The sequence below is a fragment of the Pseudophryne corroboree genome, chromosome 8 (assembly GCF_028390025.1).
Source record: "Pseudophryne corroboree isolate aPseCor3 chromosome 8, aPseCor3.hap2, whole genome shotgun sequence".
NCBI lineage: Eukaryota > Metazoa > Chordata > Amphibia > Anura > Myobatrachidae > Pseudophryne > Pseudophryne corroboree.
The window spans coordinates 258952580-259211690 of record NC_086451.1 but is presented as its reverse complement, the minus strand read 5'-3'; the positions used below and the strand labels follow the sequence as shown (position 1 = coordinate 259211690).

The following is a 259111-nucleotide window of genomic DNA, read 5'->3' as shown; positions in this document are numbered from 1 at the left end:
CAACTCGGAATGAGGGCCATTGTGAGGTGTTCAGAATAGACTGGAAATGAGTGGAAATTATGGTTATTGAGGTTAATAATACTATAGGATCAAAATGACCCCCAAATTCTATGATTTAAGCTGTTTTTGAGGGGTTTTTGAAAAAAAACACCCGAATCCAAAACACACCCGAATCCGACAAAAAATTTGAAGGGAGGTTTTGCCAAAACGCGTCCGAATCCAAAACACGGCCGCGGAACCGAATCCAAAACCAAAACCCGAAAAATTTCCGGTGCACATCTCTAGTTATTATTTATATCAGACCCACTTAATTCCATACCTGAAATCCTTGGTGTTATCCAATCTTTTGGCTCCTTTGCAGGCTATCGTATTAACCTGGACAAATCTCAGTTGTTTCCTCTTAATTCAACTTCTTTTTTCTCATCCCACCCGGATATAATTTCTCTATTTAAGATCATGTCTAACCAAGTTAAATATTTAGGCATACATATCCCTTCTCACCTTACCCGACTATGGGGGTCATTCCGAGTTGATCGCTAGCTGCCATTGTTCGCTGCGTAGCGATCAGTGAAAAAAAGGCTAATCTGCGCATGCATATGCACCGCAATGCGCACGTGCGATGTACGGGTACAAAGAGCATCGTGGTTTTGCACAGGTTTTAACTACGCATTCAGTCACACAGCCGATTGCAAGAAGATTGACAGGAAGAGGGCGTATCTGTGTGTCAACTCACCATTTTCTGGGAGTGTTTGGAAAAACGCAGGTGTGCCCAGGCGTTTACAGGGCGGGTATCTGACATCATTACCATGTCATTCGTCGCAGCAAGCATCGCACAGAATAAGTAACTACAGGGCTGGTTTTGATTTGCACAAAATGTGTTTGCAGGCGCTCTGCTGCACAGGCGTTCGCACTCCTGCAAAGCGAAAATACACTCCCCCGTGGGCAGCGACTATGCGTTTGCACGGCTGCTAAAAACTGCTAGCAATCGATCAACTCGGAATGACCCCCTATATAGCATTAACTTTACACCAATAATAAGTAAGCTTAAGACGCAACTTTCCTTTCGGAAAGATCTTAAACTCTCCCTACTTGGACGAACCACAGTGATTAAAAATATACTGGGCCCCAAACTGGCGTATCTATTGCAAATGTTACCGATAGTTTTGCCTAGGTCTGATTTACTTTATTGCACCCAAATTTTCTCACGATTTCTCTGGCATTATGGTAAACCTAGAATGAATCGCTCTCAAAAAATGTTCCCGAAAGCTAATGGCGGCTTAGGTGTCCCCCACATAGCAGCCTTTGCAAAATCATCCCTGTTCCGCTATGCGGCCGATTGGTTATTTCATACTGAATATTATACTAACCCTGCGCTAGAAGATGCCCTCTTGTACCCATTTTCCCCAGCGGCCTTATTACATACCCCTAAATCTCATTTGCCACCCCATATTCGTTCTAACATCCTTTTCTGGGACACTTACAGTATAAAGAATGTCTTAATATACATTCACGATTCAGCCGTAAATCCTCTCTCCTCCCCCTATATACCATTGTGGGGTAATCCTTCCTTTGCTCCGTCTCTAGACAATTCTAACTACAAAATATGGTTTCACAAAGGTATTCTATCCATCAGAAACATTTTTGATCCTGGTGGCTACCTTTTATCCTTCCAGGACCTAAAATATACGTTATGGTAAGAAGTTACCATTGATAACGGTATTTCTCCTAAGTCCACAGGTTCCACAGGATAACAATGGGATATGATGGAGCGACAGTGGATTGGCACCAAACGATCAAAGCTTTCCGGCCTCCCAGGATGCAATGGGCCCGGCCATATATCCCGCCCCCTGGCTCAGGCAAATCAGTTGTATTCCAAAGCACAAGGCAGGAGCATCATGTAGAGCCCTAATCGGGTGAGAAGAACACACATGCACACCCTTCCATACAAGAAGGAAGAGGTTAGTGAGTAGAAGGATCCTTATATTAGGTGTGTCAGGGTGGGATCCCTGTGGAACCTGTGGATTTAGGAGAAATACCGTTATCAACGGTAAGTTCTTACCATAACGTATATTTCTCCAGCAGGGTCCACAGGTTATTCACAGGATAACAATGGGATTTCCCAAAGCAATTTAGTGGTGGGGACGCTCCTGATTGGACAGGAGAACCTTGCGCCTGAATTCAGCGTCATGAGAGGCAAAAGTATCCAAGGCATAATGTCTAATGAATGTGTTAATGGAAGACCATGTGGCTGCCTTACATATCTGTTCTGCTGTAGCACCATGTTGTGCTGCCCATGAAGGACCTACCTTACGAGTAGAGTGAGCAGAGACATTAGCCGGAACAGGGAGATCAGCTTGAGAGTATGCTTCTGAAATAGTCATTCGAAGCCATCTTGCCAGCATCTGTTTAGTAGCAGGCCATCCTCTCTTGTGAAATCCGTAGAGAATGAAGAGAGAATCTGTCTTTCTGATGGCACTGGTACAATCCACGTCGATCCTTAATGCCCAGACCACGTCCAGCGACGCATCTCCCGCAGGAAGTACCGATACCTGAAAAGCCGGGACTACAATTTATTCAGGTGGAATATAGACACCACCTTAGGATGATACCCAGACCTAGGGCCTAATTCTGAGTTGATTGCAGCAGCAATTTTGTTAGTAGTTGGGCAAAACCATGCGCACTGCAGGAGGGGCAGATATAACATATGCAGAGAGAGTTAGATTTGGGTGGGGTGTATTCAAACTGAAATCTAAATTGCAGTGTAAAAATAAAGCAGCCAGTATTTACCCTGCACAGAAACAAAATAACTCACCACACCCCAATGTTAATTAAATACGAGCTGAGGAGGGTTTCCTTGCTCTGAGCATTGTTTAAATGACCTGTTGTGAGAATACTCTTGACTTCAGGATAGAGGTTTCAAGAGCCACGCCGTCAAAGACAGTCGATCTAGATGTCTGTGTTAACACGGACCCTGCATTAGTAGATCTGGACGTTGAGGGAGCAGAATTGGAGCATCCATCGACATTCTCTGCAGATCTGTATACCAATGCATTCTGGGCCAAGCCGGAGCTACTAGAATCACTGCACCCTTTGCTTGCTTTATTTTCCTCACCACCCTGGGTAACAGGGTGATCGGAGGAAACAGATATGCCAGATCAAAGTCCCATTTCACTGACAAGGTGTCCACAAAGATCGCTTTGGGATCCTTTGTTCTTGACCCATATGTGTGCTCTTTGTTGTTCAGACAGGACGCCATGAGATCTATCTCTGGCAATCCCCACTTGTCTACTAGAGTCTGAAAAACCTCCGGGTGTAGAGCCCATTCGCTTGCTTGAATGGCACGTCGACTGAGAAAATCTGCTTCCCAGTTTAGGACTCCCGGAACGAATACTGCGGACAAGGCTGGGAGATGGAGTTCTGCCCACTTTAGAATGTGACTTACCTCCTTCATTGCTGTTTGGCTGCAGGTTTTTCCCTGATGGTTGAGGTACGCTACTGCTGTTGCATTGTCCAAGCGGATCTGGACTGGTTTTCCTTGAAGAGTGTCCTTTGCCTGAATCAGTGCCATGTACTGTATATGGTCCAAAGTTCTAACAGGTTTATTGGCAGGCAACTTTCTTCTGTGGTCCATTGTCCCTGAAGTCTGGCATCTGTTGTCAGGATCTCCCAACCTGATATCCAAAAGGGTCTCCCCTTGTCTAGATGGGCTGTCTGTAGCCACCAGGCTAATGACTTTCTTACCTTTACTGGAAGTATCATCGTCTGTATCTTTATTGTCTGATGTACTCCATTCCATCTGGCCAGAATCAGTCGCTGCAGAGGCCTCGAGTGGAATTGCGCATACTCCACCATGTCGAATGTTGACACCATCAAACCCAACACTCGCACTGCTGCGTGAATTGATACTGTTTGACTGTGTAACAACTCCTGAGTCTGTAACTGCACCTTGGATATCTTGTTCCGAGGTAAAAATACCTTCTGCAGACTTGAATCCAGTACAGCCCCCAAGTGAGTCATACCTTGTGATGGAACCAGAGATGACTTTTCCCAATTTATGAGCCACCCGTGCCTCTGCAGACATGTTATTGTCTGTTGGAGATGGCACAGGAGCAATTCCTGTGATTGTGCTAGGATTAAAAGGTCGTCGAGGTAGGGAAAAATTCTTATCCCCTGCTTGAGGAGATAAGCTGCCATAACCACCATAATCTTGGTAAATACTCTTGGGGCTGTGGCTAAAGGGTAGGGCCTGGAACTGAAAATGCTGCTGGAGGATAGCGAACCTGAGATAACACTGATGAGACAGTGCTATAGGAACATGTAGGTAAGCATCCTGAATATCCAGGGATACCATATAATCCCCTGGCTCCATGGCCAAAACTATGGAGCGTAAAGTCTCCATGTGGAATTTCGGGACCCAAATATATTTGTTTAGCATTTTGAGATTGAGAATGGGCCGAAATGACCCATTTGGCTTCTGGACTAAAAATAGGTTGGAGTTAAAACCCTGCCCCCGTTGTGACGGGGGTACTGGAATGATTACTCCTGACTGAAGCAATTTCTGAACTGCTTCTTGCAAAGCCCTGGCCTTTGTCTCTACCCGTGACGGGCTGGTGCAGAAGAACCTTCGAGGAGGATGCTTCTTGAAGGGAAAAACATAACCTAGAGATATCGCTTCCTGCACCCAGGCATCTGTTGTAGATTGTCACTGGATCTGTGCAAACTGAAGGAGTCGGTCCCCCACCCTGGGATCCCCCAGGTAGAGGCCCGCACCATCATGATGATGGCTTGTCATCTGGTTTGGAAGCTGGCCCTCTGGTAGCCCATTGCTTTTTTGATTTCCCAAACTTATTGTATTGGGGCTGTTTGCGATCACTTTTTCCCTTTGGTTTTCCTTGAGACCGAAAGGGCCGGAAGCTCGGACCCCTGGGTCTGGGGTTATATGTGGAAGGAAACTTGACCTTCTTGGAGCCTGCTTGTGACTCCAGAATATCTGTCAATTCTTTACCAAACAGAATATTTCCCGAAAAAGGCAAAGATTCCAAAACTTTCTTGGATTCTGAATCAGCTTTCCAAGCATGTAACCAAACTGCTCTGTGAGCAGCTATCGTTGAGGCTGATGCCCTAGAAGCAATAGTACCCACATCTAGTGCAGCTTCTTCCAAGAATACTGCTGCTTGTTTACTATGGGCTATATAGGATTTTTGTTCTCTAGAAGCTGATGAAAGATCACCTTCCAATGCCTCAGCCCAGGCAGCCACTGCCTTTGCTATCCAAGCATAAGCCATGACTGGCCTTATGACTGCTCCAGACAGGGAAAACCATCCACTCTCCTATGATATCATATAAAGATGTTAATGGCAAAGGCAATATAGATTTTCGCACTAATCGAATCACGTGCGGAGCTACCTCTCTTTTTAAACAGTCCCCGGCTGGAAAAGGATAATTAGAATCCCATTTTTTGGGAATTGTATATTTTTTGTTGGGTGTTGCCCAAGCCTCTTCCATAATTTCCGTCAGTTGGTCTGACCCTGGAAACTCAGTCTTAACTGTCTTGGGATGTTTAACCACAGGTGCCTTGGTTTTTAACACAGGCTCTGCTGAATCTTCTAAGGACAGAATGACCTTCATTGCTCTGATTAATTCAGCTACATCCACTGAGCTGAGAGCTTCTTCCTCCTCTTCGTATACTGAAGTAGAGTAAACAGAGCTTTCATCATCCGATGAATCATCATGTGTAGCCTGTGAAGGTGAAGATTTACTTACCATCGGTTTACCAGCTTGTTTCATTTGAGAAGCTGCTGGGGGAAATGATATACCGTAGGTAGGTCGCTGCATGTATAGGTACCCTAAACCTGGTACCGAAGCTGTAGGAATTATCCATTCAGCTATACTGGACAAAGTCTGTGCAAACATAGCCCAAGGTGGATCCATCTGTACCTGATGTTGTACAGGGCTCTGCCTTGTGTTCTGCTGAAAAGCAAAACAATTTGCACATAAACTATCCTGAACCAGATCCTGAGAGGATAATATAGTTTTGCAAGACAAACATGATATGAGTGTTGCTGTGAGTGTACCTTAGTCACCTTTGCCGCTCTTAGACATAATAAATAATAAGCACTTTCACAATGTACTACACAATTTGTGACTGTTTTCACTTTAACCTTCTAAAGTGATATCAATCTGACCCTACCCATGCACCAGCATTGAGGATCAGAAGAAACCAACTGACAAACATATATTACAGTCAGCAATCACACTAGCAGTCAGTCACATTTTATATATTAGTCATATGAGCATATCATCAACTACAAACACTTTTTAAAGTATGTAGGTGAACATTTACTGAATCCTGTATAAACAGATCTAACGTATTCAGACGCAATGCGAAGAAAAGCACAGTAAACGTACACAGACTCATATGCAATAGGCACTTAAATTAACTATTCGTACTTGACAAAGTAGATAGAAATTTAGTGCTGTTTAGCCCGTACTGATTAGAGTGGGATACAGGGAGACTTGCCTCGCTTCCAGTGATCGATCAACACATTAGCGAACGCTGAGTGGATCCAGACGCTACTAGTGTACACTGCCGCTCCAGGAATCTATAGAGGACACAGACGCTCAGTGAACACAGACGCACCAGTCTTATGGTAACGTTCAGTGAACACAGAAGCAGTGATCACACAGCCGCCTATAATGCGACCGGTTCTCCCGTGGAAGCGCTTAGTGAACACTGACGCAGCGGCGGAGACGGAAGCGAGGAAACAGTTCATGGTGGGAGACTTGACGGAAACTGGCCATGAACCGGGGGAGGGGCAACCAGGAGAGCGCCCGACTCCCCACCGCTGACATCAACCCTAGGGATCGCAGCCTCACGCTATTCCTGGTGCCTCTGATCCCTAAGGCCTAGCGCTAGAGCACCCGTGGTGGTGGCGCGTCAGCTACTGTTTGGTAGTCTCCTCCCAAAACAGTGTGGCTGTGTCCGTATTCCATCTACTAAGCGAAATTGATGCCTTACCTTCCCTCCATGCTCCGGCCACAGCCTAGTAACATCTGATGGACCTGCTAGTATATCCGACACAGACGCCCACCGAAACAGCACTGTACTCGTGGGTAAGCATTGTCGCAACCCGGCGGAGAGTTGTTGGAGCGACTCTTTCCAATATGAGTATAAGACGCTGTGTGGAAAGATCACTCAAAAAAAACCCGTAAGACTATAAAAATAAAATAAGAAAGCTTGCGCTACTCGTGAAACAGCAGCCCTCTGACCATGGTCCGGCTCCTGCCGCTCCAAACAAAAAACTGATTTGCCTGAGCCAGGGGGCGGGATATATGGACGGGCCCATTGCATCCTGGAAGGCCGGAAAGCTTTGATCGTTTGGTGCCAATCCACTGTCGCTCCATCATATCCCATTGTTATCCTGTGGATAACCTGTGGACCCTGCCGGAGAATGAAAAATGTAACCTTCCCAATTTGCATTTCTATATGTTCCTGCAAGTACGTCATTATATCCAGTCATTAGACAACCCTCTAACACCTGCGCGAACCCTATACACTTTGAATGGTGTCTTTTCTATGTGTCAATCATTAAAATTTAGGATCCACATTTTTATATCCTCATTTAATTGAGCTTACCCCTCATACCTGGTCATCTGTATATTGGGCATGGAATTCAGAACTTCCTGGAAATACTGTACCTAACTTCCAGTTATAGACTCTTTGGATAAGATTTTGCCCCGTCTTAAATCAGCTCGTTTACGGGAGTTTCATTTGAGAATATTGACTTGTACTTACATGTCCCCTGCCCATAGAAAACATTTTGTACCGTCCAACACGGGAAATTGTGTACAATGTGGGCAGATGAATGCATCCCTTGCTCATAATCTAAGGCAATGTGGCAAAGTTAGTAAATTCTGGAATAAAATTCAGAATTACATGAGGTATACACTTCACCTTGAGGTGTTAAAAAATGCTGCAGCTTTCCTTTTTGTAGACTTTACCGCATGGGGCTTGAATATGCCTATTACTTCTTGGAAATTGGCACTGACAGTTATGGTTACAGTTGCCAAACATCTCATACTCAAATATTGGATTTCACGCTCAACCCCCACTGTCGGAATGGAAAACGGCAGTTTTGGATATTATTTTCCATGAACGGCGCATGGACACATACGATATACAGTAGCTAGAGGAATCCTATCTTTTTCTAAAAAATGGGAAGCTTACATCGATTGCCTACCTGATCCAACGCAGATTGCTATATGGAAGGTGTTTGAACACACCAAATGGTTTTTACTCAGTCAGATCTCATGAAATGTTCTTATTTCATTCGTATTAACGGATCCTGACATTGAAAACTCCTGGGTATTGTTAAGATCTGTAGATGCAGCATGTGGTATATATTTCTATATTTCTCTATTCTTGTGTTATTGTATCTGACAGTCAGTAGTAGCAGTGTATATATGTTAAAATAATTGTATCATTGTATGCCATTTAGTGGTTTCTCTCTCTCTCTGTTTTTATTTTCTTTCACTTCTCTCTCTTTCTTTTTCTTCTCCACTCTCTTTCCCTCTCCCCATTTCTCATTTATATCTTCTACTTTTCGTGTGATTATTTGCAATCTTTCCTCTGTTCTTTATATTAAGAAAACTAGAAATCAGAAAGCGATTGTTAGGGTGAATTATGGATATTTTTTGTGTAACTGCTTGTTACTGTCACCCTTCTGTGATAATTGTACACCTCTTTTATTGCTGTTCAATAAACAGATCTTTAAAAAAAAGTGTGGACACCAGCAATATAAAGGAAAAAAAAGAAGATATAAACCATGGAAAATGAAAAAATTATAGAGGGGGAAGGAAAAAAAAAAAAGGGGTAGTAGCATACCTAGTGTGCTTAGAACTTAAGCCAATGCTGCTTTATAAGCCATGGACGATTTAAACTCAAGCCAAGAGCACCAGATGGAACAAATTTCCTGAAGTTTCTCCACACCGAGATGAAGATCCTTTATATCCATTTGTAAATCTATCCTGGAAAACCACTCTGGTTGGGGCCGTGGATTCCCAGTGAACTGGAATGACAACTTTTGCAGCACTATAGAGGAATTTGAGCAAGGATACAGGTTTAAGAGACAAAAGGAAGGGTCAGAGGGGACTACACAACTCAATACTGATGCAGAAAGAGTAATCACTTTCTCCCAAAAGGGGCGCAGTGCTAGGCACGACCACGAGATGTGTAAAGGCAAGCTTTCCTCAGAATCACTGAATAACTACCTTAGCTAGCAAAGGAGTTAATAAAAATCTTATGGCAATCCGGAGGATTAAGAGAGACCTGCAAGTCACGTTCCCAATCACCCAGAAACTTAGGATCAGAACAGGCATGTGCGATCAGTAATTTATAGCATGTTAAAAAGAAATGTGATGGTAGGTGTCATGCACATGCTCCTCAAAAGTAGTCAATGGTCTGCTGCAGGCCAAACGATTGCCACGGCTTTGAGTAAAGTGTTTGAGCTGTAAATACCACCAAATCCCAGCATTCTGTAATGCCCATTTAAATAGTATTCACCAGCGCTAAGTTTTAAAATTAAAAGTAAAAAATTATACTCTAATTAAAAATAATTTCAGGACGGTAGGTTATGTTGAAAAAAGTATACAATAAATTTAATAAAAATAATATCATAAAATCACAGATGCCTATAAAGCATGATTAGGAATTTAAATGGTCATGTAAAATGGTACATCCACATATTTCCTCAACATATGTTAATTCATACCCCGGCTAGGACTTCCACTGGAATTATGTCCATAAACTTATTGTGGGAGAATTGATGAAAGCAATGGAGTGAAGAAAGTCCCTTTTAAGCATACCAATGCAAGCGTTTCAAGCAGACAGGGAAACCTCCAATTTTCTCCACAGATGGAAATGTCCAGGGAAATGCTGTCCAATTAGTGCCGTGTGGGTGATGATGACAAAGTCCAGCAGTGTTGAGGATGGTTTTGAGGATGTATCCTGTAACCTCTAACTCGACGCGTTTCGCTGGTGTTGACACCCAGCTTCCTGAGGACATTTCCATCTGTGGAGAAAATTGGAGGTTTCCCTGTCTGCTTGAAACGCTTGCATTGGTATGCTTAAAAGGGACTTTCTTCACTCCATTGCTTTCATCAATTCTCCCACAGTAAGTTTATGGACATAATTCCAGTGGAAGTCCTAGCCGGGGTATGAATTAACATATGTTGAGGAAATATGTGGATGTACCATTTTACATGACCATTTAAATTCCTAATCATGCTTTATAGGCATCTGTGATTTTATGATATTATTTTTATTAAATTTATTGTATACTTTTTTCAACATAACCTACCGTCCTGAAATTATTTTTAATTAGAGTATAATTTTTTACTTTTAATTTTAAAACTTAGCGCTGGTGAATACTATTTATATTGCCTCTATATTTCTTTGGGGAATTACCACCCCCTACACCAGCAGCTTCTTGACAGCGCACTCTATCTCTTTTATACACATTTGTAATGCCCATTTGGCCAGTACAGAACCATAAGGCAGCAGCTTAGCAGAATCTACCAGCTGGCCAACTTGCGAAATACCCTGCTGTATCCAAGCGCAAAAAAGGCTAGAGGTACCGGGGGGGGGGGGGGGGGGGGGGGGAGTCATTTCTTTGGATGTTTGGCATTATTTATGTATACTTTATTATACTTTCTGTGAAAGCTATTCAGTCTTTATTGTAGATCACTGAATCCAAAAGTCTGACCTCATGCTTCTGTACACAAAATGGCTGCCTTCGCTAGGTAGGTGATATTATATAGCCATGCCTGCCTACTCGTTTTTGTTCCCAGAAGGGAGCTGCAGGTGACCCCATCCCATTGGTGTGGGATGAATCGTGTTATTATGGCCCCCACCCCTGCAGAAAATATCCTGAATTGCAACATTAAGCAAAGGGGGATAGGGCTGTGATAATATAACCCACTGAGAATCATTACATCATGACCCCCATATCTGTGGGCAGGATGTGGGGGGTGACCTGCTCTCCCCCCAAGAGACTATGGCAGGCCTGGCCAACCTGTGGCTCTCCAGCTGCTATGAAACTACAAGTTCCAGCATGCCCTGCCACAGCTTTGCTATAAGGGAATGCAAAAATTGTGGCAGGGCATGTGGGATGTGTAGTTTACAACAGCTGGAGAGCCACAGGTTGGCCAGGCCTAGACTAGGGCATTCCCCAAAAAGCCAAGACTCTCACAGTTGTTCCAGGAGAGCAGCAAATGTGTATAGCGCCACCATATTCAGCACTTTAATTTTAATCTTTCACATCATACAGTATGTCCACATTGAGATACTATTACATACCTGGCCATTCCACTGTGTATGAGATCTGTATAAGAGTAATCTTCCAAATTTGTTTTTTTAGAAACCCTACAATTATTTCTGGTAAAATCTCTCTGTAAATAGCATTTTATACATATTAATTACACGAGTGACATATGCAAGGTGTTTAATACATCTGCATGGGTATGTATAAACAGCAAGTTGTGCCTGCGTGTACTCCAATTAGTCCTACAAATACTGCAGGTAAATATTATTCCTTGTATGGCGATACCTACTACAGTTCTTTAATGCAAAATAGGCAAACGAAAATTAATATGGTACTGTAGGCATAATGGAGACTTGGCTGGATGAACTCAAGAATGAGCAGAAAACCTGGTGCCTAATCTAATTGGAAGCTTTAGAAAATCTAATTTGAGCTGCTGCTTCTCACTAAGAGGTAATTACTAAACCTCACCAAAGAGAAATTAAAAAACAAATGTAAATTAGGCTTACTATGAAGTACTGCTCAGTTAGGATATAAACCATTAAACAGCATTAATACATGAAAACAAATATTTATTACATACACATATGGTCATATCACAATAACATACATAAATAGTAAAAATAATAATACATGTAGTCTTATACTGGTTGACCGCAAATATTCACTATATCAGTCCTTACTATATATTTTTTGGTTGGGAAGGTGTTTTAGATTCCATGCATATATTTTTGGACAAGTTAAATCCATAGGCATTTCCATAATGGGTGCAAGGTGTCCGGTGCCTACCCTACACACCTTGCATCCAGGGGCGGATTTAAGGGTCATGGCACCCCTAGGCACCGCAGTAATGGCTACCTCCCTATGCTTCATTTTTATTTTATTTTTATTTATTATAAGCCCTCATTTAATGATTGGCAATTTAATATAAGATTTTTTAAAAAGCATGAACTATGGCATTTTGTTTTAATTATGTATACATATTTACTAAGTAGGACAACTTATAGTGGCATTTCCCCACCTGTTTCTACTCTCCAGGATAGTGTATGATACAGGAAAGTGGAAATATTTAGTAGTTACTGGTAAATTTGTAACGGACAGTACTAAAACAAGCATCCAAGTGCTGCCCTCGAACAAGTGGTGCCCCTAGGCACGTGCCTAATAGAAAATTCCCCACTGTCTGCACCCATATATTACACTTATCCCTCTGGAGTCCTGCAGCTGCTATTTCTGAGTGATTTGTGCATGCGCACTGGAGATGACCCAGGAAACAAGGCGCGGGCGCCATGTTCCTGGAGGCTTGCACATGTGCAGTAGACTCTGGCATAATGCATAAATATTAATACCGGAATAAAATGGCAGCTGGAACACATCGGTTATCTGTAATGGAACGCAAAACCGTAAGTAGCTGGAAACGAGGCTTGAATCTGGCACGTGCAATAGCTTGGATGGCTTGTTGCTGTTCTACCATTCTCTGATACATATAAAGGGTGGAATTTCACCTGGTTGCCCACCACTTGCTTCAGTTGGTGGCATGGCATGCAAACTTCTACATATGGTTGCTGAATGCTGAAAATGTCCAGGAATTTTTGCTGGCCATAGACACCGGTCATTTAAAAAAATATATACTGTACCATTTGTTTGCACAAAACATGGGACGTGTTAAAATTCACACAATTGTAACGCTCTCACAATATTCGCTGTGTTATCGGAAATGACAAATCCTGAGGAGAGCCCTAACGGGGTAAGCCATTTTGCTATGACATACCTGAGTTTTTCTAACAGATTGACACCGTTATGCCTCTTTGAGAAGCTGGTGATACAGAGATTAGCCTGCCTGTAAACGAGCAGGCGTTTTGTGGGTGCGGATGCGAAATGCAATACACTCACCTAGTAGGCTGTCACAGTTCTGTAATCTTTGTGTGACCACTGCTGCTTGTCCACATATCTGTTGTTAAGTGGATAGTGGCTACAAAAGGCATTTTGTAGTCCAAGAACTAGTTTTTTTTTTTTTTTTTTTTTTTAACCTCCTGGTACAGGCAAGAAATTGCTGTTCTGGTAAAATGGAACTGAGTGGAATTTAGTAGCAGGAACGTAGGACCTCATTTAACCGTCTAAAACCAGATGCATTTATGGCGGATATTGGACCCAGATCTAATATTATTATAGTCGTCATGGCTTCAGTGATTGGCTGTGCAACTGGATGGCAGCTTTCATACTTGCATCCTCTTGCAAAGGATTGTTTCACAGTCAGTTGTTGTTTGAAAATACTAGTCTTCTTGGTCACCTTCTGGGATGAAGATTCACCCACAGCAGCAGCCGCCGTAGCGTGCAAGAATTCTTTTGGATAGGGAAGGAATCACTAAAACTTTGCAAATGGTTTGCAGGACTACGTCTGATCATTAATGAGATTGATGATTAAGGTGTTGGTGGTAGAGATTACATGTGATGGGATCTAGCTGATACTGAACTGCTTGGTATTATTTTACCCGAATTTTCAGATTTTCCAAAAAACTATGCATGAACTCGCTCCAAATGACATAACAGGTAGGCGGTTCCTAGATGTTTAACGTCCCTACCTCTACTTACTTTGGATTCACAAATGGTACAGAAGACTTGACAAATGTCAGTATTTCTGTAAAAATTATTCCACACACAAGAGGTGTCTTTTTTCGCCTTATGCCCAGGCATAATAATGGCCGCCTTTTTTTTTTTATAACAGACAAGAACTGCTGCCACTGGTGGCTGACTTCGTTTGACACAAACAACATCCTCACTAGCATCAGATACACAAATATCCCCCTCATCCAGTTGCACATCCACAGTAACATCCTCAATTTCTATGTCACTATCTTTACTTGTACTGCTCATTCCCACATTTGCAGAGGTGCAAAAATAGTAGAAAGAGGCTTCTCTATGAGTATAGTGTCAGAAATGTCAGACTCACACATAGCTAACGTGGAAACCCGTAGACCAGGCATTCCCAACCACGGTTCTCAAGGCACACTAACAGTGCAGGTTTTAGTGATATCCAGGCTTTAGCACAGGTGACTTAATTAGTAGCTCAGTTATTTTGATTTAACCATCTGTGCCGCAGCCTGGATAACACTAAAACCTGCCTTGAGGATCATGGTTGGGAATGCCTGCCCTAGACTCTCCTTAGATATTTGTGAAGACATAGTTTGTTTTTCACCCTTAGTGGTGTTCTTTTTTTCGGGGGCATACTGTACATTTCTCTCTTTTAAAGAGGACACCTCTACTAGACTCAGAGCAAAAAGGTGTTGCATAATCATGAGGTTACAGAAGATGCCTGTGAGACAGTCTGGATCAGCCCTTGAAAAAGATTGCACAAATCAAAACGCGTTGGTTTAAATAACGCTTTTGCACCACTGGAAGGACATCATATGAACTTATCCCATACAAGAAGTACTTTTAATGTAATCCATGGGACTGATACGGACTGTCTCTTTTGGATTATTTTATTTAATTTGTATACCAGACGTTTTGGAAAATTTTGTATATTTTATTTTTTTGGGATTTGGGAAGATTCTTTTCTGTGATCTCCTTTTGAATTTTAATGTGTTTTGGAATAAACCTTTTTCTATGAAGATTGTGGTGAGCCATATGTGAAAATTTAAAAGAAACCTTGATGTGATTGTTCCAGATTTCAAACGTGAGAGTCTGGGTACACCCACCATTGAGAAAGATACCCTTATGTGTTTGAACCACTTGTTTTACCAAGTGTGTAGGGTACGTGTCTTCTTCAACTATGCTACACAGTGCGGTAATATACACATTTTCAGTGTAGAATTGAAGGAATATCTTCTCTTGAAAGATATCTTTACATGCGAGTCATTACACATCTCTGTGAGTATGGTACGTGGGCTTACCATTTGATACACGGAAATCTTCAACATTCCACTTGCAGCTATCTCACTTATAATTTATTAGACACTTCTACACATTGTTTTTCTCTTCCTTCCCCATGTATATGAACATTGTGATATCAGGTGAAGAGAACAAAAGAAAAACGAACAGATTCAGAGGAACATCATAAGTATTGCTTTGAAATTGTACCCTCATTTTTTGAGTTCCAGGCTATATTTGGGATACAACTGGCGGAGAGATGGAATAGAAGTAGATTGAAATATATATTTAATCTAGTATATTGACAAGATCATCATAGAAAGGATGTAGATGGCAAGAAACCCCTTGTTGGTGTAAATGGATGGCCGTGGTCAATGACATTGTTTTATAGACACTTTACTTGTGCATATAGAAAAAAATATTTACAAATAAGAAAATATGGTCACAAAGATTTGTGCTGCAGACTGAAGGATTTTTTACAGATTTTGTAAAGTACCTATAGGGATATAGTAATAACTTTACCAGTTACACTGTACTTTTGTTTGCTTTAATTGCAGTCAGTGCTTTGGATCATTACCGTTGTAAGTGAGACTGTGTGACCAGGGGCGGATTAGGAACTAAAAATGTTAAAATTTGTAGAAGTGGCCTCAGATGGTCAGCAGCAGCGCCATTGTCCCTTACCTGTACTATCTGCCCACCTACACTCGCCCAGCTGACATACAGGATTAAATTAATGGTGAATGGTGAACCAGCACACCCCCAGGAGTCTTCCCTGTGAACACTAAAGCCAATCCGCCCCTGTGTATTTGGCTATTGTTATGTATAGCCAAATACATTGTTTTTGATGGATACCTTGGGCCAATCCCGGGCCATTTTTTCAATACCGATACGGGATTGAAAAATGCTCAATCCCGGGATTCCTATAGGGAGCAGCGGGAGGGTGGGTGTAGGGAGCAGGGAGGATGTAGGGAGCAAAACAGAAGAATGGATGTAAGGAGCAGGAAGGGAGGGTGGGTGTAGTCAGAACTGGCAGTCCGGCAGCCAATCAAGAGCCGCCATTGCTGGCTCCTCCCTGATTGGCTGCCAATCCACCAGCTCCGATTGACTGTCGGCTGGCGCTACATTTGAAATTCCGCCAGCGCGGTCATTGTGTGTTCATGGCTGCCAGATTAAGATGTAAATACTTCGCTGATAGCCGGGCAGTGCTGTGCTATAGTGCTCATCGTTGCCCGGCAAAACTGCGCATGCGCAACCTAATCCCGTGAATCCCGGGATTGGAGACTCCAATCCCGGGATTGAAATCCCAGCATTTTTGGCCCAGAATCCCGCCGTTCCCGATCCCGGGATTGGCTTCCCTACTTGGGATTTTCTCTCAGTTGGGTATTTGTTTAGTGAACTTTGATCATGTTTGTGTTTCTTTTATTAAAACTAGCAAAACTTTTGCAATAAAAAGACTTGATTTAAAAAACAAACAAGTAGAAGCATTCTATGCATACTTTATTTCACAATTGTACAAAATCAGATATCTATTAACTTACTTTTCCAGAACGGAGTATTTGTGAATCAGGACCAGTCTGCAGCTGATAACTTTAATTAAACAATTACAGACTTCACAATTTGCAAAACTTACATTTTTACTAGCAACTTTTATTACTTCATATCATAAATTATGCAGTTACTTGAGAATTCAGCCTCCATCAGACTCACAGCTTTATAAAAGAAAAAGTCTAATCAAAGCCAGAGGGTCCTCACACGAGGTTACTAACCCAACTAGTGGATTCAAGGCATTTACATTTATCTACAGTTTAGAGAAAGAATTATGACAGGATATTTGGCCAAGTGTCATTTTAAATATCCTTAACATAAGAATTTTCCATTAGATGATCCAGTGTACAATCACTGTATATTTATAGATGGAACGTTGTGTTCTAGTGTGACCAGAAGATACCGTTACCGTTGCTGGTAATTATTTGAATTACTATTTTGCATTATACAGTATGTTATCAGTTGATTAGAGCTATACTGGACAAACTGACTTCCCCAATATATAATAGAGGGTCCTTGATTAGATTTAGGTAATGTCAATATAAAAGGCAACATTATATACGATAATGTGAAACACCAATGCTATGTAACAGCAAACTTCATTTTAAAATAAAAGAAGATCATTAGGTAAATCATATTGTGTATTGTCCAGAAAGCAGCGACTAATATTCTCCCTGAGGGAATATCAGAACCAGGTCGGTTTTCCCTCAATAACTGTTGTTATTACTCCACAATGGAGTGTGGTATAAAATGCTGTACCGATCAGCTCCCAAGGCTAGAGCCGAATATTTTAGGCTTTCAGTTTATAATAAAAGTATCTACATTTTAAATCCCTAATCCTGGAAAGAATAAAAGAGATCAGCAATTACATTACACTTTTTACTTCATAAGGAAATTGCAAGAGTTCTATTGATTCCACGAGGTCTTGCAAAAGGCTCAGAGAAAGTGTGCACGTTCCGACAGTCACACAAGACTCCCGGGCCAAGAGACCACCGTCAGGGTGACCCTGTTCTTCTGCTCTTTCAGCATAGGGATCAGCTCTGCATTACTCATTCCTATGGCAGACACAGCATTCACTTCAACAATCTCATCTCCGCACCTAAACAAAAGACATACACTAAATGTAATTTCCAAAAATTCCAGGCTGCTGAGCAACCCCATCTCATTCAGACGGAAACAAAATTGACAAATAAAATTCAAAACCCAATACATAATAAAAAAAGTCACAAAATAATCATATGACAAACTGTGGCGGGTGTAGTATGTTATGCCGGCGGTCGGGCTCCCGGCAACCAGCATACCGGCGCCGGAATCCCGACCGCCGGCATACAGACACCTGGGCGAGCGCAAATGAGCCCCTTGCGGGCTCGCTGGCGCGCTATGCGCGTCACGCTATCTATTCTACCTCCAGGGGGGTCGTGGACCCCCAAGAGGCAGAAGAACTATCAGTATGCCGGTGGTCGGGATTGCTGCGCAGGTATGCTGGTCGTCTGGAGCCCGACCACCGGCAAAGTGAAGACCACCCACTGTGGCTATATAGGTGAGCTACAGCATTAAGAAACTGTGGGGGTCATTCAGAGTTGATCGTAGCTATGCTAAATTTAGCACAGCTACGATCAGGCACTTAGACATGCAGGGGGACGCCCAGCACAAGGCTAGTACGCCCCACATGTCAGTGTCAGCCCCCCATCCCTGCAGAAGTGCAAAAGCATCGCACAGCGGCGATGCTTTTGCATTTCAGGAGTACTTTCCGTCCGGCACAGCTCCTGCGGCTGGCCGGGAGAACCTCTTCGCTGCCTGGGTCGCAGCGGCTGCGTGTGACATCACGCAGCCGTCGCGGCCCGCCCCCCAACAGTCCGGCCACGCCTGCCACGGCCAAACCACGCCCCCTAAATGGTGGCTTAACGCCGCCGTCCAGCCCCCTCCCGCCCAGCGGCCGCCTCTGCCTGTCAATCAGGCAGAGGCGATCGCTAGGCAACGGCAGCCTTCGTCCATCTGGCATGTGCTGGCGCACTACGGCGCCGGCGCATGCGCAGTACTGACCCGATCGCACCACTGCGATAAACTGCAGCCTGCGATTGGGTCAGAATGACCCCCTGTGTGCTAATTTATGGGAAATAATGAGTTTTAGGAACCCATAAATCAATGCTAAGAAAACGGCTCAACTCAGAACACTTCTTTTGGCCATAATCTGAAAATGACACCAAATTTGTATGACTATAGTAATGGTTATTCAAATACACTGGGACAAAGACGCTATTATCCACTATACTACTAATACATACTTGCAAAAATAAGATTTTACTTACCGGTAAATCTATTTCTCGTAGTCCGTAGTGGATGCTGGGGACTCCGTAAGGACCATGGGGAATAGACGGGCTCAGCAGGAGACATGGGCACTTTAAGAAAGAATTTAGATTCTGGTGTGCTCTGGCTCCTCCCTCTATGTCCCTCCTCCAGACCTCAGTTAGAGAAACTGTGCCCGGAAGAGCTGACAGTACAAGGAAAGGATTTTGGGAATCCAGGGTAAGACTCATACCAGCCACACCGTATAACTTGTGATAACTTTACCCAGTATGAACAATCACAGAGCATCAGATAAACGCTGATGCAACTATAACATAACCCTTATTTAAGCAATAACTATATACAAGCATTGCAGAAGAAGTCCGCACTTGGGACGGGCGCCCAGCATCCACTACGGACTACGAGAAATAGTAAAATCTTATTTTCTCTAACGTCCTAGTGGATGCTGGGACTCCGTAAGGACCATGGGGATTATACCAAAGCTCCCAAACGGGCGGGAGAGTGCGGATGACTCTGCAGCACCGAATGAGCAAACACAAGGTCCTCCTCAGCCAGGGTATCAAACTTGTAGAACTTTGCAAAGGTGTTTGAACCTGACCAAGTAGCCGCTCGGCAAAGCTGTAATGCCGAGACCCCTCGGGCAGCCGCCCAAGAAGAGCCCACCTTCCTTGTGGAATGGGCCTTAACTGATTAAGGCAACGGCAACCCAGCCGCAGAATGAGCCTGCTGAATCGTGTTACAGATCCAGCGAGCAATAGTTTGCTTTGAAGCAGGCGCCCCAAGTTTGTTGGAAGCATACAGGATAAACAAAGATTCTGTTTTCCTGACCTTAGCCGTTCTGGCTACATAAACCTTCAAAGCCCTGACCACATCCAGTGACTCGGAATCCTCCAAGTCAGTAGTAGCCACAGGCACAACAATAGGTTGGTTTATATGAAAGGATGAAACCACTTTCGGCAGAAATTGTGGGTGGGTCCGCAATTCTGCTCTATCCGCATGGAAAACCAGATAAGGGCTTTTATGTGACAAAGCCGCCAATTCTGACACACGCCTAGCCGAAGCCAAGGCTAATAGCATGACCACCTTCCACGTGAGATATTTTACTTCCACCGTTCTGAGTGGTTCAAACCAGTGTGATTTCAGGAAACTCAACACCACGTTAAGATCCCAAGGTGCCACTGGAGGCACAAAAGGGGGCTGAATATGCAGCACTCCCTTTACAAACGTCTGAACTTCAGGCAGAGAAGCCAGTTCTTTTTGAAAGAAAATGGATAAGGCCGAAATCTGAACCTTAATGGAACCCAATTTAAGGCCCAAAGTCACTCCCGACTGTAGGAAGTGAAGGAAACGGCCCAGCTGGAATTCCTCCGTAGGGGCTTTCCTGGCCTCACACCAAGCCACATATTTTCGCCATATACAGTGATAATGTTGAGCCGTCACATCCTTCCTAGCCTCTATCAGCGTAGGAATGACCTCATCCGGAATGCCTTTTTCTGCTAGGATCCGGCGTTCAACCGCCATGCCGTCAAACGCAGCCGCGGTAAGTCTTGGAACAGACAGGGCCCCTGTTGCACCAGTCCTGTCTTAGAGGCAGAGGCCACGGGTCCTCTGTGAGCATTTCTTGCAGATCTGGATACCAAGTCCTTCTTGGCCAATCCGGAACAATGAGTATTGTTCTCACTCCTCTTTTTCTTATGATTCTCAGCACCTTGGGTATGAGAGGAAGAGGAGGAAATACATAAACCGACTGGAACACCCACGGTGTCACCAGTGCGTCCACAGCTATCGCCTGAGGGTCTCTTGACCTGGCGCAATATCTCTGCAGCTTTTTGTTGAGGCGGGATGCCATCATGTCCACCTGTGGCAGTTCCCACCGACTTGCAATCTGCGTGAAGACTTCTTGATGAAGTTCCCACTCTCCCGGGTGGAGGTCGTGCCTGCTAAGGAAGTCTGCTTCCCAGTTGTCCACTCCTGGAATGAACACTGCTGACAGTGCGCTTACGTGATTCTCCGCCCAGCGAAGAATTCTGGTGGCTTCTACCATCGCCACCCTGCTCCTTGTGCCACCTTGGCGGTTTACATGAGCCACTGCGGTGATGTTGTCTGACTGAATCAGAACCGGTTGGTCGCGAAGCAGGGACTCCGCTTGACGTAGGGCGTTGTATATGGCCCTTAGTTCCAGGATGTTGATGTGAAGGCAAGTCTCCTGACTTGACCACAGCCCTTGGAAATTTCTTCCCTGTGTGACTGCCCCCCACCCTCGGAGGCTTGCATCCGTGGTCACCAGGACCCAGTCCTGAATGCCGAATCTGCGACCTTCGAGAAGGTGAGCACTCTGCAGCCACCACAGGAGAGACACCCTGGCCCTGGGGGATAGGGTGATTAACCGATGCATCTGAAGATGTGATCCGGACCACTTGTCCAGTAAGTCCCATTGGAAGGTCCTCGCATGGAACCTGCCGAAGGGAATGGCCTCGTATGATGTCACCATCCTTCCCAGGGCTCGAGTGCAGTGATGCACTGACACCTGTTTTGGTTTTAATAGATTTCTGACCAGTGTCATGAGCTCCTGAGCTCTCTCTATCGGGAGATAAACCCTTTTCTGGTCTGTGTCTAGGATCATGCCTAGGAGAGGCAGATGAGCTGTAGGAACCAACTGCGACTTTGGAATATATAGAATCCAGCCGTGTTGCCGTTACACTTCCAGAGAAAGTGATACGCTGTTCAGCAACTGCTCTCTTGATCTCGCTTGTATGAGGAGATCGTCCTAGTATGGGATAATAGGGACACCTTGCTTCCGCAGGAGCACCATCATTTCCGCCATTACCTTGGTGAATATTCTCGGGGCCGTGGAGAGACCAAACGGCAACCTCTGAAATTGGTAATGACAATCCCGTACCGCAATTCTGAGGTACGCCTGATGAGGTGGATAAATGGGGACATGAAGGTATGCATCCTTTATGTCCAGAGTCACCATAAAATCTCCCCCTTTCAGGCTTGCAATGACCGCTCTTAGCGATTCCATCTTGAACTTGAACCTTTTCAGGTATATGTTCAGGGATTTTAAATTCAATATGGGTCTGACCGAACCGTCCGGTTTCGGGACTACAACATGGTCGAATAATAACCCCCTCCTTGTTGAAGGAGGGGAACCGAGACCACCACCTGTTGAAGATACAATTTGTGAATTGCAGTTACCACTGTTTCCCTCTCGTGGGGGGAAGCCGGCAGGGCCGTCAGTGAGGGGGCATCTCCTCAAAGTCCAGCTTGTATCCCTGAGACACAATATCTATTGCCCAGGGATCTAACAGGGAGTGAACCCACTTGTGGCTGAACTTACGAAGGCGTGCCCCCACCGGGCCTAGCTCCGCCTGTGGAGCCCCAGCGACATGCGGTGGATCTTGTAGAGGCCGGTGAAGACTTCTGTTCCTGGGAACTAGCTGTGTTGTGCAGCTTCTTTCCTCTGCCCCTGCCTCTGGCAAGAAAGGACGCACCTCGGACTTTCTTGTTTCTTTGTTCGAAAGGCTGCATTTGATAATGTCGTGCTTTCCTAGGCTGTGCAGGAATATAAGGCAAAATATCAGAATTACCAGCTAGAACTGTGGAGACCAGGTCCGAGAACCCTTCTCCACACAATCCTCAGCCTTCCATATGCCTCTTAAGTCGGCATCATCTGTCCATTGCATATTCTACAGGACACATCAAGCAGAAATCGACATAGCTTTGACTCTAGGACCCAGTAGACTCATGTCTCTTTGGGCATGTTTCATATATATATATATATATATATATATATATATATATATATATCTCTCTCTCTTAAGACAGCATCTTTAATATATATATCTCTCTCTCTATATATCCAGATAAGTCCACTCTCACTGCTACAGTCCACAACATAGGCGGTGCTCCATAAGGGGCTCCAGAGAAGTCCAAAATATATCCAAAAAGAGTACAGGCACTCACCACTTTTCCTTGAAAATAGAAGAATTTATTGCCACTCACAGGTGTGTCTCACATGGAGACAGTCAGCATAACAGCATATAGTGTCGACGTTTCGGCTCCCATCGAGCCTTCTTCAAGACAGACAGAAAAACAACAGGTGCATACCCAGCAGCCCATACCACACACTGCACCCAGGATTGCTTATGTAGCAAAGGACCACACACAGGTCCCGCCCATCAATTAGCCAACAGGAAATGACCATACTAATGAAATACACCTGGCAACCAACCTAATGAACTGGATAACAGACAGCCTTGTTACTCAAATAAATGAGCCATAATAGAATGTGGTGTAGAGGAGGAAAACTACAACATCCTAATGCAGATAGCGGCTAATCGCGGCAAATTGCCGCGAAACCGGAAGTAGCATGCGTTCCATTGGCCGTGGAACGCACGCCCAGCCGGTACAATACCGGAAGCACTGTGCGTTCCACCGCCGTGGAGCGCAACCACGTGACCGGAACTTCGGGAAGGCGCAGTGCGGCTGTTAGCCGTCGCTCAGATACCAAACTAAAACACAGAAAGTTGTCATGAGGGCTGCTTATAATCAAAGCCCGGCGCGAATGCAGTAACTTAGAGCTAACATATAATGGAATAAACTCACATGGTAATCCCCGGAACATAGTATACAAATAATAAATGTTAACAAAAAATAAAAAGATGAATATAGATCTCAGATCTGATTTTAGTTGTAAAAATGACTGAAAAAGCACATAATGAAAGATAGACAGCAAATGGTTTATAAAGGCTGTAGGGCCACCGGACACTAACCGGATGGCCCAACCACCATCCCCTGAATAAACACGCCCAACAGGGCAACAACAGGGGAAGGGGAACAATGATAATTGTATACATGTATCCTAGGACACAAAGTGGCTCATATTGGGACCTGCAGTGTGACCCATGTCACAAATAGCAATCCAGGGTACTAACCAACACATAAACAAATAAAACAAAAAAACAGACATACATAACATCACATAATAAACCACAGTGAACTCGGAAAGAGTTCGCTGTGTGTTTTAAAAAATTATTTAGTAATTCAGCGATAGCCCTATCCAAGAAAAATGTTGAATGGATTAGCCTCATTTAGCCCCCGGGGGGCTAGAGTGTCCAATTCATAGATCCATTTGGCTTCTCGTTGACGTAGTTGCCTTTCCCAGTCGCCCCCACGGGGAGGTCTCGGTACATGATCGATCAACATACACTTCAAACTGGATATCGAATGTCCTCTGGATACGAAGTGTTGTGCTACCGGTTTATCAGACATCTTGGAGATCAATGCAGCTCGAATTGATGTGCGATGGTTGGCCATCCGATCACGGAAGTTCCTTGTCGTCATCCCAACGTAGTAATACCCGCAAGGACACACAATGATATAAATTACATGGTCCATAGTGCAATGTAACCGCTGACGGATCATAATCTGTCGACCACTATGCGGATGTGCAAAACTTGCACCAGACATCATTGATCGGCAAGTGGTGCAATTGGGGCACCGATAACAGCCTTTCTTGCTGTCAGGTAGCCAGGTCTTATTGGTTGCCAGTGGCTGTAAAGTAGGGCGCATTAACAGTTGTCTGAGATTTTTACCTCGTCTGTATGCACACAGTGGTGGCTGTAGATGAGACCCCTTAAATACTGGGTCTGAGGCCACAATTGGCCAATGTTTCCGCAGCACTTTCTCAGATTGTGATGAAGCGACATCATAAGTGGATGCAAATATCATTCTCTTAATAGGACCCTTGGCACTTTGGTCGTTGGGGTGGGAGTGCCTGTACTTCGCTTTCTTGAGACATCTTGCGACTGTTTTTTTGGTGTAGCCACGTTCATAGAATCTCTCTGCCATCGCACTGATCTGCTGCTCGGTGTCTGTTGGTAGGGTGTTATTGCGTAACACCCGCATAAACTGCGAGATCGGTAGACTCTCCTTGAGGTGGACCGGGTGGTGACTGGAGGCATGGAGAAGTGTATTTCTGTCGGTCTCTTTTCTAAAAAGGGTCGAGGCTAATCTTCCTTTGTGACGAAACAAAGTCACATCCAAAAAATCAACCTTGTCACGGTTGATGTGATAGGTGAAGTGGATAGGGCTATCGAGGCTGTGGAGGTGGTCAACCATCTCTTGAATCTCATTGTCGGTCCCTAGCCAAATAATGAACACATCGTCGATGTAGCGGACAAAAAATAGACACTTGGACCCAAACATAGGTATAATATTATTGGACTCATATTTGTGCATGTACAGATTAGCGTACGATGGGGCCAAATTCGACCCCATCGCAGTACCACTGCATTGTATGTAGAAGTCATTACCATAAGAAAAATGGTTCTTTTTTAATACTAGCCCAGCGAGGTCAAGTAAAAATTCCGATGGGGGACCATCATATGGCCCCATAATTAAAGCTTCCCGCATGGCATCAAGGCCTTCCTTGTGGGGAATCACTGTATATAGTGACTGAATATCCATGGTTATCAGCCATGTATCATCAGGTATTGGGCCAAGTGAAGCAATTCTGTCAAGCAAATCTGTAGTATCCCTGATGTAACTGGGCATCATGGTGACAAGTGGTTGTAAAAACGAATCAATGAAAATGGCTAGTGGCTGTAAAACAGATCCCATCGCCGAAATGATCGGACGACCGGGAGGGTCACTCATTGATTTATGCACCTTCGGTAGTGTGTAGATGATCGGACATATCGGATTGTCTACAGTTAAGTAGCCAGCAATCTTCTGGTCCAACCATCCACACACCACAGCTTGAGTGATGGTAGTATCAACTGATTTTTTAATTTGTAACATAGGATTACCCCTACATTTAACATATACTTTGGAGTCTGCCAATTGCCTAAGTATTTCAGTGTTATACTTATGCCAATCCTGCACAACCACGGCACCGCCCTTATCGGCTTGTCGAATAACTATGTGCTCATTGTTGATTAGACTCTTCAATGCATCCCTCTGTTCAGAAGAGAGGTTGTTGTAACGTGGCTGTGCAGTGTTGGCTTGCATATCGCTGTCGGTTAACCGAAGAAATGTGCGTATGCTTGGATTGGTGGACTGAGGGTCAAAAGCACTTGGTCTAGTTAATCCAGTGATTTGAGTCACCTCTTGGGCCTTGTCCATGAAAAACTCTCTCTCTCTCTCTCTCTCTATATATATATTATATATATATATATATATATATATATATATATACACATACATACTAGGGTCTCAATCTCTGCTGATAAGGTACCTGTCCACGCTGCCACAGAGCTATAAACCCATGCCGACACAATCGCCGGTCTGAGTAGTGTACCAGAATGCGCACGCTATCTGCAGGATCCCTGAGGATAGCTGTGATAAAGCCTAATATTTATCCTATATAACACACTATAAAGAGGTTAAGAGACACAGTACGCAATTGGCGCACAAGGTACCGTAAGGGTACGCTCTTAGCGTAGCGGACGCTGTATCGGGAGCGAGCCGCTCGAGCGACACAAACGCTCGCGAGAATACGCTGTTGGTATCGGGCACACTATAGGTAAGCGACTACCGTAATGCTACGCTATCAGCGTAGCGGACGCTCGAGACCACGAGGTGATCACGAGCGGCGCAGACGCTCACAAGATAACAATCAGTAGACCTTGAATGTAACACACAGAAATGATATTCTTATACTGTAAACCTTGTACTGAAACACTGTAGCGATATAACGCTGCTTAACCTTGTTTACACTAAAGCTGTTTGAGCGATAGAGACGCTCCTATTACCCACTGCAATATAATGAACACACACAATACCGGTCTAAGGGTCTAACGCCTTTTAAGGAAATGAATGAACGTTCAAAAAGAATAATACAATACAAGTTATACACTACCAAAATAACATAGAATTCCTAACCAGATAACTGCACATAAAATACAATAAAGATACAATCACTTTTAAAGGGGGAGGGAGAGAGAGAGGGAGTGAGAGAGAGAGAGAGAGAGAGAGAGAGAGAAGGAGAGAATGGCTTATAATAATAAACAAAGACAATATGATTGCAGAGAAACTTACGCACAAAGGGTAACAATCGCATGCGCCTCCTGGATATCCAGCTCCCGATTATCAGTGATGAGAACCGTTGAAGAGAATAGAGCTGGCCCAGATCGGCTTGTCCTTTTATACACTACACACAATACAGTACAATGGTCCCTATATTCTTATTGTTCATTGGACACAGGAATTCCTCTTCGCATTATAACAAAAGGTCATAGGTTGATTCATACAGGTGGGCTGTGACTATTCCTAACTGCTCAGGTGGGTGGGAAACTAGGTTTCCCGCCGCATGGATAATAAAGTGCAAATATAGTAAAAGTCCATAAACTTCTTATGTCCATAACTATTCGCACGAGCGAGTTATCCGCTTCAAACCAACACCGGAATATTGCTAATTAAATACTCTTCCGATGGATACTAAACACCACTGTATAACCTCTGTCTGACCCTTCGTATCAAACAAAGAGGGATCTCTTTGTCTGTGAACATGCTATATTAACTAAACTTTCAGATTCTATCAAAGGGACCATAATCTACAAAATACATTATATGGTAAAAATATGTAACGATCGAGTCGCACGCTAGGCGCACATAAACTCTACCGTAAATGCGCATACCGTGCGCCTGCGGGTGCACGCAACAGCGAGTATGCGCACGCACGGGAGAGCGTACGCATGCGCAGCGGGGACACGTATGAGGTGCAAATATGGCAGTGTGCATCATGATATTTTTCTGACTTTGACAGTCCACCCTTTGGCAGTCACCAATAACTGCCACTTTCTAAAACATTTCAAAAAGAGAAAATATATGTCATGTGTAAATACATTTCTATGGTTGGGTAGGGGAGGAGAGGAGAAGGTAGGAAACGGGTATGACCTAGTGAGATAGCAGAAGCATGTGTGTATGAATCCATGTTTGGGGGGTCATGTATCATCGTGCCGTACGTGTTTTAAATCAAGCTTCGAGGTATTGCGAAGTATACATTTGAATTCCTTCTTATTCCGTGGTACGGGTCTGTGGATGGGCTGTCAAACTTTACCGAGCTCTCTTCGGCTTTTGGTTGCAACAAAATGGGGGAGCACATTTTAGTTGATGATACATGAATGGGGGATATGTGATTGCTGATATCTGTGCCTGTATTCCCTATCGATTATGTGTGTCATTACCTGAAGGTTGTAGAGATGAAGATAAGAAACAATTATGGTAAATGCAGTGGTATTCTATGTGAGGTTAATATGCATTTGTTGGTTTAAGTCTTGTCTGAAGTCTTGTCTGAAGTCTCCTTTGGGCTTTTGCTATTAACGGTATGCAAAAAGCCTTGTCAATGTCCATAGACTTACAAAAAAAATTGGGCTAGCGTAAATTTAAAATTTCTAGGGAAACTGGGGGTCTATGGCATGGTCCATCTGTTTGTCTGTGTACAAGGTTGTCAAACTTCTTCTTTAGTCCATCTGTTGTCTGTATACAAGGTTGTCAAACTTCTTCTTCCAAGTGGGTCTTTTTACCTTGGGGAAAAACAAAGGAGAAACGGGTGAGAGAAACGGACCGTAGAATCGCATTTTCATCACAACAGTGTCTCTATCGTTGGGTCGTAAATCAAATCCATTGGAATTACAATGTTCTCACTCCTTAGACTCATTACTTTAGTACTTTGTTTACACTTCGTTAAAGCCTGAACGCATCTAAATATCAAGCCAATCGATATGACAACACCCAAGATACATAGAAGAAACTTCCCTACATCCATTATAACTCCTTGAGCCCATTCTCCTAAACCGGAGAACCAATTTCGCGGGTTCAACCATGACACCCAACTGGTCAGCTCATTACCCACAGCAGCAAGGGTGAGATTGTGTTTCCTTCGGAACTCCCATTTTAATTGGAGAATGTCGTCCATCTTTTGGTCTATGACCTCGACCGGGTCCTCGGTGCTGTTTGTGATATACGTGCAGCACTTTATTCCATACTGAGTTGCTAGGGTGACACAATACCCACCCGTCACAGCTGTGAGATAATTGAGAATCATCCTATGCTGAACCAGTTCTGTTTTATAAGCTTGGAGCTCCCTTCCAGTATACCTGAATGTGTCATCATACATTTCAGTGATATTGTCTAATAAATTTGCAAGCACAGATATGTATTTATAGTTCAACACTCCTCTGGCGGTGCGAGTGATGTCTAACGCGAGTAGAACCTGAATCCCGGTGGATTCATGGATCAGGTCAGAGGCCGGATGCTCTGTTCTTTCTATTAGATGACGTTTAACGATGTGCTCGTAATGAGTATGAGTATAAGGAGCTTGGGCAACACGGTGAATATCTTTCATTTTTGTATGCTGTACAGTCATTACCTCAGGCAGTACTTTTCCAATATAACACAATCCTTCAGAGTTTGGGGCAAGCCACTTATACGCCTTCCTCCAGCATATGAAATATGCATCATCGGGGAGAACATATGGGACGGAGTAGGACATAACCATATTACACATTTTCCATATGAAATTTCCTAACCCTAATTCTCCCATCTGTTTAGTACACGTATCAATTTGTACGATATGTGTACAGTATCCTGGTGATACCTCTCCAACTCTCATGGTCCTACTTCCTGGGGTATACCTATATCGGAAATATTTTCCACTACCGGCTATGTGGCGTATGAGTTCTGTATCTGTTGGCATTCTATCGGCTCTGTATGAAAAGGTCATGGTTTGGTTATTCCATGACACTTCCCAATTTCCCGGCTTTCGGGGATTGGAAATGTTAAAACATACTAGGGATCTATCCACATGATATTGGTGGAGCTTCAAACTAGGAGGACTGGAGATATTAAATCTCCTGTCCACCGGCCTCCCACCACTTAGCTCAAGTACCTCCCCTACCATTAAAGGGAATGGTACTAAGCCTGATTTACTATGGCCTTGAGGTACTTGAGAGCATACCCAACAATCTGTCTGATTTAACACTTTACCCACTAAGGAGTGATAGTCACTCAATGGATGCTGGTCCATGTGGATATTAAAACTGGACTGACATTTCTTGATGCACCCATCCTCTACTACACTGTCACAGAGTCTACAGATACAGTTCTCTTTTCAGCTAACAATCCTTCACAATGTTTACAAATAACATGGCTGCTAGATCGTTTCCGGTACTCGCCTTTGCTTGGCGATTGTGTTGCTATTGGAAATTTACACCTCCGTCCTAGTCATCAGAAACCCTTCTGGATCCTTTCTCGACCTCACTGGTACTCTCACCGAAACAGACTGCTCTGGTCAACATCAGGGTCAACATGAAAATCCATATCACAGTCTCTTGGGGCAAGTCCATCTTACAGGAGGAGAAAAGGAGAAATTTGTAATGGGGGTACAGAATAAAAATTTGAGGGGGAGAGAAACTTGTTACGATAATTAGTTCTCTAGTCTTGTTGTTCTTCTTGTTCTGCTGTCATCTCAAAGGTGCTGTCTCTCAGTCTTCCAACCGAACACTCCGGTGATACAATATTTCTTCCAAACCAGCGATCTTTCTGTAAGGAGCAAAAATCTTGCATTACCATTTGTCTAACTGATGTGTGACATACCATCTTTAAAACATGAAAACATGAATGAGAAGAGAGAAAACAAAAAAAACAAAAGAGAAAGAGAACAATTCATATACATATATATTACATAAACCAACAATAAACAACAACAGGGAAAAACATTTTTCAAACATTTTAAAACATTGTTCATCAGGCTGTCATATCTACATGTCCAATGGTATCCTTGCGCAGTCCCTCCCACCAGCACCTCCATACTCCACCCTTTGTATCTGGCCAGGATACATTGACGCGGGTAGGTCATGCTGGGGTTTGGTAGACTTCTGCAAGGACCAAGTAGCTATGCAATGTTTGAGTCCTGCCGATGACTGTCAGAGATGGGAAAAAGAAATCATTTCACAGATACATTACAAATTTTACCCGGTCATTCCTGTGTCCTCAAGGAATGACCTCCCAACTTGTTAACAATAACCTCAGGCTTACCATCTGTCCTAGTGATCACCTTTCCTGACTACATATCATGGGTGTGGGCCAAAATTCTTCCTATCTGATCCCTGATTACAATTTGGTGTGTCATAACTTTACTCATTTCTTTGTCTAGGGGGTCTGACTTTATGTGGGCTGTTACAGTTGCTGGCATAATGCCCTTCTCTTTTACAACGATAACAAATCCTTGATTTCCTCCATGTGCCAATGGCCTGGGGTTTTGGTTGATTTGATGTCTCCTCTAATGCTTGGATGCCCATCGCCATCAACCGCTCTTCCTGTGTTTTTCTGGTTCTTTGACTATTATGGTCATGTCGTTGTCTAGGGGGTGTATATACCTTGTGTGTGTTCTTAGACCTACAATCTCGTGCAACATGACCTTCTCTTAAGCAGTTGTAACAGCTTTTCACCTTTGACTTACCCTCCGGAATCTGGGGCTTCTTTGTTTCCCTGTGCTTGCTGATGCTTTGCTCATGCCCAACAGCAGAGTCCCTTAATGCAGCTACTGATTTATCTCTCCAGTATGGATTGGTGATCTGTATCCTTGCTCTCAACACTTCCTTTAAACCATCCATTAGCACAGATACTACCACTTCTCTGTGCGGTGCACTTGTTTCGATGTTTTCTATACCTGTATACCTAGTCATGTCGTGCAATGCCCGGTGGAAATAATTAGAAGTACTTTCACCTTTGCTTTGTCTTATGGAGAAGATTTTGTTCCACTCGACAATGGCTGGGAAATATATTTCTAACTGTCGGTTGATCTGCTTAATACATTCCTGATTGTGTTCCTCCGTACAAGGTACCTCTGTGTCTAATTTACAATCAGCAATAAATTTAGCAGATTCAACACTGGAGGGCAAACATGCCCTCAGCACTGTCCGCAAATCTTTGTTGGTGGGTTCTGTTGAGTTTCCTAGTTCTTTAATAAATCTCTGACATGCAACTAAATCTTCCCTGGGATCAGGGAATTCAGACATGATTGATCTCAATTCTGTCCGGGACCAGGGACGGCGCATTGCACCGTCCTTGACGGGAATGATTCCCTGATCGTCAGTCTTCCCATTGGGGACTGTGATCACCCTGACAGGACTAAATTCAATTACATCACCTTGTGTTGGTCTTACAATATGGGGTACATTTGTTTGTGTGTGATATATAACATTGTACGTACCTGTGGACACGACCTCACCTGATCCTCCGTTAGGGGGTTTGATTACTGCCTTTACCGATTTGGTCGCGTCCACCTGGATGTCTTGTGTGATGGCTGCTGGAAAAGGTGCCGACATCGTGCTGGACTCACGTTCTTGCTTGTAGTCCTGAGGGAAGTTTAACATGGGGTGCGACTTGCACAGGTTAACATTTGTAATTTTTACACTTTCATTTTCATAAACATTATTACATTTGTTATTTTCATTCTTAATACAGTTACTAAGTGCATTTTTATCGTACCCTATTGCGCCATTCTCTGCAACCATAATCCTCTCCATTGCCATGTCTCTCCTCCCAAGATGAGAGTCAGATATGTAAGTTAAGTTTCGTTGTATTTCACTTTCCTTTTGCCATAACTTTAAACAACCATAATGTTTGATCCGTCTCTTTGCTGATTTAATGAGACATATCCTTCTCCTTAGATTTAGTAACACATCTGGGCTAAAGCTGCCTACTCTTGGGAACTTCTCCCCGTCATGTACAGTCATTCTTTCCCATTCATCACATAAAACCTGTGTGTGTGAACCGTATTTTTCACACATTACATACCTTGCCGACCCGATTGGTCGGTTTACTGAATCAACCCGAACCGAGGTTGATCGCCCCCTACCTGAACAACTGGCCCCCATAACTTGCAGGTGTTGCTTTCACTACCTCTGACCTTCAATCAGGGTCTTCAGCGAACCCTTACAAAAACCAAGATGTTCAAGATAGGCCGACGGTGGCGGTTTACCGAGTACCCCACTCACTCGCCCACGCCGACCAATATGCCCACACACTGCCTTAGCGCTGGCGTACTCGACCCAGGGCCCCTGCGACCTGAACCTCTATTTACTGAAACATGTGAGGGTGATCCGAAGAGCACTTACTCTTTTCAGTAACTATTGGTTGCTGGATAGTTCCCAAGTGACTGGCGAACCTCCCTTAAAATAAAAAAAATAACACAAATCACGTTAGAATGTACAAATAGCGTTTATGACCCCTTTCGTACACAAATGGTACTGGGTCAAATTACTAACTAATGCACATAATTACGTGCGGTACAATCAGTCTGCACATAAGCAACTAATCTTATGTGCGGAGCGACCAGTGGAATCGAAAATTATGGCTGCGAATTCCTTCAGCCTGAGCTTCAATGGCCTATATGGGTTTTGCACCAACCCCCTGGGTTGTGCTCTTTCTATCTATAGCAGACTTCTTAGTCTGCTGTACCTAGACCACCTGGTCTGTATGACCTCCTGGTCTGTTCTACAGTAGACCTTCTGGTCTGCTATACTCTAATGCTCTTTTTTTAATGTTTAACAAGGGATGCCTCCCTAGCCACCATGCACGTCACTTACATGTATGCACCTCACGAGAACTCGACTTCTTGTGGTTCAACCCAAAAATTGTAAAAACATATATATGCAAACACTCACTCACCACATGTACACTTTACTTTTGTTTCTATTTCTGCGCAGAAATTTCTTTCCTTTAGACCAGATGTGTCGTAAATTTAGAGAAGGATCTATTAGTTTTAGATTTCGGACACTAAAATTGACTTGCGCTATTTATCGCGTTGCCACCTTTTCGCCTGTTAAAATAATACTATCGTGTGATTTGAGTTACGTGGGCGTACCCGGACACTCCGTTGCGTAATATACGCCGCGTGCGTCGGCCTTTACGTTGCGTACACTAGTCCAACCCTTTTGTTAGAAACACGTGTACGCAAGGCAGATATCCACCGTAACACAATTAACACGTTTATCAATGTAGGTGATCCTCGATCATCTACCGAGCACCACACAGATCTCTCCTTGTATCTTTAGGCAAAGCTGTGTGCGTGCTTTACAAATTACCCCTTAAATGTATTACCTTTACTCTTTAACTACTGATAGCAACAAATCTTTCTTAGCCCGTTAACAATTGTGAAATGGCAAACAGGAGAGTGATATGAAAATACACAAATGAAAAGAAATGCAGATGTATGCGTGCGTGCGTACGCAAGACAGAACAGAGAAAAAAAAAACAGTTTTAAAAGACACTAGCGTATTGTTCTTACCTCCGGTTCCGGATTCCTTCAGCACCCTTTACTAAGCGAAGCAGACGCTTATCGGGTCAGCACTATGAGGAATATTACCTCCCGCCCTTTGCTGATCGATAATGTCTGCTGAAATTACCTAGTGCAGATATGTGAAGGACGGACGAGCCGCCAATTGATAAAGCCTAATATTTATCCTATATAACACACTATAAAGAGGTTAAGAGACACAGTACGCAATTGGCGCACGAGGTACCGTAAGGGTACGCTCTTAGCGTAGCGGACGCTGTATCGGGAGCGAGCCGCTCGAGCGACACAAACGCTCGCGAGAATACGCTGTTGGTATCGGGCACACTATAGGTAAGCGACTACCGTAATGCTACGCTATCAGCGTAGCGGACGCTCGAGACCACGAGGAGATCACGAGCGGCGCAGACGCTCACAAGATAACAATCAGTAGACCTTGAATGTAACACACAGAAATGATATTCTTATACTGTAAACCTTGTACTGAAACACTGTAGCGATATAACGCTGCTTAACCTTGTTTACACTAAAGCTGTTTGAGCGATAGAGACGCTCCTATTACCCACTGCAATATAATGAACACACACAATACCGGTCTAAGGGTCTAACGCCTTTTAAGGAAATGAATGAACGTTCAAAAAGAATAATACAATACAAGTTATACACTACCAAAATAACATAGAATTCCTAACCAGATAACTGCACATAAAATACAATAAAGATACAATCACTTTTAAAGGGGGAGGGAGTGAGAGAGAGAGAGAGAGAGAGAGAGAGAGAGAGAGAGAGAGAGAGAGAGAGAGAGAGAGAGAGAGAGGAGAGAATGGCTTATAACAATAAACAAAGACAATATGATTGCAGAGAAACTTACGCACAAAGGGTAACAATCGCATGCGCCTCCTGAATATCCAGCTCCCGATTATCAGTGATGAGAACCGTTGAAGAGAATAGAGCTGGCCCTGATCGGCTTGTCCTTTTATACACTACACACAATACAGTACAATGGTCCCTATATTCTTATTGTTCATTGGACACAGGAATTCCTCTTCGCATTATAACAAAAGGTCTTAGGTTGATTCATACAGGTGGGCTGTGACTATTCCTAACTGCTCAGGTGGGTGGGAAACTAGGTTTCCCGCCGCATGGATAATAAAGTGCAAATATAGTAAAAGTCCATAAACTTCTTATGTCCATAACTATTCACACGAGCGAGTTATCCGCTTCAAACCAACACCGGAATATTGCTAATTAAATACTCTTCCGATGGATACTAAACACCACTGTATAACCTCTGTCTGACCCTTCGTATCAAACAAAGAGGGATCTCTTTGTCTGTGAACATGCTATATTAACTAAACTTTCAGATTCTATCAAAGGGACCATAATCTACAAAATACATTATATGGTAAAAATATGTAACGATCGAGTCGCACGCTAGGCGCACATAAACTCTACCGTAAATGCGCATACCGTGCGCCTGCGGGTGCACGCAACAGCGAGTATGCGCACGCACGGGAGAGCGTACGCATGCGCAGCGGGGACACGTATGAGGTGCAAATATGGCAGTGTGCATCATGATATTTTTCTGACTTTGACAGCTGTTACGTCAGGGCTACCTTTTGGGCAAACGTGACACCCTAGGGGAAGATTCCCATCGTATCCTGGCCCTAGTAGGGAAAGGATACTCCCTGAGAATTCTTTGTGGGAAACTGCAGTCTCTTGTCTGGAGATTCCCGCTCTTTTTCATCATGAGAGGAGGGAAATTTACCTTAGCTTTCTTCCCCTTAAACATGTGTACCCTTGTGTCAGGGACAGATGAGTCATCAGTGATATGCAAATCATCTTTTATTACAATAATCATATATTGAATACTTTTCTGCCATTTTGGCTGTAACTTTGCATTATCGTAGTCGACACTGGAGTCAGACTCCGTGTCGATATCAGTGTCTATTATTTTGGATAGTGATCATTGAGAGACTCTGAAGGTCTCTGCGACATAGGGACAGACATGGGTAGATTCCCTGTCTGTTCTCTACTCTTTTGTGCAATAAATTCACCTTAGCACTTAATTACACATATCCAAACAGGTGTCGGCGTTGTCGACTGAGACACCCTCTCTCACACATATTTGCTCCATCTCCTCCTTAGGGGAGCCTTTTACCTCAGACATGTCGACACACACGTACCGACACACCACACACTCAGGGAATGCTCATCTGAAGACAATTCCCCCATAAGGCCCTTTGGAGAGATAGAGAGAGAGTATGCCAGCACACACCCCAGCGCTATTAACCCAGGAATAACACAGTAACTTAATGTTAACCCAGTAGCTGCTGTTTATATTGATTTTTGCGCCTAATTATGTGCCCCCCCCCTCTCTTTTTACCCTCTTCTACCGTGTAACTGCAGGGGAGAGGCTGGGGAGCTTCCTCTCAGCGGTGCTGTGGAGAAAAACATGGCGCTGGTGAGTGCTGAGGAAGAAGCCCCGCCCCCTCGACGGCGGGCTTCTGTCCCGCTTTCATGTACAATTTTTGGCGGGGGCTCATACATATATACAGTGCCCAACTGTATATATGCAAACTTTTGCCAAAGAGGTCTCTAATTGCTGCCCAGGGCGTCCCCCCCCCTGCGCCCTTACAGTGACCGGAGTATGTGGGTGTAGTGTGGGAGCAATGGTGCACAGCTGCAGTGTTGTGCGCTACCTCAGTGAAGACTGGAGTCTTCTGCCGCCGATTTCGAAGTCTTCTTGCTTCTTTCACCCGGCTTCTGTCTTCCGGCTCTGCGAGGGGGACGGCGGCGCGGCTCCGGGATCGGACGACGAGGGTGAGATCCTGTGTACGATCCCTCTGGAGCTAATGGTGTCCAGTAGCCTAAGAAGCAGGACCTATCTGCAGGGAGTAGGGCTGATTCTCTCCCCTCAGTCCCACGATGCAGGGAGTCTGTTGCCAGCAGAGCTCCCTGAAAATAAAAAAACCTAACAAAATACTTTCTTATAGCAAGCTCAGGAGAGCTCACTAAACAGCACCCAGCTCGTCCGGGCACAGATTCAAACTGAGGTTGGGAGGAGGGACAAAGAGGGAGGAGCCAGAGCACACCAGAATCTAAATTCTTTCTTAAAGTGCCCATGTCTCCTGCGGAGCCCGTCTATTCCCCATGGTCCTTACGGAGTCCCCAGCATCCACTAGGACGTTAGAGAAATGTTACAATGGAGTACCTTCACTTACTTCAATCTGCCATCAAAAAAGGCTGGTGTAGCCGGCACTATGGTTTTGATAAAGAAAGGTTGATTTCCCTTGGTCTCTTCGTAGCCTCCAACAATACTGAACCCCCAGCTTTCCAAGGTACTCTTCCGTAAAGAAATGTGCTTACACCAGTGCAGGGAGCTGTTGTGAGTAAATGGTAAATAACACATTGTATTAACTTCAAATGATTTTGTTATACATTGTGTTACATGCTGCTACAATACAACAGATAAAGCTCCTCTAAAAAAAGACTACTTCAAATATAGTACAGCCATCACTTCAACTATTGCATAGCCCTCCTCACAATCACTCATATCACAGGTTCTCAGACCCCGCACAGTTCATGTTTTCCAGGTCACCTGTGGATTTTTAAAATGTGACAGTTGGCGATACACAGTGCAGATACCGGGTGACATGTAAAACGTGAACTGTGTGGGCTCCTGAGGACCAATGTTTGAGTACCACTGACCTACTGTATATGAAGATACCTAAACATTTTTAAAACAAATAAATGTCAAGCATTTCATGGTTTAGAATGATTTACATTCAATTGTAGGTTTAGTGGTCTTTAAATAAAAGAATTTAAACAGTGCATTCGTATCTTGATCTGTGAATGGATGCAATAGATAATGCCCCTCTCCCCCACTCACTTTGCTGGAGAAAGTGTCATGACCATAAGCCATTCATTCTGCCTTGGGGAGGTGTTTGTTAGATAGACAGTTAAGGTCGACAGTCAAAAGTTCGTCAGGTTCCAAGGGTTAACATGAAAAAATAAGAATTTACTTACCGATAATTCTATTTCTCATAGTCCGTAGTGGATGCTGGGGACTCCGTAAGGACCATGGGGAATAGCGGCTCCGCAGGAGACTGGGCACATCTAAAGAAAGCTTTAGGACTATCTGGTGTGCACTGGCTCCTCCCCCTATGACCCTCCTCCAAGCCTCAGTTAGGATACTGTGCCCGGACGAGCGTACACAATAAGGAAGGATTTTGAATCCCGGGTAAGACTCATACCAGCCACACCAATCACACCGTACAACTTGTGATCTGAACCCAGTTAACAGCATGATAACAGAGGAGCCTCTAGAAAAGATGGCTCACTACAGCAATAACCCGATTTTTTTGGTAACAATAACTATGTACCAGTATTGCAGACAATCCGCACTTGGGATGGGCGCCCAGCATCCACTACGGACTATGAGAAATAGAATTATCGGTAAGTAAATTCTTATTTTCTCTAACATCCTAAGTGGATGCTGGGGACTCCGTAAGGACCATGGGGATTATACCAAAGCTCCCAAACGGGCGGGAGAGTGCGGATGACTCTGCAGCACCAAATGAGAGAACTCCAGGTCCTCCTCAGCCAGGATATCAATTTTGTAGAATTTTACAAACGTATTTGCTCCTGACCAAGTAGCTGCTCGGCAAAGTTGTAAAGCCGAGACCCCTCGGGCAGCCGCCCAAGATGAGCCCACCTTCCTTGTGGAGTGGGCATTTACAGATTTTTGGCTGTGGCAGGCCTGCCACAGAATGTGCAAGCTGAATTGTACTACAAATCCAACGAGCAATAGTCTGCTTAGAAGCAGGAGCACCCAGCTTGTTGGGTGCATACAGGATAAACAGCGAGTCAGATTTCCTGACTCCAGCCGTCCTGGAAACATATATTTTCAGGGCCCTGACAACGTTTAGCAACTTGGAGTCCTCCAAGTCCCTAGTAGCCCCAGGCACCACAAATAGGTTGGTTCAGGTGAAACGCTGAAACCACCTTAGGGAGAAACTTAGGACGAGTCCTCAATTCCGCCCTGTCCGAATGGAAAATCAGATAAGGGCTTTTTTAGGATAAAGCCGCCAATTCTGACACGCGCCTGGCCCAGGCCAGGGCCAACAGCATGACCACTTTCCATGTGAGATATTTTAACTCCACAGATTTAAGTGGTTCAAACCAATGTGACTTTTGGAACCCAAAACTACATTGAGATCCCAAAGTGCCACTGGAGGCACAAAAGGAGGCTGTATATGCAGTACCCCTTTTACAAACGTCTGAACTTCAGGGACTGAAGCTAGTTCTTTTTGGAAGAAAATTGACAGGGCCGAAATTTGAACCTTAATGGACCCTAATTTCAGGCCCATAGACACTCCTGTTTGCAGGAAATGTAGGAATCGACCCAGTTGAATTTCCTCCGTCGGGCCTTACTGGCCTCGCACCACGCAACATATTTTCGCCAATTGCGGTGATAATGTTTTTGCGGTTACATCCTTCCTGGCTTTGATCAGGATAGGGATGACTTCATCCGGAATGCCTTTTTTCCTTCAGGATCCGGCGTTCAACCGCCATGCCGTCAAACGCAGCCGCGGTAAGTCTTGGAACAGACAGGGTCCTTGCTGGAGCAGGTCCCTTCTTAGAGGTAGAGGCCACGGATCATCCGTGAGCATCTCTTGAAGTTCCGGTTACCAAGTCCTTCTTGGCCAATCCGGAGCCACGAATATAGTGCTTACTCCTCCCCATCTTATCAATCTCAGTACCTTGGGTATGAGAGGCAGAGGAGGGAACACATACCCTGACTGGTACACCCACGGTGTTACCAGAGCGTCTACAGCTATTGCCTGAGGGTCCCTGGACCTGGCGCAATACCTGTCGAGTTTTTCCCAACGGTTTATAATCATGTGGAAGACTTCTGGGTGAAGTCCCCACTCTCCCGGGTGGAGGTCGTGCTGAGGAAGTCTGCTTCCCAGTTGTCCACTCCCGGAATGAATACTGCCGACAGTGCTATCACATGATTTTCCGCCCAGCGAAGAATCCTTGCAGCTTCTGCCATTGCCCTCCTGCTTCTTGTGCCACCCTGTCTGTTTACGTGGGTGACTGCCGTGATGTTGTCCGACTGGATCAACACCGGCTGACCTTGAAGCAGAGGTCTTGCTAAGCTTAGAGCATTGTAAATGGCCCTTAGCTTCAGGATATTTATGTGAAGTGATTTTTTCTCCAGGCTTGACCATAAGCCCTGGATATTCCTTCCCTGTGTGACTGCTCCCCAGCCTCGCAGGCTGGCATCCGTGGTCACCAGGACCCAGTCCTGAATGCCGAATCTGCGGCCCTCTAGAAGATGAGCACTCTGCAACCACCACAGGAGGGACACCCTTGTCCTTGGTGACAGGGTTATCCGCTGATGCATCTGAAGATGCGACCCGGACCATTTGTCCAGCAGGTCCCACTGGAAAGTTCTTGCGTGGAATCTGCCGAATGGGATTGCTTCGTAGGAAGCCACCATTTTACCCAGAACCCTTGTGCATTGATGCACTGAGACTTGGCTCGGTTTTAGGAGGTTCCTGACTAGCTCGGATAACTCCCTGGCTTTCTCCTCCGGGAGAAACACCTTTTTCTGGACTGTGTCCAGGATCATCCCTAGGAACAGAAGACAAGTCGTCGGAACCAGCTGCGATTTTGGAATATTGAGAATCCAATCGTGCTGCCGCAACACTACCTGAGATAGTGCTACACCGACCTCCAACTGTTCCCTGGATCTTACCCTTATCAGGGAATTGTCCAAGTAAGGGATAACTAAAATTCCCTTCCTTCGAAGGAATATCATCATTTCGGCCATTACCTTGGTAAAGACCCGGGGTGCCGTGGACCATCCATACGGCAGCGTCTGAACTGATAGTGACAGTTCTGTACCATAAACCTGAGGTACCCTTGGTGAGAAGGGTAAATTTTGACATGAAGGTAAGCATCCTTGATGTCCCGAGACATCATGTAGTCCCCTTCTTCCAGGTTCGCAATCACTGCTCTGAGTGACTCAATCTTGAATTTGAACCTCTGTATGTAAGTGTTCAAAGATTTTAGATTTAGAATCGGTCTCACTGATCCGTCCGGCTTCGGTACCACCACAGTGTGGAATAATACCCCGTTCCCTGTTGCAGGAGGGGTATCTTGATTATCACCTGCTGGGAATACAGCTTGTGAATGGCTTCCAAAACTGTCTCCCTGTCAGAAGGAGACATCGGTAAAGCCGACTTTAGGAAACGGCGAGGGGGAGACGTCTCGAATTCTAATTTGTACCCCTGAGATATCACCTGAAGGATCCAGGGGTCTACTTGCGAGTGAGCCCACTGTGCGCTGAAATTCATTGAGACGGGCCCCCCACCGTGCCTGATTCTGCTTGTAAAGCCCCAGCGTATACTGAGGGCTTGGCAGAGGCGGGAGAGGGTTTCTGTTCCTGGGAACTGGCTGATTTCTGCAGCCCTTTTCCTCTCCCTCTGTCACGGGGCAGAAAAGAGGAACCTTTTGCCCGCTTGTCCACGAAAAGACTGCGCCTGATAATACGGCGTCTTCTCATGTTGAGAGGCGACCTGGGGTACAAACGTGGATTTCCCAGCTGTTGCCGTGGCCACCAGGTCTAAAAGACCGACCCCAAATAACTCCTCCCCTTAATAAAGCAATACTTCCAAATGCCATTTGGAATACGCATCACCTGACCACTGACCTGTCCATAACCCTCTACTGGTAGAAATGGACAGCGCACTTACTCTTGATGCCAGAGTGCAAATATCCCTCTGTGCATCTCGCATATATAGAAATGCATCCTTTAAATGCTCTATAGTCAATAATATACTGTCCCTGTCCAGGGTATCAATATTTTCAGTCAGGGAATCCGACCAAGCCACCCCAGCACTGCACATCCAGGCTGAGGCGATTGCTGGTCGCAGTATAACACCAGTATGTGTGTATATACTTTTTAGGATATTTTCCAGCTTCCTATCAGCTGGCTCCTTGAGGGCGGCCGTATCAGGAGACGGTAACCTCCCTAACCTCTGGCGGGAAAGGATATAATGCCAATAACATTTTAGAAATTATCAGTTGTTATCGGGGGAAACCCACGCATCATCACACACCTCATTTAATTTCTCAGATTCAGGAAAACTACAGGTAGTTTTTCCTCACCGAACATAATACCCCTTTTTGGTGGTACTCGTATTATCAGAAATGTGTAAAACATTTTTCATTGCCTCAATCATGTAACGTGTGGCCCTACTGGAAGTCACATTTGTCTCTTCACCGTCGACACTGGAGTCAGTATCCGTGTCGGCGTCTATATCTGCCATCTGAGGTAACGGGCGCTTTATAGCCCCTGACGGCTTATGAGACGTCTGGACAGGCACAAGCTGAGTAGCCGGCTGTCTCATGTCAACCACTGTCTTTTATACAGAGCTGACACTGTCACGTAATTCCTTCCAACAGTTCATCCACTCAGGTGTCGACCCCCTAGGGGGTGACATCACTATTACAGGCAATCTGCTCCGTCTCCACATCATTTTTCTCCTCATACATGTCGACACAAAAGTACCGACATACAGCACACACACAGGGAATGCTCTGATAGAGGACAGGACCCACTAGCCCGTTGGGGAGACAGAGGGAGAGTTTGCCAGCACACACCAGAGCGCTATATATATATACAGGGATAACCTTATATAAGTGTTTTTCCCCTTATAGCTGCTGTATAGTTAATACTGCGCCTAATTAGTGCCCCCCTCTCTTTTTTAACCCTTTCTGTAGTGTAGTGACTGCAGGGGAGAGCCAGGGAGCTTCCCTCCAACGGAGCTGTGAGGGAAAATGGCGCCAGTGTGCTGAGGAGATAGGCTCCGCCCCCTTATCGGCGGCCTTATCTTCCCGTTTTTCTGTATATTCTGGCAGGGGTTAAATGCATCCATATAGCCCAGGAGCTATATGTGATGCATTTTTTGCCATCCAAGGTGTTTTTTATTGCGTCTCAGGGCGCCCCCCCCCAGCGCCCTGCACCCTCAGTGACCGGAGTGTTAAGTGTGCTGAGAGCAATGGCGCACAGCTGCAGTGCTGTGCGCTACCTTGTTGAAGACAGGACGTCTTCTGCCGCCGATCTTCCGGACCTCTTCTGCCTTCTGGCTCTGTAAGGGGGCCGGCGGCGCGGCTCTGGGACCCATCCAAGCTGGGCCTGTGATCGTCCCTCTGGAGCTAATGTCCAGTAGCCTAAGAAGCCCAATCCACTCTGCACGCAGGTGAGTTCGCTTCTTCTCCCCTTAGTCCCTCGATGCAGTGAGCCTGTTGCCAGCAGGTCTCACTGAAAATAAAAAACCTAAACTAAAACTTTCACTAAGAAGCTCAGGAGAGCCCCTAGTGTGCACCCTTCTCGTTCGGGCACAGAGATCTAACTGAGGCTTGGAGGAGGGTCATAGGGGGAGGAGCCAGTGCACACCAGATAGTCCTAAAGCTTTCTTTAGATGTGCCCAGTCTCCTGCGGAGCCGCTATTCCCCATGGTCCTTACGGAGTCCCCAGCATCCACTTAGGACGTTAGAGAAAGGTCCACACACATGGTTGACGCGTTTTTTAAGGTTTTTTCATGTTTTACAACTTTGGCTGCATTTACTATCCATGTCACAAACTATTACCCTTAGTAAACTTGAGCGAAGTGAGCCTGGGAGGGGACGCAAAACACAAAACAACATAAAAAGACTTTTGAGTCAACCTTTTTCATGTCGACCCTTTTAACCCTGTCGACCTTTATAATGTCTATGTTCTGTATCACACCCCTGCCTTAACACAATGAGAATTTTTTTTTTTTTTTTAAAGTACTTCAGAGTCAGACACCTGGCGGCACATTTGTCCTTTGTCCCACAAGGTGGGCAAGTTGGGCATTATGTCCCATTCAAAGCAGTAACTGGGTGTTTGGATGGGAGTCTGAGGTAGCCTAATGCTCTAATAGTGCTAGGCATGCCCCTGTAGGAACTGGAATGTTGGGAAGTATGGTAATGTTTAGGACAAGCTTAAGTATGGCACACACCATGCAATAAGTGCCCAATTTGGATACATATGTGATCAGTGACTGATATGATCTGCATATATGTTTACCAGCATCGTTATCTGCTTTCAGAAGTAAATTACTACGTTGGCTCTAAATTACCTCAATATGAAAAATTGGAAACATATAGGCATTATTGCCCAGATTTATCAAGCCTTGGAGAGTGATAAATAGCACGATGATAAATGGCCAGCCAATCAGTTCCTAACTGCCATTTTTCAAACACAGCCTGTGACATGGAAGTTAGGAACTGATTGGTTGGTACTTTATCACCATGCCATTTATCACTCTCCAAGGCTTGATAAATGGGGGCCTATATATTTTGTACCCCCTTCAAAGAAAATCACAAGAATAGTTTATTCTTATATCTGATCCTTTGTTAAGGGTAAGTGCAATAAAATGTTACTTGCAAATATAAACATATAACATGGTTACAACATACCTGGGTAGACCAAGCCAATGAGCCCAAAGAGGAGACCAGATGCCCCCGGGATCTCTTGCGACAACACCACCTTCTGTGACTTCTCCTGGTCTCTCCACAGATGCCAATTCCAAGACCTTCAGGACCACGGTGTGGGAGGCAGCATTTGACTTTAGTGCAGTCACTGCATCCAAATAACTCAGACAAGTCAGGTCAGTCCCATTGATACCGAGTAGCACATCACCTGTACAGAGGAGACGTCATTATCACCTATGCAGGCAGTGTGCCAACATTCACCTACAATTATTATTTTATTCTACAAATCATAATGTTGCAGATCTGTTTTCATATCTGTTATCTCCAGGCTTTTTTCCACAAAGTGCTAATACTCAGTGAATGTTTGAGTTCCCTCTGATAATACATCTGTGTGTGTGTAAAGTCAGAAGACACTATACACAGATGCCACTCAGCTGCTGCATAGGGGAATGATATAAAAGGGTCCTCTCCATAAGACTTTTCTAAATATTTAATGTAATTCATGCCGATGTAAGCAAAGTCTAAAATACACATTTTAAGAAAGCTGGTGTTGCCGCACACATTCTTTTGATATTTACATCCCCACTTGCTAACAATGCTCCCATGCCCCCCTATGTCCCTATCTGGGCAGGTCTCAGCCAGTTACACCCCCCCCCCCCCCCCCCACTCCCACTCCCACTCCCCATCTGGTCTACAGCCAAGCTGGCATGTCTGATGAGCGAGAACTGGGACAGACAAACAGAACGGCAAGTACAGGACAGGATGGACATTGTTATAAAGTAGTGATGTAATTAAATATTTCTGACATTTATTTTTACTAGTCTTTGACCAATCTATGTATAAATAAATGCTGCATACTGCACATAATTCACAGATGGCTTATTACCTTTCTTTATTCTGCCATCTCTGTAAAGACACCCAACCTGCTGAACGCTGGACACATAGACCGGGAGCTTATTTCTATGATCCCGGCCTCCTCCTATGGTGATTCCCAGAGACTCTCTTGGCTCTTTCTTCAAAGTGACCGTCTTCTCCAGGCCAGAGCTCAACTGATGCTGGTCCTAAATTATAAGTATGTGATATAAAGCAATGTTGTGAGTTATAATACAACAGCCACATTATATGGTGAAGATGCTTCTGCCTATATACCATTAACTGAACTCCAACACTGGATACCTGGTCTTTAACCATACTACAGCAGCCTTCTATATTCAAGTATACAGTCTGACAGAAGTAAACAAGCTTTCCTCTAGTTGTTGTAGTGATCATCTGAAATTCTACTTTGGTACACTGCTAAACTGGGACATAAGATGCTTTGGTTGGGGATCAATAAATTATAAAGCTACACTTATATAATTCATTGAACTGCAGTGATTTTCCTATTCTGTAAGAATTCTGCAGTTCCACCACACCCAGCCCACTGCAGTGGCATGGGAAAGCATAATATTTGAAGAGTGGGCTAAACCATATAGCATTATCGTTTAAACTATACCAGCAGATACTAAGTATCAGTGTTGCCACCAAACTTCTTTACCTCAAAAATCTTACTTTGCTATCTATATATATTAATAGCATAAAGACAACTATTTTCTGAGCATCGCAAATCATATACAAAATGAAAGATCTTGGTACGTAGATTTGCAGAAAATATTTTGGTTGCAATTGGTTACCTCGTCCGCCTGCCAAACACAATGCATCACTGTTGTGCTCTGGAAAATGTGACCGTTTGTGAACTATCCCTGTGCACCTGCTAGATGTTCTGGAACATGTGACCTGCCGGGTGGTCTTAAAACTGTGGCCCTGATTCACTAAGGATCACGCATACGCAGTTTATTTGGCCTAGCAGTCCCGTCAGCGACGGCAAGGCTCAGTAAACAGAAGCGATGGTTGCAATGTTCTTCATTGCAAATGCAGGGAGGACATGGTCTGCACCTCCTCCTGCATTTGTATTGCTAAGGTCTGCAAATGCAAAGCTGCTGCGAGCAGCTTTGTATTTGCAATCCGTAATGAATCAGGCTCCGTGAGAGTTATTCGCAGCCACCCACTAAGCAGGAATTTTCTAAATTCGACTCTTAAGGGGGTGAAAAGGGGTAAAATGTTCTGCCCAGCAAATCTTTGCACGGTTGAATTCTGGCTCATCAGCTAGTAATTCTTTTACCTAGGTTAATAGAATTAGAGGGAATAGATTTATATTTGTTTTATGGCATTTGACAGGATGGTTTTTATGGACTAAAGCTGGGTATACATCAGATGACCTGTCTACCCAGCTGACTGCAGATGCGACGGAATGATATATTGTGCAGCCCGTACACACTGCACGATCTGGTAAACGACCGCACGATATATCATTCCCCCGCCGCATCCAAATGCAGCCACATATTTAGATGAAGACACAATGGACGACCCACGGGAGTGCATAATAGTGCGTACACATTTGACAATTTGAAGGATTTCTCCTTATGATCCATCGGAAATTGGGCAATTATTAAAAAAATCGTCTAACTTCTACCCAGCTTAAGAATTTTTAAGTCTCCTATTTTAAAACCAAGGCAGCCTTTTTATAAACACAATGGAATAGCTTACTGTAACTTTCACTAATGAATGTCACATTTCCAAAATCAAGGATATCAGAAATAGTTATATTTAATGACGAGAGCCAATGCTATGGGAAGACAAAAAAAAAAAGTCTTAAAAAACTTTTCAATACAAATGTTAGTTGAATGAAAAACACAAAACACAAACAATGGGCAGAGAGCCTAATTCAGACCTGATCGCAGCAGCAAATATGTTAGCTAATGGGCAAAACCATGTGCACTGCAGGAAGGGGCAGATAGAGGGATTTTTGTTTACTTACCGTAAAATCTTTCTCTGATTCCATCTGGGGGACGCTGCGTATTTACTGATGGGTTAGAGTGTGTGTGGGAAGGGAGCTTTGGCTTAGAACCTATAAAAAACAAACTCCTTCCCCCTCTAATCCCTCCCATCTCCAGCCTGACCAGCAGATTACCTCAGTTAACGTTCAGCAAAGCTAGAAGAGGCAGACAGAATACAACCAATAAACCAGACAAAAATACAGGAGCGATCGCAGCGTCCCCCAGATGGAATCAGAGAAAGAGATTTTACGGTAAGTAAACAGAAATCCCTTTTTCTCTTTCATCCATCTGGGGGACGCTGTGTATTTACTGATGGGATTTCCCAAAGCAAGCTAAATAGAGGAGGGAGAAACAGATGGCATAGCCATCTGCAAAATTTGACGCCCAACAGAGGCAGTCTCCAAACCATAAGTATGAAAACGGTAAAACTTGGTGAAAGTATGCATGGAAGACCAAGTTGCCGCTCTACACAGCTGCTGAAACGAAACACTTCCACGAACAGCCCAGGAAGCTCCAACAGCCCTAGTCGAATGAGCCCTCAATTAGTCAGGAACAGATAATGCCTAAGAAACATAGGCCTGCCAAATAGCAGAGGTAACCCAAAGCGCCACCGTGTTTGTAGAGGCCGGCAAGCTACGTTTTGGTGCATCAATCAAAACCAGCAAGGTATCCGTATGACGAATAGACTCTGTACGGGACAAATAAATGCGCAAGGCCCGAACAACATCCAATAAGGCCAAATGATAATCTGTTCCAGAAGACTCTGGAACAATCGCTGGAAGATCAATATGATTTGACGGAGAGCCAACACAACTTTTGGCAAGAAGGAAGGCTTCGTACATAGGACCACCCGATCTTCGTGAAAAACCTTCAAAAGTGGCCTACAATATAGCGCCGCTAATTCTGAAACACGTCTGTCTGAAGCAGTGGCCAAAAGAAAAACCACCTTCCGAGTAAGAAACCGCAATTCAACAGTCTCCAATGGTACAAACGGAGGTTTCTGGAGAGCCTGAAGAACCAAATTTAAATCCCAGGGTGGAACCGGAGGAACAAACATAGGTTGAATCCTGATGACACCTTGAAGGAATGTCTGGACCTCCGGAATGAGAGCCAATCTTTTCTGAAAAAGAACCAACAATGTCGAAATTTGTCCTTTAAAAGGAAGACAAACGAAGTCCTTTAGTCAGACCATCCTGAAGGAAAGACAACAGGCGAGGTAAGCGAAAGAGGTCTGGCGACAACCCACGCCATTCACACCAAGCAATGTAGATACGCCATACTCTGTCATAAATTCGAGAGGTGACAAGTTTTCTAGCCTGAAGCATAGTTCTCACCAGTGGTCGAGAGAAACCTTTAGCCCTTAAAATGCTGGATTCAAGAACCATGCCGTCAAAGCCAGACGATTTAAATCGTGGTGGTGACAAGGTCCTTGTAGAAGTAGATCGGGTCACTAAGGTAGACGGAACGGTTCCTTGGTCACCATGAAGAAGAGTGTACCACTGACGACGAGGCCAATCTGGCGATAAAAGAATGACCGGGAGACCTTCTCTCCGGATGCACTGAAGTAGGCGCGGTATCAAGGGAAATGGTGGGAACACATATCCCAACTGAAAATGTCAGGGAGCTGTCAAGGCATCTATCAGCGTTGCTTGAGGATCCTGAGTCCGTGAGCCGTACTGAGGTAGCTTTAGTTTGAGATGAGATGCCATGAGGTCGATATCGGGTGTTCCCACAGAGACACCAGGGTCAGAAACACTTCTTGATGAAGTTCCCATTCTCCTGTGACGGCTTAAGAAATCTGCTTCCCAGTTTTCCACTCCTGGAATGGGAACGGCAGAGATGGTCGGAACCCACCGCTCCGCCCACTGAAGTATATATGGGCGACTTCTTTCATGGCTCTCCATCTAGAAGTTCCACCTTGTTTGTTTATGTAAGCCACCGCTGTGGCATTGTCTGATTGAATGCGTACCTGATGACCCTGGACACTGGTTTGTACCTGAAGCAGAGCATACCGAATTGCTCTCAACACCAAGATGTTGATTGGTAACTTCGATTCTTGACCGTTCCAGAGTCCCTGAAAGTGCTGAGATTGAAACACTGCCCCCCAACTGGTGAGGATGGCGTCCGTGGTGACCATCATCTTAGACCAAACTGTGAACGGTGCCCCCTTGGTTAGATTGGGACTGTGAAGCCACCAATGGAGAGACTGTCGAGTTTGAACAGACAGCCGACACAATTGCAAGTCCAGATGTGGACCCGTTTGATTCCAAAAGCCAAGAATTTGAGCCTGAAAGGGCCAAGCATGGAATTTGGCATATGGTACCGCCTTGAAGGTCGCCACCTTCTTGCCCAACACTTGCATACATCTGAGAACTGAGACCCTCGGCAACCGTAACAGGGAGCGGACTCTGGATTGTAGATCCTGAAGCTTGTCCTGAGCTAGAAAAACCTTCTGACTTATCGTGTCGAACAGGAGGCCTAAAAAGACCATCTTCTGAGAGGGGAGCAACAAGGATTTCTGGAAATTCACAATCCACCCGAATGACTGTAGGGTGGCTGTTGTGAGTTGCAGATGTTGGTGAAGAAGTGCCTGTGATGGAGCCTTCAGCAACAAATCGTCCAGGTAAGGAGTAATGTTGACCCCCTGGCATCTGAGGACCGCCACATGATGACTCAATATTTTTGTAAATACCCAAGGGGCCGTGGATAGGCCGAACGGTAGAGCTTGAAACCGAAAATGCCAAGGGCCGATTGCGAATCTCAAAAAATGTTGATGACCTGACGAAATGGGAACATGAAGGTATGCGTCCTTTATGTCTATAGATGCCAAATATTCCTCCTGTTCCATGGCAGCTATGATTGAACAAATCGATTTCATTTGGAATTTTTGGACAGAGAGATACGAATTCAGGCATTTTAGATTTAAAGTGGGTCGAAATTAACCATCCGGTTTGTTTACGAGAAAAAGACTCGAGTAAAAGCCTTGACCCCATTTGTACTTTGGGAACTGGAAGAATTACTCCATTGTGTAAAAGTGTGGAAGTTGCCTGATTCAGTGCTTGTCATCTGGAGGGAGTGACAAAAAAGTGAGATCCAAAAAGTTATGACCCCCGTCACCCACCGATCCGGTTGTGACAGGAGCCACATTTCCTTGAACTGTAGAAACTGAGCCCAACCACTAATGATCCCTCCGGAGACCTCCCTACGTCATGAGGTAGGCTTGACTGCCGGTTTATGTGGTGCCTGTGATCATTTACCTCGGAACGCACATCTGCATGGAAATCTTGAAAAGGCTCGAAAAGACTGTAAACTGCCCCTGCCTTGAGTACGAAAGAACCAAAATTTAGTTGGTTTCGGCTATTGAGGAGCAACTGGAAGAAACGGGCTCTTGCCACCCGTGGTATTAGAGATAGTCTTCGTAAGATACAGACCAAAGAGAAATTCTCCATTGTCTGGAATCAGAGTCAGCATTCCAAACACGAAACCAGAGTGAACGCCTCGCTGTAACCGCTAGAGCAGATACACGTGACTGTAGCGAGTCCGAGTCCAACAAGGCCTCACCAACATAAGTGATTGCCTCAGAAATTTGTTCAGCTAGTTGATGGGTCATCATTCTGCATGCTCTATACCACTCGAGCTAACCAGTCGTCTACAGCTTTAAGGACCCAGTCGCCAGCAAGGACTGGACGCAGAGAAATACCTGATAAGGCAAACACTGATTTAAGAATCGCCTCAATCTTCCTATCCATTGGATCTTTTAACGTCACTGATTGTACTGAAGGAATTACTGTAGCCTTGGCCAAATGAGAAATAAAAGCATCCCCCTTCGGAGCAGTCTCCCAGAATTTTGTGTCCTCCTCTACAAAAAGATATAGAAATCTTAATTTTTTAGGAGCCTGAAAACGTGAATTCGGCTTAAGCCAAGGTTCTTTCAATGTATCTGTAAAATGTGTATATGAAGGAAATACAGCTACTTGTCTTTTCTGTCGTTTGAAAAAGGCTGTCGAACTCTCCGCCTCTACCGTATCTTGAAGATTAAGAGTTTGACGTATGGCTTCTATCAATAACCTGACACCTGAACTTGTAGACAACTCCTCTTCTTCCCAAGCGGAAGTATCCTCCCACTCAGAATCCAGTTTACCCTCTTCCAGAGGGGTGACTACCGAATCTAACTCCTCTCCTGGGAAGGTGATAGCAGGCAGCGGATGCTGTCTCTTAGTGGCCTCTGAGCCCGAAGTAGTCACAATTTTGTTAATAGACTGTGCTAAGTCCAAAAGACATTTGCCCATATGTCTTGCCCAAGGTGGCTCCTCAGCAGATTGACCTGAATCAGTACCTGACTGGGACTAATGCAAATCCGCAATAGCATCGGCCATGTTCTTGGCCCACAGAGGAATAGACTGAACTGTAGACCCGCCAGGCTGCTCAACAACAGGCGTCACAGAGCATGCAGTGCAGAGAGAACCTGGAGCCGTGCTACCGTTAGAAAGTTTGGATCCGCACTGAGAACAGGCAAAATAAACAGCGGAGCCTTCTGATAGATAGAAAACCCCCTGTATAATGAAAAGGGGGGGGTGGGGTGAGTATACTAACAGAAGGAAATAGCTAGCTCCACTACTGTAATGAAAGGATCAAGGAATTAACAGTAAATAACAGTATACTTGCAGTCAGATGATCCCCGCCTGACAGGGTGAGAAGCTGAAGTCCCCTTATTTGTGTGAATGTGTGTGAGGTGATCCGGAGCGCAGCATCCCCCGCAGTATGCATTCAGCGTGGAGAAAATGGTGTCCGTATGAGAAGCACGCCCCCCACAGACTGAGGTGGGCGGCGCAGCACAATCCACTGAGCGGGACATGAAGGCGGGAAGCGGTCTTCCCCTTCTGTTCCCGCCGCGGCTGGATGGTCCCCTTCAGGAAGGGGAACTTAGCTCAAACACGGAGCTAGAGCTACGCGGAAACAGCGTCTCACCTATTTTTCCTTCAGCAAAAGTGTGTCCGGGAGACTGTACGGCTGTTCTTGTAAGATAGCGGTCAGTGCCCCCCTCCTCTTCCCCAGCGCACGCGTGCTCTGTCAGAAGCATCAGACACCGCACTCCTCCCACAGTTAAACACAACACACAATCTCTGCAAGTATGGGGAAAATAACAGACTAACACTGCTAGACAGGTTGTGGCTGCTGGCATTCCTACCTGACCTTAGCCTCCTCGGATCACCAGTCTGGATACAGGGAGCCCCAGTGACCATAGTATGGTACTTCACCAGAGGCTGTACAGAGCGGGGTGACTCTAACTAACTAGTCTCCACTCTAAATATACCTGTCACCTGTAAACAGGGACTTAGGATATGTCCAAAAAAAACCTAAATTAAACAAAAAAAAAAAACCTAAATAAAAATCTATAGTAAGGAACTGTGCCTGCACTCCAGGCACAAAACTTAAACTGGGGTAATCTGCTGGTCAGACTGGAGATGGGAGGGGTTATAAGCGGGAGGAGTTCTTTTTTTATAGATTCTGTGCCAAAGCTCCCTTCTCACACACCCCATCATTAAATACGCAGCGTCCCCCAGAAGGATGAAAGAGAAATAACATGTGCAGAGAGAGTTAGATTTGGGTGGGGTGTGTTCAAACTAAAATCTAAATTGCAGTGTATAAATAAAGCAGCCAGTATTTACCCTGCACAGAAACAATATGACCCACCCAAATCTAACTCTCTCTGTACATGTTATATCTGCCATACCTGCAGTGCACGTGGTTTTGCCCATTAGCTAACAAATTTGCTGCTGTGATCAGGTCTGAATTAGGCCCAGTTTGTTGCATCAGGGACAGTGCTTGTGAAGAGCAAGAGAAGCAGCTGTCATAAGGCCTAATTCAGACCTGATCGGTGCGTTTTCGTACAGCAGCCGATCAGGTCTGAACTGCGCATATGCTGGCGCAGCAGTGCGCTGGTGCATGCCAGACAGCCGATGGCCTACTCAGCCGTGCGATTGCCTCTGCCTGATTGACAGGCATAGGCGGTCGCTGGGTTGGAGGGGGGGGGGGGGGCGGCAGCGTTTGGCCGCCGTTTTAGGGGCACGGGCTGGACAACGCAGGCATGCCCGGACCGTGCGGGGGGCGGGCCGTGGCGGCTGCGTGATGTTACACGCAGCCGCTGCAACCCTTACAGCGACGGGTAGCTCCCTGCCAGCGCGAAGGAGCTGCGCAGGTAGGGAGCTACTCTTCAAGTACAACAACATTGCCGCTGTACGATGCTTTTGTAATTGTGTGAGGCGGACAGTCCCTATGCTGGGTGTCCCCCTGCATGTCCGAGTGACTGATCATGGATGTGCTAAATTTAGCACATCTACGATCAGGTCTGAATTAGGCCCATAGTCCCTAAAAAGCCTTCAGGAATCAAGCTCCCCTATTCATATTGTTCCAGTATTATGCCAACGTACACTTATTGCAAGTGTATAAGCTAAAGATTGTGTGTGCACAGCAAGGCAGAACTTGGTATAATGGATTGTGTAATGGTTAGCATTGTTGCCTCACAGCACTGAAGTCATGGATTCAATTCCCACCATGGCCCCAACAGTGTGGAGTTTGTATATTCTCCCCGTACTTGCGTGGGTTTCCTTCGGGTGCTCCGGTTTCCTTCCACAACCAAAAATTTACCGGTAGGTTAATTGGCTCCCAACAAAAATTAACCCTAGTGTGCAAGTGTGTGTATGTTCCGATGATAGGGAATATAGATTGTAAGCTCCACTGGGGCAGGGGCTGATGTGAATGACCAAATATTCTCTGTAAAAGCGCTGCGGAAAATGTGTGTGCTATATAAATAACTGGTAATTAATACATGTAAAAAATAAGTCAGAACTATGATCGTAACCAGACAATTGTTATATAATTATGAAAATGAAGCTTTCCAGGATACGGTCACCTACACATACTGAAAAGTGTGATACAACTTACACTATCACAGTGTAATTTTTTCTAAGCTAACAGCTAAGTAGCCATCTTCCAGAAAGTTACTTTTGGGTACACACTCTTCCCATCACCTACTGTAAACCTGCTGAAAACATAGCAGCCACTTTATAGCCATTTACTGCTCAGCTCTCTGAGTTTAAGTTACTCACCCTCTGGTTTGTGGACTTCCTTCGGGAAGGACGTACACTGGGCCTCTTGCGTGCATGTACAGGGCTTCCTCCATTGCTACTGCTGCTTCCAGATGACGTTCCTTCTTCCATGACATCCATTGGCTGTACCGTACATTGTCTGAGGACCACAAAGTTCACCCGCGCCTCACTCATCTACACGAGATCATGCCACACAAGATAAATACCAATCTCTCATAAAGAACATAACAGAAACCCATAACTATGCTACTCTAAGGCAGGCATAAAAATAGGAGGTAAAGAAAATAAAAAGTTTTTACAGCTATGTAACAAAATAAAATCCAATTTACAATCAGCAGCATTAAAGTACTACCAAAGCGTTTCTAAAGGCTTCTACTCATACTGTACTTGCATTCTTTCGTAGGGGGGGAAAATGTATCAAACATTCTAAAGAGGACAGGTGGAGTGGTTGACCATAGCAACCAATTAGAATCTAGCAATCAGTTTATAGATTGTACTAAAATAATGATAGGTAGATGCTAATTGGTTGCTAAGGGCAACTTTTCCCCTTGTCATCTTTAGAAGGTTAGATACATCTAATCCCAAGAATATCCAGGAGACTACTAATATATTGCCGGCATTCTCCCACATCCCAGGGGAATAGCCAGCCCGCTCTGATCCTGCCCACTACTCCTGCATCATTGTGTAACAGGGGCAGAGCTGCTGTGATGCAATTATTGGGTCAAGTGTTTATGTGGCTTTATGCATCTTAAGTCCCCAGGTATGAAACATCAGTTTGGAAATCTCTTCACACTGGGGTATGATGTACAGGCCATCAGAGGCCTTTTATTGTGCTGTCTACAGTAGAATGAGGTTCCACAGTGACCAAAAACTAATGACAGAAATGGGAACATTACAGCCACCAACAGAAGCCTGCAACCTTCAAACACAAGAACCAAGAGGTTATATTTGATGAAAACAATGCAGTGGATATATTTAAAAGTCCAGTTCAGCTAGTCACACCCTGCGGTATTACAGCTGGTATCAAACAATGGATAAGAAATCCAGCATGTGGCTCCAGAATGAACACTAGTGGTAGGATCAGCCTATGTCTGACCTGCTTTAGCCATTAAGAGATGATTCCATCCAAAATTACATTATCATAAATTATATCCCAAAAGATTCTGTGAGTCCCTTAAACTTCTGTGCAGGTACTACTGTCCTCCTAGCTTCTAGCATGCACAGAAAATATGCTGCTGGTCTGATAAAGACGACCAGTTTGGCAGGAGCAAGTTGCAGATTTTACGTAATCTTTTTTGCACCTGTTGAAGGACAGCAGGTTGTGCACGGACAACAAACTGCACGTAGAGACTGCAGGACGTCAGGTGGCCCACCCACATTTGGGTGGAATTATTTTTTTAAAGGTTACAGGGCGGGTTGCATCAAAGGTAAGTCTGAAGTCAGAGGTTTGGCTGCATTTCGCATATGCACCAAGCTCCAGAATGTGATAGATTCTGGAGCTTGGGTCCAATAGGCAACGCCATCTGTTGAAGCCTGTGGACTTATCTATTCTAGTGATGAGCGGATTCGGTTTTACTCGGTTCTCAAAACCGAATCTTATTGGCTATCCAAAACACGTGACATCAGTGAGCCAATAAGATTCGGTTTTGAGAACCGAGTAAAACCGAATCCGCTCATCACCAATCTATTCTAGTGTCCTCTGTGGCACCTGCGATACGCAAGCCCGGAAAGTCCCCACAAAGGATTACACTACAAAGGACAGCTGTCCTTTGCTTACATCTTCATGGAAAAGGCGTTAATAAACACCGCTATGCATGAGATCAGTGGTAGGATGCATCACCCACAGACTACAGATGTGTCCTCATACATATAATGCCTATAGGCCACATGAAGCGAGACACCCGGCACAACCGACACACTCTGAAAGGAGTAGTGTACCATACAGTATATAATTCTTTAAATTGTGCATAGTAGACACATCGCAGAATCAGAAAAAAGCTACACACAGTGTACTATAGACACACAGGTTCACACGCACACATTTATTAGTGCAACGGAACTTGGCATTAGGAAAGCTGTCGCTGTTCGCATTGATTCAGACTCGGTCACAGATGTACAAACGTCGCACATCACAGTGATCTGTGTATGCTAGCAAAACAGTTTTGTCGTTTGAAGTTGTTTCACTTGTGCGCATAGGATGTATGTCTTGAGCGAAAAGCTACTCTGAATTACTGAGTCACCCTGGTCCTGGCGTGCCAAGCAGTGGAGAATTTGCCATTAGGCACGTGAGGTACATACATAGGGGCGGCACTTGGATGCTTGTGTTGGTACTACCAACCCAAAAAGCACCAGTAACTGCAAAATATTTCCACTGTACTGTACCATACGCCATCTTGAATAGAGTGTAAAAGGGTAGGACGTACGCTTACTGCCCCTGTAGCTGCACTACTTAGTAAATATGTATACATTATTAATAATAAAATAAAAACTGTCATTTGTGACTTTATCTTTATTATTCTATTAAATTCGCTATAATCAAATGAGGGCTTATAACCAATCAATAAAAATAATAAAATTAGGCAGCTGTTACTATTGTATCTAGGAGAAGCCTCACCCCTAAATCCGCCGCTGGTGCCAAGAGGGCTATGTGATGTGACACCCATTTAGAAGGACACATCTGTAGCTTATAAACAGCTACAGATAACAGAACCACCACCCAGGATTCAGAGCTCTTGTGATTGCCTAAGACCTAACAATAGTCAGATGTTTAGGATATCAGGGACACTGTATAAATACAGACACGGCCTAAAGCAGTCCATTTGCTCTAAATCAAACTATCCTGGATGACCTGAAAATGAACAGCAGATTGTGCAAGTTAAACAAAAAACACACCACACTATACAATAATATGATTGTAGTTGTGCTACTCCAAACATTCTTACTCTAACTGTAGATATTACGGTGGGCAATTCAATTAGCAGTGATGGGGGCCAAGTCCCAGAGGAATAGTGAAAACATAGATGCCTTGAGGAAAACCAACATTGCGGGCCAGATGCATCATCGCTTGAAAAGTGATAAAATGGAGAGTGAAAAAGTACCAGCCAATCAGCTCCTAACTGACATTTTTTCAAACACAGCCTGTGACATGGCAGTTAGGACCTGATTGGTTGGCACTTCTTCACTCTCCATGTTATCACTTTCCAAGCGATGATGCATCTGGCCACGCACATATTACCATCACAGGAAATGTGTGATATTGGGGTACCATATTTCAGGGTGGTGTACACATACACATATCACAGAGAACTGAATTGTCTCCTTAGAATCATCTAGTATTCTTCCATCTTTATGCTTTAGACTATTCGTTTTTTGTTTTACTGATGCTCTTCTTCATACATCTCTTTCTTGTGCATGCATTTTTACCTACAGTATGTTTTAAACACACACTATACAGCCTTGTGGTGTCAATTGTTTCTTCCATCGCTGTACACCACTTAATAGACACAACAATGACCAAGATTTATAACACTAAAGAAAGCTTGTGGCCTACAATGAGAATATACTGTCCAAGGACTTCATTTTAGCACTGCATATTTTCCATGCAAGAATAAGTTTAAAATCAAAAACAGATGCTCGGGCGCAGAAAGGGTTACTATTCTAATGCTGCTGCTACACACACAGGATTAGTCAATCCTGTAAACACCAAACCATAAAACCAACATAAAATAGCAGCGCTTATATGTATGAACTAACAGTCATAGATGGATTGAATGAAAAGTTAGCAACATTTATTAAAATACTTGAATAAAAACTAGTGAACCATTTCCACCGACGGTGGAAATGGTTCACTAGTTTTTATTCAAGTATTTTAATAGATATTGCTAACTTTTCATTCAATCCATCCATGACTGTTAGTTCATACATATAAGCGCTGCTATTTTATGTTGGTTTTCTGCATATTTTCCATGTCTTTTTACTGGACTTCTAAAATGACATGAAATATCCAACTTTCTGTATAAAATATGCAGCGTAATAAGACTCTCTCAATACAGACATTGGCCGAAGTAAATTGTAGTACCTGGATAATTTGTGCTGCTGTCTCTGGCGTCCCCTGCCTGAGATCATGTCCATTAATAGACAAGATCTTGTCATTACACCTTAGTCTTCTATCCTTTGCAGCCAGGCCGCCATCTAACAAATCCAGGACAAAGACCCCAGGCTCCTCTGTCTTTCTGACTAGCTTGATCCCTAGAGGCTCCGTCCGATCCCGTTTCAGCAGAGTGACTTGGATCACTTCCTTGTTTAGGTTGGCGGTGGTGCTGCCCTCTGCACGCTGGGACCTCTGAGAGAAGCCTTTCTCTTGAAGCACAGTGAGGTACAAGATCGGAGAAGGCTGCCGAAGCATGGCGATGGCTTGACCGTGGGACACGTTGCTGATGTTCAGTCCATTAACCTGGCACATTAACAAAGGCAACTAGTATGAATCAGGTATACTCCGGTATATCACTTTTTACATTGTGTACATATAAATTCCTACTGTAAATAAAACATTCTAATTAGAAACAGGCTTGGGAAAGGTTAAACAAAAGAATTTCACTTTTAGGTTTCAGTAACTTGCAATCGTGAAAGCAGATGACTTGTTAGAGATTAACTTTCTGACCTGCTGACAATTCTAATTCATGCCAAATAAAGCCTCGTACACACGGGGGAGATGTGTGCTGAGCGATCTAGCACAGGCCGCTCAGCACACATCTCTTCCCCCCGCTTAGCACTCAGCGTGATGTGAGCTGAGCGAGAGGGGGGCGCTCACTTCACAGAGCAGTGTAGTGAGCGATCTACTAGATTTGGCATGCATGCTAAATCTAGAGTCAGCGATAGCGCTGCACGGAGCCGCGCATCGCTCTCTCTATGGACATACACATGGAGAGATCCGTGCTTACTGTAATTTCTAAGAAATCTAGTCAGATTGCTTTGAATTTAAGGACGGATCTCTCCGTGTGTACGGGGGGTTCAGTCTTTAAATCTTCAATTCAAGATTTATTTTATCGCCAACATGATAAAGGTAAGTAGCTATACAGTATACCACAGTCTCCACATTTTATTTAAAAACACTATAGGAGCTCTAGCTATTCAGACTGAAAATTTGTACTCACTAAATGTAGAGTATTTTGGTGACTCTGGGGGAGATATAAGCCTTGGAGAGAGATAAAGTACCAACAAATCAGCTGCTGTCATTTTTCTAGCTCGGCCTATAAAAATGAAAATTAAAATCTGATTGGTTGGTACTTGATCTCTTTCCAAGGCTTGCTATTGATACAGCACCCCCTTTAAGAGGTAAAATATTATTTTCTTTGTATAAAGCATACTGGAAGTTTTTGATTCCCTGGAACTTTAATTGCCAGCAAAAGTCTGAATTTATATAATTTGCAGGGTAGTAATAAAACATCCAAATGGAAATCATTTATTTTGAAATTGAAGTCGAGAGTACACAAACTGTATCTAGACTACTCAGAAGCCAAACACACACACTGAAGGTTATATAAATACTAGGTCACAATACATGCTGTGTAATTAGGCACACCACGAAAAGGTCACTGCCCCATAGTGCTTACATTAACTAAGGAGTGCTCGTCCCGTAACACCAGTGACAGAGATTCTACACAGCACGCTCAGGTAATAAGTAGATGTAACAGCAGCACTGTGTACTCCATATGTATCTCAATGCATCTGTGCCTTGTACTGGGTGTTCATTTAATAACCCGCAAATCTATTTTAGTAGCCTATGCCTTCTTGTTCCCATCTATTACATGTAAATGAGTTTATTGTACAATCGATGGTGTATAGACTGTCTGACAGCACTGAGGTCTTGGGTTAATGTCCCCCATGGCCTTAAATGTGCAGAGTTTGTATATTTTCCTTGTACTTACGTGGGTTTCCTACCACAATTCAAAAATATACATTAAAACTGAATAAAACCCCTTTTCCATCAGGTCTAAAATCATAATGCAGACATGCTTAAAATGTTTTAAACAAAATTTTCTAATGAGCTGGCATTACCCTTTCAACATTATGCTGTAAACCAATAGCAAGCCCTACTCTATTCATAACCTTATTTTCCACTATGACCAAAAATGATCCACTCGATCTAAATTCATGAGGATTGATGTAGTTTTCTGCCCAATCAAGCTGTGATATTGTGCTAATTTCCAGATACTGTACTGGCTGCTATATAGCAATGAGTGTAAGCAACTTTAGACATTTATACACATGAATAGAGTAGACCAGGGATGATTTTCAGGTTGTCATGCATGATTGTCAAACTAGCACTAGTGTCATACAAACTAGCACTAGTGTCATGCATGACTGTAAAACTAGCACTAGTGTCATGCATGATTGTCAAACTAGCACTAGTGTCATGCATGACTGTCAAACTAGCACTAGTGTCATGCATGACTGTCAAACTAGCACTAGTGTCATGCATGACTGTCAAACTAGCACTAGTGTCATGCATGACTGTCAAACTAGCACTAGTGTCATGCATGACTGTCAAACTAGCACTAGTGTCATGCATGACTGTCAAACTAGCACTAGTGTCATGCATGACTGTCAAACTAGCACTAGTGTCATGCATGACTGTCAAACTAGCACTAGTGTCATGCATGACTGTCAAACTAGCACTAGTGTCATGCATGATTGTCAAACTAGCACTAGTGTCATGCATGACTGTCAAACTAGCACTAGTGTCATGCATGACTGTCAAACTAGCACTAGTGTCATGCATGACTGTCAAACTAGCACTAGTGTCATGCATGACTGTCAAACTAGCACTAATGTCATGCATGACTGTCAGACTAGCACTAGTGTCATACAAACTAGCGCTAGTGTCATACAAACTAGCACTAGTGTCATGCATGACTGTCAAACTAGCACTAGTGTCATACAAACTAGCACTATTGTCATGCATGACTGTCAAACTAGCACTAGTGTCATACAAACTAGCACTATTGTCATGCATGACTGTCAAACTAGCACTAGTGTCATACAAACTAGCACTATTGTCATGCATGACTGTCAAACTAGCACTAGGTGTCATGCATGACTGTCAAACTAGCACTAGTGTCATGCATGATTGTCAAACTAGCACTAGTGTCATACAAACTAGCACTAATGTCATGCATGACTGCCAAACCAGCACTAGTGTCATGCATGATTGTAAAACTAGCACTAGTTTACTTACGGACGAAAAGGCAATAAAGCATTATATTTATATGTAATTAATTATTGAGAGATCAGGCACCTTATGTTTAAGAAATTCACCACTGGTAAGGTCAAGTGATCATCATGTCTTCTGTATCTGATCACTTACATCTATTAATAGGGTGGGTGGGAACTTTGTTAAAACATTTAAAAAAAAAACATTATAGTACGTATATAAAAGTGTAATAGAACGAAAATGTGGGCAGATATTTCTGAAGCTAAGTGCACTTGTGTTGTACATATATGGGAAGTAGTCATAGGAAACAATTTCAGGAGGCACTCGATATCCCGGCACTCTGCATACCGGCGCCGGGATCTTGACCACCGAGATACCGACAACTATTCTCCCTCTTGGGGTGTCCACAACACCCCTGGAGGGAGAATAAATAGCGTGGAGCGCGTCACCATGCCCGCAATCTTTTGCACTCATCCCTCTGCTGGCATTCCGGCGGTCGGGATCCCGGCACCGGTATGCTGGGCGCAGGGATTCCGAGCGCCAGTATATCGTAGTACACCCAAAACAAACAAGTTGTTGATTAGAAAGGGCATTCCAGTTTTAGACATATATAGTGCCTTGAACTCTGTGTGTACCCTACCCCAAAAAAAAGGAAGACTCTTTCTATATATACCCCCCCACACCACCCCTGACCACAACACAATACAAATTTAAATACACATTATATTCCTATGACTTGGCTTTTGAGTTTGGGTGCATACTGATCTGTGCCCTCTCTAGGGTGGCTCCTTCATTCAGTTCTTCTGCTTTACACTCATTTGAGAAGGTGTGATGTAGGAATGAGGCCATCGTATAGAAAACATGGAGCAGCCTGTGCCCACACTATGGGTCCCTCATCCAGTTACTACAGCTCTTAGTGCTGGCGTATTAAGACCATAGTTTACTAAAGCTCTAGGGAGGGAGACGCCACCCATTTTTTTTTTATATATGAAGAGGGTTTTTCTTATTTTTAGGAATACTGTAGGATGTCTAGCAGCAGAAGGCCCCTATCACAACAGAAAAGAGCAAGAGCAGTTACCGGTCAGAGGTGAGTATGGTTATCCTAACAACCGTACCCTCTGTACAGTTTTCTAGTCTAACAAAAAAAGGGTGGAAAGAGGTAAACTGGTTGGGATAGACATGACATTTTCACTTAAATTCACATAAATTCAATGATTCCTTTAAAATATGGTAATTGAGATTATTTATTCACTTATAAATAAAACCGTGAATTGTTAATTGGCAAAGAGAAATAAATAATGAAACTTTTTATGTACTTTAAAACTGAGATGATTGTGAGAGTCTAAGATTTTGTGTGGCACAAGGTACCTCTAGAATGTGATCCCCCGGCATAAGTCTGCCATCCGTGGATATTAAAGAGTCTTTGAGCACATCCTGTATCACAATATTCCCAAGGGGAGTATCTCTGCCCCCCACGATGCGCATGCCAAGCTCCTCTTCAGGATCATCACGATGTATCTCCACTGTACTCGTCTCTGCTACCAGACTTGTCCTATGAGAATGATCTGGCGGTTATAAGAAACAAATTAGGACAATGTAAGAAAGACCAGTCAGATATGACCCCCATTTTCATAGTACTGTTGCATCAATCACTACCGTTATTTTATACTCACCATCATCATTTTCATCAAAGGCCGGGTTCACCAATCCTGGCTCTGATGTACCTAGAGCGACCACAGCAGCCAGGGATGACTCTGCCAGGACCTCAGCAATGCCACTAGTTGGGGAGAGTTCAGGATCACGTGAGTCTTTTCCTGAAGACATAGGAGCAGTCTTCTCTCTAGTTGCCCTGTACTTCCTGAAGCCTGTGCATCTGACAAAAAGAAGCATGTTTATTACCCTTAAGTTAAAGTGACTTAATTCAACACAGCCCTCCTGAAAAACAAACAAACATGGTCTAGAGGTAATATAAACCTACATATGCATTTGTAAGGGATGTAGTTATGTGACCGGCAGATACCCAACCCATTTGTAATATACAAAGAGCAATCATAAAACCCAAAACAGTATTTGAAAAATATTTAACATTTATCTAAAGACTAGTTACACAGAAAACAGCTGCACGGTGCCTTCAGAAGGTGTTTGTGCTGCCTTCCTCTATCTTCTAAATATCCAAAGCCTCAACCGTATAACTGATTTTCATTTACTTAATTCACCAAAAGCACTGACAATACTTAATAGTTCTGCAGACAGGCATTTACATACAGGGGAAAATTATCCCAAGTGGGTGTGTGTCCATGTAATAGGGAGTATAGATTGTAAGCTTCACTGGTGCAGGGACTTATGTGAATTATACCCATTTTCCACTAGCTCTAAAAACACGGGTAAATGCGCGGGGTCGCGCATTTGCCCGAGTTTTTGCTAGTGGAAACGGCCTCCCCTGCAAATTCACGGATCAAGTGATCCGGGAATCCTACCCGGGTAGCTTGCCGAGTTGAACACGTGTTCAACCCGGTAGGCTGTGTAGTGTAAACGGAAGCCGTGTCAAGGCGACACGGATCCCGTTCACAGTGAATGGAAGGGCGGCACTGGGAGATCATGTGATCTCCCAGTGCCGCCCCTGCCGCTTTAGCAGCAGCGTCACCAACCCGGCAATATGCCAGGTTTGTGGAGCTAGTGTAGAAGGGGGCTGTAGCACGGGACGCAGCCGTGTCAGGCTCCCGGCTACGACCCGTGCTACAAGTGGAAAAGGGGTAACTAGTCTCTGTAAAGGCTGAGTAATTTGTGCGCTTTGGATCAGGATCTAAATATGGGAAAATACAGAAGCATAATTATACATTAAAGAAACTACCTCAGTTGATAAAAGTTAATTTTTTTTTTATTTTTAACACTTTTGTCATATTTACTATTGGATCATTGCATACTTGCCTACCTGACCCTCTCCATGAGGGAGAAAATGCTCTGTTCCTGGACTTTCCTGGTAATGTATGATTGCCATCACCTGTGGTGAAACACCTTTCTTATCAATTAACTAGCTCACCACAGGTGATGGCAATCATACATTACCAGGAAAGTCCAGGAACAGAGCATTTTCTCCCTCATGGAGAGGGTCAGGTAGGCAAGTATGGATCATTGTAACCCTCCCACGTGCAGGACTCTGTTTCCTTCAGTCTTCTGCCATCTTGCCCACTTATGTGTCCATGTATTATATAGTATCGGTCTTGTTCTGATATGTTGTATACCTTGCCTACCAGAAAATGGACAAAAACGGTCATACAGACAAGTTGTTAAATCAAACAGATTAAAGTTGTCTGAATGACCAATTTGGTCTGTTTTCCAGTATTTGGGAGCAAACCTGGTGTATGCCATTTTATACTGAAGGATGTCAGTAATCTGCATACAGGGGAATAATCTGAAGTGAATTGCATTACCCTTTTGTTTGAAGAAGAATAAGAATAAGGCTTTCTAATAAGCACACACACCGCCATGCTTATATCTAGGAAATAAGCATTGTACAGGGCGAGGAAAAAAAAAAATCTCACAGATTATAAATGTTATTTTATTTTTATTGGTTGGGTGCACAAGTCCTCCATTCACAGACTTTGGAGGATATTCAGTTAGAGGTGAAACATCGTGCTGTTTTTCATACTTTTTTACAATATTTCACCTATATATTTTTTTTGCAGGCTATCCAATTTGGTCACCTGCGTGTTTTCGGTAGAAACTTCCCTGTTTTCACATGAAAACAGGGCTGTTTCCAGGGATTTGGTTTTGCCTGCCAGAAGCAAGTGAAACAAAATCCCTGATAAGACGCGTCTCCCGCTGAATTATCGGGGCTAATTATATAGTCCCCGGCGGGACAATTAGCAGCGGTAAATGACCATGGCTAATTGGATAAATCCCCCTTTGCCTACAAAGCAACACTTACATAAAATGGGGCAAAATGACTGAATTGTATATGTACCTCAGTAGCTCTTCAGAAACCACAGATGCTACCGCACCTCCCCACTGAACAAGGCAAGTAGCTTTAGGGACAGGTGCGAAGAATGGTGGATGTGGTCACATAGTGTCCTCCAGGGCTTGCCCTGAACGTGATAACCAGACCGCTAGCATGTCTATAAAGCGTGCAGGGTGTGTAATGTAAACAATGAGCCCCATACATTGAAGATTTTCTTTCCACAATTCACTGTGAAAGTAACACAGAATAGCCCCATCTGATCGCAATGTAAAGGCCCCATAATCTTCTGGTCTAGTTTTTTTTAATGGAAATCTGTTGAGTTACGAATTTATCAAATATATTTTAGATAAAATGACGACTTAATTTCCTATGCACAATTTGCTTTGTGAGTGTGAAGGGATAGTGGCTGTGTATCGTACAGGGCACACTGCAGGTGGTATACAGAAAATAAGATTTTACTCACCGGTAAATCTATTTCTCGTAGTCCGTAGTGGATGCTGGGACTCCGTAAGGACCATGGGGAATAGCGGCTCCGCAGAAGACTGGGCACAACTAAAGAAAGCTTTAGGACTACCTGGTGTGCACTGGCTCCTCCCACTATGACCCTCCTCCAGACCTCAGTTAGGATACTGTGCCCGGAAGAGCTGACACAATAAGGAAGGATTTTGAATCCCGGGTAAGACTCATACCAGCCACACCAATCACACTGTATAACTCGTGATACTATACCCAGTTAACAGTATGAAATATAACTGAGCCTCTCAACAGATGGCTCAACAATAACCCTTTAGTTAAACAATAACTATATACAAGTAATGCAGACAATACGCACTTGGGATGGGCGCCCAGCATCCACTACGGACTACGAGAAATAAATTTACCGGTGAGTAAAATCTTATTTTCTCTGACGTCCTAAGTGGATGCTGGGACTCCGTAAGGACCATGGGGATTATACCAAAGCTCCCAAACGGGCGGGAGAGTGCGGATGACTCTGCAGCACCGAATGGGCAAACTCTAGGTCCTCCTCAGCCAGGGTGTCAAACTTGTAGAATTTAGCAAATGTGTTTGACCCCGACCAAGTAGCTGCTCGGCAAAGTTGTAAAGCCGAGACCCCTCGGGCAGCCGCCCAAGAGCCCACCTTCCTTGTGGAATGGGCTTTCACTGATTTAGGATGCGGCAGTCCAGCCGCAGAATGTGCAAGCTGAATCGTACTACAGACCCAGCGAGCAATAGTCTGCTTTGAAGCAGGAGCACCCAGTTTGTTGGGTGCATACAGGATAAATAGCGAGTCAGTTTTCCTGACACTAGCCGTCCTGGAAACATAAATTTTCAGGGCCCTGACTACGTCCAACAACTTGGAAGCCTCCAAGTCTTTAGTAGCCGCAGGCACCGCGATAGGTTGGTTCAAATGAAAGGCTGATACCACCTTAGGGAGAAACTGGGGACGAGTCCTCAATTATGCCCTATCCATATGGAAAATTAGATAAGGGCTTTTACATGACAAAGCCGCCAATTCTGACACACGCCTGGCCGAAGCCAAGGCCAACAGCATGACCACTTTCCACGTGAGATATTTTAATTCCACGGTTTTAAGTGGCTCAAACCAATGTGACTTTAAGAAATCCAACACCACGTTGAGATCCCAAGGTGCCACTGGAGGCACAAAAGGGGGCTGAATATGCAGCACTCCCTTAACAAAAGTCTGAACTTCAGGTAGCGAAGCCAGTTCTCTCTGAAAGAAAATCGATAGAGCCGAAATCTGGACCTTAATGGAACCCAATTTTAGGCCCATAGTCACCCCTGACTGTAGGAAGTGCAGAAAACGGCCCAGCTGAAATTCCTCCGTTGGGGCTTTCCTGGCCTCACACCACGCAACATATTTTCGCCAAATGCGGTGATAATGGTTTGCGGTCACTTCTTTCCTAGCTTTAATCAGCGTAGGAATGACTTCCTCCGGAATGCCCTTTTCCTTCAGGATCCGGTGTTCAACCGCCATGCCGTCAAACGCAGCCGCGGTAAGTCTTCGAACAGACAGGGCCCCTGCTGCAGCAGGTCCTGTCTGAGCGGCAGAGGCTATGGGTCCTCTGAGATCATTTCTTGAAGTTCCGGGTACCAAGCTCTTCTTGGCCAATCCGGAACAATGAGTATAGTTCTTACTCCTCTTCTCCTTATTATCCTCAGTACCTTGGGTATGAGAGGAAGAGGAGGGAACACATAAACCGACCGGTACACCCACGGTGTCACTAGAGCGTCCACAGCTATCGCCTGAGGGTCTCTTGACCTGGCGCAATATCTTTCTAGCTTTTTGTTTAGGCGGGACGCCATCATGTCCACCTGTGGCCTTTCCCAACGGTTCACAATCAGTTGGAAGACTTCTGGATGAAGTCCCCACTCTCCCGGGTGGAGATCGTGCCTGCTGAGGAAGTCTGCTTCCCAGTTGTCCACTCCCGGAATGAACACTGCTGACAGTGCTAACACGTGATTTTCCGCCCATCGGAGAATCCTTGTGGCTTCTGCCATCGCCGTCCTGCTTCTTGTGCAGCCCTGTCGGTTTACATGGGCGACTGCCGTGATGTTGTCTGACTGAATCAGTACCGGCTGGTTTTGAAGCAGGGGTTTTGCGTGACTTAGGGCATTGAAAATGTCCCTCAGTTCCAGAATATTTATGTGTAGGGAAGTCTCCTGACTTGACCATAGTCCTTGGAAGTTTCTTCCCTGTGTGACTGCCCCCCAGCCTCGAAGGCCGGCATCCGTGGTCACCAGGACCCAGTCCTGTATGCCGAATCTGCGGCCCTCTTGAAGATGAGCACTTTGCAGCCACCACAGCAGAGACACCCTGGTCCTTGGAGACAGGGTTATCAGCCGATGCATCTGAAGATGCGATCCGGACCACTTGTCCAACAGGTCCCACTGAAAAGGAAGCTACCATTTTTCCCAGGACTCGCGTGCAGTGATGCACCGACACCTGTTTTGGTTTTAGGAGGCCTCTGACTAGAGATGACAGCTCCTTGGCCTTCTCCTCCGGGAGAAACACTTTTTTCTGTTCTGTGTCCAGAACCATCCCCAGGAACAGTAGACGTGTCGTAGGGACCAGCTGTGACTTTGGAATATTTAGAATCCAACCGTGCTGTTGCAGCACCTCCCGAGATATTGCTACCCCGACCAACAACTGCTCCCTGGACCTCGCCTTTATCAGGAGATCGTCCAAGTACGGGATAATTAAAACTCCCTTTTTTCGAAGGAGTATCATCATTTCGGCCATTACCTTGGTAAATACCCTCGGTGCCGTGGAGAGACCAAACGGCAACGTCTGGAATTGGTAATGACAATCCTGTACCACAAATCTGAGGTACTCCTGGTGAGGATGGTAAATGGGGACATGCAGGTAAGCATCCTTGATTTCCAGTGATACCATGTAATCCCCCTCGTCCAGGCTTGCAATAACCGCCCTGAGCGATTCCATCTTGAACTTGAATTTTTTTATATATGTGTTCAAGGATTTCAAATTTAAAATGGGTCTCACCGAACCGTCCGGTTTCGGTACCACAAACATTGTGGAATAGTAACCCCGTCCTTGTTGAAGGAGGGGCACCTTGACTATCACCTGCTGGGAATACAGCTTGTGAATTGCCTCTAGCACTGCCTCCCTGCCTGAGGGAGTTGTTGGCAAGGCAGATTTGAGGAAACGGCGGGGGGGAGACGTCTCGAATTCCAGCTTGTACCCCTGAGATACTACTTGAAGGATCCAGGGATCCACCCGTGAGCGAGCCCACTGATTGCTGAAGTTTTTGAGACGGGCCCCCACCGTACCTGGCTCCGCCTGTGGAGCCCCAGCGTCATGCGGTGGACTTGGAGGAAGCGGGGGAGGACTTTTGCTCCTGGGAACTGGCTGTATGCTTCAGCTTTTTCCCTCTACCTCTGCTTCTGGGCAGAAAGGACGCGCCTTTAACCCGCTTGCCCTAATGGGGCCGAAAGGACTGTACCTGATAATACGGTGCTTTCTTTGGCTGTGAGGGAACATGGGGTAAAAATGCTGACTTCCCAGCTGTTGCTGTGGAAACGAGGTCTGAGAGACCATCCCCAAACAACTCCTCACCCTTATAAGGCAAAACTTCCATGTGCCTTTTAGAATCTGCATCACCTGTCCACTGCCGAGTCCATAACCCTCTCCTGGCAGAAATGGACATTGCACTTATTTTAGATGCCAGCCGGCAAATATCCCTCTGTGCATCTCTCATGTATAAGACTGCGTCTTAAATATGCTCTACGGTTAGCAATATAGTGTCCCTGTCTAGGGTATCAATATTTTCCGACAGGGAATCTGACCACGCAGCTGCAGCACTGCACATACATGCTGAAGCAATAGCTGGTCTCAGTATAATACCTGTGTGTGTATATACAGACTTCAGGATAGCCTCCTGCTTTCTATCAGCAGGCTCCTTTAGGGCGGCCGTATCCGGAGACGGTAGTGCCACCTTTTTTAACAAGCGTGTGAGCGCTTTATCCACCCTAGGGGATGTTTCCCAACGTGACCTATCCTCTGGCGGGAAAGGGTATGTCATTAGTAACCTTTTAGAAATTACCAGTTTCTTATCGGGGGAAGCCCACGCTTCTTCACACACTTCATTTAATTCCTCAGATGGAGGAAAAACTACTGGTAGTTTTCTCTCTCCAAACATAATACCCTTTTTTGTGGTTCCTGGGGTAACATCAGAAATGTGCAACACATTTTTCATTGCCTCAATCATGTAACGTGTGGCCCTATTGGAAGTTACATTAGTCTCATCGTCGTCGACACTGGAGTCAGTATCCGTGTCGACATCTGTGTCTGCCATCTGAGGTAGCGGGCGTTTTAGAGCCCCTGATGGCTTTTGAGACGCCTGGGCAGGCACAGGCTGAGAAGCCGGCTGTCCCATATTTGGTATGTCGTCAAACCTTTTATGTAAGGAGTCGACACTGTCGCGTAATTCCTTCCACATAACCATCCACTCAGGTGTCGACCCCGCAGGGGGTGACATCACATTTATCGGCATCTGCTCCGCCTCCACATAAGCCTCCTCCTCAAACATGTCGACACAGCCGTACCGACACACCGCACACACACAGGGAATGCTCTGACAGAGGACAGGACCCCACAAAGCCCTTTGGGGAGACAGAGAAAGAGTATGCCAGCACACACCAGAGCGCTATATAACACAGGGATGTACACTATAACTGAGTGATTTTCCCTTATAGCTGCTTATATATATACTGCTGCGCCTAAATTTAGTGCCCCCCCTCTCTTTTTTACCCTTTGTAGTCTTGAAACTGCAGGGGAGAGCCTGGGAGCGATCCTTCCAGCGGAGCTGTGAGGGAAAAATGGCGCCAGTGTGCTGAGGGAGATAGCCCCGCCCCTTTTTCGGCGGACTTTCTCCCGCTTTTTTATGGATCCTGGCAGGGGTATTTTTCACATATATAGCCTCTAGGACTATATATTGTGATTATTTTGCCAGCCAAGGTGTTAATATTGCTGCTCAGGGCGCCCCCCCCCCCCCAGCGCCCTGTACCCATCAGTGACCGGAGTGTGAGGTGTGCATGAGGAGCAATGGCGCACAGCTGCAGTGCTGTGCGCTACCTTGTTGAAGACCGAAGTCTTCTACCGCCGATTTTCAGGACCATCTTCATGCTTCTGGCTCTGTAAGGGGGACGGCGGCGCGGCTCCGGGACCGGACGATCGAGGTCGGGTCCTGTGTTCGATCCCTCTGGAGCTAATGGTGTCCAGTAGCCTAAGAAGCCCAAACTAGCTGCAAGCAGGTAGGTTCGCTTCTTCTCCCCTTAGTCCCTCGGTGCAGTGAGCCTGTTGCCAGCAGATCTCACTGAAAATAAAAAAACTAAAATATACTTTCTTTTCTAGGAGCTCAGGAGAGCACCTAGTGTGCATCCAGCTCAGCCGGGCACAAGATTCTAACTGAGGTCTGGAGGAGGGTCATAGTGGGAGGAGCCAGTGTACACCAGGTAGTCCTAAAGCTTTCTTTAGTTGTGCCCAGTCTCCTGCGGAGCCGCTATTCCCCATGGTCCTTACGGAGTCCCAGCATCCACTTAGGACGTCAGAGAAACGCAGTATCACGCGTTATAATTACTCATTAGAATCTGCACATGGACTCTGATTTTTCCAAATGAACAGTTTTCAGTTCAACAACAAGCGCATAGCACAATGTGATTCTCTGTTTCCAGTGTAATATTTACAGAGCTGTCCCCAGTGAGGTCTGCGTAATCATTAATCAAGAACATGGATTGTAGAAAACACCCTTGATCTTCATGTAATGTAAATATTTTGAACTGTGATATTGGTCTTACAAGAGTGTACTTTTCCTTACAGCTTCAGAAACTAGTGCTTCAGGAGCTGCAAGGAAAAGTCAGCAAGAAAAACGCACAATTGGGGGTTCACGCGTGAGACAACCCACTGATTCCACAGTTTATGCATGGTAATCACTGGATTTGTCGTAGGAAAAAATAAGAATTTACTTACCGATAATTCTATTTCTCATAGTCCGTAGTGGATGCTGGGGACTCCGTAAGGACCATGGGGAATAGCGGCTCCGCAGGAGACTGGGCACATCTAAAGAAAGCTTTAGGACTAACTGGTGTGCACTGGCTCCTCCCCCTATGACCCTCCTCCAAGCCTCAGTTAGGATACTGTGCCCGGACGAGCGTACACAATAAGGAAGGATTTTGAATCCCGGGTAAGACTCATACCAGCCACACCAATCACACCGTATAACTTGTGATCTGAACCCAGTTAACAGTATGATAACAGAGGAGCCTCTGAAAAGATGGCTCCCAACAATAATAACCCGATTTTTGTAACAATAACTATGTACAAGTATTGCAGACAATCCGCACTTGGGATGGGCGCCCAGCATCCACTACGGACTATGAGAAATAGAATTATCGGTAAGTAAATTCTTATTTTCTCTAACGTCCTAAGTGGATGCTGGGGACTCCGTAAGGACCATGGGGATTATACCAAAGCTCCCAAACGGGCGGGAGAGTGCGGATGACTCTGCAGCACCGAATGAGAGAACTCCAGGTCCTCCTCAGCCAGGGTATCAAATTTGTAGAATTTAGCAAACGTGTTTGCCCCTGACCAAGTAGCTGCTCGGCAAAGTTGTAAAGCCGAGACCCCTCGGGCAGCCGCCCAAGATGAGCCCACTTTCCTTGTGGAACGGGCTTTTACAGATTTTAGCTGTGGCAGGCCTGCCACAGAATGTGCAAGCTGAATTGTACTACAAATCCAACGAGCAATAGTCTGCTTAGAAGCAGGAGCACCCAGCTTGTTGGGTGCATACAGGATAAACAACGAGTCAGATTTCCTGACTCCAGCCGTCCTGGAAATATTTTCAGGGCCCCGACAACATCCAGCAACTTGGATTCCTCCAAGTCCCTAGTAGCCGCAGGCACCACAATAGGTTGGTTCAGGTGAAAACGCTGGAACCACCTTAGGGAGAAACTGAGGACGAGTCCTCAATTCCGCCCTGTCCGAATGGAAAATCAGATAAGGGCTTTTACAGGATAAAGCTGCCAATTCTGACACGCGCCTGGCCCAGGCCAGGGCCAACAGCATGACCACTTTCCATGTGAGATATTTTAACTCCACAGATTTAAGTGGTTCAAACCAATGTGACTTTTGGAACCCAAACTACATTGAGATCCCAAATTGCCACTGGAGGCACAAAAGGAGGCTGTATATGCAGTACCCCTTTTACAAACGTCTAAACTTCAGGGACTGAAGCTAGTTCTTTTTTGGAAGAAAATTGACAGGGCCGAAATCTGAACCTTAATGGACCCCAATTTCAGGCCCATAGACACTCCTGTTTGCAGGAAATGTAGGAATCGACCCAGTTGAATTTCCTCCGTCGGGCCTTACTGGCCTCGCACTACGCAACATATTTTCGCCAATTGCGGTGATAATGTTTTTGCGGTTACATCCTTCCTGGCTTTAGATCAGGATATGGATGACTTCATCCGGAATGCCTTTTTTCCTTCAGGATCCGGTGTTCAACCGGCATGCCGTCAAACGCAGCCGCGGTAAGTCTTGGAACAGACAGGGTCCTTGCTGGAGCAGGTCCCTTCTTAGAGGTAGAGGCCACAGATCCTCCGTGAGCATCTCTTGAAGTTCCGGTTACCAAGTTCTTCTTGGCCAATCCGGAGCCACGAATATAGTGCTTTCTCCTCTCCATCTTATCAATCTCAGTACCTTGGGTATGAGAGGCAGGGGAGGGAACACATACACTGACTGGTACACCCACGGTGTTACCAGAGCGTCTACAACTATTGCCTGAGGGTCTCTTGACCTGGCGCAATACCTGTCGAGTTTTTTAATCATGTGGACGACTTCTGGGTGAAGTCCCCACTCTCCCGGGTGGAGGTCGTGCTGAGGAAGTCTGCTTCCCAGTTGTCCACTCCCGGAATGAATATTGTTGACAGTGCTATCACATGATTTTCCGCCCAGCGAAGAATCCCTGCAGCTTCTGCCATTGCCCTCCTGCTTCTTGTGCCACCCTGTCTGTTTACGTGGGTGACTGCCATGATGTTGTCCGACTGGATCAACACCGGCTGACCTTGAAGCAGAGGTCTTGCTAAGCTTAGAGCATTGTAAATGGCCCTTAGCTTCAGGATATTTATGTGAAGTGATGTATCCAGGCTTGACCCTAAGCCCTGGATATTCCTTCCCTGTGTGACTGCTCCCCAGCCTCGCAGGCTGGCATCCGTGGTCACCAGGACCCAGTCCTGAATGCCGAATCTGCGGCCCTCTAGAAGATGAGCACTCTGCAACCACCACAGGATGGATACCCTTATCCTTGGTGACAGGGTTATCCGCTGATGCATCTGAAAATGCGACCCGGACCATTTGTCCAGTAGGTTCCACTGGAAAGTTCTTGCGTGGAATCTAACGAATGGGATTGCTTCGTAGGAAGCCACCATTTTTTACCCAGAACCCTTGTGCATTGATGCACTGAGACTTGGTTCGGTTTTAGGAGGTTCCTGACTAGCTCGGATAACTCCCTGGCTTTCTCTTCCAGGAGAAACACCTTTTTTCTGGACTGTGTCCAGGAACATCCCTAGGAAACAGAAGACAAGTCGTCGGAACCAGCTGCGATTTTGGAATATTGAGAATCCAATCGTGCTGCCGCAACACTACCTGAGATAGTGCTACACCGACTTCCAACTGTTCCCTGGATCTTACCCTTATCAGGGAATCGTCCAAGTAAGGGATAACTAAAATTCCCTTCCTTCGAAGGGATATCATTTCGGCCATTACCTTGGTAAAGACCCGGGGTGCCGTGGACCATCCCTACGGCAGCGTCTGAACTGATAGTGACAGTTCTGTACCATAACCTGAGGTACCCTTGGTGAGAAGGGTAAATTTTGACATGAAGGTAAGCATCCTTGATGTCCCGAGACATCATGTAGTCCCCTTCTTCCAGGTTCGCAATCACTGCTCTGAGTGACTCAATCTTGAATTTGAACCTCTGTATGTAAGTGTTCAAAGATTTTAGATTTTAGATTTAGAATCGGTCTCACCGAGCCGTCTGGCTTCGGTACCACAATAGTGTGGAATAATACCCCGTTCCCTGTTGCAGGAGGGGTACCTTGATTATCACCTGCTGGGAATACAGCTTGTGAATGGCTTCCAAAACCGCCTCCCTGTCAGAGGGAGACGTCGGTAAAGCCGACTTTTGGAAACGGCGAGGGGGAGACGTCTCGAATTCCAATATGTACCCTTGAGATATTACCTGAAGGATCCAGGGGTCTACTTGCGAGTGAGCCCACTGCGCACTGAAATTCATTGAGAACGGGCCCCCACCGTGCCTGAGCTTGTAAGGCCCTAGCGTCATACTGAGGGCTTGGCAGAGGCGGGAAAGGGTTTCTGTTCCTGGGAACTGGCTAATCTCTTCAGCCTTTTTCCTCTCCCTCTGTCACGAGCAGAAAAGAGGAACCTTTTGTCCGCTTGCCAACAAAGGACTGCGCCTGATAATACGGCGTCTTATTTTGAGAGGCGACCTGGGGTACAAACGTGGATTTCCCAGCTGTTGCCGTGGCCACCAGGTCTAAAAGACCGACCCCAAATGTCCCTTTTCAAAGGCAATACTTCCAAATGCCGTTTGGAATCAGCATCACCTGACCATTTTACTGGTAGAATTGGACAACGCACTTATACTTGATGCCAGTCGGCAAATATTCCGCTGTGCATCATGCATATATAGAAATGCATCTTTTAAATGCTCTATAGGCAATAGTATACTATCCTTATCTAGGATATCAATATTTCCAGTCAGGGAATCCGACCATGCCAACCCAGCACTGCACCTCCAGGCTGAGGCGATTGCTGGTCGCAGTATAACACCAGTATGTGTGTGAATACATTTTTGGATACCCTCCTGCTTTCTATCAGCAGGATCCTTAAGGGCGGCCATCTCATGAGAGGGTAGAGCCCTTGTTCTTACAAGCGTGTGAGCGCCTTATCCCCCCTAGGGGGTGTTTCCCAACGCACCCTAACCTCTGGCAGGAAAGGGTATACACCAATACTTTTTAAGAAATTATCAATTGTTATCGGGGGGAAACCCACGCATCATCACACACCTCATTTTATTTCTCAGATTCAGGAAAACTACAGGTAGTTTTTCCCTCACCGAACATAATACCCCTTTTTGGTGGTACTCGTATTATCAGAAATGTATAAAACATTTTCCATTGTCTCAATCATGTAACGTGTGGCCCTACTGGAAATCACGGTTGTCTCTTCACCGTCGACACAGGAGTCAGTATCCGTGTCGGCGTCTGTATCTGCCATCTGAGGTAACGGGCGCTTTAGAGCCCCTGACGGCCTATGAGACGTCTGGACAGGCACAAGCTGAGTAGCCGGCTGTCTCATGTCAACCACTGTTTTTTTATACAGAGCTGACACTGTCACGTAATTTTCAACAGTACATCCACTCAGGTGTCGACCCCCTAGGTGGTGACATCACTGTTACAGACACTCTGCTCCGTCTCCACATAATTTTTCTCCTCATACATGTCGACACAAACGTACCGACACACAGCACACACACAGGGAATGCTCTGATAGAGGACAGGACCCCACTAGCCCTTTGGGGAGACAGAGGGAGAGTATGCCAGCACACACCAGAGCGCTATATATATATATATATATATATATATATATATATACAGGGATAACCTTATATAAGTGTTTTTCCCCTTATAGCTGCTGTATGTTTTCAATACTGCGCCTAATTAGTGCCCCCCTCTCTTTTTTTAACCCTTTCTGTAGTGTAGTGACTGCAGGGAAGAGCCAGGGAGCTTCCCTCCAACTGAGCTGTGAGGGAAAATGGCGCCAGTGTGCTGAGGAGATAGGCTCCGCCCCCTTTTCGGTGGCCTTATCTCCCGTTTTTCTGTATATTCTGGCAGGGGTTAAATGCATCCATATAGCCCAGGAGCTATATGTGATGTATTTTTTGCCATGTAAGGTATTTTTATCATGTTTTATTGCGTCTCAGGGCGCCCCCCCCAGCGCCCTGCACCCTCAGTGACCGGAGTATGAAGTGTGCTGAGAGCAATGGCGCACAGCTGCAGTGCTGTGCGCTACCTTACTGAAGACAGGAACGTCTTCTGCCGCCGATTTTTCCGGACCTCTCCGCTCTTCTGGCTCTGTAAGGGGGCCGGCGGCGCGGCTCCGGGACCCATCCAGGCTGGGCCTGTGATCGTCTCTCTGGAGCTAATGTCCAGTAGCCAAGAAGCCCAATCCACTCTGCACGCAGGTGAGTTCGCTTCTTCTCCCCTTAGTCCCTCGATGCAGTGAGCCTGTTGCCAGCAGGTCTCACTGAAAATAACAAACCTAAACTAAAACTTTCACTAAGAAGCTCAGGAGAGCCCCTAGTGTGCACCCTTCTCGTCGGGCACAGAAATCTAACTGAGGCTTGGAGGAGGGTCATAGGGGGAGGAGCCAGTGCACACCAGTTAGTCCTAAAGCTTTCTTTAGATGTGCCCAGTCTCCTGCGGAGCCGCTATTCCCCATGGTCCTTACGGAGTCCCCAGCATCCACTTAGGACGTTAGAGAAAAAGCTATTTAACTGAATAGCCTTTCCCGCACCACGTGCTAATTAGCTGACGATTAGTCACAGGGTAAACCCTGCTGCTAATAGAGTATGCTCTACAGTACTATATAAAGCTTCAATAAGTAGTCACAAACAACCATCAGAACCAAATTAAACAGGACTTTCCCCCTGCGGGTGTAGCATGGTATGCCGGCGGCCGGGCTCCCGGCGACCAGCATACCGGCGGCGGGAGCACGACCGTCGGCATACCGACAGCTTGGCGAGCGCAAATGCGCCCCTTGCGGGCTCGCTGCGGGCACGGTGGCGCGCCACGCTATTTTATTCTACCTCCAGGAGGGTCGTGGACCCCCACGAGGGAGAAAAAGTGTCGGTATGTCGGCTGTCGGGATTCCGGCGCCGGTATACTGTGCGCCGGGATCCCGACAGTCGGCATACTGAACACCCCCCCTGCAGATAGCATAATTGCTTAATTTCTCCATATCCTCCTAAACCGTTTTCTTGACTCACTCGTCGCATTTTATTTGTACTTTTTAGTTACATCTTTAACATAAAGAACATCTGTATTTAGTTGCTCTGGAAAGGCCAAAAAGCTGATGTCTGCATATAATTTCATACCACCCTGGGAGCCCAGCAATAGTTGTATCATATCAGCAGTGAAAATAGATAACGGGTAATGATATAAATACAACTCTGACAAGTACAGAGATGGGAAAACTGTTAATCTAGGAAGAAACCTCAACATGTTCAGTAAAAGTTACGATGATTAACTAGCCAATACATGAATGGGGATGAAAACACCTGTCTGAAATGCAATATTGATCACATGACTTAATGAGGGAGACTCATGGTAGGAAGCTATTCAGTCATGTGATAGTGTGAATGTGAATGGGTTCCATGTTTAAAAAGTAATCAGAAAATAGATAGTCTCATTAAAGTAAGGAGATAAACATGAGATGAAAGTACAACTTACAAGAAGAGTGGAGTTAGAACGGCACTGTTTTGGCCAATAATAAAACACAGGAAGCTATGTAGAAAGATAGCTATAACAGGTTCTTCATGGTTTGTTCAAATATAAGTGAACTTTTACCAATCCAAACTCTTGTGTGTGCAATAAGGTATAAGAAGCAGGTAACGTCATAAAATATTAAAAGCTGCCCTCATGGTAGACATTTGTGAATACTGGCTTTCTGGCTCCAATGATGTCTTCTTCCAAAAGACCTTTTCTTAAGAGTATCGTGACTTCAACAGGAAGTTCTCCACCAAGATAGCAGAGACCTTTTATGTAACACCTCTACCCAAGTCTGATGATGAGGCTATTAATTGGTCTTAGAACAACAGGAGATGGGCTCCCACCAGAATCTAAGATGGTCAAGATAGAACCTCACAATGCAGTTTGCTTAGGAGAGGGATTTGGTTTTAGGTGTAACTAGGAAATGAAAAGAGCAAATTATATGTTTTTAGATCTGGGAACAGTTATTGGAAGCAAATAAATATTTCCTCCAGTGGCTTGACAGATGGTCTAGACAAGTTCTAGTCCAAAAATCACTTTAGATCAGTACCCCAAGACTTCAGCCAAAATGTATTCCAAATGCCTGTGGCTAGGGTTTCAGATTCAGGATGGGATGTAACACACAATCTTTAGGAGAATTCAATTGCCGGCAAAGGGGGCAAATTACTGTTGCATATAAATGCCGGCAATGACAGCCAGACTCGCACCCATCGCAAGACCGATTCGCACCCCATCTTACTCAAAAGTGCTTGCTACCCTATGGGGTAGCAAACACTTTTGAGCGAGATTCCACAACCGTAAAAGTGTGGCAGGTGTCGGAAGAAAAAATTCCTGGCAACTGAATTCCCCACTTTTAATATGAAGCAACCCACGACTGATTGCATGCATACTGGCATTTATTAACTATATATGTAGATAGAGGAGTTAGGCAAAGAACGGCTCTCCCGATAAGAGCTGCCTTTTGCGGTGTGGGGACTTTTGGGTTTATGACCTGGGAGTCCTACTGTACATGCGTAGCCCTTGGTCAGTGCATGCCCGAGCCATGGGGGACACAGAAGAATTGTATCCCTCAGGAAGAGAGGCCCATAGGCTTCTATTAGGCAACACCATCTATAGATGGTCATGCCTACTGTGTACAAGCTCCGGAAAGATTTGCTTTACAGAGCTTGGTGCATACAGGGAATGCATCCAAACCTCTAAAAACTGTATTTTTGGAGGTTTGACCACATATTTTTTTACTGATGCATCCTGCTTTCAATAAGTCCAGCAGCCAGAGTTGCCATGCCCAAGTAGGATCTAGTCCATTTGTCTGAAATGGTAACAGGAATGCATTCATACAAAATAAATTAGTCTGGTGCAGATAAATGTAGGGAAAATAAATTGTTCACCTATCAGAAAATAAACCTATTGACCAACAGGCAGATGTTACCAGTAAAAGATCAAAACAAATCTTAAAGTTGTTTTCCCTAGGTACTCTAGAGCTCCATCTCCAAGGGCAATTAGTTTAAAACTGAATCATTGCTAGGGGTTTTAAAGGGGGAGGAGTTTAAAAACTTGTTAAATCATGAACTCTTAAGTGCTTAGCACATGCATCAGCCTCTATACCACCATGGTAGGCAATCTCCACCAATGAGAGAAAATAAGTATAGTAGGCATATACAAATAGATGCATGGACAACACAAAGCATTTTGATCAGCTTTTTACAGCAAGATGATAAGGAGGCAGCGATACAAGAAAATGTCATTTACTACTGCCAAACAGACAGGAATTTCTCATGATAGAATTCACTGTTAAAAAGCTAGTAAGGGGATTTTCCTCAGCAACGTTAAATTTGCAGATGCCTATGAAGGTTTTAGGTTTTTCTTTCTGGGTAAACACATTCAGAATTTTTATACGTTTGAACTTTATGGACTTCTTACAGCCTCACTACCTGTAACTATATTATTTTAGAATTGAAGAATTGTGATATGTTCTCATCTACCTCAAAACTAGGTAATCAAGTTTGGGCTCCAGAAAAATGTCTACCGCCCAATGTAACTTGGTTAATAATAGAGACACACTAAAATAAAGACTTAATTCACCTGTAACTATTCTTTTGGAGACAGGTGTATTTATGATTTTTTTTCCTTAATAGGGTAAAAACCAGGAGTTCCACTTAATGCTTCTATCTGACTCCATGCCATTCCCAGCATCCATCTCATGACAAAAGTAGGATTGGCTGCACTGTATACATTTTTTAGTACTTAGTGACAAGAGTCAAATATCAGGTGGCAATGAGGAGGGGAAACTTGGCCTGGTTATGTAGCAGTCTGTGCTTTATTATATGATCAATGTCTGCATACTGGATGTAGTTATTGGTATCTGTGTATACGAAACGTTGCTCTCTGTCCCTGTTCTATCCATGGTACAGCTAGAGGACATAGAATAGATAGACTTGCATCACTTAGGGGTGTATTCAATTGATGTCGGATCCTTTCGTAAAGGATCAGACATTTGAGTACTCAATTAGCTGGCCATTCCCAACAATGCCAATCCGACTTTTTTTTAAAGCCGGACTGACATTGTTGGAAACGGGGCTAAAACTTGTCGGATTTGGCCGCGAATCTGACAAAACACATGGATCAGCGGCTAATCCGCCGATCTACGTTTCCGGTCAAGTTGGAATTGCTGACCTGTCGGAAAAATGGCAGCCAAATTGAATAGGTCGGAACACTATCCGACCTAAAAAAGTCGGAAATTGCCATCTTTCCGACAAGACGGCAGTTCCAACTACAATTGAATACACCCCCTAATCTGTATTTGCACTTGACTAAATAATGTCATACAGCCACTAGAATTAATTTAAACATTTCACCTACCTAAGGGCCTAATTCAGTAAGAGTAGCAGATTCTGCAATCGCATGCTGGGGGGCTGCCCATTGCAGGGCAAGGCCGCCGAGCATGCTACCCACCCCACCCACCAACTGCGATCACGCTCTAACTGCGATCGCGCCGCAATCAGAGCGTGGTCGCAGAAACTATGGAAGCCTCCTGCCGGCGCAGCATAGCTGCGACGACAGAAGCCCCTCCGCTGTTTTTTCAATCAGAGTGGTTGCGTGTGACGACACGCAGCCTCTCCGATAACACAGCCGACACACCTCAGTTTCCCCAGTGTCGCCCCCAAAAAACACTCCATCGCTGCCCCCCACCTGTCCCGCAAATGTCTGTCAATCAGGTAGAGGCGATCGCAGTTAACACGGGCTGACCGTATTAACTGTGCGCGCATGCGCAGGGCGGGACCTGTGCGTGCGCGCGTGGTTCCTGTCACTTAAATTGCAGGCCCTAAATCTTCTAGAGCTGGGAGGGCAAGGCCATTCAGTTACATATAACTACACAAATACTCATATATATATATATATATATATATATATATATATATATATATATATATATATATACACACACACACACACACACACACGTCAGTCATTTTATCATGTACAGTATATATTTTAACTCATGAGTAAACAGGATTCTATATACCGTATATACTCGAGTATAAGCTGACTTTTTCAGCACGTTTTTTTGTGCTGAAAAAGCCCCCTCGGCTTATACCCGAGTCAGTGGAAGGAGGGACACGGAAGGCACAGAGCGCGGCTCTCCTGTGTCCCTCCTGCGTCTCTGTCGGCGTGTGTGTGTGTTAAATGAACTGCCCATTCGTGAGCTCTGATTGGCTCACGAACCGGCACTTCATTTAATACACACACGCCGACGGAGACGCAGGAGGGACACAGGAGAGCCGCGCGCTGTGCCCTCCGTGTCCCTCCTTCAGAAGACAACGCGGGTGCGATGGAGGGTAAGTACCCTTCCTGGCACTGTGGGGCATATCTGGCAGCATGAGGGCACATCTGGCACAGTGGGGCATATCTGGCAGCATGAGGGCACATCTGGCACAGTGGGGCATATTTGGCATATCTGGCAGCATGAGGGCACATCTGGCACAGTGGGGCATATCTGGCAGCATGAGGGCACATCTGGCACTGTGGGGCATATCTGGCAGCATGAGGGCACATCTGGCACTGGGGCATATCTGGCATATCTGGCACTGTGGGGCATATCTGGCAGCATGAGGGCATATCTGGCACTGTGGGGCATATCTGGCAGCATGAGGGCACATCTGGCACTGTGGGGCATATCTGGCAGCATGAGGGCACATCTGGCACTGGGGCATATCTGGCATATCTGGCACTGTGGGGCATATCTGGCAGCATGAGGGCATATCTGGCACTGTGGGGCATATCTGGCAGCATGAGGGAACATCTGGCATATCCGGCAGCATGAGGGCATATCTGGCACTGTGGGGCATATCTGGCAGCATGAGGGCATATCTGGCACTGTGGGGCATATCTGGCAGCATGAGGGCATATCTGGCAGCATGAGGGCATATCTGGCAGCATGAGGGCATATCTGGCACTGTGGGGCATATCTGGCACTGTGGGGCATATCTGGCACTGTGGGGCATATCTGGCACTGTGGGGCATATCTGGCACTGTGGGGCATATCTGGCACTGTGGGGCACATCAGGCACTGTGGGGCATATCTGGCAGCATGAGGGCATATCTGGCACTGTGGGGCATATCTGTCAGTATGAGGGCATATCTGGCACTGAGGGCTATGTACGGCTAGAGCTGCATTTCCCACCCTAGGCTTATACTCGAGTCAATGAGTTTTCCCAGGTTTTTGTGGTAAAATTAGGTGCCTCGGCTTATACTCGGGTCGACTTATACTCGAGTATATACGGTACATTAGTGTCCATAAGTGCATGACACTTTTCAGTCATTTTTAAAGAAGACAGTGATCAGTAATGTGTCAGAGAAATAGAAGTAGTCATGGTGAAAAAGGGTTTCACATGCATAATTATGTGACAATGAATCACCCTCTGAAAGAGTGTATGTGTACCTGTTACGTAGGTGGGGCTCCAGCTCACAGCGTTGCATGACCTCTTTGCATTCCCCCAGGAAGGGACAGATAATGCTCAATTTGTCCAGTAAGTTTCTCACCAGGAGACTGGATTTGTGACAGTCTTGGAAACATAACTTTTTGCGGTCCATAGGACAAAAGTCCTTCTCATGTAGAAAGTTCTTTAGGCACCTGTAACAGTAAGTATGACCACAAGGAGTGTCCATTGGCTGCAACAGTGGCTGCAGACATATGTGGCAGATCAGCTCATCATCTACCTCGTCCTGGAAGTTGTAGATGTGGTTTTCAGTTACCAGGTGAGATTGTCCACAGTCATGACAGAGCTCAAGGGCTATAGGGACTCCATCTGCAGATACCGGATCAGCCATTGCCTGGTTATATTCTCTGCAGATTAGGAACTGCCAGGATTACAAGACAGGTGTCCACAGCATGACTTCCTAAAGATAAAAACAGAAAGGAAGGTTACTGTGATTCCAGCTACTGTACAGTCACACCTTCCGCTGTGCTCCTAGAATAGCCTCATGCATTATAGCAAACTGAGAGGTTAATGCTAAACAGAGCTGTCGCCATTTACATAATCATGACTAGTAGGAATATGTTAATAGAACAGTGTTACTGCATTTGGCATCCAAACAGGAGTAAGGTGTGGCATGTACTGTATATACTAAGCAATGTTCCCATCGCGTATTGTATAGTAGGTTTTATTTTTAACAAAATCATTGTTCTTTAGATATGCGACTACACAAATTGTTCTAAGAAATAAATGTAAAACTGGACACTGCTAGACAAACAGGATTACAATAGACAACAGCTACAGTATTTACAATGTTCAAAGAGTGATTATAATCTAGTATTGCGCATGTGATATTGCCGAGAGGTAAACAAGAAGGAAACAGGTTAATGCCGAGTTCTACACGTAACCTCATGAGTACACACCGATGCCAGATCTAGATGCCAGTGACCAGTCCGGTTTACAGGAAGTAACACATTAGGCTAAGTGCTGAAATAAATAACTACTAGTTCAGACTGAATGCAGCATGTTAATGCACTCGATCCCACTTCCCTGCTCCTCTGTGTCTCTTGCTGCATTGCTATGACCACGTATAAAGCAGCACACCATTGGTCTCTAATGTCTGCAACACCACAATGAGGGAGGTTACAGATAATAAATCACAGATAACTCTAGAATACTGTGTGCTAAATACCTGCATGCTCCTGTGTGATAGCAGTGGGCTGTGCTTCTAATCTAACAAGTCCAGTTCATGTTGTGACACACGGTACAGGCCAGATTTTCAGAGCAGACACTGGCCACAGGATAAACAGGCCAGCAATGCATTGCATTCATTTGCCTACAGCCAAGTACTTAATTGTTTTAGAAATGTTTACAGCAGAAGAGCAAACAGGAAAACACAGCAGTGGGTGTGTCACAAGCCAAAACCCTTTCACTTGCAGCTAATCTACATAATTACACAATAGATCCATGATGCAAGGCAGTACGCCATTCATAGAGGCCATAGGTTATTAATCACTGCTGTTGTATAATTCAATAGCAAAAAGGTATTGACATCTTTATAACTGATGATTTCGAAGATATTTAATTTTCTTATTTAAAAACAAATCTTATTGCCAAGCGTCTTCCCTCTGCCTCCCTCCCCTCTACTGCCTCTTTGCAGGTGGCCACTCGGCTTCTTTTTCCTTTATCTCTCTCTGCCATCTTTTCATTCTCATATTTAAAAAAAATGGACTTTAAAATAAAATGATACCTAAATTATACAGGACAAAAACGGCAAATTAACATTGATGTCCATTTTATCCATTTAGATTTGCTTTGCTTATATGTCCACTGTGTCTCTATGAGAACCTTGCACAGCAACCAAAAATTATTATGAAATAAAAAACGTCTATGGCTGTGTATAGTAACCAATGCTACTAAATTGACACGACAGTATCCAATTGGACCACACACAAACACTTTGGGGGGTATTGAATTAGCCGCAATCAATTACCGCAGGTAATTGTCTCGCCGGGGGCTATCCTATTAGCCCTGATTAGCCAGCGTGAGCCACAGCTTATCTGGGATTTTGTTTCACCTGCCTTATGCAGGCGAAACCAAATCCCCGGACGCAGCCTCGTTTCATTTGTTTTTCGCGCCTAATGTTTCTTCTCAGGTAATTGGATACCCCCCTTAGCCTTCAAACCTACTTTTCAATGTAAAAATAAATATGTCCTACATTTGTGGTCTACATGCAAAAGCAGCCAGTTATTTACTCTGCATGCAAAAATAAATGTATTTGCAGCACTTGCATTGCAACATGGTTTGTCCAGGTAACAAAGTTACTCCTTTTTCTTAGCACCCAAATCTGAAGCAGATACACAGTGCAGGGCTGTCTTAACAGCATTGTAGGCCCTGGGCAAAGCAACGCATTGGGGTCCCTACACACCCATACACCGAGTGGCGTAACTACTGCCCCCGCAGCCCTCGCGGTGGCTTGGGGGCGCAGGGCTGCGGGGGCACCGCCACTGATTTAGCGCAGATTGACATGCGGACGAGCGTCCGCATGTCAATCTGCTGTCTCCTCTCACTAACCCTCTGTAAGGAGGGACACGGAGGGCACAGCGCGCGCCTCTCCTGTGTCCCTCCTGGGTCTCCGGCGGGTCTAATAAATGAAGTGCCGTTCGTGAGCTCTGATTGGCTCACGAACCGGCACTTCCTTTAACAGTCCCGCCGGAGACCCAGGAGGGACACAGGAGAGGCGCGCGCTGTGCCCTCCGTGTCCCTCCATCACAAAACAGCGGGGGAGCGTGGGGGGGGGGGGGGGAATTTAACTGCCACTGGGGGAGCATATTCGGGGGAGGGGGAGCATATGTGGCACTGAGGGGGCATATGTGGCACTGTGGGGGGTATATGTGTACCTGGAACATGGGGGGGGAAACTATATTTGGCACTGGGGGCATGCGAGTACCTGGCACTGTGGGGGAATATCTGGCACTGGGGGCATATGTGGCACTGGAGGGGTATATGTGTACCGGGCACATGGGGGAGGCTATATTTGGCACTGGGGGCATGTGAGTACCTGGCACTGTGGGGGAATATCTGGCACTGGGGGCATATGTGGCACTGGAGGGGTATATGTGTACCGGGCACATGGGGGAGGCTATATTTGGCACTGGGGGCATGTGAGTACCTGGCACTGTGGGGGAATATCTGGCACTGGGGGCATATGTGGCACTGGGAGCACAGCCCTAGCAACAAGCACTACCCGCTAGCAACGAGCATGACACCCAGTGCATGAAACCCCTGGCAACAAGCATGACACCCAGTGCATGAAACCCCTGGCAACGAGCATGACGCCGAAGAATTTTTTTGCTTGGGGGAGAAAAATTCCTAGTTACGCCACTGCATACACCGGTATGTTTATTAAAATAATAACTTACCCCACTTGCAGTCATGCGCCGTCTCTCCACAAGCTCCCATATACTGAATGGCTGCAAACATTCACCGTCTAGCTGCAGACTGGGAGGCAGGTAGAGAATGCTGTCTGGCCACTTTGTGTTATTCTCAATCCCAGCAGCAAGTTTCACCCCTCTCACACAGAGTTTGCTGCCACACAGCATTCAGAGAAGTTGTGTTTTTCCTGTGCACCGTAAAAATGCTTAGTTCAAAAGTAAAGCATCGTTTTAACTTCTAATTTTTAGTTAAACTGAACGAAACGCCCACCAAATCTTTCAATATGCTAACCGAAGCTTAGGGGGCAGTTTGTATGTCATGTGCACGTGTATTTTAGTGGCACAAAGGATTTAGCGATGAGGATATCGAAGATGATCAACATCCCAGAAGGCCTAGCACATCAAAAACAAAAAAAAAATGGGTATACAAATTTTTAGATGTGTGTTCAAACTGACCATAAACTCAAAACCTGAATAACAGAAATGATAAACATTGATAAAAAAAAAACAACAAACGGTTAGGCAAGTTTATCAAGATCTTAACATGACACAAGTTTGTGATAAGATGGTTCCCAGGCGAACGGAAATTTGTACAGACATTTTGTAACAAATGCAAGCAAATTTGTATTTTATATCCTGAGACAAAACGCTATTCTATGCACTGAAGAACATCATCAACACCAAAAATAAAGAAAGCAAGTCAAAGCAGAGCCAAATTCAATGCCATATTAATTGTTTCTTTGATATCAGGGGGTGTTATTTTGTCAGACTGGTACAAAATGGCGTAACAGTGAATCAATATTACTACAAAAATGTTCTAGAAACTTTGTGGCAAAGAATCAGAAGAGGCCAGAGTTGTGGGAAATGGTTTCATTCTCCATCAGGACAACACACCAGCCCACACAGCTCTCTCTATGAACCAGTTTTTGGCCAAGAAACAGATTGCAGTGCTAGAACACCCTGCATACAACCTAGCACCGAGTGACTTCTTTCTTTACCCTAAAGCCAAATCTGGACTCAAGGGAACCTGTTTTGCATCAGTCACTGAGGTAAAGAAGAAAACAACGGAGCTGTTGAGACTGGCTGCAGAAGGGGAGTACATAAAAGGAAAACAGAGTTAAAATGTAGTTGATATAATTAAACGTAAATAATAGCACCAGTCTCGTTATTTAATAGCTATACCTCGTACACTCTGCGGTTTGTGAGCTCTGTGGCACCCCGCTCTGCTCTAGCTCCACACCATAACCAGTGTGTGCCTTATCGGGTACCACTGTACACGGTGTAACATCAATAAACCACTCCTCTGGTTAATTAACTGGGCTGTTCATAGTTGTTTTGCATCCCCTGATCTGTACATAAACTCTGCTGCATCCTCAAGCCTGTACACACATATTTGTAAGGGATCAGTACGATTTATCGATGGTCACGATACCGGCCTTCAGTATACCGACAGCTGCATCCTGACAGTCAATAAGCCATCATTATGTCAGTATAAGTGCAAAGAGGCCCCATGCGAGTTGGCTGCACTCGCCATGCTGCGTGCTTGGAGGCTAGCAGCGCTTTTGCTACAGGTTCTGTTCCCAGTCTATGGGTGCCGTGGACACCCACGAGTGGGAATAGTCCCTGTGAGCCAGGATTCCGGCGTCAATATCCTGAGCACTGGGACCCCGACTGCCAGCACCTTAACTGCATCCCATTTGTAACATGCACAACCCCTGGTGCAAATACAAATTTATGATATACTTGCCAATTCTTCTAGAAGGTGCAGGAGGAGTCTCAAATTTAGGGGTCTGTCCCAGCTTCCCAACAGAGTTGGCCTATTTCCCTCTGCCATCCACATCCCAACTGAAGGGGATGCAATCGATGTGCTAGCTGTTGGGATCCCAGCGGTCAAGACACAGACGCTGTAATCCCGACAGCGAACAATGCAGACAGCCGGAATCCTGGCGCACGGGGGCTATTCCCACTCGTGGGTTTCCACGACACCCACAGAGTGAGAATAGAACCTGTGGAAACGCAGCGAGCCATCGAACCCGCAGCATGGCGAGTGCAGGAAGCCCGCAAGGGGACTATTAGCGTCGGCATTCTGGCGGGGAGATGGCGCTGTTGGGATCTTGACAGCCGACATCCCGCCTGCCGGTAAATAGTATGTAACCCAACTGAAGTGGGCAGCCCTGAGGTTGGTTGATGCGACTTGCATTGAACTGCAGCCTCCTTGTCCCGGTCCACGACAAATCATGACTTTAAACAGTGGGGAGCAGGACTACAGTAATGTCAAGCCCAAACCCTGCTGTAAAATGTCCTGTGCAAACAGCGGTGGAGGGGCAAGGGTTGCTAAATATGATCTTTGACGACGGTAGGAGGCAGCTTCCGAGCAACTGAGTGTCTCTATTCCTCCCAGTTGTGTAGTTCCTGTGACCAATTCACATTACTACATTGATATTTGCAACTGGACTACAGCAGAGATGCATTTTCCCATTGGAGCTGCTAAATGTAATTAAATCAGACGGATGTTTGTATTTATTTGAATTTAAATTACTTTCATTTTGTATTTGCGTATGGTTTTAAATAGCCTTCTACATGGTAAATTCAACTATTATTTATCAATAACCCTGTCTAGACATAGACAGACTGTATTGTATATATGAATTATGCATTGACAATAACATTACTACCATCACTGTCAAGCCACATATCCTGGTATAAACTAGGAACATATACTGCTGTTGTCTCCTGGCACATACCAGGTGCATATGCTACCTGTAGGCGATAATCGTGCTATATGCCGGCTCTGCACAATGTGCAAATACACCTTTTTTTGGCACATTTTATGCTTACTAACGACACAATCTGTCTAACTATATATTCTCTGTAACAGATAAAGGGCTATATTTTCACAATAATTTTAGCCAACAACAACTAAAGATTATTTCTAGACAACTCTCCATCATTATTTACTTTTGCTTAAAATGCCAGAATGTCAGGGAAACACCTATGTTGCTTGATGGTATGTTTGGATCCATGAAGGTGCATGATGACACCATTCACCTCATCACAATATACATCTGACAACACTCACGGCATTAAGCTATGCCCACCTCTTAATTTAATATGCATGCATGTGCATCAGCAGCAGATTTACCGCTATGCGGCCTAAGCAGCTGCTTAGCCCCCGGCGGGTACCCAGGGGCCCGCTCATAGAGCTGAATCATTGTAGCCAACAAGCTCATGTCCGAGCGCTGTGTTGGCTGAATACTCCCAGCAGAGTAAGCTGTCAAGAATGACTGCTGCCGGATGCTGCCTCAGCCTCCAGAGCATTGGACCATTAGCATACGGAGTTAACTTGATTGCATGAACTGCTGTTTTTCCCTATAGAGAATAGTATTAGCAGGTCCACCACAATATGGCCACCCACTACATGGGGACATGGTCTTCACTTTATTAAGGAGGTATACGGGGCATAAAATAGAGTCACTACAACATTAATTAAGCCCTGTAGTTGCATTTAGTTTGGTCTGCGCTAGGGTTCACGCAGGCGCACACACCACTGGCGGAAGAAAGACAGTGACAGAGGTATCCAGGAGGATCCCTGATCACATGCCGGGTCTGCTTCCCACAGGTAAGTAGCGGGGGTGAGGGAGCATTCGCCATCAAGAGGAATGGCCCAAAAACGTAATTTTTACAAAAGTAGGTGAAAATGTTAATTTTCACCTACTTTTGTAGAAATTAAGTGATTATGAATAGACCCCTTGGTAAGATAGTGTTGAGGTTTGGTTATTCAGTCACATACAGAGAATAACCTAAAAGTTTTAAAGCCACAAGTTATTAATAACTTGATCATTAGGTGACAATCTCATCAGTGTGTTATATGTATTACAAAACATAAGCTAACACTATCACAATAAATGCTGCAATTTGTGTTTATAACCTTGAAGTAGTTTTTCAAACAGTTTCCATTAGTTAGAACTTTGTTTACCAAAGCAGCCAACATTCAGCAGTGCCAGAAGCTAGATTTGTCCACTGTGTAGCTCCCAAAACTCATGGTGGGAAGAATTATCACAGATATTAAAATATTTAAAAAAAAAAATTATTCCCTGTTATAAAACTCGTACAATCCCAAACATTCACACTGGTTTTTCAAATCTTCATTCCCTGTCCAGTTTTAATAACAAGGAACTTAGGGGGACATTTACTAAGCAGTGATAAGAGCGGAGAAGTGAGCCAGTGGAGAAGTTGCCCCATCAACCAATCAGCAGCTCTGTATAATTTTATAGTATGCAAATTATAGATGTTACTTCAGTGCTGATTGGTTGCCGTGGCCACTTCTCCACTGGCTCACTTCTCCGCTCTTATCACTGCTTAGTAAAATGTCCCCCTTAAACTGGTGTTTAGGGTAACACAATGAAATGACAGTCCATATGTACACAGCAGAGGAATCTGATAAAATCAGATTTATACAATTTGTTGTAAATGTTTCTCTAGTTTCGCTGCACCAAACAAGCATGATTTCGGTAATCCAGAGTTTGGAAGCTTATAATGGAAAATATAATGTAACTTCTGTTATCTAACCAGACATGTTCTATTCACACTCAGGCAAATGGATGAGGATCACGACCATTATAGAAAGGTTAATTTTCCTCAAAATCTAAAATGATGGTGCTTGTTTATAAAACAGAGTTCCCTCTAGGCTGCTTCAGTGGGGCTCTGCATCCTGCCCGATTTTAAAATGTTAAAATTGGCCCTTCTATTATGGAGGCACCTTGCTGAAACAGCCTGACCTCTGTCATGCCCACCCATGGGCCACAGCGTACCACAGAGAGGAAAAGTTGCATTTTAACGATCACTGCCTAAGTGAATATATGTTGTGCCTCGCCGAGGTGACAAAAATCCTAGTTTTGGCCCTTGTATAATCATTGCGGAGAAGATCATCTTGGGCAAATGCCTCCAATAGTTTCCAGCACTGTTCCAGTATTTCTGAATGCTCTCTACCCACAGTAGTTAGAGACTGTTCCAAAAACTTAAATACCTGCATTTTTACTTTAAATACTGTTTTACTTAACGAAAAGTATGACAGCTTAAGAAAAAAAAGATGGTAAAATTTGTTGTTGTTTTTTTTTTAACGGAGATGGAGAACCAATGAAAAGTATATACTCTCAGTAGCAAAACACAACAATTACCACCAACTTTCTTACTCAAGCTGGGTACAGACTATAACAGTGATTCCCAACCTCGGTCCTCAAGGCACGCTAAAAGTCCAGGTTTTAGTGCTACCCATGCTTCACAACAGGTGGTTAAATCAAAATAATGATGGTAGTAATGTAATTAATCCACCTGTGCTCAAGTATGGACCCTTAAAACAGACTGTTAGTGTACCTTTGTGGCTCCCCAGAAGAATGCTGAGTGCCCCTTTAAGAAAGTCTTACTTGCAGTTCCGCAGCAGCAGGGGAAGCACTGGAGCAGGAGGAGTTAAGTGTAGCAGATGGTCCGGACACGTGGTCTCAGGGAGAAGCAAAGGTTGTTGGGAAGAAGGTGGAGCGTTGTTGGAGGAAGGAGGTGCTAGAAGGCAGAGGAACCCGGAACAGAGCGGTAGCCGAGTCCAGGAAACGGCCACTGAATGCTGATGGAGAGTAGTGGGGTGTTTCCGGGAAGCCAAGTGCCAGAGAATGGGCGTTGGGACACCGCAGCCAGGGACCAGGCGCCTGCAGGCCTGGTGAGAGGCGTGGATGCTGCGACCATCTTGAGACAGCGATGATCCATTTGCAGCAGGTGAAGCCAGCATATAACTCCGTTCCCTGGGTCTGAGTGAGTACTGTAAGAAACTGGCACCCGATCCACAGGCCAGTGTAGCCTTCAGCCTCCGCCACCCTTGTTAAAGACAGAGTTTAATGTGAACCCAAAATAGATTATTTGTGCCTAAAGACAGAGTTTAACATGAACCCAAAAGGAGATATTTGTGCTTCAAAGATGGAAAGGCAGGCAATTATTTCTGGAAGGACTGAGTAACTTAGGCAAATACAGATCAAACCCTACAACTGAGAGACTGAGTGCCTAACAGAGTTGATCACAGCAGCAAATTTGTTAGCAGTTGGGCAAAACCATGTGCACTGCGGGGAGCAGATAAAACGTGCAGAGAGAGAGTTAGATTTGGGTGGGGTGTGTTCAAACTGAAATCTAAATTGAAGGGTATAAATTAAGCAGCCTGTATATACCCTGCAAAGAAACAAAATTACCCACCCAAATCTAACGCTCTCTGCAAATGTTATATCTGCCCCACCTGCAGTGCGCATGGTTTTGCCCAACTGCTAACAAATTTGCTGCTGCGATCAACTCTGAATTACCCCCAGAGTTTGTTCTATCCAAGTGTCCCTCATTGTGAGTGAGTTGCTGTTGTAAGGGGGCCCTAGCATTCCTTCGCTAGTTAAAGCCTCTTTGAATAAAAGACATAGATATAGCATCATTGACATTTTCCTAATACAGGTTTCCCCCAAGATCTGTGTCCCATTCCCCCATTGACATGCTGAGGCGCAGTAGACTTTAACCAGAGCTCAAATGATATTGGTCAGTGAAGAAATTTGTTACCTTGGCTAAGGAGCTAGAAAGTTATTATTTAGGATTACAGAGTATACTGCAATCATTCTTCTTGTCATCATATTATAGAATGGAATGCACAGTGTCTGATATTTCATGATTCCAATGATTTTATGTTAATTTGTGATTCCAATTGTACTTCATCCAGATTCCAATTACTCTTCTTCTGTGAGTAAAATTACAATATTGGATGGTCTTTTGTGGTGTGAACTGTAGAGAATTGCATGTTCCTATTATTTTTGTATGCCAAAGTCTTCTTTTTGTGATTTACAACCAAAGTAACATACTTTAATCAATCAATTATTCCAAATCCAGAGCTCATTGCAGATCAATAAAAAGACTTCCTGTTGGAATTGCCAAATCACTTCTGATTCGTATCAATCTATCCTACCTCTCTGAGCATGGTACTATGAGACAAGGTACAGGGAACAACATTTCAGGAGAAAGGTCTGTCACATAGCCACCCAACACCTGTGATACCTCTCTCAACCACTTAGACATATCATGCCAACCCCTGGGGTGTTACACTTTGAGGACCGTGGTTTGGAAACACAGCGCTTTAAGATATATTGTACGATACACTGTTCTAATGTGGATCGGCACAATATATCATATACATTATGGTATATTCAATTGAAGCCGAAAACTGCCGTCTGTCGAAAAGGCGACAGTTTTCGACTTTTTAAGGTTGAATCCTGATTCGACCTATTCAATATTTTCCTAAATTTTTCAACAAGTCGATAAAGTCGACTTGTCGAAAAGCACGTGGATCGGTGGAATAGCTGCCGATCCACGTGCTTGTGTCGAAAACGGGGCTAAAACCGACAGGTTTTGGCCCCCTTTTCGACCATCTCAGTCCGACATCAAAATGATGTCGGACTGAGATGCGGACCCAGAGGAGGATAGGGGGGGAGCCGCAGAGAGACGGGGGGACAGCCGGCGGGCATACAGGGAGATCAGCGCTACAGTAGTGCTGCAGCAGTGGGTCCCACACCCGCGCCGCTCACGGCAGCTTCCACCCGGCTCCAGCACGCTGCTGGAGCCGGGTGGAAGCTGCCGTGAGGTCGGGCGGCTGAGTGACATCCTGCTGCAGCGCTACTATAGCGCTGATCTTCCCTGTATGCCCGCCAGCTGTCTCCCCGTGGCTCGCCCCCCTTCTCCTCCTCTGCGTCCTATCTAAATTCAACTTGAAAAAGTCGAATTAAGATGGGATTGAATAGGGGTTGTCGGATCCATTCCGACAAATACATGTCGGAATGGATCCAACTTTAATTGAATATACCCCACTGTATAATGTGTAACCCTGATTCGTTTTTCCTTTGTCTGACAGATACAACGTATAGTTACATGGCATCGCACTGACGCATGGTGTGTAGCCAGCATTACACCTATGCTGTACATATAATGGTCTACTCCCCAAAGCACTCTGTGTGTTTATCCAGAAACAATCGCCCACACAGCATTATGAAGCACTAGTTTTTATCGGGATGCGGTTATGTGACCGGCGGTCTCCAACACCTCCCCCTACATCCCACCACCAGAGAAACCTGACATTTGGCATGCCGTCTAGCATGGACTTTTCCCACTCGTGGGTGTCCACGACACCCATAGAGCGGGAATAGAACCTGCGGTCGCCACCGAGCCCGCAAGGAGCTTGTTGCGCTCGTTGTTCCCCTCGCCAGCATTCCGCTGCCTGGATACCGGTGGAGATATGCCGACCGCCGGTCATGCATACACAGCCCTCTTTATTTATGTAAACACCCATTGCGTGAAAAGTGCTTGTACCTTTTACTGTATATCAACTTCCCACATTACCTGTATATTGCAAGCAGGGCCGGTTCTTGGGCGCTGTGCGCCCCGGGTGACAATAGGGGCGTGGCTATGTACAGGGGGCGTGGTCATTTACGCCCCCCTGTACAGACTGAAATAATGTGCGGTGCGCGATGACGTCATCGCGCACCACACAGTAAAGGACCTCTCCACGAAGGGAAACTAGACGCGTATGCATCTAGTTTCTCTTCACAGCGGCAGCTGGGGGCAACGGGCAGCGGGGAGCACAGCAGCAGCGGATCTTGCCCTGGTGCGGCGCCCTCCGGATGGCGCCCTGCGCCCTCCGGAAGGCGGCGCCCCGGGCAAAAGTCCTGCTTGCCCGTGGCAAGATCCGCTACTGATTGCAAGCTTAACAAATAAAAAGGCCATCTCTCCTCCTGTATCAATGTATGGGGCAGATTGAACAATGAGTGATATTCCTGATAACATTAGTTACTAATCTTAAATGGTGCTTGCCTCTAACAAATACATGACAGTAAGGAGCCGATTGGTTGGAACACAATTTAAGATTAACAACAATTGATAAAAAGAATATCACTCGTTGTTAAATGTATTTAATGTTAAAATATGCATGCTACGTGCTGTGGTAGAAGTTGGAGAATGATATGTTCATTCTTGTTCCTGTTCTGCATCTCCGCAGAATGCACCAGGCTGGACCTGGCAATGTGTCCATATGAATGAGTCCCGGTGGTTTGGTTTCCCACATAGACATTGCGATTATGTGAAAGTGTGTAATGTGCATGGGGACAAAAGTGATCATAGGAATTACTATTCCTTATAGAGGCTGCATTTAAAATTCATGGTACATTCTCACTAGACTGCAGTAGAACAAACCAAAAAAAAGGGCACACTAAACAATAGACTATATGCCATGTAAAATAAAAATTATAAAAATGCAAGAAGAAACATTACATAACAAGCTATGAAATTGAAAGTCAAGAAAAAAGCAGACACTATTTTCCATTATGCTTTGTATATGGTGAATCACCTGGAGATGTTATCTGCAGCACAGCATTAAGCAGAAAATGGTTTGTATACAAAACAGAGTGATTATTACCATCACCGCCAGACTTGCATGACTAAGAAGCCCAGAAACTCCCACTTCCTTGGAAGCCAACGTCTGCTCACACCATCCTAAAATAATATAGTACAACGTACAAAGATAGACTGCATAGGTTCTGTAATGAGTACTAATGTTCCAGAAATTATATAGTTCATATCCTTAATGACAATTAAACATATCTACCTTGATAATGCAGGTGAGGTCATGTCTTAAATAAGGACAAAGCGTTCTAAACTGGAATATCATCAAAACACAGATGAACCAAATGATGAATGCAGAAATGGACAGCAATTGCTAAAAGTTACATTGAGCGACTATGGTGTATGGGAGCCATACTTAACAGACAAAAATGGTGAATGGAATAATGTAATTTTTCTGGTCCCCATTATAAACTAAACTATATAATAACGAGTCCTGCTTTATGCAATTTTATATCTTGAATTCCGGGGAACTCTCCTGATCTATCTACAGTCTGCTAAACAAATCTATTAGAGCCATCCCTTCCTCAATTAAGTGGGCAGTCTGATCACTTCCTAATGCAATCTTTGGTAAATAGCATCATCATGGCTCACTCTCCTGCTGCATAATGCTGTGACAGACAGGGTCAGACTGGCCCACAGGGGTACAGTGGAAACTGTTGGCAGAGTGTACTGGGCTATCTGGTGCAGTAACGTCAGTCCACACACCTCAAGACTTAAACAGTATTGCAGGTTTATTTAGTGAACACATGTGACTCAGATGTAACACCGACAGCGGTAATCAGGAGCCCATATATCACACAAGGTAACAGCATTAGGTAATGGTACTTATCAGGAGATGTCTGTGGTGGTGAAGCATGGAGAAGATGATGCATGCACTGGAAACGCAGTGAGTCTCTGTAGCCAAGATCTGCTCCCAGTCTCAGCCATGCTCACTTGTACACACAGGACTGTCTCTCTGTGTGTCACACTCTCCTCACACTCTCTGAGATGGAGGAACAGGAACTTACATCATATGACTCTGCCACCCAGTGACTCTTGGCACTAGAGGTCTGACACTAGGGGATTCACCCATAGACTGGTACACAGAAGGAGACCGGTACCGAGCTATTAGATAGCCTAATATTCCCCCTCACTCAAGACTGTCTCCGGTCACAAGTTTAAAGAACATGACATTTTATCAAACAAATCAATTAAGTCACTACTGTAACCAAAAAACATAACGTGAAGCAAAAACAGTAAGAATAAATCAACATTAACTATATTCTAGTCCACATTCCATCAGGAATGCAAGTAGCAAGTGTGATGACAGTCCTTTTGTCAACATGTCGGCAATACTTTCTTCACTTGTAACATATTCCACATTGACGGACTTGTTTTGCATCAACTCACGAATCAAATTATGTCTTATAGCAATGTGCTTAGAACGTCTATGATGCTTTGCGCTACAAGAAAGATCAATTGCTCCCTTATCACAATTTATGTTGATGATCTCACTGTGGTAAAGAAGACCTAATTTGTATAAAGTCTCTCTTATCCAAAGTGCTTCTTTTGAAGTTTCTGTGAGCGCCATATACTCTGCCTCTGTTGTAGAAAGAGCAACTGTGGGTTGTTTCTTACTTGCCCAGATTATGGCTGCGCCTGCTTGTGCAAACAGGTATCCATTATAAGAACGTCTATCATCCTCATCTGATTCCCAGTCGGCGTCACACAATACTTTTAAGCTGGTATCTGATGACCTTATGAATTTCAGCTTTAGTGAACTTGTACCTTTGAGGTACCTTAGTATTCTCTTTACTGCAATCCAGTGTTGTCTCACAGGATTATTTGCGAACTGGCTTGCCCGACTCACTACATGTGTGATTTCTGGATGTGTCCCAATGCTTGCATAAATCAAACTACCAATGGTATTTTGATAAGTGATTTCTTGCATTTCCTTGATCTCCCTTTTGCTGCTTGGTGACATGGCCTTGACCATCTTTGTACTTTTATCAATGGGAGTACTTACTGGTTTTGCATCTGTCATTCCGTACTTGGAAATTATTGCCTCAATGTATGTTTGTTGGTCAATTGTGACAATTCCCTCCTGCAGGTTTTGTACAATTTTCATACCTAATAGATTTGCAGGGCTCAGATCTTTCAACTTGAATCTTTGTTTAACATGGTGCTTCACATCAGTGATGTGATCTTCTTGACCTGCCAAAAGTAAATCATCCATATAGACCGCTATGATGAACAACTTTTCTTTGATGGTTTTGAGGTATAGGCAGTGATCAGTCTCTGACCTAACAAAGTTCATTTCTAGTAACGCTGCATCCAACTTTACATACCAGCAATGACCACTTTGCTTGAGGCCGTATAGCGACTTTTTTAAGAGACAAACTTTCCCAGTTTGGAATATGTCCGTATCATAATGTTCAGGTGGTTCCATATAAATTTCCTCAATCAATTCTCCATTTAGGAATATGGAATCAAAGTCTAGTTGATATAACAGTAGATCATGTAGTGTAGCAACAGCAATCACTAACCTTAAGGTGCTATACCTTGCCACTGGTGAGTAGATCTCTCTGTAATCGATTCCATTCATCTGGGTATATCCCTTGGCAACAAGGCGGGCTTTGTAACTAGCTACTGTCTCGTCTGCATTCAACTTCTTGTAGAAAACCCACTTGTTCTTAATCATTTTACGGTCGCTTGGTCTATCAACCATAGTCCATGTACTGTTATCATTTAGTGCTGACAGTTCAGTGCTTGACTTTGCTTCCTGTATATTTTGAGGTTCACAGTAAGCTATGTTTGCATACTCCTCACTGTATTTCTTGGCTGGAATACCTTTCTTGCTCCTCATGGAACTTCTGTTCTCCGACTTGTTGTCTGCTTTGACACTCTCAGATTCAGACACGCTTTCTGCTGCCTGTACATCCAATAATACATTTTGCTGTTGCTCCACTTCTCCAGTTTGTGGTGCTGTCTTGTAGAATACCACATCTCTGGATTTAAGAAGACGTTTACCTGTAACATCCCAAAGTCTGTATCTTTTGCTTTCGTCGCAGTATCCGAGCATTATACATTCTATGGATTTTGGATCTAGCTATCTCCTTTGGTATAAGTGAAAAAGCTTTGCTCCCAAAGACACAAAGATGACTGATACTTGGCTTTTTCCTGGAGCAGTGGCATTTTACCTTTGACGGCCACTGTAAGTGCACGATTCTTTAGGTATACTGCAGTAGATACTGCTTCTGCCCAAAACTTCTTTTCCAGACCAGCATCACTTAACATAGTCCGTGCTCTCTCAACAATTGTGCTGTTTGCCCGCTCACTCATGCCATTCTGTTCCGGTGTGTAAGCAATTGTTAGCTGATGCTTTATGCCATATTTCCTAAGGAATGCGACTAAGACTTTGTTATCATACTCTCCACCGTTGTCTGAACTCAGGATCTTTAGTTTCAGACCTATCTGATTCTCCACCAGGTTTTTGTACTCCACAATTTTGTTGACAACTTCACTCTTCTCCTTAAGGAAGTACACGTGTGTCAATCTTGTGGCGTCATCAATGAGAGTCATGAAATACCTGTAGCCACTGATTGATTCTTCCTCCATTGGACCACACACGACTGTGTGCACTAGAGCGAACGGTGTCTCTACTCTACTAACTGACTTGGAAATGGGTTGCGAGTTTGCTTGCCTTTTATGCAACTTTCACACATGGCTCTTTCAGCGTTGCTCACGGTGATCCCTGTTACCATTCCATCTAGCAGTTTCTCGACATTGTGATAACACAGAAGCATGTGTGCCGCAGCTCCATTGACTGTTTTTCCTCAGTAGCCTCAGTGTCCAGGACATATAGGGGGTAATTCAGACCTGATCGCTTGCTAGCATTTTTTGCAGCGCTGTGATCAGGTCAAAACTGTGCATGCGTATGCGCCGGAATGCACAGGCGCTTTTGCTCGGGTACAAAGCGAATCGTTGCGTGCAATGGGTTTTACGAAGAATCCATTCGCACAGCCGATCGCAAGAACATTGACAGAAAGAAGGCATTTGTGGGTGTCAACTGACCGTTTTCTGGGAGTGGTTGGAAAAACGCAGGTGTGTCCAAGCGTTTGCAGGGCGGGTGTCTGACGTGAATTCCGGTCTGAAGTCTACCCAGAAACTGAAAAAGATCTTTTTGTACTGCTCGGCTGCACATGCGTTCGCACACTTGCACAGCTAAAATACACTACCCTATAGGTGGCAACTATCTGACTATCTAACTATCAGTGCTGCAAAAAAATGCTAGTGAGCGATCAGGTCTGAATTACCCCCATAGTTGGTTGCACCAGGTTGCTGAGGCAATAACAGTCCCTTTTTTATTCTGCACCATACACTTGCCCTTCTGAAATTGGACTTTGTAGCCTTTTTTCTCTAGGACACTGATAGCAATGAGATTACTTCCTAAATCAGGCACGTACAACGCATCTTGGATATCTGTAACAACTGTCTCACCTCTAATTCTTAAACGTACTCTGATTGTACCAGCTTGTGATGCAGTAAGGACCTTATTTCCAATCCCTGTAACTGTAGTGGGAACACAGTGTTAAAAAATTTAACCAATGCTTACTGCAACTGAAATGTCTAGTGGCCCCCGAGTCCATGTACCAGCAATCCTTCCTGTGACTGTCTGCTACATTCAGTGCTGACTCGTTTGGCTGGTCACGCTGCTTCTGCGCACCACTGGAATTTCTCATCTTGCAATCTGAAGCTTTATGTCCTATCTTGTGACACACAAAACACTTGAATTTGTGCTTTCTGGACTTTGTGCCCTTTGTGATCAAGGCAGAACCCTCAGCTATGGTCTCAACAAGAATACGTTCTTGGAACTGCAGCAACTTGGCTCTTACAATCTCTGTTGTCAGTTTAGTGTCGTTTGATTCTAACGCAACCACCAAAACATCAAATTCTGGAGTCAGAGTCTTTAACATAGCCAGCGACTTCTTCCTCGTGCCCCCACAGATGCCAACTGCTGAGCTATCGACAATAACTTATCAATGTAATCATTCATGTCCTTGCAGGCACTCAGTTTTGTTCCATATAGCATGCATCTTAAAACTTATCCTTCTCATTAGACCTTTATCTTCATATGCATTTTGCAGGACTGTCCACATGTCTTTAGCTGACACTTTCCCACTGGCTATTGAATAGACATACTGCTCCACAGCTAAAAAAAAAAATGTGGGTAGGAGTCTTCCTGGCGCTTCGCATGGTACAGTAGCTGCCTCTTAATTTCACAAAGAAGACTTATCCCGAAAAGTCCAATTTAGAATATAGAGACGGAGGAATGTGAAAAAGATGGCGCTACTGTGCCTATGCAGATGAAAGTATGGTGAATGATAGAAAAAAAATTGTAAGATTGATACTTATCCTAAATTAATTAGTACAACTTGGACTCCTTGGTCAAAACAGGTATCCTCTCTTTGTGTTGTCACACAGTGAGCTCATAGGTACATGGAAAACACACACAAAAAAACAATCATGTGTAGAAAAATTCCAGTGGGTTGTATGAATATTAAAAGGCTTTTTTTCAATTGTATTTTTAATGTATTATTTTAACTATCTGTAAAATAAACCGTATTTTTGTGACATATTTGTACAAGTTTACCAGAAGCAAAGAAAATAAGAATTTACTTACCGATAATTCTATTTCTCGGAGTCCGTAGTGGATGCTGGGGTTCCTGAAAGGACCATGGGGAATAGCGGCTCCGCAGGAGACAGGGCACAAAAAGTAAAGCTTTTCCAGATCAGGTGGTGTGCACTGGCTCCTCCCCCTATGACCCTCCTCCAGACTCCAGTTAGGTACTGTGCCCGGACGAGCGTACACAATAAGGGAGGATTTTGAATCCCGGGTAAGACTCATACCAGCCACACCAATCACACCGTACAACTTGTGATCTAAACCCAGTTAACAGTATGATAACAGAGGAGCCTCTGAAAGATGGCTCCCTAAACAATAACCCGAATTAGTTAACAATAACTATGTACAAGTATTGCAGATAATCCGCACTTGGGATGGGCGCCCAGCATCCACTACGGACTCCGAGAAATAGAATTATCGGTAAGTAAATTCTTATTTTCTCTATCGTCCTAGTGGATGCTGGGGTTCCTGAAAGGACCATGGGGATTATACCAAAGCTCCCAAACGGGCGGGAGAGTGCGGATGACTCTGCAGCACCGAATGAGAGAACTCCAGGTCCTCCTTTGCCAGGGTATCAAATTTGTAGAATTTTACAAACGTGTTCTCCCCTGACCACGTAGCTGCTCGGCAGAGTTGTAATGCCGAGACCCCTCGGGCAGCCGCCCAAGATGAGCCCACCTTCCTTGTGGAATGGGCCTTAACAGATTTAGGCTGTGGCAGGCCTGCCACAGAATGTGCAAGTTGAATTGTGTTACAAATCCAACGAGCAATCGACTGCTTAGAAGCAGGCGCACCCAACTTGTTGGGTGCATACAGTATAAACAGCGAGTCAGATTTTCTGACTCCAGCCGTCCTTGAAATGTATATTTTTAAAGCTCTGACAACGTCCAACAACTTGGAGTCCTCCAAGTCGCTTGTAGCCGCAGGCACTACAATAGGCTGGTTCAGGTGAAACGCTGATACCACCTTAGGGAGAAAATGCGGACGCGTCCGCAGCTCTGCCCTATCCGAATGGAAAATTAAATAAGGGCTTTTATAAGATAAAGCCGCCAGTTCAGATACTCTCCTGGCGGACGCCAGGGCCAGTAACATAGTCACTTTCCATGTGAGATATTTCAAATCCACATTTTTTAGTGGTTCAAACCAATGGGATTTGGAGGAAATCTAAAACTACATTTAGATCCCACGGTGCCACCGGAGGCACCACAGGAGGCTGTATATGCAGTACTCCTTTGACAAAAGTCTGGACCTCAGGAACTGAGGCCAATTCTTTTTGGAAGAATATTGACAGGGCCGAAATTTGAACCTTAATAGATCCCAATTTGAGACCCATAGACAATCCTGATTGCAGGAAATGTAGGAAACGACCCAGTTGAAATTCCTCCGTCGGAGCACTCCGATCCTCGCACCACGCAACATATTTCCGCCAAATGCGGTGATAATGCTTCGCGGTGACTTCCTTTCTTGCCTTAATCAAGGTAGGAATGACTTCTTCTGGAATGCCTTTTCCTTTTAGGATCTGGCGTTCAACTGCCATGCCGTCAAACGCAGCCGCGGTAAGTCTTGGAATAGACACGGTCCCTGCTGAAGCAGGTCCTGTCTTAGAGGTAGAGGCCACGGATCGTCCGTGACCATCTCTTGAAGTTCCGGGTACCAAGACCTTCTTGGCCAATCCGGAGCCACTAGTATCGTTCTTACTCCGCTTTGCCGTATGATTCTCAATACCTTTGGTATGAGAGGCAGAGGAGGAAACACATACACCGACTGGTACACCCAAGGTGTTACCAGCGCGTCCACAGCTATTGCCTGCGGATCTCTTGACCTGGCGCAATACCTGTCCAGTTTTTTGTTGAGGCGAGACGCCATCATGTCCACCATTGGTCTTTCCCAACGGTTTATTAGCATGTGGAAAACTTCTGGATGAAGTCCCCACTCTCCCGGGTGAAGATCGTGTCTGCTGAGGAAGTCTGCTTCCCAGTTGTCCACTCCCGGGATGAACACTGCTGACAGTGCTATCACGTGATTCTCCGCCCAGCGAAGGATCCTGGCAGCTTCTGCCATTGCACTCCTGCTTCTTGTGCCGCCCTGTCTGTTTACATGGGCGACTGCCGTGATGTTGTCCGACTGGATCAACACCGGTCTTCCTTGAAGCAGAGGTTCCGCCTGGCTTAGAGCATTGTAGATTGCTCTTAGTTCCAGAATGTTTATGTGAAGAGACTTTTCCAGGCTCGACCACACTCCCTGGAAGTTTCTTCCTTGTGTGACTGCTCCCCAGCCTCTCAGGCTGGCGTCCGTGGTCACCAGGATCCAATCCTGTATGCCGAATCTGCGGCCCTCCAATAGATGAGCCCTCTGCAACCACCACAGAAGAGATACCCTTGTCCTTGGAGACAGGGTTATCCGCAGGTGCATCTGAAGATGCGTGCATTGATGTACAGACACCTTTCCTGGTTTTAGGAGATTCCTGACCAGGTCGGATAACTCCTTGGCTTTTTCCTCGGGAAGAAAAACCTTTTTCTGAACCGTGTCCAGAATCATCCCTAGGAACAGCAGACGAGTTGTCGGCATTAATTGGGATTTTGGAATATTCAGAATCCATCCGTGCTGCTTTAGCACCTCTTGAGATATTGCTAATCCCATCTCTAGCTGTTCTCTGGACCTTGCCCTTATTAGGAGATCGTCCAAGTATGGGATAATTAATACGCCTTTTCTTCGAAGAAGAATCATCATCTCGGCCATTACCTTTGTAAAGACCCGAGGTGCCGTGGACAAACCAAACGGCAGCGTCTGAAACTGATAGTGACAGTTTTGTACAACGAACCTGAGGTACCCCTGGTGTGAGGGGTAAATTGGAACGTGGAGATACGCATCCTTGATGTCCAAGGATACCATAAAGTCCCCTTCTTCCAGGTTCGCTATCACTGCTCTGAGTGACTCCATCTTGAACTTGAACTTCTTTATGTACAGGTTCAAGGACTTCAGATTTAGAATAGGCCTTACCGAGCCATCCGGCTTCGGTACCACAAATAGAGTGGAATAATACCCCTTCCCTTGTTGTAGAAGAGGTACCTTGACTATCACCTGCTGAGAGTACAGCTTGTGAATGGCTTCCAAAACCGTCTCCCTTTCGGAAGGGGACGTTGGTAAAGCCGACTTCAGGAAACGGCGAGGTGGATCTGTCTCTAATTCCAACCTGTACCCCTGAGATATTATCTGCAGGATCCAGGGATCTACCTGCGAGTGAGCCCACTGCGCGCTGTAATTTTTGAGACGACCTCCCACCGTCCCCGAGTCCGCTTGAGAAGCCCCAGCGTCATGCTGAGGCTTTTGTAGAAGCCGGGGAGGGCTTCTGTTCCTGGGAAGGAGCTGCCTGTTGCCGTTTCTTCCCTCGACCTCTGCCTCGTGGCAGATATGAATAGCCCTTTGCTCTCTTATTTTTAAAGGAACGAAAGGGCTGCGGTTGAAAAGTCGGTGCCTTTTTCTGTTGGGGAGTGACTTGAGGTAGAAAGGTGGATTTCCCGGCTGTAGCCGTGGCCACCAAATCTGATAGACCGACTCCAAATAACTCCTCCCCTTTATACGGCAAAACTTCCATATGCCGTTTTGAATCCGCATCGCCTGTCCACTGTCGCGTCCATAAAGCTCTTCTGGCCGAAATGGACATAGCACTTACCCGTGATGCCAGTGTGCAGATATCCCTCTGTGCATCACGCATATAAAGAAATGCATCCTTTATTTGTTCTAACGACAGTAAAATATTGTCCCTGTCCAGGGTATCAATATTTTCAATCAGGGACTCTGACCAAACTACCCCAGCACTGCACATCCAGGCAGTCGCTATAGCTGGTCGTAGTATAACACCTGCATGTGTGTATATACTTTTTTGGATATTTTCCATCCTCCTATCTGATGGATCTTTAAGTGCGGCCGTCTCAGGAGAAGGTAACGCCACTTGTTTTGATAAGCGTGTTAGCGCCTTGTCCACCCTAGGAGGTGTTTCCCAGCGCTCCCTAACCTCTGGCGGGAAAGGGTATAATGCCAATAATTTCTTTGAAATTATCAGCCTTTTATCAGGGGCAACCCACGCTTCATCACACACGTCATTTAATTCTTCTGATTCAGGAAAAACTATAGGTAGTTTTTTCACACCCCACATAATACCCTGTTTAGTGGTACCTGTAGTATCAGCTAAATGTAACGCCTCCTTCATTGCCAAAATCATATAACGTGTGGCCCTACTGGAAAATACGGTTGATTCGTCACCGTCACCACTGGAATCAGTGCCTGTGTCTGGGTCTGTGTCGACCGACTGAGGCAAAGGGCGTTTTACAGCCCCTGACGGTGTTTGAGGCGCCTGGACAGGCACTAATTGATTGTCCGGCCGCCTCATGTCGTCAAACGACTGCTTTAGCGTGTTGACACTATCCCGTAATTCCATAAATAAAGGCATCCATTCTGGTGTCGACCCCCTAGGAGGTGACATCCCCATATTTGGCAATTGCTCCGCCTCCACACCAATATCGTCCTCATACATGTCGACACACACGTACCGACACACAGCAGACACACAGGGAATGCTCTAAACGAAGACAGGACCCACTAGCCCTTTGGGGAGACAGAGGGAGAGTCTGCCAGCACACACCAAAAAGCGCTATATATGACAGGGATAGCCTTATAATAAGTGCTCCCTTATAGCTGCTTTATATATATCAAGATATTGCCATTAAATTTGCCCCCCCTCTCTGTTTTACCCTGTTTCTGTAGTGCAGTGCAGGGGAGAGACCTGGGAGCCGTCCTGACCAGCGGAGCTGTGAGAGGAAATGGCGCCGTGTGCTGAGGAGATAGGCCCCGCCCCTTTTTCGGCGGGCTCGTCTCCCGCTATTTTGTGAATACAGGCAGGGGTTAAATATCTCCATATAGCTTCTGGGGGCTATATGTGAGGTATTTTTAGCCTTTATATAGGTTTACATTTGCCTCCCAGGGCGCCCCCCCCCCAGCGCCCTGCACCCTCAGTGACTGCGTGTGAAGTGTGCTGAGAGGAAAATGGCGCACAGCTGCAGTGCTGTGCGCTACCTTTAGAAGACTGCAGGAGTCTTCAGCCGCCGATTCTGGACCTCTTCTTACTTCAGCATCTGCAAGGGGGCCGGCGGCGCGGCTCCGGTGACCATCCAGGCTGTACCTGTGATCGTCCCTCTGGAGCTGATGTCCAGTAGCCAAGAAGCCAATCCATCCTGCACGCAGGTGAGTTCACTTCTTCTCCCCTCTGTCCCTCGTTGCAGTGATCCTGTTGCCAGCAGGAATCACTGTAAAATAAAAAACCTAAGCTAAACTTTCTCTAAGCAGCTCTTTATGAGAGCCACCTAGAATTGCACCCTTCTCGGCCGGGCACAAAAATCTAACTGGAGTCTGGAGGAGGGTCATAGGGGGAGGAGCCAGTGCACACCACCTGATCTGGAAAAGCTTTACTTTTTGTGCCCTGTCTCCTGCGGAGCCGCTATTCCCCATGGTCCTTTCAGGAACCCCAGCATCCACTAGGACGATAGAGAAACCATGATACGTGGAGTCACGCTATATCTACCGTGAGTAATAGTACGCTTGAGACGCACCTTATGATAAAGATACCTTGATGTGTTTTATTCCATTTCTCACTGTGTAAGTGAGGTATGCTGTTCTTAGGATCACCTCTAAATATTATCTTTTGTGGGGTAAAAAGACAAAAAGTTATAACACACCACATTGTGTAAGTGAGGTACGCCACCTCTAATCCATCAGGAAAAAGATTATCCACTTTCATAAGGAGTATCAAACACAATCTTTTATACAAGGAATAATCTTGAGACGCACCATAAAATAAAGAAACCTTGATGTGTGTTATACCGCTCCTCACTATGTAAGTGAGGTATGCTGTTTTTAGGATTACTTACATATTAGGTCACTTGTGAGGTCAAGAGTTAAAGAAATCGTTATAAGAGACTAAAAACATTCAATTTTGTAAGTGAGGTACTCCACCTCAAAATCCATTAGAAAAAAGATTATTGATGTTCATAAGGAATATCACACATAATCCCATACTTTTTAATATTCATACAACCCACTGGAATTTTTCTACACATGATTGTTTTTATTTTTTTATGTTTTCCATGAACGTATGAGCTCACTGTGTGACAGCACAAAGAGAGGATACCTGTTTTGACCAAGGAGTCCAAGTTGTCCTAATTAATTTAGGATAAGTATCAATCTTACAATTTTTTCCTATCATTCACCATACTTTCAGTAGTGCCATCTCTTTCACATTCCTCCGTCTCTATGCTCCACAGCTAAACCTATCGTCCCGATGTCTCTGTCTACGTCATGTAGGTTTGGACCTGCTCCCGGGTCTATAGTAACCTTCCACAACTTTTCCTGCTTAAGCTGCATCTCCATGGCAAACTTCCATGTAGCATAGTTCTCTGAAACTTTCAATTTAGCAAAGTTCATGCTGTGTCCTGTATTATACATCCTTTCTGCACTTGTATAAAATGTCACTTTAAACTGTGTCACTGTGATTATTCAACAGCACTCAGTGGGTTAATCTTCAAGTACACATGGGTCTTGGCATGGGACTGGGCCCATAACTTGTTGTCAGAGTGTACTGGGCTATCTGGTGCAGTGACATCAGTCCACACACTTGAAGACTTAAAGAGTAATGCAGGTTTTTTTAGTGTACACAGGTGACTCAGATGTAACACTGATAGTGGTAATCAGGAGCCCATATATCACACAAGGCAACAGCATTAGGTAATGGTACTTATCAGGAGATGTCTGTGGTGGCCAGTGCCGCAAATAGACAGTTTAGCGCTGTGTGCAAGATAGGGGATCGGCGCTCCCCCCCCCTCTATGTAAAAAAGGGGCAGTGCGTGCCGTAGGCGCGTGCAAAAAAATAGGGGCTTCATGGGGAAGGGGTGTGGCCACAAAATAATACCAATTCATATTACATATTATAGTAGTCTCTATTATTCAAATTATGCTGCACATTACGGCAGATAGTGTCCCCTTTTTACACATTAGGTAGACAGACTGATAAATAGATAGACAGACAGCAGCGGCGGCCAGCCTATGTGGAAGGAGAGGGACTGCTGCAGCGGCGCCACCACCAATTACATAGCGCTGCTGCGGCTACCTCCCTCCCTCCTCTTCCTTCTCCGCTGCTCCTCTCATCCTCCGGCACATGCGGCTTGTAATGAGTCAATTTGAATGGGTAATGGGGGCCGTTGCGCCCTCAGGGCAACTGCGCTGTGTGCCAGGCACACCTGGCTCAGACGTAGTTACGGCACTGGTGGTGGTGAAGCATGGAGGACTGCACAGCCGTGCAGACTGACTCCCACTGTAGAGAAGAGGATGCATGCACTGGAAACGCTGCGAGTCTCTGGAGGTAAGATCTACTGCCAGTCTCAGCTCTGCACACTTGTACAAACAGGACTCTGTCTCTCACTCTCTCTGCGTGTCACACTCTCCTCATACTCTCTGAGATGGAGGAACATGAACTTGCATCATATGACTCCGTCTCCCAGTGACTCTTGGCACTAGAGGTCTGACACTAGGTGATGCACAGACTGGCACACAGAAGTAGACAGGTACAGAGCGCCTCATAGCCTAACAAACACCCAGTGGTCCCATTTGCCTGGAGCTCCACCCCTCCTCAAGGGATCAAGTTTCACTATGCACTTGAATTATACATTATACATGTGTCACATTATACTGCACAAGACTATGGTGTATTTTCTACAGAGCATTGCTGTTATTAATCTGGTACATTATTAAGCATGCACTAGCAGTATTTACTATGTTTTTTTTCCGTGTTTTTTTTTTTTTCTAATACTCTTCAACCCCACGGTGTGCTTTTCCTGTAATGTGTACCTCCACTGGTTGCACACCCTGCCATTGTGACCTACATACAGGGTATATAATACTACTACTACTACCACCACACAAGTGTCAGTTTTCCCATATATGCACTGGGCCCTTGTATGGCTCACCTCCCACAATGTAACCTTCGTAGTGCGCCCAACATGGCTGCCTCATCTGGTACGCTTTTGGATGGGATAAAACAAAATACACGGACTTGGTGGTTTTGTCGGGACCCTAATCTGAACTTTAGGACTCTGCAATCTCCTCATTTTGTGTTATCTCTTCTGGGGGTAGACTATTTCACCCAGGGTAATCCTACTCAGTGCGCCCAAGATGGCTGCCGCTCCTGGTACCTTGTGAGGGTAGAATACACAACCCTTGGAAGTTATTACCCAAATGCATAATCCTGCATTATGCTTTCTGTATGCTCAAGGTTTTCTTTGATGTCTGTGTGGCTTGTCTATTGCTGCTTTACTTAAATCTTCTGTATTATGTGCATTGTTTTTGATGTCTGTAAAGCGCCTTGAGTCCTGTTGGAGAAAGAGTGCTATATGAATAAAATTATTATTATATATTTATCAAGGGGCCCAGACCATGCACTTACTAATGGTTAACTAATGGTTAAGATCGTCTAAGCATGGGCCTGTACCACTGCATTACCCCAGTGGGCCCTTCATGCCTTAGGCTGGCACTGGTAACAGACATCATTTAACAGCAGAGGGTGAGTACGGAATGACTTGTTTCAAGATGCTATGGCCCAGTATTTCATGGTCAATGAGATGAACATGCCATAAAAAAATGATAGCCCTCCATATAAACTAGTTAGTGTAAAATAAGAGAATTCCCATTACAGGCGGAAGGGGACCGGCTTAAAGCAGACAGAGGAGTGTCAGGGCATAGGGTCTCAGAGAAGACAGGAGAGAGGTCTATATACACCATTAAATGATACCTCCATGCCACTACTGATTATGGAGCACCGAGCTAGTTATGGCAATACAGTGCTACAGGTAAGGTATGGGATGCTAAAGTGAACTGGCAAACAGCTTAAAAGCCCTCAGTCTTCTGGCAGCATAGTGCCCAAGGTCGCTTAGTCAATCTAATGTCACCTGGAGAAATCATGTAAATGGCTTTGCTAGAAATGTTGGCGCACCAAAGAAAAATTGTGATAGGATCCGCTACGTACCATTATAAAGTCATACTGATGACCATGTCTGCTCAGTGGCGGATCCAACAGGGCGATCAGGGCAATCACACCCTGTAATACCCATACCTTGTCTTTCAGGTGGCCGCAACTTTCCTCTCCTCCACAGGTCCAAATAGCCGAGAGCTCAGCCCAAGAGAGGAGAAGGAGGTTGCAGCCACCCGAAGGAGATGCAGAGCTGGGTGAGGACTTGGTCCCAGAGAGGAAACAAGATGGAATCTGCCACTTGGATCTGCCAGGGTGTTTGAGCTATACAGCTTTAGCAGCAAACTGTCTCACTTGTCTGACCTGCATACACTGTCATATTATAATCATTCTATTACATCTTATAACCAAACATAACCGTAATATAGCCAATATTAAGGTCTTCTATTTATAAAGAATCAACATATTGTACAGCGTCGTACATGGAGGGTATTACAATGCAAATAAACACATGAAACAAAAAGATGACTGCCCAAATGACCTTACAATCTATGAGGTGTGGGGAACAATTAACATTAAGGTAGCAAAATAACAATTGCATCTGTTGGTAGGGCTGCTTGCTTATGGGCACAGATGTAGGGCTATTTGGCGTCAGTGACCACAGTTATGGTGCCAGATCTTTGGCAGTTGCAGATTACAAGTAGGTCTACTGTGCTAGTGTTAGGTTCCTGGCTCTGGGCAATTGTTTTGTTTGAAAGTGGAAACTCATTTTCCCCGTTTCATGTGAAAGTTTCCCTTCACTGTAGTGTGCCACTATAGTAGTTTCAGAACTGTGATATTCTTACTGACAAAGCTGGCTTTCATCAGCGCCTGTCTAAAATTAGCCTTAGGTGTTTGAGTTGTGTGTCTTTTAATAGAAACATTTAAAAGGAGAATTTTATCTGCCTGTTACATGATGTTGGGTCTCCCGGTCACAGTGACTGTCACCCCAGCTCATTTATGACCCCAATCCATGCAAGCCATTTGTTTTTTAAAATGTCATACTGATGGAGTAATGTATTATACAAAATAATGGTGGGAATGTAATACATTGTGATGTGCCACAATGACCAAATGAGCACTAGTAAAAATATTCACGATTTTATGCTTGTACTTATATGGGGTGCGTGGGAAAACGAGCACCGAAGCAATGTTGAATTGTGTTGCACGCACAGAAGCCGAATTGCACGTGCGCACACAGGGAGATGTGACGGCATCTCACATTTGCGAATGCCTCTGATTGAGGGGGGCGGCGAAGCGGCATTTAGGGGGTGGCTTTGGGGGGCCGCAGTCCAGACAACGCAGGCGTGTCCGGATGTTTGTGGGGCGGGCCATGGCTGCGTGAATCACACGCAGTCGTTGCGACCCCGAAAACATTGCAGGTAGCCGTCTGCTTTCACAGCTAGGTTGTGCAGGCAGAGGACTATCCTTATCATGCGAGCGCTTCGCTGCTGAGTGAAGCGTTTGCATGTTAGCGGGAAGTAGGGCCCGGGGCAGACTTGCTGTGTGCTGGGCATCCCCCCGCATGCTAGTGTAAAGGGTTGTAGTTGTGCAATTTCTCACACAACTACAACCCATGCTGAATTAGGCCCTAAATTAGTAGTGCAGAACAGCAGTGCTTAAAACCACTTAACTGGCAAGGTCAGATTTCATGCAAGTGCACCGTCCCACCCTGTCCCCCCTTTCTTGACGAGGAGATCCGTTCTGCAGATGTGCATAAAATAATGTTTAAATATTTAAAAAATACTTTTTCAACTTTATTAAATAAAATAAATTTTAAAAAACAATGTTAACGCTTTTGAAGGGAAAAATCGTCAGTTAATTGGATAGGCTTCTATGTATAAAATTCCTCAATAGGTCATATGTAAAGCATACTATAGAGTTACTATTATATTTAGAGGAAGGAGAGCTGTATAGAAATGCTGGACTATGGACCTGTTAAACTGTGACCATGAAGGCTGAAGAATGGAGTGAAGTGTAAATAAAAAAAAATGCCATTTGGGTGGATCATAAAAAGGGTCAGGGAGAAAAAATTGTGTTCATTTAACTTAAGAACAATGTAATTGTCTCTATCTATGGTTATTAGACCTTTGGAAAGTGCAATTATATTAAATTTAACTTCCCAATACATTCAGTGACCTCAGGTAATGCACGTGTTATGTCCTGTACATGAATGCTACCCTCAGATGAAGGCATATTTAAGAACCTGGTTATAATTGAACAGAAATATCATGTCTTTAAGGAATGACATTGTGCAGATTAACAAAGCAATAATCTCTATAATGCAACATTCCACACAGTATATAAAAATGTATTTATGAGTGAACAAGACAGAGCCAGCAATAATGTAAATAACTTGAAGTATATATTGAAGCAAATAACTACTGCAATCTTATTATTGTTATTCTTTTTTTATATGGCGCCGAAAGGTGACCTGACATATGATATCAGCAGTGACGCACAATGAAGGAGAAAGCCATTCTATTCAATTACTAAAAAGGAAAAAAAAACAATGTATTTACCTAGAGGCCCAATCATGGCAACAACACTGCAAGATGGCATCAGAGCAATTCCTGGTAGTGTTGGGGTAAAATGACTACAAGGAAAAGAGTCTGACCCTCCTAAACCAATAATCAACCTATCAAGTTTGATAATTTCACTAATTATAAACCATTACTTTTAATCTAATTTTGCATCTAAATCACAGCTGTCCAAAGAATTGCTACTCTCTAAAGTAGCAAAATTGTATACAAATGCACATGAATAGGTGGGTTAATCCAACCATACAACAAGCTTGCCAATTGGCCAGGTCTACAATATGTCCATTGGGGTCATGTGATTGGACAGAATGGCCCATACTATGTACACATGCGATCAGATGTAGTCATCTAATAATAATCAGACATGCCATGCCAGTTATGGTTATGTGCAACACCCACAGCGTGCAATAAGAAGAAATATTCATTGCTGCTAGGCTTAGTGATTATAATAGAGTTTGGCATTATTATTACACAACCCAGCCCAAATATAAAAATATTAGATGAAGATATTGCAGTAGAAGGGTTGTATGTAATATAAATTCCCTTTGAGACAATCCCCCTAATTCAGTGGTTCACAGACTGTGTGCCGTTGCACCCTGGAGTGCCTCGGGACACTTGCAGGGGTGCCTTGGTTAGGTGGTCCAGGATCGCTTTAAATTATTTATGGTCAATGTAACAGATAAAATCAGTGCTGGTGGCTACCAGTCATGAAATGTGTGCACAGACAGAAGCAAATGCTGTCCCTCACCACATAATTGAACAGAAGGATGACATATAAACACAATTTACTTAATTTATCAATTTTTTTCTACATTTCTTGATAAGAAACTTTTAGCCTGGGGGTGCTTTGAAAACAAATACTGATACTCACGGCGCTCGGATTCATAAAAGTTTGGGAACCTCTGGGCTAATGACTTCCCCCATAATACAGAGCACTGATTCTGCCAACTAATGACCGCTGCACTTTCTATACAAATAAGCACAGTATTGTTGAAACAATGTTCCTTGTATTCACTACGTATCACATAACTTCAACAAATATGTATGTACAGTATGTTTCACTGCATCCCTACATGAAAAAAAAGTTAACACCCCTCCAAATTACAAAGCTTAGATATATCATGATTTTACTACTCTCATTTTAATACACAATTATAAGTTCTTCACTGAATTCAACAGATAATACAATAATTATTATTATTATTATTATTATTATTATTATTGATGATGATGATTATCATCATCATAATACATTTAATGCAGAAAGAGCAACCTCAGCCAGTACTTTGTAACGCTTTGGCTACTCCCACTCCTCCATGCAGAACTCTTCTAGCTCAGAAATATTCACAGGTCTCCTTGCACGTTCTGCATGTTTGAATTCTCTCCAAGATCTTCAATATTATTCCGTGCTGGGGACAGACACACAGTTGCCAACACTCCCTGGATGCCAGAGATCCTCCCTATAATATAGTGGTGATTTCTCTGACTTCATGGAGAGACTAGCAGTCTCCCAGAGGCCGGGCACATATTTATTTTACTTTTTGCTGTGACAACAACCCAGCATGGTGTACAAAACTTAAACACTTGGATCAAAGTGCAGCCTCCTATCATACTGTATGCGCACATTACCCACATTATCTACTGTAGCTGTAATGTAACTTAAACTAGGTACACACCAGAAAGATAAAGGAACAATCCACATTTTTTTTTTTTTTTAACAGCTACAACAATCCAGAGACTGTCCAATTTTCTTTGCACACATTACACAATTATTGTTCCTATAGGATAAATTCCTTAAAGATAGTTGAGGTTATGTTTAGGCGCAATTTGTCAGATGATTTCTGTACACACTGCATTGGCTGCACAACAGCAACTCATCAGGACTGGCAAATGTTGTACCAATCGAGAGCCAATACAGCTGGTTTTGGAACGACCTTGGGCTCTAGGAGCTGTGTACACATTGTGCAATGCTCATTGCAGAGAATTGGTTGTTCAGCTTAATTATTGTACAGTGTGTATATATACATATAAATATTATATTATATGTCACACCCTCTTCAGTGCCACGTGCATGTATTTTTTTTTTTTTGCAATACTCCCAAGATGATTTTTCAGATGTAGGCAAGTAAGCTGTGATGGCCAGGGCCGGATTAACAATGGGGTGGGTGGAGCTGCAGCTCTAGGCCCCCCATTAAAATATGCCCAGACGGTGCTGGTAAACATTGGTAACAAGAAAAAAAATATTTTTCTTCTGTTACCATCAGCATCCGTCCGATACCTGCCTACTCACCCCCACATACACTCCAGCGACACCAGCTACGTTTTAAATGCTTCTCGGTAAAATGCACTCAGTGCACCTCTGGCTTATCGAGTCCAGTTCTAAAGAGGCTATCCACGGCCGAAACTAAAAAGGAGGAGGCAATCCAACTTCCCCCTCACGTTTCCTCTCTCCCTCCTTAGCTTCTCCTCTCTGACGCTGCGGTTGCTGCCGGGGCTCAACGTCACAATGTAGTGACCGGCCGGCCCCGTCGCCAAAACCAGATGACGGGGGACCCGCCGCTGCTGAACCAGGTACACAGTGACGCCAGTACTAGGGAAGAGGGATGGGGGGAGGTACATAGTGCCGCCTGTGCTGAAGGGGGAGGGTAATCGAAGGAACACAGTGATGCCGGTGGTGGTGGTGCTGGGGGGGGGGGGGGGGGGGGGGAGGTAGGAGATGCCAGTATTAACCCTTTCTCTTACTCTGTCTTCCGCCCTTCCCTCTCTCTCTCCCCCCTTCTCTCTTTACCCCTCTTCTCTCTCTCTGTCCCCTTCTCTCTCTGTCCCCTTCTCTCTCTCTCTCTCTCTCTCTCTCCCACCCTTCTCTCTGTCCCCTTCTCTCTCCCCTTCTCTCTTTCCTAACCTTCACTATAGAATTAGGATGCATGAGGGGAGGGTTAGGGGTAGGGTTAGGGTTAGTTTACGGGATCCGGTCTTTAGGTCGACAGTAAGTAGGTTGACACGGTCTAGTTCGACCACTATTGGTCCACAGTAAGTAGGTCGACATGGTTTCTAGGTCGGCATGACAAAAGGTTGACATGAGTTTTTCATATTTTTTTCTTCATTTTTAAAAAATTTTTCATACTTTACGATCCACGTGGAGTACAGTTGGGAACGGTAACCTTGCCCGAAGCATGGCGAGCGAAGCGGTGCACTAATTGGGGTTTCTGGTCACTGTACGGAGAAAACAACACCAAAAAAAAAAAAGTTACAAAAATCATGTTGACCTTTTCTCATGTCAATCTAGAGTCCCTGTCGACCTAGAAACCATGTCTACCTACTTCCTGTCGACCAATAGTGGTCGACCTAGACACTGTCGACCTAAGTCTAATCTACTTAACATACCACACCCTTAGTTTACTTACCAAGAAGTGTTGGTATTCTGACCATCAGCATCCTCACTACCGGGATCCCTTACCCAACCCATAGAGGAGCTCATACAGACATAGGTACATATGGACACAGGAGCACATACAGGCATAGGCACATAAAGACAAAGGAGTCTATTTACTAAGCCTTGGATGGAGATAAATACGATAGAGATAAAGTACCAGCCAATCGGCTCCTAACTGCCATGCCACAGGCTGGGTTTGAAAAATGACAGGTACTGATTGGCTGGTACTTTATCTCCATCAGATTTATCTCTATCCAAGGCTTAGTACATAGGCCCCATAGTGGAGTACATATAGGCATACTATAGCCACATACATAAATAGAGGAGCATATGCAGACATAGGTACATACAGACAGAGGAGCACATACTGACATGGCACATAAAGGCCGAGGAGCACATATAGGCATACTGTAGGACATACATACATACAGGACAACAAATTCTAACTTGCTACTGGAATGACTTTACACCCCTGAATGCCACCCCACAGCACAGTAACACATAAATAGTAATTATCTATTAAAGCAGTTCATAAACATAAAGCATGCCCTGTAAAATGGTCCTGCTTCCAACAGGATGTTATCATGCCACTGGTAAGGTGCAGTAAGGTATCCGGTCTCTAGGTCGACCACACTTAGGTCGACAATGTCTAGGTCGACCACTATTGGTTGACAGTAACTAGGTCGACAGGTCAAAAGGTTGACATGATTTTTTCTCAATTTTTAACTTTTTTGGAACTTTATCATACTTTACGATCCACGTGGACTACGATTGGGAATAGTAACCTGCCCGAAGCATGGCGAGCAAAGCGAGCCATATGAGGGGACACAGTGCACTAACTGGGGTTCCCGCTCACTGTATGGAGAAAACGACACCAAATTAAAAACAAAACTCATGTCAACCTAGAAACCCTGTGACCTAGTTACTAATGGTGGTTGACCTAGACACTGTCGACCCTCCATACCACACCCATGCTGAGGTGCGCTGCTATGCATAGGATGCCCCTAATAACAGAACAACATGTTGCGAGCTATAATAAGGCGCTTTCTGCTTGAAACTAGTATGAATTAAATTACTCTATGTTCTATCTAGACTATTTCATGCCTTTCATGAGTGCTCATTTTGGCAGAACTATCCCAATTACTATACCCCAAAATAAGTGCAGCCTGTTGGTTTCTGAGTGTGACAGATAACATAATATAACTGCTAGGCCTGATCTGGGGCTAGTATTATTTTGGTCCAGTTTTGTTTATCTATTCATGTTGGGAGGTATCTGTTTTGTTATTGGGCATTGCTGTTTTGGGGCCTCATACACAAAAGTTAAATTATATATGCGCAGTTATCACAATTTAAGATACACTGAACTAAGCAGTTATCATTGCAAAATTTGCAGGAAGTTTTTTCTATGCACACCCAGGAGTAGATTTACTAAAGCTTGTAAAACTGAAAAGTGATTGAGATGCTCTTAGTAATTAATCAGATTCTAGCTACCATTTCTCTATTGCAGCCTAGCAAATGATAGCAACCTAACCGATTCTGTCTATGGGCAACACCATCACTTTTCCATTTTAGAAGCTTTAGCAAATCTACCCACAATGTGCTGTCTAATTTTATTGGGAACACTGCAAATCAACATCTAACGGGTCAATTTAATTAGTGTTGAATTGTGGGCAATGCCCACAAAGAGCTGTTGGAATGCTGGCAAGAGCATCCTAAAATAAGAATTTACTTACCGATAATTCTATTTCTCGTAGTCCGTAGTGGATGCTGGGGACTCCGTAAGGACCATGGGGATTAGCGGCTCCGCAGGAGTCTGGGCACAAAAGTAAAGCTTTAGAACCACCTGGTGTGCACTGGCTCCTCCCCCTATGACCCTCCTCCAAGCCTCAGTTAGGATACTGTGCCCGGACGAGCGTACACAATAAGGAAGTATTTTGAATCCCGGGTAAGACTCATACCAGCCACACCAATCACACCGTACAACTCGTGATCTAAACCCAGTTAACAGCATGATAACAGAGGAGCCTCTAGAAAAGATGGCTCACTACAGCAATAACCCGATTTTTTTGGTAACAATAACTATGTACCAGTATTGCAGACAATCCGCACTTGGGATGGGCGCCCAGCATCCACTACGGACTACGAGAAATAGAATTATCGGTAAGTAAATTCTTATTTTCTCTAACGTCCTAAGTGGATGCTGGGGACTCCGTAAGGACCATGGGGATTATACCAAAGCTCCCAAACGGGCGGGAGAGTGCGGATGACTCTGCAGCACCAAATGAGAGAACTCCAGGTCCTCCTCAGCCAGGGTATCAATTTTGTAGAATTTTACAAACGTATTTGCTCCTGACCAAGTAGCTGCTCGGCAAAGTTGTAAAGCCGAGACCCCTCGGGCAGCCGCCCAAGATGAGCCCATCTTCCTTGTGGAGTGGGCATTTACAAATTTTTGGCTGTGGCAGGCCTGCCACAGAATGTGCAAGCTGAATTGTACTACAAATCCAACGAGCAATAGTCTGCTTAGAAGCAGGAGCACCCAGCTTGTTGGGTGCATACAGGATAAACAGCGAGTCAGATTTTCTGACTCCAGCCGTCCTGGAAACATATATTTTCAGGGCCCTGATAACGTCTAGCAACTTGGAGTCCTCCAAGTCCCTAGTAGCCGCAGGCACCACAATAGGTTGGTTCAGGTGAAACGCTGAAACCACCTTAGGGAGAAACTGAGGACGAGTCCTCAATTCCGCCCTGTCCGAATGGAAAATCAGATAAGGGCTTTTACAGGATAAAGCCGCCAATTCTGACACGCGCCTGGCCCAGGCCAGGGCCAACAGCATGACCACTTTCCATGTGAGATATTTTAACTCCACAGATTTAAGTGGTTCAAACCAATGTGACTTTTGGAACCCAAAAACTACATTGAGATCTCAAGGTGCCACTGGAGGCACAAAAGGAGGCTGTATATGCAGTACCCCTTTTACAACGTCTGAACTTCAGGGACTGAAGCTAGTTCTTTTTGGAAGAAAATTGACAGGGCCGAAATTTGAACCTTAATGGACCCCAATTTCAGGCCCATAGACACTCCTGTTTGCAGGAAATGTAGGAATCGACCCAGTTGAATTTCCTCCGTCGGGCCTTACTGGCCTCGCACCACGCAACATATTTTCGCCAAATGCGGTGATAATGTTTTGCGGTTACAGCCTTCCTGGCTTTGATCAGGATAGGGATGACTTGATCCGGAATGCCTTTTTTCCTTCAGGATCCGGCATTCAACCGCCATGCCGTCAAACGCAGCCGCGGTAAGTCTTGGAACAGACAGGGTCCTTGCTGGAGCAGGTCCCTTCTTAGAGGTAGAGGCCACGGATCCTCCGTGAGCATCTCTTGAAGTTCCGGTTACCAAGTCCTTCTTGGCCAATCCGGAGCCACGAATATAGTGCTTACTCCTCTCCATCTTATCAATCTCAGTACCTTGGGTATGAGAGGCAGAAGAGGGAACACATACACTGACTGGTACACCCACGGTGTTACCAGAGCGTCTACAGCTATTGCCTGAGGGTCCCTTGACCTGGCGCAATACCTGTCGAGTTTTTCCCAACGGTTTATAATCATGTGGAAGACTTCTGGGTGAAGTCCCCACTCTCCCGGGTGGAGGTCGTGTCTGCTGAGGAAGTCTGCTTCCCAGTTGTCCACTCCCGGAATTGCTGACAGTGCTATCACATGATTTTCCGCCAAGCGAAGAATCCTTGCAGCTTCTGCCATTGCCCTCCTGCTTCTTGTGCCACCCTGTCTGTTTACGTGGGTGACTGCCGTGATGTTGTCCGACTGGATCAACACCGGCTGACCTTGAAGCAGAGGTCTTGCTAAGCTTAGAGCATTGTAAATGGCCCTTAGCTTAAGGATATTTATGTGAAGTGATGTCTCCAGGCTTGACCATAAGCCCTGGAAATTCCTTCCCTGTGTGACTGCTCCCCAGCCTCGCAGGCTGGCATCCGTGGTCACCAGGACCCAGTCCTGAATGCCGAATCTGCGGCCCTCTAGAAGATGAGCACTCTGCAACCAACACAGGAGGGACACCCTTGTTCTTGGTGACAGGGTTATCCGCTGATGCATCTGAAGATGCGACCCGGACCATTTGTCCAGCAGGTCCCACTGGAAAGTTCTTGCGTGGAATCTGCCGAATGGGATTGCTTCGTAGGAAGCCACCATTTTACCCAGAACCCTTGTGCATTGATGCACTGAGACTTGGCTCGGTTTTAGGAGGTTCCTGACTAGCTCGGTTAACTCCCTGGCTTTCTCCTCCGGGAGAAACACCTTTTTTTCTGGACTGTGTCCAGGATCATCCCTAGGAATAGAAGACGAGTCGTCGGAACCAGCTGCGATTTTGGAATATTGAGAATCCAATCGTGCTGCCGCAACACTACCTGAGATAGTGCTACACCGACCTCCAACTGTTCCCTGGATCTTACCCTTATCAGGGAATCGTCCAAGTAAGGGATAACTAAAATTCCCTTCCTTCGAAGGAATATCATCATTTCGGCCATTACCTTGGTAAAGACCCGGGGTGCCGTGGACCATCCATACGGCAGCGTCTGAACTGATAGTGACAGTTCTGTACCATAAACCTGAGGTACCCTTGGTGAGAAGGGTAAATTTGGACATGAAGGTAAGCATCCTCGATGTCCCGAGACATCATGTAGTCCCCTTCTTCCAGGTTCGCAATCACTGCTCTGAGTGACTCAATCTTGAATTTGAACCTCTGTATGTAAGTGTTCAAAGATTTTAGATTTAGAATCGGTCTCACCGAGCCGTCCGGCTTCGGTACCACAACAGTGTGGAATAATACCCCGTTCCCTGTTGCAGGAGGGGTACCTTGATTATCACCTGCTGGGAATACAGCTTGTGAATGGCTTCCAAAACTGTCTCCCTGTCAGAGGGAGACATCGGTAAAGCCGACTTTAGGAAACGGCGAGGGGGAGACGTCTCGAATTCCAATTTGTACCCCTGAGATATCACTGAAGGATCCAGGGGTCTACTTGCGAGTGAGCCCACTGCGCGCTGAAATTGATTGAGACGGGCCCCCCACCGTGCCCGATTCTGCTTGTAAAGCCCCAGCGTCATACTGAGGGCTTGGCAGAGGCGGGAAAGGGTTTCTGTTCCTGGGAACTGGCTGATTTCTGCAGCCTTTTTCCTCTCCCTCTGTCACGGGGCAGAATGAGGAACCTTTTTCCCGCTTGTCCACGAAAAGACTGCGCCTGATAATACGGCGTCTTCTCATGTTGCTTCCAAATGCCGTTTGAAATCCGCATCACCTGACCACTGTCGTGTCCATAACCCTCTACTGGTAGAAATGGACAACGCACTTAGACTTGATGCCAGTCGGCAAATATTCCGCTGTGCATCACGCATATATAGAAATGCATCTTTTAAATGCTCTATAGGCAAAAATATACTGTCCCTATCTAGGGTATCAATATTTTCAGTCAGGGAATCCGACCACGCCAACCCAGCACTGCACATCCAGGCTGAGGCGATTGCTGGTCGCAGTATAACACCAGTATGTGTGTAAATACATTTTAGGATACCCTCCTGCTTTCTATCAGCAGGATCCTTAAGGGCGGCCATCTCAGGAGAGGGTAGAGCCCTTACAAGCGTGTGAGCGCTTTATCCACCCTAGGGGGTGTTTCCCAACGCACCCTAACCTCTGGCGGGAAAGGATATAATGCCAACAACATTTTAGAAATTATCAGTTGTTATCGGGGGAAACCCACGCATCATCACACACCTCATTTAATTTCTCAGATTCAGGAAAACTACAGGTAGTTTTTCCTCACCGAACATAATACCCCTTTTTGGTGGTACTCGTATTATCAGAAATGTGTAAAACATTTTTCATTGCCTCCATCATGTAACGTGTGGCCCTACTGGAAGTCACATTTGTCTCTTCACCGTCGACACTGGAGTCAGTATCCGTGTCGGCGTCTATATCTGCCATCTGAGGTAACGGGCGCTTTAGAGCCCCTGACGGCCTATGAGACGTCTGGACAGGCACAAGCTGAGTAGCCGGCTGTCTCATGTCAACCACTGTCTTTTATACAGAGCTGACACTGTCACGTAATTCCTTCCAACAGTTCATCCACTCAGGTGTCGACCCCCTAGGGGGTGACATCACTATTACAGGCAATCTGCTCCGTCTCCACATCATTTTTCTCCTCATACATGTCGACACAAACGTACCGACACACAGCACACACACAGGGAATGCTCTGATAGAGGACAGGACCCCACTAGCCCTTTGGGGAGACAGAGGGAGAGTTTGCCAGCACACACCAGAGCGCTATATATATAGCTGCTGTATTGTTTATACTGCGCCTAATTAGTGCCCCCCTCTCTTTTTAACCCTTTCTGTAGTGTAGTGACTGCAGGGGAGAGCCAGGGAGCTTCCCTCCAACGGAGCTGTGAGGGAAAATGGCGCCAGTGTGCTGAGGAGATAGGCTCCGCCCCCTTATCGGCGGCCTTTTCTCCCGTTTTTCTATGTATTCTGGCAGGGGTTAAATGCATCCATATAGCCCAGGAGCTATATGTGATGCATTTTTTGCCATCCAAGGTGTTTTTATTGCGTCTCAGGGCGCCCCCCCCCAGCGCCCTGCACCCTCAGTGACCGGAGTGTGAAGTGTGCTGAGAGCAATGGCGCACAGCTGCAGTGCTGTGCGCTACCTTGTTGAAGACAGGACGTCTTCTGCCGCCGATTTTCCGGACCTCTTCTGTCTCTGTAAGGGGGCCGGCGGCGCGGCTCTGGGACCCATCCATGGCTGGGCCTGTGATCGTCCCTCTGGAGCTAATGTCCAGTAGCCTAAGAAGCCCAATCCACTCTGCACGCAGGTGAGTTCGCTTCTTCTCCCCTTAGTCCCTCGATGCAGTGAGCCTGTTGCCAGCAGGTCTCACTGAAAATAAAAAACCTAAAACTAAACTTTTCACTAAGCAGCTCAGGAGAGCCACCTAGTGTGCACCCTTCTCGTTCGGGCACAAAATCTTAACTGAGGCTTGGAGGAGGGTCATAGGGGGAGGAGCCAGTGCACACCAGGTGGTTCTAAAGCTTTACTTTTGTGCCCAGACTCCTGCGGAGCCGCTAATCCCCATGGTCCTTACGGAGTCCCCAGCATCCACTTAGGACGTTAGAGAAATAACCATAATGTTTGTCACGAGTCATTCCTAAATTGTGACTTACAGGGCTATATATTAAAATACACTGTTTAGGGATAACCATCAGGGGCGTCGGAATAGGGAGGGCAAGGGGGCAGCTTGCCCCCCCCGCAAAGATGAGAGAGGCGCTTATCAGCTATAGCAGAGGAGCGGCAGTCAGGTGAAATACCGCTGCCGGCTGCCACACTTTACAGCTGATGTGCGGCAGCAGCAGCTCCTCCTGCTTCCTCATCACTGACACTGTGTCTCAGCCAGTCACAGGTCCCGACCTCCTCCATGGTGCCACTGCCACCTCCTCCCTAGCAGTGGCTCCGCCCCCTCCCACAGTGGCTCCACTCTCTCTTTTCAGTGGCTCCACCTGGAAATGCCCCTGCACCCACGGAAGATGTAGCAGGAGAGGGGACACAGAGCCTGGCCAGGCCTGCTCTGCCCCAGCCCTACCTGCCCTAATCGGCTCACGGTGGTAATGCCGCGATTTGCGGCTATTTAGGGGGTGGAGCCTAATTCCATGAGTGGCCGCCCCCACAAGAGACCTGTGCTGTACTGCAGTGAGGTAGTCCCTCGCTCTCTCTCTCCCCCCACTCTGCAAAGGATGCGGAGCAGGCTCTCCCTGCTGCTCTACATGAATAGTGCTGCCAGTGCGCCAGTCATGCAGAGGCACCAGCAGCTGTGTGAATATGGTGTGTACTGTGCCAGCTAAGCACTTTATTGGGCTCCTCTTCAGCAGTCACAGACAGTACAGCGGTCAAGCTTCAGCAACCCCCTCCAGCGAGACTGTGGTAAGCTCCGCCCCCTTACACCACTGCAGCTCCTCCTATTGCTGCTGCGTTCGCGCACGCCTTGCTCCTCTGCGGCCGCCATGAAGCCGCCAGAGTCCCACAGCTGCGGTCCCAAACGCATAAGCTCTCCTGGCCCCAAGTAAGTCAACCAATAATACAAGGCAGCCGCGGGCAGAGGCATGTAGCACTGGGGCTGTGCAGCACTACAGGTCACCAGGCTGGTATAGAGCACAGGGACGCAAGTAGCCACGTTAGCTTACCCACTGAGACTCTGGGATTAGCGTGTTCTGTCTCTATCCCCCCTCCCCCGTAATGTCACTCTTTCACCCCCCCCCGTGTTCAGTCACTATTTCACCCCCTCTTGTGTTCTATCCCAGCCATTGTGTAACCCCCCCCTCCTCTGTGTTTTGTCACTACTTCTACCCCCTCTGTGTTCTGCCACTTTTTAACCCCCCCCCCCCCACACCGTGTTGGCACTAATTCCCCCCTCCCTGTGTTCTGTCACCGTTTCATCCCCCCTGTGTTCTGTCACTTTCTCTCCCCCCTCTGTGTTCTGTCCCAGACATTGTGTAACCCCCCTCTTCTGTGTTCTGTCACTGTTTCACCATCCCCTCACGTTTTGTCACTATTTCACTCCCCTCTGTGTTCGGTTGTTGTTTCACCCCACATTGTGTTCTGTCACTATTTCTCCGCTACTTGTGTCCTATCCCAGCCGTTGTGTAAGCCCCCCTCCTCTGTGTTCTATCAGTATTTCACTCCCTTCTGTGTTCTGTCACTGTTTCACCCCCCCCCATCGTGTTCTGTCACCGCTTCACCCCTACTTGTGTTCTATCCCAGCCATTGTGTAACCCCCCCTCTGTATTCTGTCACTATTTTTCCCCCCTCTGTGTTATGCCACTGTTTCACCCCCCGTGTTGTCACTATTTCACCCCCCCCCCCGCGTTCTGTCAGTGTTTCACCCCCCTGTGTTCTGTCACTATTTTACCCCCCTTGAGTTCTATCCCAGCCATTGTGTAACCCCCCCCTCCTCTGTGTTTTGTCACTACTTCTACCCCCTCTGTGTTCTGCCACTTTTTAACCCCCCCCCCCCACCGTGTTGGCACTAATTCCCCCCTCCCTGTGTTCTGTCACCGTTTCATCCCCCCTGTGTTCTGTCACTTTCTCTCCCCCCTCTGTGTTCTGTCCCAGACATTGTGTAACCCCCCTCTTCTGTGTTCTGTCACTGTTTCACCATCCCCTCACGTTTTGTCACTATTTCACTCCCCTCTGTGTTCGGTTGTTGTTTCACCCCACATTGTGTTCTGTCACTATTTCTCCGCTACTTGTGTCCTATCCCAGCTGTTGTGTAAGCCCCCCTCCTCTGTGTTCTATCAGTATTTCACTCCCTTCTGTGTTCTGTCACTGTTTCACCCCCCCCCCATCGTGTTCTGTCACCGCTTCACCCCTACTTGTGTTCTATCCCAGCCATTGTGTAACCCCCCCTCTGTATTCTGTCACTATTTTCCCCCCCTCTGTGTTATGCCACTGTTTCACCCCCCGTGTTGTCACTATTTCACCCCCCCCCCGCGTTCTGTCAGTGTTTCACCCCCCTGTGTTCTGTCACTATTTTACCCCCCTTGAGTTCTATCCCAGCCATTGTGTAACCACCCCTGCACTATGTTCTATTACTATTTCTCCTCCCTGTGTGTGTGTTCTGTCACTGTTTCACCCCCCCCCCCCCCCTCTGTGTTCTGTTGCTGTTTTTCACCACCATCTGTGTCTTGTCCCAGCCAATGGGTCACCCCCCCCCCCCCCACTTTCAGAAATGTGGTAAGGCACAAACTTTTAGTTTGCAGGGGGGTACAGTACACCCTAACACCGGCCCTGCTGACACTGTCTCCCTGTGTCCCCCTCCCCACACTCTCTTCTCTTTGACACTGTCTCCCTCACCCTCTTTCTGACACCATCTCTCTCCCTGGCACGTTCTCTTTTTCTCTCTATCTCTGTGACACTATCTCTCCCTGATGCTGTGTAAATCTCTCTCCTTGGCACTGTCTCTCTCTCCCTCTCTTTGACACTGCCTCTTTCTTTCTCTCACTCTCTAACACTGTCTCTCTCCCTGACACTCTCTCTTCCGACACTGTTTTTCACTCTCTCCCTGGCACTTTCTATCTCTTTCCCTTACACTCTCTGTCTCTCATCTTTCTCTATCTATCTCTCTCTTCTCTTTTGCTCATTCTCTATTTTTCCATGAAACCCTCTCTCCCTTTCTCGCTCCTCTCTCTCTTTCCCCCGAGACCCACTTTGTCTCTCTCACTTTCTCCTGCTCTCCCTAAGGGGAATTACAGTGACAACAGCAGCGGGCAGGGGAGGCCCTTTCAAAAATGTTCAACAAAGTTCTAGTTACGTCCCTGCTTCACACCGTCCTGCATCAGCCGCCTTGTCACTGCCTATCCTCATCGGGTGTGGTATGGTATGCCGCCGGCCGGGCTCCCGGCGACAAGCATACCGGAGCCGGAAGCCCGACCGCCGGCATACCGACAGCGTGGCGAGCGCAAATAAGCCCCTTGCGGGCTCGCTGCGCTCGCCACGCTGCAGGCACGGTGGCGCGCCAAGCTATTTATTCTCCCTCCAGGGGGGTCGTGGACCCCCATGAGGGAGAAAAACTGTCGGTATGCCGGCTGTCGGGATTCCAGCGCCGGCATACTGTGCGCCGAGATCCCGTCAGTCGGCAACCTGAAGACCATCCATCCTTGTCTACCTCCCTCCCACGAACACCAAATTTTTTGCTGGGTTACTGACTACGGCCTGGGAGCCTGCAGGAACCATTGCAGAATCACTGCCTGGCCGGAGAGACAATGCAGCCTCCTCACGGAGACCTCCAGGTACTGTACTGCTCTCCTGGGCACCTCACATTCTGCTGATGATGATATAACTCTCGCTCTCTCTCTCTTCATCTCTCTCTCTCCATGCCTCCATGTAGCTCTCTCTCTCTCTATCCCTCTCTCTTCATTTTTGTTATGAGGTACAACACAGGAGGGGGCGACATTTAGCAACTTAGGGGCGCCAAACGGAAATTATATCTTGCCCCCCCCCAACTTAAAAACGTTCTGACGCCCCTGATAACTATATACGCTGCTGATGTGTGCACATCGCCGGCTTCGCACCTAATTGTCCTGCATCACCCCTAAGTCTGAAAAGGGTTATTACCAAACAATATCACTTTACTGCGTCATACAGTACATGTAAATACAGTCAGATATCGTAAGGTATAGAAACGTGTACACTTCTGTGAAGATTACAAAAAACTTTATATAGGATAAACTTGTATTGTATGCTGAGTGAGTGTCACTTAAATGTCTACCTTCAATACTGCAAACTTGAAGTACTGCTCTAGGAGACAGAAGGTAATAGCAGCTCCTTATAGCTCAGCAAGGAGACTGCTTGTGAAAACTATCACCACCACAGTCACAGAATCACAAGTAAACTTCAAATGATCGTCACCTAATTGGTGCAATTTAAATAGTTGTCTGTGTACACTGGTATTTTGGGTTTTGCAAGCTGCATACTTGCTCTGTGAAATTACATTTTCACTTTGTCCACTGCCATTTACAGTGTATAAGCAACACATAAAACTGCAATTTCATAACTTGGTTATTTTTAAACATTATTTACTATTTTACAACTATCACACTCACTGATCACATACTATTTATAAAGGGTTAAACTTAAAACATAAGCCCGAGCTCCGTAGAAATCATAAACTACTTTACAGAATAACATCTATGGAACCCATACATGCAAGTATGAAACTTGCTCAAATAAGCTTACACTCTAAAGCTGCTAAACACACACAAAACACGATGTGCTAAGGAGAGAAATAGTAAAAGGATAACTTTCAACCTCACTGTTACTACTGCCCCTGCAGCAGCTCAGTAGCACAGCCATGACTGAAATATACAGTCAAGTGCTGCAGAAATGTCAGTCCAATAGATAGCTGCCATCCATGCCTCATGGTTTAGCTATAGAAACTATAAATCCTGGTTGGGTATGAAAGCAGAGACACATACAGTACCTTTCTATGTTTTCACTCCTCAGTCCAGAGCTCAGTGTGAAGAAAGCATCCTCTGACAAACACTACAGGCTCTGTTTCCCAGTAGTGCGGTACTGAGCAATCTCTCCCTTCTCAGAGAGGTTTCATCGTTGGCCTGTATATGCTGTAGGTGAGTAAGCAGCTGAGAAAACTCCTGCTTGCCAAAACACTCCACTCTCTTGTGACATGCCAGGAATTTCCATCTTATTAAAATGAGCACCTCGTGCAAGGAGGAGTTGTATAGGGGGAGTAAGGAACCAAAGAGGCCTAGTCGTCTTCAATTTCCTGAAATGTAGCTGACATCTCACCCTGAACTCTTTATGTGACTCCCCAAGATTGCTCCTTTCAATACCAGCATGAAATATTGCTCATTTAGGGCAGTGGCATACAGGTGTTTTTCCAGCTTCAGAAGCATAATATGTATAGCATTTTATTGCAGATGCATGACGGTGTCTGCTTAAATAAAAAGGATTTCACACAGAGATCGTTGCAATTGAGAACTCTGGAAACTTGTTTAAAACTCTGCTGATAAGAGTTGTAAAAACTTGCTCTACTTATAAAAGCTTATGTGACATGCTTATGGGTGACAGATTTCAGTTTGGTGCTATTAGATGCTGCATTTGAAGTGCCCATGTGTCACAGTCATGACGGTGCAACGCAGCTGAGCAAGTCTTTCATTATGCCAGGGGCACCTGGGTCTAGGTGCACTATGGACTTCAAAACAGCCCGTTAATCCAAGACATTAAGGGGTCTATTCATGCAGCAGTGAAAAGCCCTGTTTTGCGTTAAACAGGGCTTTTCTCTGCTTACCGCAATTCACAGAGCCGGTTACCGTGGAGAAGTCTCTGACTTCTCCAGCGGTACCCCCGCTCTGTGCCTGAATCACTTCACCATACCTTTGTATGGTGAGTGCGATTCATGAAGGTGCGGAAAGCTTTCCGCTTCTCCATGGAGTTCAGGTTCGCCATCTGAGGACGGCGTAACCTGAACTGTAATGCGGAGACGTCAGGGAAGCTCAATGCTTCCCTGATCGCTGCTCGGCACCTCGCGCTGGCTCCACCCCCCGACCTCCCAGCAACCACTGCGGCCTGCCGGGAGGTCATCAAGCTGCGCATGTGCAAAGGGACCCGCCGCTGGACCCCGCGCATCGCAGGGAGGGACCGCTGGAGTAGACCTCACCGCAGGAGCCCCAGACACCGCAGCGCATCGTCGGAAGGGTGAGTATACATGAATTGCTACTTATCACAGCTATACATCGCATCGAAGAGATGCGATGTATAGTGATAAGTAGCAATTATGTTTTCGTTTTCTACATAAATAGACCCCTTAGGGTCTACGAAAACATAATTGCTACTTATCACTATACATCGCATCTCTTCGATGCGATGTATAGCTGTGATAAGTAGCAATTCATGTATACTCACCCTTCCGACGATGCGCTGCGGTGTCTGGGGCTCCTGCGGTGAGGTCTTCTCCAGCGGTCCCTCCCTGCGATGCGCGGAGTCCAGCGGCGGGTCCCTTTGCGCATGCGCAGCTTGATGACCTCCCGGCAGGCCGCAGTGGTTGCTGGGAGGTCGGGGGGCGGAGCCAGCACGAGGTGCCGAGCAGCGATCAGGGAAGCACTGAGCTTCCTTGACGTCTCCGCACTACAGTTCAGGTTACGCCGTCCTGAGATGGCGAACCTGAACTCCATGGAGAAGCGGAAAGCAGAGCTTTCCGCACCTTCATGAATCGCACTCACCATACAAAGGTATGGTGATGCGATTCAGGCACAGAGCGGGGGTACCGCTGGAGAAGTCAGAGACTTCTCCACGGTAACCGGCTCTGTGAATTGTGGTAAGCAGAGAAAAGCCCTGTTTAACGCAAAACAGGGCTTTTCACTGCTGCATGAATAGACCCCTAAATCACCTGGAAGGCTGATTGCATCTGCTACCAGAGGAGGATAAATGGTCTACAGTAAGGCTTCCAAAATCCTCTCTCATCCATTATCAAGTAGCAGTCATTAAAAATAGGATTTATTATACATGATATCTTCTTGCTATTAAGTTATGGAAGTTCTCTGATACAGCTGGAGAGGTGGCGGAGGAACAGGATTATTATCTTCAACTGCCCTAAAATAGCAATAGTGTTTTCGGTATTATCAGTGATTTTACGAAAGTTTCTATCTCTAAAAAGCCTTCGTTCTTTCTTCTAGATAGAACACTAGAGATTTTCGACAAATATGCCGATAAATTATCTATTCAAATTCTCAGCGCGGCCATATGCTTGATCGCTATCTGATGAAAGAGTCTGGACACTCATTTGCGGCATCATTTGAAGGATATGCCTCCAGTACATTTATACAGAATGTAAGTAAATATGGGTAAGAACATATTTGATGATGGCAGTATGGATGGTGTAATGGTTACTGCCTCACAGCACTGAGGCAATGGGTTCAATTCCCACCATGGCGCTAACTGTGTGGAGTTTGTATATTCCCCCCGTACTTGCGTGGGTTTCCTCCGGGTACTCCGGTTTTCTCCCACAATCCAAAAATATACTGGTAGGTTAATTGGCTCCCAACAAAAAATTAATCATGGCGTTAATGTGTGTGTGTGTACATGTGGTAGGGAATATAGATTGTAAATTCCACTGGGAAAGGGACTGATGTGAATGGGCAAATAATCTCTGTACAGCGCTGCGGAATATGTGTGCGCTATATAAATAACTGGTAATAAATAAATACATAAATAAATAAATGTGTGAAAGCATTGGAATTTATTACATACTGGAACCAGGTCCCTGTCACTACAAGTATTCTGTATTAAACTATTCAAAAAAAGTTTTGAGATAATACTAAAAAATAATATAGAACAGAAACATGGATAAGATTTTCTAGACACACCACAGACTATACAGATCATACAGGGGGCATTAGGATGAGCTGTTTTGCTAGAGGCAAAATCCATGTGTCTAGCACCTGAATCCAGACAATAGGGATTCCCCGAGGGAGCATCACCTGGTGTTGTCTACAGAATGGGAGGGAGAAGTATGAGCACCCATTAATGATTAGTCTGTGTGCTGACTGTACTTCATTTAGATCAGCTTTATGCATTAACGCTTGGAGAATGATAAAGTGGAGAGAGATAAACTACCAACCAATCAGCACCTCATTTTTCAAACACAGAGGTCTATTTACTAAGCCTTGGATGGAGATAAAGTGGACGGAGATAAAGTACCAGCCAGTCAACTCCTGTCATTTTTCAAACACAGCCTGTGACATGACAACTAGTAGCTGATTGGATGGCACTTTATCTCCGCCCAAGGCTTAGTATATAGACCCCACAGTCTGTAACATGGCAGTTAGAAGCGGATTGGCTGGTACTTTGGGGCTAATTCAGACCTGATCGCTACCAAGCGATTTTTGCACTGCTGCGATCAGATAGTCGCCGCCTTTTAGTTGTGCAAGTGTGCGAACGCATGTGTAGCAGAGCTGTACAAACAGATTTTGTGCAGTCTCTGCGCAGCCCTGGACTTACTCAGCCGCTGCGATCACATCAGCCTGTCCGGGACCGGAATTGACGTCAGGAACCCTCCCTGCAAACGCATGGGCACGCCTGCGTTTTTCCAGACACTCCCTGAAAACGGTCAGTTGACACCCACAAACGCCTTCTTCCTATCAATCTCGGATCCGTTGCACAAACCTATCGCTGAGCGGCGATCCGCTTTGTACCCGTGCAACGCGCCTGCGCAGTGCGGTGCATAGCAGCGATCACGATCAGGTCTGAACTACCCCCTTTATTCCAAGGGCTGATGCATATGCTCCAATATGAGTCTTCATCTGAAAGACTAATGCCTAATGGATCAAAAATGGTTTTGAAGTGTAAAAAAAACCCCAAAAACAACCAACTGCAATAAAACAAAATTAATGTAAATAAGACAGTGTGTCTGCATTACTACAAATTGCTGTGTTTTTCTTCAAGTGTACAGCAAGGCATAAAATAAAACCATTTTTTTCGGAAGCAGTTCACGTTAAACAAAATACCAACATTATTACTTTAACATTTATGATTGGTGATAAATACCATGAAACTTACAGACTAAACTGTACATGCATAGACTGCCATCCAAAAGTCTGAGACCTCCCACCTACAAAATGTTAAAAGCTTTTCTCAGTTTAATTCTATGTAATGTCAATGTTTAACACAGCCCTGTATTGCCTTCTCTGCTCTGCAAATTCCTAAGGGTAGATTTATTCCCATTCTGCAAAGAATCCCTTCTTCAAAGCAGTCTTATGCAGAAGGTTCTTACTCTGTAATTTAGATTTATGGAGTTATTCATAGAGATATTTTGCAGAACAGAGACTCTAAACAGGTCTATAGGTTTAATTAATGGGATGAAATAAATAAGAGTAATGGGTAGTCAAATATGTACTAACTATACCATACAAATCCTGGTTGCAGAACATCTACAGATAGAATGGATGATGTACAATCCAGTGAAGGTATATATACCATCAGAGGCGTAACTCTGGGAGGCAACGGAGGCATCTGCCGCCGGGCTCCTGCTGTGAAGGGGGCACCTCTCCTCCCATTCTGTTACATCATTGAATAAAGTTAATTGATAGCTGCCGCTATCTTTTGAGTGGCAGACTTCCACACTGGTCCCTGCACCTTACAAATCACACCCTTTTTATTATACTGTAGATACACATTTTTCAAGTGTCATACCCAGGATTAGAAACCATGACCTATTACACTGGAAGCAGACACCTTATGATGAAAGTATTTGCTCCTGTATAGGAAATATGAGAATTCTAACTATATTAAGTTACTTCTCTGACAATTAAACGCAACTTCATATAATTATAATTCTCATGCTTCCTGCACAGGAGCAAATAGCTCCATCAGTAAAGTGTCTGCTGTCAGTATAACAGGTCATGGGTTCTAGTCCTGGGTATGAATGCTAGGAAATGTGTACTTTAAAATAAAAGACAATGAAATGTATATATACAGTACAGGTTGAGTATCCCTTATCCAAAATGCTTGGGACCAGAGGTATTTTGGATATCGGATTTTTCCGTATTTTGGAATAATTGCATACCATAATGAGATATCATGGCAATGGGACCTAAATCTAAGCACAGAATGCATTTATGTTTTATATGCACCTTATACACACAGCCTGAAGGTAATTTTAGCCAATATTTTTTATAACTTTGTGCATTAAACAAAGTGTGTCTACATTCACACAATTCATTTATGTTTCATATACACCTTATATACACAGTCTGAAGGTCATTTAATACAATATTTTTAATAACTGTGTATTAAACAAAGTTTGTGTACATTGAGCCATCAGAAAACAAAAGTTTCACTATCTCACTCTCGCTCAAAAAAGTCCGTATTTCGGAATATTCCGTATTTCGGATATTTGGATATGGGATACTCAACCTGTATATACATTTTCTTCAGAACACTCTATACACACACACACACACACACACTTATATTCATTCATACATATATTTATCTAAATATGGGGGAGGGGCAGCAATATTTATCTTGCCTCCGGGCAACTGGGACGAACTTATGCCACTGTATACCATAGAATTCAGTTAAAAAGGGGTGTGCAAGGCAGAAAAATAACGGTTGAATGGCTGCTCATTAGAAAATCATTGTTAAATGAAAAATAAATGTACTAGCTGGAATAGAGTGTGTATAAAGGTTTCCTTGTATTACATATGCTGACACCAACAAAACTCTGGCAAGTGTTCCAACCACAGGAAATTCTTACTCACAGGAGCCCAAAGCCCACCGATTGAAGAGCGACGGAAACCAGGAGGGAGGAGAAAATCCACAGTGTGCACAGCACAAAGCTGCCTATTCACTGTGCTGCTACGTGTATGTAGTTACCTGTTCCACTGCACCTCTAGGAAATTAGTAGCTACAAGCCAACTCATTGCAAGTCAGAGAGAGTCTGCAGAATACTAACATCACATAAGCTAACCTAATACCTCCGCTTATCAGTAATAAAAGCCATGACTATCAATGACACACCTCTCTAATCAAAACATAATAAATAATTTCAGGGCCCAAGGGAAAAGTCTGGTAGCATATCACTGCAATGATGACGTTAAACTAAATCCTCACATGACAGAAATAAGGATTCAATGATGCCCCATCAGCAGGGTAATATATCTAGTCGTCAAATCCCAAAATTACATATGCAGAGTTTATTTAAAGCTGTACTGCCACCATATGCTGAACCCGTACTGCCATCTAAGTCCCTCCACAGCACCATTCAGGTCCAGTTTCTAGTTTGATAATGCAAAGATACTCAAAGCAAGCCTACTGCAAAGGCACTAGTAGTAACCAGCTCCATTTGAGCCCTGCCCCAATCACAAAGCCACACATCTTCGTTCTCTTGAACGGCCGATATATCGCGGGTCCGTCGGCCAGTGTGTACGGCCGATAACGTCTGTGAACTCCGTCGTTCACAGACGTATCGCTTCGGCCCCGCAGCACAGCCGACGGCCTATATATCTACCGATATATTGGCGCGTCACTGTGTGTGTGTACGGGCGATCGGCCGACCGCCCGTACACATGCTGCGGCGGCCGGTGGTGATTGACAGCTGAACTGGGCGGGCGTGTGCACAGGCCCGCCCAGTTCATGACGTCAGTCCCCGACGGATCGGGCAGTGTGAATGCACAGCACACTGCCCGATCCGTCCACAGATATATCTGCCGATCAATTGATAGGCCAATATATCTTCCAGTGTGTACCCACCTTTACTCTTCTGCTGCAGACAGATGTTGCCTTGCTTTTTGACAGGTATACAATGTAACAATGCCTGCAGATACATGAATATCCTATCCCTGGTACAATCCTGGACCAGCCCAACAGGACCCTTAAGACCTTTTCAGTGCTACTGCCCTGAAATAGAACTTGTAGATGACCGATGTGATCCCGCTATTTTAAAGAATAAATATTTGCTATTTACACAAATTTGCTGTAACACATAACCAGAAAGGAACCAAATTGTACAAGAGATTTGAAAATGAACATAAATACCCGATTTACTGTACAGTACAGCACATTTCTGCACATGAACCTATTTTGACAAAGATGACTGACTGTACTATAGCAAGTCAGCTATAGACAAAGATATTAGCTTTGGGTCACCCTCATTTGAAAAAGGGAAGGCCAATTGCAGGGTGGGCAGTGCACACAGGTCCCCAAGCCAGGAGGGCCCATGGCAACCACACTGCACCCAGCATCTATCTGGCCCAGTTCTCACAAGTGCTACTTCGTTTGGGGTAAGAATTGTAAAATCCAGAGGACCAGGGAGCCCTACCATATCAGTCTTTGGCTCCGGCCCCCACCTCCTACACTCTGTCACTATCAGACTGCAGTCTGTTGCTCCAGTCCCCAGAGTGAAGCAGAGTATACACTATGCAATTATTGGGCCAATAAGATGATCATTGGATAGCGTGTATGCAGGAGCTTTAGCCAAAAACGGCTTCTAAAAACTCCTGCAACATTCAGATTTGGAAGTTGGCGTGACGTATGTCGTTGTAGAAAAAAATATTTATTTTATTTGGATAAAAAATAACATACATACATACATATATATATATATATATATATATATATATATATATATATATATATATATACACATATATACATACATACATACATACATATACACACACATACATACATACATATATATACACATATACACACACACTATATATATATATATATATATATATATATATATATATATATATATATATATATATATGTACCAAGCCATAGTGGAATTGAAGAAATGTAATCATGAACATATGCTGAGTTAGTTTGTTGCTTACAGGCATTAAGGGGTTGAGCTCACCGTGCACTGATCATGCAGCAGACCAGCCAAGGACAGCTGAAGAACCGACTGCCAGATACTTAGTGTGTGATACTCAATGTATGGAGGCGATTGCCATTCACAGCCTGAAGTCACAGTTGCCTACCCTCCTGCATACTGCGGGAGACTCCCAATTGATGGTGGAGTCTCCCGCTGCCCTGCAAAGCTCAACCAAACCCTGGATTCCCCACTGTCCCGTGGGGAATAGCCTGGGTGCAACGGGGAAAGAGCCTGCAGAGAGGAGCAATAAAGGACAGAGGCAGCCTCACACTAACCTCCAGACAGATGCTCTGCTGGTAGATGCTAGAACCAAGGTGGTCATTCCGACCTGATAGCACGCTAGCTATTTTTATCTTACGTCCTAGAGGATGCTGGGGACTCCGTAAGGACCATGGGGTATAGACGGGCTCCGCAAGAGACATGGGTCCCGCTGGCACCTGTAGTCCACCTGCAAAGAATAGTAATATTGTTCTTTACAGGTGGCCTACAGGTCCCAGCAAGCCTGCCCCAGCATGCTGGCACTTGGAGAACCACAAGTGCCAGCATGCCCGGACATAAAGGGCCCGCTGGCACCTGTAGTCCACCTGTAAAGAAAATATTAAAATAAAACACCACACGGTCTTAAAAATAAGTTTTATTAAACTGGATCTTCACCTGGGGGCGGCGGCCTTTAAGCTCTTTTGCGTGGCCGCCGCCTTCCCAGGGCTTCCTGCGTCTTCACATGGTGGGCGGCGGCTGCTAAGCTCTTTTGCATAGCCGCCGCCCATCCAGGACTTCCGGCGTCTTCTTTCTTCAAGAGCTCTTCACAGCTCCTCCTCCGCCGTTGGGCTGACGCTCCTCTGCCTTGCGCTGACGCTCCTCTGCCTTGCGCTGACTTATATAAGTCAGCCGGAGGGGGGCGGGGTGATGACGTGGCGAGCCGTGATTGGCTCGTGGCGGCCATCTTGAATTTCAAAAATGACGATAAGACGCCATTTTTGAAACTGGTACCGCTCCGCTGCCAAACTCTGCAGGCTAAAGGTAAACCTCCGCCGCCCGCACCGCCGCCGCAACCCGCCGCCCGCTCCACCGCCGCCCGCACCACCGCCGCATCCAGCCGCCCGCACCTCCTCCGCCAGCGTCGCCCACACAGTGATTGACAGCGGATCCAGTGACGGATCCGCTGGCCAATCACTGTGGCCTCACTGACAGGGACGTGCTTTCATAGGTTGAAAGCACGTCCCTGTATGAAAGCGGCACCTCTAATGGTGCCGCTTTCCCATATATTTTCAATGGGCTTTTACTGCCCATGGCTAGTCCCCGCCCCCCGCTCCCATACCATTCCCCAGAGACAACGGGAGGCACCACGATCGGTGCCTCCCAAACACATAAGGAGGGGAGCAATGATAAGAATATTAAGAGGATACATATGACACAGAATATGTGTCATATGCATCTTCTTTGTATTATCTTAATCATTAATGACAGGGGAGGCACTGCCTCCCCTGACTTACATGTATCTGGCACTGCTGGGGTGGGGCATTGTTTGTGTATCTGGCACTGCTGGGGGGGGGGCATTGTTTGTGTATCTGGCACTGCTGGGGGGGGGCATTGTTTGTGTATCTGGCACTGCTGGGGGGGGGGCATTGTTCGTGTATCTGGCACTGCGCAGGGAGGAATTACTATTGTGAGGCCACACCCACTTTTCTGGGCCCACACCCACTTTCACAGGAATGCGTGCGCATTGGGGGGAGGGGGTAACTGTTCCAGAGGTCTTATTTTTCGATAATAGCTCACCCTCCGATTAAGGTTGGAGACCACTGCGCTAGTTAATTAAGATTTCATTAAAACGTGATTCTAAAATATTTTAGATATTCCCATTAAAATATAGCAATTGGATACTTTATACCCCTATTCCATGTGAGCCTAAGTATATACTTCTCCCTATGGTCCTCCCTACGTTGTCTAGGCACCATAATAAACTAATATACCTTATAGTTACTACCACAACTTGCCAGATAGCTGCAAATTGGAAATGATTTGCTCTCTAATCTCTGCAGTCTATGTTACCCACATCTGGTACATTTATTGCATGGAGTATATGATTAGCATTATTATTAACTCCTCTAAATCATTTCACAAAATAGAGAGCCCTTGGTTAGCCTCCCAAAATGCCCCCTCCCCATTGTACATACCGACTTACTCATACTCCCAGCCTAAAGACCCCCCCCCCCCCCCACTCCCTCAATTGGTTCTCCGCTATCTCTTCTTTTCATGCGGTAATTCTCTTTTTTCTTTTCTACAATGTGCCACACTGTTGTATGTGAAGGGAGTTTTCTTTCCTCACGCTCTGTGATATATCTTACAAATGGATCACGATTTTGTTTATATCTGCATGGACCTAATATTTACATCTCCCATGTATTTGCCAATTGTATTTGTTTTTGTTATTCACTGTGATCTGCTGCTAAAATGTATTTAAAAAAAGATAGCAACTGGATGTATGTATGATTTGTATTTATAAAAATCTTAACCAAACGCTAATTACAGCTAATTGATAGTAATGGCTATAGGGCATATATATCACAGATGTGGGTGGAATATGATAAATTCGCATTGCGATATCTGAATACGGGATGTAGTTGGCATCCCAATGTACAGGATGACAGCGGTCAGAAGACTGAGGCCAGACTACAAACACCCCTCAAAATTCGGTCGGCAGAATACCAACAGTCGACATCGCAAGGGTTAGGTTTAGGGTTCGGAGGGAGGGTTAGGGTTAGGCTGTGGGGATGTATAAAATATTGCATGCAGGTTCAAAGCTCTGTTCCTGTGAATCCTCTCAACGCAGTTCTCAAGGGATTTTTCGTGAAAAATACCCTGACACTGTGATAGCAAATGTGCCGTCGGACACTCCCCAAATTACCTCCCAGAAATGGCCATCGGAATTGTATGGATCTCCATGCAATCTGCGCAGTAACGGCCCGGACGCATGCCCAGAGGGAAAACATTGGACACTTGCCCACGACGGTTTCCCTGTGTCCACCTCTGAATCATTTACACAGTGAGGAAGATCAGAATCAGAGCCGGCCCTAGGCATAGGCAAACTAGGCAATTGCCTAGGGCATCTGGTATGCCTAGGGGCACAAGCAGCTTCTGCTGATTAAAATGATATGCGGCATGCCTATATTCTGAGTGTAGCATTTCGTATGCAGATACAGCCACAGTCGCACACAGTATATAGGCATGCCGCATATCATTTTAATCAGCAGAAGCTGCTTGTGCATCCTCACCACATAGCAATGCAAATAAGATGCATTTTCATAAAAAATAGGCACCCGACGTTAGCAGAGCTGCCGGTTGACTCACGCCAGGAACTACATGTGTCATTATGTGTATAAGGGCATTAATAATGTGTAACATATGTGTAAGGGGCACTATGTGTGTCATTGTGTGCATAAGGGCACTAATAATGTACGGCATATGTGTAAGGGACATTATGTGTGTCATTATGTGTATAAGGGCATTAACAATGTGTGGCATATGTGTAAGGGAAATTATGTGTATAAGGGCATTAATAAGGGTTGGCATAATGTGTAAGGTGCATTATGTTTATAAGGACATTAATAATGTGTGTCATATGTGTAAGGGGCATTACTGTGTGGTATTATGTGTATAAATGCATTACCAATGTGTGGCATTACCTGTATAAGGTGCTCTACTGTGTGGCGTAATGTATAGAAAGGGCACTACTGTGTGGTATAATGTGAATAAAGAGCAATATGGTGTGGTGTAATGTGAATAAGGAGCAATATGGTGTGGTGTAATGAAAATAAAGAGCAATATGGTGTGGTGTAATGTGAATAAGGAGTAATTCAGTATGATGTTATGTGAATGAGGGGCACTACTGTGAGGAGTAACATATATAAGGTAAAGTGGTACTACTGTGTGATGTAATGTGAATGAGGGACACTATCGTATGATAAATTGTGAATAAAGTTGCACTACTGTGAGGTCTAATTTGAATTGGGGGCAGGGCCGGTTCTTGGCCTTGTGGCGCCCCGGGCAAAGTAAAGGGGGTGTGGCTTCAAATGGGGGCGTGGTCAGTTAGGCCCTCATTTGTGCCCCCTGTAGCGCCGCTGAAAGAAAAAATAAAATAAAAAAAAAGTATACTTACTATCCCCGTTCCTGATCCAGACCGCTGCAGACCTCCTCCGCCGGCGCCGCTCTTCTCCTCTCCTCTCCTCGATCTATGGGAGAGACGTTATTACGTCTCTCCCATAGAACAGCATAGACACTAGAGGTCAATTATGACCCCTAGTGTCTGTGCCACTATGCTGTGCGGTGCGCGATGACATCATTGCGCACAGCAAAGGTCTTCTCCATTAAGGGAAACTAGACCGTAGCATCTAGTTTCCCTTCATGGAGAGGACCTTTGCTGTGCGGTGCGCGATGACGTCATCGCGCACCGCACAAGAAAGGTCCTCTCCTTGAAGGGAAACTAGACACTACGCGTCTGGTTCCCTTCAAAGCGGGGGGGCACTGCGGGGGGCACAGTGGCGGATCTTGCCATGGTGCTGCACCCTCCGGAAGGCGGCGCCCCGGGCAAAAGTCCTGCTTGCCCATGGCAAGTTCCGCCACTGATTGGGGGTACTATTGTGTGGCCATGCCCCTTGCCAGCAAAAACACATACCTTTTTGGGCTGTACGCCGAATGTGCACACTGTTCTTATTTAAATTACAGGGGGTAGGAAAACAAAAAAAAGGACTGCTATGGGTGGGGGGTGATGGTGCTGGGAAAGGGGTGCAGGGTCAGAGGCGGAACTAGCAGTGGTGCTAGGGGGCACCAGCCAAAATTTTGCCTAGGGCATCATATTGGCTAGGGCCGGCTCTGATCAGAATTCATAGAAAAGCTACGCAACACAACTTGCAATATACAACATTAGTATTCATGTTGCCTTCTTGTGATCTGCATGTCATAGTAACCAAAGAAACACATCTACATAAAGAATGCTTCTACCGCTGCATGCACCTGTTCATATAGACGCCAACAAAGAACTCCGTCACTTTCATTTATATAACAGGGTAAAAGAACAAAACTTCAGCCACTGTAACTCTTATAATTGCAACAAAACTATCACACATCAAAAAAACAAACAAAAATGTTTACTCTTATAAGACCTTCTCTTAATCAACCCCAAAATGGTCAACGTTACTTCCCTTGGTTTATCAATTGTTTCTGGTTTTCTCTGTAGTGCCCTCGAGTTTACGCTTTTCTTTTTATTGAATGTTCCCTCATTCTATACTAGTGCTATGGAATATGTTGGCACTTCATATATGTAACGTGCTTTGTGAAACAATTGTGCTCTAATTCCAAACCCCAGAACAACATGATTTATGCTCTGGGTTGGAACAGTTTGTTTTAACCTGGCACTAAAAGGTTTGAAGGACACGCCAAACATACTTATTCTTGTACAGAAATTAAAAATAGATAAGTGTACTACACCCTCTCCAGACTGTAGTACTGTGTAGAGTACACGTGGGCAGAAACCAGGCACAAATGAGCAAAGCATATACTAACAGTAACTGTCAGATGTCAGCATTAATGTTACTCGCGTTGATGAGGACAAGGACACTACATTTATTAGAATTGCAACCAAATGCCTGGAAAGATCATTAAAATAATAAGAATTTACTTACCGATAATTCTATTTCTCGTAGTCCGTAGTGGATGCTGGGGACTCCGTCAGGACCATGGGGATTAGCGGCTCCGCAGGAGACAGGGCACAAAAGTAAAAGCTTTAGGATCAGGTGGTGTGCACTGGCTCCTCCCCCTATGACCCTCCTCCAAGCCTCAGTTAGGATACTGTGCCCGGACGAGCGTACACAATAAGGAAGGATTTTGAATCCCGGGTAAGACTCATACCAGCCACACCAATCACACTGTACAACCTGTGATCTGAACCCAGTTAACAGCATGATAACAGCGGAGCATCTGAAAAGATGGCTCACAACAATAATAACCCGATTTTTGTAACAATAACTATGTACAAGTATTGCAGACAATCCGCACTTGGGATGGGCGCCCAGCATCCACTACGGACTACGAGAAATAGAATTATCGGTAAGTAAATTCTTATTTTCTCTGACGTCCTAAGTGGATGCTGGGGACTCCGTCAGGACCATGGGGATTATACCAAAGCTCCCAAACGGGCGGGAGAGTGCGGATGACTCTGCAGCACCGAATGAGAGAACTCCAGGTCCTCCTCAGTCAGGGTGTGCCCCTGACCAAGTATCAGCTCGGCAAAGTTGTAAAGCCGAGACCCCTCGGGCAGCCGCCCAAGATGAGCCCACCTTCCTTGTGGAATGGGCATTTACATATTTTGGCTGTGGCAGGCCTGCCACAGAATGTGCAAGCTGAATTGTACTACACATCCAACTAGCAATCGTCTGCTTAGAAGCAAGAGCACCCAGTTTGTTGGGTGCATACAGGATAACAGCAAGTCAGTTTTCCTGACTCCAGCCGTCCTGGAAACTATATTTTCAGGGCCCTGACAACATCTAGCAACTTGGAGTCCTCCAAGTCCCTAGTAGCCGCAGGTACCACAATAAGCTGGTTCGGGTGAAACACTGACACCACCTTAGGGAGAAACTGGGGATGAGTCCGCAGCTCTGCCCTGTCCGAATGGACAATCAGATATGGGCTTTTTTGAGACAAACGCCGCCAATTCTGACACTCGCCTGGCCGAGGCCAGGGCCAACAGCATGGTCACTTTCCCTGTGAGATATTTCAAATCCACAGATTTAAGCGGTTTAAACCAATGTGATTTTAGGAATCCAGAACTACGTTGAGATCCCACAGTGCCACTGGAGGCACAAAAGGGGGTTGTATATGCAGTACTTCCCTTGACAAACTTCTGGACTTCAGGAACTGAAGCCAATTCTTTCTGGAAGAAAATCGACAGGGCCGAAATTTGAACCTTAATGGACCCCAATTTGAGGCCCATAGACACTCCTGTTTGCAGGAAATGCAGGAAACGACCGAGTTGAAATTTCTTCATGGGGCCTTCCTGGCCTCACACCACGCAACATATTTTCGCCACATGTGGTGATAATGTTGTGCGGTCACCTCCTTCCTGGCTTTGACAAGGGTAGGAATGACCTCTTCCGGAATGCCTTTTTCCCTTAGGATCCGGCGTTCAACCGCCATGCCGTCAAACGCAGCCGCGGTAAGTCTTGGAACAGACATGGTACTTGCTGAAGCAAGTCCCTTCTTAGCGGCAGAGGCCATGAGTCCTCTGTGAGCATCTCTTGAAGTTCCGGGTACCAAGTCCTTCTTGGCCAATCCGGAGCCACGAGTATAGTTCTTACTCCTCTACGTCTTATAATTCTCAATACCTTGGGTATGAGAAGCAGAGGAGGGAAGACATACACCGACTGGTACACCCACGGTGTTACCAGAACGTCCACAGCTATTGCCTGAGGGTCTTTTGACCTGGCGCAATACTTGTCCAGTTTTTTGTTCAGGCGGGACGCCATCATGTCCACCTTTGGTCTTTTCCAACGGTTCACAATCATGTGGAAGACTTCCCGATGAAGTCCCCACTCACCCGGGTGGAGGTTGTGCCTGCTGAGGAAGTCTGCTTCCCAGTTGTCCACTCCCGGAATGAACACTGCTGACAGTGCTATCACATGATTTTCTGCCCAGCGAAGAATCCTTGCAGTTTCTGCCATTGCCCTCCTGCTTCTTGTGCCGCCCTGTCTGTTTACGTGGGCGACTGCCGTGATGTTGTCCCACTGGATCAATACCGGCTGACCTTGAAGCAGAGGTCTTGCTAAGCTTAGAGCATTGTAAATTGCCCTTAGCTCCAGTATATTTATGTGGAGAAAAATCTCCAGACTTGATCACACTCCCTGGAAATTTTTTCCCTGTGTGACTGCTCCCCAGCCTCTCAGGCTGGCCTCCGTGGTCACCAGCATCCAATCCTGAATGCCGAATCTGCAGCCCTCTAGAAGATGAGCACTCTGTAACCACCACAGGAGAGACACCCTTGTCCTTGGAGATAGGGTTATCCGCTGATGCATCTGAAAATGCGATCCGGACCATTTGTCCAGCAGATCCCACTGAAAAGTTCTTGCGTGGAATCTGCCGAATGGAATCGCTTCGTAATAAGCCACCATTTTTCCCAGGACTCTTGTGCAATGATGCACTGACACTTTTCCTGGTTTTAGGAGGTTCCTGACTAGCTCGGATAACTCCCTGGCTTTCTCCTCTGGGAGAAACACCTTTTTCTGGACTGTGTCCAGAACCATCCCTAGGAACAGCAGACGTGTCGTCGGAAACGACTGCGATTTTGGATATTTAGAATCCACCCGTGCTGTCGTAGAACTACTTGAGATAGTGCTACTCCGACTTCCAACTGTTCTCTGGACCTTGCCCTTATCAGGAGATCGTCCAAGTAAGGGATAATTAAGACGCCTTTTCTTTGAAGAAGAATCATCATTTCGGCCATTACTTTGGTAAAGACCCGGGGTGCCGTGGACAATCCAAACGGCAGCGTCTGAAACTGATAGTGACAGTTCCGTACCACGAACCTGTGGTACCCTTGGTGAGAAGGGCAATTTGGGACATGGAGGTAAGCATCCTTGATGTCCAGGGACACCATATAGTCCCCTTCTTCCTGGTTCGCTATCACTGCTCTGAGTGACTACATCTTGATTTGAACCTTTGTATGTAAGTGTTCAAAGATTTCCCATTTAGAATAGGTCTCACCGAGCCGTCTGGCTTCAGTACCACAATATAGTGTGGAATAATACCCCTTTCCTTGTTGTAGGAGGGGTACTTTGATTATCACCTGCTGGGAATACAGCTTGTGAATTGTTTCCAATACTGCCTCCCTGTCGGAGGAAGACGTTGGTAAAGCAGACATCAGGAGCCTGCGAGGGGGAGACGTCTCGAATCTCCAGTCTGTACCCCTGGGATACTACTTGTAGGATCCAGGGGTCCACTTGCGAGTGAGCCCACTACGCGCTGAAACTCTTGAGACGACCCCCCACCGCACTTGAGTCCGCTTGTACGGCCCCAGCGTCATGCTGAGGACTTGGCAGAAGCTGTGGAGGGCTTCTGTTCCTGGGAATGGGCTGCCTGCTGCAGTCTTCTTCCCTTTCCTCTATCCCTGGGCAGATATGACTGGCCTTTTGCCCGCTTGCCCTTATGGGGACGAAAGGACTGAGGCTGAAAAGACGGTGTCTTTTTCTGCTGAGATGTGATTTGGGGTAAAAAAGGTGGATTTTCCAGCTGTTGCCGAGGCCACCAGGTCCGATGGACCGACCCCAAATAACTCCTCCCCTTTATACGGCAATACTTCCATGTGCCGTTTGGAATCTGCATCACCTGACCACTGTCGTGTCCATAAACATCTTCTGGCAGATATGGACATCGCACTTACTCTTGATGCCAGAGTGCAAATATCCCTCTGTGCATCTCGCATATATAGAAATGCATCCTTTAAATGCTCTATAGTCAATAAAATACTGTCCCTGTCAAGGGTATCAATATTTTCAGTCAGGGAATCCGACCAAGCCACCCCAGCGCTGCACATCCAGGCTGAGGCGATCGCTGGTCGCAGTATAACACCAGTATGTGTGTATATACCTTTTTAGGATATTTTCCAGCCTCTCAGCTGGCTCCTTGAGGGCGGCCCTATCTGGAGACGGTACCGCCACTTGTTTTGATAAGCGTGTGAGCGCCTTATCCACCCTAAAGGGTGTTTCCCAACGCGCCCTAACTTCTGGCGGGAAAGGGTATACCGCCAATAATTTTCTCTCGGGGGAAACCCACGCATCATCACACACTTCATTTAATTTATCTGATTCAGGAAAAACTACAGGTAGTTTTTTCACACCCCACATAATACCCTTCTTGTGGTACTTGTAGTATCAGAAATATGTAACACCTCCTTCATTGCCCTTAACATGTAACGTGTGGCCCTAAAGGAAAATACGTTTGTTTCTTCACCGTCGACACTGGAGTCAGTGTCCGTGTCTGTGTCTGTGTCGACCGACTGAGGTAAATGAGCGTTTTACAGCCCCTGACGGTGTTTGAGACGCCTGGACAGGTACTAATTTGTTTGCCGGCCGTCTCATGTCGTCAACCGACCTTGCAGCGTGTTGACATTATCACGTAATTCCTTAAATAAGCCATCCATTCCGGTGTCGACTCCCTAGAGAGTGACATCACCATTTCAGGCAATTTCTCCGCCTCCTCACCAACATCGTCCTCATACATGTCGACACACACGTACCGACACACAGCACACACACAGGGAATGCTCTGATAGAGGTCAGGACCCCACTAGCCCTTTGGGGAGACAGAGGGAGAGTTTGCCAGCACACACCAAAAACGCTATAATTATACAGGGACAACCTTTATACAAGTGTTTTTCCCTTATAGCATTTTAATATATATATATATATATATATATATATATATATATATATATATATATATACATATCGCCAAATAAGTGCCCCCCCTCTCTGTTTTAACCCTGTTTCTGTAGTGCAGTGCAGGGGAGAGCCTGGGAGCCTTCCCACCAGCATTTCTGTGAGGGAAAATGGCGCTGTGTGCTGAGGAGAATAGGCCCCGCCCCCTTTTCGGCGGGCTTCTTCTCCCGTTTTTCTGAGACCTGGCAGGGGTTAAATACATCCATATAGCCCCCAGGGGCTATATGTGATGTATTTTTAGCCAGAATAAGGTACTATCATTGCTGCCCAGGGCGCCCCCCCCCAGCGCCCTGCACCCTCAGTGACCGCTGCTATGAAGTGTGCTGACAACAATGGCGCACAGCTGCAGTGCTGTGCGCTACCTTATGAAGACTGAAGAGTCTTCTGCCGCCGTTTCTGGACCTTCACTTTTCGGCATCTGCAAGGGGGGTCGGCGGCGCGGCTCCGGGACGAACCCCAGGGTGAGACCTGTGTTCCGACTCCCTCTGGAGCTAATGGTGTCCAGTAGCCTAAGAAGCCAATCCATCCTGCACGCAGGTGAGTTCACTTCTCTCCCCTAAGTCCCTCGTAGCAGTGAGCCTGTTGCCAGCAGGACTCACTGAAAATAAAAAACCTAACAAACTTTTACTCTAAGCAGCTCTTTAGGAGAGCCACCTAGATTGCACCCTTCTCGGCCGGGCACAAAAATCTAACTGAGGCTTGGAGGAGGGTCATAGGGGGAGGAGCCAGTGCACACCACCTGATCCTAAAGCTTTTACTTTTGTGCCCTGTCTCCTGCGGAGCCGCTAATCCCCATGGTCCTGACGGAGTCCCCAGCATCCACTTAGGACGTCAGAGAAAGAATGAATTGTTTCATATGGGCTTGTTGTCACTATTATGTTCTGAAATTTGAACGCATGTCCTATTTCTCTAGCATTAATGCACACTACCATTTGCTGTATTTGGTAAAAGCACATTAAAGACTGATTGTGGTTACATGATTAAAAATATGAAAATATTCTGTTGCTGTACTCTAGTTCCCATGTGCATATCTGGTCACGCATGTTGCATTGTTATGCCTCCAAAAAGACAGTATGGTCACATCAAAACAAGGGTAAGTCCACATTACATTGGGCCGCTCAGTGTCTGCTGGGGGTATATCGAGCACTTCTACAGTGCTAGGCTACCTCCAATGCTAGACCCGCCCTCTCACACCTGCCATTGGTAAGCAGTAGGAACAATAAGTACTGGATAGTCCTCTAGAATCAGCAATGAGATATGTATGTGACAGACAAAGTTATAGCCGTGGGATGCGGTCAAGATGCCGGCTGTTGAGGTTACGGCAGTTAAAATATCGATGCCAGAATCCCGACACCCTTTAGAATCCCACCACCGGTACTGACTGTAAGTATAGCCGGCTGGTTAGGTTTAGTGCCGGGAGAGAGAGGGTTAGATTTAGGCTGCATGGAGGTTAGGGTTCGACACCTCCCGGGGAGGGGAGGGGGGGGGGAAGGGGTATTGTCAGGCTGCGGGGGAGAGGGGGGTTAGGTTTAGGCATTACCGGGGGATGGTAAGGGTCAGGCACTAAGGGGGGAGGTTAAGCTACAGGAAGTAAGGGTTAGGGGGGTAGGGGAGAGGGGGAAACAGCCAACACTCGCCACTACCGGTCTGTCACTGTCTCAAGCATTGCAAGGAAAAAGCTATTAGGCAATACAAAGGATTTGAAAGTATTAAATCGAAGGCATTTATGAAATCTGACATACAGGATTTATAGTACTGTAAACCGGGTGTGGCATATTCTGTGATCACCCTCAGTAAAAACATAGACGCTCGCCATACTTCGGACAAGGTGGCTCCCTTTGCTTGCCACAGATTATTAATCCCAATCGCAGTCTACGTGAGGGCCGTCTCGAAGTGTGTTCGACTAGGGGCGACACATTTAGTGGGTGTACCTATTTTCCGACGCTGTATTCCATCCTCCAGTGTCTGATTTCCCACAAGGCAATGACAACCTAAGCTTGCTGCAGCATAGAATCCCCGTGTAAGCTGCATCATGGAGGTCATTCAGACCCGATCGCTCGCTGCAGTTTATCGCAGCGATCGGGTCGAAATTGCACTTGCGAAGGCCGTCGTATCCCTGCGCTCGCCACTGCCTGATTGACAGGCAGAGGCGGTCGCTGGGCGGGAGGGGGTGGCACAGCTGCTTTTGGCCACTGTTATGGGGGCGCGGTCCAGCCAACACAGGCGGGGCCAGACCGTGCGGGGGCGGGATGCAGCGGCTGCATGATGTCACACACAGCCGCTGCGGGCCGGGGAGCGACAAGTAGCTCCCAGCCAGCACGCTAAAGCTGCACTGGCCGGGAGCTACTCCTAAAGTGCAAAGGGATCGCCTCTGTGCGATGCTTTTGCACTTCTGTGGGGATTGGGGGGGGCACTGACATGCAGGGCGGGATAGCCTTGTGCTGGGCGTCCCCCCGCATGTCTATTGTCAACTCGGAATGACCCCCCCCATGCCTGCTGGCAGCTCTAAGCTATCACAGCGCTTAGTGTAGCCAGGGAGCCGAAGTCGTGACAGATACAGCCGCTGACACATGAACTCCCCATACCTGCAGGGAAACAGCAACTTACTGACTGCTGGCAGCTTTGGATACAGACGGGGATAAAGTGACACCAGGAAGCCGGGAATCAGACCGACACCCACAGCACCAGTTCCCCGTATCCGCAAGGCATTCCAAAAGTTCTTGCACAGGGTACTAGAAGGCCTGGAACCGGCCCTAGTCCACTTGGATAGTAAATCAAGCAAATGTTGCAAAAATAAAAATGTGTCGAAATTTTGTATCCGTTGACCATATGGTGTCGACCTATCATCCGGATACCCTGTAAATACTAACAGCCAATTATGCTTTTGTGCTCATTTAGGCTGACCATAATATCCCTTTAAACTGGGACACTAATGAATTACACAGGTTCTGTGGCTGGCTGGCTGACTTCAAGTCTGTATGTCACCTGGTTTTATTCAGCCCCAGAACCTGTGTAATTTATGAGTGCCTCAGTTTAAAGGGATATTATGGTCAGCCTAGCGCCACCTCATTTCCTAAGAAAGAGATACCAATTATGTTTGTCCTAGCTTACAGTGCATTGAATGTTTACCATAAATCTTATTGTAGGTCTATATACACAATCTACTTTAATATTTACCCATTGCGGGCATTCTAGTTTTGCCCTGTGGGAAGTGGAGAGCTGATAGTAACTGTACCAGCGATTCCCAGCCTCAGCCCTTAAGGCACACTAACAGTCCAGGTTTATGGATAGCCATGCTTGAGCACAGGTGGCTTAATTAGTACCTTAATTATTTTGATTTTACCGTCTGTGCTGAAGCATGAAAAGCCTTTAAACCTGGACTGTTAGTACAGTATGCCTTAAGGACTGACGGGGGGAAAACTGCACTATGCTGATCACTGACCGGGAGAGATAGAAGTTTAAACGCATCACAACCCAATAAACGAATAACATTCACATAAATATGTATAAAATTGGAGGTAGATTATTATAGGGTATAATTTCTAGCTAAAGCTCAACCGAATAACGCAGCAATATTGAATAATGATAATTTGACTGGATCCTTATTGCACAAGTTTGTAAATACAGTCGGATGAACCACAGATAACTGCACACAAAGGTCGGCAACAATCTTCCAAACACACCCCAGACACACTAGAAGTAATCCAGCCACTAAACCCAGGCACCAGACACCCGGATCTAGGCCTTTTTGGTCACTTATGTGGGTGGCTGAATTGGACTCTGATCCTGTTAGGACTTGTGCCAGAATCATACTGTGCACTCTTGTTATCTGAAATGTCTTAAACCAGAGAACAGTAGCTTCAGCTGCCCAGGAAACATTAATACAGTGTCAAAATTCTTCTTTTGTCAGGGTCTGAAAGTGTTTATCAATATATATTTCAAAATAAAAAGTGCAGTTTATGTAAAGTATTCCTTTAACTCTGCCATACAGGGAACCATAAAACAGGACAATAAAACCCTTACAGCCTATTACTCCTCACAGTAGTAGTGTGAATGCATCTCCTTTACTGTGAACTTCTCATCAAAACACACTTTCATACACTGGCATTATTTCATTATAAGCACACTGCGTATTAGACAATACTTATACTGTAAGTGTACTGCTCTCAAAGCATGAAATCCTTTTATATTTAACAACCTATAAAAATAAGTAGAACAATACTTCTATGAAAAGGTGATAGCCCTATCACATTTCATTCTAAAAAATCCCGGATGACTGCATAAGCCAGATGTCAGCAACTGGTGGTTCTTGTCTTGTGGAACTACAAGTCCCAGCATGATCCTTCAGTCCCACAACAGCTGAAATGTCACAGGCTGGCCACTTTGGTAGATACATAAAATAGAAGCCTTGAGGTGATCAGTAAACAATGTGGCTCATGTGACATTTGATCAGTTGCTTCCTGTGTTTTCTGCTAAGTGTAAAAATAGACACATTTCTAAAATAGAGGTGAAGGTGGGTGGCTGCTATAAGCAAGCCATACTACAATAATGGACTATCAGTCTGTAATACATAAAAGGAGTTGGGGTTTCAGGGCAAAGGGAACCCCGGGAAAAGACTCACCTGAACCAGCAGCTGTACGCCGGGAAAGTTGCAGGAGACTCACCTGGGTGGAGAGGGAAGTGAGTCACAGGGGGAGGGCCAGGAGGGGAGCAGGTAACCTGAGACAGGAGGCAATGTCATATAGACTCAACAAATACATTTGCCTTTCTGCTCACATGCAGTGCACAGCACGCATTTATTAAAAAGAAGAAAAAAAAACGAATATATATATATACACACAACGGGGGGTTAGCGACCACTGGTGTCTAAAATGATAAAAGCTCACACTATAGGTGAATAAGTAAAAATAAGATACAATTTATTCACAAATAATTTTAAAACAACAAATCTTTTTCTAAAAAATGGGATAAAAAGTATACACACAAAATATAATACCAGTGACTGCATACCAAGTTAAGAAATTATTTATTATTTATATATTTTAAACTGGTATTATATTTTGTGTGTATACTTTTTATCCCATTTTTTAGAAAAAGATTTGTTGTTTTAAAATTATTTGTGAATAAATTGTATCTTATTTTTACTTATTCACATATAGTGTGAGCTTTTATCATTTTAGACACCAGTGGTCGCTAACCCCCCCCCCCCCCTCCCCTTGTGTATTTAATTTTATGCTCCAGGGAACCGCCATCCCTGTTTGGGGGTAAGCAGGCACCAGAGGCGTAACTAGGGTTTTTGGAGCCCAGGGCAAGATCAATAATGGCGCCCCCCCCCCCTCAAAAAAAAAAAAACTACCAAAGGAAAGTAAGTGTGCACACCATTGGTGTCACTGTATATAAAGATGTCAGGGTATGTATGTTTAGATGTAGGTGCAGTGGTCGAAGAGTGATTTTTGAAGGGGGAATGAAAAAGTGAAGGTAGCAATTATGCGCGCGCCGAAGGCGCGCGCGCTCCTGAAAAGGGGGCGTGGCCACTCAAAAAAGGGGCGTGTCCTTCAGTGTAGTAGGACCCCTTATACTATCTAGTACTGTTGCCCCTTTCACATTACAGCACACGGTATGAGCCGAAATTCACATTATAGCACACGGTATGAGCCAAAATTCACATTATAGCACACGGTATGCGCCGAAATTCACATTATAGCACACGGTATGAGCCGAAATTTACATTATAGCACACGGTATGAGCCGAAATTAACATTATAGCACACGGTATGAGCCGAAATTCACATTATAGCACACGGTATGAGCCGAAATTCACATTATAGCACACGGTATGAGACAAAATTCAAATTATAGAGTGAGGGGAGCCTACCCCCTGAATTAACAAGGCCTGCAGAGTTTAGCAGCGGAAGGGTTGCAGCAGTTTCTCACCCCAAGCTGCGGCGCTTCTGCCACCTCCGACACTCCACATCTTCGGCGCCACCCGGGATGCAGAACACCGCACCGGGGATGCACCCTTTTAAGTGTGGTCTGCTGCACTCCGAAGGGGGTTCTTCTCTCCTGCTGCAGGATCCCGATGTGCGCCGTCCTCCCGCGCTGTTACTGCAACGGTAAGCATTAGTATAGTTTACCGCAGAGGCCATTTACTGAGGCATATGTATTAAAACCTTGGGCACTGAGATGCCCTTTCACCGTACAGCTGTGTGGCCGAGCCGGGCGGGGGGACAGCCAGCAGCAGCATGCCGGATATCAGCAGCCGAGGGCGCGGACTGTACATACTTTAGGCAGCTGGATATTCAACAGTGCTGAGAGCCTCCGGAGCACGCACCCCCGGAGCTGCAGTACACTGGCAGAGGACACCCATCCCCCGAACCCTGCGTAGCCCAAAGCCGGAGATCGGCAGCATGTTGAACGCGGAAGAAGCCACTTGTTGCCGGTCAACATGCTGCCGATCTCCGGCTTTGGGCTCTGCACCACTCCGCAGGTGCCTCACAACCGGCACCCTCGGCTGCTGATATCCGGCATGTTGCCCCTGCTGCTGGCTTTCCACCAGCTTGGCTCCGGATGGTGAGTGAGATGGGCATCTCGGTGCCCTTGGTTTTAATACGTATTCATCTTCAATAAATGGTCCCTGTGGTAAATGGTACTAATGCTTACCGTGGCGGTAAGCATTAATACATCCCGCCCTATAGGTGTAAAGCCAATATCAAACACACACACAGACTGCCCCACCCCCTTACTTACACACACACACACAGACTGTAGATTACACATACACAGACTGGCCACCCCAAACCCCACACACACCCACTCAGACAACACACACACACACACACACACACACACACACACAATCATACTTTCCCCTCCCCCACACACACTGGACTGCAAAAATTAACACACACTCACACTGTCCCCCCCCCCCACACACACTGTCCTGCACCCCCCCTTCCACACACACACTGTCCTGCACCCCCCCTTCCCCCAACACACACACACTGGACTGGAAACATTAACACACTCACACTGTCCTGCACCCCCCCCCCCCAGACACACTGGACAGGAAAAATTAAAACACTCACACTGTCCTGCACCCCAACCCCCCTCCCCCTCACGCACACACTGGAGTGGAAAAATAACACACTCACACTGTCCTGCACCCCCCCCCCCCCCCCACACACACACACACTGGACTAGAAAAATTAACACACACACTCACACTGTCCTGCACCCCCCCCCCCCCCCATACACACACTGGAAAAATTAACACACTCACACTGACCTGCACCAAACCCCCCCCGAGACACGCACACGCTGGACTGGAAGAATGAACACACTCACACTATCGTGTCCCCGCTCCCCCCGGCCTGCTCGCCTGCTCTGTTGATGGCCCACATGTTGAGGGCGCAGGAGCCGTTCTCTCAGTGGCCGCACTCCGGGGGCTGCGCCGGCGCTCAGTGTCCTCATCCCTCCTCCGCAGTCCACACACACTAACCGCCCAGGCCACACTGTGTGCAGCCTGCAGTACACTGGGAAGACACTGCAGGGACTCTCCCACCGCCCCCGGTGTATCCCGCCAGCTGGGTACTGGCCCCTGTCAGCCAGCCTGGCTGCTGTGGTGACAGCAGGCAGGGCGGGCACGGCCAGCGCCAATCCGGGGCCGGACATGTGTCTGCTGAAATGGAGAGCTTCCACCGACCATCACCCCGGAGAGCAGGGGGTCCGGGAGCTCCCTGCCCAGCACACAGCACGCTGCCCGGCTCCGGATACACGGCACTGCACCGCTCTGCCAGAGACCCTGCCCCATTCTGCCCCTGCCTCTGAGACTGTACACGCCGAGGACCCGCTCGCTTCCTTCGCCAGCGCAGCCGAAACCCTGATGCATGGGGCGAGCGGGCCGTGCAGGTGCCGGTGGCGCCCCCCTCTGCTGGGGCTGCCACGGCGCCCAGGGCACGTGCCCTGCTCGCCCCGTACTAGATACGCCTCTGGCAGGCACCCTTTTAAATTTCTAGGGAGTGTCAGGTTCACTTGTATGGTACATTACACATTTAGGATCCGTAAACGTTGGTGAATACATATAGATAGATATATATAGACACACACACACACACACACACACACACACACACGCCCCCCCCCCCCCTAAAAGTGAGTGAGCGCCCTGATGTGAAGGAGCACTAGGACCAGTATTTTTTGATCACTTAGCAAAGTATCACTTACTAGTAAACTATCGCTCCTTAAAACCTAATTAGATAAAGTTCCAATTCAACATATTTATTAAAATATAAATTGCTTGTAAATTATTTATTGTAAAATAATAGTTTACATGCGCTAGGAAACCAACAATTCCTGGTCCTGTTGCTCCTTCACATCAGGGCGCTCACACACTATTGGTGTGTATTTTTGTTTTAGTTCTTGCTAACAGGGAACTTATGGTGTGTACACACGGTGAGATATTTTCTTAAGATTTTGACTATATAGTCAAAATCGTAAGAAAAGTTAGTGCAGATCGCAAGATGAAAGTCACCTTGCGATCCCGATTTGATGCCGATGCGCGGTCCCGCGCGGTCGGCATCGCAAGCTTAGATAGACTGTGCAGCCAAGTCAATTTTGACTATCTCTATAGAAGAGATAGTCAAAACTGACACTTAGCCAAAATCGCACATAGTCAGTATCGCAAGCACACTCATTATGTGCTTGTGATGCTGACCTAGCCCCTGTCGCATAGTGAGAATCGTGCATAGCCCGAATCTCACCGTGTGTATGGGCCTTAAGGGGGACATGTACTAAGCAGCTGTGATAAGAGCAGAGAAGTGAGATAGTGGTGAACCAACCAATCAGCACTGAAATAACATCTATAATTTGCATACTGTATATATATATATATATATATATATATATATATATATATAATGAGAAAAAATAACAGCATACAAAGGATGATACGATGTTACTGAAGCATTATTTGTTTTCTCCAGCATTTCTGAATGACTTGTGGAAAGTGCTGGCCCCAAACCCATGATCACCCTAACTGGTAATGAAAGAAACAAGAAACATTGGCCCTCATTCCGAGTTGTTCGCTCGTTGCCGAATTTCGCTATATTGCGATTAGTCGCTTACTGCGCATGCGCAGTGTTCGCAGAGCGCATGCGCTTAGTTATTTTACTCAAAAGTTAGGTATTTTACTCACGGCATTACGAGGATTTTTCTTTGTTCTGGTGATCGGAGTGTGATTGACAGGAAGTGGGTGGTTCTGGGCGGAAACTGGCCTTTTTATGAGTGTGTGTGAAAAAAAGCTGCCGTTTCTGGGAAAAAAGCGGGAGTGGCTGGAGAAACGGGGGAGTGTCTGGGCGAACGCTGGGTGTGTTTGTGACGTCAAACCAGGAACAAAACTGACTCAACTGATCGCAGTGGCAGAGTAAGTGTCGAGCTACTCAGAAACTGCTAAGAAATTTCAATTCGCAATTTTGCGAATCTTTCGTTCGCAAATCTGCTATGCTAAGATACACTCCCAGTGGGCGGCGGCTTAGCGTGTGCAATGCTTCTAAAAGCAGCTAGCGAGCGAACAACTCGGAATGAGAGCCATTGCTCTGTGATGACGAAGATGATAATAATAACATTTATTTTTATGTTAATAAGCAAAACAGAGTTAACTACAGAGTACAAAAGCAAGTCCAAATTCTGGCCAGTGCAACCATAAAAACAGAGACAGAGATGTTACCTCATCAATGTATTCATTTGTGGCTGTCACTACTCATTCTGCTGGTTCTCTGCATAAGACCATCTTCTGCTGCTGATGTAGTCCAGCACAGCCAATTGCCTTCTGCTAAGTCATTATACAGCACCCACAGTACTGATGTGGACATGTATCCTTTGCCATACAATTGTATGGTGACAGCAAAATTGTTAGATGTTGGCAGTGATTTTTCTCTAAGGTATCTTTAATATATGCTGGGGCTCCTTGTAAGTGTCGGATAGCGCTGGTTATAGCGCATTTGATGCTTCCCACCTCTTCATACATCCCCCCATGTGTCTCTGGCATGTTCTAAAATTGTATCAGAATATGTACTGTGATCATCTGTACTGGCAAAGAGGGGCTTTGTACTGGGTGCAGCGTTGGATTTCTATAGCAGCACTGCAGAGACACAGACTCCCGTAGCGCTGCTCAGTGACAGGCAGCTCCCTCCGTTCTTCCGGTTAAGAGTAGCCTGCCAGCGCCGGCTGTCCCCAGCCTCCCAGGAACACCTTTAAACAATCATCACAGCCAGACTCAGACTTTGATTATGTCGTCAAAGCCAGTCCTAGGCATAGGCAAACTAGATATGGAATACTTAGGGGCACAAGCAGATTCTGCTGATTAAAATGATATGCGCCATGCCTATATTCTTTGTGTGACTGTATCTGCATATGAAATGCTACGTTATTGTGTATTCCTTGAAATCACTGTAACTGAGCATTTTGTATGCAGATACAGCCACAGTCACACAAAATATAGGCATGCTACATATCATTTTAATGAGCAGAAGCTGCTTGTGCGTCCTAGCCATAAAGCAATGCAAATAAGATGCATTTTCGATAAAAAAGTGCCTAACTTTTCTGCAAAAAAGACATCTCCTGCTGCATGGCGTATTGAGGCAAGATGTATAAGGACACATCTGTATCAAAGCAGAGGCTGAGGTCACAGTATTAGCAGCCGTATGTGTGCTATGTGCGGGTGGGTTGGTTGTGCAATAATGTTCGGCATAGGTGTAAGGGGCATCATGTGTGTCATGTGTATAAATGCATTAATAATGTGCAGCATATGTGTAAGGAGCATTATGTGTGTCATTATGTGTATAAGGGCATTAATAATGCACGGCATATGTGTAAGGGACATTATGTGTGTCATGTGTATAAGGGCAATAATAAAGGTTGGCATAATGTGTAAGGCGCATTATGTTTATAAGGACATTAATAATGTGTATCATAGGTGTAAGGGGCATTACTGTGTGGTATTATGTGTATAAATGCATTACTAATGTGTGGCATTATGTTTATAAGTTGCTCTATTGTGTGGCGTAAAGAATAGAAAGGACACTACTGTGTGGTCTAATGTGAATAAAAAGCAATATGTTGTGGTGTAATGTGTGTGACTAAGGAGCAATTCAGTGTGATGTAAAGAGTATATAAGGGGCACTACTGTGAGGAGTAACGTACATAAGGTACAGTGGTACTACTGTGTGATGTAATATGAAAAAGGGACACTATCGCACGATAAAATGTGAATAAAGTTGCACTACTGTGTTGCCTAATTTGAATTGGGGGTACTGTTGTGTGGCCATGCCCCGTTCCCAGTAAGAACACATCCCTTTTTGGGCTGTGCGCCAAATGTGCACACTGTTCCTATTTAAAATATAGGAGGTAGGAACACCAAACTGAGGACTGCTATATGTGAGGGGTGATGGTGCTGGGAAAGGGGTGCAGGGTCAGAGGCAGAACTAGCGGTGGTGCTAGAGGGCACCAGCCAAAAACTTGAATATGGCGTCATATTGGTTAGGTCCAACTCTCTATGATGCCGCGTTTACCCATGGATATGTCCCCTTTATCCATGGCTATGCCCCCATTCCTCATCTGTACTGTTTTTAATATAAAAATGTTGGAGGGTATGAATAAGTGCATGGCATTGTCTGATTTCTCTGTTTCTTTCAAGGCTCTGCTTGTGATTCCTCTTCTTGCTGGTCACAGGCACTGGAATCACACTCGCAGCTCTCTAGGGGGGAATTAAATTGTTTGAAAAGTCAGTTAGGTGTCTGTTTTTTCCTGTCTATTAGATAGGAAAAAAACAGACAGCTGACTTTTCAAACAATTGAATACCCCACTATAAGTGTGCCAAACAAATTACAAACAGCTGCACATGATAAACGCTCATAAAGCATGTGAATATAGGGGGTCATTCAGATCTGATCACTAGGCAGCGATTTTTGCAGTCCTGCGATCAGATAGTTTCCGCTTACAGGGGGAGTGTTTTTTTGCTGTGCAAGTGTGCGATCGCATGTGTAGCAGAGCTGCTCAAACTGATTTTGTGCAGTCTCTGCGCAGTGGCGGATCTTGCCACGGGCAAGCAGGACTTTTGCCCGGGGACGCCGCCTTCCGGAGGGCGCCGGCGCCATCCGGAGGGCGCCGCACCATGGCAAGATCCTCCACTGTCAGTGTGCGCCCCAGCAGTGTCCCCCCGCTGTGCCCCCCCTCCCGCTGTGAGAAGGGAACCAGACGCTATGCGTCTGGTTTCCCTTCGTGGCGCTGGTCCTCCCCCGCTCTGAAGGGAATCAGACGCTAAGCGTCTAGTTTCCCTTCATGGAGAGGCCTTTGGTGTGCGGTGCGCGATGACGTCATCGCGCACCGCACAGCATTGTGGCATAGACGCTAGGGGTCATAATTGACCTCTAGCGCTTATGCTGTGCTATGGGAGAGACGTCATGACTGACGTCTCTCCCATAGACACCCAATTCCTGAGCCTTTGGGCTTCTCCGTTCACTTTGTGTTTATTAGTTATTCCATCACCTCCTGTGTATGTTATGTTATACTGTCTGTGAGTTCGTTTGCTTCGCTTCCCTCTCTGTTCATACACCGGTATACTCCTGTTAGCACTGGTGTGCGTAACATATTCAGCAGCCTACTCCTGTTGAAATTTTGTGGGAATATGGAGCATACCCCTCAAAATACTTTGCAACAGGTGGTCGATCAGGTGCAGGCCCTGACTCGACAATTTAATGAGATGTCCATTAAAATGAACACCCCGCAGGCCGCTAGCGGAGCTCCCGCAGCAAGTTCAGGGGTTAAGGAGCCGAAAGTAAATCTCCCGGATCGTTTTTCTGGAGATCGCTCGCAGTTCTTTTGTTTCAAGGAGAGCTGTAAGCTATATTTCAGGCTTAGGCCCCAGTCTTCTGGGTCGGAGATTCAGCGGGTGGGCATGGTGATTTCCTTGCTACAAGGAGACCCACAGGTCTGGGCATATGGGTTACAGCCTGACTGTCCATCGCTTAAAAGTGTTGATGCTTTTTTTACGGCACTGGGCATTTTGTATGATGACCCTGACAAGATGGCTTCAGCCGAGGCTCAGATTACAGTTCTTAAGCAAGGGCGACGGCCAGCTGAGGTTTATAGTACAGAGTTTCGGAGGTTGGCTCATGATACCCAGTGATATGACCCAGCCCTGAGAAACCAGTACCGAAGGGGCCTTTCTGACCAGATAAAGGACCAACTGGTACAATATCCCTCGCCTGATAGCTTAGATCAGCTCATGCAGTTATCCATCCGGGTGGATAGACGGCTGAGAGAGCGTAGGCTTGAAAGGGAGACCGCAGTTTCCTTTTTTCCCAAGGGAATCTCAGACTCTGAGGAATATTCCGAGGAGCCTATGCAGATTGGGGCTACCCGCCTCTCCTCGCGTGAGAAGACGCGGAGGAGACAGCAGGGTTTGTGTTTGTACTGTGGGAATAAAGGTCATGTTGTAGTATCATGCCCAGATAAACCGGAAAACTTCAGGGCCTGAGGGTGATGGGAAATATCCTGTCAGGCCAGAAGTCAGAATTTCCTAAAAAGACTTTTCTCATTCCGGTGACTTTGGAGATCCTCAGTCAAACTGTCAAGACTGAGGCCTTTGTTGACAGTGGGGCCGATGGGGTTTTCATGGACCGTCAATTCGCCCTGGAACACTCTGTTCCCTCAGTACCTTTGGCATCAGAGATTGAGATCTGTGGGTTAAACGGGGAACCATTGTCCCAGGGTAAAATTACCTCCTGCACCAGCCAAATTCCTTTGTTTATTGGAGCCACACACTCTGAAAAATTGTCTTTTTATGTGACTGTCTGTTCTTTTGCCCCATTGGTTTTGGGGTTACCCTGGTTAAGGGCCCATAACCCTCAATTTGACTGGGTCTCTGGGGAGATTCTTAGTTGGGGTAGTGATTGTTTAAGGAGTTGCTTGAGCCTTCCAGTCAGGCTCTCGCAGCTAAGTTTGCCAGGATTGCCAGGATGTTATGCAGATTTTGCGGATGTGTTCTCCAAAAAAGTTGCGGAGGTACTACCTCCCCATCGCCCCTATGACTGTGCCATTGATTTGTTGCCGGATGCTAAGTTTCCCAAGAGCAGGTTGTACTCCCTGTCACGTCCTGAGACTCAGGCTATGGCAGAGTACATTCAGGAGAACTTGGCTAAGGGATTTATCAGACCCTCACAGTCCCCAGTTGGGTCGAGGTTCTTTTTCGTGGGTAAAAAGGACGGTTCGTTGCGACCCTGCATCAACTTCAGGGAATTGAACCGTATCACGATTAAAAACTCGTACCCACTGCCTCTCATTTCGGTTTTGTTTGACCAGCTTCGTACTGCCACCATTTTTTTCTAAGATTGACCTACGCGGTGCTTACAATCTAATCCGAATAAGAGAGGGGGATGAATGGAAGACTGCCTTTAATACCCATTCAGGGCATTATGAATATTTGGTGATGCCTTTTGGGCTCTCTAATGCCCCGGCAGTCTTCCAGGAATTCATGAACGATGTGCTCAGGGAATATTTGGATAGATTCTTAGTTGTTTATCTAGATGACATCCTAATCTTCTCTCATTCCCTGGAGGAACATCGGAAGCATGTACGCTTAGTCCTCCAGAAACTCAGAGACCACCAGCTTGGGGTGAAGCTGGAGAAGTGCGAGTTTGAAGTCCAGCAAATCGCATTTCTTGGGTATATTATCTCCTCAGAAGGTTTCCAAATGGAGGGTTCTAAGGTACAGGCAGTCCTGGATTGGGTGCAGCCCACTAGTTTGAAGGCGCTTCAGCGTTTTCTGGGCTTTGCAAATTTTTATAGATGGTTTATCGCTGGATTTTCGTCTATAGTGGCCCCCTTGGTGGCACTCACTAAGAAAGGGGCGGATGTTGCTCACTGGTCTTGTGAGGCCAAAGCGGCCTTTGCCCGTCTCAAAAGGGCATTTGTCTCGGCCAAGGTGCTGCGACACCCAGATCCAGAGCGTCCTTTTGTGGTAGAAGTGGATGCCTCTGAGATAGGTATTGGGGCAGTGCTCTCTCAGATGGGGGTGTCTGATAATCGCCTCTCAGATGGGGGTGTCTGATAATCGCCTTCATCCTTGTGCTTACTTTTCCCGTAAATTTTCGTCTGCCGAGATGAATTATGATGTGGGTAACCGGGAATTGTTGGCTATAAAGGATGCACTCGGGGAGTGGAGACACTGGCTTGAGGGGGCTAAGTTTGTGGTCTCAATTCTCATCGACCATAAGAATCTGGCATATTTAGAGTCAGCGAAGCGGCTCAATGCCAGGCAGGCACGATGGGCTTTGTTTTTTGCTCGCTTTAATTTTTTGATAACATATCGCCCTGGGTCAAAAAACATCAAGGCTGATGCGCTCTCGCGGAGTTTTGCTCCAGTTCAAGAGACCACCGAGGAGCCATTGCCCATTGTGTCCCCATCATGTATTAAAGTGGGCATTACCCAGGACCTCTTGTCATTAGTCCTTAGAGCACAGGAGCAGGCTCCTCCAGACCTTCCGGTAGGTCTCTTGTTTGTGCCTCCTAGGTTAAGACAGCGAGTGTTCCTGGAATTCCATGCCAAGAGGTCGGCAGGGCATCCGGGTATTGCCAGAACTCGGGAGTTGCTGCCTAGGGCGGTGTGGTGGCCCTCGGTGGCTAGGGATGTGGATCAGTGGGTTCGGGCATGTGACGTTTGTGCCCGAAATAAAACTCCTAGAGGGGTTCCTGTCGGCCCATTACATCCACTCTCTATTCCGTCTAAGCCATGGACCCACATTTCCATGGATTTTGTGGTGGACTTGCCCAAATCCTCGGGGATGACAGCCATTTGGGTTGTCGTTGACAGGTTTTCGAAGATGGCGCATTTCGTTCCACTGGTTGGGTTGCCATAGGCCAGACGCCTGTCTGAGTTATTTATGCAGCATGTTGTGCGCCTCCACGGGTTGCCACTTGATGTGGTCTCTGACCGTGGATCCCAGTTTGTGGCCAAATTCTGGAGGGCATTTTGTTCTGATCTCCAGATTTCTGTGAGCTTGTCGTCAGGCTACCATCCACAGTCTAATGGGCAGACTGAGAGGGGGAACCAGTCCTTGGAGCAGTTCCTCAGGTGTTATGTCTCCAAGTGTCATACTGACTGAGTTGCTCATCTGTCCATGGCGGAGTTTGCCTATAACAACGCGGCTCACTCTGCTACAGGGATCTCTCCCTTCCTTTGTGTGTATGGGCATCATCCTAAGGCCAATTCTTTTGACCCCCTGGATTCCACGTCTGGTGGTTCCTCTGTTGTTTCGGCCCTTAGAGGTATTTGGAGGAAAGTGAAGAAAGCCCTTGTGTCTGTGTCATTAGTGACCAAAAGGGTTTTTGATAAGCGGAGAAGACCCTGCAGCTTCAAATTAGGAGACTTCGTCTGGTTGTCCACCAAGAATTTGAAGTTGAGACAGCCATCTCATAAGTTTGGCCCCCGGTTCATCGCCCCTTATAAGATCACCAGGGTTATCAATCCGGTGGCATTTCAGTTAGATCTGTCCCGTTCATTGGGTATCAATAAAACATTTCATTGTTCCCTTTTAAAACTGGCGGTTAGTAATCCTTCTTCCAGTGGAAGACCTTCTCCTCTTCTGATATGGGGTCAGAGGGAGTTTGTGGTTGAAAGGGTTCTTGACTCCAAGATGGTTCGTGGTCGGCTGTCATTTTTGGTGCACTGGAAGGGGTATGGCCCGGAGGAGCGGTCGTGGGTGCGCAGTTGTGATCTTCATGCCCCCAGACTGATACGCTCTTTCTTCTCGCAGTTCCCCGATAAACCCGGTGGTAGGGGTTCTTTGACCCCTCGTCAGAGGGGGGGTACTGTTAGGATCTCCTGCTCTGTGCTGCCACGTCGCCATGGCAACCGGGAGGCAAGTGTTAGCGAAGTAACCTGAGCGCAGCTGATACTCCGGTCCGGGTTTTTACTGTGTAGTGGTTACAGGCTCTGTGCACGGCAGGGAATCCGGCGCTGGTTTTGTGCTCACAGTCTGTGAGGTCTGAGTGGGGCGTGGACAGCACCTGCTATATAAACCATCCTCTCAGGCTAGGCAAATGCTGCTGAATCTTTGTTTGTTTGTCGGTTCCAGAGAGTTAGCTAGTACTGTGTGACTTTGTATTTACTTGTTGCTTACTGCGAATAGGCCTTGGGATTCGGTACTTCATTCTGCCAATCCGGACCTAGCAGTAAGACTGGAGTCAGTTGTTTGACCTGCTGGGGTTCTTTTGCTATTCTGTGAACCCAGCAGGTTTGCGGCTGTACTCTCAGACCTGCTTGCTTAATCCTCCCTCACTGTGCAGGGCATCCAGGTGTCAGTTTAGTGGCAGTAAGCTGAACCTGTGCCCTGCAAGTGGGGGTTAGGATTGTGGATACTCTCCTTGTGTCTATATTTCTATCTCTGACCAAGGAGTTTATTCCCACACCCGTTGGTAACCCTTTGGGGGTTTTTCTGTTGCTCTTAGCAACATCATTTCAGGTGCTCCACATGTTAAATCACTACACATCGCTTCATTGTCCGCTCTATTCCATCTGAGCATTCCTGACACTAGGGAGACACCCAATTCCTGAGCCTTTGGGCTTCTCCGTTCACTTTGTGTTTATTAGTTATTCCATCACCTCCTGTGTATGTTATGTTATACTGTCTGTGAGTTCGTTTGCTTCGCTTCCCTCTCTGTTCATACACCGGTATACTCCTGTTAGCACTGGTGTGCGTAACAATAACAACTAACTGATAGCAATATATCAATGGGAATAAGTTAGATTATATCATTAAATAATGCAAAAATGTTCTGCAGCACTGACTTCTGGAGAGGTAAGTGTAATGTAAAGGTGCAGGTTGTGTAGTGATCCATGGGCCCAAGTGCACCACATGAATTGCACCTAAACACAGTATAAGTACATATAAGGTAGCAGTAAAGAGGTTTAGGCGTGAGACAGAGTTTTGAGAGGGCCCTGCTTGTGCAGTGTTAAGGTGGGTACACATCAGGCCAATATCGGCATGATTTGCCTTCTCGGAATGACAAATAGTGCATTTCGGGGGTCATTCCGAGTTGATCGCTCACTGCATATTTTCGTAGTGACATACGGGTACAACGAATTATGTGATTTTGCACAGGCTCTAGCGAAGAATTAAGTCGCACTGACGGCCGCAGAGTGATTGACATGAAGTGGGCGTTTCTGGGTGTCAACTGACCGTTTTCAGGGAGTGTTTTGAAAAACGCAGGCGTGCCAGGGCAAACGCAGGTGTGGCTGGGCGAACGCTGACGTCAAATCCGGAAACGAATAGGCTGAAGTGATCGCAAGCGCTGAGTAAGTTCTGAGCTACTCTGAAACTGCACAAACTGTTTTTGCAGAGCTTGGCTGCACAAGCGTTCGCACTTCTGCTAAGCTAAACTACACTCCCCAGTGGGCGGCGGCATACGTCTACTAAAAACTAGAGATGTGCACTTGAAATTTTTCGGGTTTTGTGTTTTGGTTTTGGGTTCGGTTCCGCGGCCGTGTTTTGGGTTCGACCGCGTTTTGGCAAAACCTCACCGAATTTTTTTTGTCGGATTCGGGTGTGTTTTGGATTCGGGTGTTTTTTTCAAAAAACACTAAAAAACAGCTTAAATCATAGAATTTGGGGGTCATTTTGATCCCAAAGTATTATTAACCTCAAAAACCATAATTTCCACTCATTTTCAGTCTATTCTGAATACCTCACACCTCACAATATTATTTTTAGTCCTAAAATTTGCACCGAGGTCGCTGGATGACTAAGCTAAGCGACCCTAGTGGCCGACACAAACACCGGGCCCATCTAGGAGTGGCACTGCAGTGTCACGCAGGATGGCCCTTCCAAAAAACACTCCCCAAACAGCACATGACGCAAAGAAAAAAAGAGGCGCAATGAGGTAGCTGTGTGAGTAAGATAAGCGACCCTAGTGGCCGACACAAACACCGGGCCCATCTAGGAGTGGCACTGCAGTGTCACGCAGGATGGCCCTTCCAAAAAACACTCCCCAAACAGCACATGACGCAAAGAAAAAAAGAGGCGCAATGAGGTAGCTGTGTGAGTAAGCTAAGCGACCCTAGTGGCCGACACAAACACCTGGCCCATCTAGGAGTGGCACTGCAGTGTCACGCAGGATGGCCCTTCCAAAAAACACTCCCCAAACAGCACATGACGCAAAGAAAAAAAGAGGCGCAATGAGGTAGCTGTGTGAGTAAGATAAGCGACCCTAGTGGCCGACACAAACACCGGGCCCATCTAGGAGTGGCACTGCAGTGTCACGCAGGATGGCCCTTCCAAAAAACACTCCCCAAACAGCACATGACGCAAAGAAAAAAAGAGGCGCAATGAGGTAGCTGTGTGAGTAAGATAAGCGACCCTAGTGGCCGACACAAACACCGGGCCCATCTAGGAGTGGCACTGCAGTGTCACGCAGGATGGCCCTTCCAAAAAACACTCCCCAAACAGCACATGACGCAAAGAAAAAAAGAGGCGCAATGAGGTAGCTGTGTGAGTAAGATAAGCGACCCTAGTGGCCGACACAAACACCTGGCCCATCTAGGAGTGGCACTGCAGTGTCACGCAGGATGGCCCTTCCAAAAAACACTCCCCAAACAGCACACGACGCAAAGAAAAAAAGAGGCGCAATGAGGTAGCTGTGTGAGTAAGATAAGCGACCCTAGTGGCCGACACAAACACCGGGCCCATCTAGGAGTGGCACTGCAGTGTCACGCAGGATGGCCCTTCCAAAAAACACTCCCCAAACAGCACATGACGCAAAGAAAAAAAGAGGCGCAATGAGGTAGCTGTGTGAGTAAGATAAGCGACCCTAGTGGCCGACACAAACACCGGGCCCATCTAGGAGTGGCACTGCAGTGTCACGCAGGATGGCCCTTCCAAAAAACACTCCCCAAACAGCACATGACGCAAAGAAAAAAAGAGGCGCAATGAGGTAGCTGTGTGAGTAAGATAAGTGACCCTAGTGGCCGACACAAACACCTGGCCCATCTAGGAGTGGCACTGCAGTGTCACGCAGGATGGCCCTTCCAAAAAACACTCCCCAAACAGCACATGACGCAAATAAAAATTAAAGAAAAAAGAGGTGCAAGATGGAATTGTCCTTGGGCCCTCCCACCCACCCTTATGTTGTATAAACAGGACATGCACACTTTAACCAACCCATCATTTCAGTGACAGGGTCTGCCACACGACTGTGACTGAAATGACGGGTTGGTTTGGACCCCCACCAAAAAAGAAGCAATTAATCTCTCCTTGCACAAACTGGCTCTACAGAGGCAAGATGTCCACCTCATCATCATCCTCCGATATATCACCGTGTACATCCCCCTCCTCACAGATTATCAATTCGTCCCCACTGGAATCCACCATCTCAGCTCCCTGTGTACTTTGTGGAGGCAATTGCTGCTGGTCAATGTCTCCATGGAGGAATTGATTATAATTCATTTTAATGAACATCATCTTCTCCACATTTTCTGGAAGTAACCTCGTACGCCGATTGCTGACAAGGTGAGCGGTGGCACTAAACACTCTTTCGGAGTACACACTTGTGGGAGGGCAACTTAGGTAGAATAAAGCCAGTTTGTGCAAGGGCCTCCAAATTGCCTCTTTTTCCTGCCAGTATAAGTACGGACTGTGTGACGTGCCTACTTGGATGCGGTCACTCATATAATCCTCCACCATTCTTTCAATGGGGAGAGAATCATATGCAGTGACAGTAGACGACATGTCCGTAATCGTTGACAGGTCCTTCAGTCCGGACCAGATGTCAGCATCAGCAGTCGCTCCAGACTGCCCTGCATCACCGCCAGCGGGTGGGCTCGGAATTCTAAACCTTTTCCTCGCACCCCCAGTTGCGGGAGAATGTGAAGGAGGAGATGTTGACAGGTCGCGTTCCGCTTGACTTGACAATTTTCTCACCAGCAGGTCTTTGAACCCCAGCAGACTTGTGTCTGCCGGAAAGAGAGATCCAAGGTAGGTTTTAAATCTAGGATCGAGCACGGTGGCCAAAATGTAGTGCTCTGATTCAGGGCCGGTGCAAGGTCTCTTGGCACCCTAGGCAAAACTTCTGCCTACTGCCCCTTCCCCCTACCTGCCCTTCAGGAGAAAGGCATACTGCTGCTCACCCCCACCCCGTCTGTTGTATGGCTGCTCCCTTCTCCCCAGTCTGTGTGGGCTCCTGCTGCCCCCCCCCCCCCCCACTCTTTTAAATGTCGTCTGTTCTATCCCCTCCACCATCTGTGTGCATGCCAACTGCTCCTCTCCCCCCCCCCTTCCCCCTCCCCTGACTGCTGCTCTCCCGATCTTTTCTTATTAAGGGTGTAGTACGGGTGACCGGCGGTCTCCTGACCGCCGGTCACCTTACCGATGCCGGGATCCCGGCAGCATACCGACGCCAGGATCCCGGTGGGGAGGGGCGAGTGCAGCAAGCCCCTTGCGGGCTCGGTGGCGACCTGCGGTCGCCACGGGTTCTATTCCCACTCTATGGGTGTCGTGGACACCCACGAGTGGAAATAGTCCCTGTTGGTCGGCATGCCGACCATCGGGATTGTGAGCCGTCTGGCTCACGGAGGAGGTCATGTGACTGTCGGTCAGCCGACCGGCGGTCACATGACTACCACCCCTTATTAAATGCAGAGAGTGCACTGTGCAGCCACCTTACCTGCAGGCTGCGATGCAGAGTTGGGACTGAGTAGTCTGTCAAAGAGCCTGGAATGAAGAGCAGCACCGCATGTCACCCCCTGCCAGGACTCCAGGAGCTGTCAAAGTTACTACCTGTGCAAGGTGGAGTTGGATGCTGCAATACAGTAGATTGGCAGTCGCGGTTACTGTAGAAAATTGTGCCAGGGGGATTGTGGCTGCTATGAGATGTAGGACCTCACTACCTTTTTCATGCAGCTGTAGCAGGCCGCCCCTTCAGGTCCCGGCGCCCCTAGGCAGCTGCCTAAAGCTGCCTAGTGGAAGCTCCGGCCCTGCTCTGATTTCAACAGATTGACCACCCGTGAATCCTTGTTAAGTGAATTAAGGGCTCCATCCACAAGTCCCACATGCCTAGCGGAATCGCTCCGTGTTAGCTCCTCCTTCAATGTCTCCAGCTTCTTCTGCAAAAGCCTGATGAGGGGAATGACCTGACTCAGGCTGGCAGTGTCTGAACTGACTTCACGTGTGGCAAGTTCAAAGGGCAGCAGAACCTTGCACAACGTTGAAATCATTCTCCACTGCGCTTGAGACAGGTGCATTCCACCTCCTATATCGTGCTGAATTGTATAGGCTTGAATGGCCTTTTGCTGCTCCTCCAACCTCTGAAGCATATATAGGGTTGAATTCCACCTCGTTACCACTTCTTGCTTCAGATGATGGCAGGGCAGGTTCAGGCGTTTTTGGTGGTGCTCCAGTCTTCTGTACGTGGTGCCTGTACGCCGAAAGTGTCCCGCAATTCTTCTGGCCACCGACAGCATCTCTTGCACGCCCCTGTCGTTTTTTAAAAAATTCTGCACCACCAAATTCAAGGTATGTGCAAAACATGGGACGTGCTGGAATTTGCCCAGATTTAATGCACACACAATATTGCTGGCGTTGTCCGATGCCACAAATCCACAGGAGAGTCCAATTGGGGTAAGCCATTCCGCGATGATCTTCCTCAGTTGCCGTAAGAGGTTTTCAGCTGTGTGCGTATTCTGGAAACCGGTGATACAAAGCGTAGCCTGCCTAGGAAAGAGTTGGCGTTTGCGAGATGCTGCTACTGGTGCCGCCGCTGCTGTTCTTGCGGCGGGAGTCCATACATCTACCCAGTGGGCTGTCACAGTCATATAGTCCTGACCCTGCCCTGCTCCACTTGTCCACATGTCCGTGGTTAAGTGGACATTGGGTACAGCTGCATTTTTTAGGACACTGGTGACTCTTTTTCTGAGGTCTGTGTACATTTTCGGTATCGCCTGCCTAGAGAAATGGAACCTAGATGGTATTTGGTACCGGGGACACAGTACCTCCAACAAGTCTCTAGTTGGCTCTGCAGTAATGATGGATACCGGAACCACGTTTCTCACCACCCAGGATGCCAAGGCCTCAGTTATCCGCTTTGCAGCAGGATGACTGCTGTGATATTTCATCTTCCTCGCAAAGGACTGTTGGACAGTCAATTGCTTGGTGGAAGTAGTAAAAGTGGTCTTACGATTTCCCCTCTGGGATGACCATCGACTCCCAGCAGCAACAACAGCAGCGCCAGCAGCAGTAGGCGTTACACGCAAGGATGCATTGGAGGAATCCCAGGCAGGAGAGGAATCGTCAGAATTGCCAGTGACATGGCCTGCAGGACTATTGGCATTCCTGGGGAAGGAGGAAATTGACACTGAGGGAGTTGGTGGGGTGGTTTGCGTGAGCTTGGTTACAAGAGGAAGGGATTTACTGGTCAGTGGACTGCTTCCGCTGTCGCCCAAAGTTTTTGAACTTGTCACTGACTTATTATGAATGCGCTGCAGGTGACGTATAAGGGAGGATGTTCCGAGGTGGTTAACGTCCTTACCCCTACTTATTACAGCTTGACAAAGGCAACACACGGCTTGACAAATGTTGTCCGCATTTCTGTTGAAATACTTCCACACCGAAGAGCTGATTTTTTTGGTATTTTCACCAGGCATGTCAACGGCCATATTCCTCCCACGGACAACAGGTGTCTCCCCGGGTGCCTGACTTAAACAAACCACCTCACCATCAGAATCCTCCTTGTCAATTTCCTCCCCAGCGCCAGCAACACCCATATCCTCCTCATCCTGGTGTACTTCAACACTGACATCTTCAATCTGACTATCAGGAACTGGACTGCGGGTGCTCCTTCCAGCACTTGCAGGGGGCGTGCAAATGGTGGAAGGCGCATGCTCTTCACGTCCAGTGTTGGGAAGGTCAGGCATCGCAACCGACACAATTGGACTTTCCTTGTGGATTTGGGATTTCGAAGAACGCACAGTTCTTTGCGGTGCTTTTGCCAGCTTGAGTCTTTTCATTTTTCTAGCGAGAGGCTGAGTGCTTCCATCCTCATGTGAAGCTGAACCACTAGCCATGAACATAGGCCAGGGCCTCAGCCGTTCCTTGCCACTCCGTGTGGTAAATGGCATATTGGCAAGTTTACGCTTCTCCTCCGACAATTTTATTTTAGATTTTGGAGTCCTTTTTTTACTGATATTTGGTGTTTTGGATTTTACATGCTCTGTACTATGACATTGGGCATCGGCCTTGGCAGACGACGTTGCTGGCATTTCATCGTCTCGGCCATGACTAGTGGCAGCAGCTTCAGCACGAGGTGGAAGTGGATCTTGATCTTTCCCTAATTTTGGAACCTCAACATTTTTGTTCTCCATATTTTAATAGGCCCACCAAAAAGCACCTCAGGTAAACAATGGAGATGGATGGATACTAGTATACTTATGGATGGACGAGCGACTGCCGACACAGAGGTAGCTACAGCCGTGGACTACCGTACTGTGTCTGCTGCTAATATAGACTGGATGATAATGAGATGAAATCAATATATATATATATATATATAATATCACTAGTACTGCAGCCGGACAGGTATATATATTTATTATGTAATGACTGATGACGGACCTGCTGGACACTGTCAGCTCAGCAGCACCGCAGACTGCTACAGTAAGCTACTATAGTAGTTTGTATAAAGAAGAAAGAAAAGAAAAAAACCACGGGTAGGTGGTATACAATTATGGATGGACGAGCGACTGCCGACACAGAGGGAGCTACAGCCGTGGACTACCGTACTGTGTCTGCTGCTAATATAGACTGGATGATAATGAGATGAAATCAATATATATATATATAATATCACACTAGTACTGCAGCCGGACAGGTAGATATATTTATAATGTAATGACTGATGACGGACCTGCTGGACACTGTCAGCTCAGCAGCACCGCAGACTGCTACAGTAAGCTACTATAGTAGTAAGTATAAAGAAGAAAGAAAAAAAAAAAAACCACGGGTAGGTGGTATACAATTATGCATGGACGAGCGACTGCCGACACAGAGGTAGCTACAGCCGTGGACTACCGTACTGTGTCTGCTGCTAATATAGACTGGATGATAATGAGATGAAATCAATATATATATATATAATATCACACTAGTACTGCAGCCGGACAGGTAGATATATTTATTATGTAATGACTGATGACGGACCTGCTGGACACTGTCAGCTCAGCAGCACCGCAGACTGCTACAGTAAGCTACTATAGTAGTATGTATAAAGAAGAAAGAAAAAAAAAAACCACGGGTAGGTGGTATACAATTATGGATGGACGAGCGACTGCCGACACAGAGGTAGCTACAGCTGTGGACTACCGTACTGTGTCTGCTGCTAATATAGACTGGATGATAATGAGATGAAATCAATATATATATATATAATATCACTAGTACTGCAGCCGGACAGGTAGATATATTTATTATGTAATGACTGATGACGGACCTGCTGGACACTGTCAGCTCAGCAGCACCGCAGACTGCTACAGTAAGCTACTATAGTAGTATGTATAAAGAAGAAGAAAGAAAAAAAAAATGGGTAGGTGGTATACAATATTATATATATATTATATACAATTATATATATATATATATATATATATATATATATATTAAACTGGTGGTGATTATTAAACTGGTGGTCAGGTCACTGGTCACACTATCAGCAACTTGCAAGTAGTACTCCTAAGCAGACAATCACAATATATATTATACTGGTGGTCAGTGTGGTCACAATGGCAGTGTGGCACTCTGGCAGCAAAAGTGTGCACTGTACGTTATATGTACTCCTGAGTCCTGCTCTCAGACTCTAACTGCTCCCCACTGTCAGTGTCTCCCCCACAAGTCAGATATACATTATACAGTCACACTATCTATCTATCACTTCAGCAAGTAGTAGTACTCCTCCTAATGCTCCCCAAAATTACTACTGTGTCTCTCTCTACTCTAGTCTCACTCTCTTCTCTATAAACGGAGAGGACGCCAGCCACGTCCTCTCCCTATGAATCACGTATGAAAATGGCGGCGACGCGCGGCTTCTTATATAGAATCCGAGTCTCGTGATAGAATCCGAGCCTCGCGAGAATCCGACAGCGGGATGATGACGTTCGGGCGCGCTCGGGTTAACCGAGCAAGGCGGGAAGATCCGAGTCGCTCGGCCCCGTGTAAAAAAAAATGAAGTTCGGGCGGGGTTCGGATTCCGAGGAACCGAACCCGCTCATCTCTACTAAAAACTGCTGGCAAGCGATCAACTCGGAATGACCCCCTTCGTCTGATGTTTACACTCAATTCTGTGCTCCCGCAGGTAACATGAAAAATCTCCTGGTTGTCCGTGCTGCATGGCCAACCGGACTATATCGCATGAGGCACGATGTGAAGTTACCTATTAAATCTTACTGGTGTATACTAGGAATCTGGAATGGTCCGGGAGGGGGGGGGGGGGGGGGGGGGGGTTAAATCGCCATGACCATAGGCCTGACGGCCGGTTGTTCTGATGTGTAGCTGGCCTTAGAGTCTACAGCAGTGTTTCCCAAATTTAGCCCTCAAGACCCCAAGGACACCTAAGTGCAGGGCCACACATAATGGCCAAATGGGTCCCGTTCTGTGGGATCCGCTTGGCCGCAAGGAGACTGCACATGGGCGCCTATGCAGGTGCCCACACATCTGCGGCAGTCCCGCTGCTGCCGGATCCGACCGCAGCATGCTGCGGTTGGACCGGATGACAGGACGGCAGGATTTCAATGTGAACACATACATTTCAATGTATGTGTTCACACAGTGCGGCTCGAGTTTTCCCGCCTGACTCGGAAATCCGAACGCGGAAAAACGTCATCATCCCGCTGTCGGATTCTCGCTGGATTTGGACTCCATATAAGGAGCCGCGCATCGCGGCCATTTTCACTCCAGTTTCGGAGAGTGTATTGAGAGGACGTGTCCTCACTGTTCAGTGTCTGTGGGGGGGCGGAAAAGTGGGGTGGCGAGTCTTGTGCTGTGTTGTGCTACTCAGTCCAGTGTAGTCAGTGTATTGTGCTGCATCAGTCCAGCCAGTCACAGTGTTAGTGTTCTCTGCTGCCATATATCCAGTGTAGCTGTATAAAGTGCTATTGTGTTGTGCTGCACCAGTGGTAGTGTCCTGTTCATCAGTCATTCCAGTGACGAAATACGCTGCTGCTATATGTCCACTGCTACCGTATAATAATAATAATATCAACAACAACCACAAGTCCCTTACAGTGTTGCTGTGTTGTGCTGCATCAGACCAGTGGTAGTGTCCTGTCCATCAGTCATTCCAGTGGCGAGGCAGTTACAGTGGTATACACTGCTGCTATATGTCCGCTGCTGATGTATAATAATAATAATAACAACAACAACAACCACAAGTCCCTTACAGTGTTGTTGTGTTGTGCTGCATCAGACCAGTGGTAGTGTCCTGTCCATCAGTCATTCCAGTGATGAGGCAGTCACAGTGGTATATGCTGCTGCTATATGTCCGCTGCTGATGTATAATAATAATAATAATAATAATAATAATAACAACAACCACAAGTCCCTTACAGTGTTGTTGTCAGGGCCATCTTAACAGTAGTGTAGGCCCCTGGGCACAGCAATGCACTGGGCCCCCTACCTATCCTTAAGAGGTAGGCGTGTGGATGCTATCAACGGCAGCTTTGATGTCCCGCGGGAGTTAGGGGGTGCTCTGTCTTCTGCTCAGCATGTAGGACCTGGAGTAATAATTTCTGCTAATTTCGCCTTTACTGCACAGATGGGGCTAAACTATAGAAGGGGGCATTGGGCTGAATGAAGGGGCCCTGGTGCATGACTTCCAGTGTGGTATGGGGTGTTTAACACGTAGGGAAGGGGTGGATAGTGGAGTGGGCTTAATATTTATAATTTTTTGGTGGGAGGGCAGCTTGCTTGACTGCAGATATCTCAAGTTCCTGAAAATATATTTCTTAGATTTAAATGGGATACAAAACTAGAGAGTCTCACCTTTCAGATAGTTCTGGGGAATTGGGGTTCAGAGTTCAGGAGCCAGAGCAATTCACCAATGAAATTCTAAAACAGCATACTAGCCGTGTGGAGCTGGAGCAGGGACCATCTGCTTGAAGGTTGATATCTCTGGTTTTGGGCATAGTAGAGAAAAGCTGCCAGTGTATACTGAAAGGGGAGAGTCACAGCTTTTGGATTATACCCTCAGACAAACTCTAAGTTAGACAGAACCAGAGATATCCGGCTGGGAAGAGCAATTAACAGGCTTGGATGGGGAACACTGCTTTCAAGTCGGATATCTCCGGTTCCCCAGGGCCGATTTTCAAAAATCTGGTACCCCTGGAAAGAGGGGACCCTCAGCTATCAGCCTAGGGCCCTTATACTCCTGGAGCCCTTGGGCAAGAGCCCATTGAGCCCATACGAAAAGACGGCCCTGGTTGTTGTGTTGTGCTGCATCAGTCCAGTGGTAGTGTCCTGTCCATCAGTCATTCCAGTCATTCCTGTGCCGCATATTGGCCCTCATTCCAAGTTGTTCGCTCGCAAGCTGCTTTTAGCAGCTTTGCACACGCTAAGCCGCCGCCTACTGGGAGTGAATCTTAGCTTATCAAAATTGCAAACAAAAGATTTGCAATATTGCGAAAAGACTTCTCTGTGCAGTTTCTGAGTAGCTCGAGACTTACTCTTCCAGTGCGATCAGTTCAGTGCTTGTCGTTCCTGGTTTGACGTCACAAACACACCCAGCGTTCGACCAGACACCCCCCGTTTCTCCAGCCACTCCCGCGTTTTTCCCAGAAACGGTAGCGTTTTTTCAAACACTCCCATAAAACGGCCTGTTTCCGCCCAGAAACACCCACTTCCTGTCAATCACATTACAATCACCAGAACGAAGAATAAACCTCGTAATGCCGTGAGTAAAATACCTAACTGCATAGCAAATTTACTTGGCGCAGTCGCACTGCGGACATTGCGCATGCGCATTAGCGACTAATCGCTCCGTTGCGAAAAAAAATAACGAGCGATCAACTCGGAATGACCACCATTGTGTCATATAACTCCCAAAAAATAATGGAGAACAAACATTTTGAGGATAAAATAAGGAAAGATCAAGAAGAACCACTTCCTCCTAGTGCTGAAGCTGCTGCCACTAGCCATGACATAGATGATGAAATGCCATCAACGTCATCTGCCAAGGCCGATGCCCAATGTGATAGTAGAGGGCATGTAAAATCCAAAAAGCCAAAGTTCAGTAAAAAGAACCAATAAAAAGAAATTTAAATTGTCTGAGGAGAAATGAAAACTTGCCAATATGCCGTTTATGACAAAGAGTGGCAAGGAGCGGCTGAGGCCCTGGCCTATATTCATGACTAGTGGTTCAGCTTCACATGACGATGGAAGCCCTCATCCTCCCGCTAGAAAAATTAAAAGAGTTAAGCTGTAAAGAGCACAGAAAAGAACTGTGCATTCTGAGATGGTATCACAAATCCCCAAGGAGAGTCCAAGTGTGTCGGCAGTTGCAATGCCTGACCTTCCCAACACTGGACGGGAAGAGGTGGCTCCTTCCACCATTGGCACACCCCCTGCAAGTGCTGGAAGGAGCACCCACAGTCCAGTTCCTGATATTCAAATGGAAGATGTCACTGTTGAAGTACACCAGGATGAGGATATGGGTGTTGCTGGCACTGAGGAGCAGGGTCGTAACTAGGTGTGTGCGGAGGGGGCATCGCACATAGCGCTGCAGGGTAGGGGGCGCTGTTGGCGGCACTTGTCAATTATGTGTTTTCATTACTTTCACTTGCAGCTTCCTCCCCTTTTTGAAGCCCAGCATTTCCTGACCGCCGCATTCTCCTACCCTGAACCATTCTGTCACTAATAACTATACAGCATTCATGAACTCAACTTGAGATTTCTTTCTTATTCAGTCTCACTGTCCTTTATTACATTTCAAGATGCTGACATACCTGGAATTTGAACCCATTGCCTGTGGCATTGCAGTCAGACAATCTATGCATTGAGCTATCTGCCCTTGCATAGAAAGGTAGAGAATTCTAAGCTAGAGAATTCTAACTATTTGAAGCTTACCTTGTGCTTTGTGAAAAAATGATCAGCATTGAGACTGAGCAGATCTATGTAGTGTGTAACTGGAAGGTATGGGATGTGTGGCTGAAAGCTACATAGATCTGCTCAATTGCAATGCTGATTTTTTTTTTTTTTACAAAGTACCATTAGCTTCATATAGTGTTCATAGTTTTTATGCAGGATCAAATAGCTCAATGAGTAGGGTGTTTGTTTAATTTAACAGGTTGTAGGTTTGAATTCTGGGTATACAGTAGCAGTATATTGAAATGTGTTATTTAATAAAGGGTAGTGTAACTGAATAACAATGAGCTCTCAAGTGAAGTGCATGAATGTGGTATAGTGAGGATTTGTGTCCAAATCCATTTTCTTGCAGTGGTTTATAAATGTGTGTGTGTGTATATATATATATATATATATATATATATATATATATATATATATATAGATATAGTGGGAAGGGGTATCATAGCATGGGCTTTCTCTGGGATCAGTCTTGTCATAACCCTTCCCCACGAGGCGTGCGCTTTCTGTCCCTATTGAAAAAAATGGGGGGCGCCAATTCTCTCTCTGGCACAGGGAGCCAAAAAGTCTAGTTACGGCACTGCTGAGGAGGAAGTTGACAATGAGGATTCTGATGGTGATGTAGTTTGTTTAAGTCAGGCACCGGGGGAGACACCTGTTGTCCATGGGATGAAGAAGTCCATTGTGATGCCTGGGCAAACTACCAAAAAAGCCACCTCTTCAGTGTGGAATTATTTCTCCACAAATCCAGACAACAGGTGTCAAGCCATCTGTTGCCACTGTCAATCTGTAATAAGTAGGGGTAAAGATGTTAACCACCTAGGAACATCCTCCCTTATACATCACCTGCTGTGCATTCATCAGAAGTCAGTGTCAAGTTGTGAGACTTTGGGTAAGAGCGTAAGCAGTCCCTTCTAAATCCCTTCTTCCTCCTGTACCCAAGCTCCTGCAAGCCACACCACCAACTCCCTCAACGTCAACTTCCTCCTCAGTCAGGAACATCAGTAGTCCTTAAGGCCATGTCACTGTCAAGACTGAGGGGTCCTCTCCTAACCGGGATTCCTCCATAGTATCCTTGAGTGGTACGCCTGCTGTTGCTGCCGCTGCTGTTGTTGCTGATGGGAGTCGATCGTCATCCCAGAGGGGAAGTCGGAAGACCACTTGTACTACTTCCAGTAAGCAATTAACTGTCCAACAGTACTTTGTGAGGAAGATGAAATATGACAGCAGTCATCCTTTTGCAAAGCGGATAACTGAGGCCTTGACAGCTATGTTGGTGTCAGACGTGCGTCCGGTATCCGCCATTAGTTCAGTGGGACTTAGAGAATTGTTTGAGGTACTGTGTCCCTGGTATCAAATCCCATCTAGGTTCCACTTCTCTAGGCAGGCGATACCGAGAATTTACACAGACATCAGAAAAAGAGTCACCAGTGTCCTACAAAATACAGTTGTATCCAGTGTCCACTTAACCACGGACATGTGAACAAGTGGAACAGGGCAGACTAAGGACTATATGACTGTAACAGCCCACTGGGTATGGCCTCCCGCAGCAACAACAGCAGCTGTACCAGTATCAGCATCTCGCAAACGCCAACTCGTTCCTAGGCAGGCTACGCTATGTATCCTTAAGAGGCACACAGCTGACAACCTCTTACGGAAACTGAGGAACATCATCGCAGAATGGCTTACCCCAATTGGACTCTCCTGGAGATTTGTGATATCGGACAATGCCACCAATATTGTGCGTGCATTACATCTGGGCATAAATGTGGCTGAAGGGATGGCGAGTGGTGTTGGAGCAACACTCTTTTTAAGGTTGTTGGACCAAAGAGGAATCACTCCTTCCAATAAATATTCTGGAGTTGAGGGCAGTGTTCGATGCACTATTTCTCGCCCTGCCTCTAGTACAGAACAGGCCTGTTCAAGTATGATCAGACAATGCCACCACTGTGGCATACATAAACCATCAGGGCGGCACTCGAAGCAGTATGGCAATGATGGAAGTGTCAAAATCCTTTGTTTGGCGGAACGCCATCTGCCAGCCATATTGGCAGTGTTCATTCTGGATGTTCTGACCTGGGAAGTGGACTTCATCAGTCGCCAAGACGTGCATGTCAGAGAGTGGAGTCTTCATCCAGAAGTCTTCCAACTCCCAGTGGACAGGTGGTATCTTCCGGACATAGACCTCATGGTGTCTCGACACAATCACAGGGTTCTGGTCTTTGGATCAAGGTCCAGGGATCCTCAAGCAGTGTTCGTGGATGCACTTGCAGTTCCATGGAACTTCCACCTGCTCTGCGTGTTCCCTCCAGCGTCTCTCCTGCCCAGGATACTACAGAAGTTCAAACAAAAAGGAATATTACTACTTCTAGTCGCTCCAGTGTGGCCTCGACGGCAATGTTTCTCAGACCTGCAGGGTCTGTTGACGGAGCTTCCCCTTCTACTTCCTCTGCGCCTGGACCTCTTTGTACAAGTCCCTTGTCTATTCCCAGACCTCGCCAGACGGCGGGGCTCTTGAAGCATCACTCCTGAGGGCCAAAGGATTCTCAGAGGTAGCTATCAAAATTATATTAAAGGGCCGCAAACCGGCATCTGCACGGATTTATTACAGGGTCTGTAATTCTTACTTTACCTGGTGTGCTGATAAAAATTATGATGCATATCGATTCAGAACGTACAGAATCCTGTTTTTTCTGCAACGAGGCCTTAACTTAGGTCTTCATCTGGCCTCCCTTAAGGTTCACATATCTGCCTTGTCGGTGTGGTTTCAGAGAAAAATTGCATCTATACCTGACGTTCATACTTTCACTAAGGGTGTCCTTCGTATTCAGCCTCCCTATGTCCCTTCTGTGGCTCCATGGGATCTGTATGTTGTACTGAATGCCCTGCAAGAGTCTCCAAATTAACCTCTTGAGTCGGTGGATCTGAAATGGCTCACGGCCAAGGTCCTGTTCTTGCTATCTGTTGCCTCTGCAAGACGGGTGTCGGACTTAGGTGCATTGTCCTGTTATCTACCCTTTCTGATATTTCACTGTGACCGGGCAGTTCTAAGAACTCGGCCGGGTTATTACCTAAGGTGGGATTATCTTTTCACCTCAACCAAGAGATTGTGGCTCCGGCCTTTGTCTCTTCAGATTTGTCTTCCAAAGAGCGGTCTTTGGATGTGGTAAGGGCTCTCCGTATTTATGTGGAGAGGACTGCCTCTATCAGGAGGTCAAATACCCTTTGTCTTGTTTTGGATTCCACAAATGTGGCTGGCCTGCAAATAAGCAAACCTTGGCCAGATGGATTAGAGTGGTGATTGCACAAGCTTATGTTCAGGCTGTACTCCCAGCTCCTGCTGCTATTAAAGCCCATTCTACTCAGTCTGTGGGACCTTCTTGGGCGGCCTGCTGTGGCACAGCCACAGAACAATTGTACAAGGCAGTTACGTGGTCCTCAGTGAACAGGTATAATAGATTCTATGCCTTTGATACTTCCGCCTCCTAGGATCCTTTCTTTCGACGCCGGGTTCTCATACCCACTAAGGCGCATCCCCTTCCTTGAGGTACTGCTTCAGGACATCCCCAATGTTTTCCTGTGGAAACCAATGTATCCAACTGCAGAAAAGGAGTGTTATGGTAGACTTACCATGGTTAACACTCGTTCTGCGAGGTACATTGGTTCCACAGGGCACCCATCCTGATGCACCTTGCTTCTTTGGGTTTGTATAGCATTAGACTGGTACCTTCTCCTGGCGTGAGAATATGGTTCTATGTGACTAACATCTGCCTTCTCTCTTGCCTGCTCCTGCATTGGACTGGTTAACGAAACAGAGCTCTCAGTGCCTGGAGGCGGGGTTATAGAGGAGGTCCCAATGCATCCTGGGACAACCTAAAACAGGGGAGGAATTATCTACGTCCCTTGATAAGGTAAAAAAATTGAAAAGAGAAGATGTTATCAGGAATGTGTCAAATAAAAGAGAAAAGAATAATACAGAAAATTTTAAGTGGGCTCTCACCACAAATTATTCGTCACAGCATCAGTTTGTAAAAAGAATCCCCCGGAAACATTGGTCAGTATTATTGCAGGACCCAGTGATAGGAAGTGATCTACCTAGGGAACCTAACTGTATTATTGGAAATGCACCGAATTGAAAGAATAAGTTAGTAAAAATCCTATATCCGGGGTCACTTAAAAAATGTACAGTTTTAACAGAAGGGTTTCACCGATGCGGTGTGTGCACAGGGTGTAAGAATATCAGTAATGCTTTGGTAAAAGGAAAAATTATGTGATTGTGAATGGTAAAAAGAATTCCATCAGGGATTTTATAACATGTCATTCAGATAATGTTATTTATGGTTTAGAATGTTCTAGCAACAAATTTTATATTGGTCACACTAGTCGTCATTACAAATTAGAATTGGGGAGATTCTTCGTAATATTCGGAGGGGATTAGAGACTCATGCTCTTTCCCTTCATTTTTTTTTTAAATTCAATGTTTTTTATTGAAGTTTTTCAATTTTTCTTTAACACTTCACACAAACAGCACACATAAAACTACCACACACAATATGTGCAGAGACAAGGGTACATGTATACATCATATAATACGTCTAATAGGTATTACTTCTCATACCTCTTATAATCGCAGAGCAACGGTGTCCTGGGTCAACACATCCTAAACAAAACACTTCCATTATATTCATATGCATAACAGAATTGGCACATTATGTTACATATATCATAGCAGAGCAAGACCGGCCGCGGGGGTGTCCCCCTCCCACAGAGCCCTATACCGATACACGGGAAGGAATCCAGGTCTACTCATTCCCTATCCTTGTAGTATTTAGAGTCCAACCACCTGCCCCATATCGTGGACCATTTCCTCTCCACTTTCCTAGCCAGAAACACAAATTTTTCGTGTGCTATTGTTTCGTTGACCAGGGATATCCACGTCCTAGATGCCGGGGCCTCACCAGCCAGCCATAGACGGGCAATACAAACCCTAGCTAAGGCGCATAAATTAATAACATATCTCCTACTAGGCGGATCCAAAGCTTCCTCATCCACAATCAGCAGTGTACAGAGCGCAGGAGTACATACGAAGGATGGAATACCTGTATCACACAGGATACGTATAACAGCCGTCCAAAACAAAGACACACCAGGGCATAACCACAGTAGATGCCAAAAGTCTGCATCCACAGCTCCACACCTAGGGCATTGCGAGCTGTGGGAACCTCCAATATGCGCTAATCTCACCGGGGTCATATACACCCTGTGCAGAATGTAAAGTTGTATTTGCTGGTATCTAACAGAGGAAGTGGAGATCCGATGGGCTCCCATAGCAGTATTCCATGCATCGTCCGATAGCATACCCACATCTGTCTCCCATTTACCCCGAAGAGCCGTAAGAGGGTCATTGTGATGCATTTGCAGGATACGACCATATATTCTAGAGACTAAATGTCCCGAATCTAGCGTTTGCAGCATTAATTTAACCGGGGAGTCAGCCAGGACTGGAGGGCCATTTGGGAACTGGGCCGCCAGCGCGTGTCTTAACTGTAGGAAATGAAAGAAGAACCTTGAAGGGATGTTGTGTGCGTGCTGCAGTCGTTGGAATGAGTTAAGAATCCCATCACTGTATAAATGGCCCAAGGATGATACTCCCCATTTTCCCCAAATTTTCCGGACCTGAAGATGACACAGTTCTGGCAACCCATATATGTTATCCAGTGGGGTATCAGGATCAATGCCATGACCCCGCATCACAGAGTGCACCATTTTCCATATTAGTAGGGATTGCTTAATAAGTGGCAATGTGGACATTTTAACGTTACCACAAAGAAGTAGTTGCAGTGGGGAGCCCCCCGGGTAATCATGGTGCAACATCAGCGAGTGCAGAGCCATGGCATCGAGGTCACCAACCCACTCCCAGACATGCGCCAGTTGCGCCGCATAATAGTAGAAATGGAAGTTGGGGAGGGCCAGACCCCCCATTTCTCGTGACTCCACTTTCCTGAGATCCTTATCAGGCTTAGGGAGAACCACAATCACTGCCTCCGCCATAGACGGGGGAAGAGACTCCTGTGTAAAAATCTGGCCATATAACTCAAGTAGGCGCGGGACAAAAAAATCCAGGTTATGCTTATAGACCTCAGAGGGTATTCCATCTAAGCCCGGGGCTTTACCACTAGGGGAGGCCTCAATCGCTGCCCTAACTTCATCGGGGGAAATAGGTGCCTCCAGAAGGTCACAAGCCTCACTGGATAGGGTGGGGAAGCAGACCCCGTCTAAATAATCGTTCAATTGTGTTGAGGTACAATCCATTTTAGATTTATACAGGTGGCTATAGAAGGATACAAATTCAGCCGTCATTTGTGAAGTCTGGGTCAGGTGAACACCTTCAGCGCTCACAATCTCCACCACTACACTAGTAGGTCTGTCCCCCCGAGCCAAAGAGGCCAGATATGTCCCCGGTCTGTCCCCAGTAGCGTAAAAGGAATGGGATGAGAAGAGGAGTCTATGCTGAGTCTTTTCCATTAGGTAATCTCTCCATTCCTTCTGAGCCGACAGCCAGGCTGCCTTGGAGCTGTCCAAAGAATCCTGCAAGTATTGCAACTCCGCTGCGACACTCCGGACCTCCAACTCAGCCTCCCTTCTCTTATAGAAGGATTTCAAATCAGACACCCGTTTAATCAAACTCCCCCGTAAAAAGGCCTTAAATGTGTCCCATAAATTAGAGATAGCCTGGTCGGCACTATTCAGCTCAAAGAATTCCCGCCATGCGGCCACCAGATCAGAGCCGTCCCCCATGTGAACAAGCCAAAATGGGTTACATTTCCACACAGCTTGGCCCCTATCGCAAGTAAAGTCTAAATTAAAGGTTAAAGGGGAGTGGTCTGATATACCCCTAGTCTCATATCTAATATTACCAACGCGGGGAACCATGTCGCTCGAGAGGAGGGCCAGGTCAATCCTAGAGAACGAGGAGTGAGAGTGTGAAAAACACGAGTATTGTTTGAGAAAAGGATATCTCAGTCTCCACGGATCAACCAGGCCCAGCCCCGACACCACATTTGCAAAACCGGATCTCCCAGGACATGCAGCAGACGGAGACATAGAGAGCCTATCCTTTACCTTACCACATCTAGCACATTATTGAAATCCCCGAGGCAGATGACAGACATCCCAGGGGATGATGCCATGAACCCAGCAACCTTCTTAAGAACATCGGGGGAGTATGGAGGGGGCACATAAACAGCTAGCAGGAGGACAGGGACGTAAAATAATCTACATTTCAAAAACACATATCTCCCCCAGGGGTCCGTTTGTATAGATTCCATTACAAAGGGGACGGTCCGCCTAGTAAGGACCGAAACCCCACGTGAGGCAGACGTGTGCATAGAGTGGTATGCCCATCCCACCCAGGGTCTCTTCAATGAAAGAATCTTACTCCCCACCAAGTGTGTTTCCATAAGGCAGACAATATCAGCGGCATAGTGTTTGATCTGTCGGAGTACGAGAGACCTCTTAATTTTATCATTGAGCCCTCTCACATTCCACGATAACACCTTAAGTCCTGCCATAGTACACCAAAAGTATAATAGGTGCATCACCCCGCGGCCAGCCAGCCCCGCCACGTACAGATTCAGTAACCAGACACCGTTGCTTATATTGCACAGTAACAATCCATGTACTTTTACAACATACATTTCCCCTTAAAAACCAAATATAACCTAACATCCTCCCCCGCCCCCCTCCCCGTATACCACCCCCAACATGCAGCATACTTGGATCCCAAAACTGAGTGAGCATACCTAAAAAAAAAAACTAAACCAAACTTTGTCGCACCATCGACCAGTGCAACTACTCCTTAATGGGGGCCAAGAATGTAATGACTCTTGGGAATGGAGAACAACTAGAAAAAGGGAAAATTAGGAGGTAGCTCTCAGCCACCAACCATTCCCCCCTCTAAAACAAAAACAGATGAGGGGGGATCATAAAGACCCGCCCCCTAGGTCCATCTAGCATCCAAATAAAACCTACTCGGATATCATGAAACCACACAAATCAGGCCAAATATATAGCATTCCCCTCCCCCCCCCCCCCCCCCGCTCACATCCCGCAACCTATCACCTCACAGTAAATAGCACACATAAGTAACCCAAACAGGATGAGTAAAAACAAAAAATACAAAAAAAAAGGGGACCGGAGAAAGTCAGCCTCCAAAGACAGCCGGAGATTCACGGATCTGCAAGGGCACGCCTCGCCGGGAATCGTCTGTCCAGCCACACCATGGCCTCACGAGGAGTTGTGAAAAACTTTGTTTCCCCATCAGCCACCACCCGCAGCCTAGAAGGGAAGAGCATGGCATATGGCAGGTCAAGGTCACGGAGCCTCCTTTTGACAGGCAGAAACTGAGCCCTTTCTTTTTGTACATCCACCGCAAAATCCGGAAATACTGATATAGGCGACCCATTCCATTTCAAAGGGCCCTTTGTACGAGCCAGCCTCAACACTGTGTCCCGGTCTCGGAAGTGGAGGAACTTAGCAATGAAGGTGCGGGGTGGAGCCCCCGGAGGCAGCGGGCGCATTGGAACTCTATGGGCCCGTTCAACAGTAAAGTAAGGTGAAAAATCCTCAGATCCAAAGGCATCCCGGAGCCATTTTACAAGAAACTCTTCGGGAGCGGAGCCTTCTTCCTTCTCGGGCAGGCCAATGAAACGGACGTTATTGCGCCGCAAACGCCCCTCCATATCCGTGAGCTTTTTTCGCACGTCAGTCATCTGAGATTCCAGAGCATCAGTACGACGACCCAGCGGGCCGACAGAATCTTCAACATTGGATATACGGGTCTCCGCTTCTCCCACTCTCTCTCTCACCCGCTGGAGGTCCTGATGAATAATGGAGAGATCAGACTGCACTTGCCCGATTTTATCAGCCAGACGCACCTCGCTGGCAGTCACCGCATCCAAAACTCTCTGTAGTGCGGCATCCGGAGGATCAGAAGAGGCAGAACTGTATGCAGGAGAAGGGGGCGATGCCTCAGATCTTGCAGTCTCCCCCCTCCGTTGCTGAGGGCCCTGGTCTCGAACAAACTTATCCATCGCTCCCGCCGCCGCGCCAGTCTGGCGACCCTTCACCATTTTGGACAGCACGGTGTCGTTCCCTCCGGTTAGCAGGATATATCAAAGCAAATACAGGCAGAGGGGGGCGCTCACCCCAACACCCCACGGGCCCGGCAACGGGCGCAAGCCAATATATAGATATGTATAAATAGCCGGCAGGACCAAGGTCTCCAGGAATAATGCAAAGTGTCTGCCTAATACAGCAGGGATGCAGGGACTGTCACCCCCAAACAGAGCCGCGGGGCGCAGAGGATCAGCCCCCCAGCAGCAGCCTCCAGATTTGGCAGGGAGGCTCGCACCACCGATAATACAAGCAGGGACAGCATGCCCGAGGATTAAAACAGGAGGGGGAAGAGGATTATATGCAGCCCAATAGTCCCTCAGCCAGTGTAAATGAGGTTCCAGTGGTTAATCCCCCGTACAGTATAGAAAGTGCACCACCTGCACTTGGGTCCCAGTATAGAAGGGGATATAAAAGGGGATATAAAATGGGTCCAAAAAACGGCTGCCAGGTCAGGCATCCAGCGATGTGTGTAAGGTGGCCACACACCCCTCCAGGCTTCACCACGAGCTGGGGCAGACAGTGCAGTCCCGCGGGTGTAGGTGAGCCCCGGCCGCGGTCAGCGGAAGACAGCGGGAGCCGCACCTCCGGTATCGCAGACAGCACGAGCCTGCGGCAGAGGAGACGATGCAGGGAGCTCCACGCAAGGCTCCCCCGGACACCACAGGAGGCTTGCTGGGCGGCAGAGGAGAGCTCTCGGCGTTCAGGTGCTCCGGACGGCCGCAGCGGGCGGCGGTGGTGATCAGGAGCCGAACTTCCGGCAGCAGCACGTGGAAACCGTTCCCCACTCCGGCCCAGCACAGATCAGGGTCCACAGGTAGTCAGGGCTCCCGGTCCTCCGGAGACGGCGGCAGGAAACCCAAACCCACTCCAGGGGGGGCAGGGGGTATTCAGACACCGATGGCCCCAGTGTTAGACCCAGGGGGGAGTACAGGATATTGCTGCAGGATTTAGTGGCTGGAGAGCTGCACGATGCTAGTGCTACTCCATGCCCGTCCAAGCCACGCCCCCCTTTCCCTTCATTTTAAAGAGGTACATCAGTGTGACATTAAACAAATAAAAAATGTTTATGGTCTCAAAAAGATTAATAAAGATATGAGAAGTCACGATATAGCCTAGGGATGTGCACTTGAAATTTTTCGGGTTTTGTGTTTTGGTTTTGGGTTCGGTTCCGCGGCCGTGTTTTGGGTTCGAACACGTTTTGGCAAAACCTCACCGAATTTTTTTTGTCGGATTCGGGTGTGTTTTGGATTCGGGTGTTTTTTTCAAAAAACCCTAAAAAACAGCTTAAATCATAGAATTTGGGGGTCATTTTGATCCCAAAGTATTATTAACCTCAAAAACCATAATTTCCACTCATTTTCAGTCTATTCTGAACACCTCACACCTCACAATATTATTTTTAGTCCTAAAATTTGCACCGAGGTCGCTGGATGACTAAGCTAAGCGACCCAAGTGGCCGACACAAACACCTGGCCCATCTAGGAGTGGCACTGCAGTGTCACGCAGGATGGCCCTTCCAAAAAACACTCCCCAAACAGCACATGACGCAAAGAAAAAAAGAGGCGCAATGAGGTAGCTGTGTGACTAAGCTCAACGACCCAAGTGGCCGACACAAACACCTGGCCCATCTAGGAGTGGCACTGCAGTGTCACGCAGGATGGCCCTTCCAAAAAACACTCCCCAAACAGCACATGACGCAAAGAAAAAAAGAGGCGCAATGAGGTAGCTGTGTGACTAAGCTCAACGACCCAAGTGGCCGACACAAACACCTGGCCCATCTAGGAGTGGCACTGCAGTGTCACGCAGGATGGCCCTTCCAAAAAACACTCCCCAAACAGCACATGACGCAAAGAAAAAAAGAGGCGCAATGAGGTAGCTGTGTGACTAAGCTCAGCGACCCAAGTGGCCTACACAAACACCTGGCCCATCTAGGAGTGGCACTGCAGTGTCACGCAGGATGGCCCTTCCAAAAAACACTCCCCTAACAGCACATGATGCAAAGAAAAAAAGAGGCGCAATGAGGTAGCTGTGTGACTAAGCTCAACGACCCAAGTGGCCGACACAAACACCTGGCCCATCTAGGAGTGGCACTGCAGTGTCACGCAGGATGGCCCTTCCAAAAAACACCCCCCAAACAGCACATGACGCAAAGAAAAAAAGAGGCGCAATGAGATAGCTGTGTGAGTAAGCTAAGCGACCCTAGTGGCCGACACAAACACCTGGCCCATCTAGGAGTGGCACTGCAGTGTCACGCAGGCTGGCCCTTCAAAAAACTACTCCCCAAACAGCACATGACGCAAAGAAAAAAAGAGGCGCAATGAGGTAGCTGTGTGAGTAAGCTAAGCGACCCTAGTGGCCGACACAAACACCTGGCCCATCTAGGAGTGGCACTGCAGTGTCACGCAGGCTGGCCCTTCAAAAAACTACTCCCCAAACAGCACATGACGCAAAGAAAAAAAGAGGCGCAATGAGGTAGCTGTGTGAGTAAGCTAAGCGACCCTAGTGGCCGACACAAACACCTGGCCCATCTAGGAGTGGCACTGCAGTGTCATGCAGGATGGCCCTTCAAAAAACACTCCCCAAACAGCACATGACGCAAAGAAGAAAAAAAAGAGGCGCAATGAGGTAGCTGTGTGAGTAAGCTAAGCGACCCTAGTGGCCGACACAAACACCTGGCCCATCTAGGAGTGGCACTGCAGTGTCACGCAGGCTGGCCCTTCAAAAAACTACTCCCCAAACAGCACATGACGCAAAGAAAAAAAGAGGCGCAATGAGGTAGCTGTGTGAGTAAGCTAAGCGACCCTAGTGGCCGACACAAACACCTGGCCCATCTAGGAGTGGCACTGCAGTGTCACGCAGGCTGGCCCTTCAAAAAACTACTCCCCAAACAGCACATGACGCAAAGAAAAAAAGAGGCGCAATGAGGTAGCTGTGTGAGTAAGCTAAGCGACCCTAGTGGCCGACACAAACACCTGGCCCATCTAGGAGTGGCACTGCAGTGTCACGCAGGATGGCCCTTCAAAAAACACTCCCCAAACAGCACATGACACAAAGAAGAAAAAAAAGAGGCGCAATGAGGTAGCTGTGTGAGTAAGCTAAGCGACCCTAGTGGCCGACACAAACACCTGTCCCATCTAGGAGTGGCACTGCAGTGTCACGCAGGATGGCCCTTCAAAAAAATACTCCCCAAACAGCACATGACGCAAAGAAAAATTAAAGAAAAAAGAGGTGCAAGATGGAATTGTCCTTGGGCCCTCCCACCCACCCTTATGTTGTATAAACAGGACATGCACACTTTAACCAACCCATCATTTCAGTGACAGGGTCTGCCACACGACTGTGACTGAAATGACGGGTTGGTTTGGACACCCACCAAAAAAGGAGCAATTAATCTCTCCTTGCACAAACTGGCTCTACAGAGGCAAGATGTCCACCTCATCATCATCCTCCGATATATCACCGTGTACATTCCCCTCCTCACAGATTATCAATTCGTCCCCACTGGAATCCACCATCTCAGCTCCCTGTGTACTTTGTGGAGGCAATTGCTGCTGGTCAATGTCTCCACGGAGGAATTGATTATAATTCATTTTAATGAACATCATCTTCTCCACATTTTCTGGAAGTAACCTCGTACGCCGATTGCTGACAAGGTGAGCGGCGGCACTAAACACTCTTTCGGAGTACACACTTGTGGGAGGGCAACTTAGATAGAATAAAGCCAGTTTGTGCAAGGGCCTCCAAATTGCCTCTTTTTCCTGCCAGTATAAGTACGGACTGTCTGACGTGCCTACTTGGATGCGGTCACTCATATAATCCTCCACCATTCTTTCAATGGGGAGAGAATCATATGCAGTGCCAGTAGACGACATGTCCGTAATCGTTGGCAGGTCCTTCAGTCCGGACCAGATGTCAGCATCAGCAGTCGCTCCAGACTGCCCTGCATCACCGCCAGCGGGTGGGCTCGGAATTCTGAGCCTTTTCCTCGCACCCCCAGTTGCGGGAGAATGTGAAGGAGGAGATGTTGACAGGTCGCGTTCCGCTTGACTTGACAATTTTCTCACCAGCAGGTCTTTGAACCCCAGCAGACTTGTGTCTGCCGGAAAGAGAGATCCAAGGTAGGTTTTAAATCTAGGATCGAGCACGGTGGCCAAAATGTAGTGCTCTGATTTCAACAGATTGACCACCCGTGAATCCTTGTTAAGCGAATTAAGGGCTCCATCCACAAGTCCCACATGCCTAGCGGAATCGCTCTGTCTTAGCTCCTCCTTCAATGTCTCCAGCTTCTTCTGCAAAAGCCTGATGAGGGGAATGACCTGACTCAGGCTGGCAGTGTCTGAACTGACTTCACGTGTGGCAAGTTCAAAGGGCAGCAGAACCTTGCACAACGTTGAAATCATTCTCCACTGCGCTTGAGACAGGTGCATTCCACCTCCTATATCGTGCTCAATTGTATAGGCTTGAATGGCCTTTTGCTGCTCCTCCAACCTCTGAAGCATATAGAGGGTTGAATTCCACCTCGTTACCACTTCTTGCTTCAGATGATGGCAGGGCAGGTTCAGGCGTTTTTGGTGGTGCTCCAGTCTTCTGTACGTGGTGCCTGTACGCCGAAAGTGTCCCGCAATTCTTCTGGCCACCGACAGCATCTCTTGCACGCCCCTGTCGTTTTTTAAAAAATTCTGCACCACCAAATTCAAGGTATGTGCAAAACATGGGACGTGCTGGAATTTGCCCAGATTTAATGCACACACAATATTGCTGGCGTTGTCCGATGCCACAAATCCACAGGAGAGTCCAATTGGGGTAAGCCATTCCGCGATGATCTTCCTCAGTTGCCGTAAGAGGTTTTCAGCTGTGTGCGTATTCTGGAAACCGGTGATACAAAGCGTAGCCTGCCTAGGAAAGAGTTGGCGTTTGCGAGATGCTGCTACTGGTGCCGCCGCTGCTGTTCTTGCGGCGGGAGTCCATACATCTACCCAGTGGGCTGTCACAGTCATATAGTCCTGACCCTGCCCTGCTCCACTTGTCCACATGTCCGTGGTTAAGTGGACATTGGGTACAGCTGCATTTTTTAGGACACTGGTGACTCTTTTTCTGAGGTCTGTGTACATTTTCGGTATCGCCTGCCTAGAGAAATGGAACCTAGATGGTATTTGGTACCGGGGACACAGTACCTCAAACAAGTCTCTAGTTGGCTCTGCAGTAATGATGGATACCAGAACCACGTTTCTCACCACCCAGGATGCCAAGGCCTCAGTTATCCGCTTTGCAGCAGGATGACTGCTGTGATATTTTATCTTCCTCGCAAAGGACTGTTGGACAGTCAATTGCTTGGTGGAAGTAGTAAAAGTGGTCTTACGACTTCCCCTCTGGGATGACCATCGACTCCCAGCAGCAACAACAGCAGCGCCAGCAGCAGTAGGCGTTACACGCAAGGATGCATCGGAGGAATCCCAGGCAGGAGAGGACTCGTCAGAATTGCCAGTGACATGGCCTGCAGGACTATTGGCATTCCTGGGGAAGGAGGAAATTGACACTGAGGGAGTTGGTGGGGTGGTTTGCGTGAGCTTGGTTACAAGAGGAAGGGATTTACTGGTCAGTGGACTGCTTCCGCTGTCGCCCAAAGTTTTTGAACTTGTCACTGACTTATTATGAATGCGCTGCAGGTGACGTATAAGGGAGGATGTTCCGAGGTGGTTAACGTCCTTACCCCTACTTATTACAGCTTGACAAAGGCAACACACGGCTTGACAAATGTTGTCCGCATTTCTGTTGAAATACTTCCACACCGAAGAGCTGATTTTTTTGGTATTTTCACCAGGCATGTCAATGGCCAGATTCCTCCCACGGACAACAGGTGTCTCCCCGGGTGCCTGACTTAAACAAACCACCTCACCATCAGAATCCTCCTTGTCAATTTCCTCCCCAGCGCCAGCAACACCCATATCCTCCTCATCCTGGTGTACTTCAACACTGACATCTTCAATCTGACTATCAGGAACTGGACTGCGGGTGCTCCTTCCAGCACTTGCAGGGGGCGTGCAAATGGTGGAAGGCGCATGCTCTTCACGTCCAGTGTTGGGAAGGTCAGGCATCGCAACCGACACAATTGGACTCTCCTTGTGGATTTGGGATTTCGAAGAACGCACAGTTCTTTGCTGTGCTTTTGCCAGCTTAAGTCTTTTCATTTTTCTAGCGAGAGGCTGAGTGCTTCCATCCTCATGTGAAGCTGAACCACTAGCCATGAACATAGGCCAGGGCCTCAGCCGTTCCTTGCCACTCCGTGTGGTAAATGGCATATTGGCAAGTTTACGCTTCTCCTCCGACAATTTTATTTTAGATTTTTGAGTCCTTTTTTTACTGATATTTGGTGTTTTGGATTTTACATGCTCTGTACTATGACATTGGGCATCGGCCTTGGCAGACGACGTTGATGGAATTTCATCGTCTCGGCCATGACTAGTGGCAGCAGCTTCAGCACGAGGTGGAAGTCGATCTTGATCTTTCCCTATTTTTGGAACCTCAACATTTTTGTTCTCCATATTTTAATAGGCACAACTAAAAGGCACCTCAGGTAAACAATGGAGATGGATGGATACTAGTATACTTATGGATGACGAGCGACTGCCGACACAGAGGTAGCTACAGCCGTGGACTACCGTACTGTGTCTGCTGCTAATATAGACTGGATGATAATGAGATAAAATTAAAATATATATATATATCACACTAGTACTGCAGCCGGACAGGTATATATTATGTAATGACGGACCTGCTGGACACTGTCTGTCATCACTGCAGACTCCTAAAGTAAGCTACTAGTATCAAGAAGATAGAAAAAAAAAACCACGGGTAGGTGGTATACAATTATGGATGGACGAGCGACTGCCGACACAGAGGTAGCTACAGCCGTGGACTACCGTACTGTGTCTGCTGCTAATATAGACTGGATGATAATGAGATAAAATTAAAATATATATATATCACACTAGTACTGCAGCCGGACAGGTATATATTATGTAATGACGGACCTGCTGGACACTGTCTGCAGAATGCGTTTATAAAAACACCACACGACGAGTGTTTAACTTTTTCAGGCAGACAATCACAATATACTGGTGGTCAGCAGACAATCACAATATACTGGTGGTCAGTGGTCACTGGTCAGTCACACTGGCAGTGGCACTCTGGCAGAAAAAGTGTGCACTGTACTTAAAATATGTACTCCTGCTATAACTGCTCCCCAGTCTCCCCCACAATTAAGCTGTGTGAGCAGTGAGCACTCAGCACAGTCAGATAATGATATACAGTATTACATATGATGCAGCACACTGGGCTGAGCACAGATATGGTATGTGACTGTGTCACACTGTGTATCGTTTTTTTTCAGGCAGAGAACGGATTAATTAAACTGGTGGTCACTGGTCACTGGTCACACTATCAGCAAGTAGTACTCCGTCCTAAGCAGACAATCACAATATACTGGTGGTCAGTGTGGTCACTGGTCAGTCACACTGGCAGTGTGGCACTCTGGCAGCAAAAGTGTGCACTGTACTTAAAATATATTATTTATGTACTCCTGCTCTAACTGCTCCCCAGTCTCCCCCACAATTAAGCTGTGTGAGCAGTGAGCACTCAGCACAGTCAGATATACAGTATTACATATGATGATGCAGCACACTGAGGCTGAGCACAGATATGGTATGTGACTGTGTCACACTGTGTATCGTTTTTTTTCAGGCAGAGAACGGATTAATTAAACTGGTGGTCAATGGTCACTGGTCACACTATCAGCAAGTAGTAGTACTCCAGTCCTAATATGCTCCCCAAAATTAGTAAATAGTGTCTCTAACTCTCTACTCTCTTCTCTATAAACGGAGAGGACGCCAGCCACGTCCTCTCCCTATCAATCTCAATGCACGTGTGAAAATGGCGGCGACGCGCGGCTCCTTATATAGAATCCGAGTCTCGCGATAGAATCCGAGCCTCGCGAGAATCCGACAGCGGGATGATGACGTTCGGGCGCGCTCGGGTTAACCGAGCAAGGCGGGAGGATCCGAGCCTGCTCGGCCCCGTGTAAAAAAAGCTGAAGTTCGGCGGGTTCGGATTCCGAGAAACCGAACCCGCTCATCACTAATATAGCCTCTAAATTGGCAAAGACGGAAATGGAGATGATATATAATTTGAAAACTCTAGTACCTAATGGCCTCAATAAAGATTTTGAGGTCAAATGGTTTCTCTGATGGAATGCTTAAGATTTTAAAACAGTTATTTATTATTGAGTGTATTAATTCATTGTTTTACAAATTTTATGCTCTCCTGTTGTATTTCTTTTGTTATGATGCTCAATAATATGGCCGCCGGCTATGTCCAAATGAGGGCTCATTGCGTGGACGCTTATTATCAATTGCACCGCATTTCCTGAAAGACTGTGTTTCACATAAAAATCGCGTTTCCGGAAATAATGTCTGGTGGAACCCACACGTGACTAGAAGGGACGCAAAGATACCCATAAAGATCGGGTTTCCGGAAGTAATGTCCGGGGGAACGCACATGTGACCAGAAGGAACGTAAAGTGGAATGCAAGCGGAAGTAGAATCGATCTGAGTGGAAGGGGAAGCTTAGACTCCCGGTCTCATTGGAATGAAGTGCAAATGTCCGCACCTGGTTCAAACAGAATTTTACAAATTATGGACAAATGGAATATGGCCCTCATTCCGAGTTGTTCGCTCGGTATTTTTCATCGCATCGCAATGAAAATCCGCTTAGTACGCATGCGCAATGTTCGCACTGCGACTGCGCCAAGTAACTTTGCTATGTAGAAAGTAATTTTACTCACGGCTTTTTCATCGCTCCGGCGATCGTAATGTGATTGACAGGAAATGGGTGTTACTGGGCGGAAACACGGCGTTTCAGGGGCGTGTGGCTGAAAACGCTACCGTTTCCGGAAAAAACGCAGGAGTGGCCGGAGAAACGGTGGGAGTGCCTGGGCGAACGCTGGGTGTGTTTGTGACGTCAACCAGGAACGACAAGCACTGAACTGATCGCAGATGCCGAGTAAGTCTGAAGCTACTCTGAAACTGCTAAGTAGTTAGTAATCGCAATATTGCGAATACATCGGTCGCAATTTTAAGAAGCTAAGATTCACTCCCAGTAGGCGGCGGCTTAGCGTGTGTAACTCTGCTAAATTCGCCTTGCGACCGATCAACTCGGAATGAGGGCCTATATTAAGTGATATTGTAACTGTTTTTAGATGGATTAGGAATTCCACGGGGTAAATTTATTAAGACGGGAGTTCTATTTAAGATGGGATGTTGCCCATAGCAACCAATCAGATTTCAGGTATTATCTTCTAGAAGGTGCTAGATAAATGAGAAGTAGAATCTGATTGGTTGCTATGGGCAACATCCCATCTTAAATAGAACTCCAATCTTAGTAAATTTACCCCCATGTGTGGTATTAGGATTGTTTTAATCAGATCAACCACCTATTTGGAGGTGGTATAAATATTGTTATTGGCAGCAAGTCTCCTCTTACCTTGAAAAAGATACCCTTTGTGGTATTGAAACGCGTTGGTGAGGAGGCTGTCGGGGACTGAATTGGACTCAAACCCGGTGTAGTAACATCTATCCAGGGATGCCTGTTTGATTTTAACACATGCTGTATTTGTCTACTTTGTCGTGTAGACAAATAATATTGGTCAGAGTACATTTTTTTCCCTATTGTTCGTTCTTTTAATTGTTTTCATTGTGATTAAAAATGGTATTATGCTATGTGGAGTATTCCATTTGTTTTTTCTAAACATGGAGATTTATGGTGAAAGAGAAGAGAGTGCATGACTGGCTCTGCCCGCTCCACACAACTGCCTTATTGTCTACTGAGGTAGACCACCTGTTCTGATAGGAGTCTGTATTATCATTCTGGACAATCTATTATAACAGTTACTATTGTCTGCACTATTATGTGTTTTTATTTATTTTAAAGGTTTTACAGAACTGATTAGAGGGATATAATCCTGTTTGATAGAAATACATTTTTATTCTCTATATACTTATGTAAGCGCCTATATATATATAGTGATACATTTCTGTGGTTGTTTATAGCCTAAAGCTTTAGCCTGTTAGTGCCTCTGGCTCAAAATCCACTCTACACCCCTGATGTTTTCCTGTGGAACCAATGTACCTCGCAGAAAGAGTGTCAACCATGGTAAGTCTACTATAACACTCCTTTTTTGGGGGGTACAGGCAGATTTCCCCACTTTCTCCTTTATTTATCTCGGCTTTTGCCGGCTAGAATTATTGAGGGTTACTAGGGCAACCCATTGCCTGTTTGGCTGCGTATGCTGGATAAATCACAATCCAAGGGTTACATTAATAGTGGATCATCTGGCTCTCATAATACAGGTTTAGTATCCCATATCCAAATATTCCGATATTCCGAAATACAGAATTTTTTGAGTGAGAGTGAGATAGTGAAACCTTTGTTTTCTGAAGGCTCAATGTACACAAACTTTGTTTAATACACTAAGTTATTAAAAATATTGTTAAATGACCTTCAGGCTGTACATAAATGAATTGTGTGAATGTACACACACTTTGTTTAATGCACAAAATTATTAAAAATATTGGCTGAAAATTACCTTCAGGCAGTGTGTATAAGAAACATAAATGTATTCTGTGCTTAGACTTGATATCTCATTATGGTATGCAATTATTCCAAAATATAGAAAAATCCGATATCCAAAATACTTCTGGTCCCAAGCATTTTGGATAAGGGATACTCAACCTGTACTTGCAAACCGATAACTTTGCTTTATTAAATTGTCATGGGTCAAGAATTTGTGGGGACAGAACCCAGTGGCTGCCACTCTGCACCCCAATTTCCTGCATTCCACACTGCCAGCTGAATCGGTAAACTCAGAGTGGCAAATCTATTCTACCTCCACACTGAATATCCATTAATACTCAAAAAACACTCCCATACTTTTATGTCTCCTTTCATCTCATTTGTCAATTTTACAAAATAATGGGGCTGGACCATGCTACTTGTCTTACAGGTGATATAAAACATATGGGCCTAATCCTATCTTGTCAAATCCAATATCCAGGAATGTTATAACAGTGGATGTGCCCATGTGTGGAACTATAGTGGGTGCAAGAGGAGGGCCTGGACCCAAGTTAGTGCTTAACATGAATTGTGTGATATTACATTTTCAGTGAGAGACGTGTGTAGTGGATGTTATAATGGTAAGGATGCACTGTATTGTTGCATAATTTAAAGTGGAGGCCAGTTTAATGTGGCACAATATTAACTGGGGGCAATGTAATATGTTATAATCGGATCTTCTCACTGTAATATGGAGGGCAGTATAATGTCACATAATAAGAACTGGGGCACTGTAATGTGGCACAATGTGAACTGGGGCACTGTAGAGTTGCATAATTTGAACTTGATGGCACTCTAATGTGGCACAATATGAACAGGGGGCACTGTAATGTGGAATAATAGGAACATGAGACATTGTATGTCATAGTGTGAATTGGGGATACTGTGTGGCATAATGTGCAATGGCAGCCCTACAACGTGACTTCATATAAACTAGAGAACTATGATGGTTTATAAAATAAACTAGGGCACTACTATGTGGCATAATATTAAATAGGGCACTACTATGGTTCAGAAAATGAACTAGGGTACTATTATGGTGCATAAAATGAATAACTGCTGTGGAGAGGAGTCTCTCAAAAATCATTGGGACAGGGGCCCCTTAAATATATTACCATGGGGCCTAGAAAGTTTTGGTTACCCCTGGATGTGTGTTAGGAAACTCCAGCTGAATTATGTAAGACCCCCTAGAGCCCAGGAGAGGGTCTTCTGCCTATAACAGCCACCTGCTGTTCCCTTAGTGTTAAATATACATACTGGTACTTAGGTGGCTGCCAGGACTCAACCCTCTAGCAGTAGGGGCTTACTCTATTGGCTGGAGACCGCAGGTTTATTTTCTGGAATGGAACCTCAGGGTAGACACAAAATGGCAGGACAAGGGTTAACTGGAAACACTTTAGAATACAAGGCTTTTTCAGGATTCTGGGACGGGTTGCAGTAAGGGTCTTTCAGTGGGTAAAATGCAGACTATGGGGGTAATTCAGAGTTGATTGCAGCAACAAATTTGTTAGCGGTTGGGCAAAACCATGTGCCCTGCAGGTGGGGCAGATATAACATTTGCAGAGAGAGCTAGATTTGGGTGGGTTATTTTGTTTCTGTGTAGGGTAAATACTGGCTGCTTTATTTTTACACTGTAATTTAGATTTCGGTTTGAACACACCACACCCAAATCTAACTCTCTCTGCACGTTATATCTGCCCCTCTGCACTGCACATGGGGCCAAATTCAGACCTGATCACTCGCTAGGGTTTTTTTGCACTGCTGCAAGCAGATAGTCACCACTAATAGGGGAGTGTATTTTTGCTTTGCAAGTGTGCGATCGCATGTGCAGCCGGGCGGTGCAAAAAATATTTGTGCAGTTATTATTATTATTATTATTATTATTATTACCAGTTATTTATATAGCGCACACATATTACGCAGCGCTTTACAGAGACTATTTGCCCATTCACATCGGTCCCTGCCCCAGTGGAGCTTACGATCTATATTCCCTACCACATGCACACGAGCACATATTCATACTAGGGTTAATTTGTGTTGGGATCCAATTGACCTACCAGTATATTTTTGGATTGTGGGAGGAAACCGGAGTACCCGGAGGAAACCCACACAAGTACGGTTTCTGAGTTGCTCAGAACTTACTAAGCCCTTGCGATCACTTCAGCCTCTCCGGTCCCAGAATTGACATCAGACACCCGCCCTGCAAACGCTTGGCCACGCCTTTGTTTTTCCAAACACTCCAAGAAAACGGTCAGTTGCCACCCATAAATGCCTTCTTCCTGTCAATCTCCTTGCGATCGGCTGTGCGAATGGATTCTTCGTAAAACCCATCGCACAGCAACAATCCGCTTTGTACCCGTGCGATGCACCTGCGCATTATGGTGCATACGCATGCGCAGTTTGGACCTGATCACAGCGCAGCGAAAAAACCTAGCGTTTGATCAGGTCTGAATGACCCCCATGGTTTTGCCCAACTGCTAACAAATTTGCTGCAGCAATCAACTCTGAATTACCCCCTATGAGTTTGAACTTTAACCACAAAGTGAATGTGAGTTAAGGAGTGCAGCACTATACTTGAGCACTGGTGGAATGCACCAGTGCTTAGTAATGATGGTGCAACAGTAGCCTCTGTAATCCACAATAGATATTCTCGCCAATGGAAATGTACACAGTTACTTATTATTTGAACAGCAGAGAAATAAGGTATGCACAAGAATCCATGGTAGTAATTCAGAATTGAGAGATGTATTGAGTTTGCACAGAGATTCAAAGTTAATTTGCCAGGGATTCCAGCAGAATACAGGTGGAGCAGTCATTAAATAAACCAACACAGAACTCACAGAGTACTTTAGCAAGGTTAGATAATACAGAGTTTTAGCTGGGAGGACTTCAGCAAGAACACAGCTAGGACATCAAACACGGTTCAGGGAACAGGGCCAAAGGCTTCAGCAAGAGTCCAGAGACCTGAGGCACTAGCACTAGACACAGGAACAGGAAACTGAAAGGCAGGGCGGTCTGCCTTTTAACAGGAGTAGGGACAAATCAGAGAAAGCCAGGCAGCCCATCCCCCTTAATGAGAAATTGATGCAGCTGTGAAGCTGCACATATATCAGGCATCCTGGTTGCTAGGCAACAGTTGGGACCAGGAAACAGAGTGGCCCGCTGGAGTCCCAGTTACCCGGCTACCACCAGGACCATCAGCCCCTACAACTGTTGTGATGCGGCGTCCCAGTCTCCTGATAACGGTCAGGACCCACTAAAATGAGTTGCAGTTGCGGCTCATAACAATGTGCCCATCAATTTCTCCAGTGCTAACTGCACTCCAGAGTCTCTAGCTATGGAAAATAGAGGACCCTATAGGACCTGTAAATAGGGAATCATCCAGGTAATGGCACATACTCTTATTAACTGATTGTAACCTAGGTAAATGAATTCTATTTCTCTGACGTCCTAGTGGATGCTGGGTACTCCGTAAGGACCATGGGGTATAGACGGGCTCCGCAGGAGACTGGGCACTCTTAAAAGAAAGATTAGGTACTATATCTGGTGTGCACTGGCTCCTCCCTCTATGCCCCTCCTCCAGACCTCAGTTAGTATCTGTGCCCGGCCAGAGCTGGATGCACACTAGGGGCTCTCCTGAGCTTCCTAGAAAAGAAAGTATTTGTTAGGTTTTTTATTTTCAGTGAGATCTGCTGGCAACAGACTCACTGCTACGTGGGACTGAGGGGAGAGAAGCGAACCTACCTGCTTGCAGCTAGCTTGGACTTCTAAGGCTACTGGACACCATTAGCTCCAGAGGGATCGAACACAGGCCCAGTCCTCGGTCGTCCGGTCCCGGAGCCGCGCCGCCGTCCCCCTTGCAGAGCCAGAAGAACGAAGAGAAGTTGAAAATCGGCGGCTGAAGACTCCGGTCTTCATTAAGGTAGCGCACAGCACTGCAGCTGTGCACCATTGCTCCCTTAGCACACCACACACTCCGGTCACTGATGGGTGCAGGGCGCTGGGGGGGGGCGCCCTGGGCAGCAATTAGATTACCTTACTTGGCGAAAAGCACATAATACAGTCTGATAAACTGTATATGTGCATTAACCCCCGCCATTAAAGTACATAAAAGGACAGAAGCCTGCCGCTGAGGGGGCCGGGCCTTCTTCCTTAGCACACCGGCGCCATTTTCTCTTCACAGCTCAGCTGGAAGGAAGCTCCCCGGGCTCTCCCCGGCAGTATCCTGATACACAAAGGGTAAAAAAGAGAGGGGGGGGGGGGCACATAAATTTAGGCGCAAAACTGTGTATATAAGCTGCTATAGGGGAAAAATCACTCAGTATAGTGTACATCCCTGTATTATATAGCGCTGTGGTGTGTGCTGGCATACTCTCTGTCTCTCCAAAGGGCCTGGTGGGGGAACTGTCTTCAAATAGAGCATCCCCTGTGTGTGTGGTGTGTCGGTACGCGTGTGTCGACATGTCTGAGGTAAAAGGCTCCTCTAAGGAGGTGATAGAGCGGATAAGTGTGTGGGAGGGTGTCTCCGTCAACAACGCCGACACCTGTTTGGATATGTGTAAGTGCTGAGGTAAAATTATTGCACAAAAGGTTAGGGAACAGAAAGGAAATCTACCCTGGTCTGTCCCTATGTCACAGAGTCCTTCAGAGTCTCTCTATGTTCACTATCCAAAATAACAAAGTATCGACACGGAGTTTAACTCCACTGTCGACTACGATAATGCAAAGTTACAGCCAAGAGGGCTAAAAGATATTCAATATATGATTATTGGAATAAAAGATGATTTGCATATCACTGATGACTCATCTGTCCCTGACACGAGAGTACACATGTTAAGGGGAAGAATGCTGACGTAAATTTCCCTCCTCTCATGAGGAAAAAGAGCGGGAATCTCCAGACAAGAGACGGCAGCTTCCCACAAGAGAATTCTCAGGCTGTATCCTTTCCCCACTAGGGCCAGGATGTGTTGAGAATCTTTCCCTTGGGTGTCCTGTTTGCACTAGCTATTCTCAGGGATCCTGCAGATAGCGTGCACATTCTAGTATACTACCCAGACCGGCGATTGTGTCGGCATGGGTTTATAGCGCTGTGGCAGCGTGGACAGGTACCTTATCAGCAGAGATTGAGACCCTAGTATGCATATAAATATTTTAAGATGCTGTCTTAAGTGATAGATATATAATTATAAAGCATGCCCAAAGGGACATGAGTATACTGGGTCCTAGAAACAAAAGCTATGTCGATTTCTGCTTGACGTGTCCTGTAGAATAAACATTGGACAGATGATGCCGACTTAAGAGGCATATGGAAGGCTGAGGATTGTGTGCAGAAAGGTTCTCGGGCCTGGTCTCCACAGCTGGTAATTCTGATATTTTGCCTTATATTCCTGCACAGCCTAGGAAAGCACGACATTATTAAATGCAGCTTTTCGAATAAAGAAACAAGAAAGTCTGAGGTGCGTCCTTTCTTGTCAGAGCCGGGGGCAGAGGAAAGAAGCTGTACAACACAGCTAGTCGAATATGAGGGAAAGGGGAAATGGGAAATCTACTGCACTAGTATTCAATTTTTAAACTAAATTTGAATACAAAAGGACCCCATTTTATATTATGCCACTTTAAATCTGGTCACGTATTGTGGGGGTGCTGCCACACCATATATGTTGCCAACATATAAGATTAGTTTTGAAGGAGAGGGAAAGGTTTGGACTGTGGGTGGCGCACTAGAGCTAAATAAACAATCACATAAAATATAACTTTTATTTCTATTTGTTTAAAAAGCGCTGATAACTGTGAAATATTAAAATAAATCAAGACAAGTGCAAGACACAGTGCAACATATAAATTAAAAAACACACTCTCTTGCTCCAATGTGTTGTGCAATGTCTGATGTGTTATATACTATAACAGTAAGTTCTATGACCTTATGCTGAGTTCTTTAAGTGCTGTCAGAAAGTTGTCCCTAATAATAACTGGGTATAGTGGGTGCGAACAGCAGTATGTTATCCACACGTGTAGTTTCCTGATATATATCAGATAAGTGTGCTATTTATTCATAGCTTCCTGTCCATTAGAGAGAGGATAGATTTGAAAATATTTTATCCAATTACCACATGGATTGGTGCATGTATTATGAAGGATACCACTCTATATCAAAATTTTGTGGCGCTCTCAGTCTCTGCTGTCAGCGTCACTATACAATTATATGCATAGATGGGCGTTCTCAGTCACTGCTGTCAACGTCCCTATGTTGGTATATACGTATAACACTCATTCACAAGGTTCACCATTCAATGCCATTATTTTACTTAAATTGTTTATTAAGGCGTGTTTATCATGGTGTGAATAAGTTGTATGCGTTCTCAGTCTGTGCTGTCAGCGCATGGAGTCACAATCATCTAATTGCCACCCTCCTGTATATACATGCAGTTGGTTTGTTGGCGTTCTCAGTTTTTACTGTCAACGTCAAAATGTTTATGCCAGCTGGTGACCTTCACTCATGTGGTCACATGTGTTATTAAATATTTGAACTGTCAATCGACACTTTCTATCTTACTCTCTCTTGGACTAATCTCCACAATATAGCTTCCGTAATCGTACACTTTATCTGATGTTGGTCAAAATCACTTCACAAGTGGTATTTCTCACGTGTGATCTTTAATTATTGGGAAATCCTCACTGCCAATGTCATGCAAATCTCATTTTCTATATCATATGTGTATCAAGCCTATTTGTAAGGGTGATTACTTGTATTTTGTTTGCGCATTCATAACTGACACAGATGTCCTTTATACAGTCTGCCTATCAGTATGATCTTTAAAGGCCAGGCTACAAGCACTGTGTGTCTTTTACTTGGATTGACAGCTTTTATAATTCAGCCCAATCAAGCTCTCATTATACAGTTCACACTTGTGTCTATTGATTTGACTCTAATTTAGAGTGCAAGTGCTGGTAAAGTAATTATGTTCCACTGTCTAAACCTTATCAGGCATAAAGACTTTCTATGTGGGTTACAAATGGATACATGTGCTGTGCACTTGACTAAAGTAGCAATGTTGCTGTCTTGCACAGCTGTGAGCACAAATTATGTTACAAGGTTGCAGCTATATTGTTATAACACATGGGTTACTAATAAGTATCTTCAGTGTTTGTAATGTAAATTACAAACAATTCCTAGCTGCTAGACTATTTCCCTTAATGTGCTATCACAGTTGCATACATAATACACCTATTCAGTATACTTGTTTATTTAATAATCAGCTATTAATTCAGCTGCAAGTATTTGTGAGAAGCACAATATATGACACATAGGCAAATATATGTATGAAGCATAGAACTGTATAATGGCAAGGCTGCTATCTTTTGGCAGCCTATGGTAAAAGTCTGTCACTGTGTTCAAGCTGTGATTATATATGAATGACACATGTGTAGCTGGTGAGTTTCCTCAGTGTCCGATATTGCTACACTGGTTCACCAATTGCTTGGCTGAGCCTATAGGTCTAATTAAATATCCTTATCTGGCAGTGGACATGCTAGTTATTGTTCAAATGAATTGCATAGATTTCCCTATTAAGAGCAGTTCGCACTCCTAATATCTGCCTAACACCACATGACTAAATGCACATATTGTTTAACACATGGAGCTAGTGTGAAGACGCCGACGCGCGTTTCACAGTTTCTATTTCGTCAGGGCTAACCAGACTGCTTCCTTCAGTCTGACTATAACGATAATGCCGCACCAATCGCGGGGCTTGTTTCTAATCATGTGACCTGTATCCTCTGTCGTAATGCGGCTCCCGCAACTCGGGATCTAGTGATGTTCTCGGTCCGATCACATGTTACCTTTGGACCAATCTCGATCTAGATTTTACTTTTGCTAGAGGGAGAACTTCATGAATAATATATGTCTCCACTATGGGCTCGTATCTCTAGTCCAAGAGTCTGTACATAATCACCGCTCCTGTTTGTATCAATATACAGGTTGTTTTCATCGCAATCTATTTGGCATATTTATATAAATGAGATGTTCTTGATCCTTTTGTTACTTATAGGTGATTAATGAGGTGCATGTGAATTAATTAAAAAACGTGAAATGAGCCAAAAAATGTGTTAAACCGCTGCAAATAAATAAAGTGCTGTGAAAAAAGTGAACAAAACTGACATGCACTTATCTCACATGCATGTACATGTGAGTTAAATTAATTACCATAATTACTGACTCAGTATATGTGTGAGTGAAAGAGTTTGTTTGTTTGTGTGCTTTTGTAGCTGTGGTAAAATTGCTATAATACGTGACTGGTGAAAATAAATAGTGTACTTTTGAAAAAAATATATATTTATTTATTAAAAATTATTTTAAATAAATAAGTGTTTGAGTATGATATGAGACAAATGTCGCTGTGACTGTTGTGAACCACATACCAGAATGTATTGGAAGTGATCATTTATTAATATAGCACCAGTTATCGTCTACTTTTATTATAATTTCCAGAGTATTGCGATGTAGTTTACGAGTGTCATGCACCCCTATAATGTTTTTCACTTCTGCCTTATGTTATGGGGATGTTATTATGTTGTACTCGCTCTATTGAAATGGAGACAATTTTGTCATGTCATAAGTTAATTATTAATTTCTCTCAGCTTATTTGCCTAAATTCTCTCAGTTTGAACCTCTATTAAATCTTGACTCTCTATGTTAATTATATCTGCTCAGATCATTCTTTTCTCTCTTATGATCCTTTTTAGTTTTGGATTAATAATTTTGGCCTGTATCAAAAATGTTATAGCTTAAAGGGATGGCTCTAGAATCATAATCACTGTTTAATAAGTGGCTGTTACCTATCCCTATGCTCCAATAATTATCAGGAATATCTGCCTTATATAAGAAGAAAAAGAAACAAGTGGGTGTGAAATTAGGATATCAACCGTACATTATTTAATGCTGAGGAAATGTTTTCCAGCATTAATTGGAAAGATAGCTTATCCCAAAAATGGGAGATAACTGTTGTATTCATTCAGTCCTATAGGTTGCATACTGTCCATCAAAAAGATAAGCTTGGTTTCCAGTTTGAGTAGTTCATTATCCAAGTTACCCCCTCTGATACCCAGCTGAATCTGTTGCATTCCATAGGCTTTCAGACCGCCAGTATCGCTTCCATGGTGGTATAGGAAGTGTTTGGCCACTGGAGTTAATGTTCTGAATCTCTCAACATCCTTTTTCGCATTTTTAATGCTGTTGGCATGTTCTAAGATTCTGACTTTTAATGGGCGAATGGTTTTCCCAATGTATCTTTTGCCACATGGGCATTCTAAGTGATACACCACGCCCATTGTGGTGCAATTGATGAAATTCTGAATCAGCCATTTTTTGCCGAATTTGTCTATATATGTCTGTTTAGATGTCATATACTGGCATGCTTTACAGCGACCGCATTGGTACGACCCTTTCTTGCTGTATAGTTGTCTAGAAGGGATAGTGAAATGGCTCTGCACCATTAAATCCTTCAAGTTCTTGGATCTCCTCCAACTACTCTGTACACGATTAGGTAGAACTTGCTTCAGAACCTCATCCGTTTGCAGTACTGGCCAGTGTTTCTGTAAAATACCGTTGATCTCATTCCATTTGGGGTTAAATGTGCTCACAAATCGAACTGGTTCTTCTTTTTGAGATCTAATCTTGGGGGTTAAAAGTGACTCTCTTGTATGTAATTTGACATTATTGACCGCAGATTTTATAATCTTGTTACTGTATCCCCGTTTCTTTAAACGGTCACAGACCTGGATTTCTCGTTTGTGGTAAATTAGATCGTTTGAACAATTCCTCTTTGTGCGAAGCAGCTCTCCCTTAGGGATGGCTCTGATTGTTGAGGGTAAGTGAGAACTGCTGGAGTGCAATATGCTGTTTGTCGCTGTTTTTTTGCGAAAAATATCTGTACTTATCCTGCCATCACTCTCTATTTTGATACTAAGGTCCAGGAAATGAATTTCCTTCTGATCTTTCTCCCCTGTCAACTTCAAGTTGAGGTCATTGTCATTCAGGATAGTAATAAATTCCTCCAACATCTCTGCTTCTCCCTCCCAAACCATCAGGATATCGTCAATATAGCGAAGATACAGCAGAATATGCTGTGTGTATTCCTCCAAGTTTTCATTGAATACATGTTCCTTCTCCCACCATCCCAGGTAGAGGTTAGCGTACGATGGGGCACATGCCGTCCCCATCGCTGTCCCTCTAACCTGGAGGTAGAAGGTCTCTTCGCTGATAAAGTAGTTTTTTGTTAATATGAACTGTAACAGGGAAATTAAGAACTCGTTGAACTCATAATGAGTTCCCATGTTCAGGAAATATTTGATGGCTGCCAAACCCTTGTCGTGATCTATACTCGTATAGAGACTTTCAACGTCATAGGTGGCCAGCCATGTCCCTTGGTTGACTGTCATATCCTGCAATCTGTTCAATACATCCATAGTGTCCCTGGTGTAGGAAGGCAGTGTGAGCACATGATGTCTGAGATACTGATCAACATATGTGCTTGCCTTTTCAGTTAAACTGCCTACACCAGAGACAATAGGTCTACCCGGGGGAGTTCTCTCATCTTTATGCACTTTTGGCAAAAGATATAAAGTTGCCACTCGTGGATTGTCAGTTTTCAAGAATTCATAATCTTTTTTCTTTATAATCCCATTTTGATATGCTGTCAAAATGACGGAATTATATACACAAAGAAAGTTTTTGGTGGGATTAAATATCAATGGTTTATAGCAGTCCTGATCGTTTAATTGTCTCCTTAATTCCGCTACATACATATGTTTGGGCCACAATACGATGTTACCCCCCTTATCTGAGGGTTTAATAATGATATCTTGCCATTTGATGATTTCCTGTAATGCTACTCTCTGTCCCCTTGTCAAGTTATCATTGTACGGTTGAAATTGTTGTGTACGTGTGAACATGAGGTCTAAGTCTCTGGAAACCAGGTCATAAAAGACTTTTGCTGATGGAGAGATTTTATATTCCGGAAAGAAGGAGGATTTATTTTTAAGTTTGAGATGGTCAAATGGAGAGGGCGCAGGAAGAGGTTCATCCCCTATTTCTAATTCTTCCAGTATCCCGAGAGCTGTTTGATCCTCAATTGTCAGGGATGTTGTCTGTATATCCTGAGGTGGGATGGAGTCTGAAATTAGATGTTCATCTCTCATTTGTTGTTGTGTGAAAAAGAATTTTTTCAATAATATTTTCCTCATAAAAAGTTGTAAATCCTTTTCACATTCGAATCTATCAGGTCTATGTGTAGGTGAGAAGGATAATCCCTTGCTCAAAAGATCAATTTGATCTACAGAGAGAGTCTTATCAGATAAATTAATGATGCGTAATGTGTCATCTTTATTTATCTCTTTCTCCTCTGCTCCCTGGGTTCTTCTCTCCAATCCCTGCTGTCGTGCTTTCTTCTGACCCCCCTTCCCCCTCCTGATCTTAACTCTTCCATATTGGTGTGGTCCTGGACCCTTCTCGGGGTTTGTTCTAAAAAATCCCTGTTGTGAGGTCTTCTCCTAACCTGTAAATCTTCTCCTTCTGAGGACTCAATATCTGAGGTTGTATAATTCAATTGATTGTTGACTTTGCTGTTCCTTGGTGGGTAAGACTTCCACCTATAGACTTTGTCCTGGGCGAAGTCATTTTTATCCCTAGAGAGTTTCTTTTTCTTCCTCTCTATAATCTCCTGTTCCATATCCTCCACGTCTTTCTTATATTTATTGTATGTGGCTTGAAATTTCTCCACTGTTTCGAATTTTTTTTATTTTTCCCCCAAAGCCGAGATCTCTTGTGCATATTGGGTTAACAGTATTTCGTCATGTTTAATTAATATTTTAATTAGTTCTCTAGAACACTGTGTCAATGTCATTTCCCATTCCTTTTTTAAATCTGCATTTGCCAATTCAAATGTCGGGAATACTCGTGGTCTTAACCCCCGTGGGGTGATGTTATGTTTGATGTAGCTGTCAAACATCAATCGATTCCACCACGTTTTCCCTTGTTTGATCAATATTTGTTTTAGAGAGAAAAGGTCATCTGACCAGTCTCTATTAGATGAGTCTACATTGTAGATTTCATTCCCAAAGGTTGAGTCCAGACTGTTTTTCAGTCTTTCTCGTCTGTCGTCTAGATCCTTTGTCAAACTGAAGGAAGACATTCTGATATATTAAATCAGTAAGATCTTATTAAGTAGTTACTCGCAAATGTTAATTGCAATGCGTAATTTACTGTGCTAGTAGATATTAGAAATGCTGAAGTCTCAGCCTTGACAATTGAATATGAGGGAAAGGGGAAATGGGAAATCTACTGCACTAGTATTCAATTTTTAAACTAAATTTGAATACAAAAGGACCCCATTTTATATTATGCCACTTTAAATCTGGTCACGTATTGTGGGGGTGCTGCCACACCATATATGTTGCCAACATATAAGATTAGTTTTGAAGGAGAGGGAAAGGTTTGGACTGTGGGTGGCGCACTAGTGCTAAATAAACAATCACATAAAATATAACTTTTATTTCTATTTGTTTAAAAAACGCTGATAACTGTGAAATATTAAAATAAATCAAGACAAGTGCAAGACACAGTGCAACATATAAATTAAAAAACACACTCTCTTGCTCCAATGTGTTGTGCAATGTCTGATGTGTTATATACTATAATAGTAAGTTCTATGACCTTATGCTGAGTTCTTTAAGTGCTGTCAGAAAGTTGTCCCTAATAATAACTGGGTATAGTGGGTGCGAACAGCAGTATGTTATCCACACGTGTAGTTTCCTGATATATATCAGATAAGTGTGCTATTTATTCATAGCTTCCTGTCCATTAGAGAGAGGATAGATTTGAAAATATTTTATCCAATTACCACATGGATTGGTGCATGTATTATGAAGGATACCACTCTATATCAAAATTTTGTGGCGCTCTCAGTCTCTGCTGTCAGCGTCACTATACAATTATATGCATAGATGGGCGTTCTCAGTCACTGCTGTCAACGTCCCTATGTTGGTATATACGTATAACACTCATTCACAAGGTTCACCATTCAATGCCATTATTTTACTTAAATTGTTTATTAAGGCGTGTTTATCATGGTGTGAATAAGTTGTATGCGTTCTCAGTCTGTGCTGTCAGCGCATGGAGTCACAATCATCTAATTGCCACCCTCCTGTATATACATGCAGTTGGTTTGTTGGCGTTCTCAGTTTTTACTGTCAACGTCAAAATGTTTATGCCAGCTGGTGACCTTCACTCATGTGGTCACATGTGTTATTAAATATTTGAACTGTCAATCGACACTTTCTATCTTACTCTCTCTTGGACTAATCTCCACAATATAGCTTCCGTAATCGTACACTTTATCTGATGTTGGTCAAAATCACTTCACAAGTGGTATTTCTCACGTGTGATCTTTAATTATTGGGAAATCCTCACTGCCAATGTCATGCAAATCTCATTTTCTATATCATATGTGTATCAAGCCTATTTGTAAGGGTGATTACTTGTATTTTGTTTGCGCATTCATAACTGACACAGATGTCCTTTATACAGTCTGCCTATCAGTATGATCTTTAAAGGCCAGGCTACAAGCACTGTGTGTCTTTTACTTGGATTGACAGCTTTTATAATTCAGCCCAATCAAGCTCTCTTTATACAGTTCACACTTGTGTCTATTGATTTGACTCTAATTTAGAGTGCAAGTGCTGGTAAAGTAATTATGTTCCACTGTCTAAACCTTATCAGGCATAAAGACTTTCTATGTGGGTTACAAATGGATACATGTGCTGTGCACTTGACTAAAGTAGCAATGTTGCTGTCTTGCACAGCTGTGAGCATAAATTATGTTACAAGGTTGCAGCTATATTGTTATAACACATGGGTTACTAATAAGTATCTTCAGTGTTTGGAATGTAAATTACAAACAATTCCTAGCTGCTAGACTATTTCCCTTAATGTGCTATCACAGTTGCATACATAATACACCTATTCAGTATACTTGTTTATTTAATAATCAGCTATTAATTCAGCTGCAAGTATTTGTGAGAAGCACAATATATGACACATAGGCAAATATATGTATGAAGCATAGAACTGTATAATGGCAAGGCTGCTATCTTTTGGCAGCCTATGGTAAAAGTCTGTCACTGTGTTCAAGCTGTGATTATATATGAATGACACATGTGTAGCTGGTGAGTTTCCTCAGTGTCCGATATTGCTACACTGGTTCACCAATTGCTTGGCTGAGCCTATAGGTCTAATTAAATATCCTTATCTGGCAGTGGACATGCTAGTTATTGTTCAAATGAATTGCATAGATTTCCCTATTAAGAGCAGTTCGCACTCCTAATATCTGCCTAACACCACATGACTAAATGCACATATTGTTTAACACATGGAGCTAGTGTGAAGACGCCGACGCGCGTTTCACAGTTTCTATTTCGTCAGGGCTAACCAGACTGCTTCCTTCAGTCTGACTATAACGATAATGCCGCACCAATCGCGGGGCTTGTTTCTAATCATGTGACCTGTATCCTCTGTCGTAATGCGGCTCCCGCAACTCGGGATCTAGTGATGTTCTCGGTCCGATCACATGTTACCTTTGGACCAATCTCGATCTAGATTTTACTTTTGCTAGAGGGAGAACTTCATGAATAATATATGTCTCCACTATGGGCTCGTATCTCTAGTCCAAGAGTCTGTACATAATCACCGCTCCTGTTTGTATCAATATACAGGTTGTTTTCATCGCAATCTATTTGGCATATTTATATAAATGAGATGTTCTTGATCCTTTTGTTACTTATAGGTGATTAATGAGGTGCATGTGAATTAATTAAAAAACGTGAAATGAGCCAAAAAATGTGTTAAACCGCTGCAAATAAATAAAGTGCTGTGAAAAAAGTGAACAAAACTGACATGCACTAATCTCACATGCATGTACATGTGAGTTAAATTAATTACCATAATTACTGACTCAGTATATGTGTGAGTGAAAGAGTTTGTTTGTTTGTGTGCTTTTGTAGCTGTGGTAAAATTGCTATAATACGTGACTGGTGAAAATAAATAGTGTACTTTTGAAAAAAATATATATTTATTTATTAAAAATTATTTTAAATAAATAAGTGTTTGAGTATGATATGAGACAAATGTCGCTGTGACTGTTGTGAACCACATACCAGAATGTATTGGAAGTGATCATTTATTAATATGATCATTTATCAGTTATGAATGCGCAAACAAAATACAAGTAATCACCCTTACAAATAGGCTTGATACACATATGATATAGAAAATGAGATTTGCATGACATTGGCAGTGAGGATTTCCCAATAATTAAAGATCACACGTGAGAAATACCACTTGTGAAGTGATTTTGACCAACATCAGATAAAGGGTACGATTACGGAAGCTATATTGTGGAGATTAGTCCAAGAGAGAGTAAGATAGAAAGTGTCGATTGACAGTTCAAATATTTAATAACACATGTGACCACATGAGTGAAGGTCACCAGCTGGCATAAACATTTTGACGTTGACAGTAAAAACTGAGAACGCCAACAAACCAACTGCATGTATATACAGGAGGGTGGCAATTAGATGATTGTGACTCCATGCGCTGACAGCACAGACTGAGAACGCATACAACTTATTCACACCATGATAAACACGCCTTAATAAACAATTTAAGTAAAATAATGGCATTGAATGGTGAACCTTGTGAATGAGTGTTATACGTATATACCAACATAGGGACGTTGACAGCAGTGACTGAGAACGCCCATCTATGCATATAATTGTATAGTGACGCTGACAGCAGAGACTGAGAGCGCCACAAAATTTTGATATAGAGTGGTATCCTTCATAATACATGCACCAATCCATGTGGTAATTGGATAAAATATTTTCAAATCTATCCTCTCTCTAATGGACAGGAAGCTATGAATAAATAGCACACTTATCTGATATATATCAGGAAACTACACGTGTGGATAACATACTGCTGTTCGCACCCACTATACCCAGTTATTATTAGGGACAACTTTCTGACAGCACTTAAAGAACTCAGCATAAGGTCATAGAACTTACTATTATAGTATATAACACATCAGACATTGCACAACACATTGGAGCAAGAGAGTGTGTTTTTTAATTTATATGTTGCACTGTGTCTTGCACTTGTCTTGATTTATTTTAATATTTCACAGTTATCAGCGTTTTTTAAACAAATAGAAATAAAAGTTATATTTTATGTGATTGTTTATTTAGCTCTAGTGCGCCACCCACAGTCCAAACCTTTCCCTCTCCTTCAAAACTAATCTTATATGTTGGCAACATATATGGTGTGGCAGCACCCCCACAATACGTGACCAGATTTAAAGTGGCATAATATAAAATGGGGTCCTTTTGTATTCAAATTTAGTTTAAAAATTGAATACTAGTGCAGTAGATTTCCCATTTCCCCTTTCCCTCATATTCAATTGTCAAGGCTGAGACTTCAGCATTTCTAATATCTACTAGCACAGTAAATTACGCATTGCAATTAACATTTGCGAGTAACTACTTAATAAGATCTTACTGATTTAATATATCAGAATGTCTTCCTTCAGTTTGACAAAGGATCTAGACGACAGACGAGAAAGACTGAAAAACAGTCTGGACTCAACCTTTGGGAATGAAATCTACAATGTAGACTCATCTAATAGAGACTGGTCAGATGACCTTTTCTCTCTAAAACAAATATTGATCAAACAAGGGAAAACGTGGTGGAATCGATTGATGTTTGACAGCTACATCAAACATAACATCACCCCACGGGGGTTAAGACCACGAGTATTCCCGACATTTGAATTGGCAAATGCAGATTTAAAAAAGGAATGGGAAATGACATTGACACAGTGTTCTAGAGAACTAATTAAAATATTAATTAAACATGACGAAATACTGTTAACCCAATATGCACAAGAGATCTCGGCTTTGGGGGAAAAATTAAAAAAATTCGAAACAGTGGAGAAATTTCAAGCCACATACAATAAATATAAGAAAGACGTGGAGGATATGGAACAGGAGATTATAGAGAGGAAGAAAAAGAAACTCTCTAGGGATAAGAATGACTTCGCCCAGGACAAAGTCTATAGGTGGAAGTCTTACCCACCAAGGAACAGCAAAGTCAACAATCAATTGAATTATACAACCTCAGATATTGAGTCCTCAGAAGGAGAAGATTTACAGGTTAGGAGAAGACCTCACAACAGGGATTTTTTAGAACAAACCCCGAGAAGGGTCCAGGACCACACCAATATGGAAGAGTTAAGATCAGGAGGGGGAAGGGGGGTCAGAAGAAAGCGCGACAGCAGGGATTGGAGAGAAGAACCCAGGGAGCAGAGGAGAAAGAGATAAATAAAGATGACACATTACGCATCATTAATTTATCTGATAAGACTCTCTCTGTAGATCAAATTGATCTTTTGAGCAAGGGATTATCCTTCTCACCTACACATAGACCTGATAGATTCGAATGTGAAAAGGATTTACAACTTTTTATGAGGAAAATATTATTGAAAAAATTCTTTTTCACACAACAACAAATGAGAGATGAACATCTAATTTCAGACTCCATCCCACCTCAGGATATACAGACAACATCCCTGACAATTGAGGATCAAACAGCTCTCGGGATACTGGAAGAATTAGAAATAGGGGATGAACCTCTTCCTGCGCCCTCTCCATTTGACCATCTCAAACTTAAAAATAAATCCTCCTTCTTTCCGGAATATAAAATCTCTCCATCAGCAAAAGTCTTTTATGACCTGGTTTCCAGAGACTTAGACCTCATGTTCACACGTACACAACAATTTCAACCGTACAATGATAACTTGACAAGGGGACAGAGAGTAGCATTACAGGAAATCATCAAATGGCAAGATATCATTATTAAACCCTCAGATAAGGGGGGTAACATCGTATTGTGGCCCAAACATATGTATGTAGCGGAATTAAGGAGACAATTAAACGATCAGGACTGCTATAAACCATTGATATTTAATCCCACCAAAAACTTTCTTTGTGTATATAATTCCGTCATTTTGACAGCATATCAAAATGGGATTATAAAGAAAAAAGATTATGAATTCTTGAAAACTGACAATCCACGAGTGGCAACTTTATATCTTTTGCCAAAAGTGCATAAAGATGAGAGAACTCCCCCGGGTAGACCTATTGTCTCTGGTGTAGGCAGTTTAACTGAAAAGGCAAGCACATATGTTGATCAGTATCTCAGACATCATGTGCTCACACTGCCTTCCTACACCAGGGACACTATGGATGTATTGAACAGATTGCAGGATATGACAGTCAACCAAGGGACATGGCTGGCCACCTATGACGTTGAAAGTCTCTATACGAGTATAGATCACGACAAGGGTTTGGCAGCCATCAAATATTTCCTGAACATGGGAACTCATTATGAGTTCAACGAGTTCTTAATTTCCCTGTTACAGTTCATATTAACAAAAAACTACTTTATCAGCGAAGAGACCTTCTACCTCCAGGTTAGAGGGACAGCGATGGGGACGGCATGTGCCCCATCGTACGCTAACCTCTACCTGGGATGGTGGGAGAAGGAACATGTATTCAATGAAAACTTGGAGGAATACACACAGCATATTCTGCTGTATCTTCGCTATATTGACGATATCCTGATGGTTTGGGAGGGAGAAGCAGAGATGTTGGAGGAATTTATTACTATCCTGAATGACAATGACCTCAACTTGAAGTTGACAGGGGAGAAAGATCAGAAGGAAATTCATTTCCTGGACCTTAGTATCAAAATAGAGAGTGATGGCAGGATAAGTACAGATATTTTTCGCAAAAAAACAGCGACAAACAGCATATTGCACTCCAGCAGTTCTCACTTACCCTCAACAATCAGAGCCATCCCTAAGGGAGAGCTGCTTCGCACAAAGAGGAATTGTTCAAACGATCTAATTTACCACAAACGAGAAATCCAGGTCTGTGACCGTTTAAAGAAACGGGGATACAGTAACAAGATTATAAAATCTGCGGTCAATAATGTCAAATTACATACAAGAGAGTCACTTTTAACCCCCAAGATTAGATCTCAAAAAGAAGAACCAGTTCGATTTGTGAGCACATTTAACCCCAAATGGAATGAGATCAACGGTATTTTACAGAAACACTGGCCAGTACTGCAAACGGATGAGGTTCTGAAGCAAGTTCTACCTAATCGTGTACAGAGTAGTTGGAGGAGATCCAAGAACTTGAAGGATTTAATGGTGCAGAGCCATTTCACTATCCCTTCTAGACAACTATACAGCAAGAAAGGGTCGTACCAATGCGGTCGCTGTAAAGCATGCCAGTATATGACATCTAAACAGTCATATATAGACAAATTCGGCAAAAAATGGCTGATTCAGAATTTCATCAATTGCACCACAATGGGCGTGGTGTATCACTTAGAATGCCCATGTGGCAAAAGATACATTGGGAAAACCATTCGCCCATTAAAAGTCAGAATCTTAGAACATGCCAACAGCATTAAAAATGTGAAAAAGGATGTTGAGAGATTCAGAACATTAACTCCAGTGGCCAAACACTTCCTATACCACCATGGAAGCGATACTGGCGGTCTGAAAGCCTATGGAATGCAACGGATTCAGCTGGGTATCAGAGGGGGTAACTTGGATAATGAACTACTCAAACTGGAAACCAAGCTTATCTTTTTGATGGACAGTATGCAACCTATAGGACTGAATGAATACAACAGTTATCTCCCATTTTTGGGATAAGCTATCTTTCCAATTAATGCTGGAAAACATTTCCTCAGCATTAAATAATGTACGGTTGATATCCTAATTTCACACCCACTTGTTTCTTTTTCTTCTTATATAAGGCAGATATTCCTGATAATTATTGGAGCATAGGGATAGGTAACAGCCACTTATTAAACAGTGATTATGATTCTAGAGCCATCCCTTTAAGCTATAACATTTTTGATACAGGCCAAAATTATTAATCCAAAACTAAAAAGGATCATAAGAGAGAAAAGAATGATCTGAGCAGATATAATTAACATAGAGAGTCAAGATTTAATAGAGGTTCAAACTGAGAGAATTTAGGCAAATAAGCTGAGAGAAATTAATAATTAACTTATGACATGACAAAATTGTCTCCATTTCAATAGAGCGAGTACAACATAATAACATCCCCATAACATAAGGCAGAAGTGAAAAACATTATAGGGGTGCATGACACTCATAAACTACATCGCAATACTCTGGAAATTATAATAAAAGTAGACGATAACTGGTGCTATATTAATAAATGATCACTTCCAATACATTCTGGTATGTGGTTCACAACAGTCACAGCGACATTTGTCTCATATCATACTCAAACACTTATTTATTTAAAATAATTTTTAATAAATAAATATATATTTTTTTCAAAAGTACACTATTTATTTTCACCAGTCACGTATTATAGCAATTTTACCACAGCTACAAAAGCACACAAACAAACAAACTCTTTCACTCACACATATACTGAGTCAGTAATTATGGTAATTAATTTAACTCACATGTACATGCATGTGAGATAAGTGCATGTCAGTTTTGTTCACTTTTTTCACAGCACTTTATTTATTTGCAGCGGTTTAACACATTTTTTGGCTCATTTCACGTTTTTTAATTAATTCACATGCACCTCATTAATCACCTATAAGTAACAAAAGGATCAAGAACATCTCATTTATATAAATATGCCAAATAGATTGCGATGAAAACAACCTGTATATTGATACAAACAGGAGCGGTGATTATGTACAGACTCTTGGACTAGAGATACGAGCCCATAGTGGAGACATATATTATTCATGAAGTTCTCCCTCTAGCAAAAGTAAAATCTAGATCGAGATTGGTCCAAAGGTAACATGTGATCGGACCGAGAACATCACTAGATCCCGAGTTGCGGGAGCCGCATTACGACAGAGGATACAGGTCACATGATTAGAAACAAGCCCCGCGATTGGTGCGGCATTATCGTTATAGTCAGACTGAAGGAAGCAGTCTGGTTAGCCCTGACGAAATAGAAACTGTGAAACGCGCGTCGGCGTCTTCACACTAGCTCCATGTGTTAAACAATATGTGCATTTAGTCATGTGGTGTTAGGCAGATATTAGGAGTGCGAACTGCTCTTAATAGGGAAATCTATGCAATTCATTTGAACAATAACTAGCATGTCCACTGCCAGATAAGGATATTTAATTAGACCTATAGGCTCAGCCAAGCAATTGGTGAACCAGTGTAGCAATATCGGACACTGAGGAAACTCACCAGCTACACATGTGTCATTCATATATAATCACAGCTTGAACACAGTGACAGACTTTTACCATAGGCTGCCAAAAGATAGCAGCCTTGCCATTATACAGTTCTATGCTTCATACATATATTTGCCTATGTGTCATATATTGTGCTTCTCACAAATACTTGCAGCTGAATTAATAGCTGATTATTAAATAAACAAGTATACTGAATAGGTGTATTATGTATGCAACTGTGATAGCACATTAAGGGAAATAGTCTAGCAGCTAGGAATTGTTTGTAATTTACATTCCAAACACTGAAGATACTTATTAGTAACCCATGTGTTATAACAATATAGCTGCAACCTTGTAACATAATTTGTGCTCACAGCTGTGCAAGACAGCAACATTGCTACTTTAGTCAAGTGCACAGCACATGTATCCATTTGTAACCCACATAGAAAGTCTTTATGCCTGATAAGGTTTAGACAGTGGAACATAATTACTTTACCAGCACTTGCACTCTAAATTAGAGTCAAATCAATAGACACAAGTGTGAACTGTATAATGAGAGCTTGATTGGGCTGAATTATAAAAGCTGTCAATCCAAGTAAAAGACACACAGTGCTTGTAGCCTGGCCTTTAAAGATCATACTGATAGGCAGACTGTATAAAGGACATCTGTGTCAGTTATGAATGCGCAAACAAAATACAAGTAATCACCCTTACAAATAGGCTTGATACACATATGATATAGAAAATGAGATTTGCATGACATTGGCAGTGAGGATTTCCCAATAATTAAAGATCACACGTGAGAAATACCACTTGTGAAGTGATTTTGACCAACATCAGATAAAGTGTACGATTACGGAAGCTATATTGTGGAGATTAGTCCAAGAGAGAGTAAGATAGAAAGTGTCGATTGACAGTTCAAATATTTAATAACACATGTGACCACATGAGTGAAGGTCACCAGCTGGCATAAACATTTTGACGTTGACAGTAAAAACTGAGAACGCCAACAAACCAACTGCATGTATATACAGGAGGGTGGCAATTAGATGATTGTGACTCCATGCGCTGACAGCACAGACTGAGAACGCATACAACTTATTCACACCATGATAAACACGCCTTAATAAACAATTTAAGTAAAATAATGGCATTGAATGGTGAACCTTGTGAATGAGTGTTATACGTATATACCAACATAGGGACGTTGACAGCAGTGACTGAGAACGCCCATCTATGCATATAATTGTATAGTGACGCTGACAGCAGAGACTGAGAGCGCCACAAAATTTTGATATAGAGTGGTATCCTTCATAATACATGCACCAATCCATGTGGTAATTGGATAAAATATTTTCAAATCTATCCTCTCTCTAATGGACAGGAAGCTATGAATAAATAGCACACTTATCTGATATATATCAGGAAACTACACGTGTGGATAACATACTGCTGTTCGCACCCACTATACCCAGTTATTATTAGGGACAACTTTCTGACAGCACTTAAAGAACTCAGCATAAGGTCATAGAACTTACTATTATAGTATATAACACATCAGACATTGCACAACACATTGGAGCAAGAGAGTGTGTTTTTTAATTTATATGTTGCACTGTGTCTTGCACTTGTCTTGATTTATTTTAATATTTCACAGTTATCAGCGTTTTTTAAAGAAATAGAAATAAAAGTTATATTTTATGTGATTGTTTATTTAGCTCTAGTGCGCCACCCACAGTCCAAACCTTTCCCTCTCCTTCAAAACCAACACAGCTAGTCCCCAGGAACAGAAGGTCTCCCCGGCCTCTACAAAAATCCACTGCATGTCGCTGGGGCTCCACAGGCGGAGCTAGGCCCGGTGGGGACACGCCTTCGTAAGTTCAGCCACAAGTGGGTTCACTCCCTGTTAGATCCCTGGGCAATAGAAATTGTATCGCAGGGATACAGGCTGGACTGTGAAAAGATGCCCCCTCACCGAGGACCCGGCGGGCTTCCCCCTAAGAGAGGGAGCCAGTGTTAACTGCAATTTGTAAATTGTATCTTCAACAGGTGGTGGTCAAGGGTCCCCTCCTTCAACAAGAGGGTGTTATTATTCGACCATGTTATAATCCCGAAACCAGACGGTTCGGTTAGACCCATATTGAATTAAAATACCTGAACATATACCTGAAAAGGTTCAGGTTCAAGATGGAATCGCTAAGAGCGGTCATTGCATGCCTGAATTGAATCGGGACATAAGGGATGCATACCTTCGTGTCCCCATTTATCCACCTCATCAGGCGTACCTCAAAATTGCGGTACGGGATTGTCATTACCAATTTAACCAAGGTAATGGCGGATATGATGGTGCTCCTGCGGAAGCAAGGTGTCACTATTATCACATACTTGGATGATCTCCTCATAAAAGCGAGATCAAGAGAGCAGTTGCTGGACAGCGTATCACCTTCTCTGGAAGTGAAACGGCAACACGACTGGATTCTATTTATTCCAAAATCGCAGTTGGTTCCTACAGCTCATCTGCCTCACCTAGGCATGATCCTAGACACAGACCAGAAGAGGGTTTATCTCCCGATAGAGAGAGTTCAGGAGCTCATGACACTGGTCAGGAATCCATTGAAAACCAAAACAGGTGTCAGTGCATCGCTGCACTCGAGTCCTGGGAAGGATGATGGCATCATATGAGGCCATCCCCTTCGGCTGGTTCCATGCAAGGACAATGGAACTTACTGGACAAGTGGTCCGGATCCCATCTTCAGATGCATCGGTTAATCACCCTATCCCCCAGGGCCAGGGTGTCTCTCCTGTGGTGGCTGCGGAGTGCTCACCTTCTCGAGGGCCGCAGATTCGGCATTCAGGACTGGGTCCTTGTGACCACGGATGCAAGCCTCCGAGGGTGGGGGGCAGTTACACAGGGAAGAAAATTCCAAGGTTTGTGGTCAAGCCAACAGACTTGCCTTCACATCAATATCCTGGAACTAAGGGCCATATACAACGCCCTAAGTCAAGCGGAGTTCCTGCTTCGCGACCAACCGGTTCTGATCCAGTCAGACCGCAGGGGCTCATGTAAACCGCCAGGGCGGCACAAGAAGCAGGGTGGCGAGGGTAGAAGCCACCAGAATTCTTTGCTGGGCGGAGAATCAAGTAAGCGCACTGTCAGCAGTGTTCATTCCGGGAGTGGACACGACCTCCACCCGGGAAAGTGGTGACTTCATCAGGAAGTCTTCACGCAGTTTTGCAAATTGATGGAAACTGCCTCAGGTGGACTACATGGCGTCCCACCTCAATAAAAAGATAAAAAAGGTTTTACGCTGGGTCAAGGGACTCTCAGGCGATAGCTGTGGTCGCACTAGTAACACCGTGGGTGTTCCAGTCGGTCTATATATTCCCTCCTCTTCCTCTCAGACCCAAGGGCTGAGAATTGTAATAAACGGAGAAGTGTGAACAATATTCTTTGCTCCGGATTGACCAAGAAGGACTCGGTACCCGGAACTGCAAGAAATGCTCTTAGAGGACCCATGGCCTCTGCCTCTCAGTCAGGACATGTTGCAACAGGGACCCTGTCTGATCCAAGACTTACCGCGGCTGCGTTGGACGGCATGGCGGTTGAACGCCGGATCCTAGCGGAAAAGGGCATTCCGGATGCAGTTATTCCTACGCTGATAAAGGCTAGGAAAGACGTGACAGCAAGACTTTTTCACTGTATATGGCGAAAATAGGTTGCTTGGTGTGTGGCCGGGAAGGCCCTACAGAGGAATTCCAGGGGGGTCGATTCCTGCACTTCCTACAGTCAGGAGTGACTATGGGCCTAAAATTAGGATCCATAAAAGCCAAGATTTCGGCCCTATCCCTTTTTCTCTCAAAAAGAACTGGCTTCACTGCCTGAAGTTCGGACGTTGTTACAGGGGTGCTGCATATTCAGCCCCTTTTGTGCCTCCAGTGGCACCTTGGGATCTTAACGTGTGTTGGATTCCTAAAATCCCACTGGTTTGAGCCACTTAAGACCGTGGAGCTAAAATATCTCACGTGGAAAGTGGTCATGCTTTTGGCCTTAGCTTGGACTAGGCGTGTGTCAGAATTGGCGGCTTTGTCATGTAAAAGCCCATATCTGATCTTCCATATGGAAAGGGTAGAATGGAGGACTCGTCCCCAATTTCTCCCTAAGGTGGTATCATCGTTTCATTTGAACCAACCTATTGTGGTGCCTGCGGCTACAAGGGACTTGGAGGATTCCAAGTTGCTGGACATAGTCCGGGCCCTGAAACTTTATGTTTCCAGGACGGCTAGAGTCAGAAGAACTGACTCGCTATTTATCCTGCATGCACCCAACAAGCTGGGTGCTCCTGCTTCAAAGCAGACTATTGCTCGCTGGATCTGTAACACCATTCAGCTTGCACATTCTGCGGCTGGACTGCCGCATCCTAAATCAGTAAAAGCCCATTCCACGAGGAAGGTGGGCTCTTCTTGGGCGGCTGCCCGAGGGGTCTCGGCTTTACAACTTTGCCGAGCTGCTACTTGGTCGGGTTCAAACACTTTTGCAAAATTCTACAAGTTTGATACCCTGGCTGAGGAGGACCTTGAGTTTGCTCATTCGGTGCTGCAGAGTCATCCGCACTCTCCCGCCCGTTTGGGAGCTTTGGTATAATCCCCATGGTCCTTACGGAGTACCCAGCATCCACTAGGACGTCAGAGAAAATAAGAATTTACTCACCGGTAATTCTATTTCTCGTAGTCCATAGTGGATGCTGGGAGCCCGTCCCAAGAGCGGACTCTCTGCAATACATGTATATAGTTATTGCTTAACTAAAGGGTTATTGTTTGAGCCATCTGTCGAGAGAGACTCAGTTTTTGTTCATACTGTTAACTGGGTATAGTTATCACGAGTTGTACAGTGTGATTGGTGTGGCTGGTATGAGTCTTACCCTGGATTCCAAATCCTTTCCTAGTAATGTCAGCTCTTCCGGGCACAGTTTCCCAAACTGAGGTCTGGAGGAGGGGCACAGAGGGAGGAGCCAGTGCACACCAGATATAGTACCTAATCTTTCTTTTAAGAGTGCCCAGTCTCCTGCGGAGCCCGTCTATACCCCATGGTCCTTACGGAGTACCCAGCATCCACTACGGACTACGAGAAATAGAATTACCAGTGAGTAAATTCTTATTATTACATACATATATGTTCAGCTGGATTCCTGTAGCTAATTATGTTTTTATTTAATGTTGGCAAAACTGAACTAGTTTGATTTTATGCCGTTATCCACTTCACCTCCAATTCTTTACATGCTTATTAATACCCACTGCTAATAACAGTCATGATGTAACTCACAGAGCTCAAACTTTAATTGCAGCCTTCAGTCAAAACATAGCAACATGGGTTGGATAAAGCAAAGCTTATAACACCATAAGACTTATGTAATATCACATTGTATCACTATCATGTACATGCTTGTAAATATCATTAGAAGCATTACGCAATACAGAAACAAGACGTCAGTGCTCTCCGGTGTGCAGGAAAATCCTTTCTTCTATTACAAACACTTTACTTCTTACCATGCCTATCTAGCACATAAAATATTTAGCGCTGGCAATATTTGAGAGGCGCCACTGCAAGTTTATTGTGTATCCTGACATACCTACAGCAACATAACACTTGTTGCCGTAGAAACAAACAAATGAAAACAATGCAATATACTATCTGCTATAAAATGAGATGAGTCACATCTCATAAAGTCTAGTAGTTGTGAAGATGGTTGCGTGGCTCCTATTAGAAGATAGGACGTATTTTCTCTATGTGGGATTTAATAAGCAATTATTTCCAATCGTGTTTACAAAATAGTATTCAAGACAAGTGTCCCTAACTTTCACTAGTGTGTAGTTCTAATTCTCCTATTTACTTGCTTACTATAACACTGCTATGCACAGCTATAAATGTATATATTTTGAAGATCTTGTCACACTTAGAAGTTTACATAAGTCTCTAAATTGGCCTGATTATTGATTACTTACAAAATTCTTCAAAAAATATAATAATGGGACCTCTCCCCTTCTGTCCTCTCTCGGGTATCCAGCTAACTCTCCGCCATCCCCTCTTGTATGTCTGAGCGATCTCTGCAGCACAACATGGACAATAGCGATTCATCATCTTTCCCCCTAACCAAGTCTCTCTGTCATTGTTGACAACACCACCATCTCCCCTGTTCCCTAACTGTGCTGCTTGGGTGTCACTCTTGAACACACCCTCTCCTTCGCCCACCACATTCAACCTCTGGCTCACTACTGTCGATTCGCCATTCCTCACCCACAATGCTACCAGACTGATTATTCACTCACTAATCATTTCTCAGCTCGACTACTTCAACCTTCTCCTCCCTGGCCTCCCATGTTCCCATCTCGCTCTTCTCTATTATTTTGTCAATGCTTCAGCTAGACCTATCTTCCCCTACAGCCATTCCACAAACCTGCACTGGCTCCCATTCTCCTACAGAATCCTCTTCAAATTCCTCACCCTCACATACGAGGCCCTCTCTAACTTCACTGCTCCCTACATCTCCAACCTTTTCTCCTTACATACTCCTCACCCTCTCCGTTCATTCTGACTGTTACCTCTACCCTGGTTACTGCATCTACACTTGAATCCAAGATTTTGCCTGTGCAACTCTCGTCACTGGAACAAGCTTCCTCACTTTATCAGGCTCTCTCTGACCTTGCATAGCTTCAAACGTACACTGAAAATCCACACGTTCATCAAAGCGTACCCTTCCAACTTGTCACCAGGTTGCTTCTGCCCTCCTCTCTTGGCCATCTCCACCTTGCTTACTTCCTGCCCTCAGGTCCCCATCCACATGCTCACGCCTCATGTCATTTGTCTGCCTCCCCTCTCCCTGAGATTGTAAGCTCCTAGGAGCAGGGTCCTCCTCCCTCCTGTTCTCACAGCCCTCTTCGTTAGCACTTCAATGACAGCCTTCACTTACAGCCATTCGTCTCTTCCAGCGGTTCTACTCCTGCTAGTCGTGGTGTCACTATTGGAGACATGTTCGACCCTTTGCCGATTACTCCATCGCTCACCTTGATTCCCAGCTGTATTATGTACTGAGAATTGTGGTGCTAATTGTTACTCGTGCTCTGTTTATGTTTTGGTTACTGCATATCTCCCAACTGTCCTGGTTCTGGGGTACAGTCCCATTTTTCTGGGACTGTCCCGCTGTTCCACCCGCAGGTCTTGGGAGGTATGTTACTGTAATGTATTGTTCTGTGTACCCTGTGCTGTCCTACTGTTGATGTATGTATTGCACTGCAGACCACTTATAAGTAAAATGTAATCATAATCTCCTCCATGTCTCACTTACTTCTATTAGTGCTTACTCTCCAGGATATCTCCTTTCCTCTAGCAAGAGACCTACAACCATCAGAGAGAATATAGTGAGTCATTTCAGTGGTACATTGTAGTAAAGTGTCCCTCACCTTCTACCTTTTTCTCTCACAACAGTTCAACAATTATTAGTTTAGTCATAGACTAACCCAGTGGTTCTCAAACTGTGTGTCTAGGGACCCTGGGGTGCCTCAGGGTACTTGCAGAGGTGCCTTGCATTGGTGGTCCAGAACCAAATTATTTACATTCAATGTAATAGACCTAAGCAGTGCTTGTGACTTCCAGTCATAAAATATGTGGGCAAACAGAAATGAATCCTGTCCCTCAACACATAACTAAGCCTAAGGATGACACATAAACACAATTTATTTAATTTAATAATTTTTTTCCTGACTTTCTCAATAACAACTTTTGGCCTAGTGGTGCCGTGAAAATGTTTTTGATACTCTAGGACGCCTTGAGTCAAGAAAGTTTGGGAACCATTGGACTAACCTGTGCCCTATTGAGATTTGAGTAAAGGCAGTGTCACGATCCAGGTAATTCCTTATCAGTACTTGCCTTCCAAATGCCTCCTGAGACTGTCCCAGCGTTCCAAGCCGGGATTCCATCTGCACTGCCTGTGTGCAGCACGCTGCATCTCATTGTCTCAAATCTCTTTACTGTGATTCTGGCAGCATCAGGGTTAAGTTTCACATGCAAGTTGCAAACAATCTTTCCCTCCAAAAGCTAACATGGGCGTAGCCATGTTTTTCTAGTCACATGTCACCTTTCAGCCTATCAGCTGCACTCTGGTCTCAGCCTAATTGTCCAGCAGCTGCACTCTAGACTCTGCTTAATCAGCCAGCCAATCCCTGCTTCCCAGCAGGTATAAATATCCTGTTCCTGGGGTGGAAAGATGTCAGTGCTTCAATTGTCTTCAGTGATTCCAGTGTGCAGTCGTCCCATGGACTTTCTCTGCAGTACAGCCTGACTCTGCAGTGTCTCATCATTGCACCCTGTGACTGGCAGTTACCTGACACCGGCTTCCAGCTTCCAGTGGTGCTCTGCCCTGCCAGTCACCATCGGTGTTCCGCCATCGATCTCCAGTCACCATCGGTGTTCCGCCATTGATCTCCAGTCATCATCGGTGTTCCGCCAACGATCTCCAGTCATCATCGGTGTTCCGCCATCGATCCCAAGTCATCATCGGTGCTCCATCATCTATCCCAAGTCATCATCGGTGCCCCGTCATCTATCCCAAATCACCATCGGTGTCCTATAATCGATCTTAAGTCACCATCGGTTTTCTATCATCAGTATTCCTCTGAACTGTGTTTCCTATTACCAATACCAAGTCATCAGTATTCCTCTGAACTGTGTTTAATAAACTCTTTATACTTTTTACAAAGTTGTCTTGGTTACGTCTTCGGGCATTTATTCTAAAGGTTCCCTGCATGTCCAAGAACCCTGTACTGCCTCCCAGGTACACATATACCTCAGCCCCTACAACTGAGGCTTCCCCCTGGTCAGCACCAGCCCACAATTGTGACAGTAAGCACTGACCATCTTCCCAGCCCAAGTAGGGGCGTCTGTGTCTACAGCCCAAGAAGGGGCGTCTGTGTCTACAGCCCAAGAAGGGGCGTCTGAGTCTACAGCCCAAGAAGGGGCGTCTGAGTCTACAGCCCAAGAAGGGGTGTCTGTGTCTACAGCCCAAGGAGGGGCGTCTGTGTCTACAGCCCAAAGAGGGGCGTCTGTGTCTACAGCCCAAGGAGGGGCGTCTGTGTCTACAGCCCAGGGAAGGGTATCCAATGTTCAAGCTCTTGTAGGGGCATATGAGTCTTCTCAAAAAGGAGTTTCTGATCTGTCAACCCCAGGATGGGTGCTGGAGAAAACAACCCTAAGAGAGGTGTCTGATTCGTCAACCCCAGGAGGGGTCACCGAAATTTCAGCCCCAAGGGAAGTATCCAGAGTCAAGTTCCCAGATGGAAATTTTTGTGCTACAGATGCAGTTATAAACTCCTGTTTGCCGTTTTCAGAGAGCACCACACCGGTTGGCATCCAGTATGGACCAGGTCCAGGATGGTCTAACTGAACACTCAGATACCACTCATTCCGGTTCTAACCTGATTTTGGCTCCTTCAGTTCCAGCTGCTTCAACGGACTCCAGACTTAATCCGGTTCCATCCGTGTGTCTGAAGATTCCTTCGGTTCCAGCCGATTCCAATATCTCTGGACCCAATCCGGTTCCATCCATAGGTCCAAAGACTCCTTCAGTTCCAGCTGATTCAACTGTCTCCAGACTCAATCCGGTTCCATCCGTCTGTCTGAAGATTCCTTCGGTTCCAGCCGATTCCGATATCTCTGGACCCAATCCGGTTCCATCCATAGGTCCAAAGACTCCTTCGGTTCCAGCCGATTCCAATATCTCTGGACCCAATCCGGTTCCATCCGTAGGTCCAAAGACTCCTTCGGTTCCAGCCGATTACAATATCTCTGGGCCCAATCCGGTTCCATCCGTAGGTCCAAAGACTCCTTCAGTTTCAGCTGATTCGAATGTCAATCCAAAGACTCCTCCGGTCCCAGCCGGTTCAAGCTTTTCCGGACCCAATCCGGTCCCATCCGTCTGTCCGGATCAGCCTCCTTTGGTTCCAGCCGATTTCAGTACCTTCGGATCTAATCCTGTCCTATCTGTCGGTCTAAAGTCTCCGCCGGTCTAAGCCGGTTCAAGTTTGTCTGGACTCAATCTGGTCTCGTACATAGGTCCGGTACAGTCTCCTCTGGTTCCAGCCAGTTCAAGTTCATCAGGATTCAATCTAGATCCTTCCGTTTGTTCAGGTAAAGAACTTATAAGAAGTGTCCTGGGGCCACTCCTAAAGGAGGGGGTGCTGTCACGATCCAGGTGATTCCTTATCAGTATTTACCTTCCAAATGCCTCCTGAGACTGTCCCAGCGTTCCAAGCCGGGATTCCATCTGCACTGCCTGTGTGCAGCATGCTGCATCTCATTGTCTCAAATCTCTTTACTGTGATTCTGGCAGCATCAGGGTTAAGTTTCACATGCAAGTTACAAACAATCTTTCCCTCCAAAAGCTAACATGGGCGCAGCCATGTTTTCCTAGTCGCATGTTACCTTTCAGCCTATCAGCTGCACTCTGGTCTCAGCCTAATTGTACAGCAGCTGCACTCTAGACTCTGCTTAATCAGCCAGCCAATCCCTGCTTCCCAGCAGGTATAAATATCCTGTTCCTGGGGTGGAAAGATGTCAGTGCTTCAATTGTCTTCAGTGATTCCAGTGTGCAGTCCTCCCATGGACTTTCTCTGCAGTACAGCCTGACTCTGCAGTGTCTCATCATTGCACCCTGTGACTGGCAGTTACCCGACACCGGCTTCCAGCTTCCAGCGGTGCTCTGCCCTGCCAGTAACCATCGGTGTCCCGCCATCGATCTTCAGTCACCATCGATGTTCCACCATCGATCTCCAGTCATCATCGGCGTTCCGCCATCGATCTCCAGTCATCATCGGTGTACCACCATCGATCTCCAGTCATCATCGGTGCTCCGTCATCGATCCCAAGTCATCATTGGTGCTCCGTCATATATCCCAAGTCATCATCGGTGCTCCGTCATCTATCCCAAATCACCATCGGTGTCCTATCATCGATCTCAAGTCACCATCGGTTTTCTATCATCAGTATTCCTCTGAACTGTGTTTCCTATTACCAATACCAAGTCATCAGTATTCCTCTGAACTGTGTTTAATAAACTCTTTATACTTTTTACAAAGTTGTCTTGGTCACGCCTTCGGGCATTTGTTCTAAAGGTTCCCTGCATGTCCAAGAACCCTGTACTGCCTCCCAGGTACACATATACCTCAGCCCCTACAACTGAGGCTTCCCCCTGGTCAGCACCAGCCCTCAGTTGTGACAGGCAGTTAAATATTTTCATTTGTTTTATGTAATTATGTAAAGAGAGCTGAGGTGCTTGACAAAAACCATTCTGTTATTGACTGCCTGCATGGAGAGATAGCATAAAATGATATCTAGCATAACAGTCATGATTACTTATACAGATGACGATGAGGGTTGAAGACTCAAAGCAGGGGACTGCAAGAGGCAGAATAAAGTAGAGATGAGCGGGTTTGGTTCCTCGGAAACCGAACCCGCCCGAACTTCAGTTTTTTTTACACGGGTCCGAGCGACTCGGATCTTCCCGCCTTGCTCGGTTAACCCGAGCGCGCCCGAACGTCATCATCCCGCTGTCGGATTCTCGCGAGGCTCGGATTCTATCGCGAGACTCGGATTCTATATAAGGAGCCGCGCGTCGCCGCCATTTTCACACGTGCATTGAGATTGATAGGGAGAGGACGTGGCTGGCGTCCTCTCCGTTTATAGAGAGTGAGACTACTAGAGTAGAGAGAGACACAGTATTATTTACTTTAGTAATTTTGGGGAGCATTAGGAGGAGTACTACTACTTGCTGAAGTGATAGTGTGACTGTATATCTGACTTGTGGGGGAGACAGTGGGGAGCAGTTAGAGTCTGAGAGCAGGAGTACATATTTTAACGTACAGTGCACACTTTTGCTGGCACTCTGCTGCCAGAGTGCCACACTGCCATTGTGACCACACTGACCACCAGTATATATTGTGATTGTCTGCTTAGGAGTACTACTTGCAAGTTGCTGATAGTGTGACCAGTGACCTGACCACCAGTTTAATTAATCACCACCAGTTTTATATATATATATATATATATATATATAAAATTGTATATAATATATATATAATTGTATATGTATACCACCTACCCGTGTTTTTATTTTTTTTTCTTTCTTCTTGATACATACTACTATAGTAGCTTACTGTAGCAGTCTGCGGTGCTGCTGAGCTGACAGTGTCCAGCAGGTCCGTCATCAGTCATTACATAATAAATATATATACCTGTCCGGCTGCAGTACTAGTGATATTATATATATATATATATATATATATATATTAATTTCATCTCATTATCATCCAGTCTATATTAGCAGCAGACACAGTACGGTAGTCCACGGCTGTAGCTACCTCTGTGTCGGCAGTCGCTGGTCCATCCATAATTGTATACCACCTACCCGTGGTTTTTTTTTTCTCTTTCTTCTTGATACATACTACTATAGTAGCTTACTGTAGCAGTCTGCGGTGCTGCTGAGCTGACAGTGTCCAGCAGGTCCGTCATCAGTCATTACATAATAAATATATATACCTGTCCGGCTGCAGTACTAGTGATATTATATATATATATATATATATATATATATATATTAATTTCATCTCATTATCATCCAGTCTATATTAGCAGCAGACACAGTACAGTAGTCCACGGCTGTAGCTACCTCTGTGTCGGCAGTCGCTGGTCCATCCATAATTGTATACCACCTACCCGTGTTTTTTTTTTTTTCTCTTTCTTCTTGATACATACTACTATAGTAGCTTACTGTAGCAGTCTGCGGTGCTGCTGAGCTGACAGTGTCCAGCAGGTCCGTCATCAGTCATTACATAATAAATATATATACCTGTCCGGCTGCAGTACTAGTGATATTATATATATATATATTAATTTCATCTCATTATCATCCAGTCTATATTATCAGCAGACACAGTACGGTAGTCCACGGCTGTAGCTACCTCTGTGTCGGCAGTCGCTGGTCCATCCATAATTGTATACCACCTACCCGTGGTTTTTTTTTTCTCTTTCTTCTTGATACATACTACTATAGTAGCTTACTGTAGCAGTCTGCGGTGCTGCTGAGCTGACAGTGTCCAGCAGGTCCGTCATCAGTCATTACATAATAAATATATATACCTGTGCGGCTGCAGTACTAGTGATATTATATATATATATATATATATTAATTTCATCTCATTATCATCCAGTCTATATTAGCAGCAGACACAGTACGGTAGTCCACGGCTGTAGCTACCTCTGTGTCGGCAGTCGCTGGTCCATCCATAATTGTATACCACCTACCCGTGGTTTTTTTTTTCTCTTTCTTCTTGATACATACTACTATAGTAGCTTACTGTAGCAGTCTGCGGTGCTGCTGAGCTGACAGTGTCCAGCAGGTCCGTCATCAGTCATTACATAATAAATATATATACCTGTGCGGCTGCAGTACTAGTGATATTATATATATATATATATATTAATTTCATCTCATTATCATCCAGTCTATATTAGCAGCAGACACAGTACGGTAGTCCACAGCTGTAGCTACCTCTGTGTCGGCAGTCGCTGGTCCATCCATAAGTATACTAGTATCCATCCATCTCCATTGTTTACCTGAGGTGCCTTTTAGTTGTGCCTATTAAAATATGGAGAACAAAAATGTTGAGGTTCCAAAATTAGGGAAAGATCAAGATCCACTTCCACCTCGTGCTGAAGCTGCTGCCACTAGTCATGGCCGAGACGATGAAATGCCAGCAACGTCGTCTGCCAAGGCCGATGCCCAATGTCATAGTACAGAGCATGTAAAATCCAAAACACCAAATATCAGTAAAAAAAGGACTCCAAAATCTAAAATAAAATTGTCGGAGGAGAAGCGTAAACTTGCCAATATGCCATTTACCACACGGAGTGGCAAGGAACGGCTGAGGCCCTGGCCTATGTTCATGGCTAGTGGTTCAGCTTCACATGAGGATGGAAGCACTCAGCCTCTCGCTAGAAAAATGAAAAGACTCAAGCTGGCAAAAGCACCGCAAAGAACTGTGCGTTCTTCCAAATCCCAAATCCACAAGGAGAGTCCAATTGTGTCGGTTGCGATGCCTGACCTTCCCAACACTGGACGTGAAGAGCATGCACCTTCCACCATTTGCACGCCCCCTGCAAGTGCTGGAAGGAGCACCCGCAGTCCAGTTCCTGATAGTCAGATTGAAGATGTCAGTGTTGAAGTACACCAGGATGAGGAGGATATGGGTGTTGCTGGCGCTGGGGAGGAAATTGACAAGGAGGATTCTGATGGTGAGGTGGTTTGTTTAAGTCAGGCACCCGGGGAGACACCTGTTGTCCGTGGGAGGAATAGGGCCGTTGACATGCCTGGTGAAAATACCAAAAAAATCAGCTCTTCGGTGTGGAAGTATTTCAACAGAAATGCGGACAACATTTGTCAAGCCGTGTGTTGCCTTTGTCAAGCTGTAATAAGTAGGGGTAAGGACGTTAACCACCTCGGAACATCCTCCCTTATACGTCACCTGCAGCGCATTCATAATAAGTCAGTGACAAGTTCAAAAACTTTGGGCGACAGCGGAAGCAGTCCACTGACCAGTAAATCCCTTCCTCTTGTAACCAAGCTCACGCAAACCACCCCACCAACTCCCTCAGTGTCAATTTCCTCCTTCCCCAGGAATGCCAATAGTCCTGCAGGCCATGTCACTGGCAATTCTGACGAGTCCTCTCCTGCCTGGGATTCCTCCGATGCATCCTTGCGTGTAACGCCTACTGCTGCTGGCGCTGCTGTTGTTGCTGCTGGGAGTCGATGGTCATCCCAGAGGGAAAGTCGTAAGCCCACTTTTACTACTTCCACCAAGCAATTGACTGTCCAACAGTCCTTTGCGAGGAAGATGAAATAGCTTACTGTAGCAGTCTGCGGTGCTGCTGAGCTGACAGTGTCCAGCAGGTCCGTCATCAGTCATTACATAATAAATATATATACCTGTCCGGCTGCAGTACTAGTGATATTATATATATATATATATATATATATATTAATTTCATCTCATTATCATCCAGTCTATATTAGCAGCAGACACAGTACGGTAGTCCACGGCTGTAGCTACCTCTGTGTCGGCAGTCGCTGGTCCATCCATAATTGTATACCACCTACCCGTGGTTTTTTTTTTCTCTTTCTTCTTGATACATACTGTGGCCGGAGAGACTAGCCAGCCACACGTGTAATGGCGTCTGCGGCACTGAAGGGGTTAACCCTCGTACCCAGCGCCATGTTGTGGACTGTTTAAAAGTTTGTTGAATCATGTGTTTTACTTTTAACATGTCATATGTAGTGCTCTGTGCACTATTGCAGGAATGCATGTTTAACTGTATCTATTTTATATTCAAGACAGGCTTGGTGTATATTTAAAGGAAAAATGCAGTTACTATAGATGTCTGAATACGCATCTCTTATCCTCTGGAAATAGGAAGTGGCATGCTAATGGCCCTGTTCTATCAGAGAGGTGTGAAGGACAATACCTTTTGATGTGTAAGTTCCTTAGGAGAGATGCTAATCATTGGGTTTATGGGCTTGGATTTGATATACGATCCCTGAATGGAAGATAAAGGAAGGAAGACTGTTTGTTTGTATTGTAGCCATTCCTGTTGTAATCTTAAACACTGGGATTGCCTGGAGATGTGAATGACCAGAAACATCTGTATTTTGAAGATATGTGATAAATTTATCAATAGTGAATGTTAATCTGATACCAAACGTTGTCTGGGTGACAGGAAGGAGGATATTGTTTTATTGCACTTATATCCTTGTAAAATGTAATTTATTGGTATTTTGTAAAATAACCTGATTGGTTGGAGAAGACAGGGAGGGCTTACCCCCCTGTGGTACTGTGTGGAAAACGGACATAAAAAGGAGACCTGCGTGCCTCCAGAGTTGTAGTTATACCATCTTATTCTGCTGGAACATCTTGCTGTATGCTGTTGCCCCTAGCAATAGGGAAGAGTTCTCTTTAGAACTATATTTGAGCAAATAAACATCATTGCCTCAAGAAGATTGCTTCATCTTGTGACCAACAGGGTTAGGCCAAACCTAGCCCCGTCCTCCGGCTGTCCAGGGAAGCACCTAACGTCTCCAAGCTCCGCCTTCCGCCAGCTACCGGTAGAGGCCTAGCAAGTGGCTAGTGGGGATTCGTCAGCACCACACAGCTGTGGTAAGGCAGTGCGTCGGCACATACAGAGCAGAACCGTGGTTCCAAACGCCACGGCAGGTTAGGAGTTTGGTGGTGGCAGCGAGAACCCGCCCACAGCGTAGTGGGTGGAGTCAGTAACAGGCGGTTACTGACGGTAAGCGGGAATCCCCTATGTGGTCAGGCCTCGTGCGGCTTGACCTTCCATTCTGTGCGCAGTCGACGGGACGCGGCAAGCGGCGAGTGCTTCCGTACGGTACCGTCCTGTCACAGAAATTGGTGGCATAGTGGTGGGATAGTCCCAGGCGGCTTTTCATCACCTGATTGGAGAAGCCGAGTTACTCAGGAGAGGAGTAACTGCAGCGCAGGAGGACGCACAAGATGGCGGAATTCAGCGGAATGTCCGAGGATGATCTGGAGATCGTATGCCAGGAGAAGGGTGTGGATATCCCTTTCAACGCGTCCAGGAGCGCCATGCAGGCGGCGCTCAGGAGCTGGGAGGAGTCTCATCGGGTAGAGGTGGAAAACACTGATGGCGTCAGCATCGCAGAGGACTACCCAACAGTGGACCTTCGCACAGGACCGGTGAGATCCACAAGCCCCGCCCTCTCTCACAACAGCCATGTTTCCCAGCAATCCCTAGCAGGGCCAGGATCCCAACGTCCCAGGGGGGGCGGCCCGGATACCCTAGCAGATCGGCTAGCGGAATTGGGGAAAAGGGCAACGGAGCAAGAACGCATGCTTGTCATCCGGATGTGGCATGCGGAGCGGGCACCACAGGCCGTGGTACCCCGGGAGCCGTTGTCAGCTGTTGTACACAGATCAGGACGTATACAGTTTGCCAAGTTTGCAGACAGTGATGGGGACATTGATGGACATTTGCAAGTTTTTGAAAGGACTTGTAAACTACACGATCTACCCAAGTCAGAGTGGGTGAGACACCTTGTGCCCACTCTGCATGGAGAGGCCTTGGAGGCCTATCGAGGAGTGGCGACGGAGGACTGTGGGAACTACGACGAAGTCGAGAAGGCCCTCCTCCAGCGATTCTTCATCACTCCCGAGTCTTACAGGAAGAAATTCAGAGACTTGCCTAAGAATCCTAGCAGCACCCATGAGCAGTTCGCCACCCAGCTGCGGCAGTACGTGGTGAAGTGGGTGAAGGATTCGGAAGCCACTACATGGGACGCACTGATCGACCTGATCTGCAGGGAGCAGTTCTACCGCAGGTGCGCCCAAGAAGTGAAGGAGTGGGTGCTAGATCGGGAGCCACCCAGCTTAAAAATGGCTGCCCAATTAGCCGACAAATATGTGGCAATTCGGCCACGGGGGCAGAAGCGCCCCGCCACCAGCCAGCTCCAACAGACTGTACCACCAAGGGGACCCCCCTCTTCAGCTCATCACCCCCAAAGACAAGCATCTTCCAACCCGGGTGCTCTTGGCCAGCAACCGCACCGCAGCGTCCCTGCAACTGATCAGAGATCATCGGTGCCACGACTGGAGAAGAAGTGCTACGGCTGTGGGAAAATCGGACATCTGAGGATGAACTGTCCTGCATCCCAAGCACCCCAGACTCGTGCCCCAAATCCGAGTGCTGGAGCCCGGATCGCTTGTTTGACGAGAGGAGATGAGCCTACAGAGACTGTTCCCCCTCCAGTCAGTCCGATGGAGTGTGGCGAGAGACAGGTGCACTCTGCGGAGAGAGTCACCTGCATGGCCAAACAGCCCCTACACAACATGTGGAGGCACCTGCAGCCAGTCCACGTGGGACCCCTGCAGGGAGAAGGCCTAAGAGACTCTGGGGCCTCAATCACTGTGGTGAGCCCCCACCTTATAGATCCTGCTGCAGTATTGCAGGGTCGCACTGCCACGATCACCCTGGCAGAAGGAACAGAAAAAGCGGTTCCCATGGCAAGAGTCTACCTGGACTGGGGAGCTGGACCAGAGTTGCGAGAAGTTGCCGTCATGGATGGTCTCCCAACTGATGTGGTCCTAGGAAATGATCTGGGTGGTGGGATCGTCACTATGTTTGTTGGCGCCATTCCCCGGAGTCAAGTTCCAAACCCACCGTTGACATCAGCTACTCCAGCACCGCCCAGCCCAGAGGAAAAGACTACAGCTGCTAGACAACTGCCAGCACAGCCAACCACAGCATCAACCAGCCCAGAGGAAAAGATTACAGCGGCTAGATCAGTACATCGACCCCGCATGCCTTTTGCCTCTGGTATGCCTACGTCCCCTAGCAACGCAGAGGATGTCGGTTCCTGCTCGTGTAATCCTGTGGGGGTGCCCAATGATGCTCCTGACCCAAGTGGTTTGCCAACTCCGGCGGTGAGTATGAGAAACCACACTGACTTTTCCATGACTGACCCCTACCAGACTGACCCTAGTAGTCCCCACCTAGATCCCCCTGTAGAGTGTCCCAATTTAGGAGAGATTGAGGGCCACAGGCAGGAGTTTAGGGAAGTTCAACTCTCCGACCCATCCCCGAAAGGCATGAGGCGCCACTCTGGCAGCGGCCTTGACAGGGTTGGGGCGGGAAGTTTGACCTGGCGGGAAAGGTTAAGGTACAGGGTAGCCAGGAAAGTGGGAGGGGATAGACCAGATAGGGAATGTGTCCAACTGGTCCCCTCAGGGAACGTTCCTGTGCAACCGGTGTCGGTTGCCAGCGAAACCCCTTTGGACAGTAACCCGGAGACAGACCGTACCCTGAAGTGCCTGACACAGAGCTTACCCTGGTCTGGAATGTCGGATGACGCCCAGACCAACTGTAAGGCTGGTGCCATGCGTTGGCAGCCAGGGCACTCCAGCGTTTGTGTTGTCTCTGGGCCTCTGCCCATAGGAGAACCCTTGCAGCAAGTTGCTGTGGACATAGCAGGTCTCCTGCCTGTGCGCAGTAGATCGGGGAAGACACGCAGCCTCCCTGTAGTGGATGCCACACAGGATCCAGAGGCTGGTGGTCTGGCCGCCATCACTGTGGCACAGGTAGCGGACGAGGAGGAAGGAGTAGGCCTAGGTGACAGGGTAGGTTTCCAGAGTCATAGGTCGACAGAGGAGGATTGGAGGGCAGGTCTGACAGTTAGGGCAGACAGTTGCCAGATAGGTATGACGGAGGTGCAGTGCCTGGGGCACCATGTGGGAGGAGACAGGGGTAAGCCCAACCCAGAGGGGGTGGAGGCAACCAGAGGCTGTCCCCGACCCACATCACCCAGACAGGTACAGACCTTAGAACCTGTAAGGCCCTACGGACATGTTGTCATTGACTTTAGTCCTGTAGTGAACCCCTTGACAGAGATGGCTAGGAAGGGCATTCCCAAGTCAGTGGACTTTGCACCCGCTTGCGAGTTGGCATTCCAGTCATTGAAGAAGACTCGGGTACCCGCTCCAGTGCTGATGGCGCACATTCTTGACCAGGACTGTGTGTTACGAACTATTGCGCCACTGCACGGACTGGGAGCAGTACAGAGCCAGAAAGAGCCATATGGGCAGGAGCACCCTGTGGCCTGGTTGAGCAGTATACTGCTATTGTGGGAGCTGGGGTATGCCACAATTGGGACACCTTGGGTGGCACTTGTTTGTAACCGGCCCCCCACCGTGGTGACTTACCACCTACCTGTTAGGTGGCTGCAACCTACCTTGGGGGAATTGGACAGACTTTTGTGGTGGAGCCTTGAACTTGGACTTCAGGTGGACTATTTGAACATTGTGCACCCACGAAGAGAGGCCCACTGCACTATGGATGAACTGTCTAGGCCGGAGCCTACACACCCTAGGTAGCGTCCCCTTCAACACAAGGGACTGCGGGACCAGGACCCAAATCGTTGGGACATGGGTCCCTGGTTGACCCGCTTGAATGGGGGGGAAGGAATGTGGCCGGAGAGACTAGCCAGCCACACGTGTAATGGCGTCTGCGGCACTGAAGGGGTTAACCCTCGTACCCAGCGCCATGTTGTGGACTGTTTAAAAGTTTGTTGAATCATGTGTTTTACTTTTAACATGTCATATGTAGTGCTCTGTGCACTATTGCAGGAATGCATGTTTAACTGTATCTATTTTATATTCAAGACAGGCTTGGTGTATATTTAAAGGAAAAATGCAGTTACTATAGATGTCTGAATACGCATCTCTTATCCTCTGGAAATAGGAAGTGGCATGCTAATGGCCCTGTTCTATCAGAGAGGTGTGAAGGACAATACCTTTTGATGTGTAAGTTCCTTAGGAGAGATGCTAATCATTGGGTTTATGGGCTTGGATTTGATATACGATCCCTGAATGGAAGATAAAGGAAGGAAGACTGTTTGTTTGTATTGTAGCCATTCCTGTTGTAATCTTAAACACTGGGATTGCCTGGAGATGTGAATGACCAGAAACATCTGTATTTTGAAGATATGTGATAAATTTATCAATAGTGAATGTTAATCTGATACCAAACGTTGTCTGGGTGACAGGAAGGAGGATATTGTTTTATTGCACTTATATCCTTGTAAAATGTAATTTATTGGTATTTTGTAAAATAACCTGATTGGTTGGAGAAGACAGGGAGGGCTTACCCCCCTGTGGTACTGTGTGGAAAACTGACTTAAAAAGGAGACCTGCGTGCCTCCAGAGTTGTAGTTATACCATCTTATTCTGCTGGAACATCTTGCTGTATGCTGTTGCCCCTAGCAATAGGGAAGAGTTCTCTTTAGAACTATATTTGAGCAAATAAACATCATTGCCTCAAGAAGATTGCTTCATCTTGTGACCAACAGGGTTAGGCCAAACCTAGCCCCGTCCTCCGGCTGTCCAGGGAAGCACCTAACGTCTCCAAGCTCCGCCTTCCGCCAGCTACCGGTAGAGGCCTAGCAAGTGGCTAGTGGGGATTCGTCAGCACCACACAGCTGTGGTAAGGCAGTGCATCGGTACATACAGAGCAGAACGGTGGTTCCAAACGCCACGGCAGGTTAGGAGTTTGGTGGTGGCAGCGAGAACCCGCCCACAGCGTAGTGGGTGGAGTCAGTAACAGGCGGTTACTGACGGTAAGCGGGAATCCCTTATGTGGTCAGGCCTCGTGCGGCTTGACCTTCCATTCTGTGCGCAGTCGACGGGACGCGGCAAGCGGCGAGTGCTTCCGTACGGTACCGTCCTGTCACACATACTACTATAGTAGCTTACTGTAGCAGTCTGCGGTACTGCTGAGCTGACAGTGTCCAGCAGGTCCGTCATCAGTCATTACATAATAAATATATATACCTGTGCGGCTGCAGTACTAGTGATATTATATATATATATATATATTAATTTCATCTCATTATCATCCAGTCTATATTAGCAGCAGACACAGTACGGTAGTCCACGGCTGTAGCTACCTCTGTGTCGGCAGTCGCTGGTCCATCCATAATTGTATACCACCTACCCGTGGTTTTTTTTTTCTCTTTCTTCTTGATACATACTACTATAGTAGCTTACTGTAGCAGTCTGCGGTGCTGCTGAGCTGACAGTGTCCAGCAGGTCCGTCATCAGTCATTACATAATAAATATATATACCTGTCCGGCTGCAGTACTAGTGATATTATATATATATATATATATATATATATATATATTAATTTCATCTCATTATCATCCAGTCTATATTAGCAGCAGACACAGTACGGTAGTCCACGGCTGTAGCTACCTCTGTGTCGGCAGTCGCTGGTCCATCCATAATTGTATACCACCTACCCGTGGTTTTTTTTTTCTCTTTCTTCTTGATACATACTACTATAGTAGCTTACTGTAGCAGTCTGCGGTGCTGCTGAGCTGACAGTGTCCAGCAGGTCCGTCATCAGTCATTACATAATAAATATATATACCTGTGCGGCTGCAGTACTAGTGATATTATATATATATATATATATATATATATATATTAATTTCATCTCATTATCATCCAGTCTATATTAGCAGCAGACACAGTACGGTAGTCCACAGCTGTAGCTACCTCTGTGTCGGCAGTCGCTGGTCCATCCATAAGTATACTAGTATCCATCCATCTCCATTGTTTACCTGAGGTGCCTTTTAGTTGTGCCTATTAAAATATGGAGAACAAAAATGTTGAGGTTCCAAAATTAGGGAAAGATCAAGATCCACTTCCACCTCGTGCTGAAGCTGCTGCCACTAGTCATGGCCGAGACGATGAAATGCCAGCAACGTCGTCTGCCAAGGCCGATGCCCAATGTCATAGTACAGAGCATGTAAAATCCAAAACACCAAATATCAGTAAAAAAAGGACTCCAAAATCTAAAATAAAATTGTCGGAGGAGAAGCGTAAACTTGCCAATATGCCATTTACCACACGGAGTGGCAAGGAACGGCTGAGGCCCTGGCCTATGTTCATGGCTAGTGGTTCAGCTTCACATGAGGATGGAAGCACTCAGCCTCTCGCTAGAAAAATGAAAAGACTCAAGCTGGCAAAAGCACCGCAAAGAACTGTGCGTTCTTCCAAATCCCAAATCCACAAGGAGAGTCCAATTGTGTCGGTTGCGATGCCTGACCTTCCCAACACTGGACGTGAAGAGCATGCACCTTCCACCATTTGCACGCCCCCTGCAAGTGCTGGAAGGAGCACCCGCAGTCCAGTTCCTGATAGTCAGATTGAAGATGTCAGTGTTGAAGTACACCAGGATGAGGAGGATATGGGTGTTGCTGGCGCTGGGGAGGAAATTGACAAGGAGGATTCTGATGGTGAGGTGGTTTGTTTAAGTCAGGCACCCGGGGAGACACCTGTTGTCCGTGGGAGGAATAGGGCCGTTGACATGCCTGGTGAAAATACCAAAAAAATCAGCTCTTCGGTGTGGAAGTATTTCAACAGAAATGCGGACAACATTTGTCAAGCCGTGTGTTGCCTTTGTCAAGCTGTAATAAGTAGGGGTAAGGACGTTAACCACCTCGGAACATCCTCCCTTATACGTCACCTGCAGCGCATTCATAATAAGTCAGTGACAAGTTCAAAAACTTTGGGCGACAGCGGAAGCAGTCCACTGACCAGTAAATCCCTTCCTCTTGTAACCAAGCTCACGCAAACCACCCCACCAACTCCCTCAGTGTCAATTTCCTCCTTCCCCAGGAATGCCAATAGTCCTGCAGGCCATGTCACTGGCAATTCTGACGAGTCCTCTCCTGCCTGGGATTCCTCCGATGCATCCTTGCGTGTAACGCCTACTGCTGCTGGCGCTGCTGTTGTTGCTGCTGGGAGTCGATGGTCATCCCAGAGGGAAAGTCGTAAGCCCACTTTTACTACTTCCACCAAGCAATTGACTGTCCAACAGTCCTTTGCGAGGAAGATGAAATATCACAGCAGTCATCCTGTTGCAAAGCGGATAACTGAGGCCTTGACAACTATGTTGGTGTTAGACGTGCGTCCGGTATCCGCCGTTAGTTCACAGGGAACTAGACAATTTCTTGAGGTAGTGTGCCCCCGTTACCAAATACCATCTAGGTTCCACTTCTCTAGGCAGGCGATACCGATAATGTACACTGACGTCAGAAAAAGACTCACCAGTGTCCTAAAAAATGCAGTTGTACCCAATGTCCACTTAACCACGGACATGTGGACAAGTGGAGCAGGGCAGGGTCAGGACTATATGACTGTGACAGCCCACTGGGTAGATGTATGGACTCCCGCCGCAAGAACAGCAGCGGCGGCACCAGTAGCAGCATCTCGCAAACGCCAACTCTTTCCTAGGCAGGCTACGCTTTGTATCACCGGTTTCCAGAATACGCACACAGCTGAAAACCTCTTACGGCAACTGAGGAAGATCATCGCGGAATGGCTTACCCCAATTGGACTCTCCTGTGGATTTGTGGCATCGGACAACGCCAGCAATATTGTGTGTGCATTAAATATGGGCAAATTCCAGCACGTCCCATGTTTTGCACATACCTTGAATTTGGTAGTGCAGAATTTTTAAAAAAACGACAGGGGCGTGCAAGAGATGCTGTCAGTGGCCAGAAGAATTGCGGGACACTTTCGGCGTACAGGCACCACGTACAGAAGACTGGAGCACCACCAAAAACGCCTGAACCTGCCCTGCCATCATCTGAAGCAAGAAGTGGTAACGAGGTGGAATTCAACCCTATATATACTTCAGAGGTTGGAGGAGCAGCAAAAGGCCATTCAAGCCTATACAATTGAGCACGATATAGGAGGTGGAATGTACCTGTCTCAAGCGCAGTGGAGAATGATTTCAACGTTGTGCAAGGTTCTGCAACCTTTTGAACTTGCCACACGTGAAGTCAGTTCAGACACTGCCAGCCTGAGTCAGGTCATTCCCCTCATCAGGCTTTTGCAGAAGAAGCTGGAGGCATTGAAGGAGGAGCTAAAAGGGAGCGATTCCGCTAGGCATGTGGGACTTGTGGATGGAGCCCTTAATTCGCTTAACAAGGATTCACGGGTGGTCAATCTGTTGAAATCAGAGCACTACATTTTGGTCACCGTGCTCGATCCTAGATTTAAAACCTACGTTGTATCTCTCTTTCCGGCAGACACAAGTCTGCTGGGGTTCAAAGACCTGCTGGTGACAAAATTGTCCAGTCAAGCGGAACGCGACCTGTCAACATCTCCTCCTTCACCCTCTACCGCAACTGGGGGTGCGAGGAAAAGGCTCAGAATTCCGAGCCCACCCGCTGGCGGTGATGCAGGGCAGTCTGGAGCGACTGCTGATGCTGACATCTGGTCCGGACTGAAGGACCTGACAACGATTACGGACATGTCGTCTACTGTCACTGCATATGATTCTCTCCCCATTGAAAGAATGGTGTAGGATTATATGAGTGACCGCATCCAAGTAGGCACGTCAGACAGTCCGTACTTATACTGGCAGGAAAAAGAGGCAATTTGGAGGCCCTTGCACAAACTGGCTTTATTCTACCTAAGTTGCCCTCCCACAAGTGTGTACTCCGAAAGAGTGTTTAGTGCCGCCGCTCACCTTGTCAGCAATCGGCGTACGAGGTTACTTCCAGAAAATGTGGAGAAGATGATGTTCATTAAAATGAATTATAATCAATTCCTCCGTGGAGACATTGACCAGCAGCAATTGCCTCCACAAAGTACACAGGGAGCTGAGATGGTGGATTCCAGTGGGGACGAATTGATAATCTGTGAGGAGCGGGATGTACACGGTGATATATCGGAGGATGATGATGAGGTGGACATCTTGCCTCTGTAGAGCCAGTTTGTGCAAGGAGAGATTAATTGCTTCTTTTTCGGTGGGGGTCCAAACCAACCCGTCATTTCAGTCACAGTCGTGTGGCAGACCCTGTCACTGAAATGATGGGTTGGTTAAAGTGTGCATGTCCTGTTTATACAACATAAGGGTGGGTGGGAGGGCCCAAGGACAATTCCATCTTGCACCTCTTTTTTCTTTCATTTTTATTTGCGTCATGTGCTGTTTGGGGAGTGTTTTTTGGAAGGGCCATCCTGCGTGACACTGCAGTGCCACTCCTAGATGGGCCAGGTGTTTGTGTCGGCCACTAGGGTCGCTTAGCTTACTCACACAGCTACCTCATTGCGCCTCTTTTTTTCTTTGCGTCATGTGCTGTTTGGGGAGTGTTTTTTGGAAGGGCCATCCTGCGTGACACTGCAGTGCCACTCCTAGATGGGCCAGGTGTTTGTGTCGGCCACTAGGGTCGCTTATCTTACTCACACAGCTACCTCATTGCACCTCTTTTTTTCTTTGCGTCATGTGCTGTTTGGGGAGTGTTTTTTGGAAGGGCCGTCCTGCGTGACACTGCAGTGCCACTCCTAGATGGGCCAGGTGTTTGTGTCGGCCACTAGGGTCGCTTATCTTACTCACACAGCTACCTCATTGCGCCTCTTTTTTTCTTCTTTGCGTCATGTGCTGTTTGGGGAGTGTTTTTTGGAAGGGCCATCCTGCGTGACACTGCAGTGCCACTCCTAGATGGGCCAGGTGTTTGTGTCGGCCACTAGGGTCGCTTATCTTACTCACACAGCTACCTCATTGCGCCTCTTTTTTCCTTCTTTGCGTCATGTGCTGTTTGGGGAGTGTTTTTTGGAAGGGCCATCCTGCGTGACACTGCAGTGCCACTCCTAGATGGGCCAGGTGTTTGTGTCGGCCACTAGGGTCGCTTATCTTACTCACACAGCTACCTCATTGCGCCTCTTTTTTTCTTCTTTGCGTCATGTGCTGTTTGGGGAGTGTTTTTTGGAAGGGCCATCCTGCGTGACACTGCAGTGCCACTCCTAGATGGGCCAGGTGTTTGTGTCGGCCACTAGGGTCGCTTATCTTACTCACACAGCTACCTCATTGCGCCTCTTTTTTTCTTCTTTGCGTCATGTGCTGTTTGGGGAGTGTTTTTTGGAAGGGCCATCCTGCGTGACACTGTAGTGCCACTCCTAGATGGGCCAGGTGTTTGTGTCGGCCACTAGGGTCGCTTAGCTTACTCACACAGCTACCTCATTGCGCCTCTTTTTTTCTTCTTTGCGTCATGTGCTGTTTGGGGAGTGTTTTTTGGAAGGGCCATCCTGCGTGACACTGCAGTGCCACTCCTAGATGGGCCAGGTGTTTGTGTCGGCCACTAGGGTCGCTTATCTTACTCACACAGCTACCTCATTGCGCCTCTTTTTTTCTTCTTTGCGTCATGTGCTGTTTGGGGAGTGTTTTTTGGAAGGGCCATCCTGCGTGACACTGCAGTGCCACTCCTAGATGGGCCAGGTGTTTGTGTCGGCCACTAGGGTCGCTTAGCTTAGTCATCCAGCGACCTCGGTGCAAATTTTAGGACTAAAAATAATATTGTGAGGTGTGAGGTGTTCAGAATAGACTGAAAATGAGTGGAAATTATGATTTTTGAGGTTAATAATACTTTGGGATCAAAATGACTCCCAAATTCTATGATTTAAGCTGTTTTTTAGTGTTTTTTGAAAAAAACACCCGAATCCAAAACACACCCGAATCCGACAAAAAAAATTCGGTGAGGTTTTGCCAAAACGCGGTCGAACCCAAAACACGGCCGCGGAACCGAACCCAAAACCAAAACACAAAACCCGAAAAATTTCAAGTGCACATCTCTAGAATAAAGTCCTGCAGCATAAAAGTGACAGTAGAGCAGGGGTGGGGAACCTTTTTTCTACCAAGGGCCATTTGGATATTTTTAAAATCCTTCGGGGGCCATACAAAAATTCTCAACTTAAAAATTACCCTGCCCCCCAGTAGGTCTGCCCCTTAGAAGTACTGTGCGCGCGCCGCAACAAAAAATGGGTGTGGACAATTAAAATGGGACATGATACACATATGCCCCCAATAGTGCAGTGCCAGATCCACAATTGCCCACATAGTGCTAGATCCACAATTGCCCCTACAGTGCCAGATCCACAATTGCCCCAATAGTGCCAGGTATACAAATGCCCCCACAGTGCCAGATCCACAAATGCCCCCACAGTTCCAGGTATACAAATTCCCCCACAGTGCCAGATCCACAAATGACCCCACAGGGCCAGATCCACAAATGACCCCACAGGGCCAGATCCACAAATGCCCCCACAGTGCCAAATCCACAAATGCCCCCACAGTGCCAGGTATACAAATGCCCCCACAGTGCCAGATCCACAAATGCCCCCACAGTGCCAGGTATACAAATGCCCCCACAGTGCCAGATCCACAATTGCCCCCACAGTGCCAGATCCACAATTGCCCCAATAGTGCCAGGTATACAAATGCCCCCACAGTGCCAGGTATACAAATGCCCCCACAGTGTAGGAATACAAATGCCCCCACAGTTCCAGGTATACAAATACCCCCACATGGCCAGATCCACAAATGCCCCCACAGTGCCAGGTATACAAATGCCCCCACAGTGCCAGATCCACAAATGCCTCCACAGTGCCAGATCCACAATTGCCCCCACAGTGCCAGATCCACAATTGCCCCAATAGTGCCAGGTATACAAATGCCCCCACAGTGCCAGGTATACAAATGCCCCCACAGTGTAGGAATACAAATGCCCCCACAGTTCCAGGTATACAAATACCCCCACATGGCCAGATACACAAATGCCCCCACAGTGCCAGGTATACAAATGCCCCCACAGTGCCAGGTATACAAATGCCCCCACAGTGCCAGATCCACAAATGCCTCCACAGTGCCAGATCCACAAATGCCCCCTCAGTGCCAGATATACAAATGCCCCCACAGTGCCAGGTATACAAATGCCCCCACAGTGTAGGAATACAAATGCCCCCACAGTTCCAGGTATACAAATACCCCCACATGGCCAGATCCACAAATGCCCCCACAGTGCCAGGTATACAAATGCCCCCACAGTGCCAGGTATACAAATGCCCCCACAGTGCCAGGTATACAAATGCCCCCCACAGTGTCAGGTATACAAAAGCCCCCCACAGTGTCAGGTATACAAATGCCCCTCACAGTGCCAGGTATACAAATGCCCCCCACAGTGTCAGGTATACAAATGCCCCCACAGTGCCAGGTACACAAATGCCCCCACAGTGCCCACCCCCACCCCATTGTGTTGCTTACCACTGCTGCTGCTGCTCCATCCGGCGGCGTGTCAGGGGGTCAGGACAGGGAGGAGAGCGCGGCTATGTCGGCTCCTGATTGGCTGCCGGTCTGCGAGCTCTGATTGGCTCACGAACCGACGGCTGGTTTGAAGTCCTACACGCCGCCGCCCGACATAGCCACGCTCTCCTCCCTGTCCTGATAGCTGAGATACGCTGCCGCCAGACTGAGCGGCGGCGTGTCTCACTGCCACAAGCGGGTGGGCCGGAGCTAATGGCTTTGCGGGCCTTATACGGCCCGCGGACCGGAGGTTCCCCACCCCTGAAGTAGAGGCTTATATCTACAGACCATTGATCTTGACATCACTAGTGTGGAAATTAATGGAGAAACTGCAGAAAAAAATAATTGTACAATCTGAATCCAGTAACTTGCAAAATCCCCAGCGGCATATATTTACTGAGGGAGGGATCGCACCAAACAAATCTGATTGTCTTTTAACACTAGTTAACTACTTAAGTAAATGTGGAGCTGTAGATTTAGGGTGGTATCCAATTAGTCACATTACTTAAAGTGGAATTAACTTCCTCGGGGCTATAGAATTAGCCTCGAAGCTGGCACTTATCGGGTATTTTGAGGCAAGCAAAACCAAATCCGAGATCAATATGCATTTTTTTCCCGATCGCTGTCACGAAAACACATAGGTCAGCAACTTTTTATGGATCCTATGGTTTTTCACATGAAAATGGAAAAATTTTGGACATAAAAAACAGGGCCTAATTGAATACTGTGAAAAAATTGTTATTGCAGGGAAAAAAGTTTTTTTGGTCTAATTTGATACCCCCAATAGTCTGTGACACTGTCTCACACAGATGACTGCTAAATAAATTAGAAAGCTTGAGATTGGTTTCGTAAGTGGTTGAATGGATACAATTTTGGCTTTAGGAAAGGCAATAAAGAGTTATAACAAATTGTGCATTCAGAGAGGTGAAAGGCAACTAGTGGAGGACATAAGAGGTCTTCAATATTTATTTGGGTGACAGTGCAAATGGCATTGAATGTATTAAAGTCAGTTTTTTTGCAAATGACGCAAAGCTATGCAAAATCACAGATACATGAAAGCTTAATTTAGCCTAGGATCAAAATATGAGTCTATAAATGTCCAGCAGAAATACAGTATAATAATTTGCAAATGGTGAAATTAAAAAGTATTAATAAGTATTGAAATATGATCGTGTGGTTATCTGTTATTCCTCAGCGGAACTAATTTTACAAATACAGTAGTGCCATCTAATATTGTGATGTATTTTTTATATTTTACACATTGATCACAACATTTCTTTGTAAACCTTATTTACAGTTTTTCCTTCTGTGATTAATACAAAAAGATACTTGGGGCTACTAACTTGTGAGCAAGCCACATAAAGCTGCCCATGGGAGAAGCAGCTGGTCCTGAGATCGACGCCTGTATTTGCCCCTGCGACTTGTTGATAGTCATTGCGAAGCAGATGTTTACATGACACTGCAGGCAATTGAAAAGGATTTTTTTTGTGGATAAGGGGTATACGTGGGATAAACAAAGTCCCATCTGCACCACATCCCATTAGAATCTCTGCCTCAATTAGGTTCCTGTGCAGGGCAGACGCTTTAAGTCGGGTTCCGTTGTATAACTTGGGCGGAGTCAAATTCCACAGAAGCATGGTCGGAACACCAATTTTCAGTGCACCGTTTGTCAACGGTCTTGTTTTTCCATTATGGCTTCTCTCCCTGATGTCACATCGAGATTATAAATAACTCAGTTTCTTTTTAGGTCACTACACTATACAATAGCGAAAACATGAGCCAGAACAAACAGACAGACAAACATACAGACAAAAATTCCGATTTTTTTTTTTCATTTCCATAGTTCATAAACAGTCCCTAGATGTATATTTCTAAAAAAATATATATACAGACACAACACTTACAGTTCTATTATATGTATAACTAATATGTGTTTGGTGAAAAGCTCTGATAAAGTGATTAACAGGTGATATGCTTGTCCCAGATTGTTGACCTATATGATTTAACCCACAGGAAAGTGTCTGTTTCTGCAAAACAGACTTGGGGGGTAATTCTGAGTTGATCGCAGCAGCAAGTTTGTTAGCAATTGGGCAAAACCATGTGCACTGCAGGGGAGCAGATATAACATGTGCAGAGAGAGTTAGATTTTGGTGGGTTATTGCATTTCTGTGCAGGGTAAATACTGGCTGCTTTATTTGTACACTGCAAGTTAGATTTCAGTTTGAATACACCCCACCCAAATCTAACTCTCGCTGCACATGTTATATCTGCTCCCCCCCCCCTGCAGTGCACATGGTTTTGCCCAATTGCTAACAAACTTGCTGCTGCGATCAACTCAGAATTACCCCCTTGGTTAGAGTTTGGGCTGTTAGCAAAAGCTGGTTAAGGTTTACTGAGGGTATGGATGGAGAGAGAGGGTGGGCTCCATTCATGAGGCCTCAGAGCAGGCTAAATAGTAGACAAACAGTGGCAGTTGCTCAATCATTCCTGGAGATAAACAAGGAACAGTATGCCTTCCACTGCAAGGAACAGCATGCCTTCAAAATGCTGCTCCCACTCAATGCCTTCTCACACATGCAGAAAAACAGTACAGGAAGGCATTCTGTTCCTTGTAGTGCTAATGGGAGATTCTGGGGTGGCTCCCAGGTAAGTTAGCCCTCTGTCTGGATGTGTTTTAGTATGAGCCTTTATCATGAAGCCTTACTGTAGACACATCACATGGCCCTATGTGGGCACTGCCATTATGTTGTGTTAGGACTGTTGATATTGGAGAAGCCTTGACGCGGCCAGCAGCTAAACATGTCTTTGCAAATGCATGTGACTAATTTCTCTGAAATTCTATTACCAGATAGGTTCAGATATGGTTACAGGTAATTTTTTGTGTGCTGGGGGGATACCAGGCAGGGAAAAAGCACCCCCACTCTCTGTCTGCTGTTTGTTTGTGACCCCTGCCCCTTTCTAGCACCTGATATATAATTATCTCCAGGAATGATTGAGCATCTGCCACTGTCTGCATGTGTGAGAAGGCACTGAATGGGAGCAGCATTTGGAAGGAATGCTGTTCCTTATAGTGCTAATGGGAGATTCTAGGGGTGGCTCCCAGGTAAGTTAACCCTCTGTCTGGATGCGTGTTGGTATGAGCATTTATCATGAGGCCTTACTGTAGACAAATCACATGGCCCTATGTGGGCACTGCCATTATGTAGTGTTAGGACTGGTGATATTGGAGAAGCCTTGATGCGGCCAGCATCTAAACATGTATTTGCAAACGCATGTGACCAATTTTACTGAAATTCTATTACCAGATAGGTTCAGATATGGTTACAGGTAATTTTTAGTGTGCTGTGGGGATACCGGGACGGGGGGGGGGGGGGGGAGAAACCCCCCTCTCTGTCTGCTGTTTATTTGTGACCCATCCCCCTTTCTAGGACCTGATATATAATTATCTCCAGGAATGATTGAGCAACTGCCACTGTTTGCATGTGTCAGAAGGCATTGAATGGGAGCAGCATTTGGAAGGCATGCTGTTCCTTGTAGTGCTAATGGGAGATCATGGGGGTGGCTCCCAGGTAAGTTAGCCCTCTGTACGCGTTTTCGTATGAACCTTTATCAAGAGGCCTTACTGTAAACAAATCAGATGGCCTTATGTGGGCACTGCGTTTATGTAGTGTTAGGACTGCTGATATTGGAGAAGCCTTGATGCGGCAAGCAGCTAAACATGTATTTGCAAATGCATGTGACCAATTTCTCTGAAATTCTACTACCAGACAGGTTCAGATATGGTTACAGGAAATTTTTAGTGTGCTTGGTGGATACCGGGGAGGGGGGGGGGGGGGGGACAAGGGGGGGAAGCACCCCCCCCCCCTCTCTGTCTGCAGGCTAAATAGTACCCGCACCTGTAAGAGGCTGATATAAGTTGTGTCAGGGTTTGGCTCAGGGTCTCACTACCTGGGGAAACAGAAAGCTGGTTGTTATGAGACACTGTGATTAGTGTGCATATGCCTATGTTTGTGATAGGGGGCATTAGGTCCTACCACTCTGAGAGAGGAAATCTATTTTGGTTAGTTAGTGCCTAGACAGGCAAGGATTTACTTTTATGTTTTGTGGGTTTATACTGCACAATAAAACTAGCTACAGCTAGATTTCACAAAAACTCTGTACTGGGGTGCATTTTTCCTGGCTGCTGTATGTTTGGAGGAGCTTGTCTACCCCAGGAGACTGCATCCCTACCTTGATCTCCTCATAGCATATATTATTACATTGATAACTACTTTTTCATAAATTATAAATGAAAACAAATTAGCATGTTAGAATGACTTATGCATAGCTGTAAGACTGACAGAAAGAATTACCATACTCTGATTGGTTGAAATTGTGAAATGCAATAAAAGGGGCAACTATGATATAGGCACAAGCAAAGTACTCCAACTTCAGACCCGATCGCTGTTGTGCGTCTGTTGCCAGACAGCTGACGGCTGTCTTAGGCTAGCGATTGCCTCTGCCTGATTGACAGGCAGAGGCGGGAGGAGGCGGGCCGGTGACCGCCGTTTAGGGGGCACATGCCCGGGCAGTTGGGGTGGCAGGCCGCGGTGGCTGTGTGACATCACACACAGCCGCTGCAACCCGAGCAGCGACGGGTATCTCCCTGCCAGCGTTCAGGAGTTGCGCTGGTAGGAAGCTACTCTTATTAAAGCGCAATGCTTTTGTACTTCTGCGGGGAGGGGGGGGAATTAGGGCCTCACATGTGGGGCGGATCAGCCCTGTGCGAATGGATTCTTTGCATAACCCCATCGCTGAGCAGCGAACCACTTTGTACCTGTGCGTCGCGCATGCGCATTGCGCTGCATAGGCATGCGCAGTTCTAATCTGATTGCAGCACTGCAAAAAACACTAGCGAGCGATCAGGTCTGAATTACCCCCAACGTGAATAAAGTTGCACTACTGTGTGGCGTAATTTGAATTGGAGGTACTATTGTGTGACCATGCCCCTTCCCAGCAAGAACACACCACTTTTTGGGCTGTGCGCCGAATGTGCGCACTGTTCCTATTTAAAATATAGGGGATAGGAGCACTAAAATGAGGACTACTATGGGTGAGGGGTGTTGGTTCTGGGTCAGAGGCGGAACAAGCGGCGGTGCTAGGGGGCACCAGCCAAAATCTTGCCTAGGGCATCATATTGGTTAGGGCCAGCTCTGGTCCCGATTTTCACGGGACAGTCACGTTTTTGGGAGTGTCTCTCTGTCCCACCCACGGGTCGCAGTGTCCCGCGGTGTGCGTGTGTGTGTGTGTGTGGGGGGGGGGGGCAGTTGCCCACAGCGTCTATTCACAGGAGGCAAAGGGAGAGGGGGCATGCCAGCAGCTCACAGAGGGGGGCGTGGCAAACAGTTGCGGCATTTCCACGAAGCCATGCTCTTTTCCTGAGGCCATGCCTCCTTTTTGGGTGGGCGTGGCTCTGCAGTGCATAAGGTCCCTCTTTCTGTATGCTAAATGTTGATAGGTATGATTAAACCCCTTCCCGGTAAAACCAGCCATCCATAGTTTGCCCATGTGAAATATACAACTCACCCAATGTAATAGGGTGCGAGTTGCAAACTCACACAAAATGAGTAAAAAAAACTCTGGAAAAAAAAATAGACTAATTTAAGGCTAGCGAGTTAGCCTCAGCAGCAGCATGCTCAGCAGAAGCCTGCACAGATCAATGAGATCCATGCTGGCATTTGTAAGTTAAAAGTGTGAAAAAAAAGAGCTGCCCTGGTTGCTGGTTGTAAAAATATGGGGGTGAAAAGGTATGGCTCCCCCATATTTACATCAACCAGCACCAAGCCCTGTGAGCCAGTCCTGGTTGTGTAAATGCGGGGGACAAATACAGTAGATGTCCTCTGTATTATCCACAACCAGCACCGGACTCTTACTAGGGATGGGGGAGGGGGGGGGGGGGGGTACTGTTTTTTAGACTCACAGAGGCTGTAATGTGGAACCATTGTAGCACTGAATAAATAATAATAATAATAATAATAATAATAATAATAAATTACAATGTATATGTGAGGGTAGGCACCTTATGAGCTTAATGGGCCTGATTCACTGATGGACGGAATTCACCCTGGCCCTGATTCAGTGATGGACGGAATTGCAGACCTGCACACATGCAGCTTTGCAATTTCGTCCATCAAAATGTAAATGCAGCATGAGGTGTCTATATGAAATAATAGACGGTATGCGTTTAATTTGTCGGCTGACGGGATCGCAGCGGTCAGGATATCGATACCGGAATCCTGACAGCCGATAGCCGGAATACCGGCTCAACAGGGATATTCCCACTTGTGGTTGTCCACGACGCTCATAGAGTGGGGATAGATCCTGTGGCAAGCACAGCAAGCCACTGAGCCCACAACAGCGCTCACCCCGCTGCTGGCATTCTGGCGGGCAAGATGCTGCTGTCGGGATACTGACAGCCGGCATCCCACACACCGGCAAATCTTATGTAAACCGAAATAGACACCTCCTGAATTGCATTTGTGTTCTGAGTGTAGTGTCCGTAGATGCTGCTTTGGATCATTATCGCCACCGGTCATGATGATTGCAGGTTTGGCAAGGCTGCATTAGCTGAGGCTTTCTCAGCCCGGTAGGTTCCTGGCAGCTTGCAAGGCCAGGACGTAAGAGTGCCTCCTGGGAACGTTCTCCACCTCCCAAACGCTGCAGCCTGTCAATCAAACTGCGAATGGACTTGCAGATGAAGAGAACACATACTGCGCATGTGCTGTCCTCCTACCATCGGAGATGTGCGCTAACCAGCGGTTAAAGTAGAGAAGGGGGGGGGGGTGAGGTGGAACTGAGTTTCATCACTTGTAATAGTAGGGGGAACTAGTTCCACCACCTCCATTGCCCTGCACAGTAATTACAAATAGGAAAACCTGCCCCATCACCTAAATCAATGGATGATGCAGGTGGTACTAGTGTTACTGATGAGCTGCAGCCACCTCCCCTTTCCTCAGGTCCTGGTGGCTCCAAGGCCCTCCTCCATTTACAGCCCACCCCTCCAAAAGACGTGCTGTGTCTTTTGGACAGCTTTCACCCCCTCCTCAGGTCCCAGTGGCTTCCTTTTCCGGCATGGGGTATGTGATGTCATGCTGTCACTGCTGAAGTGAAGAGGATCCATGAAAAGGAGCAGGCTCCGTGCATCTTGAAGACAAGATGAGAGGGGATTGGAGGGACAAGAGAGGTTGGGAAGCTGCTGGAGTGACAGAGGCAGAAATGTGTATAAGAGGCAAAACTGTGGGTATTATGTGTAAGGGGCACTACTGTTATGGGCATTATGTATAAGTGGTACTACTACTGTGGGCATTCTGTATATAAGCGGCACTACTACTGTGAGCATTTTGTGTATAAGTGGCACTTATGTGGACATTATGTGTATAAGTGGCACTACTGTGTTCTTTATGTGTATGGGGCACTACAACTATGGGCATTATGTGTAATGGGCACTACTACTGTGAGCATTTTGTGTATAAGTGGCACTTATGTGGACATTATGTGTATAAGTGGCACTACTGTGTTCTTTATGTGTATGGGGCACTACAACTATGGGCATTATGTGTAATGGGCACTACTACTGTGAGCATTGTATAGAAGGGCCACTACAGTGTGGCATAATGTGTATAAAGGGTACCATTGTGTAGTGCAATGTGAATAAATGGCATTTCTGAGTGACGTAACCTGAATACGAGGAATTACTATCAGGTGTAATATTAATCAGGGGCACTACATGCTGTGTAATATGAAAAAGATTCTGCTACTGTGTGGTAAAATTTGGATTGGGGGTACTTTTAAGTGACCACACTGTTTCTTGTAAGATCAATGTCCCTTTACAAAGTATGGGAAGTAGGGCACTAATTTATAATTTGCAGGGTGGTACCAAAAACACAAGCACTGGCCCTGGCACCGCTTAATGTGGGGGAGGGGGTGATTTAAATGAGTTCCACCACCTTTCTAGAACAACTTTAAGCCGTGGCGCTAAGCATTAGGTTAGCATACATCTTTGAATCAGGCCCACTGTTAACTAACTAAATAATACCTTTCACTTTGGCAAGAGGAATAGACTCTAGTCCTTTTATTGTACTAAGAAGCCAGACTGCCTAAACATTGTGAATGTGTTCTAAGAATTGGTATGGCACAGCTGATTTTACATGCCTCTGGGAGAAAATTCTGGCTACTCCCCTTCGTACAATAGTGAACATCTGTGTCCAAGAAAGCCTGTAATTAGTCTCACTTTTTTGTGGAATTGTCCAATAGGAAATTACAGGATGGAAGAAGATGTAATTAAATTGCATTGGCAAAACATACTCAATATCACTTACATGGGTAACACTGCGCAGAATAGGAAACTCAATTTATTCTAGATTTGACATTTAGAGGGAGATGTATCAAATGTGGAGAGAGATAAAGTGGAGAGTGATAAAGTACCAACCAATAAGTTCCTGTCCTTTTACAGGCTGTGTTTGAAAAATGACAGTTAGGAGCTGATTGGTTTCTACTCTCTCCATCTTATCTCTCTCCAAAGTGAAAATCCAACTGCATAAAATGACTGCAAGAGGTGTATCCTAAAGGTGGGTCACATGGCAGCTGATCGGGATAAACTCTCCAAATCATCCGTGCTGTGTGTCCCCAGCGTGACCCCCTTTCAGCTGTGAGCACTGCACATGTGCACTGCAGTCTATGTAGCACAGTGTGTAACGGGCTTCAATGGAAATGAATAATCGAACCCTTAAAAACCAAACAGCACATAAGAGCTGAGCATTTGATCCCAGCCATTGCAGGAGCGTTAAAAGACGTTTATTGGCTTAAGCTCCTGCATTGACACTGCATACACACAGATACAATCGTTTGCCCGTTCCTTGTATATAGGATGTAAATCGAAGGATCAGCAACATTATTATATCTGTGTAGTGTACCCAGCTTAATTGTACCAATACTTTCCTGTGTAAATCTCAGTGACACTTAATGGAAACATCCCAAACCCGTCTGTGGGTGTAATTCAGACCTGATCATAGATGTGCGAAAAAATGCACATCTAGTCATCTACTACAAATTCTTATACATGCGGGGGGACTCCCAGCAAGTCCGCCCGCATGCCGTATCCAGCCTTTCCCGCAGACATGTTTGAATAATCTGAATAATGCCTGTGTTGTTCGGACTGTGACAAGTCGTCCCCCCGCATTGGTGAGTCGACGCCCCTTTAACGCCGCTGCGACATCCCCTCCCACTCCGTGAATGCCTCTGCCTGTCAGTCAGGCAGAGGCATTTGCACAAGTGAGATTCCTTCGCATCTCAATGTGTGTGCATGCGCAGTGCGGCTGCTGCAGGGCCGGCCCGCCCGTTACGCGGGTTACGCGTAAGAGTAAGGCGCCACACTGTGGAGGGCACCGGCAACGTAGACCACGCTCCCAGCCCATGCTGCCTGCTGTATACCGCCAGTTCATTCTAGACTAGAGCTGTCAGTGCCCTAGCCAATCCGCTGTACACAGGAGGCTGCTTCCCCAGCCAGTCACCTCCTGTAGTCTCCAGCGAATCATAGCCTGCCCTGCAGACGGTGTCTCCCTCGGCTCTCATTGACCGCCAGTCCGGCACGCTGCAGCTTTGAGTGAGCGCTGGTAACTGTGTGTGTGTGTGTGTGTGCACTGTGCGGGGGGAGAAGGGAGAGCTGGTGCTAATTATGTGCTGCGGGGAAGAGGGGAGTGAGCGCCGGTAACTGTGTGTGTGCGGGGGGAGAGGGGAGAGCTGGTGCTAATTATGTGCTGTGGGGAAGGGGGGAGTGAGCGCCGGTAACTGTGTGTGTGCGGGGGGGAGAGGGGAGAGCTGGGGCTAATTATGTGCTGCGGTGAAGGGGGAAGTGAGCGCCGGTAACTGTGTGTGTGCGGGGGGAGAGGGGAGAGCTGGGGCTAATTATGTGCTGCGGGGAAGGGGGGAGTGAGCGCCGGTAACTGTGTGTGTGCGGGGGGAGAGGGGAGAGCTGGTGCTAATTATGTGCTGCGGTGAAGGGGGGAGTGAGCGCCGGTAACTGTGTGTGTGCGGGGGGAGAGGGGAGAGCTGGTGCTAATTATGTGCTGCGGTGAAGGGGGGAGTGAGCGCCGGTAACTGTGTGTGTGCGGGGGGAGAGGGGAGAGCTGGTGCTAATTATGTGCTGCGGGGAAGGGGGGGAGTGAGCGCCGGTGACTGTTGTGCGCTGTGCGGGGGGAGAGGGGAGAGCTGTTTGCTTTATATGTGCTGGGTGGTGGGTTTTGAGCGGACTCCTACATCCTTCACACTTGGCTCAGTGGCCATCACTGCAGCACCAGAGCAGGAAGAGGACCAGAGCTGCTGTACTGCATGTCAGTCATCACTCCTCCCCTCAGCACCCCCACTGACACCCGTGATGACTGTGGGCACCCCCTTCCCTCGCTGACACCCGCGATCACCTCCTCCACTTACACATGCGATGACCATTGGGCACCCCCTTCCCGCAATGTGTGTAATGGTGTGCTCTACCTGGTGCAATGTGTGTAACGCGCTCTACCGGGTGCAATGTGTGTAACGCGCTCTACCTGGTGCAATGTGTGTAACGTGCTCTACCGGGTGCAATGTGTGTAACGTGCTCTACCTGGTGCAATGTGTGTAACGTGCTCTACCTGGTGCAATGTGTGTAACGTGCTCTACCTGGTGCAATGTGTATAACGTGCTCTACCTGGTGCAATGTGTATAATGTGCTCTGCCTGGCGCAATGTGTATAACGCGCTCTACCTGGTGCAATGTGTGTACCGCGCTCTACCGGGTGCAATGTGTATAACG

At 45.7% G+C, this 259111-nt stretch overlaps 1 protein-coding gene and 1 long non-coding RNA gene across 5 annotated transcripts; one reads left to right on the top strand and one right to left on the bottom strand.

The window, feature by feature from the left end:
- Nucleotides 1-16644: 16644 nt before the first annotated feature.
- LOC134948915 (ligand of Numb protein X 2-like) lies at nt 16645-152855 on the bottom strand. Of its 4 annotated transcripts, none has more exons than XM_063937195.1 (11): nt 152792-152840; nt 117385-117473; nt 84074-84531; nt 63743-63942; nt 63438-63634; nt 58935-59309; nt 54857-55030; nt 45761-45935; nt 44860-45082; nt 37566-37724; nt 16645-17829 (listed from the first exon to the last, which is right to left on the bottom strand). In XM_063937195.1, exons 3-11 carry the CDS (start codon nt 84460-84462, stop codon nt 17694-17696), a joined length of 2028 nt encoding a protein of 675 aa, XP_063793265.1. In that variant the 5' UTR covers nt 84463-84531; nt 117385-117473; nt 152792-152840; the 3' UTR covers nt 16645-17693. The 4 variants fall into 4 exon arrangements, with proteins under 4 accessions (XP_063793265.1, XP_063793264.1, XP_063793263.1 ...); XM_063937194.1 differs by lacking the exon at nt 152792-152840 and adding an exon at nt 152749-152768; XM_063937193.1 differs by lacking the exon at nt 117385-117473 and having other exon boundaries at nt 152749-152855.
- On the top strand, nt 125723-136110 carry LOC134947697 (uncharacterized). The gene is made up of 3 exons (XR_010182703.1): nt 125723-125808; nt 131936-132089; nt 135523-136110. It is a non-coding gene; the product is annotated as an uncharacterized LOC134947697 (long non-coding RNA).
- Nucleotides 152856-259111: the final 106256 nt, after the last annotated feature.

Bases quoted from the DNA above. Each gene is read 5' to 3' on its own strand.
- LOC134948915 (XM_063937193.1), bottom strand. From the start codon at position 84,462: ATGGCTGATCCGGTATCTGCAGATGGAGTCCCTATAGCCCTTGAGCTC. The intron at 45,083-45,760 runs GTAATAAGCCAT...TCCTCTGTACAG, and splicing joins AGATGGCAGAATAAAGAAAG to GTGATGTGCTACTCGGTATC. The intron at 17,830-37,565 runs GTAAGTGAAGGT...TCTTTTGTTTAG, and splicing joins TTTTTTGATGGCAGATTGAA to GTGCGGAGATGAGATTGTTG.